Source organism: Lygodium microphyllum, chromosome 17 (genome assembly GCF_053477565.2).
Source record: "Lygodium microphyllum isolate KBCC chromosome 17, Lygodium_microphyllum_v1.1.10, whole genome shotgun sequence".
Lineage (NCBI taxonomy): Eukaryota > Viridiplantae > Streptophyta > Polypodiopsida > Schizaeales > Lygodiaceae > Lygodium > Lygodium microphyllum.
Window position 1 is genome coordinate 104,852,244 of NC_141151.1, and position 288,358 is coordinate 105,140,601.

Here is a 288,358-nt window from a genome sequence, read left to right on the forward strand (position 1 = left end):
GTTTGAGGGTGGGTGCCATAGAACATGCCCTTATGCATGTGTGATGTGGCTTTGATTTTAGCCGAAGTAAATTTATAAGATCCTTAATCTACATGGTCACCTTAAAACCTAGCAACATAGACAAAACACCCAAGCCTATATTCCATACACATTCAACTAATGAACACCGTATCAGTGGGCATATAAAACATGCATATATATACATTTCTATTCATGCACATGTACATATACTCTTGTGCGATAAAATAAACCAAGCATGCATACACCACCCCCACCCATCCACACATATATTTCCATTTCGACAACTTTCACTATGGAATTGAATCCCCTTTATGCACAATACACTGGTTGTAGTTGAATTCAAGCTCCATTTAGATCAATTCATGAATACAAGTATATCATATTTCAACTATGAATGCCCAATACTATGGAGAGCCTCTAGATTTTTGAGCTCAACACAAGATAATATTTTGTTGCAAGTCCAGAGAAGAACCAGCTAGAAACCACAAAAAATGTATCCCTTTTACAAGCTTGGCATATTTAATGTCTAAATGAGTTTTGGCTGTCATTGTAGATGTGCCCTTCTAAGCCACATATCTTGAGCTTTAAAGTCAACAACTCCTTGTTGCCATTGTATGATAACACATCCTCTTAGATGTACAGCTTGCTTAAAGTATTGTAAAGTTGGATAAGCTATGCAAGAAGAACATACCTCCAGCTTTTAAGAAAATGTGTATCTATTACTGTTATTACATTGTATGTCCGCTATTTATATAATTTTGTACAAAAGTCATTGAGGTGCTTTGATGAATTTCTTTATCCTCACACCCATTCTAGCTCTTAGTCATCTGTATATTCATGGTAAAAATACTTGCTAATTGTAATTATGATAAACTTTTCTAACACCTTAAATGTTGGGCAGATACACACTTCTTAAACAACCATTGAGAACTCAGTAATTTGCCAGCCACACGTCATGTGTTCAGATAATCTTAAGTGTTGGATAGTCTACAGAAGCACTTACTTGTACACAGCTGTATCAACTACCTGTAAACAGGTCAGCAAAGGTATCCATGCAAGTAATGCACTACACTTCTCCGTATACAGGAGGGCAGTAGGTACTGTTGATGTGGAAATCATGTTTCTGTAAATTATCAATGGGGGGGCGCTGCAGATGATGACTTGTTGCTTCTTGATATGCCATAGCCAATGCCAACACCTGAAAATATCAAATTACATAAAAAGTCAGTGTGAGATTTATCCAGCAGTGTATCTTTAAGGTTATAGCTGGAACTTCAAAACTGTGACCACCTCAGAATCATGGTACGGGGCACCATAGATGCCTGTGTTGACTGTGGTTCTGCGTGGAGTACCACCAGGAGGTGGATTGGCGATACTCTTCAAGCCAGTAGGTACGACCACTACCGGCATACCCACCAGGTTCCCAACACAAACTTTCTCCCAGTCTGTTGCATTTCCTATGAAGGCATCGATATCCTTCATGCTCTCCAAGACTTCATTAATCAATTTTCCCCTTGCCCGTTGTGCCTGGCCATCAGAAAATAAGAGTATCATTGGTATATGCAAGAGATGACTACTCACAAGACACATGGAAGAATCTTGTCTGCACTGGCTTAATCTAACTTCTCATTTTACTAAAGAGGACTGCTTTCTTCGAACCTGTAGTGGGCAGCCTCAAGCACGTACTTGGTGAATGCAGTAAAGAAAACCATACACTCTAATTTGTGTGATGGACTGATTGCTTACCCTCATGAATGTTCTCTCAACTTCTCTGCCATCTCAAGTTCCGGCTACTCTATCCAGTGTTTCCAATGAAGTAGGCGCACCAAATTTCTTCCCAAGGGAAACTCCAGTTCAACAGAGGCAATGCCTAATTCAATTCAATTTCTCCAGGAACTTCACTCATAGCCAACTTTCACTTCTCTCGGTTTCATTTCTCTGAGCCTAGAACGCCTCACAACTTTCCCTTTGAGAGCTCTTGGAATGCTCAGCGGAATAATCCAAATCATTAGTCCTATTACTGGCTGCTCACATGGCTGTGCACAACAGGGGCATAATCCTGAATCTACCCACATTTAGCATATGCAGCATCCCATGGCACAGCCTCTCTGTTTCATGATAAAGCCAAGCTCTGCTTCTTAAGGTTGCAGATATTAATTTATGCCTATGCTGAACCTCAAGTGCAATGTACACCTTAAATTAACCCGCAATAAGGTATGCTTCTTTGCTTAGTTGAATAAAATGTGCAATGAATATGAGCTCAACAAAGCAGACTGTATGGCTGCTCCAATTTCTAACTTCGAAAGTTGATCTGCTATGAACTAGTAGTTGTGTCTTGGATCACCTCATTTGGTTTGGCATTCTAGGCTACCTGATTGACTATTTATTTGAGCTATTCAGAGTTTCTCCCTTGAGAATTGCCAGCAGGGCAGGACTCTACTTCCTTTTGTTAAGATTCTTTCTGTTGAGGGATTCATGTATTTTAACTTAAATCTTTGCTAAGGTGTTCCAAAAATACATATTCTTTGGGGGGGGGGGAAGGGTTATGATGAATTACTTCCAACAGGGGGGAATTGACATGCCTTGAAAATTTATATTGCCATCCCACAACATAAAACACAAAAGTCCGAAAGATTGTGTATTTTCATGTTCAGGCAACTCATTCAAAACGTGGTCTTTACCATTGCAACAAAACAAATCATACTTTAGGGTTATTATGAAGTCATTTGGTGCTGGCATATTGTACCACTACGAATGATTTCATTTTTTATTCCTGTTCCAGAGTGCACAGTCATATTCGCCCTTTGAGAGGTCACCTTTGGTGGTAATTGAGCACCATCGAGCATGCGGGTCTTCTTACCAGGGATGATCTGGCTGCTAGTGTGCTGCCATCTCTTCAGTCACTCTGTCTGATTCTTAGTAGCCATGTGACTTTTGTGCATTCTATACTTTGTATTTAATATAATATTCATTACCAAAAAAAAGGTCATCTGATGTGATTAGCTTGCTATGAACTAAAACTTTGTAAGATGTGATTTTGCCTCCAACCTGTATGAAATCTACAGCAGGAATGAGTCGAGCACGTCGAATCTCTACAGGCCATTGGTCTTGTGCTTCATAAATGTCATCTAGGCCTGCTCTTTGCCAGTGATCAAAATGGGAGAGCATCCCAACATCCATTGTATAGTTGATGATGGCTTGAGCAGATTGCACTGTATAGCTAAAATTGTAAGGAACCATTTTTACACCCTTGGAAGACAAAATTTTAACTACCTGCAGGATTCCCCAGAAAAATTATTAATGTAAAACGAAAATGGAAAGAAACATGTATGATTATGAGAATTGCTTCTCTGATAACATACCTTCAAAGTTAAATTATAATCTGCAACCGACAGACAATTTTTTTTTTTCACATTTATTTTTATATTACTGCCTATAGTTCTTGAATAATAGTTGTTTTGATTCATCTGTGCCTATGCTCTGGTAGGTACGAGAATACTGATACAGGTCTTTCTCACTGGTAGCTTTGTTTCTTCTGAATAAAAATTCTGGTTGTAACTGCTGTTGTAGAAATTGATGCTGATCCAACTGAGATGTTTAATAATGTGGAGTAGGCATAGATATCTACGTAGGGGTCAAGTAACAGATATTAATGCACTATATGCTGCCTGAAAATGCTAACAAACTATCTGTAAAGATTTAAATTGTTGGCTGCTTTGTCATAAGTTTGGTTAGAATGACTAATAACCATTGGCACCTGCCTCATGAAATGTGTTTCAGAGGGCTGCAGTAATAGCGTTGTGCATCCCAGTCAAATCATTTCAATTGTGCAAAGGTCTGATATTTGAAGCTTTTGCATGGGCCATAAGATCTGTGCAAACAGTTTAAAATACCATTCAGGCTTGAAATGCCGTTGAGTGTCCAAGGCACTTACATTTGCTTATTTTCATTGGCAAGTCTAATAGCTGAAATAATAAATCTGAAAGAACACATTACTTGCCCATATGAGTCTACAGACACTAACTTGTTTGAGTGTTCATCTCCATTTTTCCCATTTTGATTTGACAGACCTTTTTCGGGGAAGAAAAAACCCTCGAAGTATGTAAGCTCGAAAATGTACAAATGGAAGGATAGAGAACGTTGTAGTTTACTCAATGTGCAGGGATAGTCATGCTTCTAATTGCTTCAACTATGGAAGTCAAACATTCCCTCCAAGGTAAAGTATTTATGTGGAGGGCCTTGATAGGATCATAGGTGATATTCCTAAGGATAATATGTTGCTTTCACAGGCCCAGATTGACCCATAGAATAGTGGGGTTGAAGCAGTTTCTTTGCCAAAAAATCCCCTGCATTGGTACTACCTTGATTGAAATACCTTTGGTGTTGTCTTGAATGAAAATCCTTTCCTTTCCAATGAAAAGTGCAATTGTCGCCTTCTGGCTGTGTTTCATCAGATTTTATCCTTTTGCAGCAGTTATTTTGTGATCATCTTGTCTTACACTGCGTGTGAACTCTTGTTAGTGCAGTCTATACTGTGCTTTGGCTGTCTCCTCTCCCCTCCTCTTCTTTCCTTTATTTTCTCTTTCTATCCTCTTTGGATGGCTCCCCCTTGCTGTTCTACTGATGACAAACTTCACAGCCCTGATTACCTAACATAGAGTGCTGTTATGAAAGCATGGTTTATGTAGAAGTGGTTAGGTACGTTGTTTTTGGCACTTTTGAGCATCTTGAGCATCCCACTCGTCTTCTAGCTGATTTCAACGAGGACAACTATGAAGAAGCTGTGCTGACATGGGATAATGATAATGCCTGTGCTTATTTTGCTCGTCTTCGTTGCACCTCTAAAGAAGTCCTAGTGGTCACCTCCTGCAAAACCTCTTCTACGATATGGGTAAAGCTTCAAATGCTGTATGAGGCACCCTTGACTATGCGTGCACTTACCCATTATGGATAGCTCCAGTAGATGAAGTTTGAGCTGAAGGATACTATTCAGTCATTCTTGCTTTGTGTTACACAAGTATAGGTTTGGCTTTGACACATGCAGTCCACGTAGTCTAGTCAGCTCATGTGTGAGTTTGGGCTATGCTTGGTATTATTGAGATATTTAGGCATTTTTCAATGGTCACTATGATGACTATTTTGGCATTTTATGCTGGTCGACCAACATCAAATGCTGGCCGACCTGATGACATCTATGACATTTTTTTGGCCTATTTATTCAGGCTCCTCCTCCTCATTTTGTCATTCATCACTTGTAGATCCAATGTATGCCTTGTGGAGAGAGGGAGCCGGTGCCAATGCCCACGCAGCCAATGACTCACTCTTGTACATGAATGTGGTATATGGATTCCATTTCCCAAACACATCTCTGAGTTCTCCTTTGTAATGTTTTTGTGTTTTCCCTTTGCTTTCTCCTCTGTCTTTGTATTCAACAATTTATTTTAGCATTTTTTCACACTTCCATTGTTTGCTCCATCCACTTTAGACATATAGATGCAAATGCAAATCAAGCCAATGCTAGAAATGGAATGGCAACAGGCTGGAAACAAAGAACATAGCAGTCTTTGGGGCTGTAGCTAGTAAATGCAGCAATGTAACCACATGAAAAGGATGGCAGTTGATCACTGGTAGCAATGGGAGGCTGGGCGATAATTGTAGATCACGTATTAGCACACATTGGGGGTTGTATAGCTAGTGGAAGAGGGCTGATGGTGGAAATGTGCAAGACAAGGATGGATTGAATGGTCGGCAATGTATGTATTTATAGATGCACAAGGATCCTCCCAAATCAGGGTTTTGCTTATGGGACATAAATTTCAAAAACTCTCTAGAACCGCACACCATTTAATGAAACTTTTGGTAATTTACATATTTTGGGGCTGTTTCAAAGAGCTAATCAGTTTGTAATGCATTTTTAGTTGAACAATAGGAGCCCTGCCCAAATAGTAGATGTAGATCCCCTTTGAAGTAGATCATGTTAGCACTCATGTGTGTCTTGTGTTGTCATCTTCTGCTTGTGAGCTTCAATTTGAGTCAGATGGGGACATTAGGAGCTCTCACATTGCATTTGTCTATCATTTTATTTGTTTTAGACACTTTAGATAGAGGGTACATTAGTGCAGTTTTTTGGTTTATTTTTGGCTATTTTTTAGGGGTCTGACCACATTTAGAGTTTTCCCTCTTTCTTGCATATATATATTTTTTGCAAATAAAATGTGGTTGATTATATTACTCAAAAAAACTGATTACAATGGAGTGCTCATGCTCAACAGACTAGCTGGAGCTGATGAAAGTCACAAATACATCATGTATACAAGCCTCTCAAGGCGGTCTGGGGGGGATGGGGGCAAGAAGCCATGGAGGGGGGGTGTATTGCCACCTGGGGCTGCCTGCCTGCATCACGAAAAACACGTCCTGGTTGCCCCACATGCGTATGAAATGACATCAAAGCTCCTGACGAGCCCTGGACTCGCCCTGCACCTGATCCCATCGGCCGCGGAGGGAGTGGATGATGGAGGTCTAGAGCTTTGCTAAGGTTTCTTGTATTGAAAGTCTCTCTCCGCCGAAAACCTCATGACACCGGACTTCCAAATATGCCAACTGGTAAGACTCCCTATGATCTCCCATACCTAAGAGTGGTCTGCTGTGGGCTCCAACAATTGGCGGATAGGTAGAGCCTCTAAACTGACCACTGGGCATGACCCTACCTCGATAATGAATATCGTGTCCTACATTCCGGCCTCATACAGAAAGTGACAGCCCTGGTTGACTGCCTGCCAGCAGAAAGCTCCCCATGAGATACATCCGAGGCTGGGTGCTATACAACAAGGATGCGGCATGCTCCTCTCCACACGAGCTACGCCGCCTCACACGACCAGAGGCAATGCTTTGTGGTTTCCAGAGATTGCTGTGTGCATCGCTTACAACCTCTCTTCTTCTGCATTTGGGCAAGCCAACTTCCTACCACTAAGCCTCCATGTGCCACTAGCCATAAGAAATAGGATACCCTCCTCGGTCTCCAACTATCCCATAGGTGGTGCCAGAAGCTCCATCGGAAAGGCTCCGTGATGCTGTGCTCCGCCCAGTGCCTGCTACGTGACGGCGCCCAATCCATATCCTCTTGCATCAGTACGTGTCTGCCAATCCTCGCTGTGTACTCCAAGAACTGCAGTGGCTTCTTGGCGACCGTAGTGGCCGGCCATAGCCACTCTCTCGGATCCCACTTCAACTCGTCAAGTGGCTTGCTCTCCCAAATCCAGAGGTGCCACTCCTTGAGCTCCTCCTAAAGACAAAAGGATCCAGATGCCATATCTTCTCCTGAAGGCCAATCACCCTGATCCTCTTCCATGAAAGGACAGCTATCCCCTCATCCTGTTGTCTTCTGTCAAGAGCTAGATGCCCCCCCTCCTGTACGGTGAAGAAGGTCCCAAGTGGAGTGCCGCCCACTCTACCTACCACCTGTAGGGGGATGCGTGCTGATGAAAACCTAGCGGCCCATACCTCCCCGGGCTCTATTGGCTCTCGTATCGAGGGAGCAAGCCACTCTTGAGGTATTGCTGTATCTATTTCCCTTCTCCTCAACTCCACCCCTCTCTGGCAGCTTGATACTCGTTGTAGTACCTCCTCGTCTACCCTCCTGTACACCTCTCGCCATGTCTTGTTGGTACGAGCCGGGCTAGCCTCCCAACCAGCCCATTGGACGCCAATCTGTGCCCCTTTCCGATCCTTGACTTGGGGGTTCCAGATCACTCGCTAACGGTCTATCTTCTCCTGGCAGCTTGGGGGGCTCTGGATTAGGGCCTTACGAAGGCCTTACCACACGCGGAGCAAGCTACGTAGGAAAGGTGATCTGGGAGGGTCATCTGTGCTATCGTGAAGATCCACTCACGGACGGCCTCTACTCCCCGCCAAGAGTCCGTCTACAACCCTGAAGACCCTCTTGCAATAGGACCTTCCAGGTCTGTCCTCTCGGTGTGAGGCTGTGGACAACTAGCTTGCCCAAGAGGACCATATTTTGATACTACGGATCTATGATTCCAAGCTCTCCCTTTGACCGATGCCGTATGATAGTCGCCCACGCCACCTTGGCCCTGGAATCCCTGGAGCTGTTTGACCCGGACCAAAGGAAGTTCCGAACTAGGCGGAGAAGCTACACTACACATGCTGAGGAGAAGCACCAACATGAGGCCATGTACCAAGTTGTCGCTAGGAGAACCTGATTAACCACCAGGGCTCGGCCGACTAGTGAGAGACAAGGCGTGCTCCAATAGGTGAGCTTCCTCCGAATAGAATCGAGGATTGGAAGAAACTACTAGGCGGAAGTGATGTCAACTTCCACCTGGAACCCTAGGTACCGGACGGTCTGCCCTCTACTCACCCATCTAAATCCCGGGTGGACGCTCCACTCCGTGCTAGAGTCTGGGTCTATGAGGATACCAACTGACTTTCGCCAGTTGATTTTCACTCCCGCTGCAAAACAGAACATCTCTAGAGCCAGCCTCACTCTCTCTAGCATCAACTCATCGTCCTCAATGTAAAGTGCTGTGTCATTTGCATACTCTGAGTCTAACAACTCCGTCCCCTCTCTTAGTGGAAGTTGGAGGCTGCGTAATCTGCTCACACGTGACCTAAGGAAGTGGAACATCGCCTTTGCAAAGAGTAAGAATAGGTACGAGGCAAGGGGGCAACCCTGCCGAACCAATCTCTCCAGCCGGAAATCCTTCCCACGCCTATCACCTATGAGAACCCTGCTAGTGGCCGATCTGTAAAGTGCTGAGACCTCGCGAATCCAAGCCTAGGGGAGAAACCCAACCTCACCATGGTGCCCTCAAGGAAGTCCCAGTCCACCCTGTCATAGGATTTCTCGAAATCCAAGAGTAGTACGGCCAGCCTCTGTCCACCGTGCTGAGCCCACTTTGTCGCCTCAAAGAAGGTGAATACATTGTCTAGAATGCTCCTATCCTGGACAAAACCTATCTGTGTGTCATAGATGATGTTTGGAAGCACGGGGCATAGACGCCTACCTATCATCTTTGCCAGTGCCTTATAGGCCACTGACAATAAGGTGATTGGCTTCCATTGGGAAAGCTCCAATCGGTCTCTCCCTTTGGAAAGAAGATTGATAAGGCCTGTCGAAAGACTCCTTGGCATCTGTCGTGAAGTGAAAATCTCCTAAAAGGCCATCAGTAGGGGGTCCTTCACCCCTTCCCAGTAGGTAGTGAAAAAGGCCTTCGATAGGCCATCCTCTCCAGGGCATTTGTACCCGTCCAGTGTATGGAAAGCCTCCTCGAGTTCCTTCTCTGTGAAGGGGGCTAGGAGGGAGTGTCCCATCTCCTTTGAGACAAGGGACGAGATGTGATCCTACACCTGTTGTCTACATCGAAGTCCTCTAGTTGAGATTGTCTCCTGCTGGAAGAGGCGACTGTAGTAGTTGATGGCAATCTCCATCACCTCATCTGGGCTAGAACGAGTCCTCCCATACTCATCTCGAAGGTTGTGTATTTGCTCTCCTGAGGTGCAAGACTGGTGCACCCGGAAAAACTCTCTGCACATCGTGTCTCCCTTCCGTGCCCAGAAAGCCGCTGAGGTGCGGAAAGAGAACTCAGAGCGCCTGTCCTCTAGGCCAGCAATGGCTGCTCGCGCGTGCACCTCCTGTGCTTGGAGAGTGGGATCCCTTGGTGCCTCCTGTAATAATCTCTGTGTGGCTGCAAGGTCTCTCCGAAGTGCTCTCTCCTCCTCCCAGCTCTGCTGCCTAGCTTGTATGGCTGCCTCTTGGCAGATTCTGCTCAACTCGGTGGTTAGGACCTCTGCAACCTCCTCTGCAATCGGTCCCTCTTGCCCCACTCCCTGGTCCAAATCTGCTCTATCTGTCTCGTCACCTCCTCCCTCCTATAGATCGAGTCCGGGATCCGACAGGATCGTGTGCCCAAGGCAGATGTTGGGGGATCTAGTGTCACGAGACCCGGGCAGTGATCAGACAACGTGGTGCCTGCCAACTGCCTAATCTGGCCTCCACGAGAGCCCCCCCACTCTCCCACATAGAACCTGTTCAACCACTCCAACAGGGCTCCACCTAGTCGCTTGTATTCCCGGGAGAAGTCCAGCGACCTCTCCTTCCTGTGGAAGGTAGGGTCTCTCAAGGCATAGCGTGCTCCTACTGCCAATAGAAAGACCTTCCATGCCCCCTGCTCCTCCCTGGCCATACCCTGGTAGTTTCTGCCTGTGTCCTGTTGGTATTTCAGAGCCTCTAGGTTGTTGAAGTCTCCTCCAACGATCCAGGAATCCACCTCTAGGAGTCCCTCCGCGATCTCCACCCAGAACATGCTGCGTGCTCTAATCTCCATAGGGGCATAGACATTGAGGACTCCAAGGCACGAGTCGCCAATATCCAATCTGATCCATAGAACCCTCCCTACCCACTATCGTCTCGTGGTCTCGTACATAGGCGGTGAGACTCGAGCCAATAGAGGTGCACACGCCTCCACTCCTACCGTGGGCACCTATGGCGTGCTCCTAGTAGGTGTGCGAGCTGCCCGGGAGCACCTTCCCTACCTGTTGGGCCTGGGTGGGAGTGAGCTTGTACTCTTGTAGAAGTAAGATGTTGATCCGTCTAGCAAGGGCAGATTGTAGCTCCCGCCGAATAATCAACTTTCTGGAACCACGTGCCCCACTGTAGTGGAGACTGTTCACATTCCAGGATGCAAGATGTAGGCTCATGGGGAAACCTGCGACTGACCGAATAGGCATCTGTTTGGTGTGGAAGCTGCTGATGAGGAGGAAGAACTATGGGGCATGCAAGTACGCTTTACCGAAGGTCTGGATGACGAACTCCAGTCCCTCATGGTGGCCCTCAGCCGGACCATAGGGGTGATAGATGCTCCAGGTAGTACTATCACTGTATCTATTAGCCATGCTGAGAGGCGTGACTCTGTACACTGGTAGAAGCAGACCACCTGTTTTCTATGCTAGCCAGTCATTATTCAGACCAAACAGACATATTATAGACCTAGGGGGGCCTATTTAGACCTAGATGGCAGCTTCTTGGCTAGACAAGCAGACAATTTTGTTGTGTTTCACATTAGATAGGTTCTTTTGACCTGGATGACATCAAGTTTTGTCAGGGCATGTGTTTACAGGTTGAAGACATGTTTTCCTCTACATTCACTACTCCCTTTCTCTACCTAATATTGTGTGTTCCCTACGGTGTCAGATACTCCCCCGTCTAACTTGCCTCAGTTAGTCTTCTTTTGTACCAAGGCTCGACGGACCCTGATTATCCCGAAGACATCTCTTATTGGTCATTTTCATTCCAATGGTAGCATCTTCTTTGTTTTCTTGCAAGATCTATCTCGCTTGCACCTAATGTCTCATGTGCATTTGTCTTTACGGTAGATCACATAGCATACTCTGAGACGAACAGTTGGCAAAGGGCTCTAAAGCATTGATAGTGACATGAGACCATGAAAAAGAGCTTGAGAGTGTCTGAAAAAGGCTATGTAGTTCCACTCTTTGCTCTTGGACAAAGGTGAAGGTATTTCCTCCAGCACTTCTCCTCAGGGTGCGAGGTCTTCCCATAATGAGAACATGTAGGATATCCTCGATGCTTCCCAACAAAATTTGTACCAAAGTCAGAAGATGACTCAAACTTCTTCCTCTTCCCTTTCTTCTACTTGGTTAGTCCTATACCTAAAGATAAAGCCACATAGGCATGGCCATGTGCATAGGGTTTGCAAGAACCTGGCTCATTGTGACACACATCATGCTCAAGCACCAATGGGACTAGCTCCTCCCAAGTGAGAGTCTCCCTGCTACAAGATGTGAGAAATGTTTGGATCCAGAAGAGAGATGCCAATCTCCTCCAAATCTCTATGGCGATGCAGAGATATCTAACATACACGAGCATAGAATCTATACAACTCAAAAGGAGAGAAGAGCAAGCTCTGGCATTTAACCAATCCCATAAAGCTGCCGAATTTGTGGTCACACCATCATGAGGCTCTGTTCAGTTGAGGCTTAGTTGAGCTCAGCTCTGCTATAATAAAGCTAAATTCCACAACAAGCTTTTAAATTGAGAATACAAGAAATAGACATAAAATGTCAAGTAGCCATAGCCAAGGTGGTTTGGCAAGAAATGATATTACCAATGTTGGCTGAGAATCAAATGATGAGAGGCTGCAGCAAGGTATGCATCCCAAGCTATGGTGGCCAAGAGTATTCACCCTCTTAGATGGTGGGAGGTTGAAACCTCAAACAAGTAATGTTTGTAAAATGGCAAAAGATGCTACACATGTTACATCTCCAACTTTTATACTTAACCTTAGCCTACTCTAGACTAAGGTGACTTATGCTTTATTACAAGCCATCCCAGCCTAAAAGAGCTTTGTTCTCAAAGCTGAAATTACATTGAATACAAGGATGGAAACATGTAAGAAGGTAGAGTAGAAGCTGCATAATCCATGATAAACTCCAAAAGTGGATCTTCAATAATGGTCTTCATAAGATAAGAGTAATTGTCATGAAACAGAGAGCAGGGCTGAATAGGGTAGCTGAAGTAAAAATGCCCATAACTTCTGGCTGAAGTGTCCAAATTCAGTGTTTGAGGTGTAGATACGAAATATGTAATCCAAGGCATCAACCTATACCCTCAAACCCATATTTTGATTGCGTCAGGGCAATTTAATTCGTCACAGAATTTCTATACAGCAAGCTGTCTCCTCACCCAAATAAAATGATAAACCATCATCAAAGCTTTCATAAGTGAGGCATTCTGCATAAAATTTATTATCACCTCTAGGATTAAAAGGACATGATAAATCCTGTCCATAATCCATAGATGCATTCATGTAAATCCCTGGATCATATGGGAATGAAAAATCACTAGCATTATCGTCAACATCTCTATAATCCAAGGTATCATTCCCATAATCATGAAGAAAGCTTGCTAAATCATTATCATAATCAATAGGCTGCTGAAAGTCATCATCTACATGAGGTATGAGCTGCTGAAAATCATCATGTAATGATTTCATATCCTCAATGCTTGTTTGGTCAATTGAATCTTCTTCAGCCCTTTCATCTTCAGTATTAGATTCATTGTCATATGCATCATCTTGGTTGACTACATAGTCCTCCTGATCCGCACTGACATTTACATGCTCTTGTTCTTCATTTACAGCTGCATCTCTTGGTTCTTCATCTTGGTCGGTAAAAACATTCTCTTCTTCTTGTTCTTCTATACATGATTGCTCATCAACTACATGTGTTACATCTATGGCATTTAGAGCAATTTGCCCTTGCTGCCCAGTCACATCTTCAGCCTGATTTTTAGCATAGGCATCATCTTCTTGCTGCCCATGACTGTTATGCCCTTGCCCAACATATACATCTTCCATTGGGTCTTCCAAGACAAGGGCTGTAGCAAAATGTTTATTCCTGCAATAACCCTCATGATGAGGTAACCAATGCTCATTACACTTGTAGCATATCAGCTACCTTTGCATTTCCATCAGTGTTGTTGATGAGGAATAAGATTTCACGTTAATATGCTTTGCCTTGCATACATTGTCATGCCCAAGAGTGTTATTCTCCTTGATTTATAACATAGGCCCTTGGAAGTTATGCTGTCCAAGATACGACTTGACAAGTAGATGCCATGTACACCACTGAAAGAAAATTGACGAACATTTTCCCCATCTATCAAATGATAACCATAACCATGAGCTTGCTGTCTATGGTTTACTGCATAAGGCTGAATTTCTGTAGGAGCATTTGATTGCAGTTGCTCATAACCAAAATCATGATCATATACATGTTGCTGCCCATTCATGTATGACTGTCCATTTGAATGCATATCAAAAGAGTTGAAACCTTTCTCAATTCCTTGTGGCCTTCCCACTTGATTCCCATTCATGTATGACTGTCCAAAATTACTGCAAGGGTGTTCTCGCTTTTGAAGCTGATCATAAACATAATGATCAACATGTTGTTGCTGTCCAAAAATATTATGACTTTCACTTGCATGCTGCAATTCAATGGAGTTCTCATCACTGTCGTATGCATGTTGTTGGTCATACCAATGCTCATTGTACTCATGATACCTTGCATATTCTTCATAATCTTCAGTGCAGTCCAGACAATGGTATCGATCACCTGGCATCTGCTGTTGAATTTGCATTTGTTCAAATTGTTCATATTGCTGTTGATATTGTTCATGCCATTGATAATACTCTTGATACTGCTGTTGATACCACTGATCAGCTGTAGGAACACTTTGTTGTTGTACAGCAAAATGAGGTACCATTTGCTGCTTCTGCTGCTGTACACTAAGCATTGCAACCTATTGCTGTTGTGCTGAACCTTGATGAAAATATTGTAAAGATTGTTGTGAATAAGCAAGAGGCTGTTGTATATATGGCTGTGCCTGCTTACTAAACAACTTGTCTGAAGCTTAAGTAACCTTGCTTAGAGCTTCATTAAGCTTTTCAGACTAATTTGCTGCAGTAAAGAAATATGTACATTCAAAACCAACATCAAATCTGAATATGAGACTTTTGAAGAAGGCATTCAGTTGCACACCAAAAGCATGTCATGTCTGACATAGTGATAGTTCAAGCTGATGCTCTTGATCTAGCACACCATGACAATTCATGGGATTGTTATCAAAAATCCACGTGAAGTTGCCTGACTATACAGTCTCAGAGGCCAAATTATTTTCATACAATCCAGTAGCGCACTTGCATGCTATTGCGGCATGAGCTCACCCATTAGCTACAGCAGTTCTGCATTTCAGGACCACAATACCAAGCAAAGGTCGAAACCACAGAGCATGTTACATCACCCAGAACCTGATGAACAAATTTAACTGTCTTCCAATCATTGGTATGGAACCAGCACAAGCTTGAGTGGATAGGAAAATTCAATTCCTGATTAATATGGAACCAACACAAGTCTGAGTGGGTAGGAAAATTCAATTCCTGATTCTCCCCTTTTGGAGAGAAGGTTGAAGGAGGACATTATGATACAGGTAACAAAATGGAAATGGATCCAAAACCTCCTGCAGCTGATTTGCTGTTGTTCATGCTATACGCATGATCGAAATCAACATGTCCATGATTCTCTTAACACACTCCGTAATCAATCTTCGGCAGCCTGCATTTCACAACCATGGTACAGATAATCCATAAGATGTGATCATGACTTAGTACAAGGCATTTCATTGGCGTTTTCTACAAGCGAGCCTGCTTCAACCTCGCTGAATTTGGACTAGATCTGGCAGCAAGTGATATTAGATTGCTGTGTCTGGACCTGCAGTAACAATTACGTACACAGGCCTTTCAGTGGCAGCTTTTATGGACCTGCAGTAGCAGCTAAGTACAAAGACTTTTTATTGACGGCATCCACACACAAGCCTGCTTCAACCTCACTGAACTTGAACCAGATCAACAGCAAATGCTATCAATGCTGCATTTTAAGCATTGTTGGATCTGCAGTAGTAGTTATGCTTCCTCATCTGAAATTACAGCTGCTCTGCGTATCACCGATGGAGCTTTAGTGGTGGTAGACTGTGGAAGGTGTTTGTGTTCAGACTGAGACTGCTGGTGCTTCCCATGTTATATAGATGTCTTCCTAGCAAACCAAAGAGGGAATTGCTTCCGCTGCTGCATCCCTCAGATACTATGGCTTCAACCAGAGGCACGACTGATGAAAATGCGGCAGATAAGCCAGTACATGAGAAGTGTAGGGGTCTTCTGACCTCAAGTCACGCCATGTTGTGGATGTGCGTCCGGAGGGCATTTTGCAGACCAATCAAGCCTCATTTCAACAGCAGCAAGCTTTTCAGCAGCAGATGCCTTCGCCTCTGCTGATGCTGTCTCATTCTCACTTTTGCTGCTCTCCTTCTTCATCCCATGCAAGTTAGCCTTGATGAAATGAGCCTCCGTTGTCTCCTTCCAGTCAACTTGAACATTCACCACAGTGACAACATCTGGCAGTTCACCGAGGCCAACAAGGCCACTGAGATTTCCTGGAACAGCTTCACTGAATCATAGTCAAGGTGAATCACCCGGCGAGGTACACAATGAACAGCTAGATACTGCTCATAAAGCATCCTGCCCTTGGAAAGGCAATCCTTGTGCTGAAAGTCTTACGGAGTTCTTGCCATCGCCTGCTTCGGCTCTTATTGGGGTTCTGATGATCGTTGTGATGCATTGCTGCAATTTTCATCACTTCCTGTGATATCGGCCTCTGCCATTGACCAAATGAAGCTTACAAGGGTCCTGAAATCGACTGCCTTCTTTCAAAGCCTCCACCCTCAATGGGAAGTAGAAAGATTGAAGATGGTTCTGTGCTAAGGCAAGGATCATTAGACATTGCAAATGATCCTTTCTATCAGGCACAAAGACTTATTAGTTTGTGTGGCTGGGAACCAAGATTTCTTCCTCATGTCCTTGACTGTGAGAAGCACTTAGCACATTCAACCAGAAAAGATAAAACTGCTAGTCCACATGAGGGCATTTCTCACAGACTGCCAGAATCAAGCATGTTTTTACTTGGCATCCGGTGATGTTGAAACTGGAGATTCAGTGTCGCATGAAGAGGAGGAGAATGATGGAGATAAATGGGCAGACAAATGTTGATCTTCAGAAAATTGAAAGAAGATGGGAACCGTTTGAGATTCGATCACCCCTACAGGCTCTCGGAGTGTTTCACCAATACTGGCAAATGAGACGCAGAGAACAAGATCGACTTGCTCAAATGAAGGCGAAGGAGGGTGGATCCTCTCTGTTTTTACTAAGCTCGCTTCCAACTCAACTGAAATTATACAATGATCTATGATAGAATTTGACAAGACCACACGACTTAGAGGCTGTGATGAGGGTCCGATGTACTCAGGGCCTTCAAGTGCTGCAGCATTTCCGGAGGCTTCTGCAAACTGATTCCAACAGATGTGGATCTGCCTGCGGTTGACTCCTCCAAGAGGTAGACGGATGATGCCCTACCCCGAGTTTGCACCCGCCACCACCATTCATGGGAGATCCTCGAATGAGAATCATAAACTTGCGTAGCAATTAGACCATCAGAGAGGCAAGATTCACAGCTTGGAACTAAGTTCAACGAGCAGTGCTCCAACCAATGAGTTCAAAGTTCTGGAACTCTCATCCTCTCCAAAAGGAAACATCAATGCTAGTGTTCCCCCCAAGCAAATATTCCTTCACAGGCTTCTTGATGCAGGTGTCTCAGAGAAAAGCAATTGATGCTCACATAGGAAGAGCGAGGAGCTGTACTGTTTTGAAATGTAACCCGCTGTTGTACGTCCACTCTCGATAGAAGCGTGCTTCGCTTGCTGAAGCGGTTGATTCCACTACAACGCATATGCTACATCCTTACAGATTTATCGGATATCCACCTCTTTTGCCCTCCATGAGATGAACAAAAGAAAGATGAAGAGACTAATGAAGCCATACAAGGTCTGGATCTGCATTTTCAGCACAGACTTGCAAATCTATGAAAGAAGGAAGGCCTGCAGTATGCACATGTTGAACACTGACCATATTGGTAATCATTAGGCTTCTTGATCCTTATAGCATCAAGTTAGAGTGAGCTTTGTAGCACTGGGAGTTTAGAGAGAGAGATCAGAATCAAAATCCACCATTGAAGCTCACAGAAAAGCTTGAGAGAGAAGAGGAAGAAGAAGATGAACCCTACTTTCAAAAAGTAGAGATAACTTTAGTCCCCTTTAATCTCCCTAGCTCTTCTTTTAACAAATGTCCTTCAAAATAAGACAAAATATGATGACGACTTGCTAAAGTAGCTATGAACCTCCATCTTGCCCCCATATCTCTGTCAAGAAGCACTAAAATAACCACAGTTTGAAGTAGTACAACCTGTCTAGTCACTGCCAAGAAGAAACCAAACCATGTAATTGTGTCTTCAACTCCAGTTACACAGAAATGATGCCTGTAACTAGATCTTCCAATAAAATGACATTCCCAACCAGATCATAATCATGAAAATGATGGAATTAAAGCCTGCCTTGGATCAAAGCAAAGCTTTGATACCAATGTAATAAAGCTAAATTCCACAGCAAGCTTTTAAACTCAGAATACAAGAAATAGACATAAAATGTCAAGTAACCATAGCCAAGGTGGCTTGGCAAGAAATGATATTAACAATGTTGGTTGAGAATCAAATGATGAGAGGCTGCAGCAAGGTATGCACCCCAAGCTATGGTGGCCAGGAGTATTTACCCTCTTAGACGGTGGAAGGTTGAAACCTCAAACAAGTAATGTTTGTAAAATGGAAAAAGATGCTACACATGTTACATCTCCACCTTTTATACTCAACCTTAGCCTACTCTATTATGCTTTATTACATTTGCTCAGCCTCTGGGAGCTTCTGGCTCTTTCAACACGACTTGCAGCAGCACCACTGCCCCACTAGTCTTCAGCTGCTTGCGTTTGTGGCAAACACAGCCCCTGAGGCGTCCATTTGCCATCTGCCACGCCAGTTCAATCTGCCCCACTACTCGTCAGATGTACGTCAGTCACAGCGCTTGTCAACAATCGACAGTCACCTCACCTAGACTAGTGCCCTTGTGTTGCGCTCACCTGGACCAGCGCCCACCTGCTTGGACTCTGCCATAGGTGCACCCGGCCTGACGCGTCCTATTCGCCTATCGTCTGCCCCTTTGCCCTGCACCGTTTCGTCCCTGCTCGTCCGCTTGCCCGACGTCCTGCCAACTGCTACACGCTCCGCTCGTCAATCACGCTGCCTAACCGTATAGGGCATGTAAACTATGGTAGCTTGATGCTTTTGCAGCGTACACAAATGCTTGATGGTTTACCTCTCTTGGAGAGATCTCCTGATGAGCACTTATGCGAGGGACGTATTTTGGGGAAAATGCATCGGTTTTTGTTTCCGCGTGATGTTCCTTTTAGAGCCATTGCTAGGTTACAGATTGTGCACTCAAATGTATGTGGCCCTATGCAAACAAAGTCATTGGGTGGCTGTTACTATTTCGTCACTTTTTGATGACTCTACTCGCTTTTGTTGGGTCTACTCTTTAGTGAAAAAGTCAGAAGTGGCACTCCCAGTATATCTCTCCCGTCCGTCGTGCCGCGTGCTACCCCCGCCCTAATTGTCTCGCCACGCCACCATCGCCCGATCAATTGCCGCCATTACCTTGCCCTGGTCGTTGCCCTGTCCTTGCCATCTGCCGCTTACCCATCTGCAGGCCTCTGTTGGCCGTCGCCTTTCTATCTGCCGCTTGCCTATCTACCGCCTGCCTTGCCCATCTACCACCTACCTTGGTCGTCGCCCCCCCTGCCTGCACTTCCACTTGCCTGCCCGTCTACCCCTACCTGTGCCCATGTCTGCAACTGTACCCGACCTGCTTTCCCCCGCCTGTGGATCAGTGGCGCGCCTGCCCTACCACATAGGTGGACCTTGGATGAAGGAAGGAAGTAAGATGCCATGGATTTGCTGATCGCAAAGCTGAGGTATTGAAGGAGGCTTTAAAGAACCCCCTACGCTGCCCCTATCGGCTCCACCCTGCAGCACACGTTCCTTCCTGGCAGACCCACCATCGTATTGCCCCCCCCCTCCCCCCCCTCCAGTTTCCCCTTCCTCTACTGCAACTTTCTCCCACACCGGTAGCAAAGCAATGCCATAGGTAGGTCCTTAGCAGGGATGTGCAATGGAAACCTATGGTCAGACGCCGGTGCATTCTGCGAGTGGCTCCTAGTCAAATAGCTTGCGCATCATCCTCTCTGAGGAACAACTCTTAGCCGTCTGTGCCACAGAGCTAGATTTGAAAGAAACAATGATCTTTGGTCAGGTTGTTGGACACTCCCCATTGAGAGCCTAGTTGCAGGATTGGCTCCACTCCATGTTGCGCATTGGCACAACGCACATCGCAGATGCAGTCCTCATGGGCCTAGGGATCTTCATGGTTTGACTCACCTTTGCGGACACAGCTCGTGAGTTAGTGGAGAGCTCACCCTATGCCTCCACGAAGGGGGTCATTTACATGGTTCCCTAGTATAGTGGCTTTACAGTGGAGACATTTGTGCTCCATAACAAATTTCTCAGATATCCAGTCACTTTACTTTTCCCCGGACTGGCAGTAGAGTACTGCCAGTTAGTGGAGGACTTTGGACAGCGGCTCTTTGGCACAATTCTTCCTACCTCCTTCGCGGATGCAGTGACAATTGCAAGAATCCCAAAGGTACGAGTGGCCATGAAAGGCACAAAGAGTATACCAAAGTTCCTGGAGATTGAGGCAAGAGGTCACTCCTTTAAGCAACATGTCATTGTGATTGGGCAACCAGGGCAGTGGCTGCGCTGCCACAACTTTGGGCATCAGGCAACAGATTGCACGTGTTTCGGAGTCAAGACTGCTCCGCCGATAGGTCCGTAGGTGGACGCTGATGGCTTTACACGGGTCTAGAGACGACAAAGATGGAGAAGATAGAGGGGGCCGCAGTCAACTCCTCAGACATTGCCACGACAACAAAGAGTAGAAGGGCGAGCAACGGCCCCTTAGCAGAGCACTCCGCAATCCCCCCCTCCCCCCCGGGCCCGCCTCCTTCGGCACGACTGCAGTCCCCCACATCCACCACCTGCACCACAGGCTACCTCACCTGAGATCCCATAGTCCCCACATTCACCCCCCCACCTCCCATGGATCCCCCACACTGACCCTGGCCCAGAGCCCCCTCCCCCCCCCCCCCCCTTCTAGGACCACCAATTCCCCCCCATACGCGCCACATACCTCTGACCACCCCACCATCCCTCGATCTTCTTTCCCTCCACTACCTCCCCTGCTGAGAGCTCCCCCCCCTAATCCACACCTGGTATAGGTGATCCCCCCCCGGCCCACCCCCCCTCCTCCCACAAGAGGTGATGAGCCACACATGCCTACATCTTCCTCGCAATAGCAGTCTTGCCCTCCCCACACAGCCACCAGCTCATCTGTCCCTACCGCGCGTCACACTTTCCTGAGACAGGTGCAACTATTACCATAGGAGTTCTTTCGCACTCGCCCGTGGTCCTATCTGAGAGTTGAGGAGCACGGAGAGTTTCCACTACCTCTGGAGGTGGGGATTTTCGTGGTACGTAAGTCAAGGAGGGGCAAGGTCCATCTACTAGCACCACCAGATGGACCAAACTATGCCTTCTTCCTTCAGTCCTCTCACTCAGGGGATTAGACGACAACATAGATAGAGGAGGAGGTGAAGAGTCAGGTGGCAGACCGCATCTCCCGGTGGATGGGAGAAGAACTAGCACTGTTTGCACAGCAGTGGCCACGTTGCATGGTGGACATTAACTGGTGGGCTGGTGCCGAGGTCCTACACTTGAGCATTATCTTTCGAGCCCCTCCACAATGGAGAGCTTCGATGGATGTGATCAAGTGGCCCCTGGCACAAGCGGCCCGGTTTTACTAGTGTACAGAGCCACGACTCTTAGCCTGGCTAATAGATGCATTGGTGCTACCACGTGGAGCATCTATCACCCCTATGGTTTGCCGCCTGAGGACCACCATGGGGGACTGGAATTCACCATCCAGGCCTGCGGCAAAGCGTACCCGCATGCCCCATAGTTCTTCTTCCTCATCAGCAGTTTCCACACCATAGACATCCTACATCTGGAGGAGCACAAGATCACCTCCGCTCAGGCCCATCGGGTAGGGAAGGTTCTCCTAGGCAGGTCACACACCTACTGGGAGTATGCCATCGGTGCGCATGGCAGGAGTGGAGGCGTATACACCTCTATTGGCCCAAGCCTTACCACCTGTGTACGGGATCATGGGGCAATTGTGGCAGGGAGGGTTCTATGGATTAGGTTCGATATTAGGGACTCGTACCTCGGAGTCCTTAATGTCTATGCCCCCATTGAGGTCAGGGCATGTAGCAGGTTTTGGGTGGAGATTGTAGCATTAGGACTCCCAGAGGTGGACTCCTGGATTGTTGGAGAAGACTTCAACAACCTAGAGCCCTAAGAGGACCATCAGGGTAGAAGCAGAAACTACAAGGGCATGGCTCGGGAGGAGTAGGAGGCATGGGAGGTCTTCCTACTAGCAATAGGAGATCGCGATGCTTGGAGAGTCCCAGCTTTCCACAGGAGGGAAAGGTCGTTGGAGTTCTCATGGGAATCTAGGTGGCTAGGCAGAGTCTTGTTGGAACGGTTGGATAGGTTCTATGTGGAAGTGTGGGGATGCTCTCACGGAGGCCAGATAAGGCAGTTGGATGGCACCACTATTTCCGCCAATCACTGCCCGATCCTCTTGACACTTGATCCCCTAGCATCTTCCCTACAGACACGATCTTGGACCTGACTTGATCTACAGGAGGGAGGAGGTGAAGAGACAGATTGAGAAGATTTGGACTAGGGAGGGGGGTAGGAGGGACTAGATCGCAAAGGAGGTTGCAAAGGTCTAGCTGAGCCTAGCAGTATCTGCCATGAGGCAGCCCTACAAGCCAGGCAACAGAGCTGGGAGGAGGAGAGAGCACTCTGGCATAATCTAGAAGCCACACAAAGATTATTACAGGAGACACCACGGGATCCCATCCTCCATGCACAGGAGGTGCATGCACGAGCAGCCATCACCGGCCTAGAGGACATGCGCTCGGAGTTCTCATTCTGCACCTCAGCAACCTTCTGGGCGCGGAAGGGGGACACGATGTGTAGGAAAGTTTTTCAAGCACACCAGCCCCGCACCTGAGGAGAGCAGATACGCATCCTTCGGGATCAGTATGGGAGGATTCACTCTAGCCTAGACGAGGTGATGGAGATTGCCACCGACTACTATAGATGTCTTTTCCAGCAGGAGAGAACCTGAGCCAAAGGACATCCTTACAAACAGCAAGTGTGGGATCACATCCCATCCCTCCTCATAGAGGAGATGGGACGCTCCCTCCGAGAGCCCTTCACAGAGAAGGAATTAGAGGAGGCTTTCCACACACAGGACGGGCATAAATGCCCAGGAGAGGATGGCCTCTCTAAGGCCTTCTTCACCACCTATTGGGAGGTAGTGAAGGACCCCTTACTGCTGGCTTTCCAAGAGATTTTCAGCTCAGGTCGGATACCATGGAGTCTATCAGTAGGTCTTATCAGTCTCCTCCCCAAAGGGGGAGACCGGTTGGAGCTATCCAAGTGGAGACTGATCACCTTGTTGTCAGTTGTCTATAAGGCACTGGCAAAGATGATTGGTAGGCGACTCCGCCCCGTGCTTCCAGACATCATTCATGACACACAGACATGCTTTGTTCACGATAGGAGTATCCTAGACAATGTCTTTACCTTCTTTGAGGCGATAGAGTGGGCCCAGCACAGTGGACAAGGTTTGGCTCTACTACTCCTGGATTTTGAGAAAGCCTAGATAGGGTGGACTGGGACTTCTTGGAGCGCACCATGGAGAGGTTGGGCTTTCCCTAGGCATGGATCGATGGGGTCTCCGCACTTTACAGATCGGCTACCAGCAAGGTTCTCATAGGTGGCAGGAGAGGGGAGGAGTTTCAACTGGAGAGATCGGTATGGCAAGGCTGCCCACTGGCCCCGTATTTGTTCCCACTCTTTGCAGAGGCGATGTCTCACTTCTTGAGATCACGTGTGAGTGGGTTACACGGCCTTTGACTTCCGGTGAGAGAGGAGACGGAGCTGTTAGACTCAGAGTATACAGATGATACAACACTTTACATAGAGGATAATGAGTTGATGCTCGAGAGAGTGAGACTAGCTCTTGAGGTGTTTTGTACTACAGCGGGAGCGAAAATCAATTGGTGGAAGTCAGTTGGTTTCCTTATAGACCCAGACTCTAGTACGGAGTGGGGTGTCCACTTGGGATTTAGATGGGTGTGCAGAGGGCAGACTGTTCGTTACCTAGGGTTCCAGGTGGGACTCGACATCAACCCCACCCAGCAGTTTTTTCAAGTCCTCAACTCTATTCAGAGAAAGCTGATCTATTGGAGTACTGCTCGCCTCTCCCTAGCGGGTCGAGATCCTTGGTGGTCAACTAGGTCCTCCTAGCGATGGCTTGGTAGATCGACTCATGTTGGTGCTTCTTCTCGTCCTATGTTGCTCAGCTTCGCCGCCTAGTGCGGAAGTTTCTTTGGGTTGGGTCGAATGGTTCCAGGGACTCTTGGGCCAAGGTGGCGTGGGCGACCATCATCCGGCATCGATCAGAGGGAGGGCTTACGATCATTGACCCATAGTATTAGAGTATGTCTGTTTTGGGCAAGCTTGTAATCCATGGTCTCACACCAGGAGGGAAAACTTGGAAGGTCCTACTACAGAATGGTCTCTAGGAGTGTAGATCGAGGCTTGGCGAGGATTGAAGACCGTCCTTGAGATGGATCTTCAGGATGCCCCAGATCAAGGCCCCTAGATCCCCCTTCCTACGTAGCTTACTTCGTGGTAGGGCCTCCGTAAGGCCCTAATTCAAAGCCCCCTAGGTTGTTAGGAGGAGATAGACTACCACCCGGTGATCTGGAACCCCCAGGTCAGAGATCAGGAGGAGGTAGCCTATAGAGATTGGCGAGTGCCCCCACATCCAATGGGATGGTTGGGAGGCCGGCCCGGCTCGCACCATGAGGACCTGGCAGGAGGTGTACAGGTTGGTGGACAAGGAGGTGTTGCAATAGGCATCAGGTTGCCAGAGAGGAGTCAAATTGAGGAGAAGGGAGATTGAGGCTGGGTCATGCGTAGTAGTCGGCTTGGAGGCTCTACCCATGCGCCAGGTACTGGATCCCACAGTAGACCGCTTTGAGGTATGGGAGATCATTGCGAGTCTTACTGGATGGCACATCTCGAAGGCGCAGTGTTAGGAGGTTTTTGGTGGGGAGAATCTTTCAGTACAATCGACTTTAGCAGAGCTCTAAACCTCCATCATCCACTCCCTCCGCGGTTGATGGGACCAGGTGTAGGGCAAGTCTTAAGTTGGGCAGGAGCTCTGATCTCATTTCATGTGCACTTGGGGCAGCCAAGACTTGTTTTTCGTGATGCAGACAGGTAATCCTAGATGGCGATACACCCCCCCTCCATGGCTTCTTGCCCCCATCTCCCCTAGATCGCCCTGAGAGGCTTGTGTACTTGATATATTTGTAACTCTGATCAGCTCCAAGCTAGTTTGTTGAGCATGAGCACTTCCTTGTACTCGGTCTTTTCTTGCCCCCATCTCCCCTAGATCGCCCTGAGAGGCTTGTGTACTTGATATATTTGTGACTCTGATCAGCTCCAAGCTAGTTTGTTGAGCATGAGCACTTCCTTGTACTCCGTCTTTTCTTAAGTAATATAATTAGCTATACTTTATTTGCAAGAAAAGAAAAAGTCACAAGTTTATGATGCATTTTTGTCTTTTCTAGCACTTGTTGAAAACCAATCTGGCTATAGGGTGAAGACTCTCTGTTTGGATTGAGGGGGGGAATACATGTCCTCTATGCTAAATTCTTTTTTGAAGCAGAAGGGCATTGTTCATCAGTACACTATTGCTTATACTCCACAACAAAATGGGGTTGTAAAGAGGAAGATTTGGTCACTCATGGAGATGGCTAGATGAATGCTGAAAGCAAAGAGCTTGCCACAATTTTTGGATGGAAGCAGTTATGTGTGCTTGCCATGCCTTAAATAGATGCCCCACCAAAGCATTAAAGAATATCATGCCTTTTGAGGCCTGGAACAGCTCGAAACCTTCTGTTGGGCATTTTCGTACTTTTGGGTGTCTTGCATATGTACACATTTCCAAGGTACTCAAGAAGAAGTTGGATAACAAGGTTGTCAAATGCATTTTTGTGGGATACAATAGTGAGAGCAAAGGATATAGATTGTATGATATTGTCTCTAAAAAGGTATTTGTCAATAGGGATGTGGTTTTCGATGAAAAATCAGAATTATTCCTTGCTGGTTTTGACACATATCAAGCTGCTAGTGATGTATTTGAAGGGCTGTTGCCCATTTCATTTGGTGATATAGCTGGAGTTTCAGCAAGTGAACTTAATGTTCAGCCAGCTGCTCCATTGGGTAATGTAGAAAATCAGCCCATGGCTGATATGAATACTCAACAAGGTGCTGAATCCGAAATTCAGTAAGAGCTTGTAGACAGACAAGAGGCTAGACGAATGCCTAGATGGTATTTACAGACCATGAAACATAGTCATTTGGATGCTCCTATTGCTAGTCATACTAGAAGGCAAGCTCGTATGCATGATGGTGCACATACCATGGAGTTTATGGCAAAACATATAGTTGATGATGAGGAGCCTGAATGTTTTGAGGATACACAACATAGTATGCATTGGATGGCAGCAATGCAAGCTGAGTTTAATTCCATCATAAAGAATCAAACATGGGATTTAGTGTCTTTGCCTATTGGAAAGAAAGACATTGGAACAAAATGGCTCTATAAGCTGAAAAGGAATACAGATGGATCCATTGATAAACATAAAGCCAAGCTTGTGGCCAAGGGCTATGCACAAAAGAAAGGCATTGACTACAAGAAGACATTTGCTCCTACCTCCTATATGACTACCATTAGGTCTATGGTTGCTTTGGCTGCCCATTATGGATGGACTATGCATAAGCTAGATATAAATACTTTTTTTTTTTTGGCAAGTAAAATGTGGCTGATTATATTACTCAAAGAGCTGATTACAACAGAGTGCTCATGCTCAACAGACTAGCTGGAGCTGAAGCAAAGTCACCAGTATATCATGTATACAAGCCTCTCAAGGTGGTCTAGGGGGGATGGGGGCAAGAAGCCATGGGGGGAAGGGGGGTATATCGCCAAATGGGGCTGCTTGCCTGCATCACAAAGAACAGACCCTGGCCGCCCCAAGTACGCATAAAGTGACCACGGAGCTCCTGACGAGCCCTGGACTCGCCTTGCACCTGATCCCATCGGTCGCGGAGGGAATGGATGATGGAGGTCCAGAGCTCTGCTAAGGTCGCATGTGCTGAAAGTCTCTCTCTGCCGAAAGCCACCTGGCATCACAACTTCTAAATATTCCATCCAGTAAGACTCCCTATGATCTCCCATACCTCCGAGCAGTTTGTTGTGGGCTCCAATACCTAGCGGATGGGTAGAGCCTCCAGATCGACCACTGCACATGACCTTGCCTCGATCATGAATATCGTGTCCTGCATCCCGGCCTCATACAAAAAGTGACGGCGGCCCTGGCTGACTGCTTGCCAACAGAAAGCTCCCCATGAGATACACCCAAGGCTGGGCACTATACGTCGAAGGATACGGCATGCTCCTCTCCACACGAGCTGTGCCTCCTCACAAGACCGAAGGCAGTGATTTGGGGATTCCAGAGGCTACTGTGTATAGCGGTTACAACCTCCCTCCTTCTACATCTGCGCAAGCCAGCTTCCCACCGCCAAGCCTCCATGTGCCACCAGCCATAAAAAATATGACACCCTCCTCGGCCTCCAGCTATCCCATAGGCAGTGCCAGAAGGTCCGTTGGTAGGGCTCCATGATGCTGTGCTCCGCCCAGTGCCTGCTGCATGACGGCACCCAGTCCATATCCTCTTGCATCAGTACATGTCTGCCAATCCTGTAGTGTACTCTAGGAACCTGGGTGGCTTTTTAGCGACCGCAGAGGCCGGCCATAGCCACTCTCTTGGATCCCACTCCAGCTCATCAAGTGGTTTGCCCTCCCAGATCCAAAGGCGCCACTCCTTGAGCTCCTTCCAGAAAACATAGGGGTGCAGTCGCCAAGTCTTTCCCTGAAGACCTACCACCCGAATCCTCCTCCACGAAACGGTGGCAATCCCCTCATCTTGATGCCCTCAATCAAGGGCCAGACGTCCCCCCTCCTGAATGGCGAAGAAGGTCCCTTGCGGGACGCCATCCACTATACCTACCACCTGAAGGGGGATGCCTGCTGGTGAGAACCTAGCTACCCATATCTCCGTGGGCTCTATTGGCTCTCGTATCGGGGGGGCAAGCCATTCCGGAGATATTGCTGCGTCTATCTCTCTTCTCCTCAACTTCACTCCTCTTGGGCAACCTGATACTCGCTGCAACAACTCCTCGTTTGCCATCCTGTACACCTCCCGCCCTGTCCTGATGGAACGAGGCGGGCCGGCCTCCCACCCAGCCCATTGGGTGTGGGGGCACTCACCTATCTGTGCCCCTTCTTGATCTTTGACCTGGAGGTTCCAGATCACCCACTGACGGTCTATTTCATCCAGGCAACCTGGGGGGCTCTGTATTAGGGCCTTACCGAGGCCCTACCACAAATGGAGTAGGTTGCGAAGGAAAGGTGATCTAGGGGGGGGTGATCTAGGCTGACGTGAAGATCCATCTCAGGGACGGCCTCCACTCATCGCCAAGCCTCGGTTTACAATCCTGAAGGCCCTCCTGCAGTAAGACCTCCTAGATCTGCCCGCCTGGTGTGAGACCGCGGACAACTAGTTTTCCGAAGAGGGCCATACTCTGATACTTTGAGTCTATGATCCCAAGCCCTCCCTCTGATCGATGTCGTCTGATGGTTGCCCATGCCACCTTGACCCTGGAGTCCCTGGAGCCATCAGACCCAGACCAAAGGAAATTCCGCACTAGGCGCTGCCCTACGCACGATGAGAAGAAGCACCAATACGAGGCGATATACCAGGCCGTCGCTAGGAGGACCTTGTTAACCACTAGGGCTCGACCGGCTAGTGAGAGGCGAACCGTGCTCCACTAGGTCAGTTTCCTCCAAATAGAATCAAGGACAAGAAGAAACTACTGGGCAGGAGTGATGTCGAGTCCCACCTGGAACCCTAGGTATCGGACGGTCTGCCCTCTGCTCACCCATCTAAATCCCAGGTGGACGCCCCACTCGGTGCTGGAGTCCGGGTCTGTGAGGAAACTAACCGACTTTTGCTAGTTGATTTTCCCTCCCGCTACAAAGCAGAATATGTCAAGAGCCAACCTCACTCTTTCCAACATCAACTCATCGTCCTCTATATAGAGGCTTGTATCATCTGCGTACTCTGAGTCTAACAACTCAGTCTCCTCTCTCACTGGAAGTCGGAGGCCGCGTAATCCGCTCACACATGACTTGAGGAAGTAAGGCATCGCCTCTGCGGATAGTAGGAACAGGTATGGGGCCAGGGGCCAACCCTATCGAACCGATCTCTCTAGTTGAAACTCCTCTCCTTGCCTTCCGCCTATGAGAACCCTACGGGTGGCCAATCTGTACAGGCCGGAGACCCCACGAATCCAAGTGTGGGGGAATCCCAATTTCACCATGGTGCCCTCTAGGAAATCCCAGTCCACCCTGTCATAAGCTTTCTCGAAATCCAAGAGTAGCACTGTCAGTTTCTACCCACTATGTTGAGCCCACTCTGTCACCTCAAAGAAGGTAAATACATTGTCTAGGATGTTCCTATCCTGGACAAAGCCTGTATGTGTGTCATGAATGATATCTGGAAGCATGGGGCGTAGTCGCCTACCAATCATCTTTGCCAGTGCCTTATAGGCCACTGACAGTAAGGTGATCGGTCTCCACTGGGATAGCTCCAACCGGTCTCCCCCTTTGGGGAGAAGACTGATAAGGCCTGCTGAGAGACTCCCTGGCATTTATCCTGAGGTGAAGATCTCCTGGAAAGCCCTCAATAGGGGATCCTTCACCACTTCCCAGTAGGTAGTGAAGAAGGCCTTAGAGAGGCCATCCTCCCCCGGGCATTTCTGCCCATCATGTGTATGGAAAGCCTCCTCTAGTTCCTAATCTGTGAAGGGGGCTAGGAGGGAGTGTCCCATCTCCTCTGTGACAAGGAACGGGATGTGATCCCATACCTGCTGTCTGCATCTCTATCCTCTAGTTGAAGCTGTCTCCTATTGGAAAAGGCGCGTGTAGTAGTCGGTGGCAATCTCCATGACCTCATCTCGGCTAGAACGGGTCCTCCCATACTGATCTCGAAGGCTGCGTATCTACTCTCCTGCGGTGCGGGATTGGTGCACCTGAAAGAATTCCCTGCACATCATGTCCCCCTTTGGCGCCCAAAAGGCTGCTAAGGTGCAGAAGGAGAACTCCGAGCGCCTTTTCTCTAGGCCAGCAATGGCTGCTCCCTCTCGCACCTCCTGTGTGTGGAGATGGGATCTCCTGGTGCCTCCTGTAGTAATCTCTCCGTGGCTGCAAGGTCCCGCCGGAGTGCTCTCTCCTCTTCCCAGCTCTGCTGCCTGGCTTGTGTGGCTGCCTCTTGGCAGATTCTGCTCAATTCCGCTAGGACTTTTGCAACCTCCTCTGCGATTCGATCCCTCGTGCCCCATTCCCTAGTCCAAAGCTGCTCTATCTGTCTCGTCACCTCCTCCCTCCTATAGATCGAGCCAGGGATCCGACACGATAGTGTGCCTAGGGCGGATGCTGGGGAGTCAAGTGTCAGGAGAACCGGGCAATGATCAGATAATGTGGTGCCTGCCAACTGCTCAATCTGGCCTCCACAAAAGCCCCCCCACTCTCCCACATAAAACCTATCCAAGAGCTCCAGTAGGACTCCACCTAGCCGCCTGTATCCCCAAGAGAAGTCCAAGACCTCTCCCTCCTGTGGAAGGCAGGGTCTTTCCATGCATCATGTGCTCCGACTGCAATCAAAAAGACCTCCCGTGCCTCCGACTCCTCCCCAGCCATGCCCTAATAGTTTCTGCCTCTGCCCTGCTCATCCTCCACGGCCTCTAGGTTGTTGAAATCTCCTCCAACAATCCAGGAGTCCACCTCTGGGAGTCCAGCGGTGATCTCTACCCAGAACCTACTGTGTGCCCTAACCTCCGTAGGGGCATAGACATTGAGGACTCCAATACACGAGTCCCCAATATCCAATCTGATCCATAGAACCCTTCGTGCCACTATCATCTCGTGGTCTCGTACACAGGTGGTGAGATTTGGGCCAATAGAGGTGCATACGCCTCCACTCCTACCGTGGCCACCTATGGCGTGCTCCCAGTAAGTGTGCGAGCTGCCGAGAAGTACCTTCCCAAGCCCCTCAGCCGAACAATCAACTTCCTGGAACCATGTGCCCCACTGTAGTGGAGACTATTCACATTCCAGGATGCAAGATGTAAGCTCATGGGGAAACCTGTGACTGACCGAACAGGCATCTGTTCGGTGTGGATGCTGCTGATGAGGAGGAGAGACTGTGAGGCATGCAAGTGTGCTTTGCCACCGGTCTAGATGGTGAACTCCAGTCCCCCGTGGTGGCCCTCGGCCGGACCATACGGGTGATAGATGCTCCAAGTGGTACTATCAATGCATCTATCAGCCATGCTGAGAATCTCGAATCTGTACACTTGTAGAAACGGGCCGCCTGTGCCGGGGGCCACTCGATCACGTCCCTCGGAATTCTCCACTGTGGAGGGGCTCGAAAGATAATGCTCAACTGTTGGTGGGGAGGAGGAGGATCGAGGGATGGTGGGATGGATGGAGCTGCATGCCTACGGATCTGTGCCGCGCCTACCTTGCCATAGGTGGACCTTGGATGAAGGAAGATAAAGGCTTAAAGAACCAAGATGCTTTGGCTATGTTGATTGCAAAGCTGAGATATTGAAGGAGGCTTTTAAAAACCCCCCCTGCGCTGCCCCTATCGCCTCCGCCTTGCACCACACGGTCCCACCTGGCAGAACCAACATCCGTACATCCCCCCCCCGTTGCTCCCTTCCTCTGTAGCAAAGCAACGCAATCGGTAGGTCCTCAGTAGGGATGTGCAATGCAAACCTCTGGTCAAATGCTGGTGCATTCTACGAGTGCCCCCCAATTAAACACCTTGTGCATCATCCTCTCTGAGGAATAGCTCTTAGCCGTCCATGCCACAGAGTTCGAGTTGAAAGAAACAATATTTGGTCAGGTCGTTGGACACTCCCTATCGAGGGCCCAGTTGCGCGATTGGCTCCACTCCATGCTGCGCATTGGCATAGCGCAGATCGTGGAGGTAGTCCTCATGGGCCAAGGAATCTTTATGGTTCGACTCACCTCTGCTGACGCAGCTCCTAAGTTAGTGGAGAGCTCACCCTATGCCTCCACGAAGGGGGTCATTTACATGGTTCCCTAGTATAGCGGCTTCAGAGTGGAGATATTTGCATTCCATAACACATTTCTCAGACATCTAGCCACCTTACTTTTCCCCGGACTGGCAGTAAAGTACCCCTAGTTAGTGGAGGACTTTGGATGGCTCTTCGACACAATTCTTCTTGACTTCTTTGCGGATGCAGTGACAACTGCCGGAGTCCCAAAGGTACAAGTGGCCGTGAAAGGCACAAAGAATATACCAAAGTTCCTGAAGATTGAGGCAGGAGGTCACTCCTTTAGGCAACAGGTCATTGTGACTAGGCAACCATGGCAGTGCCTGTGCTGCCACGACTTTGGGCATCAGGCATCAAATTGCACACGTTTCGGAGTCAAGGCGGCTCTGCCAACAGGCCATAGGTGGACATTGACGGCTTGACACACGGGTCCAAAGACAACAAAGAGAGAGACGGCAGGGGGGGCCAGAGTCAACTCCTCAAACACAGCCACGCTAGCAGGGAGAAAGAGGGCAAGCAAGGGCCCCCTAGCAGAGCACTCCGCAGCCCCCTTGCCCGCCCCGCCCGACAGGACTGCAATCACCCACATCCACCACCCACGCCACAGGCTACCTCAACTGAGATCCCACAGCCCCCACACCCACCCCCCCAACCTCCCATGGATTCGCCACTGACCCTGGCCCACAGTCCCCCCTTCTAGGGCCACTAGTGCCGCTCCCCCCCCCCCCCCCCCAACACCCGCCACGTACCTCCAACCATCCCACCATCCCTCGATCTTCTTCCCCCCCACCACCTCCCCGGCGGAGCATCCCCCCCTAATTTTCATCCGATATAGGTGATCCTCCCCAGACCCACACGCCTCCTCCCATAGGAGGTGATGAGCCATGCACATCTACATCCTCCTTGCATCAGTAGTCTTGCCCTCCCTACACAACCACCAGCTCATTTGCCCCTGCCGCGTGTCACAGTTTCCCGAGACAGGCACAGCTCTTACCACAGGAGTTCTTCCGTAGTGGCCCTTGGTCCTACCTGAGAGTTGCGGAGCGCGGAGAGTTCCCACTACTGGATGGACCAAATTGCGCCTTCTTCCTTCAGTCCTCTAACTCAGGGGATTGGACGATGACACAGATAGAGGAGGAGGTGAAGAGTCAGGTGGCGGACCACATCTCCCAGTGGATGGGAGAAGGAGTAGCACTGTTTATACAGCACTAGCTAGGTTGCATGATGGACATTCATTGGTGGGCTAGAGCCGAGGTCCCACACTTGAGCATTATCTTTCGAGCCCCTCCACAGTGCAGAGCTCCGATGGATGTGATCGAGTGGTCCTTGGCACAGGCGGTCCGTTTCTACCAGTGTACAGAGTCAGGACTCTCAGCATGGCTGATAGATGCATTGGCAGTACCACCTGGAGCATCTATCACCCCCTATGCTCCACCCGAGGGCCACCACTGGGGACTAGAGTTTGCCGTCCAAGCCTGCAGCAAAGCATACTTGCATGCCCCATAGTTCTTCCCCCTCATCAGCAGCTTCCACACCGAATAGATACTTGTTCAGTCAGTCACAGGTTTCCCCATGAGCTTACACCTTGCATCCTAGAATGTAAATAGTCTCCACTACAGTGGGACACATGGTTCCAAGAAGTTGATTGTTCGGCATGAGTTGCAACTGCCCCTTGCTACACAGATAGACATCCTACTTCTGCACGAGCACAACCTCACACCTGCATCGGGTAGGGAAGATTCTCCCAGGCAGATCACACACCTACTGGGAGTACGCCATCGGTGCCCACGGCAGGAGTGGAGGCGTATGCACCTCTATTGGCCCGAGCCTTACCGCCTGCATACGGGATCATGGGGCGATTGTGGCAGGGAGGGTTCTATGGGTCAGGTTGAATATTAGGGACTCGTGCCTTAGAGTCCTCAATGTCTATGCCCCCACTGAGGTCAGGGATGCTACAGGTTCTGGGTGGAGATTGCAACAGGACTCCCAGAGGTGGAATCCTAGATTGTTGGAGGAGGCTTCAACAACCTGGAGGCCTTAGAGGACCAACACGGTAGAGGCAGAAACAACCAGGCCATGGCTGGGGAAGAGCAGGAGGCATGGAAGGTCTTTCTACTGGTAGTAGGAGCTCGCGATGCTTGGAGAGACCCAGCTTTCCACATGAGGGAAAGGTTGTTGGACTCCTCGTGGGAATAGAGGCGGCTAGGCGGAGTCTTGCTAGAGCGGTTGGATAGGTTGTATATGGGAGTGTGGGAATGCTCTCACAGAGGCCAGATAGGACATTTAGCTGGCACCACTCTGTCCGATCCTCCTGACTCTTGATCCCCCAGCATCTTTCCTAAGTACAAGATCCTGACCTTGACTCGATCTACAGGAGAGAGGAGGTGAAGAGACAGATTGAGCTGATTTGGACTAGGGAGAGAAGCAGGAGGGACCGGATCGCAGAGGAGGTCGCAGAGATCTTAGCCAAGTCGAGCAATATCTGCCACGAGGTAGTCCTACATGCCAGGCAGCAGAGCTAGGAGGAGTAAAGAGCACTCCGATAGGACCTAGCAGCCACGCAAAGATTATTATATGAGAGACCAGGTGATCCCATCCTCCATGCACAGGAGGTCGTGCACGAGCAGCCATCGCCGGTCTAGAGGACAGGTGCTCGGAGTTCTCATTTTGCACCTCAGTAGCCTTCTCGGCACGGAAGGGCGACACGATGTACAAGGAGTTTTTTCAGGCACACCAGCCGCGCACCTCAGGAGAGAAAATACACAACCTTCGGGATCAGTATGAGAGGATCGCTCTAGCGCAGACGAGGTGATGGAGATTACCACCAACTACTACAAACATCTAGGATCACATCGTGTCCCTCATCACGGAGATGGGATACTCCCTCCTAGACCCCTTCACAGAGAAGGAATTAGAGGAGGCTTTCCACACATAGGATGGTGTCGTGATGCTATGCGGATAGAGTGTGAAAAACTCTGGAATGCATCATCATCCGACTTTCTTATTGATCAAGAGAGTCAACGTGATCTGAGTCATTAGTACTAGTGTGAGTTGCATGGATTATCCAAACTAAAATTTTGGATAATTTTAGTCTATTTTTTATATTGTTTACTTTAAAAAATATCCGAAAAAGTTGAAAAAGCTTCTAGATTAGGATGGCATGCAAAATGTGAGATGGAAGGATAGAGGTGCAGCTGAGATTCGGTAGATAGTGTGAGAGTGAGAGACAGAGTGAAGCACGACACCCAAGAGAATAGACTGAAAGAGTGTAACCAGAAAGTACAAAGTACAACCCTTAAACCTTAGGGTTGTAGGTGGTGTTCACACCCGACACACACTAAGTGCCCATAAGTGTGTAACATAAGCACATAAGTACATACGACAATAAGACTATAAGTCTGGGGGAAAAAACCTCTCCTACCGAGAGTAAAAAGTACCCCAGTGTCCTACTGATCACCGACACTCCCATATGAGCGTAGGCGTAAGTGAGGCGTGAGTCAAAATGTGAGATGGAAGGATCGAGATGCAGCTGAGATTCAGTAGACAGTGTGAGAGTGAGAGACAGAGTGAAGCACGACACCCAAGAGAATAGACTGAAAGAGTGTAACCAGAAAGTACAAAGTACAACCCTTAAACCTTAGGGTTGTAGGGGTATTCACACCCGACACACACTAAGTGCCCATAAGTGTGTAACATAAACACATAAGCACATACGACAATAAGACTATAAGTCTGGGGGAAAAAACCTCTCCTACCGAGAGTAAAAAGTGCCCCAGTGTCCTACTGATCACCGACACTCCCATATGAGCGTAGGCGTAAGTGAGACATGAGTCAAAATGTGAGATGGAAGGATCGAGATGCAGCTGAGATTCAGTAGACAGTGTGAGAGTGAGAGACAGAGTGAAGCACGACACCCAAGAGAATAGATTGAAAAAGTGTAACCAGAAAGTACAAAGTACAACCCTTAAACCTTAGGGTTGTAGGGGTGTTCACACCCGACACACACTAAGTGCCCATAAGTGTGTAACATAAGCACATAAGCACATACGACAATAAGACTATAAGTCTGGGGGAAAAAACCTCTCCTACCGAGAGTAAAAAGTGCCCCAGTGTCCTACTGATCACCGACACTCCCATATGAGCGTAGGCGTAAGTGAGGCGTGAGTCAAATACCCAACAAACCCCCCTGGAGTGAAGAGTGATCAAGAGTACAAGGATCATCTGCCACCAAAGGATATCAAATTTAAAGCATCGCGAAATGCTTCAAGTTTGTCACGAGGAAGAGCTTTGGTGAAGATGTCTGCCACATTACTGGTGGTAGGACAATAGACAAGGGTGATATCACCTGCATGCAGCCTCTCTCTGACAAAGTGATAATGGATCTCAATGTGTTTCGTGCGGGCATGAAACACTGGGTTCCGTGCCACGGCAATGGCACTCTGACTGTCAGTGAACAAAGGAGTAGGCTCCGTAACAGATACATCCAAATCAGCTAGCAAGCATCTAAGCCATACGCATTCAACTGTGGTAGTGAAAGCTGCCTTGTATTCAGCTTCACATGACGATATGGCAACAGTGGATTGTTTCTTGCTAAGCCAAGAAATGCAAGAAGAGCCAAGAAAGAAACAATTGCTACTAGTGGAGTGACGTGTATCATAATCACCAGCCCAATCAGAATCACTGTAAGCATGTAATTGCAGTGGTCCCCCCTTGGCATAAAGCAACCCAAGAGATCGAGTACCCTGCAAGTAGCGAAAAACACGCTTGACAGCTTGCCAATGTGACATACATGGCTGATGCATATACCTGGTCAAAGCTGAAACTGCAAACTGTATGTCCGGCCTAGTGTTGCATAGATAGATAAGACATCCAACTGCAGGAGCATATGTATGTATATCAAACAAATCACTGTTATCATGTAATGACAGTTTCAGTCCAGGTTCCATGGGAGTACAAACTAGCTTGCAATCCTGTAAGCCAAACTTCTCAAGAAGCTGTCCAATATACCTTGACAGTGATAGCCTAATACCTCGAGCATCATGTATGAACTAGATACCCAAGTAGTAATGCAAAACTCCCAAGTCAGACATATCAAAAGTTTGCTGTAAATTTTGTTTGAATGCTGAAATCTGATCAGCATGTGTTCCAGTGAGCGAAAGGTCATCAACATAAAGACATATAATCAGCATAGATCCCCCTTCTTTACATACGTAAAGGATAGACTCAGATGAGCTGTTTAGAAACCCCTGACCAAGCAAGAAAGCATCTATTTTTACATACCAAGCTCTAGGAGCTTGTTTCAAACCATATAGTGCCTTTTTGAGCTTGCATACCAAATGTTCTGAGCCTTCAACTGCAAAACCAATGGGCTGCTGTACATAAACTTCCTCCTGAAGTTCCCCATGTAAAAATGCAGTCTTGATATCTAGCTGATGCACTGTCCAACCATAATGTGCAGCCAAAGCAATCATAGACCTGATGGTCGTCATACGGGAAGTAGGAGCAAATGTCTCCTCATAATCAATGCCCTTTTTCTGTGCGTAGCCTTTAGCTACAAGCCGTGCTTTGTATTTATCAATGGATCCATTTGCTTTCCTTTTTAGTTTGTAGACCCATTTCGTTCCAATGGCTTTCTTCCCAAATGGCAAGGACACCAAATCCCAAGTTTGATTCTTAGTAATAGAATCTAATTCAGCTTGCATAGCTGCCATCCAATGCACACTGTGTTGTGCATCCTCATAACATTCAGGCTCTTCATTATCAAAAGTACTTGCTGCCATAACAAACTCCATGGTATGTGCTGAATCATGCAAACGAGTTTGCCTTCTAGTACGACCAGCCATGGGTGCATCCAAAGGACTATCTTGCATAGTCTGCAAATACCATCTAGGTAACTGTCTAGCATCCTGACTGTGTGCAAGCTCTTGCTGAATTTCAGTTTCAGCATGATGCTGAATATTCCGATCAGCCAATGGCTGAATTTCTGCACTTTCCATAGGAGCAGCTGGCTGAACATTAGGTTCATTTTGTGAAGCTCCAGCTGAATCACCAAAAGTAATAGGCAGCAGCCCTTCAAAAACATCACGGGCAGCCTGGTATGCGTCCAAACCAGCCAAGGATAATTCTGATTTTTCATCAAAAACATCCCTGCTGACAAAAACCTTCTTTGTAACGGGATCATAGAGTCTGTAGCCTTTGCTCTCATTGCTATATCCCATAAAAATGCACTTAACAGCCTTGTTGTCCAACTTTTTTCTAATTACCTGTGGAATATGGGCATAGGCAAGACACCCAAAGGTGCGAAAATGACTAACAGAAGGTTTACGGCTGTTCCAAGCCTCAAAAGGTGTGATGGTCTTCAAGGCTTTGGTAGGGCATCTGTTCAAAATATGGCAAGCACACATGACTGCTTCCATCCAAAAACTATAAGGCAAGCTCTTTGCCTTCAGCATACATCTGGCCATCTCCATGAGTGACCGATTCTTCCTCTCTGCTACCCCATTCTGCTGTGGAGTATAGCCTGTAGTATACTGATGGACTATGCCCTTCTGCTGTGCAAAAAGGAATTCAGCATAGAGGACATGTATTCCCACCTCGGTCCGAATGGAGAGTCTTTATCTTGCATCCAGATTGATTTTCAACAAGTGCACTGAAAGCCAAAAATGCAGCATACACTTCTGACTTCTTTTTCAAGCAGTAGACCCAGCAAAAACGTGTAAAGTCATCAATGAATGTCACAAAATAATAACAACCGCCCAATGACATGGTTTGCATAGGCCCACAAAGATCTGAATGCACCAACTGCAATCTGGTTGTTGCTCTGAAAGCAACATCACGAGGAAATGAGAAACGATGCATTTTCCCTAAAATGCATCCCTCGCATAAGTGCTCAGGAGGTCTCTCCAAGAGAGGTAAGCCATCCAGCATCTGAGTACGCTGCAAAAGCATCAAGCTGCCAAAGTTTACATGCCCCAAACGAGCATGCCATAACTCCGCCTGTATCATAGCAGGAGTAAGAGTGGATGTTAAGTATGCCGACTGATCTATTGAACGAGCATCCAACTCATATAAACCATGACACAAAGATCCTGTCAAGACCAAAGTCATGCGTTCTTTATCTCTAACCATGCAACGGTCATCATCAAATGTGACCTGCAAACCACAATGTGCCAAAGAAGAAATAGAAAGCAAATTCTTCTTGATTCCAGGCACAAACAAAGCATCCTGCAGGCGGAGAATAGAGCCATCAATGGCTGTGAGCTGAATCTCCCCAATACCACGAACAGGGTATGATGCATTATTGGCACACTGTACCGATTTCCCAACGGGAGGTGCACTAACTGAAGCAAACAAATCTCTGCGAGATGTAATATGCCTAGAAGCACCACTGTCAAAGAACCAAGTGTCAGCATCCTCTGTAAAGCTAAGTACTCTATCGGCCCAAGAGATGTCATAACTGCACGTGTAAAAACAATAGTCCCTGTCCACAACAAAGGACGCAGACTCACTAGCAGTGCAAGGAGTAGTAGAAACAGACATGCCTGACTCCTTCTTCTTCTCTTTGGCAATACGCTTCCTGCACTTAGTGATATAGTGGCCGGGCTTCTTACAATAGTGACATTTTCCTTTTTTAGCTTGCGTCCCCCCTTGTGTCTAATTCTGCAATGTGTCAGAAGTGCCAGAACTCTGTGGAGCATTTTTCACCTTGCTGTTTTTGCCTTTTTGTCTTGCCACAAAAGCCTGCTCAGAGACTATAGCATCCACACCACTATTTTTTCTTGTTTGCTCCTCCTCTAGAAGCAAACTAACCAGCTGAATAAAAGTGAGTGGGTGCTCAGCAATCCTCATGGTGAGATGAGGTTCAATGCAGTATGAAAAGACAAGTACGAAGGAGGTAAGGAATTCAAGATGGTGGATATCAACTGTGCATCCAAAAAATACTCATCTACATTCATGAGCTGCTCCCTCAAGTCCTGAATCTTATTTAAGTGATCCTGCATGGAATCACCCTCATTCATCTTCAAAGTTTCCAACTCTTTCTTCAAGAAAGAGATCTGAGTCTCATTCTTTCCTGCAAACATATGCTCCAAAGTCAGCCATGCATCTCGTGAAGAAGATGCCGAACGGATATGAGGTATGATGGACCGTTGAACTGCCAGAGCAATCAGCGACAAGGCCTGTGCATCACGTGTATCCCAAGCTTTTTGAGCTGCAGTTCTTGGAGGAAGTGGCTGAGGTGGAGCGGGCTGAGGTCCCCGTTGTCCACGTGCGCCATGGGGAGGAGGAGTAACGGGAGCTATAACTCCTGGTCGAGTTTCCTCTCCACTGACATAATCCCATAAATTCTTGGCCACTAATACATTTTTCATCATGAATGACCAAAGCAAATAGTTGTTTCCATCCAATCTGTCTTCCTTGGATACATACGTAAAGACATCACCTCCTTGATTTACCATGATGACAAATTTCCAAAGACAAAATGAGCAATGCCAAAGCAGTATGGACTGGAAATTTGCAAATTTCCAGAAATTGCAGCAAACACACTTCTGCAATTAATGTGCAAGGGCGTACTCTGTCAAAAAACTGTCTTTTAATGAACGCTTCCCAAGGTGCAAACAGTGCTCAGCAACACTGTTATATCAAAATCCCCAAAATTTTTGCCAAAATTTCTATCAAAACAGTCTTTTTGTGACTGTATCAGCAGTTCATATGCAACTGTCCTCAAAATACACAAAAGCCCCAAAATTTCTGATGATCCAGTCCAGAAATTTTCATCAAATTTATCGCATGTATCCTGTGCTGTGCCTGCCGCGTATGAACCTCCTCTTCCAGAACTTTGTTCTGGGCTAAAATTAAAATTTTTTGTTTAAAATGTACCTGACGTGGAGCAGGCTGACGTGTTGGTCAGACGGTGTGGGTGGACTGCTGGTCGCTAGTCAAACGTAGGCGTCAGTGCTTACGTGTAGCAAGCAGGTGGCGCAGGAAATGGGTAGCCCTAGCGTTTGACCACGTGGAGCCCTGGCGTCTGACGGCGAGGAGGAGGCAGGCGACTGACGAGCGGGAAGCTGTCGACTGACCGTGCTGGCGATTGACGAGCGGGAGGCTGAAGACGAGCAGGCACGCTAGCGACTGGAGGCGACGTCTGAACCTGTGCGCTGGCAGACGGACAGGCGCAGAGACAGGTGGCGTGCCACAAGCAGGCAGCCACAGACACGCTGCGCTTGGATACCATAGGCGGTGCTAGCGAGCAGACGAGCTACAAGTCTTGCCTAACAAGCAGAAGTAGGCAGACACTGGGCAAAGCTGGCGGGGGCTGCAGACAGCAGACTGAAGACTGCTCTGATACCAAATGTGAGATGGAAGGATCGAGGTGCAGCTGAGATTCAGTAGACAGTGTGAGAGTGAGAGACAGAGTGAAGCACGACACCTAAGAGAATAGACTGAAAGAGTGTAACCAGAAAGTACAAAGTACAACCCTTAAACCTTAGGGTTGTAGGGGGTGTTCACACCCGACACACACTAAGTGCCCATAAGTGTGTAACATAAGCATATAAGCACATACAACAATAAGACTATAAGTCTGGGGGAAAAAACCTCTCCTACCGAGAGTAAAAAGTGCCCCAGTATCCTACTGATCATTGACACTCCCATATGAGCGTAGGCGTAAGTGAGGCGTGAGTCAAAAACCCAACACAAAAAGTAAGTTGATTTTTCAGCCAGTTATGGGATTTTCATTAAAAAAATAGATTAACAAAATCACGCGCATCACAATCGCTGTAAACAAGCTGAAAACTGAAGTTTGAATCGGAAGAGGAAGAAGAAGTGATCTAGGAGATCCGTGAGCAAGTGTTCTGGGGTTTTATCCCCCTTTCAGAGTCAACGGAGCCATCAGATTTGGGTTCCAAGCAGCAGAGAAGGAGCTATAATTTTGATGCACGTTTTGTTCTACGAAAAAGCTCCAGGAGATCTAATGCCCAGAGATTGCTTTTGAGTAGTGCAAGGATTCCAAATTCTTTCAATACATATTGATTCAGTTCGTTGTGCTTTGTCTTTGTCGTGTTTACCACTTGTGTATTCTCTTTCTTCTCTTCCATCTCCTATCTCTACTTCCTTCTACCTCTGATCCCCGGTGGATTCGACCTTTTGAGAAAAACCCCTTCGACATTGGTAAACCCGACGTGAAAGGTCATCAGAAGAAGGAAAGACAAGATGGAAGAACCTTTGAACACAATCTCCAGTGATGTTTTGCAACAGTTGGTGCAAAATATGAATATGCTTATACAGGTACAACAACAACAACAACAGGTGATGCAAGCTTCTGCTCAAACAGAAAGTGTTGTGATGAATGCTTTGCAAGCAGTTGAGCATGAGGTGAAGTTATTCAATGGCAGGAATGTATCTGCATATGTACATACCTATGCTCAAAAGATGGAATTCTTTGGAGTGGCTCAACTCGCATGGAGCCAGTATTTTGTACGTGTTACTGTACATGAGCTGAAAGCACGGATTACTGAATTATACGTGTAGGGTGCTGACTAGGTAGCTTTCAAGAAGACACTTAGGGAAGAATTTTACATTGAAGATACTACTTTGATTACGCACAAGACTTTTCACGAGTGGGTTTTACAATCCAATAAGGTCTTGTGGCTACAAAATTGTTAAGAGAATTTGAAAGTCGATTTGAGCAATTGGATCTTGCAGAACAACAAGCTCTTACAAGTCAGAAAATTGAATTGTTTCTACAAGCAGTTGATCTTGAGCTTCAAGAGAAGCTTGATGATTTGCTAGAGGATCAGACTACAGAGACAGGTTTGAAAACAGAGTGGAGACATGTCAAGGAAGCTATTACTGCACTTGTGAAGAAGCATAGAAGAAGAGAAAGATTGCATATCTCTAGCTTGCCCACTATTACGGGAAAGACAGTTGATGTATCCAGTAAGCTACCTACTTCTGTGGTGTGGCTAATCCTATGACTGTACCTGCTATTATTCCCTCTGTTAGGGAAGATGTCTTAGATGAATTGGTCAAAGACATGTGGGATCTTCGATTGAAGGTTGCAAAATTGGACGAAAAAGGATAAGAGGAAAGGGGACCAGCAGCAGCCCCTAAGCCAGGAAAAAGATGTATGTGGTGTGATAGTTTGCAGCATGAGAGAAAGGATTGTGCTGCCTATCAAGAGGTCTTGGCATGACAGCTCATCTTTTGGAAAGATGGCAAGATCCATGCACAAGAAACAAAATAGCCTCTTGCTTTGAATTTTGGAAAGGGAGGTATACAGAAGTTTTTAGAAGACTTGCTTGTCCGAAATGCTTATGCGGCTGTACATGCTTCTACTTTTGGTCTACAGTCGGAAAGAATGCATGGCCAAGTGATGGTTGGACCAAAGGATGAAATATGGACACATGCTTTACATGTAGCTGAAAAGAGAAAGGTTACTGATAGTGAAATGTCTCATGCAGGGCAAGATATTCGTGACATAACTGGCTGGGAATCACCAATAGATGCATATTCAGTGGATGCATATTTGGAAAAATGGCAAAATATGGGTGCAGTTGTTGAAGAGAAACAGATAAGAGATGAAGATAATGCAGGGATATCTAAGAAAGTGACAAGAAGAACTATGGATTTGTCTAAAGCTATAAATCGGCCATCTCTCGAGCATGTTATGGAAGAAAATTTGTAGGAGCAGAAACATGATAGTAAGCAAGAGGAAAAACAACAAGAATATAAGCTACAATCTAATATTGAGACAGTTATGGATACCTTGGAAGACCCTGTACTGGAAGATTCAGCCATTGTATCTATAGATTTTCTTAATGTATCTGAAGAGATTTACGAAGATCATGTTTTACTTGATGCAGAGAGTCAAAGGGAGATTGATGACTTGTTGGATGCACATGATTTGCAGGATAAAGTTATTACCTATGAGACAATTCATAAACTTGAGGATATGCCTGTATTAGAGGATGTTAGATATGATACTCCACAGTTGGAAACTGTTTCAGACGCTTTATCAAAGGCCTCAATTGACAATTCTAAGATGCTTCAAGATATGGATTGTTTCACTATTTTCGGTGATGATGATCATGTGTTGAATGCAAGTGAGACTCTGTTTATGTTGGATGTGGAGCAAAAAGATCAAAAGCAACTTCCCATGTGATGGACTTCGAAAGAGCAAGTATGTTGTTATGTATTTGTTGATGGGTGTATTGATAGCATGTATATGGAGATTCAACAACCTCTAATGTATGATATGCACCCAAGGCCTTATTACCCTAGAGGGGATACAAAATATGGCTCAAGAATTATACAAATGCTGAGTATTTTGATCTATGATCCAGGGGGATGCTTTCTTATATGCATGATGAGCAAAAAGTTTATGCTATGGGTGTTTGATCCGGGTGGTGCATTGGTGGCATATACCGGAGGATATGCAAGTTCAGAGGGGGTGGATGTTGTGATGCTATACGGACACAGTGTGAAAAACTCTAGAATGCAACATCATCCGACTTTCTTAATGATCAAGAGAGTCAATGTGATCTGAGTCATTAGTACTAGTGTGAGTTGCATGGATTATCCAAAAATAATTTTTGGATAATTTTAGTCTATTTTTGATATTATTTATTGTGAAAAAAATCCGAAAAAGCCAAAAAAGCTTCTAGATTAGGATGGCATGCAAAAAGCAAGTTGCTTTTTCAGTCAATTATGGGATTTTCATAAAAAAGATAGATTTATAAAATCGCACACGTCGTGGTCACTGTAAACAAGCTAAAAACTACAGTTTGAATTGGAAGAGGAAAAAGTGATCTGGGAGATCCGCGAGCAACCATCTTGCAATTTTACCCCCCTTTTGGAGCCAACGGAGCCATCAAATTTGAGTTTCGAGCAGCAGAGAAGGAGCTGTAATTTTAATGCATGTTTTGTTCTACGAAGAAGCCCTAGGAGATCTAATGCCTGGAGATTGCTTCTGAGTAGTATAAGGATTCCAGGTTCTTTCAATACATATTGATTTAGTTCATTGTGCTTTGTCTTTGTCGTGTTTACCACTTGTGTATTCTCTTTCTTCTCTTCCATCTCCTATCTCTACTTCCTTCTACCTCTGATCCCCGGTGGATTCGACCTTTCGACAAAAACCCCTCCGACAACGGGCAGAAATGCCCAGTAGAGAATGCCCTCTCTAAGACCTTCTTCACCACCTACTGGTAGGTCGTGAAGGACCCCTTACTGTTGGCCTTCCAGGAGATCTTTAGTTCATGTCGGATGCCAGGGAGTCTATTAGCAGGTCTTATTAGTCTCCTCCCCCAAGGGGAAAACCGGTTGGAGCTATCCTAGTGGAGACCGATCACCGTGTTGCCAGTTGCCTATAAGACACTAGCAAAGATGATTGGTAGGTGACTCCGCCCCGTGCTTCCAAACATCATTCATGACACAGACATACTTTGTCTAGGATAGGAGCATCCTACACAAGGTCTTTACCTTCTTTGAGGGGGACAGAGTGGGCCTAGCACAGTGGTTAGGGTTTGGTGGTACTACTCCTGGATTTCGAGAAAGCATATGACAGGGTGGACTAGGACTTTTTGGTTGGAGGGCACCATGGAGAGGTTGGGCTACCCCCAAGCATGGATCCATGGGGTCTCCGCACTTTACAAATCAGCTACCAGCAGGGTTCTCATTGGTAGCACTTGAGGGGAGGAGTTTCGGCTAGAGAGATCGGTACAACAAGGGTGCCCACTAGCCTCGTATCTCTTCCTACTCTTTGCAAAGGCGATGTCTCACTTCCTTAGATCACGTGCGAGCGGGTTATGTGGTCTCTGACTTCCGGTGAGAGAGGAGATGGAGCTATTAGACTCCGAGTATGCAAATGATACAACACTTTACATAGAGGACAATGAGTTGATGCTGGAGAGAGTGAGACTAGCTCTCAAGGTGTTCTCTACTGCAGTGAGAGTGAAAATCAACTGGCCGAAGTCGGTTGGTTTCCTTACAAACCCGGACTCTAGTACAGAGTGGGGTATCCACTTGGGATTTAGATGGGTGTGTAGAGGGCAGATTGTCCGTTACCTAGGGTTCCAGGTGGGACTCCACATCACCCTTGCCCAGCAAATTTTTCCAGTCCTCGACTCTATTCAGAGGAAGGTGACCTATTGGAGTACTACTCGCCTCTCCCTAGCAGGCCGAGCCCTGGTGGTCAACCAGGTCCTCCTAGCGATGGCTTGGTACATCACCTCATGTTGGTGATTCTCCTCGTCCTATGCCATTCAACTTCACCGCCTAGTGCAGAACCTCCTCTAGGCTGGGTTAGACGGTTCGAGGGACTCTTGGGCCAAAGTGGCATAGGCGACCATCATCTGGCATTGGTCAAAGGGAGGGCTTGGGATCATTGACCCAGAGTATCAGAGTATGGCCATTTTGGGCAAGCTTGTAGTCCGCCGTCTCACACCAGGAGGGAAAATTTGTAAGGTCCTACTGCAAGAGGGTCTCCAGGAGTGTAGACTGAGGCTTGGCGGGGATTGGAAACCATCCTTGAGATGGATCTTCACGATGGCCTAGATCACGCCCCCCAAATCCCCCTTCCTAAGTAGCTTACTTCGGGTGTGGCAAGGCCTCTGTAAAGTCCTAATTCAGAGCTCCCTAGGTTGCCAGGAGAAGATAGACCGCCAGCCGGTGATTTACAACCCCCAAGTCAGAGATCAAGAGGGGGTACAAATCAGCGAGCGCCCCCACATACAGTGGGCTGGTTGGGAGGCCAGCCGGGCTCGCACCATCAAGACCTTGTGGGAGGTGTACAGGTTGGTGGACGAGGAGGTGTTGCAGCAGGCATCAGGTTGCCAGAGAGGAGTTGAATTGAGGAGAAGAGAGATTGATACAGCAATATCTCAGGAGTGGCTTGCCCCCCCGGTACGAGAGGCGGTAGAGCTCGGGGAGGTATGGACCGCTAAGTTTTCACCGACTGGTATTCCCCTACAGGTGGTAGGTAGAGTGGGCGACACCCCGCATGGGACTTTCTTCACCGTTCAGGAGGGGGGGCGTCTGGCCCTTAAAAAATGGCAGCAGGATGAGGGCATAGGTGTCCTTGCATGGAGGAGGATTTGGGTGGTGGGCCTTCAAGGGAAGACTTGGCGTCTGGACCCTTATGTTTTCTGGGAGGAGCTCCGGGAGTGGCGCCTTTAGATTTGGGAGGGCAGACCATTTGATGAGCTAGAGTGGGATCTGGGAGAGTGGCTATGGACGGCCATTGCACTCACCAAGAAGCCACCGAGGTTCCTGGCGTACACAGCCACGATTGGCACACACGTGCTGATGCAGGAGGACATGGGCTGGTGGGCGCCATCGCGTAGCAGGTACTGGGCGGAGCACAACATCACGGATGCTTTTCGATGGACTCTCTGGCACCGTCTATGGGATAGCTGGAGGCCAAGGAGGGTATCATATTTCGTATGGCTGGTGGCACTGAAGGCCTCGCGGTAGGGAGTTGGATAGCCCAGATGCAAGAGGATGGAGATGTAAACACTGCACAGAGCAGTTTTTGGAAACTCCAAAGCATTGCCTTTGGTCTTGTGAGGCGGCGTAGCTAGTGTGGAGAGGAACATGTTGCATCCTTTGCCGCATAGGACCTAGCCTTGGATGTATCTCATGGGGAGCTTTCTGTTGGCAAGCAGTCAATCAGCGTCGTCACCTTTTGTATGAGGCTGGGACGCAGGACACGATCTTCCTTATTGAGACTGGGTCATGCACAGTAGTCGGCTTGGAGGCTCTACCCATCTGCCAGGTACTAGAGCCCACAGCAGACCGCTTTGAGGTATGGGAGATCATCGGGAGTATGACTGGATGGCATATCTGGAAGGCGCGGTGTCAGGAGGTTTTTTGGCGGGGAGAGACTTTTAGTATAGTCGACTTTAGCAAAGCTCTAGACCTTCATCATCCACTCCCTCCACAATTGATGGGACCAGGTGCAGGCCGATTCTCGAGCTCGGCAAGAGCTCCAATCTCATTTCATGCGCACTTGGGGTGGCCAAGTCCTATTTTTCATGATGCAGGTAGGCAGCCCCAGATGGCAACACCCCCTCCCCCCCCCCCCCATGGCTTCTTGCCCCCATCCCCCCTAGACCGCCCTGAGAGGCTTGTATACTTGATATATTTGTGACTTTGATCAGCTCCAGCTAGTCTGTTGAGCATGAGCACTTCCTTGTACTTAGGTTTTTTCTGAAGGAATATAATTAGCCACACTTTATTTGCAAAAAAGAAAAAGAAAAAGAAAGATGACAGGATGCCTCATCACATGGGGTCCAAAGAACTAAAGTGAGTTTGTCTATGTCATTTGATTCTTGAGGGAAACTTTTGACATCTAGAGATGCTTTCTGTAATCAACTGTGTATCCTTGTAGGGATGGCTCTAGCGGGGCTAGCAAGGTGGATTTGATCCAAACTGCTATGCTGGAAATTGAAAAATTTGAGGCAAGGAAACAAGATCAAGATAAAGGGAAGGCCTTGTAGGCCTTGATGCAAGAAGATGTAACATTATGAAGATTGCAATATGGAATGTGAAGGGTGTTTCTTACCAAATTTTAGTACATGGTGCAACTATGTATATTTGAAGGCTCTTATCTAGCCCCTATCTTTGCTCTAATAATCTCACTGTGTACCAATGGTTTGTTTCATATCATACAGGCAATCATCATCACTAATGGCCTCTCAATACTCTTCCAAGTTTTTTTGCAAAGACCTAGACCCATATCTGGACTCCACATAGCAGGGACAAGGCAACCATCGCATGGGGTACCAATCGTTTGTTTCATATCATACAGGCAATTGTCATCACTAATGGCCTCTCAATACTCTTCCAAGTCTTTTCACAAAGACCTAGACCCATATCCAGACTCCACATAGCAGGGACAAGGTAACCGTGTATCAAAGAACAAAATTTGGTATAAGGTTCCTGGAACTGCACATATGCACTCTTCCTCTTGAGTGCTCTGAGGATTGCATACTCTCTGTACAAGGTGGCAACTGCTGCATCTCACAATCCTCGTTGTCAGTTGACTGAAAGTGACCCCCAATTGTACATGGGATCTAACATACTCACTGGGTCACCCAAGCTTTGTGACATTGATTACCATCACCTTGGTGTTTCTAAGAGTGGTCGCTCTCCATCCTTTGTCCAAGTGAAATGCCTGCAATGCATCTATTTGTCGTCAGGCTTTACTCTCCATCCTTTGTCCAAGTGAAATGCCTGCAATGCATCTATTTGTCTCTGCAAGCCTCACAAGTATCTGCCGTTAGTACCACATCATCTGCATACATCTTTTGTTGCTCCATTTTCATATTGGTTGCATTAGAGGCTTATTGTTGTGGTAATTGGCTTCAATGATATCAGCAGGGGTTGTCACCTACTATATGGCTGCTCTATGGTTAGAGATTATTTGCATGACTTGATCGCTGCTCATATGTGATGGTCTGGGATACTCTGTTTTCTCTTTCTTGCTATCACAATTGTGACATTTTTTTGGGTTTTTCTTTTCGTAGTGGTGAATATGGCTTTTGCATGTTGGCCAAGCAGTCTCTTGTATACCTGGGTACTCTTTAATTTCAGCAACCTTTACAGAGAAGAAAAAAGAGCTACAACCTAGCCTTAAAACGATAAGGGGATGAGCATTCATGCTAGAATGTTAATAGGAATTCCAAATAGCATACCTACAATCGAGAAAAATTACTCAGTCAAAATCTACTAAAAGTTTAATTTAGGGAAGCATTAGGGAAAATCAGGTGTTATTCACAAGGTGAAACAAAAAAGGAGACTTGGAGGCTTGTGTTATATATGAACTTACCTCAGGGTCAGCATCATTTACATATCCCACTGTGAGTTTTGTTATGTCAAGAGTAAAAGGATCCTTTAACTGAATGTCCTTTGAAGAGAGATCATCAGAATCCTTGCCACGAATCAAATCTAGAATTATTGCACAGTCAGCTGCACTTCTACAAAATGGTCCAAGTTTGTCCTAAAACAGAGAGAAGACACACATTTCATTAATGCCACAAAATTTGACAGGTTGTAAAGCATTTATACATGTTCTATAACAAAGACACATGCAATTGGATCTCCATAACACTTATCAGTGTAAAAGAAGAGCAACATCAATAGGACATGATTTCCATTTTCATTTTCGGTGAATTGAAGTGCCACATGCAAGAAAGGCATTGATTTGTAGCAGATCTTTCATATACATTGTTACAATCTCTTGTAGATACATTACTGGAAAAGATGTGCTAGTCTCCAAGAAGTTGTTGTTCCATGATGGGGACAACTTTCAGAAGATCATTTGCCACTCACATTCATAAATAGAAAGCTAGAATCATAACCTTTACTTCAAGTGTTAGTTATGCTCTTGCTTCAGAAGAAAAGCATCTGCATTTGGTAACAAATGAATTGTACAATGAGAAACAAAGTGAAAGGACCAATCCACCCCTCTGGCTTTGTGGACTGACTAGCATTTGTGAAACAAAACCAAGGCTACTCAAGGGTGCTTGGTGAAGACAGGCCCTTGTGTCCATGCCTCTCATATGTCAACATAATTTGCTGTCTGTTTTATTTGTTTACAGCTGTATTGTGGTTGTAGTTCTGTTGTCATCATGTCCATGTAGTTTGCTATCTGTTTCCTGGGAGTTAGATATGCAAGTTTGTGTACAAGCCTTCATCATCATTGATGCCACTATCACATTTTTCATCAGAAATCCTTGATCATCTCAGCACACCAGTGAAACCTTGAGTCAAGTCCCTGTCATCTATCAGCCCTCTAGTCACACTTGATAGCCCAAGCTCCAATCCATGCTGGTGTTTTCTCAGCAAGGGAAACAATTGACTTATGCTGGTTGATGTTCAGAAACACCATTCTGTAAGAGATCTAAAGAACTAGAGAAGCCACTACAACATCACCAAGTCATCTTCTACATGCCATTGGTCAAAAACTCCTAGTGTTGAAGCTCTACTCTCACTTTATTCATGTATCCTTAAGCTTGTCCCTGGCTTAGAGAATGCTAACTACCCCATTGCAAAGACAAGGAGAAAAGGTAGGAAGCTGAGGGGAACCTTCTCTAGAGGATCCTCTCAAGCATAGGTAACTCCTATGTTTGGCCATTAATAACACTCGAAAAACAACCATTGCAGACATGACCTAAAAATTTCCTCCAAAATCTGTCCCTGATTATTAGAGGCCAACTTTACCCTTTCTAAGATTCATTGTCATCTGCAAAATGCATTGAGGGAGCTAGACACACATGCCTCTTTGGATGAGTTTATAGGACAGCTGGCTGAGATAATACCTTTTTTTTTCAAGTAAAATGTGGCTAATGATATTACTCAGAAGGCTGATTACAACGAAGTGCACATGCTCAACAGACTAGTTGGAGCTGATGCAAATCACAAATCCATCGTGTATACAAGCCTCTCAAGGCGGTTTGGGGGGGATGGGGGCAAGAAGCCATGGAGGGGGGTGTATCGCCATCTAGGGCTGCCCACTTGCATCGTGAAGAATAGGTCGTGGCCGCCCCAAGTGAGCAGAAAGTAAAGACAGAGCTCCTGACGAGCTCGAGACTTGCCCTACACTTGGTCCCAACGGCCATAGAGGGAGTGGATGATAGAGGTCCAAAGCTTTGCCAAAGTCGCATATACTGAAAGGCACTCCCTGCCAAAAACCACTTGACAGTGTGCCTTCCAAATGTGCCATCCTGTAAGACTCCTATGATCTCCCATACCTCTAAGTGCTTTGCTGTAGGATCCGATACTTGGCGGCTAGGTAAACTCCAAGCAAACCACTGTACAAGACCCAGCCTCGATGTGAAAAATCGTGTCCTTCATCCAGGCCTCATACAAAAGGTGACAACCCTAGTTGACTGCTTGCCAGCAAAAAGCCCCCCACAAGATACATCCAAGGCTGGGTGCCACACGGCAGAGAATGGCCGAGATAATACACACTTTAGCAGCCTATGCTTTCCCACACACTACACCGTTAGATAAGCCTCCATGAGGTAATGCCCCATAGAATGGCTAGTATGATGATGAGTACAGAGAGATATGAGCACATTTTCAGTGAGAGGTGGCACTTTGCATATGTACACACACAAGCATGCTCAGATGCAAGGTGGTTTCATACGTTTAGTATGATACGATTCGTGCGTGAACTAGCATCGTATAGAAGGTATACACAAAAATAAAATACGTTGTTTCATACATTCATTAAAAGATGCATATAACATTATATATATGTATATATAAAAATACATATAAAATGTGCAACTTAAAGATAGATCAATCATCACAAAGTTTCATGAATTAGAGAGAGAACAATTGCAAAGCAATATAGGTCTAAAGAGTTGAAACTAGAGTCATGTATTGAGACTCCATGATTAATCTCCTCCAGCTCCATGTAGAGATCCTTGAACATAGGGATAGGAGAAACTTGGAAGAGGTGAGGGAAAGGGAGAGGAAGAGGGGGAGGGGGAGGGGGAGAGAGAGAGGGAGAGAGGGAGTAGGGTGCTTGAAGAAGATGGAGGCTTGAAGAAGATGAGCAAGCTGCAAACTAACTTGTGTGGTTGGATAGGGGGGACAGAGCTGCTCTTTTATAAGGGCTGAGCCTTGGGGTGAGGGAGAAAAGGAGAGGAAGTATGATTCATGAAGGATGGAGGAGTGTGAAAGAAAAAGTGAAGTTCAAACTTCAAACTCCAAACGGTCTGAAAAAATGGTCAAAAAGCGGCACCAACGGTCGGATTTTGTATGCAGGCACAACAGTCACCTTTTCCAAACAATTCGAATGCACAGATCTTGTACATAACCATATAGTATGACTGTACGGAACGATACTGTAGGGAATGTTCCATACACGCACAGAATGCAGCCAGGCTCAGACGATTGGTACACAAAAAGAAGTGGGGATCCATGAGCAAACTAGAAACTGAAATGTATTCCATGTTCTTGGGAAACGACAGCGAGAGCATGGAAAAGGATGCATGAGAGCGAGCCACCTATAGAGATTACTAGACCTGGCGATTGGCATGAATATCCTTGTACACTTTATGATGTTCCTGGCCAAGATCCTATGCCACTCCTCTCAACATCAAGACCAGCAAATTGCAGATTTTTCACAAAAAAAAGTGAGGAATGCCATATGGAAACTGAAAAATAGGAAAGCCAAAGATCATGATGGTTTAGTAGCAAAACACCTCACGCATGCTTGTGATATCTTGGCACCAGTGCTAGCTCATATCTTTAATAGGGCAGTTTGTGAGGGATTTCCAACCAGTTGGTCAGACCATACTATTATGCTGCTCTTTAAGAGTGGAAACCCCGCACTAAGTAACTATTGAACTATCATGATTGGACACATGCTGGCCGATATATGACTCTATTGTGGAACAAGCATTAAGTGAATGGACCAAGATGCATGGCCTGAGATCAAAAGGCTAGGTTGGCTTCAGGAGGGGATGTACAACTCTAGATTCACATTGAGGGCAATCATCGAATAAGGCAAGGCATTCAAGAAAAAGATCTATTGCTGTTTTGTGGACTTTCGCAAGGCCTTTGACACAGTGCCATGTGCTAGACTCATGACAAGAATGCAAGACATTGATGTGCCCTTAGAGATACAATGGAGTATCTATGCCTTGTAGGAGACAGTGACAAGTAGAGTACAGACATTTGAGAGCATCTCGGATATAGTCAAAAGCACCATTGGGGCGAAACAAGGCTGCCCACTTTCACTGACACTATTTGGGATGTATATAGATGAAATTTCAGAATATGGGTACAGAACTGGTGAGGCTGGAGGGGCTGGAGCCAGCCTAGTTGGACTGCTGATACCATTACTACTTTATGAAACAATATTGTACTTATATCTAACTCACCCAAGGGACTAAATAGACACTTGGATGCATTATCAGCTTTTTGAAGAGAGAGAGACCTTAAGGTGAATCTTGGGAAAACTAAAGTTATGGTATTTAACACTTCAGCTGCGTGGGTGACAAGAGTTGAGCACCAGTTTACTTTCAATGGAGAGCGAGTGGAGATGGTCAGCAGTATGTTTATTTGGGGGTCACATTGAAGAGACCACAATTCTCTTGGACAGAGACATCAGAGGCTCGTTTGGCAAAAGCATATATAGCCTTAGGTGCATTGGAGAGGCAATTTGCTCACATACAGTTTCATGAACCCCGCACCAAATTGTGGCTTTTTGATAACTTGGTTACACCCACACTTCTATATGGGGCAACTATTTGGGGTCCGAGTCTCTCCACACGAGGAGGCAGCCTTTTGGAGATCAAGATGGACCAGAGAAGGAATACTATGACGGGTGGGAGCATATGGAAAGACCATTGGTCATTATGATCTCACATATGATACGAGTGAAGAGCTTGACCCCACATGAGATTATCAAAGCAGCTGAGTTGGGAGCATCACCTTGTGAGAGTGCGCAACGAAAGAAGGAAAGTGAAAACACACACACACACACAGAGGAAGCAGAACATGAAGGAATAAATACTACATTGACTAAAGAAGAATGCTGAATACACTGTACGCAGGCCCAAGCATCAATGAGGGCACCAGATCAGGCTGAGATGATGATGGCAGCACCCATGTTGGAGAATGTAAAAGGCGGAGAGTGCAAGGCCTGCAAAAGACAAGTGATCAGCCAAGTGTGGGCTGTGGCTATAAATAGCCAAACTCCTCCAAAGCTGGCCGATTGCTATCAGGGTCTCTAAATCTAGCCAATCTGCATGGTGGTACGGCTAGAATAAATGCAATCCAACTACTAGAAAAAAAAAATGATGACAAATTATGCCAGGTAGTCGTGGAGCCACTAAGCACTAGTAGGGGGTGGAATCTTTTTTTTGCAAGTAAAATGTGGCTTATTATATTACTCAAAAAGCTGATTACAACTGAGTGCTCATGCTCAACAGACTAGCTGGAGCTGAAACAAAGTCACCAGTACATCATGTATACAAGCCTCTCAAGGCGGTCTAGGGGGGATGGGGGCAAGAAGCCATGGTGGGGGAGGGGGGGGGGGGGGGGGGGGGGGGTGGTGTGCGGGCGGGGCATGAGATGACAAACTAACATGACTAAAGAAGACATACTAACACCCCCTCTCAGATACTAGGAGAGTCCGAAGACCCAACAATTGCATATGATGAAGCATAGAAGCTTGAGGCAAAGGCTTCGTGAAGAGAACCGCCACAATGTCCTCCATGGGACAGTGACCACCACCAACTCGCGCAAGGCTGCAATCCAATGCTCCTAAGTGGGAGTCTTCATGAAATAAGACAATAGAGCCACAACAAAAGAAATATCAGGCCGAGTATGAACAAGCGAGATGAGGGAGCCAACAAGACACCTATAATGAGTGGCATCTATAAGGGGAAAACCAATTTTCAAAAGCTTGGACTCCATGGGGCATGAAATAGGCCGACAAGTGGCCATACTAAACTCTGAGAGAAGCACGGAAATGTACCTGTGCTACGAATAAAAATGCCATGTGCCATCTGATAAACCTCCAATCCAAGGAAGAAGTGAAGGATCCCTAGATCCATCATGTCAAACTCATGTCCCAAAATCTCCCAAGTACAATCAACCACCTAAGTATAGCTCCCTATAATGATAAGATCATCCACGTGTAAGATGAGCAAAACATACTTTGCACCCGCAACCGAGAAGTATAGGTTGGGGTTATGTGTTGATCAATGGAAGCCACTCTAAATAAAGAAGTGACCAATCCTCTAGTACCATGCTCTGGGAGCTTGATTTACACCATAAAAAGCCTTCCAAAATATATAGATATGATTCTCCTTCCCTTGCACAAGAAAACCAGGAGGCTGGGTGTTTAATGTTGAGATATCGAGCTCCACTCGTGATATGCTAGGGTGACCGTTGTGCATTTATGTCACCGACGTGTCAGTTGCAGATGTGGTTGGTACACCGCCCATGAATAATAGCTAGATGACAGCTATCCTTATCTACTCTAGTTCGTGGCTCAGTTAGTATGCCACCTTAGTTATTTGAGTTTGGTTTGAGACCCATATATAGGGTTCTTCTATTTCTTTGTAAGAGACTTCTTTTTGGCTTACACAACTAAGAAGAGGAAAACTGTTTTCAGCCTCCACCCTTGTGTGTATTCCCCCATTGTGCAAGCAAGAAAGCTACAAGTGAGACTCCTTCCTTCTCTCCCACAATCTTGATATTTAAAGAGAGAGAAAGAGGCAAACAAGAATGGGAACCATGAACAAAGAGTAGTGTACTCTCTCTTCTTGCATTATTCATTCATTCCGTAACACACAAAGGATACTAAGTCACACATACAATGTATGAAAATAAGTCAACCGACCAAACACCTCTAACTTGACTAACCGACTCATTATTACAGCACACAAGATGGTAATAGGTAGCTACAATTGTACAACTAAGTTGGTGTAGATACTGAGCTTGAAAACACTCCCCCTCAAGCTCCAGTCAATTGTACTCCAAGTAGCTCCCTGAAGTAAACAAACTTATCTCTACCAAGTGATTCGGTAAAGATGTCATCTACCTGATCTTTAGTCTTCACATGAAGTAGATCTATCTTTCCTGTAAGTACCATTTCCCTAATAAAATGATAATAAATTTCGATGTGCTTTGATCTAGCATGATAGATTGGGTTGCTAGCCAATAGCACACTACTCATGTTGTCACAATGTAATGTGACCTTCCTATCCAATTGTACATCCAAGTCACATAATAGATTCACAATCCAAACTGCTTCACATGAAGCTAGGGCTCCACTGCTATACTATACCTCTATGCTAGAGAGAGCAACTAGAGACTTCTTTTTATTGCTCCAGCTAACCATACTATTGCCTAGACTAAAAGCATAACCACTAGTTGATTGTCTATCATATACACGAACAGCCCAATCAGCATGTGTATAACTTGTTAGCTCAAGTGGCTTTGCGAACTCATAAAATAGCCCATAATCAACAGTACCCTTCACATACCGTATAATCCTCTTGGTTGCATCCAAGTGAGGTTTGCATGGCATCTGTATAAACAGACTAATCAAAACTATTGATAGTTAACATAAGGACAGGTAATAGTAAGATAAATTCGGCTACCCACCACCATTTGCCTATACATAGTTGCATTCTTTATCTTACTTCCAACATCAAATGCAAGTTTGACATTCTGATCCAATGGTGTGTTAAAGATGGAGATGGTAGCTCCAAGCTTAGTATATAGAGTGAATAATGGAGGGAGAGTGAGAGTGTAGACACAGCTCCACACATGATTCAATTCAAGTGTGTAAGTGAAAGTACAAAGTATAACCCTTAGACCTAAGGGTTGTGCAAGTGCCTTAAGGTGTGTTCACACTCAAGAGTGTGTAAAGCACGGTTAGTGACCGAATTGTGTAACATAAACACACAAATTGAGAATAATGTGACTGGTGAAGAAAACCTCTCTTGCAAAGATAAAAAGTTCCCTAGTGTCCTACTATGGATCACCAACACTCCTCTGTGAGCGTAGGCATAAGTCAAACCCAACAAATCCCCCTAGAGTGAAAACTGATCAGCATACAAGGATTATCCACCAAAGGAGATCAAATTGAAAGCATTGCGAAATGCTTCAAATTTGTCACGAGAAAGAGCTTTGGTGAAGATGTCTGCCATATTGTTGTTGGTAGGACAATAGACAAGGCTAGTATCCCCTGCATGTAGCCTCTCTCTGACAAAGTGATAATGTATCTCAATGTGTTTCGTACGTGCATGAAACATTGGGTTCTGTGCCACTAAAATGGCACTCTTAACTATCAGTAAACAGAGTAGGCTCCATGATAGATACATCAAGATCAGCCAACAAATGTCTAAGTCATACACATTCCTCAAAAGATGTGACATTTTTTAATGCCTTGGTATGGCACTTGTTCAAAACGTGAGAAGCACACATACCTGCTTCCATCCAAAAGCCATGTGGCAGATTCTTAGCTTTCAGTATACATCTGACCCTCTCTATGAGTGACCGATTCTTCCTTTTTGCAATCCCATTCTGATAAGGAGTATATGCAGTAGTATACTAATGGGCAATGCCTTTTTTCTTCAAAACATTACTCAACAAAGAGAACATGTATTCACCCCCTCGGTCTGAACGGAGAATCTTAACCCTACAACCAAATTCATTTTCCACAAATGCAATAAAAGCCAAAAAATGCATCATACACCTCTGAATTTTTCACCAATGAATAGACCCAACAAAAGCGAGTAAAGCCATCAATAAAGGTGACAAAATAATAACATCTATCCAATGACTTTGTCTACATAGGTTCACATACATCTAAATGCATAATTTGCAACCTGGCTATTGCCTTAAAAGTAGCATCATGAGGAAAAGAGAACGATGCATTTTCCCAAAATGCATCCCTCATAAATATGCTGAAGAGGTCTCTCCAACACAGGTAAACCATCTACCATCTGAGTACGCTACATAAGTATCAAACTGCCATAGCTAACATGTCTCATGCGAGCATGCCATAACTCTACTTGTGACATAGCAGAAGTAATAGTAGATGCCAATTGGATTGACTGATCAATCAAATAAGCATCTAACTCATAGAGTCCATGACATGATGTGCCAAACAATACCAAAGTCAAGAATTTCTTATCCCTGGCCATGTATTTGTCATCGTCAAATGTGACCTGCATACTGCACTTTGCTAAAGAAAAAATAGACAACAAATTCTTCTTTATCCCTAACACATATAATACATCTGCAAGCATGCCATAACTCTGCTTGTGACATAGCAAAAGTAATAGTAGATGCCAAATGGACTGATTGATCAATCGAATAAGCATCTAACTCATAGAGTCCATGACATGATGTGCCAATCAATTTTAAAGTCAAGAATTCCTTATCCCTGGCCATGTATTTGTCATCGTCAAATGTGACCTGCATACCACACTTTGCTAAAGAAAAAATAGACAACAAATTCTTATTTATCCCTAACACATATAATGCATCTTGTAAATGGAGAGTAGAGCCATCAATGGCTTTCAAGACAATCTCCCCAACACCTTTAATAGGGTAAGATGCATTGTTGGCACATTGCACAGATTTGCCAATAGAAGCTGCAATAACAGAGGAAAATAAATGCTTGCGGGATGTAATGTGCTTAGTAGGACCACTGTCAAACGACCATGTGCTAGCATCCTTAGTAGAGCTGAATGCTCTATCAGCCCAAGCAAAATCATAACTGCAAGTGTAAAAACTACAGTCACAGTCAACAACAAAAGATGCGGACTCTGTAGCAGTATAAGGTGCATCAGAAACAAATATCCTTGACTTCTTCTCCTTGGCAATGTGCTTCTTACATTCTATGATGTAGTAACCTAGCTTCTTACAATAATGACAATTATCCTTCTTGGCTTGCGTACCCCCTGCTTCTTGTTTCTCTATGAAGTACTTGAACTTCCAAAACTCTGCAAAGCATTTCTAGACTAGCCTAGGATTCAAGCGTATCCTCCATTTGTCCTAGGATTCAAGCATAGTCTCAATACATTGCCACTACATCGATAGTGAACTAGTTTTCTCTAGCAAGTGTGGATTGCATTTCCAACATTTTCTGACCCGAATTCCAAGAAATTTCTGCAATGTATGCCCAAAAGCACTTTCTAGAGCAGAAATGCACCTTTCTTGCAAAGCCCCTTGCTATAGATCTTACTTCCCGAATAAAAATAATAAAGGATACCTATCACCTTGGAAGACAAAGTGGATTTGAGCTGTGGGAGTATGAACAAAATTGCCAACGCCTGGTCGAGTTGAGGACCTGGTGGCAGCTGGTGAACAAGCAGCAGAAGCTAGTGGTGCTGGTGAAGCACAGGCAACACGAGAGCTAGTGGTGCATAGACAGAGTTGGCTGCCCTGGCGACAGGCAGCACTGGACAAAATAGGGGGCAGTGTAGGACTAGACACGTGCAGGGTGTGGTGCAGCAGTGATTGGATCAAGGGGCAGCATAGATGCACAGCAATGCTACAAGCAGCAGCTTCTGAGCTGAGGTGGCAGCGGCTGTTGGGCAACAATGCTGCAGGATGCCCATGTTGCAGTCAGAAATTGCTCAGCTGTCTGGTCGAGGGCAGTAGTAGGGTGGCGAGCCTGCGGGCTTGCTAGGAGCTCGGAGCTGATCTGGACCTGGCGAGGTTGAGCTGGATTGGGCGAGCCTAGGAGATCTGATATCAAATGATGAAGATGGAGATGGCGGCTCCAAGCTTAGTACAGAGTGAATAATAATGAGAGAGTGACAGTGTAGACAGCTCCACACACAATTCAATTCAAGTGTGTATGTGAAAGCACAAAGTACAACCCTTAGACATTAGGGTTGTGTAAGTGCCTTAAGCCATGTTCACACTTGAGAGTGCAAAGTACGGCTAGTGACCGAACTATCTAACATAAATACACAAATAGAGAATAATGTGACTAGGGGAGAAAACCTCTCTTACGCAGAGTAAAAAGTGCCCTAGTGTCCTACTGCGGATCACCGACACTCCTTTGTGAGTGTAGGCATGAGTCAAATCCAACATGGTGTTTCCATGGGCTTATAGTCCATCATCCCATATTTCAGAAACATATCCTAAGCATACTATTTTTGTAGGAGCCAAATTCGTTGAGGTGTAGACACAACTTTAATTTCAACAATACCATGGTCATCATCTCTAGTGATGATCAAGTCATCCACATAAATCACTAAGAATACATAACCCTTCTCCATCTTCTTTGTAAATAGACTATGGTCTGCATGTTCCATTTGAGACCCAAGCTGCTGTAAATACGTACTAATGCGAACATTCGATGTTCTCGGTGCTTGCTTTAATCTGTACAAGGCCTTTTTTAGCTACACATATGATTCGGATAATCATGGTGTACATAACCCTCAAGTTGTTCCATATACACTTTCTCGATCAAATCTCCGTTCAAAAATGCATTCTTGATATCCATCTGCCAAAGCTTCCATCCCTTAGACACTACTAAAGCAATGACAGTTCTCACGCTTGCCATCTATGCAACTGGGCTGAAAGTCTCCTCATAATCCAAACCATATTGCTACACATAACCCTTAGTAACCAACCAGGCTTTGTATCTCTTCAAAGATCCATTTGCTTTGCATTTCAGTTTGTAAACCTATTTACAATCAATGGGTACTTTGCCTTCAGGCAACTTGAGCAAATCCCATGTGTCATTTTCAGCCAATGCTACATATTCCTCATCCATGGCAACACATCACTTTTTATCTCCAACTGGGTCATTGAACTTCGTGGGCTCTTTATAACCCATCATTTTAGTCATGTAAGCAAAATGTCTGGCTGAATACCCACAATAAGTCAGCCTATCAATAAGCTTTCTGACTCTCTCTAACCTTCTTAACTGTGGTTCACTATGCAATTGCCTCTCATGAGGAGGTACATACCTGCTTTGTCTTACTCTAGGTGTCATAACAAATGATATACCCAATTCACTATCAAGACTGTCACTGCCAGGTGAGTCATATCTAGATGTAAGTAGACTAGTAACATCATCCATCTTCTTGTCTTTGCCTTTATCTAATCTCCCCCTCACTAACATATTCATATCACTGGATGCAGAACTATAACTGCCCAGCTGTCCTATCCAAGGACTAACAGTGGAAGACAAATCACTTGTAGGTCCACTCACTGTAGTATTAGTGGAAGGATCATTTTCAGCAACATCCATTAAGTAGTGAAGCTCAGCACCGTCGCGACGCAAACCAAGAAGGGCAACTGTCACTATTGTAAGAAGTCATGTCATTACATCACGGAATATAAGAAGCGCATTGCCAAGGACAAGGAGTCAGGGATGTCTGTTTCTAGTGCACCTTCCACTGCTGCTGCAGAGTCCGCGTCTTCTATTGTAGATTGTGACTATTGTTTTTACACTTGCAGTTATGACTCTTTTTAGGTTGATAGAGCATTTAACTCTACGAAGGATGCTAGCACCTGGTTCTTTGACAGTGGTGCTTCTAAGCACATTATATCTCGCAAAATTTTGTTTTCCTCTATTATTGCAGCTCTTGTTAGGAAGTCTGTGCAATGTGCCAACAATGCATCTTACCCTATTAGAGGTATTGGGGAGATTGTCTTGAAAGCCATTGACGGCTCTACTTTTCATTTATAGAATGCATTATATGTCCCAAGGATAAAGAAGGATTTGTTGTCCATCTCTTCTTTAGCAAAGTGCGGTATACAAGTCACATTCAATGATGACAAATACATGGTCAAGGATAGAGAATTCTTGACTTTGGTTTTGACTCGTACATTATGTCATAGACTCTATGAGTTAGATGCTTATTCGCTTGATCAATTAGTTTATTTAGTATCTACTCTCACTCATGCTATGTTACACGCAGAGTTATAGCATGCTGGCATGGGGCATATCAACTATGGCAGTTTGATGCTTATGAAGTGTACTTAGATGCTAGATGGCTTACCTCTCTTGGAGAGACCTCTTGAACATATTTATGAGAAATGCATTTTGGAAAAAATGCATCAATTCTCATTTTCTCGTAATGTTGCTTTTAAGACAATAGCCAAATTACAGATTGTGCATTTAGATGTTTGTGGACCTATGCAGACGAAATCATTGGGTGGATATTATTATTTCATCGGCTTCATTGATGACTTTACTCGTTTTTGTTGAGTCTACTCATCGATGAAAAAGTCAGAGGTGTATGATACATTTTTGGCTTTTGTTACACTTGCTGAAAATCAATCTGGCTGCAGGATTAAAACTCTGCATTCAAACTGAGGGGGAAAATACATGTCTTCCTTGTGGAATAATTTGTTGAAGCAGAAAGGCATTGTCTATCAATTTACTACTATATATACTCCATAGCAAAATGAAGTTGTAGAACGAAAGAATCAGTCACTCATGGAGATGGCCAGATGTATGCTAAAAGCTAAGAGTTTGCTGCATGGCTTTTGGATGGAAGCAATTATGTGTGCTTGTCATGTTTTCAACAAGTGCCCTATCAACTAATTTAAAAATTGACACACCTTTTGAGAACAACCGAAAACCTTTAGTTGACCACTTTCGTACTTTTGTGTGTCTTACATATGCTCATATTTCCAAAGTACTAAGAAAGAAGTTGGACAAAGCTGTCAAATGTATTTTTGTAGGGTACAGTAGCGAGAACTAAGGATAAAGACTATATGATCCTGTTTCCAAGAAAGTCTTTGTCAGTAGAGATGTGATTTTTTATGAAAAATCAGAATTATCCCTTACTGGTTTTGATACATATCACGCTGCAAATTATGTATTTGAAGGGCTGTTGCCCATTTCTTTTGGTGATGTAGCTGGAGTATCAGAAAATGAGTAAAATGTTCAGCCAGCAGCTCCATTGAGCAATGCAAAAATTCAGCCTATGCCTGATCTGAATATTCAGCAAGACCTTGAATTTGAGGTTCCGCAGGAGCTTGTACGTAGTCAGGAAGCTAGGCAGATGCCTACATGGTACTTGCAAACTATGAAAGATAGTCATTTGGATGCTCCTATTGCTGGTCATACTAGAAGACAAGCCCATCTACATGATCATGCTAATACTATGGAGTTTGTTATGGCAATACACACACTTGATGATGATGAAGAGCTTTATTGTTTTGAGGATGCACAACGAAGTTTGCATTGATTGGCAGCAATGCAAGCTGAATTTGATTCTATCATAAAGAATCAAACATGGGATTTAGTGGCATTGCTTGTTGGAAAGAAAGCCATTGGTACAAAGTGGGTCTATAAGCTAAAAAGATTGATAAGCATAAATCCAGGCTTGTGGCAAAAGGCTACGCACAAAAAAAGGGCATTGACTATGAGGAGACATTTGCTCCTACATCCCGTATGACTATCATTTGGTCTATGGTTGCTTTGGCTGCCCATCATGGTTGGACTGTGCACTAGCTTGATATTAAAACTGCATTATTACATGGGGAACTTCAAGAAATATATATACAGTAGCCCATTGGTTTTGCAGTTGAGGGATCCGAACACTTGGTATACAAGCTGAAAAAGGCTTTTTATGGTTTGAAGCAAGCTCCACAAGATTGGTATGCAAAAATTGATGCCTTTTTCCTCAGCCAAGGGCTCATTAATAGTCCATCAGAGTCTACGCTTTACGTATGCAAAGAGGAGGGATCCTTGCTGGTCATATGTCTTTATGTAGATGATATTTTGCTCACAGGGATACATGCTCATTAGATTTCAGCATTCAAGAAAAATTTACAACAATATATATAAGTAGACTCCTTGAGAGGTTTGGCTTACAGGATTGCAAGCCAATTAGCACACTGATGGAGACTGGACTCAAGCTATCCTTGCATGACGATAGTGATTTGTTTGACATCCATACATATACTCCAGTAGTTGGATGTCTCATTTATTTATGCAACACAAGGCCAATTATTCAGCTTGCAGTTTCAACTCTGAGTAAATATTGTTACTTGCAGGGTACTAGGACTCTTGGACTGCTTTATGCCAAGAGGAAACCTGTCACGAGGACGTGAAAATTTGATGCTTTGCTTATGTTTAATTGACATTTGATTAAAGGATTAATCAAATGTGCAATTAAAAGATGCACATGTGTTGCACATATGAGGTGCAAGCTACTTTTTTACAGTTGAAGGCCGAAGGACCCTGTGAAAAAGATGGGTGTTCAAAGGCAAAAGTTATAACAAGTTACACTTGTTAGATTCTAGGTGAATTTTGGTGTCAGTTTGCCCCTAGGACCATTAATTGGCCATTAAGTGTCAATGGTGACACTAGGGACTAGGCATTAATTAATGGATTAATGCTTGTCCAAGGGTCAATTAATGCATGGGACCACTTTGGGTTACAAATTGCCTAGCCAATTAATTTTTGGATGGGCAAGGTCAATTTTCTGGGCATGGATTAAGGGCTGAATTTATTTTCAGAATTAATTAATTCTAAAAATTAATTAAATGGCTGGAAATTACTGAAAATGGATTAAGAAAGCTGCCACTTGGCAAAACTTTCCCATGCAAATGGGGAAAAGGCTAAATAGGGCTGAAGGGAGAGGAAAATCTCGTTTTTTTATTTTGGAGCTGTTGGAAAGAGGTGTTGGACTGTTGCTGCTAGCTTTTGGGGCCAATTCGTAGCCATTGGAGACCATTTTGGTGATGGAGATTGCATATTCTTGACCTAGGGAAGCTGGCAATTGCTGCTGATGCACTTTCTCTTGAAGATCACAGTCTCTGATGCTCCTATTGTTGTTGGTGCATCTGTTTGGGGCTGGTACAGCAGGGCAGCAACTGATTTTGATCACTTCTTCGCAACAAATCTCAAAATTTTCTCTCTACAGTATTCTCTCATCTCCTTCAGCATATGCTCAGTCATTCTCAGCAATTCTCAGCCATTCGGAGATCTCAGCAATTTTTGGTGGACTGATCTGTAATTTCTGCAGTAAACCCTAATTCACAGCAGAAATTAGGATTGAGCAACCACCTTGGGATCCGTGCCAGAGATTGAAGGCTCAAGGGACTGAAATCAGCAACTGATAATTGAAGATTATCAAGGGATTTCAGGAGCCAGCCCATCCCGAATTGATTTGGGGCAGCATTTGGCCAGCCAAGGGTCAAATTGGAGAAAAAGTCCTGGGTGAAACAAGGGGCAAATGACCTAAAAGGCTTGCTGGACATTTATGACAGCAAGAGCGATTGGTTAGCAGGAGGAGATTGAAGGATCTCAAGTTGTACTCCTTCCAATTGAATGAAAGCTAAAGAAATACTACAAGGGGCACCAATTTTAGGGCCAACAGGGTATCTACTGTCCAAGAATGTTATGGTAAAGTGTGTATTTCATTTTATGTGCATTTATTTATTGCTGTAATTAACTCTTAAATCAGGTTATCACCACCCATTCCAAGAAGGAAGGCTGGTTTCAGAACCTTTGCAACTACATGCTTACAATGATTCAGATTGGACTAGTGATTTTGCTTCACGTCATTCTACAAGTGGAAATTGTTTTTTTCTTGGCTCATCTTGCGTCTCTTGGCTTAGTGAAGAAACAATCCACTATTGCCACATTGTCTTGTGAAGCTGAATACAAGGCAGGTTTCACTATCACACTTGAATGTGTATGGCTGATCTTGATGTATCTATCACGAAGCTACTTCTTTGTTTACTGAGAGTCAAAGTGCCATTGCAATGGCACGAAACCTAGTGTTTCATGCACACATGAAACACATAGAGATTCACAATCACTTTGTCAGGCAGAGGCTACATGCAAGAGATATCAACCTTATCTATTGTCCTACCACCAACAATGTGGCAAACATCTTCACCAAAGCTCTCTCTCGCAGAAAATTTGAAGCATTTCACAATGCTTCAAATTTGATCTCCTTTGATGAATGATCCTTATATGTTGGTCACTTTTCACTCCATGGGGGGTTTGTTGGGTATGACTCATGCCTACGCTCATAGAGGAGTGTCAATGATCTGCAGTAGGACACCACGACACTTTCTACGCTCCTTATGAGAGGTTTTTTTCCCAGTTACATTATCTTCTATTTTATGTGCTTATGTTACACAATTCAGTCACTTATCATGTTTTAGATCTTTCGGGTGTGAATGCACATTCACGACCCTGAGGTTTAAGGGTTGTACTTTGTACTTTCATTACACTCTTGGTAATTGCATTGGGAGTCATGCCATGTATTCACTCTTTCTCACTCTCCACCGTCAACTGTGTACTCTCAACTGAGAGCTTCAATCTTCGTACCTTATAGGATTGTGAGCTGCACCTGTGCTATAGATCTTCAAGATGTCTCCAATGCAAAGGCTGTTTCAAGGATTTTGGCAGAGATCATCCATTCTCTCCATGCAGGATGGGAGAGGCTGCAAGGTGGCTTTAAGAGGAGAGGAGAGGGTCTGACACTCTAACACCTTTTACACAACCCCTCTGAGGGTTTGGTGTTATCACCCACTAGTTTGGCTGTTCACGCAACTATTGTATTTATGATGTACTTCGCTACTCTTTACAAAGTTCTTTATATTTTTGTACTTTACCTCACAGGGGTTTCCTCAAAGGCATAATTAATAGAATTTTATTTTCTTTGGAAAAAATAAACCTTTTTTTTTTCTTGCCTCTCCTTGAGTAATACAATTAGCACTCTTCTTTTTTCAAATGATACATGCTTTCTTGCTAGTCGTTGTGTGGCTTAAAATAAAGATAGGTTCCTTTACATGCATTTTATGAAAAAAATTTGGACCGCAAGACAAATAAACTCTGTTTCAAGAGATATACAAGGATTAAATAGCCAAAAATCCTAGGCAGGTCAAAGATTCTTCATATACAATATCATGCTCTTGCAAGAAAGGCCACAATGTTGGATAATTCCTCACACAAGAGAGCCTTGGTTCTTATAGTTAGAGCATGAGTGCTGAGTTTTCTTTTTTGGATGGCAGCAGGTCTGAATGGCAACTCAATCTGCAGCGACATGCGACAGGTCATCAGTCTGCCATGTCAAAATGCCAAAAACCCATGTAGCCTCTAACTAGATGCAACAATTCATGCCTGTGATTGACACCTCGACAGTGTAATACTTGTTCTCGTTTTTAATACTTTTCTCGTTTCCATTTGAGTCTGCAGGTTGCTAGCAGTCTTTTACTTTTCGTAATTGCTGATGTGGTGTGTTGAAAAAAAGACTTTTACTCTCACATAGGTTCCTGTTGCTATGTAATGTAGTCATAACAAATGTCATGAGGGTTCAGATTGGAGCTTGCTTGCTTATAACAGACTCATGCATAAGCATGATGAGTGAATAATAACAGTCAAGAAGGTCTGGAGAAAATAGCACACATTCTGTTTCCAAAGTAGGAGCAAGAGTCACGTTTGCAGATAATAATTCTTCCAGTTCTATTACATACCAGGCTTTCCGCCAAGCTCATTACCCAAGTTCGACCAACCATGCCAAATGTGGGCCTAATAGCTGTTACACCACACCTGGCACTGGGATATGTGATGGATCCAGCAGTTTCAGAACCAATGGAGAATGGCAGCAGGCCTGCAAGTTCGAGTAAAATGAGCAGTTTTTTTACACCCTTGAAAATTATTTATGTTGAGCCAGATGTAGTCAGACATTCATGCCAATCACTTGAGCTCACAAAGAGCACACATTTTTCATAGGAAGTTAGGACTTGTTAACAGAGCACCATGTGCACAAGAGATGCTTGCTAATAAGATTGTGAATGCTGGAAAAAGTGGCCAGCTCAAAAAACATATAAGCCTTCATCATTTCACATTACCCTTGAGTAACCCCCCTCCCCCCCCCAAAAAGAAAAAAAGACCAAAGGGAGTAATAATAACATTGACAGTAAGTTGGAAGGAGAACATTGAAAGGGGATTTCCCTAAATGGGCATGACAAGATTATAGAAAAGCATGTCGTCCAGATTACTCTGGACACTGAAACACCACATCAGCAATGGCTAACACACCCATTCATATGAGTTGCAAAGCCTGAAAACCCCCTCATAGAACACCTCCAAAGCCTTCTCAATCCTCTGACTAACCTAATAGGAGAACTTGCTTAGGATCTAGGATTTCCTTCAAGGGGGAAGATCTATTTATTAGAGGGCCTCACCTTTTTAGACTGTTACAACATAAGAACCACCGAAAGAAAAACATTCACGAAATATGCAAAATCCTGTATGGGCTGTACACTGAGCATCCAACACTACAAAAGGCATTCTGCCCATGATGCTCAAATTTGGATGAAGAGGGGTTTATCCTCGTTTATAGAAGCTGAGTGTGGGTATCAACAATCCCAAGGACTAATCACCTTACCCTGATTATCAAATGCAAGACATACAGGTGGATCCCGCAATCGCTCAACATGCAGTCGCAAATGTGTAGGGAGTTTAGAACCAGAACTTAGAAGTAGCCATAGTAGATGCATTTGGCACATGTGAAGACTTATCCTTTCGATGCACATGCATATGGAAGGAGAAATATGACCAAAAAAGGTGCCCCATTTAAGTCTATACCACAACGGATGCATACCAATGCAATTCAAATGCAACCAATTGGGCCTTTTCCGTGCACTATCCCATAGCATACACAAGTGATTTCTATCTGCTTCCTTCATACTTGGAGGCACCCAAACAGGGCCAATAGGTGCCACTGCATCCTTTAAGAGAGGCCAATAAATTACCAGTCAGTTTTCAACATTAACCCTTACTGGACATTCCTGTTTAAGTAAACATTGAAAATCAGCCATGGGTCTCCATGGCACCACATGCACCAGTTTCTATCAAAGAGAAGAGGCAACATATCCAAAAGATCATCCTGGTTCTTCATTGATTTCAGCTTGACTTCACAGAAGCCTCAGGGACTCACAAAGATCTCTTCCACAAAATGTCCCACCGAAATGGAGGTCGACCACTAGCAAATCCAAGAAAGCAGTAGAATCCTAGCAATGAAAGGGAGAACGACTCCATGCTCATAAAAGACAAGGATGGAGCAAAGCACTTTCTTCGTGTCCATAGGAGTATCCAAAATATCCTCCTTATCACACTCTGGGAGACTATAATGATTATGTTCGACATATTCACCAAGCCTAGATCCTTGGAATCATCAAATTAGGTAGCAACCTTTACATAGGAGCACACGTGAAGAAATACTCTTAAGGAAAACCATAAATAAAAGTATACCACAAAGCATAAACTCAAAAGAGCATAGTCAGGGTTAGGGTAACTCAAAGACAATGAACACAATGAAAATCTAAATGAATGACTGAATACTGAATATACAATACTCATGTACCAAAAAAACTGTGCAGGAATGGAAACTGTACCCCAAAAGTCTCATGTCTCATGGACATGTCAAACAATATCAAATGCAATAGTGTGTGGTGCCGAATCAATGTTGAATAGGCAAAGAAGAGAGAAAACTCTAAACATAGCAAGTTGATGATGACATGGCAAGCTAACGCCAGGAAAAACACAAGTATGATGATGTGGCAAGATGATCGCAGTAAAAGCGCAGGTATGATGATGTGACAGTCTGAACAACAGCAGATCACAAAAACAGCAGTTGAGCAAGCCTGTAGAGATAGAGGATGTGACTGATCAACAAGCATACCAGAAATTGATATAGATTGCACAATGGAGGCTGGAAAAAAGCACTTGATGGATGTAGAAAGCAACAAGCAACTTCTGCTAAGATGTCCTCTGCGAACGAGATGTGGGCAGCAAAGCTAGAGGGCCCGAAACCTATAAAAACGAGATTGGACTGAATGGAGACCAGCATGCCTATTTATAGAAAGTTTAGGTTGTACAGTGCACTATTTCAAAACTCTTTGAAGCTACACACCATTGTAGGGTTTTCATTAATTAAGCATTTTTTGGACTATTTAAGTAGCTAATTCAGCATATAATGCTTATATTAGCTCAGTGCCCCCTCTCAAGCCCAAAAATTGAGCTAGAAAGGAAGGCCAACCCAAAGTTTTAAGTGTTTTTGTTTTTATGTGTTTTTACCTCTAGACATCTCACCCCAAAGCAATTAGGGCATCGAACAAAGAGTGCACGGTGGCTGCCCACTAGCCTAACAAGACTATAGAGGCGATAGTTATCTTACCAAGGGAGTCTAAGTGGTCATCCCAGAGAAGCCAAGGCATTGGACAAAGGGTGCATGTCAACTGCACAATGGCCTACTAAGTCCTACAAAAGTGGATGGAACCATAGTGAACCTTTTTTCTTTTGGGTTTGTTGATTTGAGAATGATTGCTTCAAAAAGTGGAGGTGGCAATCAATTAAGTAACAATTGGGAGACTAGTGTACAATATTACACGGCGCAGCGAACAGAATCTGAGAAAGAGATAGAGAGTACACAACAGATAAGAGAAGAATCAGTAAATTCTTTAACTCCAAACAACTGATACAAAGATGGCTCTGTCCACCTGTGCGCTTCCACTGTGTGAAGCTTAGATGGCGATCTAGACAGAAGATAGGTGAAGAGCTTAAGGCTAGCTAGAACAACAACTCTGACTGGGTGAAAGATGAGTGAGAGATGGCTATGAAGGGGTTTAGCTTTTATAGCCCGCGAAGATCGTTAGGTCGGCCTCCTGACCGACCTACCATATGAGCCTCAACTAGTCGGCCAGGGAATATTCCCTTTACCATCGGGCCGGGGGTGCTGCCCCGGGACCCCCGCCAGGGGGGCCGCTGGCCCCCCTGGGACCCCTCAACCAGGGGCCGCTTCCGCGGCCCCCGGACCCCACAATAGGGGCCCCTTTTAACTCCCTTACCACACAACTCAATGCAATGTGCCTCGAGTTGCTACCAGCTTAACCACTCCGTCTAACCCAAAGATTAGATCCACAACAGTCACCTTTTTGCCATCCGGTCACATAGACCTCATCTGATATACAAGTCAGGACTCAACCAATGTCTGGGCTCACATTTGGCTTCTCCTCATAATGGGGGCCTTACAACTTTGAGCACCATGGATCATTGGTAGCACCTAATGAGGGTGGGGCATTGATCATATCTAACACCCCCCCTCAATGTCCACCCATAGGTGAACTATCTCCTCGGCCCAATGCCGAGTCTCTGAAGATGAACTTGAAGCAGATCCTTCGTAAGTGCTTTGGTGAAGATATCTGCTCCATTCTCCTCTATTGGACAGTAGACCAATTCCACTATCCCATCCTCCATCAAATCACGCACATAGTGATACTGGATCTCTATATGTTTGGTGCGTGCATGAAACACTGGATTTTTGGCAATGGCGATGCAACTCTGATTGTCACATCTCAGCACAGTTGGTTCTTCATCCTGCACTCCCATATGCCATAGAATCCTTCTCAACCATACGGCCTCACATGCAGCAAAACAAGCTGCCTTGTACTCTGCTTCGGTAGAAGACAATGCCACTGTTGGTTGCTTCTTACTAATCCAAGAGAAAATTCCTGAACCCAAAGAGAAACAATAACCAGAAACTGACTTCCTGGAATCAATGTCTCCTGCCCAATCTGAGTCACAGTTCCCCACAAGAGAAGTTCCGAAACTGTATGTGATACCATAGTCAAGAGTTTTCTTCAAGTATCTGAGCACCCGCATCCCAGCATTCCAATGACTCTCATGAGGTTTGTTTGAGAACCTGCTCAAAACACCAACAGCAAAACTAATATCTGGTCTGATGTTACACAAGTAGATCAGACTGCCGACCAACCTCCTATACCTCCCAATGTCTGCTAGTGCTGATGTATCCTCGACGGATAACTTTGCATTCACCTCCATAGGTGTAGCTATCTCCTTGCACTCGGTCATGCCAAATGCCTTCAAGATCTCCCATGCATACTTCTTCTGAGAGATGAAGATCTTTCCTGGCTCTTGCCAGACTTCAATCCCCCAAACAATAGTGTAGCAAGCCCAAGTCTGTCATTTCAAACTCAGAACTCAAAGCCTTTCGAGTTTGGTTGATCATATCTTCATAGTCACCTATAATAAGAAGGTCGTCCACATATAGGACAATCACTACAGACTTTTTACCATCCCTGTAAACATACAAGTTAGCATCTGAGGCACATCTTTTGAAGTTTAGGTTTAAAAAGAACCTATCTATCCGCTGGTACCATGCTCTGGGGGCTTGTTTCAGCCCATACAATGCCTTCTTCAGTTTACACACTTTGTTCTCAGAATGGGGGGCCTCAAACCCTAGTGGTTGAGCCACGTACACCTCCTCCTTGAGGTCACCATTTAAGAACGCTGACTTAACATCCATTTGGTATACTGGCCACTTCTTATGGGCAGCCATTGCAAGTACCGTGCGAATAGTGGTCATTCTGGCAGTTGGGGCAAATGACTCTTGAAAATCAAACCCTTCAACTTGTGAAAATCCTTGGGCAACCAGTCTAGCTTTGTACTTTTCTAAGGTACCATCAGCCTTGTACTTTACCTTCCAGATCCACTTGGTGCCAATAACCTTCCGCTTTGCTGGTCGATCCACTAGCTCCCAAGTGTCATTCTTCATTATGCTGTCATACTCCGCCTGCATAGCAGCCTTCCATGATGGATCTGCAAGTGCTTCTTCTAAGTCAGTTGGCTCCTTTACTTCTCTCATAATCTCAACCATCAAGGCCATATTGACTATGTGAGCAGAAGCCCTCCTTTGCTCCTCTATTCTCTGAGACCTCCTTGGTCCGTCTGCCTTCTCCTCAACAGATGCAAGCATAGGATTATTGTGGTCATAGAGCTGCTTCACCCAGCGCGGAAATGGCTTTTCCGGTGGGGTGATGTCAGGTTGGTGAACTTTTTCCTCATCATCTGAAGATGATACTTCCTCCTCCTTAAGGATAGGGATAGCTCTCGGGACAGGTTCATAGTGGACTACTTCTTCGCTTGATAATAAAGTGGAAGAACTTGCCTTCTCCTCCTCCACTGTATGTGGCTCCTCCTTGAACACCACATCACGGCTCGCGATGATCTTCTTTGCCTCTCGGTCATATAATTTGTAAGCCTTCTGCTCATCACTATAACCCAAGAAGATACATTTTCTGCTTTTTGGTTGTAACTTGTTTCTCTTCTCATCTGGAACATTTGCATAACATTCACATCCAAAAATTCTGAAGTGTGAGACAGATGGTTTCTTACCAGTGTAAGCCTCATGAGGTGTTTTTCCCTTGAGAGCCTTTGTATAGCTCCGATTTAGAATGTAGACTGCAGTATTAACAGCTTTAGCCCAAAAATGGTTAGGCAATCCCTTGCCCTTTAGCATGCATCTTGCCATCTCCACAATGGTGCGATTCCTGCGTTCCACAACACCGTTCTGCTGAGGTGTGTGAGGCGTCGTCAATTGACGCTTGATCCCTTTGCTCTTGCAAAAGCCTTCAAACTCCTTTGAGTTGAACTCACCACCACCATCTGTTCTAAATTTCTTCACACTTTTCCCTGTTTCATTCTCAACAAGTATTAGCCATTCTTTAAACTTACCAAAAGCTTGAGCCTTATCACGAAGGAAGTACACCCACATCTTCCTACTGTAGTCGTCGACAATCAACATAAAATAAGAAGATCCCCCCAAGGCCTGTGTAGGCATCTTACCACACAAGTCAGCATGCACCAACTCTAGAGGAGCCTGTGCTCTATTCTTGCTTTCTTGTGGAAATGCCTTTCTTTGTTGCTTGCCCATCATACAAGCTTCACATGGTTCCTTCAATTCAATTATTATAGGTAGGTGAGCAACCATACCTTGCTTTTGCATCTCCTTCAATACTGCAAATCTGATGTGTCCAAACCTTTCATGCCAAAGCTTACTTGTGCCCACTCCACCGGTGGCTGTAAGAGCACTTAGCTCATATAGGTTGTTCCTTCTTTCTCCTTTGCCAACAATTGTGCCAGCACTATCAATAATTTCTGCATCTGTCTTCTTGAACCTCACTTCATGACCAAGATCAGTTATGGCAGCAACTGATAAGAGATTTCTCCTGATTTCGGGAACATACAACACATTTGAAAGCTTTTTGACTTCACCATTTGCAGCAACAAAAGAAATAGTACCTGTGCCCGCAGCAGGGCATTTAGCATCATTTCCAACCGTCACAGTGATGGATTCTTGTAGAGGCTGCATAGAACTATATAGACCTTTCTTGTTGGTCATGTGACGGGAGGCCCCACTATCCAACACCCAAGAGTCAGTGGTAGATTCTTCTTGCACCGAGGAGCACACTTCCTCAATGGTCGCCATGAATAATTCCAACTCTGCTTCAGCCGTATTGGCTGTCTCTTTCCCTTTACTTTTAAGGGTACCATTCTTTTCATCTGCCTTCTTGACACGACAATCTGCAATTGCGTGTCCTTTCTTCTTACAGTAGAAGCACTCTCCTTGAAACTTCTTCTTGCCGCCCTTCTTCTTTTTGTCACCATCATTTTTGGTGGAGGAAACACCTTTGCCTTTTGCATTGGCAGAGAATGCAGCATCTCCATTGTTGCTTCCTTCTCGGGCTTTCAGCCTCAACTCCTCCTCCATTAATAATGCACAAAACTCCTCAAAAGTCAAAGCTTGAGGTCTCACCTGAGTATTAAGGGCAGTTACTAGTCCATCAAACTTTTGTGGACAAATCCGAAGACACCTCCGAGCTAGCTCTTCGCTAGTCTTTTGTATCCCAGCGCCAACCATCTGGTCGCGCAGATTCTTAATCCGAGTGATGAATGCTTCAACCGTCTCTCCTTCAGCAAACTTCTCCGCTGCTAGTTGATTCTCCAAGTTTTGAATCCTTGTTTGGTTTCGCGTTTCGTACTGACTCCTTAGTACATTCCAAGCCTCTGATGCTTTGGTTGTATGCTGAATCAAAGTCAAAACACTGTCAGAACAGCTTGTAACTAAGGCACACAATGCATCTGCATTCCTTCGTTTCCAAGCTCGTAGAAGATCTGCATTCGGAGGAATCATCACACTAGGATTTGATGGGTCGGGGGTAGGCTGTGGTTCTGCGTCAGTCCCCAGCACAGTCTCCAGAAGCTCATAAGAATCAAGGATAGTTGTAATTTTGAACTTCCACAAGGTGTAGTTTGTACCATCTAACTTGCCTTCGCTGAAGGTTGGTGGACGAATCCTCAGTGTTTGAATAGCCAGTACAGCAGCACCACCTCCTGCACCGCTTCCTGATGCGCCAGAACCGCTTCCCGGAGTCGACATTGTTTCTCTTTGCTGTTGAAGCCTTTACCTCTTGCACGCTCTCTGATCTCTAGAGCCCCCTGGGCTCTGATACCATGTAAAATATTACACGGCGCAGCGAACAGAATCTGAGAAAGAGATAGAGAGTACACAATAGATAAGAGAAGAATCAGTAAATTCTTTAACTCCAAACAACTGATACAAAGATGGCTCTGTCCACCCGTGCGCTTCCACTGTGTGAAGCTTAGATGGCGATCTAGACAGAAGATAGGTGAAGAGCTTAAGGCTAGCTGGAACAACAACTCTGACTGGGTGAAAGATGAGTGAGAGATGGCTACGAAGGGGTTTAGCTTTTATAGCCTGCGAAGATCGTTAGGTTGGCCTGCTGACCGACCTACTATATGAGCCTCCACTAGTCGGCCAGGGAATATTCCCTTTACCATCGGGCCAGGGGTGCTGCCCCCGAACCCCCGCCAGGGGGGCCGCTGGCCCCCCTGGGACCCCTCAGCCAGGGGCCGCTTCCGCGGCCCCCGGACCCCACAATAGGGGCCCCTTTTAACTCCCTTACCACACAACTCAATGCAATGTGCCTCGAGTTACTACCAGCTTAACCACTCCGTCTAACCCAAAGATTAGACCCACAACAGTCACCTTTTTGCCATCCGGTCACATAGACCTCATCTGATATACAAGTCAGGACTCAACCAATGTCTGGGCTCACATTTGGCTTCTCCTCATAATGGGGGTCTTACAACTTTGCGCACCATGGATCATTGGTAGCACCTAATGAGGGTGGGGCATTGATCATATCTAACAACTAGTAGCCAAACCCAAAGGCTTTCACAAAATAAGCAAGCTACCCCTACCACTACTAGATGTCAATGATGAAGGAAGAGACTAGTAGTGTGCGAAGTAGATATGGTGGGTATATGGAGGAAAAAAAGATGTCCAGACATTTGTTAGGTTCCTTTTGTCCATTAAATGCAAATGATAAAAAAGATGAATCACCAAAATCAAATTGACCATGAGATGTAAAAGCTAAAGGAAAAGATGGAGCACTCACCAAAAATTCTTACAATTTTTGTTTACCTTTTCTTGAGTGCAGTTGGAAAAATATCTCTTTGGGCTAATGAACTAGTACTTAATTTGAAGAGTTCCTTCATCATGAGCATCTCCAATATCTTGCAGAAAAGAGGAAGAAAAATCAAAAGATTGAGAAGTAGTAACATGCATACCTAACATAGGAGTGAATGAAGGTGGAGAAGTGTGGAAAAGATGAAAGAGGTAAGAATATAGTTGATGGTGGTAGAGAGGAAAATGGTTTGTACTCCATGCTAGTTTCCACGTCAAGATAGCCAATCCATTGTGGAGCTCCCGTCCTTCCTACAAAATCATTAGACTGGCGCACCGAATCTAAATGGAAAAACTCAAATTTACCTTCAATTTGTTATTGAGCTCAATATATGAGGATGAGATCGTATTCGGCTAGAGAGATCTCATATCGTCTATGGGATCCATGGTAGTCCAAAGACTCTCCAGCCATATCGAATGGAAGAGCAAGCTACGAAGCCTACTCCCTCACATGCCTCGATGTGCTAGAATCGGAAGCATCATGATGATGTGGTGAAGACATGTTCGAAGTCATCTTGCCCTCCTTTTGTTCTTGCTTCTTGCAAAGAGCTTTCAAATCAAAGGCTGAGGTTTCGTGGAAGAGAACCTTCCTCTAATACCATGTGAAGAAATACCCTAATACGGAAACATAAATGAAAGCGTATAACAAAGCAAAAACTCAAAAGAACACAATTAGTGTTAGGGTAACTCAAAGACAATGAACACAATGAAAATCTGAATGAATGACTGAATACTGAATATACAATGCTTGTGCACCAAACAAATTTTGCAGGAGTGAAAATCGTACCTTGAACTCTCGTGTCTCAAAGACCAAGATAGAGGTGTTGAGCAGGAGAGTTTGTCATAATCCCTACAGATCCTAAAAAACGAAGCAAGGCAGCCTCCAAATATCAGATAGCAACAAGCGCAACAGTGTGTGGTGATGTATCAACGAACACATAGAGAGGAGACAAAAAAATTGCAAACATAGCAAGCTAACGATGTCATGATAGGTTGATAGCAACAAAAACACAAGTATGATGATGTGGCAAACTGATAGTAGTAAAAACGCAGGTATGATGATGTAGCAGCTATAGACAATGTGGTTGGCTAGCAAACGCAGTAGAAATCAATGTAGACTGCATGATGGAGGCTAGAAACATGCGCCTCATGGATGTAGACAGCAATGGGTAGCTCCAGCTAAGATGTCCTCTACAAACAAGATGTGGGCAGTGAAGCTAGAGGGCCTAAAACCTGGAAAAATGAGATTGGACTGAATGGAGGGCAGCATGCTTATTTATAGAAATTTTCGCGACCTCATACTACACACCATTTTAAAACTCTCTCAAACCGTGCACCATTTAAGGATTTTCATTAATTAAGCATTTTTGGGGCTGTTTAAGTGGTTAATTCAGCATGTAATGCTTATGTTTGCTCAACAACACACATGATGTTTTGAAGGGGTAGGATCCTCAAAACTCACCATGGGTTCATCTCGAGTATGCTTGCTGCATTTAGCAATTGGCTATACTTTGGCACACGGTAACATTTCGTCTTCTTCTTCAAAATTTGGTCCTAGGACTGCCATTGCTTGATTTATGAAGGACACATCAAGCTCAAGCATGATGTCTGAAAATTGGAAAGCTAAAGCTTGGCCATTCCATGTGCATCTCAAAGTAGCTCGCCCTCTCTCTCTCTCTTCCTTTTTTGTGAAGAAGTTTGAATTAATGTATAGAAATATTTACATCAGGCCTTCTGGCCAACCAAGCAAAATCATAGCTTTTTCAGAATACATGAGTCCTTCAAGCCAACCAAACAAAATGGCAATAACTGTCACAAAGCCATAAGGCTAACAAAAGAACACAATACACGAACAAAAACTCTCTAAACGGCTATCAAGCAACAATCCACAAGAGCAAAGGAAGGGGATCATGAGGATGGTACAATAGGAGTGGAGCGAACAATGTCCATGCATGGAGCAACCACCTCTCGAATAATAAGGGCAACTGAAATCATAGAAGAAATCTGCCATAATAGCAAGCCTTGCACTCATTCCACATGGCCAGAGATACCCAAGGCCGAATCAAATATAAAGGCATTTCTAGTCTGCTAGATGTGGCAAAGAATAGTCCATCGCATGAATGGAAAGAGGCAAGGATGATGAGACTGCAACCTAGCTAAAGAAGGCATCTTGCCAAGGACCCAAGAATGCATTGTGATTCTTTGACCTATCAACGAGGTACTCTAGAAATGAAGTCCCAAACTTGTCTGGCAACTAGGCAAGAAATAAAAAGATGAACCAGTGTCTCATCAGAAGTAGTACAAAAGATGCATCTGCCTTGAGATATCTTTTGGCCCCACAGCACATTGCTTGTCAGGAGATCTCTATTAGAAAGATGAGAGAGAGATAGGGGCAACAGAGAGTAGCCAGCTCTCAATGTTCTTCTTCTTCATTATTCATCACACTTTCTCTAACTGAGTAATACAAAGTGCAATGTACTACAACCTAAGTCAAGTAGTGTAAAGAGACTAGTCTAACTAAACTAGCTAAGTCTGACCAACTTTATTACACACACATGCTATCCAGCTAATCTACTGCTGGATAGAGTCGATAGATGGTAGGTAGATTGAGCTTGTATATCTCAACACTCCCCCTCAAGCTCAAGTCACTTCCTGTATCCCAAGCAGTGATCTAAAATGAGTGAACTTATCTCTACCAAGGGATTTGGTAAAGATATCTACCACTTGGTATTCAATCTTCACATGTATGAGGTCTATCCTACCTCCAAGCGCCATTTCTATGATGAAATGGTAATGTACCTCTATGTGCTTTGACCTAGCATGATAAACCAGATTGCTTGCCAAAAGCACACTGCTCATGTTATCACAATATAGCTTGACTGGTTTATCCACACAAATCCCCAAGTCATCCATCAACTTAACCAACCAAGCATCCTCACACGCAACCAATGTTGCACCCTCATATTCCGCTTCTATACTTGAGAGAGCCAAAGTAGGTTGTTTTTTACTATTCCAACTGACCATGCTGCTTCCATTACCAAATGTATATCCATTAGTCAATCTCCTGTCATACATATAGCCAGCCCAATCTACATCACAATAACCTGTATGCTCAACAAGCTTACCATGCTCATAGAATAGTCCTTAGACAATGTACCCTTCACATATCTCAAAATCCTCCTCACAGCATCTAGGTGAGGTTTCCTTGGCTATTGCATAAACTGGATTATCAAATCAACTCAATAACTCAAGTCCACTCTAATGATAGTGAGATAGAATGTACTACCAACCATCTGTCTATACATAGTCATGTTCTCTATCACATTTCCTACTTCAACAACTAGCCTTACATTTTGCTCTAGTGGTGTGTCCATGGGTTTGCATTCCAGCATGCCATACTTCTCCAACATATTCTATGTATATTGTTTTTGTATCATCCATATCCCATGAGGTGTATGCATAACTTCAATACCTAAGAAAAATTTCAGCTCTCCCAAGTCTATAATCTGAAATTCTTTCTACAACATAGCTTTTATGTCATCAAAGCCATGCATGTCATCACATATGATCACCAAATCATCAACATAGAGCACCAAAATCACATATCCTGTGTTTGTTTTCCTGGTAAATAGACTGTGATCAACTTTGCCTAGCTAAAATCCAAGTGTTTGCAAGTAGGAAGTAATCCTAGCATTCCAGCGTCACGGAGCTTGCTTTAAGCCGGACAATGCTTTCTTCAATCCGCATATATACGACGGATAGTCGAGATGCACATATCCCTTTGGCTAATCCATATAAACCTCTTCTTCCAAATCACCATTTAAGAAATGATTTTTTACGTCCATTTGATAAAGATTCCAGCATTTGGATATAGCCAATGCTATTATAGTCCATACAGTTGCCATCTTAGCAACCCTACTAAAGGTTTCCTCATAATCTAGCCCATACTACTGGGCATATCCTTTCACTACCAATCTGTCTTTGTACCTCTCTAGTGAGCCATCAAACTTACATTTTACTTTATAGACCCACTTGCATCCAATAGACACTTTTCCCTCAGGCAACTTAACCAAATCCCATGTTCTATTTCTCAGCAAAGCCTCATATTCATCATCCATAGCCTTGCGCAAGTTCTCATCCTTTTTTTTGCAAATAAAGTGTGGCTAATTACATTACTTCAGAAAAAACCTTGAAATACAAAGAAGTGCTCCTCAACAAACTAGTTGGAGCTGATATAGAGTCACAGAAATATCAAATATACAAGCCTCTCAAGGTGGTCTAGGGGGGATGGGGGCAAGAAGCCATGGAGGGGGGGTGTATCGCCATTTGGGGCTGCCTACCTACATCACAAAAAACAAGTCATGACAGCCCCAAGTGCGCATGAAGTGAAAATGGAGCTCTTGACGAGCTCGAGACTCGCCCTGCACCTGGTCCCATCGGCTGCGAAGGGAGTGGATGATGGAGGTCCAGAGCTTTGCCAAAGTCGCCTGTACAAAAAGTCTCTCTCCTCTAAAAACCTCCTGACACCGCGCCTTCCAAATATGCCATCCAATGAGACTCCCTACAATCTCCCACACCTCAGAGCCGTCTGCTGTGGGCTCCAGTACCTGGCACATGGGTAGGGCCTCCAAGCCAGCTACTACACACGACCCAGCCTCAATAAGGAAGATCATGTCCTGCATCCCAGTCTCATACAGAAGGTGACGACCCTAGTTGACTATCTACGAGCAGAAAGCTCCCCATGAGATACATCCAAGGCTGGGTGCTATGCAGCAGAGGATACAGCATGCTCCTCTCCACACTAACTACGCCGCCTCACACGACCAGAGGCAGTGCTTTGGAGTTTCCAGAAGCTGCTGTGTGCAACGTTTACATCCTCCATCCTTCTGCATCTGGGCTAGCCAACTCCCTACCACCAGGCCTCCATGTGCCACCAGCCATACGAGATATGATACCCTCCTCGGCCTCCAACTATCCCATAGGCGGCACCAAAAAGTCTGTCAGAAAGCATCTGTGATGCTATGCTCTGCCCAGTACTTGCTACGCGACGGCACCCAGTCCATGTCCTCCTACATCAACACATATCTGCCAATCCTAGCTGTGTACTCCAGGAACCTCGATGGCTTCTTGGCGACCGCAGTGGCCGAACATAGCCACTCTCCTGGATCCCACTCCAGCTCATCAAGTGGTCTACCCTCCCAAATCTAGAGGTGCCACTCTTGGAGCTCCTCCTAGAAAACATAGGGATCCAATCGCCATGTCTTCCCCTAAAGGCCCACCACCCGAATCCTCCTCCACGAAAGGACAACTATCCCCTCATCCTGCTGCCCTCTGTCAAGGGCTAGACACCCCCCCTCCTAAACGGTGTGAAGAAAGTCTCATGTGGGGCGCCGCCCACTCTACCTACCACCTATAGGGGGATACCTGTCATGGTGAAAACTTAGCGGCCCATACCTCCCCGAGCACCAAGCCACTCCTGAGGTATTGCTGCGTCAATCTCCCTTTTCCTCAGCTCGACTCCTCTTTGGCAACTTGATGCCCGCTACAACACCTCCTCATCCACCAACTTGTACACCTACCAGGTCCTGATGGTGCGAGTTGGGCCAGCCTCCCAACCAGGCCACCAGATGTGGGGGTGCTCGCCGATCTATACCCCCTCCCAATCTCTGACCTAGGGATTCCACATCACCAACTGGCAGTCTATCTCCTCCTGGCAACCTAGAGGGCTCTGAATTGGGGCCTTACGGAGGCCCTACCAGTAACACACGAAGCAAGCTATGTAGGAAGAGGAATCTGGGGGACGTAATCTGGGCCATCGTGAAGATCCATCTCAAGGACGGTCTCCAATCCCCGCCAAGCCTCGATCTGCACTCCTGAAGACCCTCCTGCAGTAGGGTCTTCTAGGTCTTCCCTCCAAGTGTGAGACCGCAGACTACAAGCTTGCCCAAAAGGGCCATACTCTGATACTCTGGGTCAATGATCCCAAGCCCTTCCTCTGACCGATGCCAGATGATGGTCGCCCACGCCACCTTGGCCCGAGAGTTCCTGGAACTGTCTTACCCGGCCCAGAGGAAATTTCGCACTAGGCGGCAAAACTGAGCAACATAAGACTAGGAGAAGCACAAACATGAGGCGATGTATCAAGCCGTCCCTAGGAGAACCTGGTTGACCGCCAAGGCTCGGCCCGCTAGGGAGAGGCGAGCAATACTTCAATAGGTCAGCTTCCTCCGAATAGAGTCGAGGATTGGGAGAAATTGCTGGGTGGGGATAATGTGGAGTCCCACCTGGAACCCTAGGTAGCGGACGGTCTACCCTTTGCACACCCATCTAAATCCTAAGTGGACGCCCCACTCCGTACTAGAGTCCAAGTTTGTAAGGAAACCAACTGACTTCCACCAGTTGATTTTTGCTCTTGCTGCAGTACAGAACACCTCGAGAGCTAGTCTTACTATCTTCAACATCAACTCATCCTTCTCTATGTAAAGTGTTGTATCATCTGCATACTTTGAGTCTAACAGCTCCGTCTTCTCTCTCACTGGTAGTCAAAGGCTGCATAACCCACTCACTCGTGATCTAAGGAAGTGAGACATGGCCTCTGCAAAGAGTAGGAACAGATACGGGGCAAGTGGGCAGCCTTGCTGTACCGATCTCTCCAGCCGGAACTCCTCCCCTCTCCTACCACCTATGAGAATCCTGCTGGTAGCCGATCTATAGAGTACAAAGACCCCATGGATCCATGCCTAGGGGAAGCCCAACCTCTCCATGGTGCCCTCCAAGAAGTCCCAGTCCACCCTGTCATAGGCTTTCTCAAAATCTAGTAGTACAACCAATCTCTGACCACTGTGCTGGGCCCAGTCAGTCGCCTCAAAGAAGGTAAAGACATTGTCTAGGATGCTCCTATCCTGGACAAAGCCTATTTGTGTGCCATGAATTATGTCTGGAAGCACGCGGTGGAGTCACCTACCAATCATCTTTGTCAGCGCCTTAAAGGCAACTGCCAACAGGGTGATTGGTCTCCACTGGGATAGCTCCAACCGGTCTCCCCCTTTGGGGAGGAGACTGATAAGGCCTGCTAATAAACTCCCCAGCATCTGACCTGAACTGAAAATTTGCTGGAAAGCCATCAATAAGGGGTCCTTCACTACCTCCCAGAAGGTGGTGAAAAAGGCCTTAGAGAGGCCATCCTTTCCCAGGCATTTCTACCCGTCCTCTATGTGGAAAGCCGCCTCTAATTTCTTCTCTCTGAAGGGGGCTAGGAGGGAGCGTCCCATCTCCTCTATGACGAGGGACAAGATGTGATCCCAGACCTACTGTTTGTAATGTTGTCCTTTTGCTCAAGCTATCTCCTACTGGAAAAGGCATTTGTAGTAATCAGTGGCAATCTCCATCACCTCGTCTCGGCTAGAGCAAATCCTCCCATACTGATCCTAAAGGCTGCATATCTGCTCTCCTGAGGTTTGGGGCTTGTGTGCTTGAAAAAACTCCCTACACATCGTGTCTCCCTAGGCTACTAAGGTGTGGAATGAGAACTCTGAGCGCCTGTCCTCTAGGCTGGCGATGGCTGCTCGTGCACACACCTCCTATGCATGGAGGATGGGATCCACTGTTGTCTCCTGTAATAGTCCCTACATGGTTGCTAGGTCCTGCCCAAGAGTGCCCTCCCCTTCTCCCAGCACTGTTGCCTAGCCTGTAGGCTACCTCCTGGTAAATATTGCTCAACTCGGCTAGGACCTCTGCAACCTCCTCTGCGTTTCGGTCCCTCCTGCTCCACTCCCTAGTCCAAATGTGCTCAATCTGTCACTTCACCTCCTCTCTCCTGTAGATTGAGTCAGCGGGATCGTATACCTAGGGAAAATGCTGGGGATCAAGTATCAGGAGAACCTGGCAGTGATCGAGGGCAGTGATCGAACAGAGTGGTGCCAGCCAACTGCCCTATCTGGCCTCCACGAGAGCATCCCCATTCTCCCACTTAGAACCTGTCCAACCACTCCAACAAGACTATGCCTAGCCGCCTGTATCCCCACGAGAAGTCCAACGACCTTTCCGTCCTATGGAAAGCTGTCTTTCCAAGCATCGCGAGCTCCTACTGCCAATAGGAAGACCTCCCATGCCTCCTACTCCTCCCCAACCATGCCCTGGTAGTTTTTGTCTCTACCCTGCTTGTCCTCTAAGGCCTCCAGGTTGTTGAAGTCTCCTCCAACAATCCAGGAGTCCACCTCTGGGAGTCCTACTACAATCTCCACCCAGAACCTGTTGTGTGCCATGACCTCAGTGGGGACATAGACATTGAGGACTGCGAGGCACAAGTCCCCAATATCCAACCTGACCCATAGAACCCTTCGTGCCACAATCGCCCCATGATCCCATACATAGGCGGTAAGGCTCGGGCCAATAGAGATGCATACACCTCCACTCCTGCCGTGGGCGCCGATGGCGTTGTCCCAGTAGGTGTGTGACCTGCCTAGGAGAACCTTCCCTACCCGATGGACCTCGCCAGGGGTGAGCTTGTGCTCCTGTAGAAGTAGAATGTCTATCCTTCTGGCAAGGGCCGGATGCAACTCCTGCCGAACAATCAACTTCTTGGAACCACGTGCCCCACTGTAGTGGAGACTATTCACATTCCAGGATGCAAGGTGTAAGCTCATGGGGAAACCTGTGACTAACCAAACAGGCATTTGTTCAGTGTGAAAGCTACTGATGAGGAGGAAGAACTAGAAGTAGGATGTCTATCCTTCCAGCAAGGGCCGGATGCAACTCCTGCCAAACAATCAGCTTCTTGGAACCACGTGCCCTACTGTAGTGGAGACTATTCACATTCCAGGATGCAAGGTGTAAGCTCATGGGGAAACCTGTGACTAACCAAACAGGCATTTGTTCGGTCTGAAAGCTGCTGATGAGGAGGAAGAACTATGGGGCATGCAAGTACGCTTTGCCGCAGGCCTGGAAGGCGAACTCCAGTCCCCCATGGTGTATGAGGGATGTGATGCTTTGAAGCCCTTCCCTCACCCATGGTGTCTTGTTGAGTTGGATACGCACGTTGATAGTGCCAACCGCTTGCCCGTGAACCTTACGCCCTGTTCCCGAGGTGAAGGATGAGACTCCCGAGTCGACTCCCGCACCTTAATCCGAGTCCGTGATTAGGAGAAAGTGGGTGACATTTTCTTCACAAGTGACCATCCACTCCTATGAGCGTGATGAGGAGTTAACTCTCTATACTCAAATGGCTGAATCCGAGGCGACCGAGCCCTCAAACAGCAAAGCAAAGACAATTGTTGGGGTGCCTCTGGTGTGGACCAATCACGGTGATTGGGTCTTTGTGAGTGGATCCCAAGTGGCTGAGTTACACGTCGACATAGAGTCTGTGCTCACCATAAAGGTGAATTTCAAGGAGATCCCTTTGCCTGAAAGGCCTACTCGTGCGTTCAAGATCTCTCGACCAAAAGAGTGTAATCTTCTTGGTAAGATCAAGGTAGTTGGTTGGCTACGTGATCAAACCAACTCGGTTCCAAGGAGGCTTCACCCTCCAAGTCATTCACGCTTGATGCAGCTCGTCATGGAGCGAGAAAGGTTGGAACGACCTAGGAGTGAAGACTTAGCTCGCGCATGCCTCCCAAAGACTGATCTGGACATGCCAAGGTCCCAAAGTGATGTGGGTGAACTTGTGCTGTGGCACAACGCGAATCCACTCCCAACCTCATGTGCCTTCACGTATAATATGGCCGTTGAGGGCCAATTCAGAGTTGTCACGGCGCAGGCTATGGCCCGTGCTATGTAGGCTAGGCGGTTCGATGCTATGCATTTGACTATCCTACTTGCGCAAAGTGCCTCAACGCGAGAGCTGGCCATCAAGGGCCTTACAATACATGTAGGCACAACATGGAAAGATCTGCCTAAGAGCTGCCTACCTAACTCGGTTCTGATAACGGTGTATCTGGGTGACAAAGGCCCAATGGTATTGACCGCAAGGGGGATGACCCTTGCTTTGCAGGTGCGGCGATTTGATACAACCCCTTAAGTCGCCATGCTTTGTTCAGACACTCCGTCTACCCGGTCCACGCAGGACGAGCTCCCACCTTCTCTTTCGGCGTCCAAGTGTGCTACAACGAGAGGCAGGGTGCTCGATGCGGGAGAAATGGATCTCTCACGACACACAAGACGGCATGCAGCACCACCGTGTGTCCCTTGGCGCATACTTGCTCCAAGTGCTCCCGACCCAGGAAGGTCCAGCGAATGAAGACGGCTGGTGCGACGTGCTGGGATCGCGCCTTCTACGCAAAGAGACATGCTACCATCGCAAGAGGGCAGTGTGGGCTCTTCTTCAAGAAGTCAGCTCAAAATGCCAAAGTGCCAATCTAGACAATCAAGGCCCAAATCAAGAAAGCTCGTGCAAAGCAGAAGACCCAAGCAACTATGGCCCAACACCTCTCAAGGGGGGGTGAGACTCCACAACGCACCCCTTGGAAGATCGTGAGGCATGCGCCTAGCTTGCGGTGGTCAAATACTGCCTCATGCAGGTGGAGAGACGCGGCCACTCCAGTGTGGTCAAATGCTCTCTCTTACCTTGTACGCGGAGTGATAGATGAGGCCAATCGGGGCCATACTCTGTAGGGCGCCACCTCTTGGGCCCTTGCATTCATGGCATGTCATGCTCCCCGTTGAGCTTCCCGCCTTGCCTCCAAGTCCACTGGCATGGCCTGTGCACTCATACTGCCAGGACCTTGTGTTAGGAAAAGTGCGCACGGCTTGCCTTAACCGGGTTGCCTCCACTCTATGCTTGTAAATTGGTCAACAGGTGGATGGATTGAACTGCCCAATAAAAGAGTCTTCCTAGTCAGTGTCCCTAGGCTACTCCACACTTGTAAATTGAGTCAGCAGGTGGTTTACCTTTACTTGTAGTCTGAAAAGACCATGTTCCGGCATGGTAACTAGTGGGTAAACCCTGGCTAGCTTGATAGCGAGTCAGTAAAGACCCCGCAATTTTGGCAGTCTAAGAGTCTAGCGGGTAGACACTGGCCGCCTTGATAGTGAGGCACGTTAAGACCCCTGAAGTTTTGCACCCATACATTGCCAGCCCCTTGATCAACCTATTGGTTTTTGGGGACTCGATGAGGACATCGAGTTCATCGAGGGGGGGTGTGTATGAGGGATGTAATGCTTCCAAGCCCTTCCCTCACCCATGGTGTTTTGTTGAGTTGGATACGCACGTTGATAGCGCCAACTGCTTGCTTGTGAACCTTGTGCCTTGTGCGTTTCGCGCCGTGTTTTGCGAGCCTTCATGCCGCTGTGCAATATACTCTCAGGCCCTTAAGAGGAGCCCTTCGTTTTTAGCCCCCACTCACTTGTTGTATCCTCGTGTCGTGTTGTGATATGCTTCCACATGCTTGTGAACACAGTGATTGGAGAGTGATACCCCATGATGCAGGCTTCACGAGGTGGGTCTCCCCTACCCCTAGAGACGGATCCATGGCGGGTTCATTACACTTGGACCATAGGGGTGATAGATGCTCTAGGTGGTACTACCAATGCATCTATCAGCCATGCTGAGAGTCGTGACTCTATACACTGGTAGAAATGGGCCGTCTATGCCAGGGGCCACTTGATCACATCCATCAGAGCTCTCCACTGTGGAGTGCCTCGAAAGATAATGCTCAAGTGTGGGACCTCGGCACCAACCCACCAGTTAATGTCCATCATGCAACCTAGCCACTGCTATGCAAACAATGCTAGTCCTTCTTCTCCCATCCACTAGGAGATGTGGTCCGCCACCTAACTCTTCACCTCCTCTATCTGTGTTGTCGTCCAATCCCCTGAGTGAGAGGATTGAAGGAAGGACTGAAGGAAAAACGCATAGTTTGGTCCATCCGATGGTGCTAGTAGATGGACCTTGCCCCTCCTTGAGTTACGAACCACGAAGATCCCCACCTCCAGAGGTAGTGGAAACACTCCTACTCCACAACTCTCAGCTAGGACCACGGGCCACTACCAAAGAATTCCTATGGTAACAGCTGCGCCTGTCTCAAGAAAGTGGGCGGCAGGGGCAAATGAGCAAGTGGCTGTGTGGGGAGGGCAAGACTGCGGGTGTGCGAGGAGGATGTAGACGTGTGTGGCTCTTCACCTCCTGTGGGAGGGGGAGGGGGGGAGAAGTGGGTCTGGGGGGAATCACCTGTACCGGGTGCGGATCAGGGGGGGTGCTCGGCAAGCATAGTTGCACTAGTACCACATATGAAAGGTTTAATGATATACCATACTTTAGGCACCGTACCTTATGTATTAGTATCATAAGGTACCAACTTAATGGATACATCTTTCCCATTCGAATTGCACTTTGGGACGAGCTAAATGCTCCTTATATTAATATGATTCTCCCATGAGATTAGGTTATTTGAGATTCAAACAATTTCTCTCAACCTTCTCTCTCTCAAGCCTATGGTGACGTAGTCTGTGGCGCTGGTGGTGGATGTGGGAGGCTGTAGTCCTACCAAGTGGGGCAGGTAACAAGGGGCAATGGAGTGCTTTGCTGGGGGGGGCGTCGCTCGCCCTCCTGCTCCCTAGTGTCGAGGCTGTGTCTGAGGAGCTAGCTGCGGTCCCCCCTGTCATTTCCCTCTCGGTCCTCTCTGGACCCGTGTAAAGCCGTCAGCATCCCCACTTGTGGGCCTATCAGCGGAGCCTCCTTGGCTCCGAAATGCATGCAATCTGCTGCCTGATGCCCAAAGTCATGGCAGCGCAGGCACTATCCTAGTTGCCCAGTCACAATGACATGGTGCCTAAAGGAGTGACCTCCTGCCTCAATCTCCAGGAACTTTGGTATACTCTTTTTCTTTCACGACCACTCGTACCTTTGGGACTCCTACAGCTATCACTGCATCCGCAAAGGAGGCAGAAAGAACTATGCAAAAGAGTCGTCCAAAGTCCACTAACTAGCGATACTCTACCGCTAGTCCGAGGAAAAGTAAGGTGATTGGATGTCTAAGAAATCTGTTATGGAGCGCAAATGTCTCCACTGTGAAGGCGCTCTACCTGGAAACCATGTAAATGACCCCCTTCATGGAGGCATAGGGTGAGCTCTCCACTAACTCACAAGTTGCATCTGCAAAGGTGAGTTGAACCATGAAGATCCCTTGGCCCATGAGGACTGCCTCTGCGATTTGTGCTGTGCCAATGCACAGCGTGGAGTGGAGCCAATCTCGCAGCTGGCCCTCGATGGGGAGTGTCCAATGACCTGACCAAAGATCATTGTTTCTTTCAACTCCAGCTCTGTGGCACGGACAGCTAAGAGTTGTTCCTCAGAGAGGATGATGCGCAAGGTGTTTGACTGGGGGGCACTCACAAAATGTGCGGACGTCTGACCAGAGGTTTCCATTGTGCATCCCTACTAAGAACCTACCTATCACATTGCTGTGCTACCAGAGGGGGGAGTTGTTGCAGGGGGAGGGAGCAACTGGACGGGGGGGGAAAGTCGATGGCGAGGAGGGGAGGGGGGGGAATCGATGATGGCGAGGGGGGGGGGGGGGACGCGGCGGGCGGCCAAGGGATAAAGAGGCGGAGCGGGGGCAAGCGGGATAGGCACAGGGGGGCAGCAGGGCAGGCAGGCACAGGTCCGAAGGGAGGGCTGGTCGGGCATAGGCGGGCAGCCACAAGGCGGGGGGAGGTTGGGCGTAGGCAAGGGACGAGGTCGAGCACAAGCAAGTGGGGCAATGGGAAGGGTGACAAATGGCGAAGAGAGGGGCGACGGACAGGGCAGGGGTACCGGGCCACAAGCAAGGGGGGCGAGGGGCTCTGGCGTTGGCGACAGAGAGGGAACAGGCAGGTGGGCGTGATTGCTCAGGCGATGGTGGCACGGCGAATCAATCGGGGCGGGGGTAGCTCACGCGACGCGACGGACAAGAGTTGTTGGTGTGTTCCCAATTCTCATCCAAAATTGCTTCTGCAAGGCCAAGGCGGCTGCGGCGACGGGCCCACAGGTACACGCGGACGGCTTCACATAGGTCCAAAGATGACAGAGAGGGAGATAGTAGGCGGGGCCGCAGCCAACGCCTCAGTAGTCGCAGCCTCGACAGCAGGGTGTTTAGGAGGGCGAGCGACGCCTCCTTGGCAGAGCACTCCGCAGCCCCCCCTTGCCCGTCCCACTCGGCAAGACCGCAGTCCCCCACAGCCACCACTCGCACCACAGTCTACCCCACCTGAGATCCCACAGCCCCCACACCCACCCTTCCCCACCTCCCAGGCTCCCCCCCACTAACCTTGGCCCATAGCACCCCCGTTCCAGGGCCACCAACCCCCCCCACACCCACCACATACCTCCGGCCATCCCACCATTCCTGGACCCTCTTCCACCCCACCATCTCCCCTGCCAAGCACCCCCCCTGATCCACACATGTTTCAGGTGATCCCCCCCAGACCCACTCCCGCTCCTCCCACAGGAGATGATAAGCCACACACGCCTATATCCTCCTCGCACGAACAATCTTTCCCCTCCCACACAGCCACCAACTCAGTAGCCCCTGCCTCCCGTCACACCTTCCCAAGATAGACACAGCTATTGCCACAGGAGTTCTTCCGTAGTGGCCCATGGTCCTACCTGAGAGTTGCGGAGCACGGAGAGTTCCCACTACCTCTAGAGGTGGGGATCTTCGTGGTTCGCAAGTCAAGGAGTGGCAAAGTCCATCTACTAGCACCACCAGCGGACCAAACTACTCTTTTTTCTTTCAATCCTCTCAGTCAGGGGATTGGACGACGACACAAATAGAGGAGTTGAAGAGTTAGCTGGCGGACCACATCTCCCAGTGGATGGGAGAAGAAGGACTAGCATTGTTTGCACAGCAGTGGCATGGTTGCTGATGGACATTAACTGGTGGGCTGGTGTCGAGGTCCCACACTTGAGTATTATCTTTCGAGCCCCTCCATAGTGGAGCGCTCCAAGGGATGTGATTGAGTGGCCCTTGGCACAGGTGGCCCGTTTCTACCAATGTACGGAGTCACGACACTCAGCAGGGCTGATAGATGCATTGATAGTACTACCTGGAGGATCTATCACCCCTATGGTTCAGCCGAGGACCACCATGGGGGACTAGAGTTCGTCGTCTAGACCTGAGGCAAAGCATACTTGCATGCCCCATAATTTCTCATCCTCATCAGCAGCCTCCACACCGAATAGATGTCTGTTCAGTCAGTCGCAGGTTTTCCCATGAGCTTACACCTTGCATCCTGGAATGTAAATAGTCTCCACTACACTGGGGCACGTGATTCCAGGAAGTTGATTGTTTGGCAAGAGCTGCAGCCTGCCCTTGCCAGACGGATCGACATTTTACTTCTACAGGAGCACAAGCTCACTCCCTCCCAGGCCTAGCAGGTAGAGAAGGTACTCCCGGGCAGCTTGCACACTTACTGGGAGCACGCCATAGGTGCCCACGGCAGGAGTGGAGGCGTATGCACCTCTATTGGCCCGAGTCTCACCATCTGTGTACAAGACCACGGGATAATAGTGGCAAGGAGGGTTCTATGGATCAGATTGGATATTGGGGACTCGTGTCTTGGAGTCCTCAATGCCTATGCCCCTACGGAGGTTAGGGCACGCAGCAAGTTCGGGGTGGAGATTGCGGATGGACTCCCAAAGGTGGACTCCTGGATCGTTGGAGGAGACTTCAACAACCTTGAGGCTTTTGGCGACCAGCAGGGCAAAGGCAGAAACTATCAGGGCATGGCCGGGGAGGAGCAGGAGGCATGGGAGGTATTTCTATTAGCAGTAGGTGCACGTGATGCCTGGAGAGACCCTGCCTTCCACACAAGGGAGAGATCAGTGAACTTCTCTTGAGGATACAGGCGGCTAGGTGGAGTCCTGCTAGAGTGGTTGGACAGGTTTTTGTCAGAGATCATAGCCTGTCTTGGAGGGCAGTTCCAGCAGCAGTCGGACTGTGCAGTCGGACTGCCACGTGGCAGTCCGACTGTCTGCAGCCGACTTATTCAGGCTGCGCCCTATTTTCTGGCGCCCCAGTTCATGGCAGGTTTCGGCTATAAATACCCGATGTTTCCAGCAGTCTGGCCACTTTTCTCTGTCGCAGATTACAGACCGGTGCCGTGCAGATTTCTGTCTCTGTTCACAGATTTCAGACAGCAGACAGTGCAGACTGCAGCAGACTTCGAGGTGGACAGCAGGTCGCATCGTCGAGGTGGAGACACGCAGTCCAGCGCACTGCGCCCGTGTATATCTTTGTATTCAGCATTCTTTATACAGCAGATCTTCATTGTCCACTGTCTCTTTCTCTCCCTTCTCTCTCTGCGTTCTCTCACTCTCAGTCCTACGCTTCCGCACCGCTGCACTCTGACATGGTATCAGAGCAGTGTTTGAGGGCTGACTGAGCGCAGAATCAACCTGAAGAGGAGTTTCCATCGCGACACAAATTTGCGTTTTTTGCGTTTAAGGGCAGACAGGAGGGCTGCACCTTGGAACAAGGCTGAAACGATTGTGGGCGCACAGGAAAGGAGTACAGGTGGTGGATTTGCTGCTGTTTACTGCTGTTTGACGCGGAGAAAGTTTGAGTTTTCAACCTAAAAGTGCAGGTTTTGCTTTTTCATCGCCTCCGGCGGGTGAAGAAGCTTCGGGACGCGGAAGAGCCTTAGCAGGCTGAGTTTACCCAGTCAGAGGGGGCTGCTTTTGCGTTTGAGAAGGCATTGCAAGTGAAGATGTCTACAGAGATGGACTTGGAGTTCCAGGCGATTATGGACCGGAAGGTGCCTGTCCTACCGGCTCTTCCTACAGATCAGAAGCTCGACGGCGACAACTACCGCATTTGGCGCGTTATGATGTTGGCCATCCTTGAGTCCTATGATTTGGCGGAGTTGGTACAGGAGGATATTGACCGGCCTTCGGTAAGAGATGAGTCAAAACTCTCTTCCGATGCTCGTGCGGAGTTGGCCAGGGCCCAGTCTCATTGGGACAAACTGAATGCCAGGATTCAATCCTTTCTCTTTCTATCATGCACTACAGCCGTGATCGCTCACATCGAGCACTTGACGGTGGCTCGTGAGATATGGCTGGAGCTTGATCAAATGTACAATCGGATGACCCTGATGAAGAGGGTTTCTTTGGAGGTACAGATGCGGACCTTGTCCGTCAATAAGTCTTCTTCGCTAAGGGAACACATTAACAAGCTAAGGCAGCTACAGATGCAGGTTCAGAATGCGGGGAAGCCGATTTCCTCCGAAGACATGGCGATCACACTATTGTCCCAGTTGCCGCCACGATTCGGTACATTTTACTCTGCCCTTATTGCTTCGGGGCGAGAGTCTACTCTTCGGTGGGAAGAGTTGGTTCCTATGGTCTTGGACCAAGAGGAACAGTTGAAGGGACAGAATGCTTCCAAGTCGGAGGCGTTGACAGGTCAAGCCTCTCAGAAGAAGGGGAAGGACCAAAAGAAGAAGAAGGGGGATAACAAGTCCAAGAAGGACAAGGAGAAGGACAAGGACAAAGACTCCACATGTCATATTTGTGGAAAGACTGGCCATTGGAAGAAGGATTGCCCTGACAAAGACTCGAAGGACACCAAGAAGAAGGAAACCAAGGATTCTGGAGCAGTAGCTGCATCCTCATCAGCTGCATTTCTACATCTAGTTGTCATTGAGGACGCTTCACCGAATGCTTCTGATGCTGCAATGGCGGCTCCCCAAGCTCGAGAGTGGATTGTTGATAGTGGTGCCTCACGGCACATGACTCCTTCATCAGATGGTGTTGCCCAGCTGCGACCTTCGCGTGGGCAGGTTCTCATTGGAGACAGCTCTTCAGTTTCTATTGCAGGTCGGGGTAAGATGCAGCTTATTCCGGATGAACGAGGTGGCACCCATACCTCAGAGGTTTTGCATGTACCAGGATTAGGGTACCATCTCCTTTCAGTTCATAAGATTTGCTCCCTTGGTCTTTTGGTGGAGTTTGACAGTTCTACTGTGCGAGTCCTTGATCCTGAATCGAGGAAGGTTCTATCATTTGGATATGAGGAGAACGGCATTTACAAACTGAAGTCTTCCACTGCCCTCTCTACTCTTCTTCTTACCTCACAGTCACAGTCTGAATTATGGCATGCTCGGTTTGGTCACCTGAACTATGACTATCTTCGGAGGGCGTCACGTGGACAGCTTGTTCGCAGGTTGCCGGATATAGTGGTGAGCCAGCAGCCATGTGTCTCCTGCATACGGGGGAAGCAGCATAGAGATGCCATTCCCCACACCGCTTCGCGGCGGTCTACTTCACCGATGGAGTTAGTATCTACGGATCTATGTGGCCCTATGAGGAATGAGTCCCTGCGTGGGAGCTCGTACTTCATGCTGATCGTGGATGACTATAGCAGGATGATATGGGCCTATTTTTTGGCACTAAAGTCAGAAGCCTTCTCGCACTTCAAGGATTAGCTTCTCTTTGAGGAGAACTGATCAGGCCGGAAGTTGAAGACCTTGCGATCCGACAAGGGAGGTGAATTTGTGTCTAATGAATTTGCTCGATTTTGTGCAGATAGAGGAATTCACCAGGAGTTTGCCAATACCAATACTCCTCAAGAAAATGGTATTCTAGAAAGGAAGAACCGCAGTGTGATCGAGATGGCGCCCACCATGATGGAGCACCGACAGACCCCCCAGGTTCTGTGGGCCGAGGCTGTGGCTACTGCAGTTCACATTCTTAATCGATCCCCTACTTCGGCCGTGGAAGGGATGACTCCATTTGAGGCTTATTTTGGGATGAAGCCAGATGTTTCTTACTTTCGGGTCTTTGGGTGTGATGCTTATGTTCACATTCCCAAGGCTCACCGTGATAAATTTGAAGCGGCTTCCCGCAAACAGGTATTTGTTGGCTACAGCTCCCAGTCCCAAGGCTACCGACTGTATGATCCCGTCAAGCGGGATGTGTACACTAGCCGTGATGTGCGGTTTGTGGAGGTTCCGGCTTCTTCAACGGGTGATGAGCATCCCGTTCTTGGAGATCCAGGGGAGAGTTGGGCTCCTTCTGCAGTTCCACTGGAGCCAGTGCCTTTTGATTATGATTCTGTTTCTGACACAGAGTCTACGGTTCCACTGGACTCTTCTGCGGAGTTACCACCGGTGGACATTCCAGAGTCTTCTGCTGATGGAGAACGACGAGGGGAGGTTCGGCCTCCTCCTCGCTGGGCCCGTGACACACTCCGTGATTCAGGGATCGAGGGGGTTCCTGAGGAGTGGGGACCGCAGGATGGTCCGCGGCGGTCACGGAGGCACCAGGCGCATTCTTCGGAGCTTGTTTGCTCCAATTATTGTTTGATGTCCCGTGTTATGCAGGATCGCGAGCCCACCTCCGTAAAGGAGGCTTTACAGTCCGCCCCATGGAAGAAAGCTATGGAAGCTGAGTTGGAGGCTATCGAGAGGAATGGCACTTGGTCACTTGTGCCACGCCCCCCGAAGAAGAAGGTGATTGGAGTCAAGTGGGTCTTCAAGACCAAATATCTCAGTGATGGTACTTTGGATAAGCACAAGGCTCGCCTTGTTGCTAAGGGTTTTGCCCAGCGCCCAGGGATTGACTGTCATGACACCTTTGCTCCCACAGCTCGTATGGCAACCATTAGAGCTGTTCTTGCTTTGGCTGGCCATAGGAGATGGCCTGTTTATCAGCAGGATGTGAAGTCGGCCTTCCTGAATGGTGATTTGAAGGAGGAGATCTACGTTGAGCAGCCTCCTGGCTTTGGTTCTTCAGATGGGAAAGTCTACAGGTTGAAGAAGGCCCTGTATGGCCTCAAGCAGGCCCCGCGAGCTTGGAACGAGAAGATTGATTCGTTCCTCCAATCTCAGTTGGGATATCGGCGGTCCAAGGCCGATCCGCAGCTGTATGTTCACACTTCCGAGGATGGTTGTGTGCTGTTTGTATTATATGTTGATGATTTGATTGTCACAGGTGATGATGCACAGCAGGTCCAGGAGACAAAGTCAGCTTTACATCGGACGTTCAAGATGACGGATTTGGGGCTACTTCATTTCTTTCTAGGCCATGAGATTTATCAGTCTCAGAGGGGGATCTTTCTCTCCCAACAGAGATATGTACAGGAGCTCTTGGTGTCTTTTGAGATGGAAGATTGTCGGGCCCTCTCTACTCCTATGGATCCGAACTGGAAGGCCACTTCCCATTCAGCTGCGTCCCGCTATCGACAGTTGATAGGGTCCTTGATTTGGCTTCTCAACACCAGGGTTGATCTATGTTTTGCTGTTGGGCTCTTGGCAGGGTTCATGAGTGAACCTAAGACGGTGCATTGGCAAGCTGCGCAGAGGATACTTCGATATCTGAGGGGGACGTCTGATTTGGGGATTCATTACCCCGCAGGGACAGATGGGTCAAATCTTGTACTTGCAGGTTGGAGCGACTCGGATTGGGCCGGTGACGTGGACCACAGGCGGTCTACAACAGATTACTGCTTTACTTTGGGTGCAGGTGTTATTTCATGGAGTAGCAAGAAGCAGCCCACGATAGCCCTTTCGTCTACTGAGGCGGAGTTTCGGGCCGCGTCGTCCACCACCTGCAAGGTTGTGTGGCTTCGGAGGTTGTTGGAGGAGCTTGGGTGTACCCAGACTCGTCCTACATTGCTGCGATGTGACAATGAAAGTTGCATTGCCTTGGCGAGGAATCCTGTTTTTCATGCCCGGACGAAGCACATTGAGATCCAGTACCACTTCATCCGAGAAAAGCTTTTGGATGAGACCATCACTGTGGAGTATTGCAAGACGGAGGATAATCTTGCGGATTTGTTTACGAAGGCGCTTCCTCAGGCTCTACTTCGCCAACATTCCAGATCCCTCAGGCTTCTGCCCTGTCCAGGCTCTGAGAGGGGGTGTGAGAGATCATAGCCTGTCTTGGAGGGCAGTTCCAGCAGCAGTCGGACCAGCAGCAGTCGGACTGTGCAGTCGGACTGCCACGTGGCAGTCCGACTATCTGCAGCCGACTTACTCAGGCTGCGCCCTATTTTCTGGCGCCCCAGTTCGTGGCAGGTTTCGGCTATAAATACCCGATGTTTCCAGCAGTCTGGCCACTTTTCTCTGTCGCAGATTACAGACCGGTGCCGTTCAGATTTCTGTCTCTGTTCACAGATTTCAGACAGCAGACAGTGCAGACTGCAGCAGACTACGAGGTGGACAGCAGGTCGCATCGTCGAGGTGGAGACACGCAGTCCAGCGCACTGCGCCCGTGTATATCTTTGTATTCAGCATTCTTTATACAGCAGATCTTCATTGTCCACTGTCTCTTTCTCTCCCTTCTCTCTCTGCGTTCTCTCACTCTCAGTCCTACGCTTCCGCACCGCTGCACTCTGACAGTTTTATGTGGGAGAGTGGGGAGGCTCTCGTGTAGGCTAGATTGGGCAGTTGGCAAGCACCACGTTGTCCGATCATTGCCCAATTCTCCTGACACTAGATCCCCCAGCATCTACCGTAGACACTCAATCTTGTAGGATCCCTGACTCAATCTATAGGAGGGAGGAGATGACGAGACAGATAGAGCAGCTCTGGACAAGGGACTGGGGCAAGAGGGACCGAATCACAGAGGAGGTTGCAGAGGTCCTAGCCAAGTCGAGCACAATCTGCCAAGAGGCAGCCATACAGCCCAAGCAGCAGAGCTGGGAGGAGGAGAGAGCGCTTTGGCGGGACCTTGCAGCCATGCAGAGATTACTACAGGAGGCACCAAGGGATCCCACCCTCCACGCACAGGAGGTGCAAGCATGAGCAGCCATTGCTAGGCTAGAGGATAGGCGCTCTAAGTTCTCTTTCCACACCTCAATAGCTTTTTGGGCGCGGAAGGGAGACACGATATGCAGGGAGTTTTTCCAGGTGATCCAACCTCGCACCTCAAGAGAGCAGATACAGAGCCTTCGAGATCAGTATGGGAGGACTCGTTCAGACCATGTGATGGAGATTACCACTCGTTACTGCAGACGCCTTTTCTAGCAGAAAATAGCCTCAGCTAGAGGACAGCGATGTAGGCAGCAGGTCTGGGATCACATCCCGTCCCTTGTCATAGAGGAGATGGGATGCTCCCTCCTAGCCCTGTTCACAGGAAAGGAACTAGAGGAGGCTTTCCATACATAGGACGAGCAGAAATGCCTGGGAGAGAATGGCCTCTCTAAGGCCTTCTTTACTACCTACTGGGAAGTGGTGAAGGACCCTCTACTGATGGCCTTCCAGGAGATTTTCACTTCAGGACACATGCCAGGGAACCTTTTGGCAGGTCTTATTAGTCTTCTCCCCAAAGGGGGAGACCGATTGGAGCTTTCCCAATGGAGACCCATCACCTTATTGTCAATGGAAGGCACTAGCAAAGATGATTGGTAGGCGACTATGCCCCGTGCCGCCGAACATCATCCATGACACACAGACAGTCTAGGATAGGAGTATCCTAGACAATGTATTCACCTTCTTTGAGGCGACAGATTGGGCTCAGCACAGTGCGCAGAGATTGGCCGTACTACTCTTGGATTTCGTGAAAGCTTATGGCAGGGTGGACTGGGATTTCCTAGAGGGCACCATGGTGAGGTTGGGTTTTCCCCCAGGCTTGGATTCGCACGATCACCGCACTTTAAAGTTTGGCTACCAGTAGGATTCTCATAGGTGGTAGGCGAGGGGAGAAGTTTTAGCTAGAGAGATCTGTCCGGCAGGGCTGCCCCCTCGCCCCGTACCTATTCCTACTCTTTGGAGAGGCAATGTCTCACTTCCTCAGGTCCCATGTGAGCGGATAACGCGGCCTCCGACTTTCTGTCAAAGAGGAGACTGAGTTGCTAGACTCAAAGTATGCAAATGATATAGCACTCTACATACAGGACGATGAGTTGATGCTGGAGAGAGTGAGGTTGGCTCTTGAGGTGTTCTGTTCTGCAGCGGGAGCGAAAATCAAGTGGCAAAAGTCGGTTGTTTCCTCACAGACCCGGACTCTAGCACAGAGTGAGGCGTCCACCTAGGATTTAGATGGGTGAGGAGAGGGCAAACCGTCCGGTACCTAGGATTCTAGGTGGGACTCGACATCACTCCTACCCAGCAATTTCTTTCAGTACTCGATTCTATTCGGAGGAAGCTGACCTATTGGAGCACGCCTCTCATTAGCTGGCGGAGCCCTGGTGGTTAACCAGTTCCTCCTAGCGACAGCCTGGTACATCGCCTCATGTTGTTGCTTCTCCTCATCCTGCATAGTGCAGATTCGTTGCCTACAACATCGGTCAGAGGGAGGGCTTGGGATCATACACCCAGAGTTTCAGAGTAGGGCCCTCTTGGGCAAGCTAGTTGTCTGCGGCCTCACACTAAAAGGGCAGACCTGGAAGGACCTATTGCAGGAGGGTCTTCAGGATCAACCCCCCCCCCCCCTCCCCCAGATCACCTTTCCTAAGTAGCTGGACCCCTATGTTTTGTGGAAGGAGCTCGGAGAGTGGTGCCTTTGGATTTGGGAGGGCAAACCACTTGATGAGTTGGAGTGGGATCCAAGAGAGTGGCTATGGCCGACCACTGCAGTCGCCAAGAAGCCACCGAGGTTCTTGGAGTACACTGCCAGGATTGGCAAACATGTACTAATGCAAGAGGATATGGATTGGGCACCGTCACGTAGCAGGCACTGGGCGGAGGCTGGAGCACAGCATCATGGAGCCATTCCAACGGACCTTCTAGCCCCACCTATGGGATAGCTAGAGGCCTAGGAGGGTATCGTATTTCTTATGGCTGATGGCACATGGAGGCTTGGCGGTGGGAAGTTGGCTTGCCTAGATGCAGAAGGAGGGAGGTTGTAAGCGTTGCACACAATAGCCTCTGGAAACCCCAAAGCAATGCCTTTGGTCGTGTAAGGAGACGCAACTCGTGTGGAGAGGAGCATGCTGCATCCTTCGCCGTACAGCACCCAGCCTTGGATATATCTCATGGGGAGCTTTCTACTGGCAGGCAGTCAGCCAGGGCCGTCACTTTCCATATGAGGCCGGGATGCAGGACACGATATTCATCATTGAGACAAGGTCGTGCGCAGTGGTCGGTTTGGAGACTCTACCCATCCGCCAGGTACTGGAGCCCACATCAAACTGCTCTAAGGTATGGGAGATCATAGGGAGTCTTACTGGATGGCATATCTGGAAAGTGCGGTGTCATGAAACTTTCAGCGAAGAGAGACTTTCAACACATGCGACCTTAGCAGAGCTCTGGACCTCCATCATCCACTCCCTCCGCGGCCGTTGGGATCAGGTGCAGGGCGAGTCCAATACTCGTTAGGAGCTCTCTTGTCATTTCATGCATACTTGGGGTGGCCAGGACCTGTTTTTCGTGATGCAGGCAGGCAGCCCCAGATGGCGATACACCCCCCCTCCATGGCTTCTTCCCTCCATCCCCCCCAGAACACCTTTAGAGGCTTGTATACATGATGTATTTGTGTTTTTGCATCAGCTCCAGCTAGTCTGTTGAGCATGAGCACTCTGTTGTAATCAATTTTTTTATTAATATAATCCGCCACATTTTATTTGTAAAAAAATAGTCATCCATAAATGTCATGTAGTATTGAGACCCACCAAGTGATGCATTATGTGCAGGTCCCCAGACATCTGAGTGCACAAGCTGTAAAGGCCAGCTGCTATTCCGAGTATTCCTCGCAAATGGAAACCTGGCTTGTTTCCCAAACTGACATGCTGAGCATACATGTCCCAAATCAACATACTTAAACCTTGGTAGCCCTATAACAAGCTCCTTATGCTGTGTTTTTTTCAGTTTTTAAACATTTATATCTCCAATCCTTTTATGTCATATATCAATGTCTCGGATACTTGCCTCATCATGAGCAAACATAGCAACATTCAACTTAGGTATGTTTGCATCCATTGTAAACATCCTACCATGTCTCTGGCCTTTCGCGACCAATCTACATCCTCTACCATACTTCTCTATGAAGCATCCATCTCTATTAAATCGTACCTTGAGGTTCCACTCAACCATCTGACCTATAGATAATATATTCTTGGTAATCGACAATACATGCAATACATCATGCAAATGCTTTTTCCTGCCATCAGGCAGAACCAAAGCAACAATCCCTATGTGTGCTATGTCATGCTACTAAGTACATACATAGCCATTAGCACCTAATTTCAGCTCAGCAAGCCACATGCCATGTGGTATCATGTTGTTTGAGGCACGAGAATCTATATACCAGACATCATTAGACTTTCCTTGTTGCTTACCTTTGTTGCGTACATAAGTCATAGCAAACAGTCTCTCACCACTCTCAGGCTTTGCATGACTAGAAGATGCAGTGTCCCTACTGTCTACCCTTCTGATTAGCTTTCTTTTTCTAGCACTCTTTTGCAATGTGGCCATGCTTACCACAGTAATGGCAATATTTATCCTTATTAGCATTTTCATGAGTAGACTAAGTATGCCAAGACCCTTTGCCCCTAGACTGAGATCTCCCCCTCCCACAAGAGTATCCACCACCTCTACGAGTAAATCCTTGGCCTTGTCCATGCTAAGATACATGCTACTGAGTTCCCCTACCACGGCTAGAACCTCTACCACAATAACCACAGCCTATTTTTTAGAGTAAAAAGCTACATCTTTGCTTTTAGAGCTACTCGAGCTCGCAGCAAAACCCAATTTCACCTCTATGACTGACCCTGTCCATGCTAAGATACATGCTGCTGAGTTCCCCTACCACGGCTAGAACCTCTACCACAATAACCACGGCCTATTTGTTAGAGTAAAAAGTTGCATCTTTTCTTTTAGAGCTACTCGAGCTCATAGCAAAACCCAATTTCACTTCTTCATGGATAAGCAAGGATACAAGTTCATTAAAGTCAAGCATTTCAGCCTTGACTAAAATTGACGTATCGAAGGACTTGTATTCAAGCCCTAGACTATTCAGGATCATAGCCACCAAATCCTCATCATCCACCTCAATCCCAATGGACGCTAGCTGATCTCTACAATAGTCTTTATCTCAGTCACATAGTCCTAAATGGACCGTCCTTTCCTATCCATTGTGTTAAACTTCTGCTTCAACTATATTTTTCTGGCACTAGTGGTAGTACCATAGTATCTCATCAGAATATCCCATGCATCCTTCGATAAGTTGCAATTCATTATTTGCATAACCATAGCATCAGAAATACATAGGGGTAGTCAATGCAATAACCTACGAGCTCTCTCAGTCCATGCTCGATGTGCCCTAAGCTGATCACGAGTTTCATTCCCGTCAGGGAGTTTGGGCTCAACCTCCGCACCTATAACTAAGTCCCAGTAGCCCTTGCCAATGAGAAAATTCTCCATCTTGAACTTCCAGATAGCATAGTTATTGTTGTCTAATTTGTCACCCACTATTTGAATTATGTTATCAGTCATTTCAACAATTACCATCTTTGCAACTCTATGTATTCAATGCAGCCTGAATTAGACAATATCTGACTCCCTGCAGACCAAGTAAACTGTCTATGACAGTTTCAGACCAAATTTTTTTTACTGTAAATCTCTGCAATAATTAGTATATTTCAGCTCATAGACATGTCAAAAACATCCCCAAACATGTGGCAAACATCTAGACATGATGGCATGTTCATATAGACTTCATCTCCTGCATATCTTGTATGCAACCAAACTATGTAACAGTAGACAGATAAGTAGTTTGTAATGACCAGTAGTCAATTCCCTGTGCAAACTGAGGTATTCTCAGCCCAAAACATCCTCAAGACATCATAGACATGTCCCATTACATCAGAGATTCAATACATGATCAGACAAGCATCAATGCTTGCTCAGTTTTCCATAACTGTAATAGACAGTATTCAGCCAGTTCAATGCTGTAACCAGCAGTAAATTCTCTGTGTAATCTAAAGTATCTTCAGCTCAAAATAGCCTCAAAACATCTATAACGTGTTCCATAACCCTGGGGGTTCAATACAGTTACATACAAGCATCAACAATGGTGTATATACCAAGTAGCAATGCTAGACAAGCTTCTTACAGGTTGGAAACAGCCAACCCACTGTATAACCAGTACTGAATTCAGTCCAGATTTAAAGTATTTCCAGCCCACAACATCCAAAGAACATCCACATCACATCCCCAATACATGTGGAAAAGATCCAAGCTTTTGCAAGTAGCAAACAAGCATCATAGCTCTTCAACTATCAAGTATGATCTGTCATACATTCAATGACAGATTTCAGCCTGCAATTTCAGATCTGTAAAGCATTCCAGAACTGAATTGTCAACCCCTTTTAATCATGCCAAATGCATAAAGTCCAAGGCATATACATTGCCAAACATATCATGTAGTTGTCTGTGCCCAACACAAGCATTTCAGGGCTGAATACTTCCCACAATTCTAGGCAGGTATAGGGACAGTTTCAACCTGTTTACAATGGTTTCCAGGTTCAAATGGGGGCTGCACCTACTGTGATTAGTACATCCAATAATGCTTCCTTTGATTAGCTCTTTACTGAGCTAGATAACCTTCATCATATCAACCCTTCAAGCTGTCCACTTACCCATTCTGGAGTAGGCGCAGATCTGCCCACGTTTTTGGGTTTGCTGTTGTTCTTCCACTAAATGCTCATGCAAGAAAGCTCATTCACGTGGCAAAGAATCCTCTTGAAAAGCCTCAACAAGCTGTAGGCACCTCAAGCACAAGATACATATCAATGAACAAAGCTATGGCTGCCATTGCTGCAGGACAACTCTCTTTTCTCCTATAGACCACTTCATCATTCCAGCTCCTAACTTCAAACTCCAGCTCCCGCAATGCCCATGCCGAGCTCCCAGGCTTCTCAGGCTTCACGAAGTCATGGCAGTTCATGGCTCTAATACCATGTTAGAAAGATGAGAGAGAGATAGGGGCAACAGAGAGCAAACAACTTTCAATATCCTTCTTCTTCATTATTCATCACATTTTCTCTAACTGAGTAACAAAGTACAATGTACTACAACCTAAGTCAAGAAGTGTAAAGAGACTTAGTCTAATCGTACCAGCTAAGTCTAACCAACTTTATTACACACACATGTCATCCAGCTAATCTACTGTTGGATAGAGTCGACAGGTGGTAGGTAGACTAAGCTTGCATATCTCAACAACCCCAATGAGAAGCCTTCAAAGAAAAACTTTCCCTTGATAGGAAAGCTTTGACTTCCATAAGTGAAGCTAGCGATCCTTCCACTTAGCTACAGTGTCATGCACCAACCAAACTTTATTAGCTTGTTTAGCAATCCGTCTCTTATCCTCCACCATTTTTTGGTAATTTTGATTAGCTAATCACTTCAAAAGACCTTTCAATTGCACAAAAGCCCAATCCAACCATGGCAACAAGGGTAGAGGAGTAGGCAAGGAAAAGTGTCTCCGAAGGCAATCCTCCAAGGTCAATGAGAGTAACTTGTAACCTCTCAGAATTTGTAAGTACTAGCAAATGCGACAAAAAAAAAAAACCCTTGCTCAACCTCCGATAACAGCATCCCCGGGATCGTCTTCAGGCCCAATCTTGCCATCTTGTTAAATTTAGCCCTTTGCAATTGCTTTTGAGGCCAGTCAAGCAACCTACAAGTAGCCAACACCTCTGTTTGCAAAGAATTTGCTTCCTTTCTCAAGTTTGAAGGGTGCCATACAATAAGGTGAAGAGAGTCCTACCAAGATGCAATCAAGTGGGTGAGAAGAATAAACTTTGAAATTTTAACACTTGGGTGGAATTCACGATATTCCACCACGAGGCCTGGAAAGTAGTGCACCCATGGGAAATGCCCACATCCTCCTTAAAAAAACATGGTAATATTGGTCCAAGGGTGAAGCTGACAGACAAAGCCTATAAAAGAGAAAACCTCAAAGCTTTCATGTGAATTTTCACATCCAACAAGGCAGCACCATCCAATTGTTTTGGTGTAGTCATGTGTTGCTAGGAAACCCATACTTGGCCCAAAAAGTTTCCTTGTTTTTTATAGAGCATGAAGCGGATATTCTGCATCAACTCATGCAATAACTTTTGCCTCCATGGAAGCTGTGGTAGAAAATATGAAATCATACTAATCATGATTGTTTGGGCCACTTTGAATCGCACATGCAAAGGCCAACTTTGAATCGCACCCTCTCTACTGTCAGCTCTAGGAGCTGCCTTGCTCCCGCTCAGTCAACTTGAGCCCATTAGAAGCAGACGTTCTTTCCCAATGAGTAAGAGTGGATGCCCCTGACCAGCGACTAAAGCACCGCATGTCTGTTCTGCGCCCTCCCACCAGAGTTCTAACACCTGTCAGTAGCACTGCCTGCGCCTGCTGAGCGCTGCCCATCTGCCAGTGTACTGCCAGCATACTGCCATGTCTCACGCTTGCCTCCAACACTCCCATCTGGTCCCTGCGCCGCCAACGGGTCCCTGTACTTGCATTGCTTGTCCCCACTTGCGCCTGTACCTGTGCCTGCGCCTGTACCTGTTCCCGCCTGTACTTAGCTACTCACCAGCTAGCCAGGAGGTGCCGCCTACACCTGTGCCTGAGCTTGTGGCCACCAGCTTGAGTAATTGACTGATTTCATAGGTTTTTTTTTTAATTTTACCTTTTCACTCTAGATTCATCTTTGGAAAAGGGGCTTTTGCCCAATCAGTACAGGGGTCTGGATACGTGTCTGGGGCACGGTTGATGCAAATTTCTGGGTGAATTTATCATAAATTTTGGATCTTTTTGAGTTTTTTGAAGACATTGGCACCTGTACTGCAGTTTCAATCAGTGATAGACTGTTTTGGACAATTTTGGAGCAAGAAATTTTGGGGTTTTTGCTCATACAGTGTTGCTGAATACTGAATACACCTTGGACTGCGTGCATTACAGACAATTTTGACTAAGTGTACCTCAGTGTATTATTTGCTGTAATTTCTGGAAATTTTGAGATTTCCAGTTTAGTCCAGCTTGGACATTGCTCATTTGCTTCTTTTGGAATTGATTAGCATGGCAAATTAGGGAGGTGATGTCTTTACCTATGTATCCAAAGAGGACAGATTGGATGGTAACAATTACTCACTTTGGTACCTCATGATAAAGAGTGTGCTTGTTTTGCAAAGAATCTTTGGGATTATGTCAGTGGAGAAGAAGTTTGGCCCGGAGTTGTGACTCCTGCTACTCCTCCAGGAGGACGTGGGCAACGGACACCTCAGCCTGTTCAGCCTGCCCCACTTCATCCACTTCCCAAAAGATCAATAGCTCAAAAACCATGGGATACATCAGATGCAGAGGCTTTGTCACTGATTGCATTGGCAGTTCAACGGTCCATCATCCCCCACATTCATTTAGCAACTTCTTTACGAGAAGCTTGGCTAACTTTGGAGCAGATGATTGCTAGTAAAAATGAAACCCACATCTCTTTCATAAAGAAAGAGCTTGAGACATTGAAGATGGATGAGGATGATTCTATGTAGGATCACTTGAACAAAACTCAAGACTTGCATGAGCAACTTTTTTTTTTTCAAATAAGGTGTGGCTAATTATATTACTTCAGGAAAAAACCGGAATACAAAGAAGTGCTCATGCTCAATAGACCAAGTTGGAGCTGGTGAAAGTCACAGATACATCATATATACAAGCCTCTCAAGGCGGTCTGGTGGGGATAGGGGCAAGAAGCCATGGAGGGGGGGTGTATCGCCATCTGGGGCTACCTGCCTGCATCAAGAAGAACAAGTCCCGGCCGCCCCAAGTGCGCATGAAATGACCTCGAAGCTCCTGACGAGCCGTGGACTCGCCCTGCACCTGATCCCATTGGCCTTGAAGAGAGTGGATGATGGAGGTTCAGAGCTCCACTAGGGTCGCCTGTATTGAAAGTCTCTCTCCGCCGAAAGCCACCTAACACCGCACCTACCAGATATGCCAACCAGTAAAACTCCCTATGATTTCCCATACCTCAGAGCGACCTTCTGTGGGCTCCAATACCTGGCGGATAGGTAGAGCCTCTAAACCACCACTTCTCTCAACCCTGCCTCGATCATGAAAATCGTGTCCTACATCCCGGCCTCATATAGAAGGTGACGGCCCGGGCTGAGCGCCTACCAACAGAAAGCACCCCAAGAGATACATCCAAGGCTGGGTGCTATGCGGCGCAAGATGTGGCATACTCCTCTCCACACAAGCTGTGCCACCTCACAAGACCAAAGGTAGTGCTTTGGGGTTTCCATCGACTGCTGTGTGCAGCACTTACAAACTCCCTCCTTCTGCATCTGGGCAAGCAAGCTTCCCACTGCCAAGCCTCCATCTACCACCAGCCATAAAAAATACGATACCCTCCTTGGCCTCCAGCTGTCCCATAGGCGGCGCCAGAAGGTCCGTCGGAACGGCTCCGTGATACTGTGCTCCGCCCAGTGCATGCTATGTGACGGCGCCCAATCCATGTCCTCCTGCATCAGTACATGTCTGCCAATCCTGGCGGTATACTCCAAAAACCTCAGTGGCTTCTTGGCGACCGCAGTGGCCGGCCATAGCCACTCTCCCGGATTCCACTCCAGCTCCTCAAGTGGCCTTCCTTCCCAGATCTAGAGGCACCACTCCCTAAGCTCCTGCCAAAAGACCAACAGGTCCAGCCGCCATGTCTTCCCCTAAAGGCCAACCACCCGGATCCTTTTCCATGAAAGGACAACTAACCCCTCATCCTGGTGCTCTCTGTCAAAAGCCAGACGCCCCCCCTCCTGCACTGTGAAAAAGGTCCCAGATGGAGCGCCACCCACTCTTCCTGCCACCTGTAGGGGGATGCCTGCTGGTGAAAACCTAGCGGCCCATACCTCCCCAGGCTTTATCGGCTCTCGGATCGGGGGAGCAAGCCACTCCTGAGATATCGATGCGTCTATCTCCCTTCTCCTCAGCTCCACTCCTCACTGGCATCCTGATGCTTGCTTTAGCACCTCCTCATCCACCATCCTGTACACCTCCCGCCATGTCCTGATGGTACGAGCCAGGTCGGCCTCCCAAACAGCCCACTGGATGTGGGGGCGCTTGCCAATCTGTGCCCCTTTCCGATCCCTGACTTGGGGATTCCAAATCACCGGCTGACAGTCAATCTCCTCCTGGCAGCCTGGGGGCCTCTGGATAAGGGCCTTACAGAGGCCCTGCCACACACGGAGCAAGCTGCGTAGAAAGGATGATCTGGAAGGGGTGATCTGGGCTGACATGAAGATCCATCTCAGGGACGGCCTCCACTCATCGCCAAGCCTCGGTCTACAGTCCTGAAGACTCTCCTACAATAGGACCTTCTAGGTCTGCCCTCTCGGTGTGAGGCCTCGGACAACTAGCTTGCCCGGGAGGGCCATACTCTGATACTCTGGGTCTATGATCCCGAGCCCTCCCTCTGACCAATGTCGTATAATGGTCACCCACACCACCTTGGCTCTAGAATCCCTGGACTCGTCTCACCTGGACCAAAAGAAATTCCGCACTAGGCGGCGAAGTTGCATTACGCAGGAGGAGGAGAAGCACCAACACAAGGCGATGTACCAAGATGTGGCTAGAAGGACAGACGCTCTAATCCATAGCACCCTCCCTGCCACTATCGTCCCATGGTCTCAAACACAAGCAGTAAGACTCGGACCAATAGAGGTGCACATGCCTCCACTCCTACCATGGGCACCCATGGCGTGCTTCCAATAAGTGTGCGAGCAGCCTGGGAGTACCTTCCCTACCTGTTGGGCCTGGGCGAGGGTGAGCTTGTGCTCCTGTAGAAGTAAGATGTCGATCCATCTGGCCAGGGCAAACTGCAGCTCCTGTCAAACAATCCATTTCCTGGAACCACGTGCCCCACTAAGGTGGAGGCTATTCACATTCCAAGATACAAGATGTAAACTCATAGGGAAACCTGTGACTACCCAAACAGGCATCTGTTCGGTGTAGAGGCTGCTGATGATGAGGAGGAGCTATGAGGCATACAGGTGCGCTTTTCCGCCGGTGTAGACGGCGAGCTCCATTCCCCCATGGTGACCCTCCGTCGGACCATAGGAGTGATAGAAGTTCCTCGTGGTACTATCAATGCATCTATCAGCCATGCGGAGAGTCAAGACTCTGTGCACTGGTAGAAACGGGCCGCCTATACGAGGGGACACTCGATTACATCCCTCGAAGCCCTCCACTGTGGAAGGGCTCGAAAGATAATGCTCAGGTGAGGGACCCGGCACCAGCCCACCAATTAATGTCCATCATGCAACTAGGCCACTGCTGTGCAAACAATGCTAGTCCTTCTCCCATCCACTAGGAGGTGTGGTCCACCACCTAACTCTTCAACTCTTCCTCTATCTGTGTTGTCGTCCACTCCCCTGAGTGAGAGGGCTGAAGAAAAAAAGAGTAGTTTGGTCCATCCGATGGTGCTAGAAGATGGACCTTGCCCCTCCTTGACTTACGAACCACAAAGATCTCCACCTCTAGAGGTAGTGGGGACTCTTTGCACTCCGCCACTCTCAAGTAGGACCATGGGTCATTGCGGAAGAACTCCTGTGGCAATAGGTGTGCCTGTCTCAGGAAAGTGTGACAGGAGGCAGGGGTGGATGAGCTGGTGGCTATATGGGAGGGGAAGGACTGCTGGTGCGAAGAGGATATAGGCGTGTGGCTCATTACCTTGTGTGGGCGGAGGGGGGGTGGGTTTGGGGGGGCTCGCCTGAACCAGGTACGGACCTGGGGGGTGCTCAGTACGGAAGGTGGTGGTGGGGGGGGGGGGGGGGGGGGGGGGGGCGCGGCGGGGGGGCGCAATGGAATGTGGAGGGCGGTGGGTGTGGAGGCTGTGGAGACTCAAGAGAGGTGATCTCTAGTAGGTGGTGGATGTGGGGGGCTATGGTCCTGCTGGGTGGGGCGGGTAGCGGGGGGCTGTGGAGTGCTCTGCCAAGGGGGTGTCACACGCCTTCCTACCCCCTGTCGAGGCTGGGTCTGAGACGCTGGCTGTACCCCCCTGCCATCTCCCTCTTTGTCGTCTCTGGACCTGTGTAAAGCCATCAACCTCCACCTGCGGGCCTGTCGTCGGAGCCACCTCGGCTCCAAAACGCGTACAACCTGCTCCCTGATGCCCAATGTCGTGGCAACGCAGGCATTGCCATGGCTGCCCCGTGACAATGACCTGTTGCCTAAAGGAGTGCCCACCTGCCTCAATCTCTAGAAACTGTGGGATATTCTTGACCTCTTTCACTACCATCCATACTTTTGGGACTCCTGCCGCTATCACTACATCCGCGAAGGAAGCGGGAAGGATAGTGCTGAAGAGCCAACCAAAGTCTTCCACCAATTGGCGATACTCTATTGCCAGGCCGGGGAAAAGAAGGGTGACTAGGTGCCGGAGAAACCTGTTGTGGAGTGCAAACGCCTCCACAGTAAAGCCATTGTACCAGGGAACCATGTATATGACCCCCTTCGTGGACGCATACGGTGAACCGACAAGTAACTCACGAGCTACGTCTGTCGAACTAAGCCGGACCATGAAAATCCCTTGGCCTAGTAGGACTGCCTCCACGATCTACATTGTGCCGATGCGCAACGTGGAGTGAAGCTAGTCCCGAAGCTGGGCCCTGGCTAGAGAATATTCTACTACCTGACCATAAATTGTTGTTTTCTTTAGCTCCAGCTACTCCTCAAAGAGGAAAATGCGCAAGGTGTTTGACTGGGGGGCACTCGCTGAGTGCGTCGACGTTTGACTAGAGGTTACCATTGCGAGTCCCTTCTACGAGACAACCAATCACGTCGCGGTGCTACCTGGTGGGGGGGGTAGTTGCTGCAAATAGAGGGAACAACTGGAGGGTGGGGGGATCAATCGCAATGGGGGGGGAGGGTGGGGGGAACTATGCTGGTTTCCGTGGAAAGGAGGCCTGGCGAGGGAGACCTGTTGACAGATCGATGGCGAGGGAGGCCTGGCAGGGGGGGGGGGGGGGGCAGCAATCTATCAGGGCGTGGGGAAACGGCCAATCAAGGGAAACAGCCAGGCAGGGGGAGGGGGGGGGGGGGGGGGGGGGGGGGGGATCAGTCGGGGCGGGGCGATCAATCGAACGGCGGGTGATCAGTCGGACAGGCGCGAGCAGTCAAACGAGCATGCATAGTCGGGGTGGGGGACAGCAACGCGACGTGACGAGCGTGAGCGCTCATGTGAGCAACTTATGAATGTTGATGGATACTATTCAAATGCACATCTGATATCTACTACATTGAACTCATTACCTCCTTTGTACTTGCCCTAAACCTCACAATGAGGATAGCCCCACAACCTACTTCCTTTTTTCAATTCGTAAGTTTGCTTCTAGAATGCAAGCAAACAAGAAGAAATAGTGGTGTGGATATCATAGCCTCTTAGTAGGTTTTTATGGCTAGACACAAGGGCAAAGGCAGCCAAGTAAACAATGCTCCGTAGAGCTCTAGGACTTCAGGCACCTCACAAGGACGTAAAAACAAGGGGGCATGCAAGCCAAAACGGGCAAATGCCATTATTGCAAGAAGCCAGGCCACTACATCACTGAGTGTAGAAAGCACATCACCAAGGATAAGAAAAAGGAGTCAGGAATGTCTCTTTCTGATGCTCCTTCCACTGCTACTGAGTTTGTGTCCTTTGTTGCAGACAGGGACTATTGCTTTTACACATGCAGTTATGACACTTCTTGGGCTGATCGAGCATTTAGCTCTACTGAGGATGCACACTTAGTTTATTGATTTGGTGCTTCTAGACACATCACATCTCGCAGAGATTTATTTGCTTCCATTGGTGTTGCTCCAATTGGCAAGTCTGTACAGTGTGCCAACAATACATCATACCCTGTTAGAGGTATTGGGGAGATTGTGCTCATAGCCATTGATGGCTCTATTCTCCGCCTACAGCATGCTTTATTGGTGCCAGGTATAAAAAAGAATCTGCTCTCTATTTTTTCTTTGGTACATTGTGGATTGCAGGTCACATTCAATGATGACAGATGCATGGTGAGAGACAAAGAACACGACTTTGGTCTTGACTGGCACTGTATGTCATGGGTTATATGAGTTGGATGCTCTTTCAATTGATTAGTGTACATACTTGGCATCCACTCTTATTCTTGCTATGATACAGGCAGAGTTATGGCATGCTCGCATGGGGCATGTGAACTTTGGTAGCTCAATGCTCTTACAGCATCACAAACGTTAGATGGATTACCTCTTTTGGAGAGACCTCCTGAGAACTTGTGCAAGGGATGTATTTTTGGGAAAATGCATCAGTTTTGGTTTTCCCATAATGTTGCTTTTAGAGCCACAGTCAGGTTACAGTTAGCACATTCAGATGTATGTGGGTCTATGCAAACAAAGTCATTGGGAGGATGTTACTATTTTGTGACTTTTATTGATGACTTTACTCAATTCTACTGGGTCTATTCTTTGGTAAAAAAGTTAGAAGTGTATGATGCATTCTTGGCTTTTGTTGCACTTGTTGAAAACCAATATGACTGTAACATAAAGACTCTCTGTTCTGACCAAGGGGGGGAATATATGTCCGCTATGCTGACTTCTTTTTTGAAGCAAAAGGGCATTGTTCATCAGTTCACTACTGCTTATACTCCACAACAAAATGGAGTTGCAGAGAGGAAGAATCGGTCACTCATGGAGATGGCCAGGTATATGCTGAAAGCAAAGAGCTTGCTACACAGTTTTTGGATGAAAGCCATTATGTGTGGTTGCCATGTTTTGAACACATGCCCCACCAAAGCATTAAAGAAAATTACACCTTTTGAGGCTTGGAACAGCCGCAAACCTTTTGTTGGACACTTTCGTACCTTTGGGTGTCTTGCATATGCACACATTCCCCAAGTACTCAGAAAAAAGTTGGATAACAAGGCTGTCAAAGGCATTTTTATAGGATATAGTAGTGAGAGCAAAGGCTACAAACTCTATGATTCTATCTCTAAAAAGGTGTTTGTCAGTAGGGATGTACTATTTGATGAAAAATCAGAACTGTCCCTTGCTAGTTTAGACACATATCAGGCTGCCCATGATGTATTTGAAGGGCTGCTGCCCATTACATTTGGTGATTTAGCTGGAGTTTCAGCAAGTGAACTCAATGTTGAGCTAGGTGCTCCATTGGAAAATGCAAAAAATCAGCCATTGGCTAATCTGAATATTCAGCAAAGTGCTGAAACTGAAATTCAGCAAGAGCTTATTCACAGTCAAGAGGCAACACAAATGCCTAGATGGTATTTACAGCCTATGAAAGATAGTCATCTGGATGCACCCATGGCTGGTCATACTAGAAGGCAAGCTCGTATGCATGATACTGTACATACCATGGAGTTTGTTATGGCAGAAAGCACACTTGATGATGAGGAGCCTGAATGTTTTGAGGATGCACAACAAAGTATGCATTGGATGGCAGCAATGCAAGCTGAATTGGATTCTATAACTAAGAATCAAACATCGGATTTAGTGTCTTTGCCCTTTGGGAAGAAAGCCATTGGCACAAAATGGGTCTACAAGCTGAAACGGAATTCAAATGGATCCATTGACAAACATAAGGCAAGGCTTGTAGTTAAAGGCTATGCACAGAAGAAAGGCATTGACTATGAGGAGACATTTGCTCCTACATTCCGAATGATAACCATTAGGTCTATGGTTTCTTTGGTTGCCCATTATGGATGGACTGTGCATAAGTTAGATATTAAAATTGCATTTTTACATGAGGAAGTATATGTATATCAGCCCATTGGTTTTGCAGTTGAGGGATCTGAACACTTGGTTTGCAAGCTGAAAAAGGCTTTATATGGTTTGAAACAAGCTCCTAGAGCTTGGTATGCAAAGATAGATGCTTTTTTGCTCAACCAAGGGTTTATAAACAACTCATCTGAGCCTACACCTTACGTATGTAAAGAGGGATCCATGCTGATCATTTGTCTATATGTTGATGATCTTTTGCTTACAAGGACACAAGCTAATCAAATTTCAATATTCAAACAAAATTTGCAACAAACTTTTGAGATGCCAGACTTGGGCTCTTTGCATTATTACTTGGGCATTCACTTCATACATGATGCTAAAGGTATTGGTTTATCACAGTCAAGATACATTGGTAAACTTCTTGAGAAGTTTGGCTTAGAGGATTGCAAGCCAATCGGTGATTTATTTGATACACACACATATGCTCCAGCAGTTGGATGTCTTATTTACCTATGCAACACTAGGCCGAACATAAAGTTTGCAATTTCAGCCCTGAGCAGATATATGCATCAGCCACACATGTCACATTGGCAAGCTGTTAAGCGTGCCTTTTGTTACTTGTAGGGTACTAGATCTCTTCGATTGTTTTATGCCAAGGGGGGGCCACTGCAGTTACATGCTTATAGGGATTTTGATTGGGCTGGTGATGATGATTCACATCACTCCACTAGTGGTAATTGTTTCTTTCTTGGCTCATCTTGTATATCTTGGCTTAGCAAGAAACAATCCATTGTTGCCAGTGTTGGGAATAAAGGCCTCATGCCTTTAAATGTGCTCGAGTGTGAACCCACCCTTAGCACTTGTACTTACACATACATATCTATCTAAAAACCTAAAGGAACATACTCGTTATTGTACCTAAAAACGTGCTCACTCTCTACTCTGCTCGCTCTCGCACTCTCTCTGTCTCTCACTGTGTGTAGGACAAGTTGGGTATTTGACTCACGCCTCACTTACGCCTACGCTTATATGGGAGTGTCGGTGATCAGTAGGACACTGGGGCACTTTTTACTCTCGGTAGGAGAGGTTTTTTCCGCCAAACTTATGGTCTTATTGTCGTATGTACTTATATGCTTATGCTACACACATTTGGGCACTTAGAGTGTGTCGGGTGTGAACACCCCCTACAACCCTAAGGTTTAAGGGTTGTACTTTGGTCTTTCTGGTTACACTCATTCAGTCTATACTCTTGGGTGTCGTGCTTCAACTCTGTCTCTCACTCTCACACTGTCTACTGAATCCCAGCTGTACCTCGATCCTCCCATCTCACATTTGGTATCAAAGCACAGCTCTGAACTCAGCTTCTGCCTGCAGTGTGCAAATCTGCAGTCTGCAGCCCACGCCAGTTCTGCTACAGGCCGCCGGCGCACAGCTCCATGCAACCTGTCTCCAGCGCAACGTCAGTCTCGTCTGACAGAGTCGACGTCAGCTCCACCCGCTAGTGAGCTCGCATCAGCCTGCTCGTCCGCCAGCGCACAAGGTCTGACGCTGCAGTCCGCCAGCGCACAATCAGCTCGCATCTGTCACGTCAGCAGCAGCAGCAGCCGATGTCTGCCTGCGCGCTATTCGTTGCTGCAATCCACGTCAGCACTGCCGCCCGCCCGATGACCTACCACACAACACGCGCAGCCCGCCCGCCCGACGACCTGCCACACCACTGTCCTGCCCGCCATTTGACACCTCCACGTCAGCTCGCGACAGTCCTACGAGTCAACCTCTGCTCGCGACTGTTCGCCCGCATGTCTGACCAGCGACCTGCCACTCCCACGTCAAGTACTTTTTAAACAAAAAAAAAAATTAATTTCAGCCCAGAACAAAGCTCTGGAAGAGGAGGTTCATACGCGGCAAGCACAGCACAGGTGTGGGATAAATTTCATGCAAATTTCTGGACTGGATCATCAGAAATTTTGGGGCTTTTGTGTATTTTGTGGACAGTTGCATTTGAACTACTGGTATAGTCACATAAAGACTGTTTTTGACAGAAATTTGGCAAAAATTTTGGGGATTTTGAGATAACAGTGTTGCAGTGCACTGTTTGCACCTTGGGAAGAGTGCATTAAAACACAGTTTTCTGACAGAGTACACCCTTGCACATTAATTGCAGAAACGTGTTTGCTGCAATTTCTGGAAATTTGCAGGTTTCCAATTCATACTGCTTTGACATTGCTCATTTTGTCTTTGGAAATTTGTCATCATGGCAAATCAAGGAGGTGATGTCTTTACGTATGTATCCAAGGAAGACAGATTGGACGGAAACAACTATTCGCTTTGGTCATTCATGATGAAAAATGTATTAGTGGCCAAGAATTTATGGGATTATGTCAATGGAGAGGAAACTCGACCGGGAGTTATAGCTTCCGTTACTCCTCCTCCCCATGGCGCACGTGGACAACGGGGACCTCAGCCCGCTCCACCTCAGCCACTTCCTCCAAGAACTGCAGCTCAAAAAGCTTGGGATACACGTGATGCACAGGCCTTGTCGTTGATTGCTCTGGCAGTTCAGCGGTCCATCATACCTCATATCCGTTCGGCATCTTCTTCACGAGATGCATGGCTTACTTTGGAGCATATGTTTGCAGGAAAGAATGAGACTCAGATCTCTTTCTTGAAGAAAGAGTTGGAAACTCTAAAGATGCATGAAGGTGATTCTATGCAGGATCACTTAAATAAGATTCAGGACTTGAGGGAGCAGCTCATGAATGTAGATGAGTATTTTTCGGATGCACAATTGATATCCACCACCTTGAATTCCTTACCTCCTTCGTACTTGTCTTTTCATACTGCATTGAACCTCACAATGAGGATTGTTGAGCACCCACTCACTTTTATTCAGCTGGTTAGTTTGCTTCTAGAGGAGGAGCAAACACGGAAAAATAGTGGTGTGGATGCTATAGTCTCTGAGCAGGCTTTTGTGGCAAGACAGAAAGGCAAAAACAGCAAGGTGAAAAATGCTCCAAAGAGTTCTGGAACTTCGGGCACATCGCAGAATCAGACACAAGGGGGGACGCAAGCAAAAAAAGGAAAATGTCATTATTGTAAGAAGCCCGGCCACTATATCACTGAGTGCAGGAAGCGCATTGCCAAAGAGAAGGAGTCAGGAATGTCTATTTCTACTACTCCTTCCACTGCTAGTGAGTCCGCGTCCTTTGTTGTGGACAGGGACTATTGTTTTTACACTTGCAGTTATGATATCTCTTGGGCTGATAGAGCACTTAGCTCTACAGAGGATGCTGACACTTGGTTCTTTTACAATGGTGCTTCTAGACATATTACATCTCGCAGAGATTTGTTTGCTTCAATTAATGCACCTCCCGTTGGGAAATCAGTACAGTGTGCCAATAATGCATCATACCCTGTTCGTGGTATTGGGGAGATTCAGCTCACAGCCATTGATGGCTCTATTCTCCGCCTGCAAGATGCTTTGTTTGTGCCTGGAATCAAGAAGAATTTGCTTTCTATTTCTTCTTTGGCACGTTGTGGTTTGCAGGTCACCTTTGATGATGACCGTTGCATGGTTAGAGAAAAAGAATGCATGACTTTGGTCTTGACAGGATCTTTGTGTCATGGTTTATATGAGTTGGATGCTCTTTCAGTAGATCAGTCAGCATACTTGACATTCACTCTTACTCCTACTATGATACAGGCAGAGTTATGGCATGCTCGTTTGGGGCATGTAAACTTTGGCAGCTTGATGCTTTTGCAGCATACTCAAATGCTGGATGGCTTACCTCCCTTGGAGAGACCTCCTGAGCACTTATGCGAGGAATGCATTTTGGGGAAAATGCATCGGTTCTCATTTCCTCGTGATGTTGCTTTCAGAGCAACAACCAGATTGCAGTTGGTGTACTCAGATGTTTGTGGGCCTATGCAGACCATGTCATTGGGCGGTTGTTATTGTTTTGTGACATTCATTGATGACTTTACACGTTTTTGCTGGGTCTACTGTTTGAAAAAGAAGTCAGAAGTGTATGATGCATTTTTGGCTTTCAGTGCACTTGTTGAAAACCAATCTGGATGCAAGATTAAGACTCTCCGTTTGGACCGAGGGGGGGAATACATGTCCTCTATGCTGAATTCTTTTTTGCAGCAGAAGGGCATAGTCCATCAGTATACTACAGCTTATACTCCACAGCAAAATGGGGTAGCAGAGAGGAAAAATCGGTCACTCATGGAGATGGCCAGATGTATGCTGAAGGCAAAGAGCTTGCCTCATAGTTTTTGGATGGAAGCAGTCATGTGTGCTTGCCATATTTTGAACAGATGCCCTACCAAAGCCTTGAAGACCATCACACCTTTTGAGACTTGGAACAGCCGTAAACCTTCTGTTGGTCACTTTCGTACCTTTGGATGTCTTGCCTATGCCTTGTCTATTGTCCTACCACCAGTAATGTGGCAGACATCTTCACCAAAGCTCTTCCTCGTGACAAATTTGAAGCATTTCGCGATGCTTTAAATTTGATATCCTTTGGTGGCGGATGATCCTTGTACTCTTGATCACTCTTCACTCCAGGGGGATTTGTTGGATATTTGACTCACGCCTCACTTACGCCTACGCTTATATGGGAGTGTCGGTGATCAGTAGGACACTGGGGCACTTTTTACTCTCGGTAGGAGAGGTTTTTTCCCCCAGACTTATGGTCTTATTGTCGTATGTACTTATGTGCTTATGTTACACACATTTGGGCACTTAGTGTGTGTCGGGTGTGAACACCCCCTACAACCCTAAGGTTTAAGGGTTGTACTTTGTACTTTTTTGTTACACTCATTCACTCTATTCTCTTGGGTGTCGTGCTTCAACTCTGTCTCTCACTCTCACACTGTCTACTGAATCCCAGTTGTACCTCGATCCTCCCATCTCACAGGACAGTCTGTCTCGATCGTCGTGCTCAATCGGTCCCTACAAACTGGTATCAAAGCCAATGGCTCACTCAAGCTGTTGAGAGGTGCAAGCGACACGCAGAGTCTCGTGTAATAGTCTTAGGGACTGTTGAGGAGCAAGCGAACGGGCAATAGCAAGCATAGTCAACAAACGACAAGCTGGAGGCCAGGCGACAGTAGAAGCAGCAGTCGTTTGAATTAGGCATGGAACAGCGGGCGGGCGCTGACAAGCACAACCAACGGGACTGCGTCGTGGAGCAACGGGCGGATGTTGACGAGCACAACCAACGGGACTACGTCGTGGACCAACGGGCAGGCGCTAACGAGCGCAACCAATGGGACGGCGCCTGGGTAGCGATGTGACGCTTGGCGTCGACGTGGGTCAACGGACCCTGTCATGTTCCAATTTTTTCCTTTTTTTTCAAAGAAAATTTTAGATTCCACCCCTTTCTTGACGGGGTTTCACACACGCAAGCACATAGTCTCAGATCTGTGTAGCATTGGCCCAGAAATTTGGGGCTTTTCCCAAATTTGGGGATCTCAACACAGAATTGGACAATTTGACTCAGAAACTGCAAAGTCGGTGCACATTTGCCTAGGAATTTTGGGGCTTTTAACATCTTAGTGAAATTCTTTCAATTTCATTGAAATTAATGTACACATGACTTGGAAAATTTGGAGATTTGTCCAGATTTGGTGTAAGTGAGATGCAACAGTGATATCTCTCTCAGAAATTGTAGGAATTTATGACATTTTGTCCCTGACCTTTGGGGCTTTGAATGTATATGCACAAATTGGGCTGAAATTAACCCAATTTCTCGACATTGAGGCACATTGGCCCCGTGCAATTTGGGGCTTTTGCAGTTTGGGAAAAAATTGTGTAGTATGTACATGCAAGTTGAATTCCACGCAATTTGGACATCAACACTTGGTAAAATGTGGGGGTTTTGCTGAAATTGCTTTATTTTGGCAAAACTGGACTGTCCTATGCATGACAAAGGAAATGCAGATGTGTGTTTGATGTCTTGAGCACAAAATTTTGGGACTCTTGACCATTCGTGTCAAATTTTATGCCCGTGAGTACATGTACAAAAAAAATTGCAGCTGAAATTTTGAGATTTCTCATGTAATGTGATGCACATGCCCTTGGAACAGCTATAATCAGTTGGATAATGCTGTAGCACATGGTTTGGTGCTTTTGAAAATTTAATTACAGATCTGAAATCTGTACTTCTGCATGGTCATTTATTGTTGATTGGTACTTCTTTGTACCTTGGTCACTTGGGTGATAGTTTGGGCCTGCATTTGCTGGTTTTTTGGTCACATTTGGGATGAAAATCATGGCTGGCAGCAATGACAGCACTAATTTGATGCACATAAAGAAGCTTGAAGGCGCACATAATTTTGCAGTGTGGCAAAAACAGTGCTACAATATCCTGTTACAAAAGAAGCAGGAAAAGGAGATCAAAACCAAAGGGGCAAAGCCTGCGGACATGGATCAGGACGATTGGGATGAGTTGAATGAGCTTGCATGCTCAACCATAGAGCTATCGATTTCTGATGCCTTGCTCTTCAACATTGAACGTTTGGATTCTACATATGCTACATGGACTAGACTGAAAGAACTGTATGCACAAAAGAGTGCTGCAAGCAAAGTGTATTGGCTGAAAAAGCTTATGGATTTGCGTATGAAAGAAGGTACAGCAATGTCTGCTCACTTGAGTGAATTTAACTCCATTTTTAGCCAGTTGGTTGCCTTGAAGTTCATGATTGATGAGGAATTTAAGGCTACTTTCTTGCTTTGCACTCTACCAGAGAGTTAGGATACATTCAAAACTGCTATGAGCAATTCTAATGTGATCCTTTTGTATGCTGATGTAGAGAGTGCTCTACTTATGGAAGAGATGAATTGGCAGAACAATGCATCCAGTAAGTCTTCCAAAGCTTTGCATACTAGGGGCAAATCGCAGCAAAAGGGCAAATATGATGGCAAGGGACGCAGCAAATCACGTGGCAAAGATGTTGAATGCCATCATTGTGGCAAGAAGGGTCACTTTAAACGTGGCTGCTACAAATGGAAGAAAGAGAAAGGAAAAGGCAAGAAGACAGATGATAGCAAGGAAGAGAATAAAGGCAGTCAACCTAAGAAGAGCAGTGTAAGAATTGAAGAGGTGAATGTAGTCACTCATGATAGTGACAGTGGGAGTGACGTACTCTTTGTCTCTTCACACTTTTGTGTACATGCTTTACTTACAGATGCAGATAATGATATGCATACCTGGATTCTTGATTCAGGTGCTTCTTTTCATGTCGCCCCTCATCGTGAGTGGTTTTCCGCCTATACAGGGGATTGACATGGTATTGTCCATCTTGGGGACAACTATGCATGTGAGATTGCAGGTATTGGCAATGTGCAGTTACAATTTCAGCATGGCTCTGTCTTTACACTTCAGCATGTACGGCATGTACCTCAACTCAAGAAGAGCTTGATTAGCACAAGGCAGCTAGATGATGATGGTCTTCATACCACCTTTGGTGATGGAAAATGGAAGATCTGTAAGGGATCTAGGGTTATTGCCAGAGGTTGCAAGAGTGATACTTTGTATCCACTTCATGTATCTAGTATGCGTGACCATGTTGTTACCATGACCGAGTAGCCAAGCGTTTCTTTGTGGCATGGCCGGTTGGGACACATGAGTCAAACGGGAATCAAAGTGCTTTCTCATTTGGATTACTTGCCTTGTCTTCATTATGCTGATTTTGAGCATTGTGATCATTGCATTTATGACAAACATGCACAGACATCATATAAAAAGTCTCTTTCTTTGAAATCTTCTCCTCTAGAGTTAGTACATTCGGATGTATGTCAAATGCCAGGATTATCTTTAGGGGAAAAGAAATATTTTGTCACCTTGTCGATGATGCTACACGAAAAGTATGGGTTTACCCCATTCGTAGTAAGGATGAAGTGCTTCATAAGTTTAAAAATTCTTGGCATTGGCTAAAAATCAGACAGATAAGACACTTAAAGTGTCTTCGCTTTAACAATGGTAGGGAATATGTGTCCAAGGCCTTTCGAGCATTTTGTGACACCAAAGGGATAAAGAGGGAGCTCACTGCCCCTCATAATCTATCCCAAAATGGAGTTGCAGAGCATATGAATCAGACCATACAAGATAAGGTCCGTACGATGCTATCTCATGCTACATTACCCCATGGTTTTTGGGCAGAGACTGTTATGACAGCCATTCACTTGATTAATCCGTCACCAAACAGGTCTTTGGGAGGGGGGAGTTCCCCAAGAAGCGTGGTCGGGCAACCCACCTTCATATGGTCATCTAAAAGTGTTTGGCTGCGAGGCTTTTGTGCACATCCGTAAAGCAAAATGCAGCAAACTTGAGCCAAAGTCCTGTAAATGCATTTTCCTAGGATATGGTGACGAGGGTGAAATGGGGTATAAATTGTGGGATCCCGAGAAAAGGAAAGTAGTACGCACCAATGACATCATCTTCTGGGAAGATCGCATGCACAAACAACCTAAAAAGACAAAGGAGGTCCATAGGGTTGTATTCCGGGAAGAAATACCTTTTGGACAGTAAAATGTGCCCGTTGTACAGCACCAAATACCTGCTGTAAATAAACGTGAAAATGCAGGAAATGATGCTGGAAATGATCAGCCAGCTATTGCCCATGAAAATGAGCCATTACATGTGCAGGAACAGCCAGGACAGCAAGCTGTTAATGCTGATTTGCAAGCTGAAATGCCAAGACAACATGCTGAAAATGGAAATTTGCAGGAACAGCCAGCAAACAATAACCATTATGTTAGGAGATTGTCTAAGGCTACTAGACAACCTGACAGGTTTGTTCCTGGTGCAATTAATGTGGCTAATTATGTCATGTTGACAGACTATGTTGAACCGTCTTGCTTCAAGGAAGCAATGGACAGACAGGACAGCAAGAAATTGTATAAAGCCATGTTGTCAGAGATGGAATCTCTTGAAAAAAATGGCACTTTGGACTTGGTGCAATTGCCTAAAGGGAAAAAAACCCTTCCATGCAAATGGGTTTACAAGATGGTCACTTCTGGTTCCTCACCAAAATACAAAGCAAGATTCGTTGCAAAAGGGTACAAGCAGGAGCATGGAATTGACTTTGATGAGATTTTCTCTCTGTAGTCAAGATAACTACATTGAGAACCATTTTGAGCTTGGTTGCAATTGAGGATATGGAGCTCATACAGATGGATGTAAAGACTGCGTTTTTACATGGTGATCTCCATGAAGACATATATATGCAGTAGCCTGAAGGGTTTGTTGAACAAGGGAAGGAAAAAATGGTATGTAAACTCAAAAGGAGTTTGTATGGGCTGAAACAAGCACCAAGAGAATGGTATCATAAGTTTGATGCAATCATGCAGTCCCAAGGCTTTCATAGAAGTCAAGTGGATCGCTACTTGTACACCAAGAAGGCAACAGATGGCAACCTGATTATCTTGGTTTTGTATGTTGATGACATGCTGATTGCTGGCAGGGATACTCATGCCTTGGACTCACTGAAGCAAAGTCTTTATAGCAGCTTTAACATGAACGATCTTGGTGATGCAAATCACATTCTTGGCATGCGAATACTCAGAGAAAGATCGAAAGGCTTACTCTATCTATCTCAGCAGGAGTATATCTCCAAAGTTTTGCAGCGTTTCAATATGGAGGGGGGGAAAACAATTGGGGTTCCATTGCCTCCATATGTGAAACTTAGTGCAAAGGACAGCCCTACATCTCATGATGAGAAGGCTGAAATGGCCAAGATACCATATGCTTCAGCTGTTGGCAGTTTGATGTATACTATGGTTGCTACACGTCCTGACATTGCCTTTGTAGTGGGAGTGGTTAGCAGATACATGGCAACCCCTGGCAAGAAGCATTGGGATGCAGTGAAAGGTATTATGAGATACCTCAAAGGCACAAAGGAGTTGTGCATCTGCTTTGGAAAGCAGAAGGCATCTGTTGTTGGCTTTACAGATGCAAACTATGCTAGTCATGCGAACTGCAAGAATTCCACTTTTGGATATGTGTTTACTTTCACAGGAGGAGCAGTCTCTTGGATCTCCAAGCTACAAAAGTGTGTTGCTTTGTCTACTACAGAGGCAGAGTATGTGGCTGCCACAGAGGCATGCAAGGAGGTTTTATGGCTTTCACGTCTGGTGGGAGAGCTTGGTATCACAGAGTTACTTGTTCTCCATTGTGATAGTCCGAGTGCTATCATGCTAGCACGGAATCCTGTCTTTCATGGAAAGACAAAGCACATACAGGTGAAGTACCTCTTCATTAGAGATGTACTTCACAGCAAAAGCCTTGAGCTTGTCAAAGTGCATATAGATGATAACCCTGCAGGCCTTCTCACGAAGGGTCTTCCAGCAGTGCAGTTTACTCATTGCCGACAGATGATGGAAGTTGGATAGATATATGTATTTCAACTTTGTACATACCTAGACTTATCTGTTTTTTTTTTTTTCTCCTCTTAAGGCACATTGCCTTTAGCTGGGAGGTTGTTGGGAATAAAGGCCTCGTGCCTTTAAATGTACTCGAGTGTGAACGCACCCTTAGCACTTGTACTTACACATATATATCTATCTAAAAACCTAAAGGTACATACTCGTTATTGTACCTAAAAATGTGCTCACTCTCTACTCTGCTCGCTCTCACACTCTCTCTGTCTCACTATGCGTAGGACAATCTGTCTCGATTGTCACGCTCAATTGGTCCCTACAGCCAGATCGTCAAGTGAAGTTCAATACAAGGCAGCCTTCACTACTACAGTTGAATGCATATGGATTAGGCGCTTGCTAGCTGATCTAGATGTATCTATTAGAGAGCCTACTCCTTTGTTCACTGACATTTAGAGTGCCATTACAGTGGCACGAAACCCAGTGTTTCATGCACGCACGAAACACATTGAGATACATTATCACTTTGTCAAAGAGAGGCTACATGCAAGTGATATCAGCCTTGTCTATTATCCTACCACTAGTAATGTGGCAGACATCTTCACCAAAGCTCTTCCTCGTGACAAATTTGAAGCATTTCGCAATACTTTAAATTTGATCTCCTTTGGTGGCGAATGATCCTTGTACTTTTGATCACTCTTCACTCCAAGGGGGTTTGTTGGCTTTCTCACTCACGCCTTTAGTGGCGAATGATCAGTAGGATACTGGGGCACCCTTTGCTCTTGGTACGAGAGGTTTTTTGCCCCAAACTTAGTCTTATTTCGTATATGGTTATGTCACACACTTACGGGCACTTATCGTATTCGGGTGTGAACACCACCTACAACCCTAAGGTTTAAGGGTTGTACTTTGTACTTTCAGATTACACTCTTTCAATCTATTGCATTGGGTGTCGTGCTTCACTCTCCACACTATCTACTGCACTCTGAGCTGAGCTTTGATCCTCTCTCCATCTCACATGCTCACCATGGAGAGCTTGCACTCTCCATTTCAACCATTCAAAGTAAGTGGACAGCTCTTCAGAGGAGTCCCTCGCTTGTTGTAGGATTTGTTCCAATAGGGATTGCAAATGCTGTAATTCAGCATTAAATGCTGCTGCTTGTTGAATACCATAAACTCTAGACAGATCTTGTGCATTTTTCAAAAAGATTGCCCATGCATGCAACCCTCTTATATAGAGCTTGTCTATCAAAGGACTATCAATTGCAGCATCTATTCCAAGAATTGATCATGCAACAGGAAGGACTGATTGAATCTCAAGGGCATACGCCCTAGCTGGGCCTTGAAGACATCCATTGGGTGATGAATCATTTCCACAATCAAAGGAAAATGGTCAAAGAGGACATGTTGTCTCTCCACATATTAAGTACCACCTGAAGGAAAGAATCACTTCGACAAATGAACATCCTATCCAATCTAGCCTGGGTTCTAGTATGTTGAAGAGAATGAAAGGTAGAACCTAGCTCGGAAGGATGGAGCCAGCAGGACCACATGTTTTGTTTTAATGAAGAGGCTATGAAAGCATCCCATGTCTGCTGTTCGGGACCATCCATCACAAAATGAGGCAAAGTTGCTTGTTCCATAAACTCACAGGTATTAAAATCACCCATTATAAACTCTTGGCAGGCCAAATTGAGACACTACAAGTCCACCCAAAGCTACCACCAATCCCGAGCCATATTGGGAGCATACACCCCTACCAGCCAAAGAGCCTCCCCCTCATACATAATTTCCCAAAACGAGATTGGATGGAGTGGGTATCTATTTATGGAAAGTTTGGGGCCTCCCAAATTAGGGCTTACATGTGGGACATTGAAACTCTCTAGAACAGTGTCTGTTTAAGAAAATATTTTAACTCATTAATTAACTTAAGTTTTGGGGCTGTTTAATTAAGGCTAATGATATTTTAAGCTCAACAACATGTCTAGCTTCAATTTTACTAACTCACAACATGGCACTTTTTCTTGTGCTCGATTTTAATTTTACATCTTGCATGGGACTAAGCCCAGTGCTCGAAAATGATATTACAATGAATGTTCGGGGTCCGAGACATTATATTTGGTTCTCTGAATTATCTTGGAGCGCTTGACAACTTCAAGTTTATTTTATCTTTTTGCAGTTTGAAGCACTTCTTCACTTTCAATTTCAGTTCTCATCACCTACATGCAGTCAGTGCACTTCTAATGGCCTCCATGTCATGTCTTAGCCTTGCTCTTCGCTGCAAATTTTAGTGAAGACCTCTTTTTAAATTCTCAGAGTTGCCTTTTAGCTACTTTTTAGTTCTGGAGTGTCCATCAGCACTTTCAAACTTCATATGCCCTTTCATTTTTTTCCCAGCTATTTTTGGCATGACTTCCTTTTCTGCTTTGAAAATCAAAAGGCATGGCTGCATAGCTCTTAATGTCATGATCCTCGCTATACCTTTGCTTTTTGATTCTAGGCTTTACCCACCCACTGGTTTTTTCTTTTTGCTGTTGTATCCATCCTTGAAACGCTTAGCGGCCTCACTGTTTTTTGCTTTTTGCTGTTGTAGCCATTCTTGAAACGGGTTAGCACTTAGCGGCCTCACTACACCACATGTGGGGGTTTTCATTGTGTCAACCACCTTCGTAATCATGTTTTGTCTTAGCACCTCCATGTTTGCACTTGAGTATTTTTCTTCATCGATTGCTACATTCACTCTCATTTCCATTGAGCTTCATTCAATGTTTGCCACATTGGCCAAGATATGAGTGCTCCATTATGCATTGGATGGAAATTCGGAGCACATCCCAAGGAGACTGTCAACAATGTTAAAAGCTTCGATAGATGTTTTTTCACACCTATATCACCATAGCTTTTTCTTCCCGCTATGAGATTGTTAACCCAGTTGTGCGACAGCCAACCCCACCCACTGGCATTCACTGCTCTCTCTCATTCCTTCCAAATTTCCCTGAGAGTCTTTGGATATATGTAATGCAAAGTCTTTCCTGCAAGCAGGCCATTTACCTATGTACTTCCACATCTAGCTTTGAAGTAATCAGACATTTAATTGTGCGACACTTATCTAATACAAATGCAGGCACAATTGTAATGTATAGAGCACTGTCTTGGGAGGCCAAGATTTTCAAAAGACTATGGGCAGAAAGCTAGAATTGCACGTCATAATGCATTGCAAGGTCACAAAACAAAGCATCTATACCTCATCAGATCTTTTTCTTGATGAGTAGGAAACTGATCAGCATATACCTCAGCCAAAAAGGGGTACCCAGGCAAAATATAATACAAGCTCTTTATAATATAAATCCAAGAACAAAGATCAAAATAGTCTCTAAGCTAGCTGTTCTCAGGAAAAAGTCTACTACAATGGGTACAAAGAAGAAACTTATCTTTGAGCCACAAGAGCACATAAATGGCATTAACAAGGCAGTAGCTGCTCACAGAAGAAAGCTTAATACAAAGGAAGGGTGAAAAGCCAAACTAGTAATCTCTCATCCCGGAAAGAAGGTGTTGACTAAACTGTATCAATGAAAGCATATCTCCATCTCCGCATGCACTCTGAGTCATCCTGCGATCGGCCCCACCTCCCATAAAGTAAGAAAGTTCTCATCTATGATGATGTTTCAAAGTCTACTTTATTTGAGAGAGGTCTTGTGTGGCAATAATGCTCAAGTACTGCCCAAAGAATTTCTGTGAGTTCTCACAGCAAGGCCAAAATCTACAGCACTTGCCATTGTCAATACAAAGTAGACTCACCGTAGATCAAACAAAAAGCCAACCGTATAGAAAGAACAGATCATGCAACACTTGATATTAGCTGAACATGGACTAACTTTTATATGTGATGCAATAAGAACATAATTGTTGGACTGGTACTGACCCTCATCGTTGATGTCTTTGGCACCTAGTTTAGAGAACCAGTAGAGAACCAGCTTACAGATTAGGATCCCCAAGAGACGAGGATAAGAGGTGTAGCAAAACCTAGTGGGAAGCCCTAAAAAGCACAAGCCCTCTGCATGTGACCAAGAAAACATCAACAAACTAGGTAGATCCTATTCAACCTCCATCCCAGTTATACCCTACAGGCATCAGCCTTAGCCAATTAAACAATTTACACATGCCAAAAGGATAATGACCACTTTGCTCTTTCAAATACAGAATTAAATGACAAGACCACTTTGTGTATTTCTGAAACTGACAATATGAACTATAGGACTCAATTACCGTGCCAATTGCTTTTGCCATACATCAGAAACATACCAGCTGATGTGCTTGATGCAGGCCCAGCTGAGGATCCAGTAGAAAACTCTTCAATATTCCAAGGATTCCTTGTACGACCCCCAAACCAAATGTCATCATATGCCAACGATCCAGATACTAGTTTGGCTACAAGAACTGCTCCTGTTTTCTTGAGCCTAAGGTCCAAATCATGAGTAAATACAAACCAGTACTTGTTAAAAACCACTTTGCTTCAAGTTTTCCAGATAAGAAAGAAACCTTCTTTGCAACAATCCCTAATAATTGCTAAATATGTAGTCAATGGCCTACAAAGACTAGAATAAAACATCAACTCTCACAACAATGTGAGGTGGCGAATTTTCATGTACTGAGCATTGCAGCGTCAAAGTCTCAAATGAAATCTATAGCCAAGCTAGGAATAATTGCATTCACAAAAACTGCGACCAAGCATGCTAAGTTTTATAGGTTCCAGTTCAGATGAGGAAGACTAAAATGCAATCTATAGCTGAGCTAGGAATACTGGCATTCACCTACAAAGACTGTAACCAAGTATGCTAGATTTTATAGATTCCAGTTCGTATTAAAGACTTGAAATATGTGCAAGTACTTTTAAGAAGCTTTTTAACATTCTCCATAATCCAACAGTTACAAGTTGCCTTCCCCCTTGCTCACTTACATGTCACCACTTTGCTTCAGGTTTTCCACATAAGAAAGAAACCTTCTTTGCAACAATCCCTGTTAATTGCTAAATATGTAGTTGCTGACCTACAAAGTCTAGAACAAAACATCAACTCTCACAACAGTGTGAGGTGGAAAATTTTCATTTATTCAGCATTGCAGCAGTCAAAGTCTCAAATGAAATCAATAGCTGAACTAGGAATACTGACATTCACTTACAAAGACTGCAACCAAGGATGCTGTTTTATAGTTTCCAGTTCAGATGAGGAAGATTCAAATGCAATCTATAGCTGAGCTAGGAATACTGGCATTCACCTACAAAGACTGCAACCACATATGCTAGATATTATAGATTCCAGTTCGGATTAAAGCCTTGAAATATGTGCAAGTACTTTTAAGAAGCTTTTTAACATTCTCCACATTCCAAGAGTTACAAGCTGCCTTCCCCCTTGCTCACTTACATGTCACAAGTGCCCCCCACCCCCCTCCCCAGGACTGCTCTCCCTCTTTGCACCAACTCTCTCCTCCCTCTGCCTGCCTGCTATGGCCAGAAGAGACAAGATCTAGCACAAGAGAGGAGGGGAAGTGGCTGAGAGCAGGGTGGTGGGTGACATGGTAGGCAGGGATGGTGGCAGCTATTGGAATGACGGCTCTATATGTAGGGGCAGTAGGTGTGAGCAAGGGCACCAGTTGTGGGCAGGGGAGAGGGGCAATGGCAGCTGTAGCAGTTGCAGGAAGAGGGAGGCCTTTCCACTTCCTCCCCTGCTGTATCCTTAGCTACTCCCTCTCTTTGCAGCAACCTTTCCTCCTGCCGTTGACAGGCAAATCCAGAATAGGTTGTTCTTCATATGTGCAATAGAAACCACTGATCTGTTAATAGTTGTATCTTCATTTACACTGGTAGCAGAGCTTGGGGGACCTTCTGTTGTTGTACATGCAGAGTTGTTGCCAGATTACAGCTAGATAGACTGTGACGGATCAGATGCTACTTTGTCATGTCCTCAGAAGTTAAACAATTATTTTTAAGCAAGGATTAAGATTTCAACTTGGTAGTGCCATTCCAGGCTTGAATTGTGACCAGCAGATTTGAAATAGATCTAGGACAGCTGGATCAACAGATTGCAAAAATTGCAAGCAGCATATATGCATGCTTTGGAGCAGAGAAAAGAGGAGATTTTGTGACCAGCAATTTTTCTTGTAATATGATGAATTTCAACATGCTTTCATAGCAAGTTTTTATCACTTTGACAGTGGTTCTCCCTTTTCTATTGTCCGGTCTTCTTCAGAGGCCTGCCATGGAGGTTTTGGGCATATATGGGCAGCATATACTTGGTTGGATATTTTCTGATTTGTCTAAGTTCTGATGAGATATAGTGCAGAAATTCACAGGATCAGGACAGATTTGCTGCAGGTCCACAAAAGCAGTAAGTATATTCAGCAAGAAGATTCTTACATTTACTGTGACTTATCTCTGGTACAGAGGGACATGCAGCACATTTACAGCAGGAAAAGTTTAAAGAAAATAATATTTTATTCTTTGCAGAGTGGCCAGCAAGCTGGAGCAAATATTTACACCAGTAAATCAGAGTTTAGAGAGATTTTTTCAAGCTTCTTCCGAGAGCTGGATATAGCAGGATTTTAGTCTTTGCAGAGTGGCCAGCAAGCTGGAGCAAATATTTACACCAGTAAATCAGAGTTTAGAGAGATTTTTTCATGCTTCTTCTGAGAGCTGGATATAGCAGGATTGACCTGGTGCTACCAGGGATATAACAGCTACATTTTCCAGAGTGCTTAATTGGCTTCTTCCAGTAATGCTTGTGCTGCAATCTTTGCATGCTCAAAAAAGTAGAAAGTCTGAAGAATATTGAACTTATTTGAACCACAAATTGAGTCCTTCATCTGAGCTGGTTTTTCTGGAGTGTTATGTTCTGATGTCCTTCAAAACTGATATGTACTGGAGTTAGAGAAATTTTATTGGCTGCCATCTTGTGAATATGTAGTAATGGATACCCTTGCCATTAAGGTACATGGCTTCTTCATAGGGGCCTCCAGGTTGACTTTTCTATGCAACCCATCTGTTAGATGTTTTTCTGTGACCTTACGTTTCATGAGTTGTCCTCTGTTATGCTTACTTACATTTTTGGATATATAGGGTTTGTAGTGTGTATTTTTTAAGTCCCTCAAGGTATCTAGTTTTCAGTATCAGCTAGGCATGGCAAAAATTAAAATTGCTAGAAGATGATGCCACCACAGCAAGCAAGGAAAGATGATACAGTCTGCATGCTCATAAATTTCTTTCTCAAATTCAACAATCTGCCTGAATCCAGAGCTGTAGCAGTATAGTCCAAGCTTAGACACTATTTTTTTAACAAGTGAAACTTACTGTTTGTACACCCAGGCTTCTCTATCAATTACTTGATCTCTAAATGCACTTGAGCCCCATGTTGTTCTGTACCCCGGAACGGATATGATGTCTTTCAAGCCATATGGTATTCCATGCAATGGACCTGCAAAGAAAATCATGAGAACATGAGAAAATCAACTGCAACTTGAGCTTTCTGACTTAAGAGAAAAGAAACACCGTTGCTACTGAGAAAGCAATGGACCACCCTTGTTCATAATGTATATCTGATGTACGCAAAAAAATGTTGTCCTGTACCTCATGGTGTATGGAAGTTCTATATGAAGGAACCCTAGGAAAAGATACAGGACATTCTCTTTCCTTGGTGGGTTTCGTATTAGCCACTATATCAGCTTTCTTACTCATTAAATTCGGATGGGCAACTAGCCTATTCAACTCATATCCATGTTCATCAGCACTTTCCTTACAAAGACGGATCCAGATTTACCATGCACAATGAAAGATGCATCTAATATTTTCTGCTATCTATTTGCATGCTCTTACAAGGCATACGAGGACTTTCCAACATGCTAAATCCCAAGCTGATAAAAATAAGTGGCTCCTTAGTAGATTCAACAAAAAGGGATAAATCTGTCAACAGTTTGTAGAGGCTTCCTGAGAGAAATCCATCACCTTGGACAAGGAAGAGGATCACAAACCCCTTTGCAGAGACCAAAATGCTAACTCCAAATGAAACAATACTGTGAACACACATAAAGAGACTGGCATGAAGTTGAGCATCTACATGTAGTGATACCAATACAAGCAAATATACAAATGGTCTACATGATAAAGTGCAAGAAGAATGTGAATGATAAACAGAAAGCAAAGATCATATATACTTCTTACTGCATCCCAATAGGTACAAAGGGATCTGTACTTTAGCTTAGCATACCAAGATACACTCCTTTCTTTATTAGGTCATCAGCAGCTGCTGCCTGTTTGTATGCCAACTTCTTTGTATATGATATGACAACTTGGAGAACGCAATTATACCTGAATGCATATATTTGCAACAAAAATATATTCAATTTAAACCTACTCAACCCAATCATAATGTTCAAACTTTGCATATGGAATATCGCGACATGATTGAGAAGTACACACACATGACATGACAAACCTCTTAAGTCGTGATAAGAAAATGTCAACAAGCTCACGTGATGTCACCTGCTGTGTACGAATCAAAGCTCCAAGTTCCAGCACCTACAATAGCACATATGCAGTACCAGGCAGACATAAGACAGTTCTAGAGCATGATGTAAATGAAGCAACTCTCATCAGTGTTTTTTTCTGGGAAAAGATCCATTAATTATTTTTATAGGCCCATCTGGCTATAAATGTCTCCAAAAATGGGTGTTAAAAGGCCCAGGGAACTATGCAGCATATATTGTGGCACCCACATTATGCCCACCTTAAGCTACCAAAAGATGGCCAATAGAGACCCCACTAGAAGATGGCCAATGGAGACACATCACCACCCCCTCCATTGCGCAAATGGAGGAACTTTTCAAACTAAAGTCTCATAATGTGAGTTTCACTTGAGCATCTATCAGGTCAAATCTCTGCATTCATGCTACCAATGGTTCATGAAATCCCTATGGCTCCAAGTCAAGACCTACAATGTACAGTGCACACAAAGTCATACAATGATGGCACAAGTGTCTTCCCTACTGGCTAGGCACAAGTCTTACTCCAGCAGCACCATGGTGAGGCAACCAGAGTCTCTACTGCCATGGACAAAGGTATGACTTCCACTTCAAAGAGCATGCCAGCTCTCTCACTCTCTTGCTCCCATCATCCATCTCCGCCCCACCGGACCTGCACTTCCCTATACCCTAACCCTCACTAGTTTAGGAGTTAACCAATCTACCTAAGAGTAAATGTCTCCAACTCTGATTCCAATGCTGCCAGTCCCCACTTTGGCTGCCTTAACTCCCAACCATCTCCCTGTCATCAACAGCTTCATCACTATAACAATAGCCTCAATCTTTGCCTCTACCAGCACAACAAGTGTCAAAGTGACACGTATCACCAAAAACGAGGTTGGCTTACAAATGGTAGCATGTATCCCTCATCACCAGCAAGACAACTATTGGTCCCTCCACATCAGTAACAACATCAACCAATGCTCTTGTCCTCCCAACTACCGCCATGCCTCGGCCGCTATTGTAGGCCTCTAGTAACTATGATGTCCAACCTAAGTACATAATGGGCTATTGAAACCAACCTTCCTTCTTGGAAAGGTTGGTGAACACCTAATTAAGAACTTAATTACAGCAATTAACAAGTTCACAAAACATTGATGCACACTTCACGATACAATGTCGAACATTGGACACCCTGTTGGCCCAAAAACTGGCACCCTTTTCAATATTTATTTAACTTATATTGCAATTGGACGGAGTACAAATGAGATTCCTTAATCTCCTCTGCTGATCCAGATGCTCGTTGTTGCCACAAATGGTCAGCAAGCATTCTGATCAATTTGCCTCTTGATCTTCACCTAGGACTTGTCCAAAATGGACCCTTGACTAGCCAAATGCTGCCCCAAATCAATTGGGATGGGCTAGCATCTGAAATCTCTAGCAATTCCTTGAACTCCAGCTGCTGATATCAGTCTTCAATGCCTCTAATTGCTGCCACAAGTCCTAATGTGGCTGCTCAACCCTAATTTCTACTGTGAATTAGGGTTTAAAGCAGAAAATTCTTTGCTGTCCACCAAATTAGGCTGGCCAAACTGACAGCAACTGTCAACCAAAAGCTAGCTGGTATAACTTGTTACAACTTTTGCCTTCGAGACCCACTGCTTCCTCAAGTTCCTTGGCTTGTTACCATGGAATATCTGCTATGTGCGTCACATGTGCATCTCAACATTGCACATTTGATTATTAAATTGATCAAATATCTTAGCATAACCAAAGCATCCAAAAGTTTCACATCCTTGTGACAGCTATGCCATGCACTCTCGTACAGAAAGTCCCCCAAATACATATCAAAGAAAAATTTTCTTGCTTTGAAATGCACATCTCTTTTGTCTATCCCCACTTTGAATCTTCTTCCTCAGCCTAAAACTACAGTGCTAGAATACATGGAAACTCCTTTATGGTCTAATTCATCATTGTGAGGCTATCAGGATGCTCAAATAGAACGAAAGGGTGGCAAACCTCCATTCAAGAAACACATGATGCCAATACGGCTAGAAGGTGTAGTATGGTCAAGGTGTAGCTCCAACAACACTACAAATTAGCTCTACCAAGGATGAAAAAGTAAAACAAGGAAATAGCCTTTCTCTTTCACTTAAGATGATGTTACACTTATCACATTTCTCTCGTCCGTTCTAGTGTGAATGCTCCATATGCACATGGGTACTTAATATCTTCTTGCTAGGGAAGGATTTTGTCTCTGTGTGAACACCCATTAGGGTGTGGTACTATAGTAGCTTAGGATTGTATTTTCATTCCATCATTCTCACATTAGTGGATGCAACATTTCAGTAATCCCTCTATTTCTTGTTGTTTTCTATTCACCATCAGTGTGTGTCTATGCAATTGAGCATCAATCCAATAGTGGTATCACAACCATTGCAGCCAACTAGCTCGAGTTGTTTCTACCACTACTATTGAGCTCTTAAGTCCACTCCACTTAGTCTTCTAGCTACCATTGCCAACTCGACCACTTGAGCCATCAAGCTGCAATGGCCTAGCGGCTCGGTCTATCACCTTAGCTAGTTGCACCGAATTCGCCACTCCAACTGGCAATCACTGCCAACTCCCACCAACACCATGAAAACCAACTATGTCATACCCAAAATTGCCTATTGCCTGCAACGCCATCAGATCTGCTAACTACATGTTGCGACTTATGTGCCCAACAATAGTGCCACTATCTCCCATGGTATTGTTGCCTATCGACACCCATCCACCTACCGTGCACCTACTTCGCCATTGACATCTACCATCGCTAGCATCACCACCTTCAACAACATCTGGCCATTCTCTGCTCCAGCATGCTATTGCCCATCTGTGCTATGCAGCCCATCCTCTCTATAGTATTGCTAGTGTGCTTGCCACTAGCTCCAACATTGCCCTATAGTGCCACCTTCCTAGCTGCTTCTTTTTTTCAAAGAGGAGAGAAATCTATTAATAGCACCTCAAAGAAAATCCCACCAAGGTAAAATGCCAAGTACCTTATATGGAGTACCAAAGTGCATCACAAATACAATAGTTGCATGAATGACCAATCTAGTAGGCTATAATGCTAGACCGTGTGAGAGGGCAATGTGAAAAAAGGTACCAAAGTCCCATGTCAACAAGAGGGCATCTCTCCTCCTCATCTCCTCAAAGCTACCCACCTAGCCCTCCCACCTCTTGCCATAGTCAGTGCTTCCTAAGGCTTTAAACACTTGCAATAGCTATCACCCTCTACACATCTATCGCTAGTTGTTTCATGCCTTGTGCCGCCTTCAACACTGCTCTCACGTGCATAGTTTGCCTTATATTGCTGCCTAATTAGCTCAAAATTTTGAACTTCTATGCTTTGAGGAAATTTTCTCAGCATTTCTTTATTAAAATTTGGGCCTTTTCATCGTGTGTATTGAGTTTCTCATCATTTTAAAAATCAACAAACTTAGGGCTTCCATCAATCTTTCCCATATTCATTGAAATTGAGGCTTAATTTCTATAAATTGTTGAGTTTTGAATTCCAATTTCTTGTGTTGTATCTACACAAATTCTTGGACAGCATGCAATTGCATTTGTCTATACATGCAATGAGAAAATGGCAAAAAAAGTTTGAGGGATTGACAAATTGGATGGTACCAACTATCTAGTGTGGGCAGACATGATGGGTCATATGTTGGTTACAAAATTGTTATAGGGATATGAATCTCACACTAAAGTTAGGGTGCAGGTCTTGTTGTACTACCAATTCCATGGTCATCTAGTTTATCCACTATGTCTAGTGGTTCATCTGCTTTAGCTCCAACTACTCTTGCCACTACCCTTTATAGATAGCTCCAATAGATGAAGCCTAAGCCGAAGGATACTATCCAGTCATTCTTGCTTCATGTTACACAAGTACAATATTAGCTTCGTCACATGCACTCCACCCTTCCACAGGCTCATCTTGTAGGGACTATACTCTATAAGCTCCCTCCAAAGCTTGGAGTCGCCAATGCTTTGCATGCCCAAACTGTCAGAGTGGAGCGGTGCGGAAGCGTAGGACTAAGAGAGAGAGAACACAGAGAGAGAGAAGAGAGAGAAAGAGATAGTAGAAGATGAAGATCTGCTGTATAAAGTGTGCTGTATACAAAGATATGCAGATATATACACGGGCGCAGTGCGCTGGACTGCGTATCTCCACCTCGACGATGCAACCCGCTGTTCATCTCGAAGTCCGTTGCAGTCTGCACTGTCTCCTGTCTCAAATCTGCGAACAGAGACGGAATCTGCGCGAGCCACCAGCCTGTAATCTGCAAGCAGAAGAATGTGGGCAGAAGACTGAAAACTCGGCTATAAATAGCCAAAAATCTGGGCGCCAGAAAATGCGGGTCAGCAGTTGGCTGTACTGCAGCAAGTTGGACTGCCACGTGGCAGTCCAACTGTACAGTCCAACTGGACTGTGCAGTCCGACCAGGCAATGATCGCTAACACCCCCTCTCAAAGCCTGGGCAGGGCAGAAGCTTGAGGGATCTGGAATGTCTCCGAAGTAGAGCTTGGGGAAGTGCCTTCGTAAACAAATCTGCAAGATTGTCCTCTGTCTTGCAATACTCCACGGTGATGGTCTCATCCAGAAGCTTCTCTCTAATGAAGTGGTACTGGATCTCTATGTGCTTCGTCCGGGCATGAAAAACAGGATTCCGTGCCAAAGCAATGCAACTCGCATGGTCGCATTGCAGCAAAGTAGGACGAGTCTGGGGGCAGCCAAGCTCCTCCAACAATCTCCGAAGCCACACAGCCTCACATGTGGTGGAAGACGCGGCCCGATACTCCGTCTCAGTAGAGGAAAGGGCTACCATGGGCTGCTTCTTGCTACTCCATGAGATAACGCCTGCACCCAAGGTAAAACAGTAATCTGTAGTAGACCGCCTGTGGTCCACATCACCGGCCCAATCGGAGTCGCTCCAACCTACAAGAACAAGATCTGAACCACCTGTGCCTGCGGGATAATGAATCCCTAAATCAGACGCCCCCTCAAAGACCGAAGTATCCTCTGAGTAGCCTACCAATGCACCGTCTGAGGTTCACTCATAAACCCTGCCAAGAGCCCAACAGCAAAACAAAGATCAACACGAGTGTTAAGGAGCCAAATCAATGATCCAATCAACTGATGATAGCGGGAAGCATCCGCCATGGGAGAAGCTGAATGGGAAGTGGCCTTCCAGTTCGGATCCATAGGAGTAGAAAGGGTCCAACAATCCTCCATCGCAAAAGAAACCAAGAGCTCCTGTACATATCTATGCTGAGAGATGAAGATCCCCCTCTGAGACTGATAAATCTCATGGCCCAAAAAGAAATGGAGTAGACCCAAGTCCATCATCTCGAACGTCCGATGTAAAGCTGCCTTCGTCTCTTGGACCTTCTGTGCATGATCACCTGTGACAATCAAATCATCAACATACAACACAAAAAGCACACAACCAGCCTCGGAAGTGTGTACATAAAGCTGCGGATCGGCCTTAGAACGCCAATATCCCAACTGTGACTGAAGGAACAAATCAATCTTCTCGTTCCATGCACGCGGAGCCTGTTGGAAGTCATACAAGGCCTTCTTCAACCTGTAGACTTTCCCATCTGAAGATCCAAAGCCAGGAGGCTGCTCGACATAGATCTCCTCCTTCAAATCACCATTGAGGAAGGCCGACTTCACATCCAACTGGTAGACAGGCCAGCCAAGGCAAGAACAGCTCGAATAGTCACCATATGCAGTGGGGGCAAAAGTATCATGACAATCAATCCCTGGGCACTGTGCAAAACCTTTAGCAACAAGGCGAGCCTTGTGCTTGTCCAAAGAACCATCGCTAAGGTACTTGGTCTTGAAGACCCATTTGACTCCAATCACCTTCTTATTCGGGGGGCGTGGCACGAGTGACCAAGTGCCATTCCTCTCAATAGCCTCCAACTCGGCTTCCATAGCTTTCTTCCATGGTGCGGACTGTAAAGCCTCCTTCACGGAGATGGGCTCTCGATCCTGCATAACACGGGTCATCAAACAATAGTTAGAGCAAACAAGCTCCGTAGAATGTGCCTGGTGTCTCCGTGACCGCCGCGGACCATCCTGCGGTCCCTACTCCTCAAGGACCCCCTCAATCCCTGAATCACGGAGTGTGTCACGGGTCCAACAAGGAGGAGGCCCTCGTCTCTCTCCATCAGCTGAAGACTCTGGGATATCCACCGGTGGTAACTCCTCGGGGGTCACCGGTGGAACAGTAGACTCTGTGTCAGAAAAAGAATCAGAATCAAAAGGCGCGGGCTCCATAGGAACTGTAGCGGGAGCCCAACTCTCCCCGGGATCTCCAAGAACGGGATGCTACTCACCTGCTGGTATGGCCGGAACCTCCACAAACCGAACATCTCAACTGGTGTACACATCCCGCTTGACGGGATCATACAAACGATAGCCTTGGGACTGGGAGCTGTACCCAACAAATACCTGTCTTCGGGAAGCTGCTTCAAATTTATCACGATGAGCCTTGGGAATGTGAACATAGATATCACACCCAAAGACCCTAAAATAAGAAACATCGGGCTTAGTCCCAAAGTAAGCCTCAAAAGGTGTCATCCCATCAACGGCCGAAGTGGGGGATCGGTTAAGAATGTGGACTGCAGTAGCCACAGCCTCAGCCCACAGAAACTGAGGTGTCTATCGGTGCTCCATCATGGTGCGCGCCATCTCGAGCACACTTCGGTTCTTCCGTTCAAGAATGCCATTTTCTTGAGGAGTGTTGGTATTAGCAAACTCCTGGTGAATACCTTTATCTGCACAAAAGCGAGCAAACTCATTAGAAACAAATTCACCACCCTTGTCGGATCGCAAGGTCTTCAATCTCCGGCCTGATCGGTTCTCCTCAAAGAGAAGTCAATCCTTGAAGTGGGAGAAAGCTTCTGACTTCAATGCCAAGAAATAGGCCCATGTCATCCTGTTGTAGTCATCTACGATCAACATGAAGTATGAGCTCCCTCGCAAGGACTCGTTCCTCATAGGGCCACAAAGATCCGTAGATACAAGCTCCATCGGTGAAGTAGACCGCCATGAAGCTTTGTGGGGAATGGCATCTCTATGATGCTTCCCACGAATGCAGGAGACGCATGGCTACTGGCTCACCACTATATCTGGCAACCCTCGAACAAGCTGTCCACGTGACGCCCTCCGAAGATAATCATAGTTGAGGTGACCAAACCGAGCATGCCATAACTCTAACTGTGTCTGAGAGGTAAGAAGAAGAGTAGAGAGGGCGGTGGAAGACTTCAATTTGTAGATGCCGTTCTCCTCATATCCAGAGGAGAGAACCTTCCTAGACCCACAATCAAGGACTCGCACCGAATCACTATCAAACTCCACCAAAAGTCCAAGGGAACAAATCTTATGAACTGACAGTAGATGATACCCTAAACCTAGTACATGCAAGACCTCTGAGGTATGGGTACCACCACGTCCATCTGGAATAAGCTGTATCTCACCCCGACCTGCAATAGACACTGAAGAGGTATCTCCAATGAGAATCTGCCCACGCGAAGGTCGCAACTGGGCAACACCATCTGATGAAGGAGTCATGTGCCAGGAGGCACCACTGTCAACGATCCACTCTCAAGCCTGGGGAGCTGTCATCGCAGCATCAGAAGCATTCGGTGTAGAGTCCTCAATGACAGTGAGATGAAGAAATGCAGCTGATGAGGGTGCAGCCACCACTCCAGAATCCTTCGTGTCCTTCTTGTTGGTGTCCTTCTTGTCTTTGTCCGGGCAATCCTTTTTCCAATGGCCAGTCTTTCCACAAATATGGCATGTGGATTCTTTGTCCTTGTCCTTCCTTGACTTGTTATCCCCCTTCTTCTTCTTTTGGTCCTTCCCCTTCTTCTGAGAGGCTTGACCTGTCAGTGCTTCCGACTTGGAAGCATTATGTCCCTTTAGTTGTTCCTCTTGGTCCAAGACCATAGGAACCAACTCTTCCCACCGAAGAGTGGACTCTCGCCCCGAAGCAATAAGGGCGGAGTAGAAAGCACCGAATCGTGGCGGCAACTTGGACAAGAGTGTAATCGCCATGTCTTCAGAGGAAATCGGCTTCCCCGCATTCTGAACCTGCATCTGAAGTTATCTAAGCTTGTTGATGTGCTCCCGCAAACGAAGAAGACTTGTTCACAAACAAGGTCCACATCTGTACCTCCAAAGAAACCCGCTTCATAAGGATCATCCGGTTATACATCTGATCAAGCTCCAGCCATATCTCCCGAGCCACCGTCAAGTGCTCGATGTGAGCTATCATGGCTGTAGTACAAGACAGAAAAAGAAAGGAACGAATCATGGCATTCAGTTTGTCCCAGTGAGACTGCCTTGGCCAACTCCGCATGAGCATCAGAAGAGAGTTTGGACTCATCTCTCACCGAGGGCCAGTCGATCTCCTCCTGTACAAGCTCTGCTAAATCGTAGGACTCAAGGATGGCCAACATCATCACACGCCAGATGCGGTAGTTGTCGCCATCGAGCTTCTGATCTGCGGGAAGAGCCGGTAAGACAGACACCTTCCGGTCCATAATCGTCTGGAACTCCAAGTCAATCTCGGTAGACATCTTCACCTGTAATGCCATCACAAACGCAAAAGCAGCCCCCTCTGACTGTGAAAACTCAGCCTGCTAGGGCTCTTCCGTGTCCCAAAACTTCTGGCATTACTAGACTTCAACAAATTTTTCTTTAGGAATCAAAATTCAATATAATGAGTACACTAATCATGAAAATGCCAGCCAAGTTTAGCACTCGCTGCACCTCATGCAGCTCCATGCTTTGCCTTTGGCTCCTAGCCTGCTGATATGCAGATATATACACGGGCGCAGTGCACTGGACTGCGTGTCTCCACCTCGACGATGCAACCTGCTGTTCACCTCGAAGTCCGCTGCAGTCTGCACTGTCTCCTGTCTAAAATCTGCAAACAGAGACAGAATCTGCGCGAGCCACCAGCCTGTAATCTGCAAGCAGAAGAATGTGGGCAGAAGACTGAAAACTCGGCTATAAAAATCAGAAAATGCAGGTCGGCGACTGTACTGCAGCAAGTTGGACTGCCACGTGGCAGTCCGACTGTACAGTCCGATTGGACTGTGCAGTCCGACCAGGCAATGATCGCTAACACAAACGTCATCGACAAAAGGGAGCTTTACACATATGTCCTCGATGTTGCTAGAGCATGAAGTATCTTTGCAATTATAGGGAAGGCTTCCATCCTAGTATGGTGGCTCCAATGAGGCATTTGCAACTTCAGAGCAGAGTGAAAGAAAGAACAAGTCAAAGGCCTAATGTTATCACTATGGTAAGAAGAGATATTTGCACAAGGATTGCAAAGAGTCAGCAGCTTCAACGAAGAAGAAGGAGAAGAAGAAGAATCAAGATACCAAATTCTCCACAGAGTCATCTACCTCCTTCAACTACGACTCAGGTCGTCCAACCAAGGCCATGGCCAAGCCACGGAAGGGATCATCTTCTTCAGACTGAGGGAAGGGCTTGGAAACTCCTCCTTTTGTTTCTTTCTAGTGCACGTAATGTCATCATCCCTCATGACCCTCTACTATCAGAGAGGGAGTATGAAAGGGTGGTGAGGTAGGCCATGTGCACCTCATCTATACAAGTATGCAGGTGCACGGTTTCTAGAGAGGGACTTTCCTGACACCTCAACAAAAGTCTCGCAGGTTTTGAAATCGTGGAGTTGGAATTGACTTTCAGGTTCATGATGGGCTGTCACTTGACAGAGAGCAGGATCCAAGCTCACATGAGGGACACTTTGGTAGTCTTGGCCAAAGGTGGGGAATTTCACATATGCTTAGAGGCATTTTTGATAGGATGATCATGTATGCTACTATGAGGTATTATTGATAGACACAAAGAGCTGTTATGGTTCTCTATTTTCAAGAGCTAATACGATTGACATCAACATTGGGTTTTCATCAAGGCACCTTGGTGATCACTTGATCATCAACTGCTTGGATATCCATGGTTCTATTCTAGTGGTCTTTGTTATATGGACTAGGTTGAGTCATTATCATTGTATCAATGTATTGTATCAGATCACCCATGATCTAAGAGAGGGTGATAGCAATATAGTTAGCTCATGAGTGAGTCTAGGGTATGTTTTAATGGGACAAACATTATTGAGTATTTTAGGCATTTTTTATTTGTCATTATGGTGATGATTTTGGCATTTATCGTTGGTCGACCTAATCACATTATTGGCTTTATATTTAGGCTCCCTCCTCCACAGTTGGTCATTCACCACTTGTAGATTTGAATGAGAGGTCCTGTTGGAGAGAGGAGTTGATACCAGTGACTCATTGTTGAACACGATTGTCTTGTGTTTAGTATATGGATTCCATTTCCTGAGCATATCTCTAAGTTCTTCATTGGAATGTGCTTATGTTTTCTCTTTTCTCTTTTCCCTAGTCACACCTACATTACTATATGGAGCAGAGATATGGGGTTGCAAGCTTGTACCACAGGCATCTTAGCCCACTCACTGATCAGATTGGAGTAGAGAGGGATTATTATGATGGTTGGGATAGCATGGAAAGGCCATTGATCATGATGATAGCACGCGTGATTAGGAGTAAGTCCTCCACCCCAAATCCCATTGTCAGAGCAAAGCTAGGGGCAACACCTATAGTTACAGAGACACTCTTCAAGGCAGTGACCTTTTGGCACAGACTATGGGAACTTCCACGCCATAGATACTCCAGATTGGCACTAACCTCATCTAGACAACTAGCAGCAGGAGGCGAGAAGAACTGTTGGTTTTCACAGATGGCTATTTGGATGAGCCTACATGGTTTGGATATTGACCGCGTCTTCCACCTTAGGATTATAGCCTTGATTGCCCTACACTTTCTCTCAGCCGATCAGAGTTGAACTAGGTGATCAGAGCTAATATCTTGAGGATTGAAACAGCAAGGAGATGGATCCATCCACCACTCCCTCTAGGATCGAGGATGGAGTTCTATAGGAGTCATTTCTTGTGTCTCTCTAATGATGGTTTCACTATTCGGCCAGCATATATGGACACCCATCTCTCCCATAGTGTACGGGTTGCTATCTTACAGATTCACACCTCCTCACATAGGCTTTAGATGGAGACAGGCAAATGGACAAATACCCTAGCAGAGGATAGGACTTGCCAGCTCTGTGGTCAAGAGCCTAAGACAGAAGAGCACTACATATGCAAATGCATAGTATACTATGACATACAAGGACGGTACCACTATCTCTTCCGTGATGGATTTGGATCCCTTCGTTGCGTCATGGAGTACGAGGACCACAGATGCCTAGGTCTTTTTCTCCTGGAGCTCGAGAGGCACCGAACTGCACTACTGCGAGATAGGAGGCCAGCTCACCCAAAGGGACACATAGAGAGCAATGACAGACTTCTTCTGCTGACCCAACCCTACTGACACTACCAACCTAGTAGAGACAGAGCCACCCTGCTAGACACATTACAAACCACACCATGGAGTCACATTAGATAGAGCCATTTTCCTTCGTCAAGCACAACGACCCCATCTACTAGAACCACGTCTAAGGAGACCACACCACAGTCGGATTAGAGATATTATCACGAGATACTGAAGACTCACCACCACGCATATCAGTGGAGCAACTAGGGACCGCATCATAGCTGAGATCTTGTGCAAATCTTGAGATCAGCTATAGCCCATAGTCTCCACCACACTTTTGTACATGGTTCTATCAGATCTGGTTCTCCTTTCCTTTTTTTTTTATTTTCTATCAATGGAACAACACTGCACATGGTTCAACCCTAGTATAGTCCCATCATATAGTTATTTTCAGTATTGTTTCATAGGCCACCCACTTATTTGTAATGTTATCTTTACCTTACTAATGAGATGACATTAGACATGGATGTACTCTGGATTTTGTCTCATAGGCCACATTGGCCTTATGTAGACTTTAATATATCTTTTTGTCTTTCTTTCTTTCTTCTACCAAGCGCCATCGAGGAACATCATCAGGTGGCATCAGAGTAGACAGAGCTACAGTGTTATGCAGAGCACAACGCCCTAGGGTACCTGCACTTCAACATAGGCATGCTCATACGCAACACATTTGCACCACGATTGCTCACTACAGATGAAGATTACCATGCTGATTCGATTGGAGATAGTTGGCAAAGTTTTGGTGGATTCCATAGACTGAGAGGTCTCTATACTCTTTCCTTATTTTCATTTCCCATTTCAAATTATCGTGTAGATCTAGACATAATTTTGTTTTTCTTCTCTAATGAGAGATGATGATACCAGTTGTATTGGTTATGGTCTCATAGGCCATCCTGGCCTTCTAGAGACGTTAATAGATCTTTCTTTCTTTTTATCTTGTGTATAACAATTTATTTCAGCATTCTTCTATTCTTCCATTGCTGCATCCCCTTCTTGTTGAGAAACCACTTCTTCAATTTACACACTTCATTTAGGGTTTCGCACTCAGAGCCCCAAAAAGGACTAGTGTCCACATTTTGGCCATTTTTTCAGTGGACACCCGCACAGTGGTATGCCACCGTGGACAACTTATGCCTATAAATAGGCAATCACTTCATTCATTCTTCACCACTCTCTTCAGTCATTCTTCACCACGTTCTTCAATCACCACCACCACTTCCCTTCTCTCACCAGCCCCTTCCACTGCCCTCACACCCCTTCAGGAGGACATTGCGGTTCGTGGCTCGTGGCTGCCTTCACCCTTCCTCTTCTACTTCAGGCGCCCTGTTCCATCATCAAGCCTTGCATTTAGAGCATCTTCCACCTGGCATTACCATCATTTTCTTGGCATCAACACCCTTCTCCTTCAGGCTCCACCTTCACCTACGGTTTTCAGTCTAGAGGTCTTCTCCTTGGCTGTCTCTAGCTTAGTGTTAGCATTCTGGCCTCTAGTGAGAGTCTACACCACCTAGCATCACTGATTTCATCATTTGTCTATCACAATGGGCTGTTGGGACGTGCGTTTTTGCAGCCTGGATTCTCGTCCATCACCTAGCATCACTCGTCTATCAAAGAGGCTATCGGGACCTATGTTTTTGTAGCCCAGCTCATCCTCCATCATTTGGCATCATCATTATCCACGAGGCATCAGCATCCACGCTGCTCTCCCTACTTCTAACAGCTCCAACACTCTGGGATTTGGATTTTGCTGCCCAGGTCACTCCCCAACATTAGAGGACTACGGTTCGCTTCCTCAACAGCTAGTGATAATCTTCCACATCTCTAATGGCATCAGAGGACTATAGTTTGCTCCCTTGACAGCTGTCCTTCAACTTCTAGTGATTACTTCAATAACCCACTACTCGGAATCCTACATTTCGCTCCCTCCACTATGCAGATTTCCCACACGTGCTACTGCCTAATTCAAACAAGACAGTGCACTTATCTTCTAAGCTTCGGCTCTGTTGTATCAGCTTTTCTTCTCATAGCATGATTCAGTGCATGATCACCATGTTCTTCTTGTGTTTTTGAGTTTCTCTTCTCTCTCAGTATTTGTCATACACACTCTTTGTTACTCCCCACAAACCCTACTATCTCTCTACACTATTGCTTATTTTGGCATGGTATAAAAGCATACCTATTATTTTTGACATGGTATCAAAGTGCAGGAGGTTAGAGAGCTAAAGACCCTGTTCATCAAAGAAGGCAAAGATAGATTGTGGATTCGGCACCATCTACTGATTTCCCCCTTCATTTCCGCTACATCACCAAGAGATAGAAATACATTTCTCTTCCTCTCCCACCCACCCTCCCTTTTATAGGTTGGCACTCCAGTGCTATAACTTCTCCACAGGGAGATGGACAAACCACTGGGTGCTCCCCTTCTGGCATCACCACAACCCCCACCAATGCTTGCCACCATGGACCTTTACTTCCTACCCCGCTAGAGTATACGTGTCTACCCCTAGGCACTCGTTGTGCCACCTCTCCCTTTTGGGCCACAAAGTTTATTATGCATGAGCTTTCAGATTTTTATGCTCAAGGCAATAGGACGCATCTAATGCGCACCAAGCCCTTCAAGCCATAGGTTGTTTTAGGAACGCCACCTTGATAACCCACGGTTCTGTACTCCACTCCCCCAAGAGACAATGATTGTTGGATACCGTCCCCTCCACAATCCGCTCCTTAAAGAGATAGTGATTGTTCGATCCCTTCTATTACTTCAACTCTGCAATCCGCTCCACTGAGAGACAGTGATTGTTGCCCACCCTTGGCTCAACTTGAGCCTCCCTTTTTCCCACCCTCCACTACTCAGGTTCGAGAGGCCACCTCTAGGAGTTCTTTGATATCTTCAAAACCCTAGATACCGTCTTCAGCACAACCAGCAACACTTCCTTCATCATTAGATGATTCAAAGTCCATAATCCATGAGTTTTTAGATTCTCTCTCTCTCACAAAGGGGGATTCAGAGGGGATATACTCTCTTTACCCTCAAAGGGGGCTTCTACTTGTTCGCCTTTAGAGGGGGAATGAGGTTCATTACCTACCCTTTACTCTTTTGGGATGGTTGTCCTCGAGCTGTCATTTTTTCTGATACCCAGGATCTTCAAAGACTGCCTAGATTGGGGCCTTGGAGGTTTAGCCACAACTTGGTGATAAGGCCTTCGAATTCCTTCTAGCATGGAGGTACGGAGCTAGTGGCTTCTCTCCCGAGGTGGAGTCAAGTTATACATTTCATCCTATCTATTGTTCCTTACTACAATAGACCTTTCAGGTGGAAATTTTGGACCTCTAGGATCCTCCTCTTCTTCATCGTATATCTCTTCACTCCTCTTTCTTCATCCCTGTTTGGGCTTGAGAGAGGGTGTTGAGAAACCACTTCTTCAGTTTACACACATCATTTAGGGTTTTGTATTGATAGCCCCAAAAAGGACTGGTGTTCACATTTTGGCCATTTTTTCAATGGACACCCACATAGTGGTATGCGATCCTAGATAGCTTATGCCTATAAATAGGCAGTCACTTCACTTATTTTTCACCGCTCTCTTCAATTATTCTTCACTACCTTCTTCAATCATCACGACCACTTCCCTTCTCTCACCAGCCCCTTTCACTACCCTCACACCCCTTCAAGAGGACATTGTGATTCATGGCTCGTGGCTACCTTCATTCTTCCTCTTCTGCTTAAAGTGCCCTATTTCATTATCAAGCCTTGCATTTGGAGCATCTTCCACCTAGCGTTACCATCATCTGCTTGGCATTAGTACCCTTCTCCTTCACGCTCCACCTTCACCTACATTTTTCAATCTGGGGGCCTTCTCCTTGTTGGCTTTCTCACTCACGCCTACGCTCACAAAAGAGTGTCAATGATCAATAGGACACTAGGGCACTTTTTACTCTTAGTACAAGAAGTTTTTTCCCCCAGATTTATTGTCTTATTTTGTATGTGCTTATGTCACACACTTACGAGCACTTATCGTGTTCGGTGTAAACACCCCCTACAACCCTAAGGTTTCAGGATTGTACTTTGTACTTTTAGATTGCACTCTTTCAATCTATTGCATTGGGTGTCGTGCTTCACTCTCCACACTGTCTATTGCACTCTGAGCTAAGCTTCGATTCTCTCTCCCTCGCACATTTGGTATCAGAGCGGCGCTCTGCTCAGTTCAGCTCCGCTCAGCCTCCCGGAGTTCCTACTCAGTTCAACTCTGCCGCTTAGGAGTCCTGGTTTAGTATAGATCAGTCCCCCCTCTCTACTGTCAACACTAGGAGCTGCCTTGCTCCCGCTCAGTCAGCCTGATCCTGTGAAAAGCAGATGTTCTACCCCAAGAAGTAAGAGTGGATGCCCCTAACCAGTGACCTTAATGCTGTCTATCTATTCTGTGCCCTCCCGCCAGGGTTCTAACATCCGTCAATAGCACCGCCTGCGCCTGTTAAGCGCCGCCTGTCCGCCAGCGTACTGCCCTCTCTCACACCTACCTCCAACACCATCGTTTTGTCCATGCGTTGCCACCTGGTCCCTGTACTTGCGCCGCCTATCCCCGCTTGCGCCTGTATCTGCGTCTGCGCCTGTAACTATGCCCGCCTGTACTCAACTACCCGCCAGCTCGCCGGGAGGTGCCGCCTGCACCTGTATCTATAGCTTGAGTAATCACTTGATTTCATATATATTTTTTAAAATTTTTATCTTTTCACTCCAAATTCATATCTGGAAAAGGGGCTTTTGCCCAACAAGTACAGCGGTTTGGATACGTGTCTACGACACGGTTGATACAAATTTCTTGTGAAATTTATCAGAAATTGGGAGGGGGGGGGGGGGGTTAGGCTATTGAGTTTTTTCAAGACATTGGCACATGTACTACAGTCTCAGTTAGAGATAGACTATTTTGGACAATTTGGGGGTAAGAAATTTTGGGGTTTTGGCTCATACAAAGTTGCTAAACACTGAATGCACCTTGGACTACATGCATTACAGACAGTTTTGACAGTGTGTACCTCAGTGTACTAATTGCAGCAAGCTATTTGCTGTAATTTCCGGAAATTTTGAGATTTCCAGGTTGGTCCAGCCTGGACATTGCTCATTTGCTTCTTTCGGCATTGATTATCATGGCAAATCAGAGAGGTGATGTCTTTACCTATGTATCCAAAGACGACAGATTGGATGGTAACAATTACTCACTTGGTCCTTCATGATGAAGAATGTGCTTGTTGCAAAAAATCTTTGGAATTATGTCAATGGAGAAGAAGTTAGGCCCGGAGTTGTGGCTCCTACTACTCCTCCAAGAGGACGTGGACAACGGGCACCTCAACCTGTTCAGCCTGCCCCACTTCAGCCACTTTCCCAAAGATCAGCAGCTCAAAAAGCATGGGATACACGACATGCACAGGCTTTGTCGTTGATTGCATTGGCAATTCAGCGGTCCATCATCCCCCACATTCGTTCGACAACTTCTTCACGAGAAGCTTGGCTAACTTTGGAGCAGATGTTTGCTGGTAAGAATGAGGCCCGCATCTCTTTCTTAAAGAAAGAGCTTGAGACATTGAAGATGGATGAGGGTGATTCTATGTAGGATCACTTGAACAAAATTCACGACTTGCATGACCAACTTATGAATGTCAATGAGTACTATTCAGATGCACAGCTGATATCTACTACATTGAACTCATTACCTCCTTCGTACTTGGCTTTCCACACTACCCTAAACCTCACAATGAGGATAGCCCCATAGCCTATTTCCTTTCTTCACTTAGTTAGTTTGCTTCTAAAGGACGAGCAAAAAAGAAGAAATATCAGTGTGCATGTCATAGCCTCTGAACAACCTTTTACAGCTAGACACAAGGGCAAAGGCAGCCAAGTAAACAATGCTCCGCAAAGCTCTAGGACTTCAGGCACCTCACAAGGAAGTAAAAAACAAGGGGGCACGCAAGCCAAAAAGGGAAAATGCCATTATTGCAAGAAGCCAGGTCACTACATCACTAAGTGTAGAAAGTGCATCACCAAGGAGAAGAAAAAGGAGTCAAGAATGTCTGTTTTTTATGCTCCTTCCACTGCTATTGATTCTGCGTTCTTTGTTGCAGACAGGGACTATTGCTTTTACACATGCAGTTATGACACTTCTAAGACTGATCGAGCATTTAGCTCTACTAAGGATGCAATCACTTGGTTTTTTGACAGTGGTGCTTCTAGACACATCACATCTCGCAGAGATTTATTTGCTTTTATTGATGTTGCTCCAGTTGGCAAGTCTGTACAATGTGCCAACAATGCATCATACCCTGCTAGAGGTATTGGGGAGACTGTGCACACATCCATTGATGGCTCTATTCTCCACCTACAGCATGCTTTGTTTGTGCCACGTATAAAGAAGAATCTACTCTCTATTTCTTAATTGGCACATTGTGGATTGCAGGTCACATTTGATGATGACAGATGCATGGTGAGAGACAAAGAACACATGACTTTAGTCTTGACTAGCACTTTATGTCATGGGTTATATGAGTTGGATGCTCTTTCAATTGATCATTCAATGTACTTGGCATCCACTCTTACTCTTGCTATGATACAGGCAAAGTTACGGCATGCTCGCATGGGGCATGTGAACTTTGGTAGCTTAATGCTCTTACAGCGTACACAGATGCTAGATGAATTACCTCTTCTAGAGAGACCTCCTCAGTACTTATGCAAGGGATGTATTTTGGGAAAACTGCATCGGTTTTCGTTTCCCCGTGATGTTGCTTTTAGAGCCACAGCCAAGTTACAATTAGTGCATTCACATGTATGTCGGCCTATGCAAACAATGTCATTGGGAGAATGTTACTATTTTGTGACTTTTATTGATGACTTTACTCGATTCTGTTTGGTCTATTCTTTCGTAAAAAAGTCAGAAGTGTATGATGCATTCTTGGCTATTGTTGCACTTGTTGAAAACCAATTTGACTGTAACATAAAGACTCTCCATTCTGACCAAGGGGGGGAATATATGTACTCTATGCTGAATTTTTTTTTGAAACAAAAGGGCATTGTTCATCAGTTCACTACTGCTTATACTCCACAGCAAAATGGGGTTGCAGAGAGGAAGAATTGGTCACTCGTGGAGATGGCAAGATGTATGCTGAAAGCAAAGAGCTTGCCACACAGTTTTTAGATGAAAGACATTATGTATGGTTGCCATGTTTTGAACAGATGCCCCACCAAAGCATTAAAGAACATTACACCTTTTGAGAGCTTGGAACAACAGCAAACCTTTTGTTGGACACTTTCGTACCTTTGGGTATCTTGCATATGCACACATTCCCCAAGTACTCAGAAAAAAGTTGGATAACATTTCTATCAAATGCATTTTTATGGATATAGTAGTGAGAGAAAAGGCTACGACTATGATTCTGTCTCTAAAAAGGTGTTTGTCAGTAGGGATGTACTATTTGATGAAAAATCAAAATTGTCCCTTCCTAGTTTAAACACATATCAGGCTGCCCATGATGTATTTGAAGGGCTGCTCCCCATTACATTTGATGATTTAGCTGCAGTTTCAGCAAGTGAACTCAATGTTGAGCCAGTTGCTCCATTGGAAAATACAGAAAATCAGCCATTGGCTAATCTGAATATCCAGCAAAGTGCTGAAATTGAAATTCAGCAAGAGCTTATGCACAGTCAAGAGGCAAGACAAATGCTTAGATGGTATTTATAAACTATGAAAGATAGTCATCTGGATGCACCCATGGCTGGTCGTACTAGAAGGCAAGCTCGTATGCATGATACTACACATACCATGGAGTTTGTTATGGCAGCAAGCACACTTGATGATGAGGAGCCTAAATGTTTTGAAGATGCACACAAAGTATGCATTGGATGGCAGCAATGCAAGCTGAATTGGATTCTATAACTAAGAATCAAACATGGGACTTGGTGTCTTTGCCCTTTGGGAAGAAAGCCATTGGAACAAAATGGGTCTACGAGCTGAAATGGAATTCAAATGGATCCATTGACAAATATAAGGCAAGGCTTGTAGCTAAAGGCTATGCATAGAAGAAAGGCATTGGCTATGAGGAGACATTTCCTCCTACATCCCAAATGACGACCTTCAGGTCTATGGTTGCTTTGGCTGCCCATTATGGATGGATTGTGCATTAGTTGGATATTAAAACTGCATTTTTACATAGGAAACTCTATGAGGAAGTATATGTACAGCAGCCCATTGGTTTTGCAGTTGAGGGATCTGAACACTTGGTTTGCAAGCTGAAAAAGACTTTATATGGTTTGAAACAAGTTCCTAGAGCTTGGTATACAAAGATAGATGCTTTTTTGCTCAGCCAAGGATTTATAAACAACTCATATGTTTCTACCCTTTACGTATGTAAAGAGGAGGGATCCATGCTGAACATTTGTCTATATGTTGATGATCTTTTGCTTACAGGAACACATGCTGATCAGATTTCAGCATTCAAACAAAATTTACAGCAAACTTTTGAGATGTCTGACTTACTTCTTGCATTATTACTTGGGCATTCAGTTCATACATGATGCTAGAGGTATTGGTTTATCTTAATCAAGATACATTGGTAAACTTCTTGAGAAGTTTGGCTTACAAGATTGCAAGTCAGTCTATATACCAATGGAACCTCGACTAAAGCTGTCATTACATGATGACAATGATTTATTTGATATGCACACATATGCTCCAGCAGCTGCATCTCGTATTTACCTATGCAACACTAGGCCGGATATACAGTTTGCAGTTTCAGCCCTGAGCAGATATATGCATCAGCCATGCATGTCACATTGGCAAGCTGTTAAGCATGCCTTTCGTTACTTGCAGGGTACTAGATCTCTTGGATTGCCTTATGCCAAGGAAGGACCACTACAGTTACATGCTTATAGTGATTCTTATTGGGCTGGTGATTATGATTCGTGTCACTCCACTGGTGGCAATTGTTTCTTTCGTGGCTAATCTTGCATATCTTAGCTTAGCAAGAAACAATCCACTATTGCCACATTGTCATGTGAAGCTGCATACAAGGCAACCTTCACTACTACAGTTAAATGCATATGGATTAGACACTTGCTAGCTGATTTTACAGAGCCTACTCCTTTGTTCAGTGTGACAGTCAGAGTGCCATTGTAGTGGCAAGAAACCCAGTGTTTCATGCACACACGGAACACATTGAGATACATTATCACTTTGTCAGAGAGAGGCTACATGAAGGTGATATCAGCCTTGTCTATTGCCCTACCACTAGTAATGTGGCAAACATCTTCACCAAAGCTCTTCCTCGTGAAAAATTTGAAGCATTTCACAATACTTTAAATTTGATCTCCTTTGGTGGCGGATGATCCTTGTACTTTTTATCACTCTTCACTCCAGGGGGTTTCTTGGCTTTCTCACTCACGCCTACGCTCAGAGAGGAGTGTCAGTGATCATTAGGACACTGGGACACTTTTTACTCTCTGTACGAGAGGTTTTTTTCCCCAAACTTATTATCTTATTTCGCATGTGCTTAGGTCACACACTTATGGACACTTATCGTGTTCGGGTGTGAACACCCCCTGCAACCCTAAAGTTTAAGGGTTGTACTTTGTACTTTCAAATTACACTCTTTCAGTCTATTGCATTGGGTGTCATGCCTCACTCTCCACACTGTCTAGTGCACTTTGAGGTGAGATTCAATCCTCTCTCCATCTCACACTCCTTACCTGGTGTCATCATCTCCAGCTTGACATCAACATCCTAGCCTTTGGTGATAGTCTACACCATCTAGCATCAGTGATTTCATCATTTGTCTATCACAAGGGCTGCTAGGAGACCTGCGGTTTTGTAGCCTGGCTTCTCTTGCATCACCTAGTGTCACTTATCATAACAAAGGCTACTAGGACCTGCGTATTTGTAGCCCACTTCATCCTTCATCATTTGGCATCGTCATTATCTACCAGGCTTCAGTATTTGGATTGCTCTCCCTACGTTTTGACAGCTTTGACACTCTAGGATTTGTATTTTGCTACCCAAGTCACTCCCCAACACTAGAGGACTGTGGTTTGCTCCCTCGACAACTAGTGATCATCTTCCATATCTCCAATGGTATTAGAGGGCTAGGTTTTGCTCCCTCCACAGTTGTCCTTCGCCTTCCACTAATTACTTCAATAGCCCATTGCCCGGAGGACTACCTTCGCTCCCTCCATTTTGCAGATTTCCCACAGGTGCTACCGCCTAATTCAGACACGACAATGCAGCTATCTTCTAAGCTTCAGCTCCGGTGTATCAACTTTTCTTCTCATAGCATGATTCAATGTATCATCACGGTATTCTTCTTGTCTTTCTGAGTTTCTCCTCTCTCAATATTTTCTGTACACAGTCTATGTTACTCCTGCAAATCCTACTCTCTCTCTGCAATGTCGCTTATTTTGACATGGTATCAAAGCATACCTGTTATTTTTGACACTTCTAATAGTAACACCAATCAATCTTCTCCTCTTAATATGGGCAATCCATTGGTCAACCGAGTAACTCCATTTACAACAATGTATGCTACTGTCAGATTATTGTAGTGCAATAGGCTGAGATCCTCTCTTATCCTTCAAGATCTCAAGCCTTGTACACTTCCTAGACAACTTTGTCTGTGAAGAAAGTGATTTTCTCACTATTTCTTCATGAGAAATCCCTCTAATTGTGAGAATAATAGTGTGGGATTGAATGGGACCATGCAAGAAAATTGTCAAGGCAAATGCTCCACAAAATTGGGTTCAAATGTTGCTTGCCAATTTTAGATTTGGTAGGAATAAGTATTCATTTGCAATTTTTGACACAGTACAATTAGTTGGAGGCCAAAATTGAATGTGGCAGGGTAATTGTGCACCATGGAACAATTATCTTGTGAAAAATCACTGAAAATATAGCCAAGCACATAAAAGTGGGATTGTAGCTCTTTTATTGTGGGAAATGCATGAAGAAATTAGGGAAATGCAAGACACAACCTATTGGAATGCATATGGGAAGGATCAATGCAACAACCCTTTGTTTTCAGGCATGAATATAATACTGGTTTGCAATGACAGCAATGCAGCAAAATAATTACTCTATTCACAATAATGCCATGCTTTGTCTCTTTATGCATAAGTGGCACATCCATGACCACAAAACTAGGCTTCTTCCATGCCACTAGACATGTAGTCTCTACGACTTCTAACACAACGGTCATAAGCATATGAATCTCCTCTATCATAAGATTGTGAATCTTTACTTCTAGAAACATTACTACATCCATCTTGGTGATAGAAGGTGTCGCTAAATTGCATGCTACTAGAAGAGAGATGAAGAGGCCATATTTATGTGGGTTAGGCTAGCCCTCCTAGAGCATAGCAATATTTACCTTTAGCATTTTGTTTCTCCCAAGTACATCCTATTAGCAGATATGTTCTCCCTTTTTCCATATCAGGATATTGCACAAACTATGCAGGATGAGAGAGTATGTAGATTTCAATCTGCACGTGCACACATTTTCAATTCCATATCCATGCCTTTGGCCACATCCATTGATCAACTGACATCCATCCTACATGAGTTTACCTTTGCAACCTTTCCACATGCAACTTACCATTCCAAAAAGACTTCAATCAGCTCCCTCCCTCAGGATAGCCAGTATGGATGCCATCTCTCTTTTCGTTTTCACTAATCACACCTTGATATAAGAAACTCTTATCCCTTTTTCTTACCAAAATTATGAACCAGTCTTTTGGCTTGTTCTTATGCTCTTATGTGCTTCTGAATCAAACATTTTCCTTCACAAAATTCTGGGTCTGGTGCATGTCTCCACTTTTAGCTTCTTGTTGGTGCAATTTCTGGCTTGCAAAGAAATTGCCTTGTGCTTAAGCACCAGAAATGACAAAGCATTTGTACACAGCACAAAAACGGTACCTTTTCATATGCCCATGGAATGTAGATTAGCATGTAACACTACAGTTTGGGCTCCAGTAGTATTATTTCCATTGAATCGACTGACAGACCACTCGGCATATGTATCAAAAGCAAAACATGCATATCTAAAATGCAGCAGTTTCTTTCAGCCCAATAGTATTTTCCTCAAAATTTTCCATTTTTACTCAATATTGTTATCTTAAATAGCAATACTCACTGTCATAAAGGCAATATCTTCATCTCGAGCAGGACGTTTCACTGCTTCCAACGTCGGGTAATTGAATCTATTATCTGGAGAACAGAAATCCTTTCTGTTCATGCTGGGATCGAAAGTGAGAACAGGAGGATCATTAAGACCTCCATCAGGAAAAGCAACCAGGGCTCTGTTTTCTTGAAATCCAGGTATATTCATTAGTCGAGCACCTTTTGCCATTTCATCCCTCTGTCAATAAAGCAGGCATACAAACAACATTGCTGATTGATGTTTGTACCAAAATTATTGATACCCACAAGGTCATGAGAAGAATAAGCACCTTGGAAGCATTAAAAAAATTTGCATCAGCTAGCTTCAGGGCTGATTCAACAGCTGAGGCATTTATGGAGATATCAGAGGACAGCTGTGTAGCAGGATCAATGGTTCCCAGCACAGCATCTAGCAAATGAACAATTCCATTTTCTGGTTTGATATCTGCTGTTTTGATCATTGATCTTCCAATATATGTGTGCCCTTTTCTCACTGACACCTGACATGCAAAAAACACAAAACAGGTAAGCAAACACCCTTTTTGAAAAGAAAATCTCGTAGAATCTTCTTCATTGTGTGCATGGGGAACATTGAAATTTTCAAGCTAAACAGAATGAATCAGAGGTGAAGGACTTTCTGTGCAGAATTTGTGACTGGAGACTGAACAATTTGAGTCAAACTAGTGCATTCAGAGTTTATGTTTTTCATGCACATCTCAGTGCAGAATCATTGTTTATGCACATTTCCCTTCTATATTAAGCAATCCTTGGCCAAAGACTGAAAATTGAAAAGGAAATAAAGAAAAAGCTGCAGTTGAAAAGGAAAACTCACTTCCACCGAGCATGCACCACATGATTGTTTGACCCCCCAAAGCTGACGCCACTGTCATGCAGCTTTATGTCTATGTTATGAAACTGTAAGAGAAGCCATACCTCTATGCTTTTAGTGGTATACATGCGGGTCAAAGGAAGACGAGTTTTACAAGATGAAGAGCTATTGCAGTGACTTATTTGCATGTCTACTGACAAGTGTGAAGCTCAAGAACAAGAAGACTAAGAGAGAAGTCAAGTAAGTCAGTCACTCACTAGGAGTTTGTTGGCATGTGAACTTGTGTAGGAACTAAGTTGAAACTTAGGAAAGTATTGGGGAAAGGGGAAAGTGGAGAAAAGAGACGAGAGGAGGGCAGCAAAGGAGAGGCAAAAAATGGCACAAACTGGACAGATCAGGCCTGAAGCATTCGTGGAGGGGAAAGAGTCATAACTCATACATAACTGAAGGTATTGGGCAGCAAGGAAGAGAGGGAAGCTTCTCTGATATGCAAGGGTGACTCTTGGCCATCAAAAGAGGAGTTTTGAATCTTTCTTGGGCTGCCCTAAACAGGGTGTACAGCAGGGCAGCTTGCTGTCCCCAAAGATTGTCTTCTGGTTCCAAGATCATAGGGGGATGGTTTGTACATGTGAAAAACATAATCTTGAGAGGTTTTAGAGCATCATATGAGCCTTTTAGTGCTGCTGTAATACACCATAAAAACAAAGCTGAAGTACAAAATTAAGGCCCATAAAGGGTCTTCTTTATCATCAACCAATTCTACCAATTGAAATTGCTTCCAGGTGCATAGGGGAATGCTTTGTACTTGTTAGAGACATAGTTCTGAGAGATTTTGGTGCAGCTTAACAGCATTTTAATGTTACTGTAATACACAGTAAAAACAAGGCTGAAGTACAAAGTAAGACCCATACAGGGTTTTCTTCATCATCAACCAATTCTATTGATTGAAATTACTTCTGGGTGGATAGGGGAATGCTTTATACTTTTCAAAGACATAGTTCTGAGAGATTTTGGTGGAGCTTAAGAGCATTTTAGTGCTGCTGTAATACACAGTAAAAACAGCACTGAAGTACAAAAATAAGGCCATATAAGGTTTTCTTCACCTTTATCCAGTGCTATCAATTGGTATTGCTTCTGGGTAGTGGGATTGATCTTCCCCCATCAAATTTCATGCATTTGTATAGAGATTTGATGCTTTTGCCTATCACATAGGCCTATATACAATAGAGTTCTGATCTTCTTTTATTCAGGATCAGGGCATATGTTGGGCTATTGATGTTGAGTTGATCCATTGTCTCAACAAGGGTTGAATTGATCATGCACTCTTGTACTTGATGTAATACAAAGGCTTGGTTTCAAATCAATTAGTATTGCTTCTGGATAGCAGGATTGATCTTCCCCCATCAAATTTCATGCATGTTTATAGAGATTTTATGCTTTTTCCTATCATATAGGCCTATCTACAATAGAGTTCTTATCTTTTCTCATTCAGGATCAGGATATATATTGGGCTATTGATTTTGAGTTGATTGATTGTATCAACAAGGGTTTAATTGATCATGCACTGTTGTACTTGATGTAATACAAAGGCTTGGTTTCACATTTCTTTGGTGTGTGAATTGTATCTTCCTTCTCTCTTCTTCTCTTTAACCTCTACTCTCTACACCCTTATTTCTAAAACCCCCCTGTTAGTAGTCCAAATAGCTGATGTGTGAGTACATCCGGCATGGCTAGGTTATTTAAGCATTTTATTATAGTCATTGTATGCTTATTTGGGGCATTTTATGCTAGCTGCCAACCTGCACCTGTTTTGGCATTGTTTTCTTTTTCATATATCTTGCTCCCTCCTCATTCAGATTATCATCACCTATAGGTTGTGGAGAGAGGGAACCAGTGTGAGTGCCTAGGAGGCATTGACTCATTGTTGTACGCGTCATTCTTGTGTTTGGTATATGGATTTCATTTCCCGAGCACATCTCTAAGTTCTCTTCCTTTGCAGTGTTCTTTTGTTTTCTCTCTCTTCTGTGTTGTGTTCAGCAATTTATTTCAGCACTTGTCTATGCTTCCATTGCTACACCACTTCTGACATGGTATCAGATTGCAATATCTAGGTCCCTGCTGCGATTTCTATGCTGATTACAAGTCTTTCTTTCCTTTTGCTGAGGCTTTAGCAGCATTGTGCATGTCATGTATGTCTTTCACCCTATCTCCACCAATAAGGATAGATGCTTCTGGCAGGTTTGGGGTGACAATGTCTGCCATAGGTAGCAGGACTTTCCTGCAAAGCTTCTTAATACCCTAAATCAGATAGTCACTATTAGTTGTATTCTTTACATCCTAGTTGCTACTCAGATATTCTTGGGAGTGAGGCAACCTGTTGTTAATCATTTTTCCACCCTACTTTTCAGCCTGCACTAGTATTACAGCCTACAATAGTCAGCTTGCTGCATTAAACGCTCAACCTGGCTGCATTTTTCATTTTCTAGACCTAACCATGGCTAGGTGACAATTATTTTCGCAGGCCATTTTTGCTATTTTTGGCAGTTTTTGATTGGGTTTCCTTCATTTTGTAGCGATTGCCCTTCACTTTTGATCGGATTTTTTGTTACACTGCATGTGAACTCTTATTTTGTGACATCTTTGTTGTTGCTTTGGCTGTATTCTCTCTCTATATACCTTCTATTCTCTATCTTCTCTTGAGTGATTAGCATCAGAAACATAAAAGCCAATATTGACAAGATACTCTCTGATCTTGTCAGACCATGCTCTAGGTGCTTGCTTGAGCCCATAGAGCACCTTCTTCAGCATGCACACATACGTGGGATGCTCTAAAACTTCATAACCTGCTGGCTGATCTATATACACTTCTTCCTATAAATAACCATGCAAGAAGGCATTCTTCAGATCCATTTGCTGCAACCTCCAACCTTTGGCTGCTACCAAAGCAATCACACATTTGAGAGTTGCCATCCTAGCAGCTGGACTGAAGGTTTCTTCATAATCTATGCCATATGTCTGGGCATAGCCTTTTGCAACCAGCCTAGCTTTGTACCTACTAATAGAACCATCTGCATTGTGCTTAATCTTATAAACCCACTTACATCCAATAGCTTTCTTGCCCCTCAACAATGATACTAGATCCCAAGTCTTATTGGCCTCATCCATGCACTACTACAAATGATAAGCTACATGGACCTAACTATCTTACATGGAGTGCTATGATGAAAGCCTGGTTTGTGTAGAAGTGGACTTGGTACATTATTAGTGGAGCTATTCCTTGGCCTCAACGTTATTTTCCTCTTCCCAACGATTTTGATGGAGACAACCATGAGGAAGTTGTGCTTACATGGGATTCGAATGATGCACATGCGTATTCAGCACTGCTTCAGTGTATTTCTAAAGTTCTACCAGCCGTTACCTCCTGCAAGACATTCCTAGAAATATGATCAAAGCTTCAAATGTTGTACAAGGCACCTTCCACCATGCATGCAGTGACCTTTTATGGACAACCTCAGCTCATGAAGTTTGAGTCTAAGGATACCATTCAGATTTTTTATTTGTGTTACACACATACAAGACTAGCTTTGACACATGCAATCTACCCTTCCAAAGGCACATCTAGTGGGTATGGCACTCTACAAGCTCCCCCTAGAGTTTGATGGAGTGGCGAGATTGCTTTGTGGATGTAGACATCATCTTTACCTACAAGCTTTAGGTGAGATGGGGAAGATCAAAGCTCGGCTGAGAATACACAATTGATAGTGAAGAGAGTGAGATACGCTAAGAAAGAAATAGTTTCCACTCGTAGAGTGACGTGAATCCTTGAGATGCCGCTGAGCCTCCCTCACCATTTCCTTCACCTTTTCTATGGCCTCTAATTGCCGCTTGGGATGCGGATATTCCCCTATTCGAGCGCTTCCCTTTTGGGCTGTTTTAGGGGTTGAAGTCTCTGCCTCTGCGTCTGACACTTTCTTCCCATTAGGTAAGGTCGTAGCACTGTCGGTCTTTAATGCGACCTTAGCTTCCGATCTCTTCTTCCTCCACCTACGGCTTTTCTTTCCTACTAAGGTCGCGTCAAGATTGCTAGGTCCTGGCAGAGAGATGCCGGCCTGCTTCGTTTGGGCTCGGGTCATAACTCGCAAGGGAATAGATGTGGCCTCCCCATCGGGGGTTTCAACACCAAACAGCCCCAATGGGACGGATGGCAAATTACCTGAACCGAAGGACGACTTCCGCTTTGGGCAGTCTATGAAAAGATGGGTGATTCCGCATTCTGCGCACCTTTGGTCAGCTTTGTCACTGTTTTGCTGCTCTCTTTTAGGGCAGCGTGATGAGACATGACCGGGATGTCCGCAAGTCCAACAAGTGACTGGATCTTGTGGCTACCCTCCTAGGCCTCTACCCCGTCCTCGTCCTAACGCCATCACCGGCACGGGTCGATAATCCATGAGGACCGCGTTGCCCTCGTCGTCATGCGAGACGTAAGGATATATGTAGGTCTCTTCATCGCTGGGCTCCTCCACGTAGTGTACGGGAGCGTCGCTCGGTGGGTGGGTCACATAAAAACCAGGCGGTCTAGGGATGCCGGTAGGATTTATGTCCATTCTAGGGACAGCTGGTTTCAGATCGTTAGGCGCAGGTAGGGCTAACGGGGCTCCCCTTCCGAAGAATGGCTGCGGCCTATTAGCTGGATAAGGCTGGCCGTAGGGTTGCGAGTATGGAAGTCTTTGTGGTAATCTGCAGTGTGCGGCATCGTGGCCGAACCTACCGCAGTTAGCGCAAGGTCTTGACCTAGGGTCTTGACACTCTGCTGGCAAGTGGTTTCCACCACAGTACACGCACTGGATGTGCGGGCGCATTAGTCGTCTCAACATGTCTTGTATTTTGGCTAATTCCATCTTGACCTCAGTCAAGCCTTGGTCCGTCTCGGTGGTCTTCCCCTTATCTTGGGATGATGGGTTTGACCGCTCACTAGAGGTTGATGTTCATTCTACTCTCTTCCAGAGTTGAGCTCCTAGAGCTTCGCTCCTTCAGCTAGTCATTAACTCTGATGGCTCCCTAAAAAACTCTCGCCACCACGTCCCGCTGCAAGCTTGAATTGCCTGCCAATGCCTTATATAACTCCTCATCTCTAATTCCGCTGATGAATACAATTGAAACTGCTCTGTCAGTCGGTCGCTCGCCTAAGGGGATTCTCTTAAAGAGACTTCTCACGTGGGTCACGTAGTCGTAGATGTCCTCCTTCTCCTTCTGTTTGATATTCATCAAGCGTACTAGCAGGTTGTCGGAGTATCCGGGCTCGGCGAACCTCTTGACGAAGAGATCCTTGAGATTATTGAAGTTGGCTTGTTCCACGACATCCAGGCTTATATACCACGTCCTACCCTTATCGCTTAAGCAAAGTCCGAATGCTTGCGAACGTTGAGTCTGGTCGTTGAGGTCGTTGGCTTCGCAAACTTGCTCAAACTGCTCAACGAAGCTGTACGGATCGTCATGCGGTTGGTACTTGTCGAGTTGCTTGGCAACAATCTGGTACTTGTCGAGTTGCTTGGCAACAATCGGTATTTTGGCCTGGCTCTTTGAGCCCTGGTTTGCCCCTAATCCTACAAGCAGAGACGTTGCTAGTACAGTGGCACTCTGCTCTACTGCAGTGTTATCGAGCAGCCGTTTCATGAGGAGCTCGCTCAGCGTCAGGTCTCCCTCTAGTGCTCTCTCATGGTCTATTCGGTTCCGGTCAGCCAAGTTCAGCACTCACTGCACCTCATGCAGCTCCATGCTTTGCCTTTGGCTCCTAGCTTGTTGATCCCTATTATACTCAGTTATGCCTTGCAATGCCTTACGGGCTAGCCTTCTCTCCTCCTCTAGGTCTGCAATGATTGCATTTGCCGTCCTGCCACGGTACTCGTACCGGGCGTGTGCATCGTAACTGCTCACCATCTGCTGTATAGCGTCTGGGAATACACTCACACCGAGCTCCTCGGTAGACCGATGGTCTGAGCTTTCTTCCGTCATGGTCGAATTCTTGCGCCTCGCTGCACTCTCGATCAGGTTGACTAGTCGTGACAGATCCTTGTCGTTGGCGCTCCTTGCTTGGTTCTACCCTGCGCTTCGCGCATTTGTCTATGTCTTGGGTCCTCTCCTATTGGTGGGTTTTTTGAGCGATTTATCTGAGTGAGTTCCTTTAATTACTGAATACAATTCTCAACTTATGGTCACTCGTGAGTGTGTTATTCCTCGTGCACTTGTACTCAATCAGACTTTCAGCTTTCCTAAGTGTACTTTAAGTGCGGAAATTCAACATGAGTGCTACAAGCAATTTCTCGGTGTCTTACTCACTCTCGCTTGTTTCGGGCCTGATAGGCTTTGTTACTCAAGTCCTGGCCGTTCTAATGGGTTCCAGGGTCTGCGCTGCTTCTCATTGTTCACTAGGGGGTAGGTCACTGGGGAATGCTCCAATGTGTCCCTTGGTCTTGACTCCTACGTCGGAGACTGCCTACAAGGCGTTCGCCACGTTGTCCTGGAGTGGATTGTGCTTCTAGTCGCTCGTGGGGATCAAGTTCTGATGTTTTCCCCCTTTTTCTTTTTCTTTTTCTTTTTGTTCGACTCTGGGAATCGGACGTCCGATTTACCAGTGGTTCGATTCACCAGTGGTCCGATTCTGGGAATTGGACTAGGTGTGTCAGGGTTGAGTGGTAGTCTCAAAGTCCGAGTGTCCGATTTTCAAAAATCGGACGAGCAATTGTTCAATGAATCGGACAAGGGTGGTCCGATTCTGGGCTGGTCTGATTCGTCCAAATGGTCCGATCGGACAGGGTGGTCCGATTTCTAAAATCGGACGGGCTGGTCCGAGTGTCCGATTCTGATAGTCCAATTATGGGCGGGTCCGATTCTGGGACTCGGACCGGGCAGGTGGTCCGATTGCTGATGTGTCCTAATTCATCCGATCGGACAAGGTGGGTCCGAGTCCGAGTGTCCGAGTGTCCGAGTCCGAGTCCGAGTGTCCGAATCGGATAGGGTGGTCCAATCGGACGGTTGTCCGAGTGTCCGATTCTGGGAATCGGACACTGAGTCGAATGTCCGATTCCGTCGGCCCGACGAACTTGCGAGCACGGATTCGCCCAAAGATCTCCAGATATCTATTACTATTGACCACGAAATTCACCAGCAGTGGGGTTGGAGTGGTGAGGGAGAGATCTGTGTACCTGGGGATCACCGAATGCAATGTCACTCCGTGCCCTGGTCGATTGAACGGTCGCCAAGCTCGCTCTCTCTCTCTTTTTTTTTCGTAAAGGGTAATTGTATTAATTACGAAAAAAAGTGCAAGTTTACTTGATTACAAGATACATGATGGCACTAAGCCATCATGTGAAACAGTTCTAGTTCTAAGAGTTACAAGGTCATGGCAAAGATATAGAGGAAATTGCCATATGCCAGGGATGCAAGTCCTCCCGGGAAAGTAAGTCAGAATGCTGAAGAAGATCTATCTACCAATACAAGAGACCCTTAAGCCTAGCAATATGCCGCTGAACATTACAGGTGGAATCAAAAAGAAAAGCATTCCGAATGGTCCAGTTATGCCAACAGCCCCAATATCGAAGAAAGTGAAACACGAGCTTCATATGTGGCTGTGGCGGTGTTGGGTATTTGGGCTGCACAAAGACCCAATCAAAGGGCCTTAGAGAGAAACCAACCACTGCTCTTCAAACAGCTGACAAGAACGACCATATTTTTTTAGCGATAGGGCAAGAAATAAATCGGTGACGGGCAGATTCGACACTGGTGGTGCAAAAGAAACAATTGCCATTGGATATTCGTCGCTTGGAAAGAGCCGAAGCAAGTGGAAGACCCCCAATCATCACTCTCCAAAGAAAGACCTTATATTTGAAGGGTATCTTGTTCAACCACCCTTCCATCACAGTTGCCCTCCACCATGACCGGGATTTACGCAATCCCCATAGCGCATTAGCTTTAGTGACCAGCCAGTGATGATCTTTAATCAGAAGATGATAGACCTGGTTAGCGGAAGCTTTGTCTAAACTCAGCCGGCCTTCAAAGTCCCAATCCTGCCAAGGACGATCCGAAGCAAGGGCAGGAAAGGGTTGTCTGCTCTGGAGCACCATCAAAAGCTGTTCCCATAAATGCCTGTATCCACGAGGGATCCTAAAGATCCTCCTGGCTATACGAAATGATATTAACATATTGCGACTGGCAAGGGTGGCATCCGCAACTGAAGTTAAGCCCAAACGTGCCATACGGTTGAATTGTGGTCGAAGCTCTTGTTTACCTTCCCATGAAAGTAACCGTGAGACTGCCAGCAATTCCAGTTGAAAAGAATTAGCAACTAAGCGATCCTCCGCTGGATGCCACTGAGCCTTCCGGAGGACCAGTTTCCAGGAACATACCAAATGGGTAAGCAGTGATGAAGAGGAATAAGAGAATCGGGAATCGGCATTAAGGACATGCCACCACGAACTCTGGATTTGGGTATTGCCATGCCGAAGCCCCTGCTCCTCAAGGAAATAATGGGCTATAACGACCCACGGATGATGATCTGAGCAAATAGCACGGAAAAGAGACCAACGGAGGGCCAGCATGTGAGTTTGGGCATCCAAAATAGCTCCTCCACCCATGCGTTTGGGGGTGCACGCATGCGACCAAGAAATCCAGGAAATGTCTGCATGCAAGGAATCTTTCTTCCATAACATGAAACGAATAAACTGAGTCAGAGCATTCAGAGTAGTAGTAGTCCTGGGCAGCAAGGGCAAGAAATATGTGAGCATCGGCAACATAATTGTCTGGGCTACTTTGAGGCGAACATGGAATGGCCAAGCCTGAGACTTCCAATCTTGCTCTCTCTCTCTCTCTCTCTCTCTCTCTCTCTCTCTCTCTCTCTCTCTCTCTCTCTCTCTCTCTCTCATCTAGTTGTAAATGAGGATTCTCTTGCCCTTCCAGAACTCATACCCTGCTGGTCATTCCCTGAACACTACAAATCACTCTCCTAGCATTTCCTACACATTTACATGCGCATTTCCTCCATTTTCCCCCTGTTTTCCCCGATTTTCTCCCTGTTTCACAGCAGCAACCCTCTGCCTCTCGGGTGTGATTTCCTACTGTTAACCTACCCTAAACACAACATAAATCGAAAGCAAAATACTGAACTAATTTCTCCATGTTTTCCAATCATCAAACAACTAGAATATCCCAAAATACTTACCTCCTACTATTAACCTACCCTAAACACAACATAAATCGAAAGCAAAACATTGAACTAATTTCTCCATGTTTTCCAATCATCAAACAACTAGAATATCCCAAAATACTTACCTGTTCTGAAGATCGAAAACACCCAGCTTCCTACCTATCTCAAGCTCCGTTTCAGGGATGAATGCCCTACTTCGATGCTCGATATGAGGCGCGCAAGTGCTCAAGCTTGAATCCGTTGGTCCCGGCAACCGAACCAAAATGTGAGAGCTTTCGCTCAACCGCCAAGACCCACGGACCACTTATTGTTTCAAGCGTTCCAAGCAAGCTCTAATGGCTATCTCTCACCTAGCCGACGCGCCGTCGATCCTACGAGTGTTGTGAGTTTACCTTGATGCCCAATCGAGTACCCTCCTCTCTCTTGCACTCCGGTAGCTCCACGATTCTTGATGCTAGCTCAAGCATCCTCAAGCCTCCTCCATCTCCAAGCTCCATCCTCCATAGCCGCGCGCGCAAGAAAAAAAGAGAGAAGAGAAGAGAAGAAGAGGAGAGGAGATGGTGAAGAGCTTCACCCTCTTGATCCCTCACTCTCACACACACTCACTCCCTCACACTCTCACACTCTCTCTCTCAAGAGCACACACAAGCAAGGAGGAGAGAAGAAGAGAGGAAGAAGAAGACTCTTTTTGCCACACACCAAAGAATGCGTCCCATTCTCTTTTTTCAACTTTATATACAAAGCCCTAAATCCTTTTTGGGCGGTCATTCCTCTTTTACATGGCCGGCCGTAGCCTAGGCCCTTTTTTCCATTTCCCACCATTCTAATTTATTCTATTCCCAACTAATGCCTACACTTTGCACACGAGCGAGCCTGGCACTCCTTTACACAGATTTGAGGGTGGTTCCGCATTTTAATGGTGCGCCTTTTTCCTCTTTCGTTGCCTTGGCCCGACACCGAAGCTTCTTGCGGGTCGTATCCGATCATTTGAGTTTTTCAGGAATTGATTGCCAGTCAAGGTGCCTTTTTCTATTTTTATCTTTTTCTGCTTTTATCCTGCGCCTTTTTGCTATTTTCTCTTCTTTCCATTTTCCGCTCCTTTGTGCTGCGGAACCACAGTCGAAAACACGATAACAGGAATGGTCTCACCAATGAATTCTTTGAGATTTCTGCTACCCAACTAGTGAAACCATTAACGACTATGTTTCAACAGGTTTCGGAAACGTGGTTTATGCCTTCCTCATGGAAAAAAGGTCTTATCAAACTGCTTCCAAAAGTTCCTTCACCGTCAATATTGAAACATTGGAGACCGATTTCTTTGATGGGTTCGATGTATAAAATATTTTCCAAAGTGATGGCGAATCGGCTCCACAAGCATCTTCCGGCCATTGTGCATCCTCTTCAATATGGTTTCATTAAGGGCCGAAACATTCTGCATAATATCTTAAATGTGCAAATGGCTATTGACTATGCAAGGCACTCTAATCAGGAGGTGGTATTGATTCAATTGGACCTGGAAAAGGCTTTTGATTATTTAGACTGGTCTTTCATTGCAGAACTTATGTCTACTATGGGATTTGGTACTCGGATGTCTCGTTTGATCTACACCATTAGTGTTGTGGCTTCTTCGCGAGTTATGCTGAATGGTGGTGTTACTCAACCATCTGTCCTTGCACGCTCTATGAGACAAGGTTTCCCTTTGAGTCCTCTCTTTTTTGCCCTTGCGACTCATCTGGTTCTTTCGATGTTATCTCATATGGCAACTTCTACTCAATTGGCTGGATTGTCTCTTCCTTTTGGACAACACTTCATTAGTCGATCCTTGGCTGATGACAGCTTTATGATTTTGCGTGCAGACAAGGACAATCTTCGCAAAGCATTAGATGTTTGGACGCTCTTTGGTCATGCTTCTGGTCCTCATATCAATGCTTTCAAATCAGCCATTCTCAGTTGCACGGAGTCCGATTTACAGTCATTGGGCTGGTAGGGACAGGTTGTTTCCCGTGGTTCCATTGTCAGGCATCTTGGATACCCTTTGGGTGTTGATGTTCGGCCATAGCAACTACTAGAGTGGATTTCACAGAAACTGGCAGCTAAATTTCTGTATTGGAAGTCGCAGGCTTGGCCCTTCCATGTTTGCCTCAAAGTGGCTCAGACAATTATTTTGCCAATGCTCACATATTTCTTGCCATTGCTGCCTTGGACTACTACTACTTTGAATGCTCTTACTCAGCACATTCGTTTCATGTTATGGAAGAAGGATTCCTTGCATGCGGGCATTTCATGGATTTCTTGGTCGCATACATGTACCCCCAAACGCATGGGTGGTGGGGCTATTTTGGATGCCGAAACTCATATGCTAGCACTTCGTAGATCTCTTTTTCGTGCCATGTGCGTGGATCATCACCCGTGGATCGTTATAGCCCGTTATTTTCTTGAGGATCACGGGCTTGTGCATGGTAATACACAAATTTAGAGCTCCTGGTGGCATGTTCTTTATGCAAACTCTCGATTTTCTAGTCATTTCTCATCCCTGCTTGTTCATTTGGACTGCTCCTGGAAATTGGTTCTCTAGAAGGCGCGTTGGCATCCAGCGGAGGACCGCTTACATACTAACTCTTTTCAACTAGAATTGTTGGCAGCCTCGCGATTACTTTCTTGGAAAGGCAAACATGAGCTCAGACCAAAATTTAACCGCATGGCACGTTTGGGCTTGACTTCAGTTTGCAAATGCCACCCTTGCCAGTCGTAATGTCTTGATATTGTTTCGTACAGCCAGGAGGTTTTTCAGAATCCCTCGTGGATACCGTGATTTATGGGAACAGCTTTTGTTAGTGCTCCAGAGCAGGCAACCCTTTCCTGCCCTTGCTTTGGATCGTTCTTGGCAGGACTGGGACCTTGCAGGTCGGTTGAATTTGGAAAAGGCCTCAGCTAACCAGGTGTATCATCTTCTGATTAAAAATCATCAATGGCTAGTTACTAAAGCTAATACTGTATAGGGATTGCAGAAATCTGAGTCATGGTGAAAAGCAACTGTGATGGAGGGCTGGTTGAACAAGACACCTTTCAAATGCAAGGTCTTTCTTTGGAGGGTGATGATTGGTGGTCTTCCTCTTGCTTCAGCCCTTTCCAAGCATCGAATCTCTAACGGCAATTGTTTCTTTTGCACCACTACTGTGGAATCGCCCGTCATCGATTTATTTCTTGCCCTCTCGCTAAGAATATCTAGTCGCTCTTGTCAGCAGTTTGGCGAGCAGTGGTTGGTTTCTCGCTAAGCCCTTTTGATTGGGTTTTTGTACGGCCAAAATACCCCACACCGGCACAATCGCATATGAAGATCTTGTTTTACTTTCTTAGATACTGGGGATGCTGGCACAATTGGACCACTCGGAATGCTTTTCTTTTTTATTTGGCCTCTAATGTTCCACGACATATTGCGAGGCTTAAAGGTCTCTTGCATTGGCAAATAGATCTCATTCGGCACTCTGACTTACTCCCTCGGGAGAACTTACTTCCCTGGCATATGGCAATTTCCTCTGCGTCTTTGCCATGACTTTTGTAACTCTTTTGTTGTTTAGTACTGAGATTTTACACACGATGGTTTAGAGCTGTTGGGTATCTCACACGCCTTACTTACGCCTACGCTCATATGGGAGTGTGCGGGTGATCACTAGGACACTGGGGCACTTTTTACTCTCGGTAGGAGAGGTTTTTTCCCCCAGATTATGTGTACTATTTTGTATGTGCTTGTGGTGCACACTTACGGGCACTTACTGTGTTCGGGTGTGAACAGCCCCTTATAACTCTAAGGTATAAGGGTTATCATTTGTACTTTCATTAGAAACTCTATTCAGTACTATAGCATTGGGTGTCGTGCTCAACTCTGTCTCTCACTCTCACACTGTCTACTGCACTTCAGCTGCACCTCGATCCTCTCCCATCTGACATTTGGTATCAGAGCTCAGCTCAGAGCAGTCTTCAGTCTGCAGTCTGCAGCCCACTCCAGTTCAGCCAGCCCCCGCCAGTTCTGCCCCAGCCGCCTGTACCTGTGCGTGTCCTGCACAGCGCGCCCTGCCCAGCGCGCCACCTGTACCTGCGTGCTGCCACCTCTGCCCAGCGTGTCCTCTGCCCTGTGTCTGCCCAGCGTGCCCCTTCGCCTGTCAGTCTGCCTGCGCAGCCTCCCTGCGCTGAGCTAGACTGTGCCGTCAGCTCCAGCTGCCAGCGCGCCACCTGTTTCCACCACCCAGTCCTGGGTACCGCCTCCTCTGCCCAGCGTGCGCCCAGTCCTGCCTGCGCGTGTCACTGGACCTGCACGCCTGTACCTGTGCGTCAGTCCGACTGTACCCAGCAGTCATTATCTCGGGAATCGTGCCCATCGTCAACACGCAGAGGTAACATTCTGCACTTTTCTTTTACACAGGAGTTCGTGCAACAGGTTCAGGTTCAGCATTGGGAAACGTGCTGAACAGCAGGTTCAGTTTTCAGCATTGGGAAACGTGCTGTGTCTGTCTGTGACACATTGTATGCACATTTTGGGGCTTTTGTAACAGACATTTGTGACAGAAATTTTGGGCAGAAAATTTTGGGGCTTTTGATGTTTTAGTGCTGCTGAGCACTAATTGCACCTTGGAAAGCGTGCATCAGTGACAGTTTTTTTTGACAGAGTACCCTTTGCACATTAATTGCAGACTTGTGTTTGCTGCAATTTCTGGAAATTTGCAGATTTCCAGCCCGTACTGCATTGACATTGCTCTATTGCCTTTTGGGAAATAATGGCGAATCAGGGAGGAGATGTATTCACCTATGTGTCCAAGGAAGACCGATTGGATGGGAACAATTATTCCCTTTGGTCTTTCATGATGAAGAATGTATTAGTGGCAAAAAATTTGTGGGATTATGTCAGTGGAGAGGAAGCACGACCGGGAGTTGTGGCTCCCGCTACTCCTCCTCCAGGAGGACGTGCAAGAGGGCAACCTCAGCCCCCTCCACCTCAGCCCGCTCAGCCACTTCCCCCAAGAACTGCAGCTCAGAAAACTTGGGATACACGGGATGCACAGGCTATGTCGCTGATTGCATTGGCAGTTCAGCGTTCTATCATTCCTCATATTCGTTCAGCAGCTTCTTCACAAGAAGCTTGGTTGATATTGGAGCAGATGTTTGCAGGAAAGAATGAGACTCGCATCTCTTTCTTGAAGAAAGAGCTAGAGACTCTAAAGATGAATGAGGGTGATTCTATGCAGGATCATCTCAACAAAATTCAGGACTTGCGGGAGCAACTCATGAATGTGGATGAGTACTACTCAGATGCGCAGCTGATTTCTACGACATTGAATTCACTGCCTCCCTCTTACTTGGCTTTTCATACTGCCTTGAACCTCACTATGAGAATTTCGAAAGAGCCCATCACTTTCATTCAGCTTGTCAGTTTGCTTCTAGAGGAGGAGCAAACTAGACGGAACAGTGGTGTGGATGGTATAGCCTCTGAGCAGGCTTTTATGTCAAGGCAGAAGGGTAAAAACAGCCAAGGGAAAAATGCTTCGCAAAGTTCTGGTAGTAGTAACACTTCACAGACAAGTCAGAAACAGGGGGGCACGCAGGCCAAGAAAGGAAAATGCCATTACTGCAAGAAGCCTGGCCACTACATCACTGAGTGCAGGAAGCGCATCGCCAAAGAGAAGAAGAAGGAGTCAGGGATGTCTGTTTCTGCAGCTCCTTCCACTGCTAGTGAGTCCGCGTCCTTTGTTGCAGACAGGGACTATTGTTTTTACACTTGCAGTTATGATGTTTCTTGGGCTGATAGAGCATTTAGCTCTACAGAAGATGCTGACACTTGGTTCTTTGACAGTGGTGCTTCACGGCATATCACATCTCGTAGAGATTTGTTTGCTTCTCTTGGTGCACCTCCCGTTGGGAAGTCTGTTCAGTGTGCTAATAATGCATCATACCCTGTTCGTGGTATTAGGGAGATTCAGCTTACAGCCATTGATGGCTCTATTCTCCGCCTACAGGATGCTTTGTATATGCCTGGCATTAAGAAGAATCTGCTTTCCATTTCTTCTATGGCACGTTGTGGTTTGCAGGTCACCTTTGATGATGACCGTTGCATGGTCCGTGACAAGGAACACATGACATTGGTCTTGACAGGTTCTCTGTGTCATGGGTTATATGAGTTGGATGCTCTTTCGGTAGATCAGTCTGCATATTTGACATCCACTCTTACTCCTGCTATGTTAGAGGCAGAGTTATGGCATGCTCGTTTGGGGCATGTAAACTATGGCAGCTTGATGCTATTACAGCGTACTCAGATGTTGGATGGATTACCTCTCTTGGAGAGACCTCCTGAGCATTTATGCGAGGGTTGCATTTTGGGGAAAATGCATCGTTTCTCTTTTCCCCGTGATGTTGCTTTTAGAGCAACAGCCAGATTGCAGCTTGTGCATTCGGATGTTTGTGGGCCCATGCAGACACAGTCATTGGGTGGTTGTTACTATTTTGTAACATTTATTGATGACTTTACACGTTTGTGCTAGGTCTACTGCTTGAAAAAGAAGTCAGAAGTGTATGATGCATTTTTGGCTTTCAGTGCACTTGTGGAAACTCAGTCTGGTTGCAAGATTAAGACTCTCCGTTCGGACCGAGGGGGGGAATACATGTCCTCTATGCTGAATTCTTATTTGCAGCAGAAGGGCATTATCCATCAGTACACTACTGCATATACTCCACAGCAGAATGGGGTAGCAGAGAGGAAAAATCGGTCACTCATGGAGATGGCCAGATGTATGCTGAAGGCAAAGAGTTTGCCTCATAGTTTTTGGATGGAAGCCGTCATGTGCGCTTGCCACATTTTGAACAGATGCCCTACCAAGGCCTTGAAAACCGTCACACCTTTTGAGGCTTGGCACAGCCGCAAACCTTCTGTTGGCCACTTCCGTACTTTTGGGTGTCTTGCATATGCCCATATTCCAAAGGTACTTCGAAAGAAGTTGGACAACAAGGCTGTAAAATGCATCTTTATGGGATATAGCAGCGAAAGCAAAGGCTACAGACTCTATGATCCCGTGACCAAGAAGGTTTTTGTCAGCAGGGATGTTGTATTTGATGAAAAATCAGAATTATCCTTGGCTGGTTTTGATACATATCAGGCTGCCCGTGATGTCTTTGAAGGGCTGCTGCCCATCACATTTGGTGATTCAGCTGGTACTTCAGCAAATGAACCTAATGTTCAGCCAGCTGCTCCTATGGAACATGCAGTAAATTAGCACATTGCTGAAACTGAAATTCAGCAGGAACTTGTACACAGTCAGGAAGCAAGACAGGTGCCTAGATGGTACACGCAGACTATGAGAGATAGTCATTTGGAAACACCCTTGGCTGGTCGTACTCGAAGGCAAACTCGACTGCATGATTCAGCACATTCCATGGAGTTTGTTATGGCAGCATGTAATCATGATAATGAGGAGCCTGAATGTTTTGAGGATGCACGACATAGTGTGCATTGGATGGCAGCCATGCAAGCTGAATTGGATTCTATTCATAAGAATCATACTTGGGATTTGGTGTCTTTGCCAGTTGGCAAGCGTGCCATTGGTACGAAATGGGTCTACAAATTGAAAAGGAATGCAGATGGATCCATAGATAAGTACAAGGCACGGCTGGTAGCTAAAGGCTACGCACAGAAAAAGGGCATTGACTATGAGGAGACCTTTGCTCCTACCTCCCGTATGACGACCATTCGGTCTATGATTGCCTTGGCTGCACATTTTGGTTGGAAAGTGCATCAGCTGGATATAAAGACTGCATTCTTACATGGGGAACTTCAGGAAGAAGTGTATGTACAGCAGCCCATTGGTTTTGCAGTTGAAGGCTCAGAAAATTTAGTATGCAAGCTGAAAAAAGCTCTATATGGTTTGAAACAAGCTCCACGAGCTTGGTACGCAAAGATAGATGCCTTCTTGCTTAGTCAGGGGTTTGTAAACAGCCCATCTGAGTCTACCCTTTATGTACATAAAGAGGGGGGATCCATGCTGATTTTGTGTCTATATGTAGACGACCTTTTGCTCACTGGAACACGTGCTGATCAGATTTCAGCATTCAAAAATAATTTACAGCAAACTTTTGACATGTCTGACTTGGGTATTTTGCACTATTACTTGGGCATCCAGTTTGTACATGATGCTAGAGGCATTGGATTATGTCAGTCAAGGTACATTGGGCAACTTCTTGAGAAGTTTGGCTTACAGGATTGCAAGCCAGTTTGTACACCCATGGAACCTGGGCTCAAACTGTCATTACATGATGACAGTGATTTGTTTGATATCCATACTTATGCTCCAGCAGTGGGATGTCTCATCTATCTATGCCACACTCGGCCAGACATACAGTTTGCCGTTTCAGTTTTGAGCAGGTACATGCATCAGCCTCGTATGTCGCATTGGCAAGCTGTGAAGCGTGTGTTTCGTTACTTGCAGGGTACTAGAGCTCTTGGATTGCTTTATGCCAAGGGGGGACAACTGCAGTTACATGCTTACAGTGACTCTGATTGGGCTGGTGATTTTGATACTCGTCACTCCACTAGTGGCAATTGTTTCTTTCTTGGCTCGTCATGCATTTCTTGGCTTAGCAAGAAACAATCCACTGTTGCCACGTCGTCATGTGAAGCTGAGTACAAGGCAGCCTTCACTACTGCAGTTGAGTGCGTATGGCTTAGACGCTTACTTGCTGATTTGGATGTATCTGTTACGGAGCCTACTCCTTTATATGTCAGATGGGAGAGGATCGAGGTGCAGCTGAAGTGCAGTAGACAGTGTGAGAGTGAGAGACAGAGTTGAGCACGATACCCAATGCAATAGTACTGAATAGAGAGTTAGCTGAAAGTACAAATGATAACCCTTATACCTTAGGGTTATAAGGGGTTGTTCACACCCGAACACAGTAAGTGCCCGTAAGTGTGCACCACAAGCACATACAAAATAGTACACATAATCTGGGGGAAAAAACCTCTCCTACCGAGAGTAAAAAGTGCCCCAGTGTCCTAGTGATCACCCGCACACTCCCATATGAGCGTAGGCGTAAGTAAGGCGTGTGAGATACCCAACAAACCCCCCTGGAGTGAAGAGTGATCAAGTGTACAAGGATCATCCGCCACCAAAGGGCGTCAAATTCAAAGCATCGCGAAATGCTTCAAATTTGTCTCGTGGAAGAGCTTTGGTGAAGATGTCTGCCACATTGCTGGTGGTAGGACAGTAGACAAGGCTGATATCACCTGCATGTAGCCTCTCTCTGACAAAGTGGTAGTGAATCTCTATGTGTTTCGTGCGAGCATGAAACACAGGGTTCCGTGCCACTGCAATGGCACTCTGACTGTCAGTATATAAAGGAGTAGGCTCCGTAACAGATACATCCAAATCAGCAAGTAAGCGTCTAAGCCATACGCACTCAACTGCAGTAGTGAAGGCTGCCTTGTACTCAGCTTCACATGACGACGTGGCAACAGTGGATTGTTTCTTGCTAAGCCAAGAAATGCATGACGAGCCAAGAAAGAAACAATTGCCACTAGTGGAGTGACGAGTATCAAAATCACCAGCCCAATCAGAGTCACTGTAAGCATGTAACTGCAGTGGTCCCCCCTTGGCATAAAGCAATCCAAGAGCTCTAGTACCCTGCAAGTAACGAAACACACGCTTCACAGCTTGCCAATGCGACATACGAGGCTGATGCATGTACCTGCTCAAAACTGAAACGGCAAACTGTATGTCTGGCCGAGTGTGGCATAGATAGATGAGACATCCCACTGCTGGAGCATAAGTATGGATATCAAACAAATCACTGTCATCATGTAATGACAGTTTGAGCCCAGGTTCCATGGGTGTACAAACTGGCTTGCAATCCTGTAAGCCAAACTTCTCAAGAAGTTGCCCAATGTACCTTGATTGACATAATCCAATGCCTCTAGCATCATGTACAAACTGGATGCCCAAGTAATAGTGCAAAATACCCAAGTCAGACATGTCAAAAGTTTGCTGTAAATTATTTTTGAATGCTGAAATCTGATCAGCACGTGTTCCAGTGAGCAAAAGGTCGTCTACATATAGACACAAAATCAGCATGGATCCCCCCTCTTTATGTACATAAAGGGTAGACTCAGATGGGCTGTTTACAAACCCCTGACTAAGCAAGAAGGCATCTATCTTTGCGTACCAAGCTCGTGGAGCTTGTTTCAAACCATATAGAGCTTTTTTCAGCTTGCATACTAAATTTTCTGAGCCTTCAACTGCAAAACCAATGGGCTGCTGTACATACACTTCTTCCTGAAGTTCCCCATGTAAGAATGCAGTCTTTATATCCAGCTGATGCACTTTCCAACCAAAATGTGCAGCCAAGGCAATCATAGACCGAATGGTCGTCATACGGGAGGTAGGAGCAAAGGTCTCCTCATAGTCAATGCCCTTTTTCTGTGCGTAGCCTTTAGCTACCAGCCGTGCCTTGTACTTATCTATGGATCCATCTGCATTCCTTTTCAATTTGTAGACCCATTTCGTACCAATGGCATGTTTGCCAACTGGCAAAGACACCAAATCCCAAGTATGATTCTTATGAATAGAATCCAATTCAGCTTGCATGGCTGCCATCCAATGCACACTATGTCGTGCATCCTCAAAACATTCAGGCTCCTCATTATCATGAGTACATGCTGCCATAACAAACTCCATGGAATGTGCTGAATCATGCAGTCGAGTTTGCCTTCGAGTACGACCAGCCAAGGGTGTTTCCAAATGACTATCTCTCATAGTCTGCGTGTACCATCTAGGCACCTGTCTTGCTTCCTGACTGTGTACAAGTTCTTGCTGAATTTCAGTTTCAGCAATGTGCTGATTTACTGCATGTTCCATAGGAGCAGCTGGCTGAACATTAGGTTCATTTGCTGAAGTACCAGCTGAATCACCAAATGTGATGGGCAGCAGCCCTTCAAAGACATCACGGGCAGCCTGATATGTATCAAAACCAGCCAAGGATAATTCTGATTTTTCATCAAATACAACATCCCTGCTGACAAAAACCTTCTTGGTCACGGGATCATAGAGTCTGTAGCCTTTGCTTTCGCTGCTATATCCCATAAAGATGCATTTTACAGCCTTGTTGTCCAACTTCTTTCGAAGTACCTGTGGAATATGGGCATATGCAAGACACCCAAAAGTACGGAAGTGGCCAACAGAAGGTTTGCGGCTGTGCCAAGCCTCAAAAGGTGTGACGGTTTTCAAGGCCTTGGTAGGGCATCTGTTCAAAATGTGGCAAGCGCACATGACGGCTTCCATCCAAAAACTATGAGGCAAACTCTTTGCCTTCAGCATACATCTGGCCATCTCCATGAGTGACCGATTTTTCCTCTCTGCTACCCCATTCTGCTGTGGAGTATATGCAGTAGTGTACTGATGGATAATGCCCTTCTGCTGCAAATAAGAATTCAGCATAGAGGACATGTATTCCCCCCCTCGGTCCGAACGGAGAGTCTTAATCTTGCAACCAGACTGAGTTTCCACAAGTGCACTGAAAGCCAAAAATGCATCATACACTTCTGACTTCTTTTTCAAGCAGTAGACCCAGCACAAACGTGTAAAGTCATCAATAAATGTTACAAAATAGTAACAACCACCCAATGACTGTGTCTGCATGGGCCCACAAACATCCGAATGCACAAGCTGCAATCTGGCTGTTGCTCTAAAAGCAACATCACGGGGAAAAGAGAAACGATGCATTTTCCCCAAAATGCAACCCTCGCATAAATGCTCAGGAGGTCTCTCCAAGAGAGGTAATCCATCCAACATCTGAGTACGCTGTAATAACATCAAGCTGCCATAGTTTACATGCCCCAAACGAGCATGCCATAACTCTGCCTCTAACATAGCAGGAGTAAGAGTGGATGTCAAATATGCAGACTGATCTACCGAAAGAGCATCCAACTCATATAACCCATGACACAGAGAACCTGTCAAGACCAATGTCATGTGTTCCTTGTCACGGACCATGCAACGGTCATCATCAAAGGTGACCTGCAAACCACAACGTGCCATAGAAGAAATGGAAAGCAGATTCTTCTTAATGCCAGGCACATACAAAGCATCCTGTAGGCGGAGAATAGAGCCATCAATGGCTGTAAGCTGAATCTCCCCAATACCACGAACAGGGTATGATGCATTATTAGCACACTGAACAGACTTCCCAACGGGAGGTGCACCAAGAGAAGCAAACAAATCTCTACGAGATGTGATATGCCGTGAAGCACCACTGTCAAAGAACCAAGTGTCAGCATCTTCTGTAGAGCTAAATGCTCTATCAGCCCAAGAGACATCATAACTGCAAGTGTAAAAACAATAGTCCCTGTCTGCAACAAAGGACGCGGACTCACTGGCAGTGGAAGGAGCTGCAGAAACAGACATCCCTGACTCCTTCTTCTTCTCTTTGGCGATGCGCTTCCTGCACTCAGTGATGTAGTGGCCAGGCTTCTTGCAGTAATGGCATTTTCCTTTCTTGGCTTGCGTGCCCCCCTGTTTCTGACTTGTCTGTGAAGTGTTACTACTACCAGAACTCTGCGAAGCATTTTTCCCTTGGCTGTTTTTACCCTTCTGCCTTGACATAAAAGCCTGCTCAGAGGCTATACCATCCACACCACTGTTCCGTCTAGTTTGTTCCTCCTCTAGAAGCAAACTGACAAGCTGAATGAAAGTGATGGGCTCTTTCGAAATCCTCATAGTGAGGTTCAAGGCAGTATGAAAAGCCAAGTAAGAGGGAGGCAGTGAATTCAATGTCGTAGAAATCAGCTGCGCATCTGAGTAGTATTCATCCACATTCATGAGTTGCTCCCGCAAGTCCTGAATTTTGTTGAGATGATCCTGCATAGAATCACCCTCATTCATCTTTAGAGTCTCTAGCTCTTTCTTCAAGAAAGAGATGCGAGTCTCATTCTTTCCTGCAAACATCTGCTCCAATATCAACCAAGCTTCTTGTGAAGAAGCTGCTGAACGAATATGAGGAATGATAGAACGCTGAACTGCCAATGCAATCAGCGACATAGCCTGTGCATCCCGTGTATCCCAAGTTTTCTGAGCTGCAGTTCTTGGGGGAAGTGGCTGAGCGGGCTGAGGTGGAGGGGGCTGAGGTTGCCCTCTTGCACGTCCTCCTGGAGGAGGAGTAGCGGGAGCCACAACTCCCGGTCGTGCTTCCTCTCCACTGACATAATCCCACAAATTTTTTGCCACTAATACATTCTTCATCATGAAAGACCAAAGGGAATAATTGTTCCCATCCAATCGGTCTTCCTTGGACACATAGGTGAATACATCTCCTCCCTGATTTGCCATTATTTCCCAAAAGGCAATTGAGCAATGTCAATGCAGTACCGGCTGGAAATCTGCAAATTTCCAGAAATTGCAGCAAACACAAGTCTGCAATTAATGTGCAAAGGGTACTTTTTCAAAAAAACTGTCACTGATGCACGCTTCCCAAGGTGCAATTAGTGCTCAGCAGCACTAAAACATCAAAAGCCCCAAAATTTTCTGCCCAAAATTTCTGTCACAAATGTCTGTTACAAAAGCCCCAAAATGTGCATTCAATGTGTCACAGACTGACACAGCACGTTTCCCAATGCTGAAAACTGAACCTGCTGTTCAGCACGTTTCCCAATGCTGAACCTGAACCTGTTGCACGAACTCCTGTGTAAAAGAAAAGTGCAGAATGTTACCTCTGCGTGTTGACGACGGGCACGATTCCCGAGGTAATGACTGCTGGGTACAGTCGGACTGACGCACAGGTACAGGTGTGCAGGTCCAGTGACACGCGCAGGCAGGACTGGGCGCGCGCTGGGCAGAGGAGGCGGCACCCAGGACTGAGTGGTGGATACAGGTGGCGCGCTGGCAGCTGGAGCTGACGGCACAGTCTAGCTCAGCGCAGGGAGGCTGCGCAGGCAGACTGACAGGCGAAGGGGCACGCTGGGCAGACACAGGACAGAGGACACGCTGGGCAGAGGTGGCAGCACGCAGGTACAGGTGGCGCGCTGGGCAGGGCGCGCTGTGCAGGACAGATAGCACGCTGTGCAGGACACGCACAGGTACAGGCGGCTGGGGCAGAACTGGCGGGGGCTGGCTGAACTGGAGTGGGCTGCAGACTGCAGACTGAAGACTGCTCTGAGCTGAGCTCTGATACCAAATGTCAGATGGGAGAGGATCGAGGTGCAGCTGAAGTGCAGTAGACAGTGTGAGAGTGAGAAACAGAGTTGAGCACGATACCCAATGCAATAGTACTGAATAGAGAGTTAGCTGAAAGTACAAATGATAACCCTTATACCTTAGGGTTATAAGGGGTTGTTCACACCCGAACACAGTAAGTGCCCGTAAGTGTGCACCACAAGCACATACAAAATAGTACACATAATCTGGGGGAAAAAACCTCTCCTACCGAGAGTAAAAAGTGCCCCAGTGTCCTAGTGATCACCCGCACACTCCCATATGAGCGTAGGCGTAAGTAAGGCGTGTGAGATACCCAACATTATATACTGACAGTCAGAGTGCCATTGCAGTGGCACGGAACCCTGTGTTTCATGCTCGCACGAAACACATAGAGATTCACTACCACTTTGTCAGAGAGAGGCTACATGCAGGTGATATCAGCCTTGTCTACTGTCCTACCACCAGCAATGTGGCAGACATCTTCACCAAAGCTCTTCCACGAGACAAATTTGAAGCATTTTGCGATGCTTTGAATTTGACGCCCTTTGGTGGCGGATGATCCTTGTACACTTGATCACTCTTCACTCCAGGGGGGTTTGTTGGGTATCTCACACGCCTTACTTACGCCTACGCTCATATGGGAGTGTGCGGGTGATCACTAGGACACTGGGGCACTTTTTACTCTCGGTAGGAGAGGTTTTTTCCCCCAGATTATGTGTACTATTTTGTATGTGCTTGTGGTGCACACTTACGGGCACTTACTGTGTTCGGGTGTGAACAGCCCCTTATAACTCTAAGGTATAAGGGTTATCATTTGTACTTTCATTAGAAACTCTATTCAGTACTATAGCATTGGGTGTCGTGCTCAACTCTGTCTCTCACTCTCACACTGTCTACTGCACTTCAGCTGCACCTCGATCCTCTCCCATCTGACAAGAGCCATCGTGTATCTTGTAATCATGTAAACTTGTACCTTTTTCGTAATTAATACAATTACCTTTTACGAAAAAAAAAGAGAGAGAGGGGTGAAAGTTAGAGATTATCTCCACCCAAGGCGATTTTCAAAGTCACGAACACTATCGGACTTTCATCTCCCTCATCGGTTTGGTAACTACTTGCGATCCGCCCTTGAACAAAGCCACCACATCAAGGACCTAGGGTGAAGGATCATGTATGCAAGATGGCTCCAAAGGGAAAGCTTACTAAGAGTACTAGCGCGAAAGCCGCGGTCGAAGATAGAAATGCCAGTGGAGTCGCAACCAACCGTAACATCTCGTCACCCTCTCTCCACATCCAGGTGACCCGTAAAACTCGAAAGGAACTTCTGTCTTCCAATGTATGCATAATTTAATCTATAAGCATGATTTATCACATGAAATTGAAGGAAATTCTAATCTATTCCCGCATAGGATGCAAACTTATTAAGGCTTAGTACGAGTCATATAATGTTCAATTCAGGTTATGACATAGATTGCATCCTAAATAAGATTATAATCAAAACATCTAAATTGTCCTACACTATGATGTATCCATTTAGGAATCTAATACATACTTAAAAAATTTCCTATGACACAATAGTTGTTGTGATATATGTTTACCTTTGCAAACCCCCGCACAAAGGTGGATACACTAGGGTCTAGAGGTTATCAATGCATGAACTTCTCATTGCATATCACTTTAATGGGACTAATAGAGTGGAAAGGTGATAAGAGTGGCTATTGCATTGGTATGCTCCAAGCGCATGATAAGTGAATTTGACTTACTGCGTAGTATCACACTTAAAGATAGAAGGTTAGAAGATGTTGCATTTACTTAAAGTTGATGTCCAACTGATGACCAACAAGGAGGGTTTATTGCCATACCTTGAAAACTTAAGAACCCAACTCCAAGGACTTGGTCGTTTCTTTTCCAACAAAGGGATGTACATCAAAGGCTCTATGGTTGTGAAACTCAATGAACTAGACAGATTGTCAAGTAAGTCGCAACCATAGAGGGCCGCACAAGACAAAAGGACCTAGAAAGAACTTGTTAAATCGACCCTGCGAATCCCTAAGTATTCACTTTTGTCGGTTTAATTGTATTATTTTACTAACGATTGTGAATGCTTCAGTTGATGTGTAGAGTTTCAACCATCTTTGGATTGCATTTTGTTGACTGATGAGGGTGAGCCTCTCACATTTAAAGAGGCACAGTCATGTGAAAACAAGAGAAAGTGGGAGCTTGCTATGCAGGAAGAGATGAAGTCTCTATATGCAAATAACACATGGAAGCTTGTACCTTTGCCCAAGGATGGGAAAACTATTCCTAATAAATGGGTTTACAAAGTGAAATGTATTGATGGGAAGCCCAAGTACAAAGTGAAATGTATTGATGGGAAGCCTAAGTACAAGGCACAGCTGGTTGCTAAGGGCTATATACAGAAGGAAGGCATAGACTTCCAAGAGGTCTTTTCACTAGTGGTGAAGATGACTATGCTCCGTGTTTTGTTTGGTCTCACTGCATCCTTGGGTTTAGAGTTGGATCAGATGGATGTGAAGACTGATTTTCTTCATGGTGACTTGGATGAAGAGCTGTACATGAAGCAGCGAGAAGGATTTGTTATTCTAGGAAAGGAGCATTTGGTTTGTAAGCTGAAACGCAACTTATATGGGCTGAAACAAGCCCCTAGACAATGGTACAAAAAATTTGATACCTTTATGCTCAACCATGGATTTAAACACAATCATGGAGATCATTGCTTATACACTAAAAAGGTAAATGATGGAAGCCTTATTGTGTTGGTTTTATATGTGGATGACAAGCTGATTGTAGAATAGCATAAGAGTACTTTGAATGCTCTTAAAAGGCAGCTGAGTTTATTCAGTCTTCTCCATGAAAGATTTGGGGGCAGCTGAATACATTTTGGACATGCACATTAAAAGAGACAGAGGGTAGCATTTGTTGTTTCTTTCACAGGACAAGTACATTAGAAAAGTATTTGACAGGTTTAATACGGCTAATGCTAAGCCTCTTGGTGTGTCTTTACCGCCACATACAAAGCTTAGCAATTTTGATTGCCCTAAGGATAATGCAACTGCTAGTACCATGAAGGGTATACCTTATGCATCAGCTTGTGGATCTTTGATGTATGCCATGGTTGCAACTCGCCCTGACATTGCTCATGTAGTGGGAGCTGTTAGCAAATTTATGTCTAACCATGGCAAGCCACATTGGAAAGCAGTAATGTATCTTTAGATACTTGAAAGGTACACAAGAAAAGTGTATATGCTATGGAAAGGATACACTAGAGTTGCAAGGATTTTGTGATTCAGACATGGCAAGAGATCTTGACACTAGGAAATCTATCAGTGGGTATGTTTTTAGTTTGGTTGGTGGGGCTATCTCTTGGTGTTCAAGATTGCAGAAAATTGTGGCGCTGAGTACTACAGAGGATGAATATATTTCAGCCACCGAAGCTTCTAAGGAAGCTATTTGGCTTGGCTGTTTGGTCAAGGATTTTGGTCTTTCTTCATGTACTCCAGTGCTTGGTTGTGATAGCCAGCGTGTAGTATGTCTGGCTAAGAATGCCATGTTCCATGCACGTACCAAACACATAGATATTCGGTATCACTTTATACGATAGGTCTTGGATGATGTTCTTGTCACACTAACTAAGGTCAAAACCCAAGATAACCCTGCAGATGTTCTCACTAAGTGTCTTGCAAAGGCTCAGCATGAGCATTGCATTCGTTTAGTGGGAGTTGGTTAGCTTAAAGGTACCACTTCGGGCCTTTAAGTGGGAGGTTGTTGGGTATAAAGTCCCTTCGTCTCCGTGTAAATAGTCTTGCAGATGTGAACAAACCCTTATTGTACCCTAACATATAAATACATTGTTTTATTTCTTTGTGTACCATCACGAACTGGTACACCTATCTCTGTGTTCACTCTCTCTAACTCTCAACTCTACAGCTCACACTTCAATCTCTCACTCCATTGTGCACGCTCTCCCTTCAATTGGGAGATTAAATGGATTTGAAATTGCTGTAGTAGTGAAAAATGAGTTAGGTTCCTTTTGTCCATTAAATGCGAATGATGATTCACCAAAAGAAAATTAACCATGAGATGTAAAAGCGGAAGGAAAAGATGGAGAAGGAGCACTTACCAATGAATCTTGCAACTTTTGCTTACCTTTTATTGAGTTCAAATGGAGAAATCTATCTTCTTTAGGTCTTATAAACCAATAGTTGGTTTGAAGAGTTCCTTCATCCTGAGTATCACTGATATCTTGTGGAAAGAGAAAGAAAATTCAAAAGGTTGAGAAGCGTTGTTTTGTGTACCTGACAGAGGAGTAAATGAAAGTGGAGATGTGTATGGAAGAGATGAAAGAGGTAGAGATGGAGATGAGGTGATAGCGAGATGAAAAATTTGTACTCCATGCTAGCTTCCACGTGAGGATGGCCAGTCCTTTGTGGAGCTTCGGTCTTTCTTGCAAAATCACTAGACCAGTGCACTGAATTTAAAGCGGAAAACTCAGAATTTACCTTCAATTTGTTATTGAGCCCGATGCATCAAGATAAGATCATCCTTGGCTTATGTAATCTCGTAAGGTCGAGGGACTCCATGGTAGTCCAATGTCTCTCCGGCTATGTTGGATCTTTACGGAGTAGGTTGTGTGACCCACTTTAGCTCGAATCTCAATGTGCTAGGCTCAAGAGCATCATGATGTGGTGAAGATGTGTTTGAAGTCATCTTCCCTTCTGTGGTTTTGGCTTCTGCAAGAAGCTTTTAGATCAAGGCTAAGGTTTCTTTGAGAGTACTTGGATCTAATACTATGTAAAGAAATATTCTAACGCAAAAACACAGATAAAATCACGCGACAAAACATAAACTCAACATAGAACATAGTTAGGGTTAGGGTAACTCAGAGACAATGAACACATTGAATGAAAAAGTGAACAACTACTAAATATATGGTGCTCATGCAACAAACAATAATGCAGGGAAGGAATATTGAACTTCAAACTCTTGTGTCTTGAGGATAGAGGTTGAGATAATGAGCTAGAGAGTGTGTCGTACTCTTGATGGATCCTGAATCACAGTAAGACAGCCCGAGATGTCAGATAGTAGAAAATACAGCAGAAGATGTGCAAGATCAATGTCGATGTAACGTGCTTACTCCTCAAATCGCGGGACACGTCTTAGCAGCCCATTGAGAGATATATCTAGAAGACGCCGCCCGGCACTCGCAAGGAATGACACGGGGTTTGCCAACTAGGGTCTCTCGAGTCTGCCCCGCAACAGAACTTATCCGCCCGTTCCCATTAGGATCGACCTGAAGTCCCCGACTTTTCCTAACATTTCTCGTTAACATTTCCTTTGAGGAAAGCTCTCGGCTAACCGAGACCACCCTTCCGTAGGATAGACCCATCGGTCCATCCACCACGCTTCCCTCGGGGGTTGTTTTAGTTATCTAATTACCTACCACATTATGTTTGACATATAAAGGAAGCTTCCTTAATTAACCCGTTAATCATAGGTTCCTTTATGTAATTTAGGCCACAGACACAAAGACAAGATAAAACAAGATCAAATACTTCCTTAACGTATTTTCGGATTAATGTGTGTCTCCTACCCATACAGGAGAATCAAGTACTCCTTTCTGCCTCCGCAGAAAAATCCTTCCGTCTCCCAACAACAACCCCGAAGGTTTTATCCTACCAAGATTCTGCCTTGTAACTAGTATCAAGGCCTCGAGATCCCATCTCGAGTCACGTAGAACACTTGTGTAGGGCCCGGAGGCATTGGGATTTATGGCCAGAGCCCCCACTGGCACCCAAGCATCCTCCTACGCCAAGTAATTTCCACGGAGAGACCTCTCGCAGCGGGTTCGGTCCACATTCCTAGCACGGATTCACAACCCCATTGGTTAGCGTTTGGCGGTTCGCGGGGGGTAGCAAGCGCCATCCTTCCTTAATTATCCCTTTAGGAAATCAACCACAGCTGAAGCACCCAACTTAATAAGAATTACTAGGAAAAACATCCCTTTTATTTCCATGGCAATCTATCATCTCAAACCCGGCCATGCAATTATCAATCACAAACAACTTGGGTTAGCATCCAAAACCACATCAACAAACAGTTGAATGCACAACTTCTTACTTCAAGGCATCGCAATCCCATTGCATGCACAACCAAAATTTAACTTGGATGTATCAAAACACTTTTATAACCTTTCCAAACAACCAAGCATAACTTGGGTCAACAACCCATCTTTAACAAGACCAACCTTCGTTAAAGCCATTTCAATAGTTCCGAGCAACATGCTTAGCGTGAATCAACTATCCTAAAGTTCGCTCTCGTGGCTGCCTTCTGACAAGTGTAGACCGTCTTACCCAATGATTTGTATTATCAAGAAGTGGACCTACATCCTGAGGAATGTGCACACCATCACCAAGTGGCTGATTTTCAACATTTTCTTGTTGCTGTAATCTATTTTCAGCATGTTCTTCTTGCTGTCCTATTTCATCCTGTGTATCTATTTGCTGTCCATGATCTTCTCACTGTAGCACAATAGGTTGTTGCTCATTTTCAGCATCGAAAGGGACAGAACTTTCAGCTAATGGCTGCTGAATGGCTGGATGTTCATGCTGAAATTTGACCTTCTTTTTGTTAAGATCACCATGTGTAGCATTTTTCATTTTTCAGCAACTTTGCTTCATTATATACTAGGTCTCAGTTGCGTACTATCTTCCTGCCCTGAGAAAGCCAAACTCTATAACCCATCTCTTTCTCATCTCCATATCATGGATTTCATGTCTAGTTTGGTCCTCTGTTCTACAAATACATGCACAAAGGCATAACAACCAAAGATACGCAAATGGTCATATGAAGCAGGTTTGCCAGACCAAACCTCTTTAGGAATGCCATTTTCCATTGCACGATTGGGAGAGTGATTGCATACATGAACTGCAATTTTAAGAGCCTCTCCCCAAAACTGCTGCAGGAGATTAGTTGTGGACAGCATGCATCTAACTCTCTCACAAAGTGTGCGGTTAAATCTTTCAACCATGCCATTTGATGCAGGATTATAAGGGGTTGTCAACTCCCTCTTAATGCCATGCATCTCACAAAACTTGTTAAATTCATTTGAGACATACTCACCCCCATTATCTGTTCTTATGGCTTTCAACTTAAGCCCTTTTTGTGTGGTAACAAAAGCATGAAACTTTTTAAAAGCATCCAACACTTTTTTTTTGCTTTTAAGTACATACACCCATGACTTTCTACTGAAATCATCAACGAAAGTAACAAAGTAGCATGCATCCCCATACGAATTAACAGGCATAGTGCACACATCAGAGTATACTAAGTCAAGAGCATTAGACTTCTTAATGACACCAAAGTAATAAGGAGACTTCACAGCAATCATTACAAAATTCAATCTCAAAAACCTTTTACATCAAATCTCCCTTAAAAGGAGAGAACTTGAAGGCCTTTCTGGCTCATATGACCAAGTCTTTTGTGCCAAAGCTCCATCTATGAATGAACTTCAGCCACAACCAAGAACTTTCCAAGTAATGCTTTACAATGCAAGTAATATAAGGGGCCCTTTTGCTACCTTAACAATCAGCATAGAGCCCTTATGGACCTTCCAAGATCTACCCCTAAAGGTAGTAAAATACCCTTTAGCATCAAGCTGCCCAACTGATAGTAGACTTTTCTTTATGCCAAGTACAAATCTAATATCTTGCAAAATCAGCTCTTGGCCATTTTCAAGAGCCAAGTGAATGGTGCCAACACCCTCTATCTCACATGCATAGTTATTACCCAAGTAAACCTTGCCTAAGCACCATTGTCCACTATCCACGGTTGTGACAACCCATCATGAGCTGAAAGTAAGGCATCAATTACCTCCTTTTTGGTGATGTGCATATCACCTGCTGTTGTGCATATCACTTGCTACTGCCATAATATCTGCATCATTGCATGAGTCTACAATATCTCTTTAGTGTCAGAAAGCTCTTCAATCACCACACGAGATACAACATTTGCCTTTGCAACTTCTTTTGAGGAAGAGCTGTCATCATCTTTCTTATCATCCTTCTTTTTCTTACCCTACTGTTTCTTTTTTTCTTGCTCTTTCTTGAAGTACTAGCAATCGGTTTTTTTATACCCTTTACGCCCACATTGATAGCATGTGGCATCCTGTTGTTTGCCCTTGCTTTTGCTTCTGCTTTTCCCTTTACTAGCTGCACTACCCCTCTTTTCAAACCTGCCTCTCACATGGTAAGTTGAGCCACTACTTTCACCACTAGGCTTTCTTTTGATTTCTTCATTAAGGATTGAACCTCTTACACCATCAAAAGTCAAAGCAGGATTGTTGCTAAGTGACATAACCAAAGATTCCCAGTTGTCAGGCAAAGTCATCAATAAGAAAATAGCTTTCAATTTATCATTGAAAGCCGCCAAACTAGAGTCCTGCAACAACTGACTCTTGCCTTGTGAAAGCACTCAAATGCTCAGATGCTGGCTTAGACTCATCCAGCTCCATGTTCACAAGTTTACGCATAAGATGCACTTGATTCACAAGAGTTGTATTTTCATAAGTGTCGTTAAGCTTTTTTCATATAGCATAACCTGTATCAAGACACTTGATGTTTGTAAGTACATCATCAAACACTGCCATCTTAATGTATGCAATGGCCTTCTTATTAAGTCTAGCCCAATCCACATCTGTCATAGCTGCAGGCTTAGTCACCAAGAGAGCATCTTCATAGTCCTCGAGAAACTTGCCTTGCATCCTATCTTTCCACAAGTCAAAGACAATGCCATCAAACCTCTTGATTTCAAAGAGGGATTTAGTGTCACTGCTGCTAGAAGCATTTGCAGCCATTTTTCAACATAAACCAGAAATTCAATGCCGCAATTTATGATAGCAAAAATTAGCTGAATATTTAGCTGATTTCAGCCCAATTTTTCAGCAAATAATAGCAAGATTCAGTCCAAGTACATGTACAGCAGTAGAACGAATGACTTTCAGCAATATGACTGCAATTTCAGCATACATTAAATGCATACATCACTGCAAAGTAACTCCCACTTCAGCAATATCACCAAAAATACATCTGCAATAATCCCAGATCTGCAAATGATCACTAAGACTGCTGCAACATGAATAATCAGCGATACATCAACTCAATGGGAGCTGTCCAACATGTGTATGGCATACGTATGTGCTCGTATCAACTTCTGATACCCAAAACACCAAGAAAACTCTGCAATTTCTCCAAAATCGCACAAGCAGGAGAGAAAAATGCTCAAATCACTCTGCTTATAACCACAAGATTGATTCAGCAATATTCCCAAAGTGCATTTCATGCATTAACTTTTCCAAAGTCCACAGATTTCAGCAAAAGCCCCAAAATTTCAGTATCAAATCTGCCCCAATTGCATTAATACATGTTCTCGAAAGCATAAAACTGGCAAATTTAGCAAAACTTCACAAAATTCCGCAAAAGCCCCAAAATTTCCGGGTCCATTGTCAAGCCAAGGGAAAATTCCAAGGGAATTTCGAAGAAAAAACGAATTTGTGGCCTTTATGAAAAAGTGACATGACGAGGTCCATTGACCTGCCAGTCACGTCGCATGACCTGGAACCCCGCCGACTACCCTGACTTGCGTCGATTGCTGCCTGGTCCCCCCACGTGTGCCTGTTGCCTCGTCGTGATTGCTACCTCGTCACGCATAGACCGTTAAAGCCCATCGGCGCCTCTCAAACGTCATGACCAGTTCGCTTGGTGACGTCGTTAGTTTGACCCATGATGGACACGCAACCAAGTCCAAAACGCGGAAGTGAACAGAAGTTCGTTGTGCAGTCGCACTCTGGTCAGCCATGTTGCCTGCTAGCTTCGCCTGTCTCAAGTTGCAGTTGACTATCTTCAACACGACCTGCTCGCGAGCTACCTGCACTGTCAGTTGCCCTTGGTCTCGGGAAATGTCCAGGACCTTGAGCTCTTATACCAGTTTGAAGGGGAAAGCGTGCACAATGGAATGCGAGATTGCGGCATGATCTACATAGCTGAGAGTTAGAGAGAGTGAACGCAAAGATAGGTGTACCAGTTCGTGATGGTACACAAAGAAATAAAAGAATATATTTATATATTAGGGTACAATAAGGGTGTGTTCACACCCGTAAGACTATTTACACGGAGGCAAAGGGACTTTACACCCAACACCAACCATCCCTTCCTCATCTTCCATTGCACACTCCTTTTAGCTTGCATTAAGTGCACCTCATTACACTCCACACACCACATTGCCATGTTCCTGACACTTATGCATAACCTTTAGAATCTCTCATTGCTCTTATTTGGGTGGTGTATCCATAATGGAGGCTTATCCTCCTACACACATACTTTTAAGCTATCCCTTCACAAGGACAACATCGAGTGTGGAGCATTTGGTATCATAGTTAGTCTCTATGGCTTTACCTACTGGACCACCTACTCATTCTGTAGTGCCTCGGCCAACATTTAGACAAGGCTTACATGTCCCAGTGCCTCCATCTTGACCCGAATCTTATGAAAACATTCATGTTCCAATGCCTTCACATCAATCAATACTCATTGGACACCGACAATATATTTCTGTCTACCCTCCTATTTCTTTACCTCCACCACCTTACACATACTGTCCATACCCATCCTCTCAAACACCTCATGATTCTTCATTCTCATTAGCCAAGCATACATTTAATGATAAGACTCATTTTAATGGGCCTAACTATACTACTTGGTCCAATCTGATAAGACATGTCCTTGACTCACAAAACCTATGGGATATTGTACAGGGATTGGAACCCCAACCTGATCCCTCCCTTGTTCTATATGAGGTTGTCCATTCATAGAAGGCTAAGAACACCTTCACTATTGTTAAGCTAATACAAGGCTTATTGCCTAAGTTTCATTCTCAACTTCAGCACTTTGACTTTGCATCTGAGAGTTGGGAACACTTGACTAACCGCTATGCGGCTTGGGATAGGACTTGTTATCAGAGGGGTTTTAGTCGAAAGGTTGTATCCACCAAGGATCAAAGAGAGTAGGAAGTAGAGAATAGAAGATAGAAGAGAAAAGAAAGAATAGGCATGAGGTACACAAGATAAAGACAAAGCTTAATGTTTCAAAGCACTATGTATTGATAGAACCTAAAAAAATAAACAAAATCCTTGTCTAAGACTACTCAGAAGCAATCTCCAAGTATTAGATCTTCTGGAGCTCACAAAAAACACACACCAAACACTAGCTTTTTCTTTGCTACTCAGACGGCAAATTTGATGGTTCCATTGGCTCTGAAAGGGGAGTAAAGCCCTAGGATGTTTGGTCAGAATTCTCTCGGATCACTCTTTCTTCTTCTTCCCATTTGGAGTGTTGTTTGCTACCTGAAAACTACAATTGCGCACTGCGCAAATTCGGAAGCCCCTCTTTTTACATGAGATCTCCCAAACTAGTTGAAAAGCAACTTGCTTTTTGCATGTCACCCTATTCTAAAAGTTTTCTACACCTTGTTAGGATATTTATAAAAAATAATATCAAAAATAGATTAAAATTGTTTGAAAATCCCATATTTTTAAATCATCCATACTATGGACACTAATACTAATGACTAATATAGCATTGACTCTCTAGATTAATAAGAAACCCGAATGATGATGCACTCCAGGGTTTTTCACACTGTGTCCTAGTAACAACACGACATCTACCCCCTCTGAACCTGCACATCCTTCAGTATGTGCCAAAGTCCTAGTTATCACCAGATTCAGAGTCCTCATCCTCTACAACTATATCCTTTGTTTCTTCCTCTTCCATATCATCTTGGCTAGCCCTTGTATCATGGCCACTATTTCCATCCAATTTTGGCAACTCATAGACATCAAATTCCTACCTCTTGAATAATTTGATTCTTTTCCGTACTACTACTGGAATCCTTATGGCTATCCCATCCAACTCATTTAATATATAAGTAGCATTATCAAACACATGTCTTACCACATAGGGTCCGAACCATTGTTTGGCGACTTTACACATGGCACTATGCTAGTTTTCCAAACTGTTGTCATAAACCAGTACCTAATTCCCATCTTGTATGGTTCTTGGCCTCAATCTATGTCTTTTGTCAAACCGTTTCTTGTTTTGTATCCTTGCTATCCTTAACTTCGCAACTGCTACCTCTATATCTTCTAACTTCATTTCCAACTATCTAATATGTAAGGCCAACAACTCCTCTCGATTCAACTCCTCTTCCCAAGAGAGCACACTCCATGTGACTGTCATCTCTTCTATCAACATGATAGGTTTTTGATTGTACATCAATTCAACAGGCATATATTCTATAACAGCACTGTGAGTTGTTCTGTCAGTCCACAAAGCATAAGGGAGCAATCACAGTCACTCTTTTACCTTCTCTCCACATGCTTTTGCCAATGCCTTCACAATAGATGGGTAACCTCTTTCATTTTTACCATTTCCTTCGAGGTTATAAGCTAAAGTTAAAGCAAGCTTTATCCCCAATCATGCAAAGAAATCATGGGCTTCATCCGCATCAAGTTCACCCCTATTTGCTGTAACTTTTTCCACACATCCATATCGACAAAAGATCTCTTCTAAGAGAAAGTTACACACTGCATTTGTTGTCTTGGTACGTAGAGCTCTCCCTTCCACTTGATTAGTTAATTCTTCACAGACAAGTATAAGATACCTCATTTGCCAAAGACCTGTAGACATCCTGACTAAATCCACCACCCACTTAAAATGAAGAGACAAGGGATATGTGGTTTGCAATCCATCCCAATGTCTCACAAATGAATACATTTGACATGTGTATGTTTTCACAAAGTGAGCAATATCCTTATACATGCCCTGCCACCAATATTTTTCTTTAATCTTTGCAAAAGTACCCCAAACATCTCTATGGCCAGCCCATAATCTTTCATAAAACTCTTGCATAACGTTTACTTGTGAAGCTCTGTGATGCAAAACTCGCAATGGCATTCCCTGTTTCTTCTTAGCATGTTTCCACAAGTAACCATCTTTTAGGAAAAACCCATAGGCTTTCCTCTTTATCTTCTTAAACTCCTCATCCGACCACTCTCCTCTCTTTGTTAATGTGCTGAGGTATTGGCCAACTCTCAGACACTCTCCTGCATATTTGTCTTCCAGAAACACTTCTACACAAGATACATAGAATCTCAAGTGTTTTCTCTTTCTTATCCAAGCTTCTATTAGTGCTATAGCAACTCCTTGCATTGCTGAATTCACTCTTACAGCACTTGTACTTGGCAAACCAGCTGTTGTATTTACTGCATTTATTGTCCTTGCATTCATGAGAGTTGTACCTGTGGTTACAACAGCTGCCAATTCATTTTCATCAATCAAAACATCATTTTCAGCAGCAAGAAAATCATCTTCTTCCTCCTCATTCATCATTCCATCTGCATTCTCATAGCGTGCCCGAGATAACATATTTGCCACTAGGTTATCTCTTCTTGCAATATTTGTCTTCCAGAAACACTTCTACACAAGATACATAGAATCTAAAGTGTTTTCTCTTTGTTATCCAAGCTTCTATTAGTGCTATAGCAGACACTCTCCTGCATATTTGTCTTCCAGAAACACTTCTACACAAGATACATAGAATCTAAAGTGTTTTCTCTTTGTTATCCAAGCTTCTATTAGTGCTATAGCAACTCCTTGCATTGCTGAATTCACTCTTACAGCACTTTTACTTGACAAACCAACTGTTGTATTTACTGCATTTATTGTCCTTGCATTCATGAGAGTTGTACCTGTGGTTACAACAGCTGCCAATTTAGTTTCATCAATCAAAACATCATTTTCAGCAACAAGAAAATCATCTTCTTCCTCCTCATTCATCATTCCATCTATCCCGTATACCCACAGGGGAAGCCGCTAGACAAGGCATCATGGACGAGTTACCTAACGCCCACTTATTCCACCTGTCCAGTGAAGGAGACCTATTTAGGGCCGATCTGACACCATATTGGGCAGATGACATAGTCCAAGTGCTCGAGCATGGACTACCCAAGCGACTAATAGAACGGGCACAACTTAGGCGCTTGATCCTAAAAATCCAGCCCTACCAACTGATTGTAGGCCAACTCTATAGGTTGGGGCAAGACGAATTGCTGCGTAGGTGTGTGTGTGAGCATGAGATGCATGATGTGCTCTCAGAGGCGCACAACGGCATTGCAGGAGGATACTTTAGCGGAGACACGACAGCACGGAAGGTGCTACAGTCCCAGCTATGGTGGCCCACACTTTTCCGCGACGCTAAGCAATTCGTCAAGCATTGTGACGAGTGCCAACGGACAAAAGTCTCGATTCGTAAGGATCAAATGGAGTTAACCCCTGTTATTGCTCGCCAACCCTTTGAAAAATGGGGGATTGACTTCATAGGACCCATCAGCCCCGCAGCGTAATACCCACAAGCCAAGTACATCATGGTGGCCACGGATTACCTCACAAAATGGGCAGAGGCGAGAGCCACACGAAAAAACAATGCTAGGACGACTGCCAAGTTCTTATGGGAGCAAGTGATCTCGCGCTTCGGTTACCCCATCGAACTAGTTAGCGACCAAGGAACACACTTCGTCAACGATGTGATAGCCCATCTCCTATCCGCCTTTCTTATCATCCATCGCAAATCCTCACCATACTACCCTCAGGCTAATGGCCAGGCGGAATCAACCAACAAAATTCTCATCAACGTCCTGACTAAAGTAGTCTCAGACTCACGAAGCAAGTGGGATAACAAGTTGATAGCAGCCTTGTGGGCCTACTGCACAGCTTATAAAACAAACCCCTTTTAGGCTGACCTATAGGACTGAAGCCATTCTCCCATTAGAATTCTTTGTCCCTAGCCTGAGAATAGCGCTCCAAGAACGATGGGAAGGGAAGGAAGCATGGATGCAACGCTTGGTCGAGCTGGAATGCCTATCAGAGACTCGTCTTCTAGCCACCCACACACTTATTTATGAGAAAGCCCGATGCAAGAGCTAGTTTGACAAACATGTCAAGCAACGGGAATTTGAGCAGGGTGACTTAGTGCTCCTCTACTCAGTTAAAGGACATAAGCAAAAGATGAAATTCAGAGGTCTCGGACCCTTCAAGGTTCGGGCAATCAGCCGAACTGGTAATGTCGAGCTTGAGACACTGGACGGTGAAGGAATAGGCTTCTTCAATGGCAGCCGTGTCAAGAAGTACTACCCTCCCACTCATCCTTTGCATGAGCCACCAATGTTAGAACCGCCTATCAAAATACGAGTAGCCACAATTACTGAAATCTACGAGAATGAGGAGGAGGCTGTAGAACCTGCCTACCTTCGTGTCACGGTCACTGCCAAGCAAACGTGCTCCTTCAACGCCTTAATTGATGAGGGGGCAGATTTCAATGTCTTAACGCACAAGCATTGGATCCAACTTGGCAAACCACTACTTCATCCCACAACTGCCAAATTAAGCCCATACGGGACTCAATCTTACGCGCTTCTCGGCAAATGCAGAGTCGTCGTTTCTATCGAGTCTGAAACTGTCCCAATGCTGTTTTATGTATTGCCGAGTACCACAGACGCAGGCATGGAGTCACTGCTCGGGCGAACCTTTAAAAAGAAGACTCAATGCAATGTTGATTATGAGTCGCAGCGCATCCACCTAGCAATCGGCAACATGCGCATTGTCACAGCTTTCAGCAAGGGCCTCGTAACACCGTCACCGTCCGCAGGGCCATCGATAGAAACAACCGTAGGCAAGACTAAGGAGGAGGGTCACGCATGTCTGCCGCCCCCAGATTCCCATAAACCGCAGGCCGCATCAACCAAAGCAAAACCCCGACAGCCTCGCTTCCAATGGGTACCTAAACAGCCTCGAGAACCGCCTAGGGCTAGACGCGCATGTCTGCATAAGACCTGCAACTCTAAATCTAGGAAACCAAGACGCAATCACCGGAAGCGCCGTGTGATTAAGCAAATATGGGTCCCTAAAATCCTCCTGCATGCACAAGGCTACTATGAGGGGAATGCCTCGCTGTGGATCCCTAAGGCCCCTACTGCCAAAGGCACTAGTCCTACGCCGACCTCAAGTCTGATCAGCCCATGTCCCCCGACACTTCAAGACCATAGGCCGCAGTGCTCTCCATAGCCCCAGCCATCTGACTCCTCTATGCGTCGGCCCAAGAGAGTCGCATAAACCTATCGGCCCAAACAACGGCCACCACCACAAGTGGCATCATCCGACCAAGTCAACCCGCCTCTCCACAGCCTAGCTAACTGCAGCAGCCCAACTGCTGTGACCGAACCTAACCCACCCATCTTGCCAACAGCCAGGTTGCCGACTCAAAGGGACTCCCAGCCGCAACTCTGTACAGTCAGAACCTCTAGTTCTAGCAAACCTCAACCACCCGTCGGCCTTACGCCCTCCTATGAATAAAAGTCATTTCTAACGCTGGCCCGCTAACCTTCCAGAGGACACCGGAGATGATGTGGTGGACTGCATCAAATAGCTCGATGCCACCTTTGTAGCACTAGCCCTCAGCTATGACCACTTGGACTTGGGTCTATTAGCAGAACCCTTTGCAACAGAAGTGTGTAATATGCCTTGCTCTTGGGAGACTTTTGAATTCGCCTTTGCGCAGGCCTCTCGCTCTGCCACCTGAGTTGCTCACTAGTGAGGTCTCCAAAGAGCAAGCTATTAAGCAATGCCTCATCACATCATATGACCCACGGACAACGTCTGCTATCACCGACCAAGAGATCGCAAGGTTATCCCACCTTGCTGATATGAGATCACCCTTCTTGAGGCAGTGGTACGCTCTCAGGTTGCAATGGGAAGTCGACAGATGTCGCATAATGACCAACGCCGAACAACGTCGAGCCATCAAAACGGCCGAGTATGATCCCACCTATGTCGCGCCTACCTCATATAGAGTGTTAACCACTTTTCGGGGTCGACCCATGGACGAGCATATCACAGGGCATCCCTATCTTGACCGCCTCTTAATAGAGGAAGAGCTCCACATCGCAAGTCCGGTCGACTCCGGTGATTTCCTTACAGATGTCCTCACGTACATCACACATGTAGCAATTTGACCCTTTGATTTGGACCGCGCTGCTCAACTGGAATATAACCCCAACTTCTACGCTTAGCTCCTACACAAATAAAAATGAACGTCTTGGCCTCGCAACCTCCAATCCTAGGACGGATTCTTCTTTTCCAAAGGGGGGAAGGGGTAGTAAGGTGGATAAACGAAATATGGATAAACGAAATAGAATCTAAAAAGTAAACCAAGTATGAAACGCTTAAATTTGAAATGCAAAGGTAAAAGGTGGTGGTAGAAGTCTGAAAGGCAAAGTTAAGGCTATGATCAATAAAATCTACTAGGCTTTTGTTCTTCCAGCAAATTAGTTGCCAAAAGTACTAAAAAGGGAAATGGCTAAACGTGCAGGTGGCGACCATGGCAAGCCAGGACAAAGTGGGCAAGCTTCCCTTCTCAGAGGAGGAACAAGTAAAGTACAGCCTCACGATGGAAACAAGAGCTTTTAACCAATTAAAGTTCCGCCACGTCTTCAACCTTGAAGACGTAGCCATCGAAGAGCCAGCGGTACGCCAAATCATAGAGCAGTGCCACCTACAGAAGTACCTGGACGCAGTGGGCCGGAGGGTAGATTACACCCTGTGCATTGATTTCTTGCGTACCTTCAATAGAAACAGGGGCACCGTCACGGTGCGTGACAATGAAGCTACCAAACAGGTGCAGATCGAGCTAACCCCCGAGTTGGTGGAAAGGGCACTAGGGCTGCCAAATAAGGTGGAAAGAAAGACAAAAAGAGACATCTATGCCATGTTGGAGATGGATAAAGTGAAGGTTCACACCAATGACGGAATTAGCCCGGCGGACATCCCCAACCAAGAAATTCAGCTGCAAGCAAAGATGGTGCACGCCCTGTTCTCAAGCTAGAGGTACAACAGCATTATGACCTGAATCAATGTACCTCTGCTCGACAGCATTGCGGCGCAATCGCTAGATGAGGTGAACCTTAATGGGTTCGTGAGAAAGACAATTGAGGCCTCGGCAAAGGCCCTGGCAACAGGAGGAAGAGCCGTGGCAGGAGAGTCCCCGTCGTCCCGATCGACCCGCAAGGCATCATCCTCCAAGGCCTCCACCATAGGGTTTGGAGTGTTGAGATATCGAGCTCCACTCGTGATACGCCAGGGTGACCGTTGTGTATTTATGTCACCGACTTGTCAGTTGCAGACGCGGTTGGTACACCGCCCATGAATAATAGCTACATGATAGCTATCATTATCTACTCTAGTTCGTGGCTCAGTTAGTATGCCACCTTAGTTAGTTGAGTTTGGTTTGAGACCCATATATAGGGTTCTTCTATTTCTTTGTACCAGAGTTCTTTTGGCTTACACAACTAAGAAGAGGAAAACTGTTTTCAGCCTCCACCCTTGTGTGTATTCCCCCATTGTGCAAGCAAGAAAGCTACAAGTGAGACTCATTCCTTCTCTCCCACAATCTTGACATGGTATCAGAGCCTTGTTCGTGGTAAGGAACTCAAGAAAGCAAGCCAAGCTCGCGGTGTTCTGGTAAGAGGAGCAGTGTTGCTTTCATTTTCTGTTTTGGGAGCAGATCTTTGCAGGTAGCACAGACGGAAATTGCAGGAGTGCATTGTCTCAGGTTGAGACGCCCTTCGCGGTGAAGCAAGAGGGCAGTATATGCTGCGGGTAAGGGCTTTAGCCCTTAGCGACCTTGTTTTTTTTATTTGAGGCCATTTCGGGGCCTGTTTTGGAGGCGGAAGTTTTCTGCACGCACTCAGGAAAAGGCCCAGTTTTATGCTGTGCAGCCACTGTTCTACAGGTCAGTGAAAAGTTTCTGTAGAAATTGTATCGTATGCTTGTGCACAGAGACATTGGGAGTTACAGAATCATCCCTGTTGCCTGTTGATACAAAATCGTCACTAGGAAGTGACTGTGTGGTCAAATACCACTTTCGTCAGTTTTGCAGATTTGCCTTTGTGAGGCTGAAGCTGTGTTCTTTGCAGTGACAGAATTTTTTACAGTGTTCTGTAATGGCGTATGATTCTCTTTCACAGATTGTCACTGAAAAGCTTGACAAGAACAACTTCCAAGCATGGAAGTTTAGAATGACGAATTTCCTTATGGGAAAAGGATATTGGGAATTTGTTGCAGGAAATGAAGAAGAACCAGTTCTTCCTGATGTTCCCAATCAACAGCAAATGTAGGCATTTAAAGCATGGCATGAGAGAGCCAGGAAAGTTATGTACTAGCTGTCTATCAGCATTTCAGACTCTATGATTGTGCATATTCAGGATGCAAGTACGCCAAAGGAGGCATGGGATACTTTGTCAAAAATGTATAGCACAAATACGCAAGCCAGGAAAATGCAGCTCAAGCAAGAGTTGCATAATGTGCAAAGAGAAAATATGAGCATCAATGACTACCACATGAAGGTGAAGAAGATTGCAGATGCACTTGCTTCCATCGGGTCGCCAGTGGAAGATGATGATTTAGTTTCTGTGACCTTGAATGGTCTAGGAAAGGATTATGCACAGTTTCGGACATCCATTTCAGTTCGTGAAAGATTTCCTAATTTTGAGGAGCTGATTGCTCTTCTAATTTCTGAGGAGCAAAGAAATGGTGGTGCATCTTCTTCAGGAGGAACTTCAAAAGAAGCTGTCTTCTACTCAAATGCTGGAAGAGGTAGAGGAGGCCGATTTGGAGGCCGTGGTAGAAATCAGAATATGTAGCAAACTCAAGAAAACCAGTCCTATCGAGGAGGACGTGGTAACTCTAGAGGCAGGGGGAGCCAAAGAGGTCGTGGTGGATGGCAAAGAGGCCAAAATGCAAACAGTAATGTTGAATGCTACTACTGTGGTAAAATGGGTCATATGGCTAAAGACTGCTATAAAAAGCAGAATGACATCATGAATGGAAAATTGCAACAAGGGAACTATGCATCTTCTAGTAGACAGGGTGATGACAGAAATGAGCATTTGTTTATGGTGCAGTACATGAACAATTCTGTGACAAGTGCAGAAGAAAGCAATGATGTATGGTATGTTGACTCAGGTGCATCAAACCACATGACAGGTCATGCAGAATGGATGGAGGATGCAAGAGAAATGGAAAAACCAGAATTTGTGGAGACTGGTGATGATACTGCACATCCTATTGTGCAGATTGGAAAAATTCATTTGTCTATGCAGGATAGGAAAAAGAAATACCTGTCCGATGTATTTCATGTCCCGAATATCACCAAGAATCTGGTTTCTGTTGGTCAAATGGTTGAGCAGGGCTTGCAGGTCAGATTTAATCCTCATGGATGCTTTATTGAGGATATGAAAAATAAAGGTCGCTTGATAGCAAAAGGAAAGAAGAAGGGCAGAATGTTTACATTGGATGCAGACATGTCTGAATTGAGTGCAGCAATGTTTGTACATGGGACCGGTGTAGTTGCAGATATTGATATCTGGCATAAACGCATTGGTCATGTTAATGTACAGTGACTTAAATCAATGCAGGCCCAAAATATTGTTGCAGGTTTGCCTAAATTCAAGGTTGCAGAAATGCATAAGGTATGTGAAGCCTGTCAGTTTGGAAAACAGGCAAGGACACCATTTCCTAGACATGTTCAAGAGAGTAAGAAGCCATTGGAATTAATCCACTCTGATGTGTGGACTACTAAAGCTGCATCTCTTGGAGGCTGTCATTATTTTGTCACTTTTATTAATGACTATAGCAGAAAAGTTTGGGTGTATTTTATGAAAAAGAAAAGTGAAATTTTTGGGCATTTCAAAATCCTTAAAGCTATGGTTGAAAAAGAAACAGGCCTGCAAATAAAATACCTAAGGTCAGATGGAGGGGGAGAGTACCTCTCAAATGAGTTTGCAAGGTTCCTGCAGGAGCATGGCATAAAGCAGCAATATTCATGCAGTCATACCCCACAACAAATGGAATTGCAGAAAGGAAAAACAGGCATATTGGAGAGGTATCTCGTGCCATGCTCAATGAAAAAAACTTGCCAGATTTTTATTGGGCTGAAGCAGTTGCTACAGCAGTCTACATAATGAACAGGACTCCCACTGCAACAATACATGGAATGACTCCAGAGGAGAGGTATACTGGTAGGAAACCAGATATTTCTCATTTGAAATTTTTTGGTTGCATTGCCTGTGTACATGTGCCAGATGAGTTGAGATCCAAGTTGGATCTAAAAGCTGAGAAGTGCATCTTTATTGGATACTCTCTGCAGCAAAAAGGGTATAGATGCTATAACCCTTCTACTCGTAAGTTTACAATGAGCAGAGATGTTTTTTATGAGATGAGTAGCTGGTATAAACCAGTAAATGTGATTGATGATGTAGATGCACAAAATGGTAATACTGCACAGAATTCACAGCAGCAGTCACAAAATATTAGTGAACCTGGAGCGTCCTCTAGCAGTGGTTCACATTCTTCGCCATGGACAGGCAGATTGAGATCAGGAGAATCTTCTCAAAGCAATGCAGATAGTGGTATGCAGGTATCACGAAAAGGAAAAGAGAAGGTTGATCAGCCCATGTTTGATGTGAATGCAGGTTACTCTTATGTAGATGGTGAATCCAGTGGCTCAGAACAGAGCATTGATGATGAGTTGGGTATTCCTTCTATTGTTACACCTGGAGTAAGGAAGACCAAGGATGTTTTGAGAGCACCTGGGAGTGAACCTACTTTGCGTAGGTCTACCAGAGCTAGGTATCCTGTGGATAGGCTGAAATATGATGGTTAAAGTGATACAGGAACCAGAACCCACTTCTTTTGAGGAAGCCATGGGAAAAGAAAAATGGGAGAAAGCCATGGATGAAGAAATGGATGCCTTGGAAGCAAATGCTACATGGGAATTGGTACCTTTGCCTAAAGGTAAGAATGCAATTGGCTGTAAGTGGGTTTATAAGGTGAAGCACAATGCAGATGGTTCTGTGAACAAATACAAGGCAAGATTAGTAGTCAAGGGGTATGCACAAACATATGGCATTGACTATGAAGAAACATTCAGTCCGGTTGCAAGGATAGCAACCGTAAGAGCAGTCATTGCTATGGCTGCATCAAAGGGATGGTCTTTACATTAGATGGATGTAAAGAATGCTTTCTTGCATGGTGATTTGCAAAAAGAGGTATATATGGAGCAGCCACCAGGTTATGTGCATGTTGTTCATCCTGAGTTTGTTTGCAGGTTGAAGAAAGCATTGTATGGCTTGAAGCAAGCACCTAGAGCATGGTCTGACAAGATAGGACAGTATCTTGTCACTATTGGCTTTCAGATTTCCAAGGCAGATTTCTCACTTTATGTGAGAAAAACAGAGAAAGGTATTATGCTACTGGTCATTTATGTTGATGATTTGATTATGACAGGTGACAATGATGAAGATATCCTTCATGTGAAAATGCTATTGAAGCAGAAGTTTGAGATGAAGGATTTGGGAGAGCTGCATTATTTCTTGGGCATTGAGGTGATTAGATTACCAAGTGGGATACAGCTCTTGCAGAGGCAGTATGGATTGGACATGTTGTCCAAATATGGGATGACAGGCTGTAAGCCTATTTCAGTTCCTTTGGAGCAGAATGTGAAGCTGAGCGCAAATGCAGGTGAGCTTCTGGAAGACCCTACTATGTACAGACGCATAGTAGGAAGCTTGATTTATATGACTATTACCAGGCCAGATTTGAGCTATACTGTTGGATTGGTAAGTCAGTTCATGCAGGCTCCAAGGAAACCACATTTGGATGCGGCTAGACGCATACTCAGGTATGTGAAGTCCACATTGCAGTATGGACTATTTTATGAGACTGGGGTTCAGATACAGTTGCATGGATACACTGATGCTGATTGGGCTGGTAGTACTTCTGATAGACGATCTACCAGTGGATATGTGTTCTCTTTTGGGAGTGCTGCAGTCACTTGGAGCAGCAAGAAACAGCCTACAGTTGCCTTGTCGAGCACAGAGGCTGAGTACAGGGCTGCAGCAATGGCTGCATGTGAGGTAGCTTGGTTGCATAAGCTACTTCATGATATACATCAGTCTACAGATGGGCCAGTTATCATTTATTGTGACAACATGAGTAGTATACACTTGGCAAATAACCCAGTCTATCATGCTAGAACAAAGCACACTGAGGTGCATTATCACTATGTGCGAGAGAGGGTTTTACTAGGTCTTATTGATCTAGTTTATGTTAGCACAGAGGATCAGGTAGCTGACATATTCACGAAGGCATTGGGCGCAGAGAAGCTGCGCAAGTTCAGAGACCTGCTTGGTGTGCAGGAATTGGGATTGAGCTCGAGGGGGAGTGTTGAGATATTGAGCTCCACTCGTGATACGCCAGGGTGACCGTTGTGTATTTATGTCACCGACTTGTCAGTTGCAGACGCGGTTGGTACACCGCCCATGAATAATAGCTACATGATAGCTATCCTTATCTACTCTAGTTCGTGGCTCAGTTAGTATGCCACCTTAGTTAGTTGAGTTTGGTTTGAGACCCATATATAGGGTTCTTCTATTTCTTTGTACCAGAGTTCTTTTGGCTTACACAACTAAGAAGAGGAAAACTGTTTTCAGCCTCCACCCTTGTGTGTATTCCCCCATTGTGCAAGCAAGAAAGCTTCAAGTGAGACTCCTTCTTTCTCTCCCACAATCTTAACATGGAGGTATCATTACGGCAATCATCCAAGAAGCGATAGGGCAAGGGCAAGCAGGAGAAGACAAAGAGAGAGGTGACGAGGAAAGTGGCGAGTCACCGTCACAGTCCCTGCCTCACATAGAAGAGTAGCAGGGGTCGTCTGATGAAACGGAGACGGACGCCGACGAAGAGGGAGAATCCCAGGCTACACCACAAAGGCATGCGGAACAACGAACCAAAGCCCTGCATGGAAAAAGAAAGGAGGAGCGAAAGAAGAAAAAGAAGGAAGATCTGGAAAGGGCTCGAAGGGAGTCGGTGAAGGATGAGGAGGAAAGAAAAAAGAAGGCCGAGGAGGAGCTGAGAAGGAAGGAAGAGGAAGAATTGGAGCTGGCAACCCGTCGCTCCATCGAGGAGTAGCACAAAAGAGACGAGGAAGGAGCAAAGGGTCTGCACCAACCTGAGGCACCTGGTCCCAGTACCAGTGTGCCGGAAATCGCACCCCTGCCCCCTGCAGAAGGAAGAGGAAATAACCCGATCATGCCAACTTCCCCCCTCCTCATACCGTCCATGCCAGCCACTCCTATCATGACAACACCCCTTGGCACCACCACCCAAGGGCCCATCCCAAAAGTCGACGAAAGCAATGTGGTCACTTGGCTACAATTTTTGGTGGAACGGGAGCTGGCAAGGGAAGCGACCGTGACCACCCCAGCTTCAGGAGCCAAAAGGGCAGCTGCGGCTGAACTGGAGCCAAGGCCGGAACTGAAAAGGCAAAAAATAGAAGATGTCACCACCATTACGACCATGCCCCACCCCCCACCTCCAACAGGCCAATACGATGAGTATGTTAAGGAACTGCTCTCATAGTTGCAAAGGGCCAGGGAAGAAAGGAGGACAGTCGTGGAGGAGCTGGCAGCGGAAGAGAATCACAAGCCGCCCTCCAGCTGGAGAGAACAAAGCAGATAACAGAATATCAAAGGAAAATCGTTGTGCTCAGGAAGGAAGCCAGCACTAAGGAGGCGGAAGAATTAAAAGCCCTGAAGGAACGCGACGCTTCCTGGGAGGAAAGGAGAAAAATCTTGATGGAGCGTCTCAACGGGGAGAGGGAAACGAATGCCCACCTGCGCAAAAATGATCAACTATCTGCAGTCAACCTAGAAGCACAAAGCCAGCTTGACAAGATCAGATAGGAGGTTGCAGAGCTGGACTAGTTAAGGGAAGAATAGGTGCGAAGGATGCAGGTGAAGCTGGACCAGCTCAATGCGCAGATCGCAGATGAACGCCAGGAGCAGTCCCGCCTGCACCGTGAGCTCGAGGCCCAGCAGCAACATCTCATGGGGGAGAGCCTGGAAGATATGAAAAAAAGAGCAAAAGAATGGGCCGATCACAATGAGCAGAGAGTATGGGACTTAGCATGCCGGCTAGCCAAGGCCGAAGGAGACAGGGTGCTGGCTGAGAATCAGGCAGAGGCGGCCCAACTCTCCATGATAGCCCAGCAGCACACCTTCCTCAATACACTGCTCCACTCCACCAGACCGGAAGGAGATGAAGCCAATGATCAGCTACAAAGGAAACTAACCATTGCACGCAGAGCTCTCACAGCAGGCCTGCACATGCCGTTGTAGCTAGGAGGCCCGCCGCAGAGCCTAGAGGAGCAGAGGAGATATCTTGCACAGGTAGGCCTAACGGCGCAGGAAATAGATGACCTCGGTTTCACAGAGGCAAAAGCACAAGAAGACGAGCAAGCAGAAGGGGGTGAACCGGAGTTCGATCTGGGACCTCGGGAGAAGGAATACGTCCCACCACCTCCTCAGCCACAACAAGCGGAAGTGCAGCCCCCTGATACATCTGCCGAGAGAAGAGCGGCTCAAACCAACCGCAGGAAAGGGATGGTGGAGAAGGCAAAAATAAAGCTGAATACCAATCCCATTCCAAGACAGCCTGCCCCTCTCCTACCGCACACCCCAGATCCCCCTGCTGAATTCCGTGCCGAATTGATTATCTGGGAATAGCAGGAGTATAACCGCGACCCCTTCAACTTACGCTTTGAGTTTCCCACTGCCTTGAATAGGGTTCTGTCCATTCAACTGGTAGAGGATGTCATTGCTATGGGAGCAAGGCTCAAAGCCAAGTGGTTAGCGGAACGTGAGACTCATCCAACTGCTTGGGGAGCCGAGGACTGCGAATTTTGGCAATATAAAGTCCTCCAGGTGCCTAGATCAGTGGAAGGATATAATTGCCAACCCACTTGGAGGAGACGCATTTTTTACGTCAACCTTGACGCGTGGATGGCATTTTGCAACACCCTCCCTTCGAAGAGAAAAGACCCTGCTTTTATGCGGTATCCTCGAAGGGTAGGGGCAGACTTCAATCCGTCCATCCATGGCAGGTTCGATTTCCCCATTATCTATAATACCAATAGCACCTCCCATAGGGACGCCCTTCTCTTCACCCTCCCCGATTTGTATAGCTCTATAGATAGATTTCTTAGCGAGTTCACCTCTTGTCCCGACCCCACATTCATCACCACTTGTAATTATCTTAGGCTAATTAGGATCCTAGTCCACCAAGAGCCCACACCCCAAGAACGCCACCTCCCACCCCTCTATTTTGACCCCAACGCCATAGACAGCAACACCATGACTCGCCTCATGATGTGTGCTTCTCTTTTGCCATCTTTCTGTGTTGCACTACTCGAAGACATGAACGACAGCAAATTCACCCAATGCAACCACCCCTTTCTTTCTACCACCACCCTCAAAACCCGCCTCCACATCAAAGGCTACTTGTTGAGTCGAAAGTTCCTTAACAAGGCCCCCCCGCCCTCCGCCATCCCCTACCTGCCATTCAGATAACGAGGAGTAAACTCCTGTCATGCCCTTGTACCGCTTGCCTCCATGTATACGCCTCCTCATGCTATTATATATATATATATATTTTTTTTTTTTTTAAAGAAAAGAAAAGAAAGACGCACCACAATCACTGCACCTAGGATCCTCCCTAGCCCCCCCTCCCCCCCCCACTTCACAGTTAGGGCACATCAAGGGCAGGACTTTCAGACCTGTCACCCTAAGACTTGCAGTGCACCTCCAACAAAGCATGAACTGGGTCCTCAAGTGTGGGACGTTACCAAGGGCTTGCCCAAGGTCAGACCCATCTCCCAGTTCCACTGCCACGTGCACCACACACTACACAGCAAGACAGACACACCCCTTAGGGAGTGCACAACTTTTCTTGCAGGTTATGTTCGCACTTCAAGACATGGCTACCCGCGGAGGATCGCCCACGGCTTCCCTTAATGATCAAAACTTCTTTTCCTATACCGGCATTCGGCCATCTGCCTGCTGATGGCCACCCTGATTGAATCAAGTCAAGGCAAAGCTGCCATTGGCATAGATCTTGGAACCTCATCGTCCAATGATCCATTCCCAACGCCCCAAGATCTACGGATCGCTTATTGATTCAACCAGCCTGAAGACCTTCAACTCAAAACTGAAAACCTTCAAATCAAAGACAAGGATCTTCAATCGAAGCCACGGGTTTTCAAACCAAACAGCATTCAAGGGGTTTCTCCAGAATAAATCCCTCCAATACCATCATCCTAAGGGATTGCTTATTTCTTCAAGCGTTTCTACCAGCGCCACAACCATGTGACAGACGTCGAGTATCTCCATCGAGCCTAAAGCACGTCAGCATCTCTCCTGGTCATCATCCCTAACCACCCACCTACCTGTTCCGCCTAACAGCCGACCTAACTTGCCACTATGTCCCTCCGCAGTGCCATGGGACTGGCACTTGGCTAGGAAGGGGGTAATGTTATCGTGTTTTCGACCGTGGTTCCGCAGCACAAAGGAGCGAAAAATGGAAAGAAGAGAAAATAGCAAAAAGGCGCAGGATAAAAGCAGAAAAAGTTAAAAATAGAAAAAGGCGCCTTGACCGGCAACCAATCCCTGAAAAATTCAAATGATTGGACACGACCCGCAAGAAGCTTCGGTGTCGGGCCAAGGCAACGAAAGAGGAAAAAGGCACACCATTAAAATGCGGAAGCACCCTCGAATCTGTGTAAAAGAGTGCTAGGCTCGCTCCTGTGCAAAGTGTAGGCATTAGTTGGGAATAGGATAAATTAGAATGGTGGGAAATGGGAAAAAGGGCCTAGGCTACGGCTGGCCATGTAAAAGAGGAATGACCGCCCAAAAAGGATTTAGGGCTTTGTATATAAAGTTGAAAAAAGAGAATGAGAAGCTCCTTTGGTGTGTGGCAAAAAGAGCCTTCTTCTTCCTCTCTTCTTCTCTCCTTCTTGTTTGTGTGTGCTCTTGAGAGAGGGAGTGTGAGAGTGTGAGGGAGTGAGTGTGTGTGAGAGTGAGGGATCAAGAGGGTGAAGCTCTTCACCATCTCCTCTCCTCTTCTTCTCTTCTCTTCTCTTTTCTTCTCTTGCGCGCGCGGCTATGGAGGATGGAGCTTGGAGATGGAGGAGGCTTGAGAATGCTTGAGCTAGCATCAAGAATCGTGGAGCTACCGGGGTGCAAGAGAGAGGAGGGTACTCGATCGAGCATCAAGGTAAACTCACAACACTCGTAGGATCTCGGCTAGGTGAGAGATAGCCATTAGAGCTCGCTTGGAATGCTTGAAACAATAAGCAGTCCGTAGGTCTTGGCAGTTGAGCGAAAGCTCCCACATAAAGGAGGTAGGCAAGGTCAAGGTAGGGAAAATGATTAATGAACATGTTGTCATGTTAAACAAGATATGCACTCATGTTGATGATCATGTGAGTACATAGATGGCTCATGGTGGACATAAAACACATAATTGTGGTGGTGGAGTCCTTGGATATTATTATGGGAAAACATCAAATTGATTCTTCTACTGATTTTGGTGATGTGGACCTAATCTATGAAAATGTGATGAACATGAAAAATAGAAAAATAGAAAAATAATCCTTCGATCCTCAAACTTGGCATGCATATTTTCATTCATGGTACATATTATATATCCCCATCCATCAACATTAGCATGTGAAATAGTGGAAAAGAAAGGAAGAGATATGTACATGTGGATAGAGGAATCAACTATGGTATCCTTCAATACTATGGATGTGGGATGGATAGCTCGTTGATGTGAAAACCCCTAATTTGATGGTGTCTCCCTTCAAGGCTACAAGTCCTGAGCAATGCACATGCTCTAGGAGAAAAGTAGATGCATTCTCTTTGTGGATTTTCAGATGCAAAGTAGTCATTTTAAGAGAAAAGAAAAGTATGCTTCCCTAAGGTATGCCTTATGATTAAAAAGGAAGCCATCTTGTGTGTCTCTTCTAGTCATGGTGGTGCTTTTGATACAATCATGGTGAAGCATTGCAAGGTGATGATGCCCTAAACCATTTGTGATATTTCTTTTTCACCATGTCATAGACATGGTGGTCATTGGAGCACTCAAGGTAAAGATATAGACTTGCACTTAGGATGATATGCATAAGAAAGACTCAATGTAATTTTTGGCAATCAGAGTATATACTTGAGATAAAGGTGATGCACACTCAAGGTGCAGGTAAAGTACATGAGTGATGTTCAAGGTGGTGGACACTTAATATAAAGCACCATTGGCACTTAGGATGGAGTTTTTATACACAATCAAGGGAAAGTACCACTAACATTCAGGATAGAGGTAGTTTTACAAACATTGAAGGTGGAGCTTTTTCCCAGTCGGGGTGATATAGAAGGTTTCGTAGGACAAGAACAACAAAAAAATCACAACATCATAACAAATGATGGTGTTCAACAAATTCTTCATGATGGTGTTCAATAAGTTCTTCAAGTTAGTTCCTACTCACTCATGGTGGTGGAAAGAGCACAAGCAACCTCCTTGCGTATAGTCGTGGTGGTATAGTATGCACTTACGGTTAGAGAAAAACTCACTCAAGGTGAATGTTAGACACTCAAGGTAAAGCCTAATGATAGTCAAGGTGATTTATGAATAGTCAAGGTGATCAAATACCACAATTAAGGTAATAGGATCAAGCTCCATGGTCTCCTTCCCACATAATCATGAAGATTATCCTTCCAAACACATGGTTGTGGTAATGTGAGGATACAATCATGATGCTCATCGAGGTCATGCTATTTGTGGTACACTTTTTACACTATGCTCTAGAATGGCAAAATCAAGTTTCCAAGTATTGCCTCAAGTATGAGGTTACAATACTAACATTATCCTTTAATCATTAAAACAACAATAAATATTGTTATAAAATAATGAACCTATTCTTTCACTTATGATCTTCAAGATAATATGTCAATTATAGGCTCTATCAATCTCTGCAAATAACTCAAAGTTGGGATGCATTCTGTTGCTCTACAATAGATCATGTTGTGGTTCTTTTTATGACTTTTATTTGGTTTTTTCAAGAACTTAAAGAAATCTAATCTAATCTCTACTCATGTTCTTCCATTAGATTGATTTCCTTTCAATTTGGCTTTCATAATAGCCATATGTGTATTTTGAATTAGTTATGCATTTTCATGAGGAGAGCAATGGATCACTCTATGGATACTCTTCAATCAATCATGTGATCCTATTTGTACACAATGGTGAAAACAAGAGAAATCAAAAGAGAAGAGATTTGCTTGCATGCCCGAGATAACATGTTTGCCACTAGGTTATCTCTTCTTGCAATATGCTGAAATTCAGGGTTCAAAGATTTTATGTATGTAATCCACCGAAGCATAGCAATATCCGAGATAGCACAACTAGTAATCATACCCAATACTGGCAAACAATCAGTCTGAATGACTACACGAGCACCCATAAAATACTCCTTATCACATTTAAGAGCTATCACAATTTTCCATAATTCTATTTTTACCTGTGGATACCTTCTCTGCCGTTCGGTCAATACTTTAGTACCAAACCAAATTGCATATCTTTGCCCTTTCTCATTATCTTGCCCAATCGCCCATCCAATTCCGATTAGGCTTATATCAATAATAATAATGATAGGCTTCCCATGTAAATAATCAGTTTTTCTCAATGTAGGAGCAAATTTCAAGAGCCATTTCAATTTCTTCATTTCTTTTTTATGCTTTCTTTCCCAGTGAAACCTCTGACCTTTCCTCAAGAGCTGATATAGAGCATTAGCTACATGTTCAAACTAAGGAATCCATATCAAATAGAACACACCCAAAAATCTACGCACCTCTAATACATTCGTGTATACATCTTACATTTTATCAATCCCATCTATTTTCACTGGTGATGGTTTTCGCCCATAGGGCCCACACATATGTCCAACAATCAAAACCTCTTCAACTCCAAAGACTGACTTTTATCCAGAAAGAGTTAAATGCACCTCTTCTAGACACGTTAAAATTCTTTCACAATCAACAATATGGTCTGCAACAAACTATCTACATCCATGAGTATTCATCTCTTCATTCTTTTCATCCACTACACACCCTTTGATCAGAACATCATATAAGAAGGGCATTGTCAATTGTGGTATAAAGTCCCTGAGTACCCTATTCATAGCATTTATCATGTATGCCACTGAGTTCGTTGCCCCCTGCAGAAGAGTACACATGCGTACTAACCCCAAGGGAGTCTTCATGGTTGTGATATCCCTACTCTCAACTGCAAATTGAAACTGATCATACCCCGAGTAAAGATCACCCAAAGAATAGATCGCTCTGCCTACAAAAGCCTCTTCAAATTCATCAACCACCACAGGACTTGCACCCACATTTCTTATGGTCACTTTATTAACCGACTGCATGTCTTGAATAAATCTCAAAGCCCCATTTTTTTTTGGCACAGTAAACCAACAATTTAAGTACGGGGCTAAAGAGACCTCCAAGATCTTTATGCATACCTTTTCATTTAGCAAATCCATTAGCTTTGGCAAGTAGGCTTTAGGCACTAGAATAGGCCTCAAGTCCCATGGTACATGTGGCACAATAAATATTACCATAGACGTGATAACATTCGGATCCACACAACTTATTTCAACTGGCTGAAATACAAATGTTTTTCCATGCCTAGTCAACATCTGCATAAAACAATCTCTTTCAACAAGCAAAAGAATCCCTTCTGCACCAACTTCCAGTCCTTGTAATGTCTCAACTGTAAACTGATGACCTATATCTTTAGGATCACGTAAACTTGGCTGCCTTGATACTTTCTCATGCAGACCCTCACTGTCTGGTGGAAGCGGCAAAGCAACTGGTTTCATCTTTTTGTCAACCATCTGATATTTTGTCTCCACAACTGCTTCAGCTCATTGTAGTCCTTTCCCTTGAGCAAACAATAATATAGCATCATACATGTCCAAAGTATATACTGATAACACTTTATTTTCAACCTTATTTTCTGCATGTATGGTTGCTGAAATTTCAGCCATAGTGTCTGCAATATTCAGCCCATAAAAGAGGCCTAAAATGCCTTCATTTTCATCTAACAACCCCAATGCTCTCAGTTCCTTAGCAGCCCGTTTCATAGATATGTGTTCAGCCTTGTACATAGCTTCCTTAGGCTTAAACCAACATGAACTATTTGTTGTAAACTGAGAATAACCAGCAGTAAATGCATGCTTCATTCCATTAGGTGGCGAGTACATCCTCTGAACAGCACTATTGTAGCCCTGCATTACAACAGTGCTCAGTGAAAATCTGATTCTTTGAATACCCTTGCATTTGGAGGCAAAGGAGACTCTCGGAGCATATCCCGATGCCTAGGATAATTAACACAAACGGTAAAAACTTGGACCGCTTTTCTCCCATCCTTGCTTCTGACTCTTGCATAAGTAGAACCATCATCAAGCACCTTTGTTTCCATACACACTCCTGTAATATAGGACTCTCCCAAAATCACTGCATATGAGGAACTATCTTGCACAAAGAAGTGCTGCTCTTCTTAACCAAATGTCACTTTTACATTAGGACATGCAGCATAGAACTCCCCTGAAGAATTATTTGCAACCCTCATATAGGACCCATGGTCAAGCAAAGCAATGCAAGGAGTTTCACACTCCTCTATTTTCACAACCATTTCAGTGGTAGCCCTTGCTGAGTGATTTTTTGTGTAATGACTCTAAGAAATAAATCCTAAAGTCTCTTCCCCATATTGTTGCATCTGCCTCCACCATGTATATTGCTACAAGACAATGTATTTTTAGCCACTTTCTTCTCCTTTCCACATGTTGTCCACTGATCAATAACATCCTCCATTGATAAACTAATACTTACATCATGCTCATATTTAGCCCAAATGCCCAACAAACCAATTTCCTCTTCAAATTGCAGTAATACACTAGTGGTATCTCCAAGAAACTAATGCTTCCTCTTAATTATGTCTATCATTTCGTCATAAAATTCCCGCTTGGCAATCCCAAGCACCTCTCCCAAGGTGAATTCTACCCAACTGTTTGAAATCCGTTCTTCAAGAATCTTCTTGAGATCCGTGGTTATCTCAATATCAGAATGTAGCTTATATCTTGGTTGCTTGCCATAGTTACCTGGAACAGGGAACGGGACCCCCTGGAATGGGAGGAACGTCCAAGGTCGGGAAACGGGAACGGGGCGAATGGCACATGTCTTAAGTCCCCCAAATATGCACTGCATGACCCAAATTTTCCCAAAGAATGTCCATCTAATTGTCCCAATACCCGTCAATGCTTGAAATTGACCCAAATGTCCCAAAATTGACTCGATTACCCCCATAGCTCCAAATTGCCTTGAATTGCCCCAATTATCCCAATTTCCCTTGAAATTAGACAATATAAATGGATGAATATCTTGGAATTGAGGATCGGCTGAAATTTGATTCTGATTTGCAAGAGTTGATAATGCATCAAATTTGAACTTTGCATGGACTCCTAATTAGCTTGTGGGTTGTCTTGACACTTTGAATCTTCAACCCAAGAGAGAGAGAGAGAGAGAGAGAGAGAGAAGAGGTTCGTTAGCGATGGCGGAACTGGCTCCCCCCTGACCTGCTGACATGCGTCCTGCCCTGTGCACTGCGCGAGATCTCCCCTCAGTCCAGCGTGGGGTTCGTTCTGCCCTGACGACAACATCTCGCCCTGCCAACCTTCCCGCCCTGACACCCTGCTGTGTTATCTTGCCCCGACATTTTGCTCTGCACTGGCCATCGCTGCGTCAATCTTCCTGTGCCCATTTGCCCTGGGAGCTCGCCTATGTACTTGCAACTGCTGACAGGCGTGAAGGTCGTCTTACTTGCGAATCGTAGCTCTGTATCTGACCTGCACAAGGTCTGTTCGTGGCATCCTGCTTTGCTTTCGGGCAGATTGTGGCAGCAGAGAGAGAGAGAGAGCGCGCCCTGTAAATAGCTTCAGATCTCTTGTTAAAGTGGTGATACAACATGGTTGGTCGACATGGACTTTATTGACCAAACGGTGGCAGCCCTTGGTCCGGATTCTAAAACAAAGGAACCAAAGGATATGGTTCCTTGCACAGAAGAGATGCCACCTAGTCCTGACTTCTAGCCTACAGGCAAACGCACCAAGCATACCTCGGAAGATACAATGGATCATCAAGAACATTCTTATGCTCAAGTTGCTTCTCATTCTGTGGATTCTCAGGATATTGACTGGGAGCATTTGTTGGAGTTTGCCAACACTCTGCTTGGTGATTATGTTCAACATAATCATGAAGCGTTTTCTGACTCTGCCAACTGAAGATGTTTTGGAAGCCACTGTGGATCCTAAAAATGTTTTGCGCTCATTCTCAATGTTTTATGAACGTGCTGTTATACTCTTCTTCACTGGTAGGATCCCAATGCTTTCTTATATTCGCCAGTGGCTACAAAGTCTACTACAAGGGGAGTGTGTTGAAGAGATTTTTGTTGGGCCCCGAGGCTTTTATGAGGTTCTGTTGAAATCCGAGAAGCATCATGCCGATCTGCTGACTAAACTGCCATTGTTCTTTGATCGCCGTTTGGTTCATGTTGTGCCATGGCGCCCAATGGCAGATTTTCAGCGCTTGCTTCAACGCGAATGCCCGCTGTGAATTAAAGTGGAAAACTGTTCGGCTGTTTATTGGCCACTATTAAAGGATACCATGGCCGTTGTGGACACTATTTTGGTTCCCCCGAGCCTAAGGGCCACGAATCGTAACCGTTTGTGCATGTTATGGGACACTACTCGAAAAAGGCTTGCTTGGTTACGTCTTAATTGCTCTGGCATGCATCCTTTGCACTTTCGTTTGAAATGGCGCAACTTTGCAAGGCATTGTTTTTCGTGTAGAAAATTGGGGCATTTTATGGCCGAATGTCCAGCGAAGCAACCGACTTCAGATGCTGAGCACGTTTTGCCTCCCAAGGAAGATATGGTGCTTGATGCTCCGTTGCAGGATGCGACCCAGCCACCTAAAGTTTTGGATAAAAGCAAACAACATGTTTCGGGTTTGGATTCCCATGACAATGACTGGGTAGATGTACATGCAAAAAAAGGTAAAAGGTTTGATGCTGGCATGGTGGATACTCTGCCTAATGCTTCACAAGATTCCTTGCGTACTTATATGCGCAAGAAAGACATGTTGTCTTCAGAGCACACTACTCATGCTATGGTTTCTTCTGCTCCTCGCAATCAGCACACTAGGAAACTATATATGGATGGTCCGAAGGGCCCACCTGCTAAGTTGGCTTTTGATGCTAGAGGTAACATGATTACCCCATGGAATCATCGTTATCCCCGTTCCATCCCCAAGACAATGGATACACCGTCTACCTCTAAATCTGGTCATCAGAACTCTTTTGCCGTATTAGTTGATTTTTTGGATGAGGGAGTCCTTGATATTCTAGCAGAAAATGTTAAATCGAGGCAAGCTTTGGCTCATTCCTGATTTTCTTTTTTGAATGTACATGAAGATAGCCACGTGGAATGTGCGAGGCATTTGTTTTCGCAATAAGCAACATGCCATGTGGAGTTTATTGCATGAGAATCAGTGGGATGTCTTGTGTGCTGTTGAGCACAAGAGTCACGGTGAAGCAAGAAAAGTTATGGATTGCCATGGGTTTCGCTTTTTTTATGCAGGGACACATGCCATGCATTATTCTAGTGTGCTTATGATTGTACATGAGAAATATCAGCCTCTTCTTATTAAAAATGATGTACATGGTCGTTTTGTGGTGATTGAAGTTTTATTTGAAGGAGAGATCTTATGGTTAATTGGGCTCTATGCTCCAAATGACCCTTTATCCCGCTGGGATCTTTGAAATACTTTGCAAACCTCCTTGTCACTTGGCAGATGGGGTTTTTTTATGGGGGATTTTAATATGTGTGTTGATTCTTCACAGTCCACATCAGAGCATTCGGTGATGGACGCTCTGGAAAGCTGGGTGTGGAATGCGTTTGCTCTTGCCGTACTTAAGCAAGATCTCTGGTCATGGCTACACCCTTCTTCTACAGGGTTTACTTTTCATTCTGCGCAGTGTACAACTACATGGTCGCGGTTGGACCGCATGTACATCATGCAGGATGATGCTTTTCTTCCTGAGATGCTGGAAATGAAAGTGTTGCAGCAGTATGCCTTGTCGGACCATTTTCCTCTACAGCTTGAGATGCTTATACAACCCATTGCACCTTTTAAGCAATTTCTGGATAGACTCCCTTTGCGTTTCAACTTGTCTTATTTGAAGCATTCAATCTTTCAGGATTATATGCAGCAATTGATTGATAGATTTTTATTGGACTTCTCCTCTGAGGACAATGCTTCTCTTGAACGATTGCTCTCTAATGTGCAACGGGTTGTTCAGCAGTATGGGATCCATCATGCCTCTCTTTGTCAGCGGCATCGACAAGCAGCAGAGGAATTGTTGGCTTTGGTTCATTCTCTACTGGTGGAGACTCCCAATGATGTATTTCTGCTGCCATTGGCTATGCATTTGACTGATCTTATTAAAGAGTTTTAGTTGAAATCTTATCAACAGGCCAAATTGCAAAATTTGACTGAGAATTTGCAAGATAGTGCTTCTCAGACTCATAAGTTCTTTCGAGCTCTCCATGCATCTCTTGCTCAAGAGAATATGACTAGACTCCAGGATGCAGAAGGTCAGATGGTCACTGATCCTCAGACTATTGTGAATATGTGTAGGAATTATTTTCTAGACCTTCTTGGTTCTACTCCTTCACCTTCTAACCAAATTACTCATGCCCGCTCAGTTTTCTATGATTTGGTCCGCAATCAAGTTCCACATGACATGCAAACTACTTTGGAGACAGATATTCGTAAGGCGGAGGTTACAGATGTTTTGTTACACTTGCCCAAGGATAAAAGTCAAGGTTGGGATGGTCTCACCAATGAATTCTTTCAGGTTTTTGCTACCCGACTGGTGAAACCATTGACGGCTATGTTTCAGCAGGTTTGGGAAACAGGGTTCATGCCTTCCTCATGGAAAGGACTTATCAAACTACTTCCAAAAGTTTCTTCGCCGTCTATGTTGAAACATTGGCGATGAATTTCTTTGATGGGTTCTATGTATAAAATATTTTCCAAAGTGATGGCGAATCGGCTCCATAAGCATCTTCCTGCCATTGTGCATCCTCTTCAATATGGTTTCATTAAGGGCCGAAACATTCTGCATAATGTCTTAAATGTGCAAATGGCTATTGACTATGCAAGGCACTCTAATCAAGAGGTGGTATTGATTCAATTGGACCTGGAAAAGGCTTTTGATTATTTAGACTGGTCTTTCATTGCAGAACTTATGTCTACTATGGGCTTTGGTACTCGGATGTCTCGTTTGATCTACACCATTAGTGTTGCGGCTTCTTCGCGAGTTATGCTGAATGGTGGTGTTACCCAACCATCTGTCCTTACACGCTCTATGAGACAAGGTTTCCCTTTGAGTCCTCTCTTTTTTGCCCTTGCGACTCATCTGGTTCTTTCGATGTTATCTCATATGGCAGCTTCTACTCAATTGGCTGGATTGTCTCTTCCTTTTGGACAGCACTTCATTAGTCAATCCTTGGCTGATGACAGCTTTATGATTTTGCGTGCGGACAAGGACAATCTTCGCAAAGCATTAGATGTTTGGACGCTCTTTGGTCATGCTTCTGGTCTTCATATCAATGCTTTCAAATCAGCCATTCTCAATTGCACGAAGTCCGATTTACAGTCATTGGGCTGGCAGGGACAGGTTGTTTCCCGTGGTTCCATTGTCAGGCATCTTGGGTACCCTTTGGGTGTTGATGTTCAGCCATAGCAACTACTAGAGTGGATTTCACAGAAACTGGCAGCTAAGTTTTGTTAGCAGTCATGTTTGTCATGCCTTGTCATCTCCTGCCTGTGAGCCTCAGTCTGAGTCAGACGAGGACATTAGGAGCTCTGACATGTCTGTCATGTGTTATGATGGGGGAGGTTAGTCACTCTTGACTGGCTGTCTTAGGTTGTGTATTTCTTTTTGGCCTCTTTTTGTGGGCAGCCACTGGCTGCCCGGCCACTTTTTTGGTCACTGATATGGGGCGCCCATTTTAGGGCATTTTTAGGGTTTGCGTCCATTTTAGGGTTTGCGCCCATTTTAGGGTTAGGGTTAGGGTTTGTCCGTTGCCTATTTATAGGCAGCCCCCCTCCCCACTTGATCACTTGTCTTCTTGCAGATTCCGACACTCCTTCTCCCCTGTGGTGGTGTTGCCATCATCATCAGCCTGATCTGGTGCCCTCACTGACGCTGTGGGCTGCGTGCAGGGACTGATCAGTCCATTTCAGTGTATTCAGCATTCATTTCAGTCAGTGCAGATTTCTCTTCCTTATTTTCTGCTTTCTCTCTCTCTCCCCCTCCGTGTTCGTATTTCCTCTTCCGCAGCGCACTCTCACATGGTATCAGAGCCGAAGGAGAGTACACGGAGCTGAGATTTACGCGGGAGAACACCCACAACTTTGCGTTTGCTGGTCAAGACGTCTCCAACAGCTGAGGCGTCACCTCTGCACCATCTTCTTGATCAAGGCGGCCTGTTTTGGTGTCAGATCTTTGCGTTTGCTGTTCTGGCGGTTGTTCCATCTTCAGGCGGCTCTTTTCCTACTGGCGACCTATTCCCAGGCTGCATTTTCAGGCAGGCGGCTGTTTTTCCGTGGTGATTGCATCGTCAACATTTGCGTTTGACATTATCCTTGCATTCTGTGCAAGGCAGCCAGCTCAGGAGCTTCTGGTGTTTGTGTTTCGGCACCGGCAACCTTCCCTTGTTGTGTTTTGGTGTTTGCAGATATCGAAGATGTCTTCTCATCAGTTTACGGGCTTTGATGACTCAGATGACGAGCTTTTGTCTCGACACTCATCTGAACGGAGGCGTGATTTCTATCACGAGGACTGTCGTCCGGAGTCTATTCCTCTTTCCCGTCCCCCTTCTATTCATGTATCTCGGCGAGCCCCTTCCAGTGGGCCGAAGATGCAGCCTTTGGTACCCCCTGTACAGGTACCCGTACTTCCTCCGCTGCCCAAAGAGGACCGGTTGGATGGCTCCAACTTTTCTCTATGGTCCTGTAAGGTGGAGTGTATCTTGGACTCCTTCGATCTTTGGGAGCTTATTTCTGTTCCTATTCCCCGGCCTCAGGTGGATCCCGCAGATGGGACATCTATGGATCGTGCAGCCTTATGGGATCGGCTCAATTCTAGAGCCCGATCTTTCCTCTTTTTGAGTTTGCAGGATTCTGTCCTTATTCATGTTCACAGGTTGAAGACTGCAGCGGACGTGTGGAGAAAGCTCGCGTCTCTCTATCAACAGAAGACGTTTGCCCACCGGATATCTCTTGAAAAGAAGTTGTGGATGCTCGCTATTGATGATAGTCCTTCCATGAAGGACCACATCAACAGATTACAGGATATGAGGGATGAGCTTGCATCCCTCGGTCGGACGATATCTTCTGAAGACATGGCTATGATTCTTTTGACTCAGCTGCCATCGCCTCGGTTTGATGTCTTCTACACCAGCCTTCTTACATCGAGGATCCGTGAGAAGCTTCTATGGGAGGAGCTATCCCCGCTTGTCTTGGAGCATGACGAGCGACTTAGAGAGGTCAGTGCTATTGGATCCGACTCCACTAGAGCCTTTATTACAGGTTCGGGAGGACAGAAGAAGAAGACGAAGTCAAAGGCTAAGAAGAAGGACAATTCTTCAGGCTCTGACTCAGATTCAGAGAGCCTGAAGTGCCCACACTGTGGGAAAGGGACACATCCCGAGGAGAAATGCTGGAAGAAGTACCCTCACCTTCGTCCAGGAGAGAAGGATGGATCTACATCGGAGCCTTCTTCTAACTCTACACCAGTTGTTACCTATGAGTCAGTGTTCCTTCATATCCATGCTTTGGAGGAGGATTCTTCTTCCGTGGCTGCAGTGTCTTCTGCGCAGCCTTGGTTAGTGGACAGTGGTGCTTCGAGTCATATGACTCCCCGAGGTGATTTGTTACAGGATCTCCGTCCATCAGAGGGTTCAGTCACTGTTGGTGACATTTTATCGGTGCCTATTAGTGGTGTTGGCACATTGCCTTTGTTTACCAACCGACCTTCGAGCTCCTTTTCACAGGCCCTATATGTTCCGGATTTGGGCCTTCCCCTCCTCTCAGTTTATGGCCTTACGAGGCTTGGCACACGAGTGATCTTCACCGAGCATGCCGTTGTTATTGAGGATTCTTCTACAGGAGCTATCTTATCTACAGGTTGGCAGGAGAGCAGGCTTTACAGGCTCCATTCCCCTTCTTTGATGCAGGGTCCTCCGCGGCGTCTATTGCTACACCCGTTCCCGCTTGTGCACCTTCTATTCCACAGGTTCCTTCCCATCCCCCACATTCTCCTCCGGTGGTTCCCTCGTACCCCCCATCCCTTTCAGAGGGGAACGATCTCGGTGATGCGGCTGTGGATTCCCTGGCCCCTAGTGTTTTAGAGGGGGATTCCCAGGATCGTGAGGAGCTCCTTCAGCAGCGGCAGTCTACATCGACGGACTTCATCGACATTGGCATTCCTCTTGCCACTCCAGGATCTATTTCTTCTTTGGCCTTCAGCCACATCCAGGATCTAAGAGGGGGTGTTAGCAATCATGTTTGTCATGCCTTGTCATCTCCTGCCTGTGAGCCTCAGTCTGAGTCAGACGAGGACATTAGGAGCTCTGACATGTCTGTCATGTGTTATGATGGGGGAGGTTAGTCACTCTTGACTAGCTGTCTTAGGTTGTGTATTTCTTTTTGGCCTCTTTTTGTGGGCAGCCACTGGCTGCCCGGCCACTTTTTTGGTCACTGATATGGGGCGCCCATTTTAGGGCATTTTTAGGGTTTGCGCCCATTTTAGGGTTAGGGTTAGGGTTTGTCCATTGCCTATTTATAGGCAGCCCCCCTCCCCACTTGATCACTTGTCTTCTTGCAGATTCCGACACTCCTTCTCCCCCGTAGTGGTGCTGCCATCATCATCAGCCTGATCTGGCGCCCTCACTGACGCTGTGGGCTGCGTGCAGGGACTGATCAGTCCATTTCAGTGTATTCAGCATTCATTTCAGTCAGTGCAGATTTCTCTTCCTTATTTTCTGCTTTCTCTCTCTCTCCCCCTCCGTGTTCGTATTTCCTCTTCCGCAGCGCACTCTCACAAGTTTCTGTATTGGAAGTCGCAATCTTGGCCCTTCCATGTTCGCCTCAAAGTGGCTCAGACAATTATTTTGCCAATGCTCACATATTTCTTGCCATTGCTGCCTTGGACTACTACTACTTTGAATGCTCTTACTCAGCACATTCATTTCATGTTATGGAAGAAGGATTCCTTGCATGCAGGCATTTCATGGATTCCTTGGTCGCATACATGTAACCCCAAACGCATGGGTGGTGGGGCTATTTTGGATGTCGAAACTCGTATGCTGGCACTTCGTAGGTCTCTTTTTCGTGCCATTGCGTGGATCATCACCGGTGGGTCGTTATAGCCCGTTATTTTCTTGAGGATCACGGGCTTGTGCATGGTAATACACAAATTCGGAGCTCCTGGTGGCATGTTCTTAATGTAGACTCTCGGTTTTCTAGTCCTTCATCATCCCTGCTTGCTCATTTGGTATGTTCCTGGAAATTGGTTCTCCAGAAGGCTCAGTGGCATCCAGCAGAGGACCGCTTAGCTACTAACTCTTTTCAACTGGAATTGTTGGCAGCCTCGTGATTACTTCTTGGGAAGGCAAACATGAGCTCAGACCAAAATTTAACCGCATGGCACGTTTGGGCTTGACTTCAGTTGTTGCAGATGCCACCCTTGCCAGTTGCAATGTGTTGATATCGTTTCGTACAGCAAGGAGGCTTTTCAGGATCCCTCGTTGATACCGTGATTTATGGAGACAGCTTTTGATGCATCTCTAGCCCCAATCTGAATCCATCCAACCTATAAGGACCAAAGGTGAATTTCAAGTGCCTGCTAGATAATGAATACCAATGGGGGTCCCCCTCAAGAACCACAAAATCCTCATAGCAGCCTGCCGATGTACAATCTAGGGTTCACTCATGAACACGGCCAACAAACCTACAAGAAAGCACAAATCAACCCGAGTGCCAAATCAAGGACCCAATCAAATGCCTATAGCAAGTAGCATCCACCACCAAAGAATCTACATGGGCCATAGCCTTCTAGTTCGAACCCATAGGAGTAGAAATGACCTTACAGCCCTCCATCTCAAATGTGGCCAAAACAACTGCATATACCACTACTAGGAGATGAAAATCCCCCTCAAAGTTTGGTAAATCTCATGGCCTAAAAAGAAATGAAGAAGACCCGTATCCATCATCTCGAACACCTCGTGTAGTGCTACCTTAGTTTCCTTGACCTTTTGGGCATGGTCACCTATCAAAATAAGATCATCCACATAAAGCACAAACAATACATGCTCTCTAGTTGAGGTGTGGACATATAGCTGGGGATCAGAAGAATGTGAAGATATGCTAGGGTTAGCACTGAGGAAACACAACATGTACAACCAAGATTGAAACACAAAGACTCAGACAGAGACAAGTAAAACTCAAACCGTAAAAGCAAAACACAAAATGCAAAAACTCAAAACTCAGACACGAAAACAAGCACAAAGAGAAGAAACTCTGAAGTGAATGAATGCTATAAATGAGTGTAAGAGTGTACATAATGCACAAGTGAAGAGTAATGTAGTGTTAGAGAGTGACATCGACTGAAGACGGATCCCAAGTACAATAACCACCAAACAATCGGAGATGACATAGTGCTAAATAATGAAGGGCAACAAGCTGGTCACCAAACTACAACAATCAGAGGCTGAAATCTAGTAAATGCAGCCATGTACCAGTAGAGAAAGGCTGAAAACTGATCACCCAAGGTAGAGAATTGTCAGGCAATAACAAGAGAGGTGTTTGCTGATGTAGACGGCTTGTTGGACAACAAAAATGCAGATATTGCAACACTCACCCGGTGGGAGAGATGGCAACAGCCTGTTGCTTGGCGCCAAATGCTAAAAAACACAGGTTGATCAGGTACTATGATGACACAACAAATGGAGACCTCCAAACAACAGGACGATGGCTGAAAGCAAGCCCACCTAGGGCTGGATAGTAATGGGCTACAGTCGATGATGGTTGCCAACATTTAATACTAGTCACTAAAGAAAAATGCCAAAAAGTTTAGGGTTGACCCTGGAAAAATCCCAAATGACTATGACAATGTCCGGCAAGTATAGACTGACTGTGGAAAGCAAAGACTGGTCTTGGAATGCACACAAGAAGCCGACAAATAAATAAAATGCACCTAAATTGCCATAGCTCCTATGTCTTTGTCACACCCTAACAAGAGCTCACAACTAGGAGATGGCAGACTGGCATAACTAGCATAGGCAAGCAAACAATTCTTGCATTACGTGAGGTTGCATGATCAATTCCACAAGAAGTCCTCCATGCACATCCATTCAAAGGAGCAAGGGTTGGTTGCCTCTTCTTCAGGAGGGAAAACCAATAGTAGCAAGAACTCACAAGATGCGAAGGCAAGCCAAAACAAGGGTGACACCCCTTCCTCCAATGGAACCCAAAAACCATAACCCCTTTGGCAACAAACTCCTAAGAAAAATAGGTTTTGCATACACTAGGCCATATTGACGAGACCTCCATAGACTTGGTAGGCCACTGGATAGCCAACATGCATCCTTTCTGCGATGCCCTGGCTGCTTTGGGGTGGGTGCCTTGGGGTAAACATTGTTGGTCTCTCCTTTTAGCTCAGTTTTGGACTTGATAGGGGACGTTGAGCTAAAACATGCTTTAGGGCTAATCAGCATTTTTTAACATTCCTAAAGCACGCTTAATTAATGCAAAATGCAAATTTAGTGCATAATTCAAGAGAGTTTCAGTGGTCCCCCAAAACCCTAATTTTTTGCCAATGTACATCTATAAATAGACAAGCTAACCACCATTCAGCCTCATTCTTTTGTGCACGTTTCTCACTCTACCGTGTAGATTTCAGCCATCAACTACCTTTCAGCTATTGTCTAGTCATCACTGACTGTAGCCCATCACTATCCAACCCTAGGCAAGCTATTTTCAGCTATTGCCCTGCTATTTGTAGATCTCCATCTGCTATGTCACCATCGCACCAAATCAACCGTGACATGTTGTTGCCATCTCTCCCACTGGATGACTGCTGCAATACCTATGTTTTACTGTCCAACAGGCTGCCTACATCAGCACATGCCTCTCCTATTGTCACATGACAGTTCTTTGCCTCAGGTGACCAATTCTCAGCCTTCTCTGGTGGTACAGTGTTGCATTTATCAGATTTCAGCCTCTCAGTGCTGTGTTTTGGTGACAAGCCTGCTGCCCTTCATTATTCAGCACTCTCTCATCTTCGACTAGTGGTTAGAACACTCAGGATCCGTCTCTAGTGGACGTCACTCTCCAACACTCCATTGCTCTACCCTTGGGCATTCTATACACTCTTACATTCATTTACAGAATTCATTCCCTTGAAAGTTTTTTCTCTCTGTGTTTGAGTTTTGAGTTTTGTGTTTTGTATTTTGTGTTTAGGGTTTGAGTTTTGCTTGTCACTACTTGAGTCTTTGTGTTTCAATCTTGGTCATACAAGCTATGTTTCCTCAGCACAAGCCCTATCACATCTTCACATAGGGGAGAGGGCCGATTGGGTGCCAAGTAGTGCCAACTATTTAGACTATGGTCCTTTGTGAGAAAAGGACCACGTGACTAGGCTACTTCCATCCTTCACTGCCAGCGCCATTTGCACCTTGACTAAAGAGAGAGATCTACAAGCTCGAGGATCCCCATTGGTCAAAGCAACAACCATGATCAAGTAAACAATTGTACAATTTTGAATCATAATACCAAAATACAAAACCTGTGTGAATTATAGAGGAAACACACTCAGCTGGAACTCCTAGAACCATAGGGTAATGGAAAGGTCAATCTATTTTACCAAAGGATCACCAAACATGGAGTTCATGATACCAAATGGCCCAGCATACCATATCACATCAATGGAGCCAGGCAATCTTCTAGAATGCCAAAAAGAACCTTGGACCTGTTAGTTTAACAGGGTAACAGAGGTAGGTCAGGTTAACCATTGGGGCAAGAGCCCAATGTTAGCAAAATAAGTTTCTAGTTTAAGAGTGCTACAAACAAGCAAGATGCAGATCTCTTATCAGCAAATCAGCCCTGAAAAGTGAGTATGAAATAGTAGTCATACACCTTTGAGCTCACAAACTTTGGAACTTGAGGTAAAAGCACATGAATATTAAGGGTGTGTGAAAAAACTTCATGAAAATGACTTGGACAGTGTGTTTGCAGTCCAATTTCAAACAATCAATGAGGCTAGATGCACTGATTGTGCAGAATCGAGAGCACATTCAAGAAGAGGAAGCAACTCATTCAATTTTCCTTGTCACACAACTCAATACTTCTCACACCTTCTCCACAGAACCACCAGCAAATTGGAGCAGTTTGCCATCAGCCAAGGAACTTACAGAAAACTCACCAATGACCACTGCAAAAGAGATCATACTATTTACAATTCTGAAAGATAACAGAAGAAAAATGTACAAATATTTGATGTAATAGAGGATACCATGGTTAAGTAATAGTTGCTTGAGATTTGTAGAATGTAACAGCTGCTGGATTGTTGAGCAAGGGCTGACCAGGTAAAAATTTTCCTCACACATAAGGGTATAATTTGCCAGTGTGGCCTGAAAAGCTGTATTAGTTGGTGCAAACAGAGTGATATGTTCAGCATTAGATAGGCCGTCTTGCATGTGTGCAGATAGTATTGCAGAATGTAGGGTACTCTGCAGGCAGAAAAACAAATTGCACTGTTAGAATGTAACAAGGACACAGATCATAGCAATGTTTTGGTGCATGATGCAGGTTATATAGCTTCTCTAATTTGCAGACATGCAAAGAAACCATGCCAGTAGGCAGTAAGCAACAAGGCATAATTTGCAGACCTCATCATTGGATGCCTCCCAAATAGAAGAATTCTGCACTGATTTGGGATTAACTACTTTGTGCAAGGCATCAGGATGCATACTTTTAGATCTAATACATAAGAAGTTTTGACATTTTCCCATATGGGGAAAGGGCCTCTTTTCCCTTGTTTTTCCCTGTAGTGTTCATGTACTGCTCAAGAGGCGCTGCATGCCCCAGGGTCAGCAACCCCTGTCCCCAACCACACCTGCTAGGTTTGGGGTCACTCCCTCAGAAGCTCATGATATTGCTGTAATTCACAATGTGGGTGGTGATTTTTCTAAAACTCCGTCTGTTAGAGTCAAAGCTTGTTCCATATTACATAAGAATGTCAACCTGAATTGCCGTCTGCGATAGTCTCCAATGGATATGTCAAACATTGTTATGGGGATGTAGGTTTTGCTTATGAAACATGGTAATGGGGATGTAAGTTTTGCTTATCTGTGGTGAGCATCAGGTGTCAAGTCTGTGTGAGGCATTGTAAAATCAAAGACTTAACAAGATGCGTCTGGCATTTCTTATACGAGGTCCATCAACGTAATACGTGATTGTGAATTCGACTACTCGCTTATCTGTGTTGTGATGAGGACAAGGTCCATCAATGTGATAACTGACTGCAGAGTTCAAAACAAGCTAGGCTTGAAACGGTCGAGGCTTGGATAATCCAAATTAAGAAGAGTCAATGGATTGGTCTTACCAGGTCAGGCAAAGAAGCAACGACAGCAAAAGGGGAAGGGTATTGTGGCGACGGCAGCTCTGATTTGAGCGAAGCGAAGCGGGTATCGATGTCTTCGCAGGGAGTGGTGGAGGAAGAAGGGAGGAGGAGGAGGAGGAGGAGGAGGAGGAGGAGGAGGAGGGGCAGACACCGGCCATGCCTGCGGGATCTTCTCTGCGGACGTGGGATGGCAGAAGGTCCCATGATTCTAGTCTCGCCGAGGGCAAACTCACTCTTACATTTATTTTTAACATGTGGGCAGCTAGAGAGAGAGAGAGACATTCTTTTCTTCATCCTGACTCAATTCTCACACTTTTCTTCCATTCTTCGGAGGAAACCAGGGTGGTTACACAGCCTCGGGCGGCCGGGTTATGTGCAAGTTGTCCATTGCTTTGATTAGACACTAAAGTGTGAACAAATTTACCAAAAGGCAGTTCACCTTATGGTAATGAATTTGAGGTATGAGAGAATTGGTGGTGGTTCAATTCTTCTTAGTCCTACATTGCTCTTTTCGAAAAAAGGTGTTGTCATCTTGTGCATTGAGGGCGCCCGAATTTCAAGACGGGGGAGATCCCCCGCCCAGAAATGTCTAGTAAGTGCTAAAATTAGGCCCAATGACCTTTTAACACATAGAGCAGCGGACGACTCTTTTTCCACCTCTTGTCCGTCCATAGCATGGTGTGTAACTGGCCTTAGCAGCTTGCCAAGGGGTTGTACCCAAGCGGTTTGAGTGTGTGGGTGTGCACATGGGTGCATGAGTTTGAATCTTGGGTACACCTCCAAGGTAGTTAGGAGCTCCCTCATAGCTTTGGCACATGTTCAACCATGGTTGAGAATTTACCACATGTCCCTACAATAATCAAGGAGAGTCCCATTAACCCTAATATTATAGAATATTCTATAACACATAAGCAAAGGAGCTATTGTGGTGACTCATCGTATGACTACAATTGCCCATGGTCGCTCCCATTTTACATGGCATTCCAAAATGGGTGTTACCATAGTGAAACACCTCTCCCCCCAATTATTGCAGGGCAAGTGTGCATTTCTTATCTCGAGTGGTTGGACAAGATGAATCTTCTACGTTCACACACAACATGCAACCTCCTTTTAAAGCATGCAATTTCATATACAAGGATCGTTTGTGAGCACCAAATTTGCCACTATGCCAACTTCGCCTACTCATTGCAAGGTCCCATGGAGTTCTCGTCTTTCTCACAATTACCATCCACTCACTACAAATGGTGCATTGATATGGTGAGTGTGAGTAGCACCCCTCTCTTGCACTTCCCCTTGAAGCAAGTCATCACATATTTTATTATGACTAGTATTGCTCATTGTTGTAGCTTCTTCATTGCAAGTGGTCCCTTAGGAAGAAGGGTGTTGGGAGGAGAAGGTGAGCAACTGCTTTGTTCATTGCCACTAGAACAATTGCATCATTAAGGTACACAAAGATAATTGCTTCCCATGAGTTAGCCAATAATTGGTAGTTGCACTTCTTGCAATGCAAATTTTTTATTGTTGCAAGTTCTACATTTGCAGATTGTCTATTTGCAGCTAGTTTTCTAAGGTGCATTGTTTGCAACAAGTGGTCCGCCTCCTAGCCTTAGGATGTCAAATCTCTCTCTCTCTCTCTCTCTCTCTCTCTCTCTCTCTCTCTCTCTCTCTCTCTCTCTCTCTCTCTCTCTCTCTCTCTCTCTCTCTCTCTCTCTCTCTCTCTCTCTCTCTCTCTCTCTCTCTCTCTCTCTCTCTCTCTCTCTCTCTCTCTCTCTCTCTCTCTCTCGTGCATCAAAGCAGCCATGCAAATCAAGCTATGAATTGTAGTATCATGTTTCATTATGCAAACTTATAAACCTTTACATGCTAATGCAAATTTATAAGCTTTTACATGAATCAAAGTATCATGTATGATTTCTAAGTACAATGAATTGTATTGTAGTGTTTAATCATGAGAACTTATAAGCCTTTACACAAATTGCAGTTTCATGTATGGCTTCCAAATTATGTTGCTCATGCAATCTTAAAAGCTTTTTCATGAGTCATAGTGTGATGTGTCACTTCTAAGTATAGTGAATTATATTGTCGTGTATAATCGTAGTGTTTTGTGAGTTTTTACATTAATCAAGTATCATGTATGACTTCTAAGTTTTGTTGCTCGTGTAGACTTAGAATTGTAGTTTCATGTATGACCATATCACTACATGAATTGTAGTTTTCTGGCTTTTAAATTTTGTTGCTCATGTAAACTCAATAACTTTCACATAAAAAATAATGTGATGTATGACTTCTAAGTATCATGAATAATTCTAGTAATTTGCAAGCTTTACATGAATTGTTATATCATCGATGAATTCTATGTTTTGTTGCTCATGCAACCTTTTGAGCATACTATAGCCTCATCTTTGTGTGTGAGTCATTACACTTTGTAAGAACTTATATAGAGCACATATGTATAGATTGCCAATGAATGGTTTCCCAAGTGTTGGTAGAGGTGGATATGTGAGTTTCAACCAGTCATAAAATCAATTCCTTCCTGCTACTCCACATGGTCTCAAAAGCACTTGCCATCTTTCAAGATGGTGTTCGTGTGAAATTGCTTTAAAACATATAGTCATTAAGCAAAAAATGCATCACAAAAAACATGTATTGGTTTTTTTTAAAGTTCATCTAATGCATCCTTATAATAATAGTCTATTGTCATTGTTGTTAGTAATTAAACACGTTAGCAAATGCAACCTTGTAGTACACGTATGATTGCTAACTCATCTTACTCGTGCAAATTTTTTAGCACACTATAGCCTTATTTGTATGTGTGCATCATGCAACCTAGCAAGCATACTCTACTCTACATTGAGCTAACTATCCTCTATGAATTGAAAGAATCGCATATCACAAGACCTCTTTACCATAGTGTAGGCTCAATAAATGTTCTATTTTATGTACTATCATGAGCAAAGATATGAGTACTTGAAAATGCCTTGTAAGATATCCTAGAAAGAGAAAATATTTTAGAAAATAAAACCTATCTTTTGATTTTTTTTAAAGTTTCTATATTGAGAAATAAATATATCTAAAATCATTAAAAAGTCATTATCATAATATTCTCGTGGATTACATCAAACCTATAAATGTAAGCTCGTATAAAGATGACAATGATTAACTTAATAAAGATAATACCTTCTCTTGATAAAAGTGAAAGTGAATATTCAATTTAAAAATTTTCAACATTTAGCTACCTCCCCCCATCCTCGTTCTCTTCTTTCTTTCTTCTTATCCTTGCTAGTTACTTTCTCATTCTTTTTCTTTTTCAAATTCACATAGTGTCCTACTCAAAATTGTAAATTACACCCTTAGCTATGGATCACTCATCGAATTATCTTTGTAATGTTGGTAAAAAAGCTCTCTATCATCTTCATATTGAGCTAAAATGTGAGTATGAATCAATCAAGAAAAGGATAAAACAAAACATTGTTTCATAGTCCATGAAACATGTATTTCAATTGAAAGAAAGAAAAATCTTGATCTTTGGTTGGATAGAATGTTATATCCCAAACAAAGATCTTATAAAAAATAGTACACCTCCTTTTTATAATAGCTCTTCAATGATCATTTTTGTTGGTGATTATTACAATGGATTTTTAGGCTATACACCTAATCTTGTTGCAAATAAGAATGTTCTTAGATTGGAGAATGTCATTGCTCTCACGAGCTAGACTACTAGACTTAGGGAGTGCTTATTGTTTCAAGTGTTTTGAACAATAAGGCTATTGCTATCTCTCACTCAACCATTGCAACTCCCCAAAAAAGTGTAGCAAACTCATTGATTTACATTCTCATTGTAGTATATCCATGGAAGGCTCATTGATGGCTCCACAATCCTTGCATTGCGCCGCAAGCGAGCTCCACCTCCTTTGCCTTGATCGCCACACCAACTCCACGAGGAAGAAGAAGTAGGAGAAGAAAAGAAGAAGCAGAGGAAGCAACATCTTCTGGAGCCAATCCCTCACTCTACCTCATACCTCATACTCTCTCTCTCTCTCCTTTGAAAAACTGCAAGTTATTTTTTCATTACTCTTTTTTTGTGCTTTCCCTACACCTCTTGTAATTTTCCAATCTTTTTTTATTGCCTTCTCCTACACATTCCTTAGTTGCATCTTTGTAGATGGGGTTAACATTACCCCCCTCCTAGAGTTGTGATAACCCCATGGTACTTCAAGGTTTGATGGGATCCATGGATAGTTAATGCCAATTGGAGGTATAGTGAGTAACCAATAGTATCCTTGTGCTTTAGGCCAATGCTTGCTGGCAGGAATGGAATTAGCTTTATATTAATCTTCAAGGATAGGCTCGCTATCCAGATAGAAGATGGAAGGATAAAGATTATGTGGGCCACCAATGTGTTGTTGGTTTTGCCAAACTTCTCTTCAAATTGTGTTCTCACCATAGAAGGGGGTGTGCACTACTAAAGGGTATATCTATCTCACTGTGCTATGACTTTTGTGCTCGTGTGGGTGTAACGGGTAGATGTCAAACCCAAGTAGGCTTGGAGTGTTGTCTCAAATTTGAGGACCTACTTAGTGTTAGGGGAGAAGTGCAGTGCAAAACTTGAGGTAGGTCTACTGATGTTCTTAGGATGTCCTACCCTTGAGGTGCCTTCAGTTAAGTGAAGTGGGGCAGGTTACTATCCCCTAGGTGGTATTACTATGTGTGGTTCTCACTCTTTTTCTTTTCTTTCTCTCTCTCTCTCTCTCTCTTTTCTTTTTTTTGGTGGAAAGCAAGGTATACAAGTAAATGAGGAGGGCTTCATTGGGGCTCTCTATGATCCCTGGGTGGTGGCCAAGGTAGTGGCTATAACAATATTTTTAGGCATGATTTGCTCATTATATAGGTCTTCAATGTTGACTGTGTTGCCAAGGGTCTCATTAGGAGAAAAGGGTGGCTACAACTAGTGAATAAGCTAATGTTTATGTCTTCTAGTAGCTCAAAATAGTATGTCGGTAGTAGTGTAACATGACAAAGTAATCTCACCATGGCATGCCTATCTATTCCTACATTCACATCAATGAACAAATGCTCAAAATAATATGCTAGTAGTAATGTAGCACGAAGGAGTAATCTCATCATGGTGTACCTATCTATTCATGCATTCACGTTAAAGAACAATTGGTAGAGACTTTTCTCTTGCACTAACTTCTTTTGGTTGAGCAGTTGGAGAAGCAAACTTAAATAATTGCACATAGTAATGAAAGCAGGGTCTAGGCAAGAAGAGAAATCCGTTACGAATCGATTGGAGGAAAGGATCAAGTTCTTCTTTTAAAACTTAAGGCTATCTTCTAAGCTTTCTACATTGACATTGTATATCAAAGGAAAATAGTGTGTGCCATGTCTTGCATTGTTGTAGTCAACTCCATGTCACCTAGGATAAGGCATATAAGTGGGGTTCCCTCTTTCAAAAGGTAGTGAGCTACAAAAGGCAACCCATGCCTCCATGTTGTCATCCAAGGTGTTCCTTATCTAGGCATACCCTTTCATAGACCATGGCACCTCAAACACCTTATCATGCCAATAATTTGTTGATTTACATTGGCACAATATAGGGTCCTAGATTTTATGCTCTAGCCATCTTTTTCCTAGCCTTAATGATATTTGAATTACCTTCTGTATAATTGTAAAAGGCAACACCTTTTTGAGCCCACGTGAAAAGTTAAAACTAAATTGCATAGGTGATTCGTGAGCCTCCCATTGTTCCCAAGTGATGAGCTTTCTATCCCAATTGATCGATAAGTATTTCTCTATGTGTGGAAAGGGTATGTTTGGCACTAGTTGAGTAGTGGTGGCCATGAGTTTCCTTCTACCTTTTTCCAACCATTCTCTTCTTCGCTACATGTATTCTATAATGTTTCCTAGAGAGGTGAGTGATCCTTTTGTTTTTATGGCAATTTTTTATTGTGGGGATTGTGACTATTCATGTTCTTCTTGTTCACAATCTCCCTCAAGTGCAAGGGGTGATAATGGTAGTCTTTCCATGGTTTGGGTGCTTCAATGATAGTTACTCCAATCATCTTCAATTCTTATGTGGAGATCCCCATTTCCCTAAGGCTTTGTACTTATTCTCTCCTTCATCATGTTGTACTCTTGCTGGGAAATTGTCACCTCCAGACTATGCTTGAATGCCTACCTAGTGAGTTGCAGCTTCTTTTTGAGATTGTCATCCTCACATGGCTTCCACACTTCAAGTAGTGTGTTGATGAAACCCTACTACTGAGCATGCACATTGCCTCGATTTCCTTAGCTCTTTCTACTGCCAGGTTTCTTTCACATTCTGCTTGTGCTAAATGGGTGGCCATGTTCTACAAGGCATCCACATTCTATTTTCTTTCCCACTAGCTCACCTTTTCCTTTGCTATGTCTAGTCCTTAGTTTTTCCATTTAGAAAAGATTTCTAGTGTGGTTTGTTGTTCTCACCAAGCTTGGGCAAGGATATTTCTTTGTTGCACTTCATAGTCTAGTTGCTTTTGGAATTATGCATAGTTATGTGTAGATTTTTCTATCTCATTTTTCAACTCTACTAGCTACCTTTTCTAGGCCTCCTCTTTGTCTCACTTTTCCTCCTCCATCTCCTTTATTCATTGTCCATGGACCTGTTTCATCTCCTCTAGTTTTGCTTCTAAGTTAGCTTCATCTTTCACGGCTTGGGCATACTAGCCTTTGAGTTGCACAAGGTTTTCTCTTGCTACTTCACATTGCTCCTGAAACTCTTCATATATTTTTTCCTTGTCATTACCTTCCCTCACTATAGCCAATTCTCTCTTTATACAAAAAATTTCTCTTGTTTTTTGTTGTCAGTAAGTGGCATAGGCTCTCTTTTCCTTTTCTGAAGCTTCAAAAGCTAACTTCCTCTCCTCATCCAGCTTATCCCTTTGCTCTTCTAGCTAGCTTTTCAAAACCAAGTGCTGGTTAGGCTTAGGGTGGTGGTCATGGATAAAGAAGCCGAGGACCCTTCCACTCTAGGTATTTTAGATGCATTTTGACCTGACTCCACATCTGCTGTCAACCCTTTGATACCAATGGTCATGGCTTCTTCTGATCTTGTCTATATGAGAGAGTGGCGACTTGTGTATCAAGTTTATAGGGCATGCACTTCAGTCTACTTCTAGCCAAATCGTTTGTTGTGGGGGACTAGGATGGGCGATGTTGTGCCTACAAGTGAAGAGGAAGGTGTTTCTAGTGGATCCTTACCTTTGCCCAAGATGATTGGTGGCCTAGCTATAGATCTTATTGCAATGGTGCCTACCTCTAAAGACCCTCCCAGCTTCAGGTCCATTAGAGTAAGCTCTTCTACTCTTGAGGGTTGCTCTAGTGATCTTCTAATTGCTAAGGCTATGTCTTCTTGCTCTTGCTTTCTAAGGTGCTCCTCCTCCTACTATTGTTTTTGCCTTCGTTCCTCTTTCTCTCTTTTGGAGGCTTCTTTTGCTTTTTTGAGTTCTTTCTCCTCTTCCATCATGTCCTTCCCTTATTTGGGTGACACATTGATGACAAAATTTTCCCCTTCTTTTCTTTTGATCGATATGGACTATGGCTTTTGCTGGGTTTCCAGCCTCGTATATTGCAGATCTTGCAACCTCTTACTCCTCAACTCAAGTGATTGGTCTAGTGCCATGTCTTGAGCCTAAATATCAGCCATTGTGGGCCCATACTAAGTTGCCTTCTATTCTCCAATTGTGCTTGTCATGAGGGTTTTAGTTGCATCTCTTTTACAAGGTGCGTTCTTGGTTTGGAGCTTTTGCCATGTGGCAACAAGTCTTCTTGCAATCTCCTCTACCTCTTATTGCAATCTCCTAATTTCCTCTTGATTTTACTCCTTTGAGGGTCCATGCTCTAGAGTCTTAGTGTAAGTGGATGACACCTCTTGTATTGTTGTGCTTTGTGGTTCTTGATGGTTTTGCTCCTGGATGTGATTATTTTGTGACTTCTATAATGGCTATTGGTAGCCCACCGAATCCTACTAGAGTGGCCTTGGTTGCTACCTTTCTCCTTCCTGCTCCTCTACTTGTTGTTGACACGGATCCTTATTTCTTGAACTCTTGTGTGCCAAAGCTTAATACCTTTGCCACATCATGGATGGTTTTTATGATATATGCATTGAGGTTTTTGATATCCATTGTACCTCTTTCTAGAGAATAGAGTGTATATCAATTTAGCTTGAATTTTAATTGAGGGATCTAGGATGTCCTCTAGTCTATTGCAATCATTGATGAAGACCTTCTACTTGTCCACCCCTAGCACTGCATAGACATCTTGCTTTGGTCGCTTCTCTTGCTTATCTGGTAGGCCCAATTTGTTTATCACCATTGGATTAAGAGCCATCTCCATCTAATTCCCTTTGTGGTTGTTGCTCTGAAGGGAGCGAGACTTGAAGTGGAAGCACGAAGCGAAAGCAAGAGCTATGGTGGAAGGAGCAAGAGCAAGAGAGAGAGAGACACACACAATATGGGAACTCCAATAGTCATAATGTGTGATCAACCTTCCCTTTATTCAAATGTCACTAAAAGAATAAAGAATAAAGTGATAGTGATGGGTGCCTACCACACCTGTAGTGTACAGGTGTGAGAGTATGTGAGTATTGTCAGTGTAACTAATACACGGGCATAGGTGCTTTTACCACCAAAAAAAACCTCCCACTTAAAGGTTAATGTGCCCTTGTGAGGAGAGGAAAAAAAAAGTGAAAATACAAATGTACATAAGTACAACAAGATGAGGAAAGATGTCATCTCATCGAATGCCCATCAACTTCCTAAGGAAGGAAAAGGGCTCCACTAAGAGACATTTAGTGAGTAGATCTGTAAGATTTTGATCAGTTGAGATCTTGACAAGCTCAATGGATCTTGAATGACCTCTTGAATACAATGGTAACACACCTCAATGTGCTTCATCTTCACATGGAATACCGAATTTTCAACCAACTAAATAGCACTCATAGAATCTGAATGCATGTATGGACCACATTAGTAATGCCAAGCTTTGCCACTATATGGCCTAACTAAAGAGCTTCCTTACAAGCCTTTATGGTGGCTACAACATACTTTACCTCTGTAGTGGATAGGGTGGTGCATTTCTACACCTTGGACATCCAAGAAACAACACCTCCAACAAAAGTGAAAACATAGCTTGAGGTGGAATTCCTACTATCTGCATGTCCTGCATTATCAGAGTCCTAACTAACCTTCACATAAGAAGGTAAAGGATGGCCAATAGGCTTAACATCCTGTAGATGAAACCACTCAAGGATATTCTAGATGTACTCCTTTTGTAAGAATTAGAGGGTCCCCTTAGAGAGATCGTGCATAATATGCATTCTAAGAATATGCAGTGCTTGTACCATGTCCTTCATCTCAAAGCTCTTCTTGAGCTGACTTTTCAAGGCATCCAACTCATCATCATCACTCCTAGCAATCAACATATCATCCACATAGAGGATCAAAATCATAAGGCTACTATCAAGAGCCTTCTTCATGTATAAACACGGATCCATATCACTATGGGAATATCCCTATGAATGTGCAAATGCATCAAACTTATGATACCATTCCCTCGGTGCTTGCTTAAGGCCATAAAGACTCTTTTGCAAATTTCACACTAGGTGTTTCTTGCCAGGGTTTGCAAAGCCCTTAGGCTGATCCATGTAAATCTCATAATGCAAGTTCCCGTGAAGAAAAAGTTGTCTTATATCCATTTGATAAAGATCCAAGTCAAGTTGAGCAACCAAAGCTAGTATCAACCATAGGGTAGTCATATTCACAACAAGAGAAAAGACTTCATCAAAGTCCATACCATGTTCCTGCTTGAAGCCCTTAGCAATGAATTTGGCCTTGTATCCCAGCTTGGACGTCTAGAGATACTTTTCAACTTGTACACCCACTTGCATGGCAAAGCACGCTTGCCACTAAGAAAAGGAACCAAATCTCACATATGATTTTTTTGCAATGAGTCATACTCTAACTACATGGCCCTCTTCCAAGAGTGGCTATCATCTCTATGCATGGCCTCATCATAAGTAAGAGGCCAACATCTATCACCATAACATAATCCATAGAGGGTTCAAATCGCATAGGCTATCATCTATCTCTAGTAGGCCATAGCTAGTTGTGGGGCTTGCATATCCTGCTAAGTATTAGGGAGCTAGGTCACTGAGGCATCAGCTACAACAATAGGCTATCTAGCTTGTTGTATAGTTGCAAGAGACTCCTTTTGAAATATCACCTTGCATATCTCAATGACACGCTCAGGCTGCAGATCCCATAGGTGATAGCCTATCTCACTTGCATCTCCGTAACTAAGAAAGATGCATTTTCTAGACTTAGGATCCAGCTTATTGTGCTTGTCCTTGGGTATATGTTAGAAAGCCTCACAACCAAAGACACATAAATGAGCATATGAGGGAGGTTTTCCAAACCATACCTCCTCTGTAACCTGATAGTCAAGAGTTGTACATAGGGATCAATTTATCAAGTGCACAATAGTAGTAACTACCTCAGCCCAAAAATGTTGTGGTAAGCTTGTTTGGCTAAGCATAATGCGTACTCGCTCCTACATTGTCCTGCTCATGTGCTTAGTCATACCATTCTAGGGTGGGGTGTACAGGGCAATCAACTGACACTCAATACCCCTCTCATCACAAAATTACTCAAACACTTTAGAGACATACTCACCCCCATTATTTGACCTTAGGCATCTCAACCTATACCTAGACTTGGTTTTCAACCAAAGTAAGCCAACATTGAAAAGTAGTCAAGACTTTTGATTTTTTCTTAATAGGATATGCCCAAACCTTATGCATATAGTCATCAATGAAGATAATAAAATACTTTCCGCTAATGACGACTGGTAGGACATGAGACCACATACATCCAAATGAACAAGAGCCAATGGCTCACCCATGTGTGTCATACTAGACTTTTTTATGTGTATTACATGTTTATCTACCATGTAAACAATGATCACAAGACTCAAAGCACTTATAGTCAAGGGGCAAAAGATATTGCAAATGGATATGCATTTTCATTCCTTTTAAGAACTTGTTACCAAGGAAACAATGCCACAGAGATACATGTGGAATTTCATCCACTACCAAAATATGGTCAATTGACCAAGATATAAGCAAGGAGGTAGAGAGTATTGGACTTAGCACCACATACAATGACAAGATCCCCACTTCCATGAGGAATTACCAAAAGAAATTACATAACATGCATTATCCAAAGTTCCATTTTAGATAAGGCTCTTTGTGAGAGCCGGTACGTGATGTATGAAGAGTAAACATGCAACCTAAACTAAACTGCACCTAGACATTACCAATACCAACTATCTCCAATGCTAGGTCATTACCCAAATGGACAGATCCAGTCATGCTATAGTAGAAGTGAAACTACTCTCTATGAGGAGTCACATGAAAGGAAGCACGTGAATCTATCAGCCAACGCTAAGTATACCTTGACAAAGTATCACTCAACTGTGAAGTATCAAGAGAAGAAGCTGCAAGTATGAAATCATCATTAGAATTAGTCTACTTAACATTAATCTCATTAATCCTGTTGCTTGACTTGCTAGGGACAATGTTGCGATTATCATTTTTGCCCTACAATTTATCCTTGTCCTTTTCCTTGTGCTTGTCTTTGCGCATTTTATGGCACTGTGACTGAATATGTATTGCTTTTCCACAGTAATGACAAGTCAATGAGGATTGATAGTCACAAGACTTACTACAAGTTTGTCCATGTGAGTGAGAGCAAGACTATTGAGAGTCTCTACCATGGCAAGTATTATGGCTCCTACATTATTTCCTCTAACTATCAAAGTATGAGAGGTGCAAGAAGCATTGATATTTCTTTTTGCTGACCTCTTCAATTAAGAGTGCACCCTCTACACTTGTAACTACACCCCATCAATAGGCATGTTTGCACACATAGTAGTACAAAATGTATCCCATGATTTAGGCAGTGTAACTAAGAGGAATAAGGGAAGTAGAGTATCCTTGAATTCAATCCCTTGCGAAAACAAATGATTGATAATGGAATGTAACTCATTTAAGTGAGGTGACATAGAAGTGTCCCCCTTTATGTGAAGGTCCATGTGTTGTTTTAGTCAATATATCTAAGAAGCGGAGCTCTACTAGTCATAAACATTATGAATCTTTTCTCATAAGTCCCATGCAAACTACCCATTAGAGACAATATTATAGAACACTTACTTAAATAGGGACGATATGATGGTGGACTTATAGAGCTCATCTAATTCAACCCAATCCTCTACATCAATAGGTTTGGGCTTGACACCCTTATGTTTCAAAGGCCCAACCTACATTTTTTGCACTAAAACCTAGCAGATTTGGACCTTTCAGTAGCTATAGTTGGTGCCATCTATATTGTCAATATTAAAGATAGCACTATTACTCGAGCCACCAATCATAATGAAGGCAAATAAGTGCACAAATTGTCAAAGCAAGTTGCTATAATTACTGCAAACAACCTAAAACTATTGTTAAAGCAAGTTGAAAACTAGGGGTACTGACTAAGGAATGAACTATCCACAAAATCAATGCAAAGAACTATCGAGTGGAGGTGTTTGCTTGCATAAATACTATAGTAAACTACAATTACAACATATTGAAAATTAATTATAATAGTAAGAAATCAATGTCAAAGATGGGGTAATTATTGATATAAAACAAACTGTGATTGCCAAGGAATAACTCCAAATTAGTAGTGAGTGACTATGCAACTAGCACCAAGAACTGTCAAAGAATCACTATGTCAATCTAAGATAAATCCCATAGGCATAACCATTATACATAGAGTGGATCTCATGGGTAATAGAAGATACCAATTAAAGGCACAATGGACTGAGCAATGTAACGGAAGCTCAATACATAACCAACCAAGATGCATATTGTCATCGCTATCACTAGCAACTGCCAAGACTCTACAGAGACCGCTTATCAAGTCAAGCATTTCAAGTGAGTGGCAATGCCTACCTCTTACATATCCATGCACGTTCTCACACAAAGATGTGGTGAGCTTACCATTGAATCCGATCGTTGTAGTCCTCTTCTTTGAATCCTTTGATGGCTCCACAATTTAAGGCGCAAGCTCCATCTCCATGCTCCATGCTCTAAGCTCCAAGCTCCATAGCCACGTGCACAAGAAAAGAGAAGAGAAGAAGGAAAATAAGAGCTTCTCCATGGTCCCTCAGTTAACACACTCACACTCTCCCTCTCTCACACTCCCTCTCTCATGCACAAGAAGGAAGCAAGAGCAAGAACAAGAAGAGAGCTAGTTTACATACATACCAAGAATGAGCTTATCCATTCACTTTTTGGCTTGTATACATGCCTTCTTCCCTTGGGCACCCAAACCATTTCCATGATCGTGGTCCTATTTTCCACTCTTTTCTATTCTTTCCCATTCTCATGGCTCCTTTATATTTACCTTTTCATTTTTAACTTGCATAGAAGGAAGCTTGGCACTATTTTACAAGGACTAATGCACTTTATCTCTTGTGCACCTTGTATTTGATTTTAAAAATTTTCACATGCTTCTTGGTTTATTTTTCTATCGCCTTGTCTTCTTATGCTTCTTCTTAAGCCTTCTTTGGGCCTTGTGTTATTCTGCTTGCATTTTGTGTCATTTCGAGGGTTAACATTACCACCCTCCTAGCTAAGTGCCAGTCCCATGGCACTAGATATTATGGATTGGAGAGGTTGAGGTTGGTTTGTGAAATGTTACTTGGGGCTTTTGGTAAATTGGCCAGCTAGGATAAGCTTGTGACCTACAATTAGAGATTGTTAGTGATAAAGGTATGTTAACTGATTGAAGGGGGTCTCCAGAGTTGTTGGCTAGCTGTACATCTACAAAATGTACATGTAAAGAAAGAATCAGTGCACCACTCAGAGGGTGTTGATATTCAAGCTCATGTACCTTTGGTTTGGTTTAGTTATCTTAGTTGAATAAGGTTTGGGTCACACTGACTCAACCATGGTTACATCTAGGTTGCTTTACTTTTGTATGTTTGGTTGTATGTACACAAGTCAAATTGTGGAAGATAATGAAAGTTTGATAGGGAGCATGGCTGCTCTCCTTCTTGCCTAGCCTTTGTCCCTCTCTTTCTCTCTATTTTTTTAATGGTATCAGATAGTGTTCATCAGGTTGTCATTTGAGAGGACTGAAGTCCTGTGTAAAAAGTGCATGAGAAAAAAAAGGCGTGTTGCCATAGCCAGAAAAACAACATCACATTGGAGTGGACATTGCACGAGCTATATGCATCGGATTAAGGTGAAGTAAATTGGAAAAGTGTGTCTCATATCAAAAAGAACAAGATGAGTATACTTGATGGAGCTAAATCATTATTTCGAACACACACAAAATCAATCATTACATTAAAAAAAACTATTCATGTTTTCAGCCATCTAGAAAATTCTGCAGCAGTTACTGTGTCACTCAAAATTGAAGGATATCTACCTCATTTTCTTAATAACATTGAAGACCAAGTGGAGCATCTAATCCCTCATTGAAATAGCTTCCAAATGAGCTATTACGTGTTGATTTACAATAAGTTCAGAGGCAACCATTGAAGCTGCAAAACAGAGCAAAATAATCCTCAACTAGAGTGGACTACACTGGAGCAACTGGAGTGACCAAAATGAGCACAATTGAATTGGGCATTCCACATCATCAAGTGAGATTCAATTTGAAAACATAGACCAGGTAATATCCATCACTAAACTCCATTTAAATCAGCTCAAAATAGGTGGACAGCAAGGCACACAAGCTGTCCAAAGCAATTTGACTATTTAGCAAGGTTTGACCGGCTAAAAATTAGCCTGAAATTGGTCTAACAAGTGAAGCAACCATTGGTTGATTTGACAAGTATTGAGTTGGTCTAAGCTAATCAAATGTATGCTAAATTTGCTACAAAATAGAGTAGAAATTTACTAGGTATTTTTGGATCTATCTAAGCTCTAAATTGGACAAGTACAAGTGGCCATATATATGTATGTCTCATACACATACTTGGGAACAAAGCACATGCATTGACTAAGAATGAAATAGTATTTATTACAATAAATTTTTAGTAAAAATTGCTTGCATTACAAGTCATTGAATTGCATTGCCTATTGGAATTTTGGGGTAATTGACTCTACACATCAAATCTTGTTTTGCAAAGCTAAAGACTTTGGAATGGAAAACACATGAGCAAAGGATACTATCACCCAGATAATAGGTGAGAAGCTAGACTACAACAACTTTGTTTTATGGAAGTTCAAGATATCAAACTTCTTAATTGAAAGAGGCTATTGGGATCTAGTCATATGTCTTGAAGATGAGCCCAAGCTATTGGAGGATAGACCTCCAATACATGATCAATTGAAGACACATAAGATATGGTTGGAAAAGGCTAGCAAGGTCTTGCATTGGCTATCCTTATGTGTGTCAGACACAAAATCTATGCAAATTGCAAATTGTACATCACCAAAAGCCACTTGGGACTTATTGATGAAGAATTATGGCCATGTTACTCATGCAAGAAAGACACAATTGAAGCAAAAATTTAGCCACATATCCAAGAATGGAAGGTCTATTGAAGACTATGTGAGTGAGATTAGAACCATTGTAGAGCAACTAGGGACAATTGGAGCTAAAGTTGAGAATGATGATTTGGTGGCCACTACCCTCCATGGTCTTGGAGAGGAGTACAAGTAGTTTGACACTTCCATATCAGTGCGTCAAGAGCAACCTGACTTTGATGAACTTGTGGCACTTCTTTTGCATGAAGAAGTGAATTTTGGACTTGATACAGGTTCCAGTGGGTCTAAGAATAGTAGGGACAATGTCTTCTACTCAAATCAAAGGGGTAGAGGTGGAAGAGGAAGGTCAAACTTTAGAGGAAGAGGGCCTGGAAATGCATATGCACAGCTCGTGGATAGCAAGGTAGTGGATGGTAAAACATGCAGCCTCAAGCAAATAAATGTGCCTCTAATTCTTATGGAAGAGGGGGTTAATCATCTAGAGGAAGAGGTACTTGGCACAACAACCCCAAATGAGCCGTGGGCAACAATCAAATGCAGATAAGGATTGCCATTATTGTGGCAAATATGGGCATGTAGCTAAAGATTGCTACAAGAAGTAGAATGATCAAAGAGCAAGAGGAAGGAAACATGGTAGTTATGCCTCTTCTAATGGTATGCAGGAGGATGACATGTTGTTTGCTATGCAACATGCAAAGAAGGGGGGTTGCCTACATAAGGCAAAGTAGATGATGCATGGTATATAGACTTAGGGGCATCTAACCACATGACTCCTCATGGAGAGTGGTTTGACACATTGGTAGAAGGTGCTCATGGATATGTTTGCACAGGGGATGATACACATCATGACATTAAGCATACAGGTACCGTTCCCTTGATGATGCACAATGACAAGAAAAAGAGTCTATATGATATGTTACATGTACCCTCCATGATCAAAAACTTACTTTCTGTGGGACAAATGGCCAACAATATCTACAAGCTAGATTCAATAGAGATGGATGCTACATTGAAGATTATAGTCAAGGAGGCAAACTCATTGGTAAAGGAAAAAGAAATGGTAGGATGTTTACATTGGATACAAAAATTCCAGCCTTGAATGCTGCTATGTATTCACATGATGACAATGTTGCAATAAGGGACATTGAGATATGGCATAAAAGGATTGGTCATGTAAATATTCAAAAGATGAAAAATATATTGCATAAGCAAGTTGTACTTGAACTCCCTAAGTTCAAGCATGGGGAATTGGGATATGCATGTCAATAATGTCAATTTGGGAAGAAATCAAGGCTTCCATTTATGAGGTATGTAAACACCACTACTAGACCATTATAGATTGTACATTCTGATGTATGGGAACCCTCATAGAATGCATCTCTTGGTGGATCATGCTACTACGTGTCATTCATAGATTACTATAGTAGGTACACATGGTTGTATATGGTGAAGTACAAGAGTGTGTCATGGATGCTTTTCAAGTCTTCAAGAGACATATGGAGAAAGAATTGGCTTGTTACATCTCATGCTTGAGATCTGATAATGGTGGAGAATATGTCTCTAAAGACTTCAAGAGACATGTGGAGAAAGAATTGGCTTGTTACATCTTATGCTTGAGATCTGATAATGGTGGAGAATATGTCTCTAAAGACTTTGATCACTTCTTGGTAGCCCATGGGATAAAGAGGCAATTGACATGCAGGTACACACTACAACAAAATGATGTGGCAGAAAGGAAAAACAAGGTGATCATGGAATTGGCTAGAGCCATGTTGAATGAGAAGAGCCTACCAAATGCATATTGGGTAGAGGCTATAATGATGTGTATGTCATGAATCGTACACCAACAACAGGGATACATGAGGTGACTCTTCATGAGATGCTTTATGGGATAAAACTTGACATTAGCCATCTTAAGGTCTTTGGATGTTTGGCATATATACATGTTCCAGATGAGAAAAGGAAGAAGCTTGGCCAAAAGGTAGAAAAGGCCATCTTTATTGGGTATGCACAAGATAGGAAGGCTTACAAATGCTACAATCCTTCTACTCATGAGACATTGGTCTCAAGAGATGTAGTATTTGATGAGTTGAATTCATGGCATGAGAAGAAGACCATCTTGATAGATGATGACGATGTTTGTCAGGAGACTTACGTAGATGCAGGTACAAATGAGAGTGTAGAAATTTCTGCACCTTCTAAAGATGCTACTATATCAATTAGTCCTTAGATAGGCAGATTAAGGAGTTTGGCATGTTTATCCACTGACACGAATATGTAAGTGAGGGGGAGAAATGTGGATAAAGGCAGAGGAAAACTTGATGATGTTATATGGCCACTCACTTCTAGTTATGATTCACCTGGCAGCATTGACAGCTTGGATAGTGAGTTTGGCATTCCATTAGTTGTGACTCCTGGTGTGAGATATAGATATGCACCACCTCATGAGAGAGGAGAGTCTCATACTACACCTCAATTGAGGAGATTAGAAAGAGACAGAAAGTTAGAAAGAGACAGAAAGCCTATGGATAGGCTTACATATAGTGGCTACACAGTGAGGCACTATGCATGTATGGAAAAAGTCACTAGCTTCAAGGAACCCACAAAGTTTTCTGAAGCTATTTTGGATTATCATTGGTGTAAGGCAATGGATGAGGAATATTCAACATTGGATGAAAATGACACTTGGGATTTGGTTGATTTTCCTGAAGGCATAATGCCTATTGGTTGAAAATGGGCATACAAGGTGAAGTACAAATCAGATGGCACATTGGAAAGATACAAGGCAGGACTTGTGGCAAAAGGGTATGCATAACAATATGGTCTTGATTATAAGGAGACGTTCAACCCCGTTGCTAAAATGGCAATCGTGAGAATAGCGATTGCATTGGTAGCATCTAGAGGATGGAGAGTATGTATTAGATAGATGTGAAGAATGCTTTCCTCAATGGTGATTTGTTTGAGGAAGTATACACGGATTAGCCTGAGGGCTATGTACATCTTGATTTTCCTACCCGTGTGTGTAGATTGAAGAAAGCATTGTATGGGTTGAAGCAAGAACCTAGAGCTTGGAATGCTAAGATAAGTGCATGCTTACAGAAGCTTAGTTTCACTATGGGCAAGGTTGATCATAGCCTATTCATCACAAAGAAGACAAGGGATGGTTATGTGATATTAGTAATCCATGTGGATGACTTGATCATTACAGGTGATGATGCCATGGGAATTGGAGAGATCAAGGAAATGTTATATGCTAAATTTCTAGTCAAAGATTTGGGTGAACTGAAGTATTTCCTCGGGATTGAGGTTGTCTCTACACTTCATGGCACTTGGTTGTTGAAAAAGAAATATGCACAAGATTTGTTAACCAAGTATGGTATGTTGGATTGCAAGCCTTTGAGCACTCCATTGGAGCAAAATGCTAAGCTACTTGCACATGTTGGGCATGAGATTGAGAATGTCACTATGTATAGACAGATGGTGGGTAGCATAATTTACCTTACCATTACTAGATCGGACCCTAGCTATTCAGTTGGACTGATTAGCCAATTCATGCAAAAGCCTAGAAAGCCTCACTTGGATGCAGTGAGGAGGATCTTGAGATATGTGAAGGCTATATGAGATTATGGTCTATTCTATGAGCATGGTAAGCCTTTGGAGCTAATAGGATATACCAATGCTGTGATTGGGCAAGAAGTGCCTATGATAGGAGATCTACTAGTGGGTATGCATTTTCCCTTGGTAGTAGTATGGTCAGTTGGAGTAGTAAGAAGCAACCTACAATTGCACTCTCTACTACTGAGGCAAAATATAGAGGTGTTGCATTTGCTGCATGTGAGGTAGCATGGCTCATGAAGCTTCTTGATGATTTGAGGATGCAGAAAGTCAGGCCTGTCACACTCTATTGTGACAATATGAGTAGTGTACTCCTAGCGAGTAATCCTGTCTATCATAGTAGGACTAAGCATATTGAGGTACATTATCACTTTATCAGAGAAAAAGTGATTCCAGGTGACATTGATTTGGTCTGTGAGAACAGAAGACCAAGTTGCAGATGTCTTTACCAAGTCATTGGGTAAAGATAAGTTTGTGCATTTTAGAGAGCTACTTGGAGTGAAGTACCACACTTGAGCTTGAGGGGACTATTGAGATTCAAGCTCATGTACCTTTGGTTTGGTTTAGTTATCTTGGTTGAATAAGGTTTAGGTCACACTAACTCAACCACGGTTACATCTAGGTCACTTTACTTTTGTATGTTTGGTTATATGCACACAAGTCAGAGTGTGGAAGATAATGAAATTTTGATAGAGAGCATGGTTGCTCTCCTTCTTGCCTAACCTTTGTCCCTCTCTCTCTCTATTTTGTTTCAAAGGGAGTGTCTACCGACACTAGTTTTCAAAAAGTGGTTAAACCTCTCCACAGGGTGGTGGAATTGGGAGATGGGTCTAGCATGAGGTGTTGTCCTATACTTGAGGACCTAGTTTGTGAAAGGGAGAGTTGATGTGCATGACTCAAGGAGTCAAGGCTATCACAATGTCTTGGCCCTTGATTTGTCCTAAGTGCATGAAGTGGTGATGGGCTAGGGATTTAATGGTCCCTAGATGCATTGTTCATGGTACTCATCCATATGAACGAGAACATTTTGTTTTTCTTTCTTTTCCTTTCTTTTTCTTTTTTAAAAAGGCATGATACTAAGTTGCATCTCGTTCTCTTGTAGGAGTAAAGCTAGGTGGAAGTTTAAGTGACTTATTTAGAAAGGACCCGACTTAGCATATAGCCTTTTAAGTTAACTCCCGTGTTCACAGGTGTAGTGGAAAAAGATGGGTGGTTACACCTCGTGAAGTGACTATCACTCATGTCCTCTAGTAGGTTCACACAAAAACCTGGCAATAGGGTGGCTCTCATCATGAGTCTAGTCATAGCACAACTATCTATGCTCGCATTTATATAAAAAAAGAGGGGTGGTAGTTGCTCTTTCTTTGCATTGGGCTTTTTCTTAAGAAGGATTTTGAGGAGACATAGATACTTACAAAGTGTGATAAATGTTGGAATTGGATATGAAGAAAAATCCTTGCAAAAGTGTGCAATAGATGGGAGAATATCTTTCTTAGTGAAGGTCATGCACTCCTCAGGGGTCACGACATTAACACTGTTTATTTGTGGAAAATCATATCTTCCATGAACCTCTGGATCAAAATCCACTTTGTACATCCTTGGGTAGGGCATATAGGTTGGGTTATCCCTTTCATATGGCAATGTGCTGCAAAAATCCATCCATGAATCCATATCTTCATTCCATATGCTCCTTCACCACTTTGGCTATGATTCATATTATTTAAGTACTCTAGGCTTTTCTATCACTTTATCTTACCAGTACTTGGTAGGTTACCTCTACCACAGTGTTGGGTGTCTTGCCCTTTCCTCTAGCTACCTTTTGCCTAGCCACATTGAAATCTGGATCACCTCCTCCACCACCCTCGATGATAGTACTCAATCAAGTGATCGGGGATAAGAGGAGGTGAATTTGAATGGGTTGCAGCGACTTTCATACTGCTCCCATAGGGCTAGTTCTCATGCCTAGATGAGTGGAAAACACTCCACATTGAGGGATAGGGACTTCAAGTACTGGGTAAGGCTTGGTACTAAGCTTTATTTACATGAGCTCCACCAATTCCCTCCTTCTACATCCCACTTTCACAGTTCTCTCTGGGGCAATGGGGTCTTCATCATGCACTTCTACTTGTGACTTTAGTTTTGGGGGTGGACTGGGCACATTAGGTTGCTCTTTCTTATCATCCTCCTACTCAAAATTAGGCCCTTCTTTAAGATTTGGCTCTATAGGCTTCGTAGTAGGGGGATGTGCTTGTTGCTCTTATTTCGCAAATAGACAACCTTGCTTGATCAAATGTTGCCTTTGCTCTTCCACACTTAGGTTGGTGCTAGCTCTAGGTTTCTTTTCATGGAGGCTGTATCTTAATGCTCTCCTTGCAAGTTCTTCTTTCCTTTTGAGCCAATCAATTGTCTCTTCTCCTTCAGTCTGAGTGATACATAGTGTTTAAGGAGGCCTCCTATTGTGCTAGCATCCCCATCTCTATCACTTTCACTTTTTCTTTAGCCATTATGTTCTCACTTTTTTCCACCACTAAGTGCTCTACTAAATCCTTGATTCTAGCATCACTCTTTTCCATCCATCCTTTAGCTCTCTCTCTCATTTTTTCAAGGCTTTGGTTTTGCTCTCGTGACAGGATGGTTATGAGTTGCTCTTGATGTTTCCATATTGCAAGTATCTATTCTTTGTCTTAGCCTTGGTGTTTCACTTGCTTGCTTAGGATGCCATGCTCATGGTGTGCTGCCTCGAGTTGATTATGCAACTCCACCATCTTATTCATGGCCATTTCATCCTTTTGAATCTTTGTGGTATGTAGCTCTTGTCTCAATTTATCCATTTGCTACTTTAACTCCTTGTTTCTAACTCTAGATGTTTGTTTTTTTTGGAGTTTAAGGCCAATAGTTTCTCTCAAGCCATGCGACTTTCTCTTTCTTCCTTGTATAAGTCTTGTAAATTCTCTTCACCCTATCTTGCCTTCAAGGCCTATTTCAATAGCATCGCTTCCCTGATGTATACCATCATTTGCCTTGTTTTTTCTAATTGGAAGGCCACAAAAGCGTCTTTTTATGCTTCTAGCTCAATAAAAGCATAGCTTTTCTCTCCTCATTCATTCTCTCACACTAGCTCTGGAGTCCTTTCACTAGCTCATCATACTCTTTTGTGTTGTGCACTATTGATGATACCAACGTGGTTTATACCTTAAAGCATGGCACCTTAGGACCTTGGCGGGATTTTGCATTGGCTGCTGCTAGTCTCTTGGCTCATACCATTGGGGTCCCGTTTGATGCTATTGGTGCCAGCTCATGCACTTTTCCTAGTTTGGTACTGCACCCATACCGTTAGGTTACTTTCATTGACCACTACTTCTATGGCTCCTTGTCTTGGAGTGGTTGTGGTAGCCACGACTAATGGTATTGCATGCATGGGAGCCTTTACCTTTCCCTCTATCACTGGTCTCTGTTTAGCCTCTTCTACAGGTAGCACTCTTGTGCTAGGCACATCTTCATGTGTTGGCCTCATCATGGCTAGTTCTTAGGATCAAGAAGTTTATTCTACTGATTTTTGATGGCAATGGCCACTTGCTCCTCCTCCTCTTGACTTAACCTTTCTTCCTCATATTCTTCTCTCTTTTTACGTCCTTCTTCAAGTTTTCTTGACTCTTCTTTAGCCCTCTGCAAGTCTCTACTTTCTTCATTGGTGGTTTTGGTCTTCTTGATAGGAATCCTTAGCATAATTCTTCACTATGATTGAATAGTGCTGATCCTTGCTCCCCCTTCTCACTAACCATTCTCTTGCTTGAGGTTCCTCATTGTTGATTTTGGTAGTCAACTTCCCTCTTCTTAGTTGCCTGCTTTGCTTTCTCCTACTGCTGAACCTTGTTATCTTCTTCTTCTCCAAGGTTCCTTGTATCGAAAGAGGCAGGAGGGCTCACAGGAATGGGTGGATGATGCTAATGGATTGGTGATTGTTCTAGTGTTTCCTCCCCTTTCTCTTTTTTGTCCATCTTCCCCATAGTCTCTTATATTAGGACTATTAACACTCCTCTAGAACCTATGTTTGATGCCTTAGATGTGGATTTTTTCCTTTCTAAACTTAGCCTTTGTTTGCTAGGGATTCTCTACCTGTGGCTCTTAGAGTTGATGCCAGTACCTTAGCTAACATGCTTGGATTGTCGTTTAGACATAGGAGTTCAGATTTACTTCGTCTAGTGCCTTGGTGGATACAATGCTCTCAAGAAGGGGTATCTCTATTCTATTTGTGAGTGCATTGTACTGTTGACTCAAAAAAAGAGCATGCACCATCTTAGCTTGCAAATTTGATAGTGGGCTTAGGGATGTCTGCTAGGTTGATTCCATCATTTATTTATACTTGTTGCTTATTCATCCCCAGCCTACTATACATGTCTCTCTTTGACTTCTTTTTTGGCTTGTCCACTAGCCTTAGAGCTTTCTCAACCAACTTTAGGCTAAAAGCACAACTTTCACCCTCTTGGTTACATCCCCTTGTTTGACCGTCACTTGATGGGACCTGAAATGGGCCGGCACTGGCTATGGCACTAGTTGGACCTCATGCACACAACATATAACCCCACCACACGGCCTCGTGGGCCAGGAGCGTCTAAGAGTCACTCTACCCTAAATGCTAATGTCGATTCTGCGTTTATATTAGGTCATAGGTTTTCTCACTAAATAATCCTCCAAGAAATGAACGTTTATCCTACGGCTTAGGATGCCTTTCCACACTCAAACGTGGGTCATTGTCATTGAAAACAGGTGCTATGCATCCAAGTTTTCTTATTCTGATACCATAATCGTCATACACATGCAAAAGTGAATGATTCTAAAGTGCTCAAATATCATTTTAAAATCAGAAACACGTGGTGCACAACCAGGCTTTTCCATGTATTTCACTAACCTGTTGCGGCAATGAAAGGATAGCACCGAGATAACACTCGTGCTACTACCCTCTTAATTAACCTACCACGAACTCTATGTCATGATGTGCATTCAAAAAATCAGCAAAAATCAGCACGCAAATCACACCATTCAAACATCCCAACCCCCTACCTTTAGGTATTGCTTTCGTTGCATAGGTGTAGAGGTTCATTTTGTTATATTTTGATGTATAGAAATCAATAAATCGCAAACTTTGACAAAGATATAGGGCAAACTCAAGCCAAACCTCATGCTTTGCCACTACCATATATCCACAAACAATCCTTATATTTTTTCTTATTTTTTCAAGATGTATTTCTATTTTTCCTTTTATTTTTTCCATTTTCTTGATTTATTTGGCAATAAAATATACTATTTTTTAATTTTTCTTGTTCCAATCACTTCAGCATACTAAAATCTAATTTATCTTTCATATTTTCTCCATGGGAACACCTTTCCCCCACCCGAAACGGAAAAACTATCATTTTGCCACTTAAAAACCGCATTTCGGGTTTACGAGAATTAAATAAAGCATGAAAATCATTGAAAAAACCAAATTTTTTTATAAACAATAATTACTCATAATGCAAACATCACTCACACAAATTTTCATCCTATAAGAACATAATTATCATCATAAACTATAAAAAATCCTTCATTTTCTTCATAAAATTTGACATACCATGTTTTTACGTAACCCAAGACACCTTGAATGATTGCATAATTAGCAGACAGAGCCTCCATTTCTCTCAATCCAATGCTGCACTTCAATCTTCAGCATCTCCATCAATCTTCATCACCATTTCCTTCATTCTCCCTCCCCGGTTCCTTCTTCAAGATGGTACACATGAACATCCCATAGGGAAGAGAGAGAGGGAGGAGAGAGAAAGACTAGAATCTGTTCTCTTCATCCGGACAGCCATTCCATGCTCGAAGGGCGGCGATAGAACCAGCCAAGAGAGAGAAATGGAGGGGTAATGTCGGTTGCAGGGGTTGTATTTAGCCTCCATGCTTCATCATGATGAAAGAGGGCGCAAAAATCGGCGCCATGCTGCTCACACTTCTTCCATCTCTCTTCACATTTTTTCATCCCATATTGCATAAAATTGGGGGGGGCGGGGGGGGGGGGGGGGGGGGGGGGGGTCAAGGCTCCAAAGGGCACCCCCCCTTTGGTCCTCTTAATGTCCACCTTTTCATATCTTGGCCATTTTGTGGCCCCTTTCTTGTCCGAACTTCGATTCGAGCTATGAAAAATCCAGGGCGTCCGGCTTTACATCCCGCACTAACTGGCAACTCTTGACATCTCGCACGGTAGTCGAAAAAATTATAAAAAATTCACAAGTGTCGCTCGAGCACCTTTTAAAATCCTTCTTTCACTTGGTTCTTAAAATCGTCCTAGCTGTAGCCGCCGCCTTCGATGTTAAATATTTTTCCCCTAAATTCTGAATTTTTTAGCAAATTTTAGGCACATCCCGAGCTCAAAACTCCGCTCTCATTGGCGACCACGGGATAGGGTGACTCAGCCTGTCGAATCCTACAACAGATCTGCACAAAACAACCAAAGGAAGCATCAAGCTGATACAAAATAGATACATACTAAAACACATCACAATGCTCACCCTACCCCCTGACAAAACCAAGGCATGAAATCCACAAGGAGTAGGCCTAGCATAATCTGAGAAGGTTCGAAGCTAGTCACTTAACCGACTGCTCCAACACGGCCAACCTAAAGGAACTATCAAAGAGGTCGCCCTAAGTGGTGGTTTGAACTACCTACCTAATTAAGGACAACACAACCAGGAGCTCCTACTAGGCGAGGACTCCTATAGCCTGATCAAGAAGTATTTTCTTTTAGCACATTTTTTCTTTTAGGTTTCTATTTTCATATTCGGGAATGTAAAAAGGAGGGAGCTGAGCGTAGTGACCCAAGGAGAACAGGGCATCGGCCTCAGGTCCTGTCTCGGCACCCAAGAACCTACCAAGCCCTCGCAAGGCGACACTTAATCCTTTTCTGACACTCACTTTTATTTTCGCTCCAACCTTCCTTACTTTCTTCTTTTCCAGCAAGACGCCACCCCTAGGAAGACAAGGCATTGGCCCTGGGTCTGACTCGTCCCTAGGAACCTACCAAGCCTTCGCTAGGCGATGATCAACCACTTCCAAAATTTTCCTTGCTTTTCTTTTCTACTTTTATAGGGGATTAGAACCCCTTTTTATACACCTTTGTATATATTTATTGTCCTTTGAGATATTCAGGGTTTCTTCCTCTCTAACATCATCATTTTTCCTTCGGCAGGCCTCTCTAACTGCCTCACAACTAATAAGAACTCCTAGAATGGCTGCCTAGCAGGCTAGCAGAACAGAGTCACTAGGATTAGTTTTGAAAACAGGTCTTTCGATGCCTGGCAATGTCTTTACAGGAGGCAACGACTACTCAGATCTCCCCCAGACATACCTAACCGAAACTTGGGACTTTATGCCTTGGACGCCGATCCCCAACAAGAAAAGAAAATCCCCTACAAGTACACAGATACAAAAAGCATAAAAACACGGTACTCATAAAGGAGAGATATCACCTGGATAGGGCCACGAGAAGTCTCCGCGCAACAAAGGCTCCTTCCAAGCTCTTCTTTGAACCTGTCTAGCACAGAACTAGAACAAGAAACCATTAACTGCACCTGTACTAAACAGTCAATTGGCCCTCTTGGCCTAATGAAATAAAGCATTCCACTACAAAAACGGATTGGCTCTCTTGGCCTAACAAGATCAAATAGAATAACGCCTACACATCCCTCCCTGAAATAGTACAGATATACAATAATATTCTCCTTTCCAAGGAGGAAAAATAGGGCTCACAGCCCTAAACTAAATGCATAAGATTATGACCCATACCTCCTGCATATATAGCAAGAGGTGTATGCATAACATGTTGTCTAATCAGCCTATGGGTCCAGGATAATAACGGTTGATTGGTCTCGGCTACTCTTTGCATCACCCATATCAACCATCGCCTGCCATATATTGCATGCTCTGATAACATTCCCCACAAGAGATCGGGTCCTGTCTCATTACTGATAGCAATATCCAAGCTAGGACCACAGTTGAAGAAAATGTCTTCTTCATAAGCAAGATTTGCCAGTGAATCTGCAAACTGATTCCAGTAACGTAGAATCGGCTGAAGAGACACTCTCTCAAACTCCTCAAGTAGGGTCCTCGCAGTTCGATGATACATACAAAGAATGGGGTTCCGCACTGTATATGTCCCATCTAGCTGATTCAAAATCAACTGGGAATCCCCTTTTACTAACAACCGCCGAATATATCACCTTGCTTGGCAATATACAGTCCCATAATCAAGGCTTTATACTCCGCCATATTGTTAGTGAATCCTACCCTGAGATAAGCAGCTAACTTCATCATATTTATGTCGGTGATCTCAGATTACTACTCCAACACTCCCTTTTTTATTAGGGCCCCTCGACACCCCGTCAAAATATAATGTGTATGTTCACAATGGGTTTACACAGCCTGCCATCAGGAACTCCTCTATTCGTAATTATGATAGTCAAAATTTAGCATGTTTAGAGGATGAACTGATGGCTCCATCCCACCTTCTTCATTGAACTCAACAGGGATACTTGTCAACATTCGTAAGCAGTGATGGCAAAAGACTTTGATCTCCCACACAAAGGTTTCGTCTTCTTGCTTAATCACTTTGTATCCTTTGCTCCACCAGATAAGTTTCCCCTGATGGTATCTCTGCTCTAGATATGGGTGCTCCAAATAAGGAATTATCCGCCCCATCAACCATCTTTAAGCTCTTTTGCAGGTCTCAAATCAGCCCCAGCATGGACCTACAACATATTTTTCCATATTAGCATACTTAGAAATAATAAGGTTTAATCTTATTAAGATTAACCTTATTTTTAAACTCTACTCCTTGCAGATCAGCTAGTAGAGCCATAGACTGATTTTTCCCTATCCTAACAATCTTGTAGGGGCCATCCCATCTAGGTTCCAACTTCCCTGGAAACAGCTCTCTACGCGCATCGTAGTACAGAACTAATTGCCCTTTTTTAAAGGTATATTTCTTTGCTTTAAGGTTGTGCAACTGCTTCATCTGACTTTTAGCTACTTCCTGGTGTAATAAGCTTTGCAATTTCAGTTCATCCAGGTGGGCTATGGTCGTAAAACGTTCAAAGAGTGAATCCTCATCGCCCAAAGAGTGGTTAATTGCAAACCGTATGGTTGGTAGCTTGATTTCGAGGGGTAACACACACTCTTCCCCATAAACTAATTTAAATGGAGTATGGCAAGTAGCTCGCTTGTACGTTGTATTGTACACCCATACTGTCACATACAACTTCCTGTCCCAGTCTCGTTTCTTCTCAGAGACTATTTTAGACAAGATACCCACAAGCTGCTTATTAGTACTTTCGACTTGACCGTTTGCTTGCGGATTATAAGGGGTCATTTTGTTATGCTTGATTTGCCAGGCTTTTGATTACTTTATTCAAAAAATGGATTCCACGGTCCGACACCAGTTCCTTCGGTGGACCGAAACGGCAAATAATCTGCTCTAAAAGAAAACTTACAGTCTTTGTTGCATTGTCCTGCCTCGTCGCCCACGCTTTTGACCATTTTGTAAAATAATCAGTTGCTACTATAATGTACCTCTTTTGGGTAGTGTAGACGATGGGGTGATAGGACCCACAAAGTCAATGCCCTACTTCTCAAATGGAAGGATAGCCATGATAGGCGTAAGTGGGCGTTTCCTATTCTCTCTGCTGTCATGTCTTTGACAAGTATTACATCTCTTAACATACTCAAAGGAATCTTGGAAGATGGACGGCCACCAATATCCAGCTCTTAAAGCTTTCTATGCCGTCAACCGTCCAATGAAGTGCTCTCCACATGCAGAGTCATGGCACTCTTCCAAGATGAAAGGAACCTCGTCAAGCATCACACATCGGTAGTAGATATAATCAACACCCTGCCGATATAATGTTCCTGCAATCAAGGAAAACTTCAAAGCCTGTTGTCTGATTTTTCTCTTTTTTAATTTTGATAAACGAGCTCCAGTCTCTCCTGTTGATAGATAATGCGTGATAGCAGTATATCAAGATGGAATAGAAGCTGTATCAATTTTAAACATTTCTTCGATATCACTTCCTTCAGCCAAAGTCTCTTTCAGCTCCCCGAAATCCACAAGGCATTCCACAATACCCTGCAACCTCGATGGCTTACTCTTAATCTCATAATCGAACTCCTGCAAAGTGATTAAACACTTTGCCAAACGATTAGGCAGTTGCAGCTTGTTCATAAGCAATCTAAGCCCTTCCGCCTTCGTATAGAAAACTACCTTCTCATAGAGGATGTAGTGCTTGAATTTTTTAGTCGCAAAGACCATCGCAAGGCATAACTTCTCCATGTAGATGTAGTTAATTTCTGATATGCCCAATTTTCAACTAGTAAAAGCTATCGGATGATACCACTTTTCCTCCCAGTTTGGGCTAAACAGCAGCTGATACTATGCATGGTGGCTGCTGAAAATATGTAAAATACCTCACCTCTTTTAGGTGCTTTTAAAACTGGTGCTTTTACTAGCTCCTGTTTCACATTCTCGAAAGCTACCTTACAAGGGTTGCTCCATACAAATAGATAGCCAAAGGATAATAAGTTCGTTAGTGGCAACTCCTTTCTGCCAAGGCATTTATAAACCTCCAATAGTACCCTATCGATGACAGAAAGCTATGTACCTCTTTCGGAGTGCGTGGTGGACTCATGGTGACTATAACCTTGATCTTTTCAGGGTCGGTTACGATCCCTACTGAACTAACCACATGGTCTAGCAATAGCCCATAAGGCACTCCAAAAATACACTTCCATGGGTTAAGAGCAATACAAAATTGTCTGCAGCGCTTAAAGCACTTTCTTAAAATAATTAACATCATTTCCCTTACAGTGGCTGCCCGTAGGTCATTGATAAATACTTTCAACTCATCTGGGAAGATGTCACCAAAGGTCTTGTCTGCTGTTTGTTGCCATGATCCAGGTGCATTGCACAAACCAAAGGCCATCACATGATACGCAAAAGTACCAAAGATAGTAATAAAAGTTGTTTTCAACTTGTCCTCTTTTGCAATTGCCATCTGATTGTATCCTGCAAAGCAATCCATAAACGAATATATTTCCCTACTCGCTAATTGATCCAAAATCCGGTCAATAAATGGCAACAGGTAGTAATCCTTAACTATCTGCTTATTCAGCTCTCTAAAATCTACACATAGGCGAATCTGGTTGTTTTTCTTTTTTCTGATGGCAACTGGTGAACACCATGCTGTGTGTTGTACAGGAAAGATTAAACTAGCTTTCTATAACTTCTGTAACTCCTCAAACAGCCCGTCCCTCAATTCAAAAGGCATACGCCTTACTTTCTGACGCACAGGATGATTGCCTTCTTTTACAGGAATAGTATGAATAGCCAGGCTGGAAGGAATGGCTCTCAGCTCGTCATAACTCCAAGCAAAGATGTCGTGGAATTCTTGAATCAAGAACACATAGCCCTCCCTTTTTGCTGAATTGAGCATGGAACCTAATTTAATTGGCCGCGAATCATTCGGCATGCCAAGGTCCAACTTAATCACATCCGTGTCTCTTATCCTATCTTGCTGCTCTATCAGCTCATTTAAAGTTATCTGATAAATATCCTCTGTAGTGGACCCCTCTCTAGATTCATCGTTGGATGATGTCTCACTACCAGATGGATCATATGTTGTTTCTAATTCAGTAGAGGATAAAGGAGCTCTCTCACTCTAAGGAGACTCAGGGTAAGCATCGACTATTACGCGATTAGCATCTCTACCTAGAATCACGCGACCGGCGGGTATATCGACTTGACAGTCTATTTGTAAGATCCAAGGCCTGCCTAGCAAGACTCGATAGCTAGGATGTCCTGCAAATCTTATCACCCTAAAGTCCAAGAAGCATTCTATACTTGCAATTGTAACATGGATTTTAGTAACGCAACCTTCTGGTTGCCTTAGACTATCATCAGCCATTCTAAGAAGGGTGGAGCTATCTTTTTGGATGCCTAGACCCAACCTCTCCATCAACTCTGAACTCATGATATTGACGGAGGACCCAGTGTCTACAATAGCATGCTCTACTAATATTCCATCCACGTATGCTGGAACCCTAGGACAATTCTTTTCAGCATGATCAAACCAATCTTCCCCTACTCATGCTATGCCCAAAGGTTCTACAATATACTCAATATGCAGGATCTTCTTGAATTCCTTGCGTACTCTTGGAGATAATTCAATCAACTGTAAGAGGTTTACATCCAGTTTGACTTCGCAAAGGGAAATTACTAAATCAAAATCATGATAGGTAGCCAAAGCTCTCTTTTCTCGCTACACCATTCTCTCTTTTGGTCTCAGGACCGACTTTGGTACTTCTTTTTTAGCTCTTGCCTTCTTTCTTGGCACTTCCTCATCCTTCTTAGGATCGACTTTTCTGTCCAACAGCAGGCCTTAGAGGTCCCCCTTTCATGCCAAGATTCAGGACTTGCATCCCCTTATCCCCTTTCTTAGAGTTTTCCTCGACCGATTTTGCATTATCTCTATCACCCTCTTTAGCCTTTTGGCCTCTTGTCACAACTCGTAGGTTAGAGATTTTAGCGTCATTGACACATACATCCTCGATAAGGCTAACTCCATTTCCATGTGGCAACTCTTCTATAATGGTCTTTCCCCTTTGCAATATTTGTCTTGGTCCATCATTTTGCTGCAGGTTATTACCTTGCGCTCTATGATTAACTCGACATGGCTGTTTACTCCCTTGTTGGAGGGAACTAATTTTACTCCAACAAGTAGCGGCTAAGTGGCTCGACTTCTCACAAATATCACATTTAACATTTGGACAGTTTCTAGGGAAATGTTGACCGCCACACCACTTACAGCTGAATCTTGAGGGACCACCCTCTTCAGGGCGTCGACTCCCTATCAAATTCTGTTGCTTCTTCAGGAAATTGATGTCAACAGCTATTTGCCGATATTGTTCAGAAATCATATCAGTGTAGTGCTTCATCATATCCTTAACTTCGCCAAGAATATTAGAGGCACTCGACTCATAGCCTTGATCGTCTATCCGTCATTCCATTGGCCTAACAATTTGATTGGGCATTGGTTGTTGACTCACAGGAACAACATTAGGGTTCAAAACTTGGCCTCCAACATTTGGTGGAGCCAACTGGCTAGCCATAGGTATAGTCACATTGGGAGGGGCTGGCAGCAAAGGTACGTTTTGAACCATGCTTCCTCTCCCATTAGGGTTATTCATAGGTATCCCTTAGCTTCCATTTGTCAATGGTAAATTGCCACCAGGTACTAAACCCGCATTAAGATTTATTCGAGAGGAGTAGGCCATTTGTAATCATGGCTCTACTCCTTCTGCCCACGTGATGGCGGTGTCTATATCAGCCAAAGCCACACTGCTTAATTGTACCTAAATATTGAAATCCAATCCATGCAAGAAGTATTGCAATTGGGTAGCTGGCGGAATGGGAATGTAAATTTGTAACTTACGAAACACTTTCTTAAGCTTCTTGGCATAGGCTTGTACATTCTCATGGGGGTCTTAGCGTGTTACATTCAAAACACGCAATCAGTATTGGCCACCTCGTTCAGGGGCATATTCTCCTTGGAAAGCTGCGTAAAATTGATTGATTGTAGTTATGGTTCTAGTCTCTATGCTATGATACCATACTGCAGCCCTTTCTTTTAATGTCATGTTAAAGAACATCATGAGATGTCCCTCATCTTGGATACGGCAATTAAACATTAATCTTTGGAATTCACAAATGTGAAACTCTGTATCTTCTTCGGCTAACCCATAAAAAATGGTCAAAGGAACTCCTAAAGCTGGCAAATCTGGTGTCCCTGCAGGAATTACAATGGGCTGTGCCATGACGACAATCGGATTAACAATAGGAGTTTGGACTACTAGGATCACACCCCCACTTGAAGTGGGTTGACTTGGTGGAAGAGAGGAAGAACTTATGCTTCCTCCTGCACCTAAAGGACTCTATGCAGTAGATGGGTTACTAAGACCACTGCCTCTTATGTGTATCGGGCTACTCCTTTGAGGAGAATAGCGAATTACAATCTCCAACCGCCATCTAGCCCTCTCAGCATGTTTTGCTTTTTGTATTTTGGCTTGATGGTCCTTGTCAGAGGACATAAACCAACTTTTTGGTCCCTAAAAATCCTAGATTCGGGAACCACCAGTTGTTGGTAGCTCCCGGTAGACGCACCACTGATGGGAACTCAAAATGGGCCGGCACTGGCTATGGCACTAGCCGGACCTCATGCTCATGATAGACAAACACACCCTTACGGCCTCGCGGGCCAGGAGCGTCTATCTACTGCTAAAGGACGGAACTGTCCTAAAGCCTAATCTATGCGTTTATAGTTTTATAGTTTTGTAGTCCAACGTTTCCCTTTCTATAAACTCCTCAGAGGGAGAACCCATACATATTGGCCATGCCATGATAATCACATACATGGGAGGCAACCTCTGGGTAGAAACACTGCGGCCCCACTGCAGCTCTCCTACATCGCAAGGATTGGCCCCTTGATGCGCTGCTTAACATATAAAACAAACGAACAAACTCCACTCTTTCATTTTGCAAGTAGTCCAGGAGATACCATATTTTCTCACTAAATAATCCCCCAAGAAATGAACGTCTATCCTACGGCTTAGGATGCCTTTCCACACTCAAACGTGGGTCATGTCATTGAGAACATGTGCTATGCATCCAAGTTTTCTTATTCCGATACCATAATCGTCATGCACATGCAAAAGTGAATGATTCTAAAGTGCTCAAACATCATTTTAAAATAAAAAAACAAGTGGTGCACAACCAGGCTTTTCCATGTATTTCACTAATTCGTTGCGGCAATGAAAGGATAGCACCGAGATAACACTCCTGCTACTATCCTCTTAATTAGCCTACCACGAACTCTGTGTCATGATGTGCATTCAGAAAATCAGCAACAATCGGCACGCAAATCACACCATTCAAACATCCCAACCCCCTACCTTTAGGTATTGCTTTCGTTGCATAGGTGTAGAGGTTCATTTTGTTATATTTTGATGTATAGATTTCAATAAATCGCAAACTTTGACAAAGATATAGGGCAGACTCAAGCCAAACCTCATGCTTTGCCACTACCATATATCCACAAACAATCCTTATATTTTTCCTTATTTTTTCAAGACGTATTTCTATTTTTCCTTTTATTTTTTCCATTTTCTTGATTTATTTTACAATAAAATATACTATTTTTTAATTTTTCTTGTTCCAATCACTTCAGCATACTAACATTTAATTTATCTTTCATATTTTCTCCATGGGAACACCTTTCCCCCACCCGAAACGAAAAAACTATCATTTTGCCACTTAAAAACCGCATTTCGGGTTTACGAGAATTAAATAAAGCATGAAAATCATTGCAAAAACCAAATTTTTTTGATAAACAATAATTACTCATAATGCAAACAACACTCACACAAATTTTCATCCAATAAGAACATAATTATCATCATAATCTATAAAAAATCCTTCATTTTCTTCATAAAATTTGACATACCATGTTTTTACGTAACCCAAGACACCTTGAATGATTGCATAATTAGCAGACAGAGCCTCCATTTCTCTCAATCCAATGCTGCACTTCAATCTTCAGCATCTCCATCAATCTTCATCACCATTTCCTTCATTCTCCCTCCCCGGTTCCTTCTTCAAGATGGTACACATGAACATCCCATAGGGAAGAGAGAGAGTGAGGAGAGAGAAAGACTAGAATCTATTCTCTTCATCCGGGCAGCCATTCCATGCATGAAGGGCGGTGATAGAACCAGCCAAGAGAGAGAAATGGAGGGGTAATGTCAGTTGCGAGGGTTGTATTTAGCCTACATGCTTCATCATGATGAAAGAGGGCGCAAAAATCGGCGCCATACTGCTCATGCTTCGTCCATCTCTCTCCACGTTTTTTTATCCCATGTTGTATAAATTTTAGGGGGGGAGGGGGTCAAGGCTCCAAAGGGCATCCCCCCTTTGGTCCTCTTAATGTCCACCTTTTCGTATCTTGGCCATTTTGTGGCCCCTTTCTCGTCCGGACTCCAATTCGAGCTCTGAAAAATCTTGGGCATCTGGCTTTACATCCCGCACTGACTGGAAACTTCTGATATCCCACACGGCAGTCGAAAAAATGATAAAAAATCCACGAGTGTCGCTCGAGCGCCTTTTAAAAGGCGTCTTTCACTTGGTGCTTAAAATTGTCCTAGCTCTGCAGCTGCCGCCTTCGATGTTAACTTTTTTTCCCCTAAATTCTGAAATTTTTGGCACATCCCGAGCTCAAAACTCCGCTCTCATGCACAACCAGGGAGACTTGTCCCATGCACTATTCTGCATATTTTCAAAGATGCCATACATAATCTAGGATTATGTTAATCAAGAAGATTAGCTTAATCTAATCCCTCATGGAGGCTATATAAGGTGCCTATGGAGATGTAAAGAAACACAATGATAAGCACATGAGAGCACTCTAGAACACCCTCATGCTAGTCCATCTCTTTGAGGTAAGCTATGAGTGAGCCTCTTTTATTATGTAGCATTCCATGAATACATAATGGCAAGCTTCCTCTACCTCTTCTCCTATTGTCTCCCTCTCTCTCTCATCTCTCTCTTTCTCTCTCTCATCTCTCTCTCTCATATTCTAATATGGTGTCTAGATCATATGTACTCTCTTCTAATTCTCCCTCTATATTCATACTTAAACTTATTAAGTAAGACTTGCCATATGCTCTATTGGTGGAAAATCCTTATTTCCTCATATTATATAAATGTTCATGGGAGATATTAGGAGCCATCACCTCTCTTAACCTTACATCATCTTCATTTCCATTAAGATGGGCTACAAATTCTCTCTCATGAAGTTCTGTTTTGGTTCTTTCCATTCTCTTTGAGGAAAGGGATGTCCTAGCCCATCCTCCATTGGCTAGGTGGTGCCCTTCTTTAGCTCTCTTAGTGAGGATTCGAGGTTGGGTGGGCAAGAGGCAATGGGTAAGAGGCAACCTACTCATCTTTTCAGCTCTCAATTTTTGTGCCTCTATTGAGGACTTCTCAAGCTATGCTCTACAATTTCTATTAAGGACGAAACATCTAAGAAGTTGTCTTCTTCTTCAACGAGTGTTTGTCAAGGGATCACTTAGGAAGAATCTTCATCAAACCCTATTCAAGGATTCATTGCTCAAGAGTACCACTATGGTCTCCAAAAGAAGCTCAAGAGAAGAAGAATCTTTATCAGCAAATGACACGTTAATTACACACACCCTTCTTTGCTTCAAGAGAAATCTTGCTCTCATAAAGTCTCTAGGTCAAGGCATTGTGTTGAGTGCTTGGTATCTAGTGTAAAGACACTCCTTAAGAAGTCTCGTCTTCAAGTGGTGAAGGCGCTTTCAAATTCGGGGATTAACAAGTTTTTAGAGGGGGAGTTACACATCAATCGTGTGTGGTATTAGCAAGAGGCTACATATGGTGATGTGCTTCAACTAATACTAGCAAGAAAGCTCAAAGTAATTGAGAAGGTAGGTATTGAAGTCGATGAACTTTACAAGGCCGATGATGGTCACACCAAAGCTAGGCTAATCACTGGTGAGCAAATCCTTCGCATCTCTCGAATGGTGGGATCTAAGAGGCCAGAGCTTCAACAACATGCTTCATGAAAGTTTGTAGTGGAAATTTGTAGTTAATGCATATATGAATACTCCTATTTTCTACAACTTTCAATCGGTTCAAAACATTAGGGTAGATGTATGCATTAGTAGAAAGATACATTTTTAGCAAAGGTTGGTCTTTTATTTTGGAGTTGAGAGAGATATTGTTGTCCCCTGATCCCATAATATTTCCTATTTTGGATTATAACATCTCCTTTAATGTGCATATATTCATTCCACTCTAAGTGCATCCCATGAACCATAGGGATTTGTACGGACCTATCTGTCTTCTTGCTAAGCAAATCGTGCACATAATAGTTACCACAAAGCTCAGGTTCCAAAATATCATAAGGGGCTTATTGGGCCCTCGTCGTCTTGCTAAAATTAATACATCTCTGAATCTATTTATTCTACTCTTAATAAGATATGACTTGGGCCTAGACGTGTTCATCTTTGTTTTGTATTGAGCTAGACCAAGATCTTTCTATCATGGCTTTTCTAAGCTTTTTTGGGCACAAAGGGTAGAAAGCTCTAGACTTTCTAGATGACTTAGAAATGGCCTTCCTAGCCACAAGCCAGAATGATGAAGTAACCAAAGTACAAGCCTTCTCTTTAGTTCTAAAGGGTGATGCTCGAGTGTGGTATCAAGCTCTCTCGAAGGCTACAAGGGGTAGCTGGAAAGATCTCAAGACCGTATTCTTGCACGAGTACCAAGATAGAGAGCCTCTTGAAGATCTTTGGAGACAACTCATAGATCTTTGCCAAACCTTACTAGGGGAGTACCAAGCATATGAAGGCATGTTTATAAGACTGTGGTATAAATGGACAGCCTCCTTAGCCAAGGGAGAGAGAGTACCTGATTGCCTTAAGAAAGATTCGGACTTCCCCCTCTACTAAGGGAGAAGGTCAAAGGCAAGTTTTCCACATCCTATGAAGAATCAGTCACTTATGCTAGGGAGAAAGATAGGAAAACTGAAGTATCAAGCCTAGTTGAAGAGGGGAGTTGAGTCCATGTAGGTTTTACCAACCATGCCAAGGCCTAGAGAAATAGCAAAGGCCCCACCAGAACCATAGATGCCACAGCAAGAGCTCCTACAACGCATTACTAATCAACTTGAAAGCCTTTCGTTGAATTTAATGCAAGGAGTATGGCCCCCCTCCCCTCACAAATGAAGGCAATTGGGGCCCAAGGAGACAAGAAAGAGAGTATGTTTGCTATAGTTGTGGGGAGACTGGCCATGGTATGTAATTTTGCCCTCATCCTAGGTGTCCGTGAGTAAATGGATTCCAACCAAGGAGGGGACAAGAAGTGATACCACCTGGGGAGAGACTTGTTCCACCAAATCCAAGGCCTCCATCGACCGGTTCAAGTTCTCCAGCATCCTCAACCACTTGCAGAGGTGCCGCCCTTGCTTGTCTAGCCACTAGAGAATGGTGACATGCATAGGCTTCTTCAATGGTAGTTGCCTCAAGAAGTATCCACGAATCTATCTTTTGCATGAGCCACCAATGCTACAACCCCCTGTAAATGTAAGAGTAGCCACTATTACACAAATCAAGGACACAAATCAAATCTATCTTTTGCATGAACCACCAATCCTACAACCCCCTGTAAATGTAAGAGTAGCCACTATCACATAGATCAAGGACATGGATGAGGAAGTAGCAACACCTGCCTACTTGCAAATAATAGTCATTGCTAAAAAAATACACGCTTTTGATGTGCTTATCGATGAGGGAGCTGACTTCAACATCTTGAACCATGAGCATTGGACTCTCATTGGTTAGCCCCAATTTAGCCCATGAATACTAAGCTCAACCCATTTAGGGGGCAATCCTACCCACTATTGGAAAAGTGCAAAGTGGTGAACTCCATTAAGACTGAAAGCCTCCCTACGATCTTCTATGTGTTACCTAACACTAAGGCTGTTGTTGCTGGGCCATGTATTTAAGAAGCAAGCCCATTGCAATGTTAACTATGACTCACAGCACATTCACCTTGCCATTGAAAATGTGCAAACAATGATGGCTTTTAGTAAGGGTGGCATGGTCCCATCTAAGTCCGTAGAGCCATCGGTGTAGGGGAACCTAGTGCAAAGTCTAAGAAGGGGGGTTGTGACTCATCCCACCCCACTAGGACAAACCAATCACAACCCAAAGAAGACATGGCACAAATCACTGAGCCACAGCTCAAATGGGTACCTAAATGACAATCACGACCACCTAAAATCCAAGCTATATACACCCATAATCCCCGAACATCACGTCCTAAGCCTAGGCGACAAAATCAGTAGTATAGAACCAAATGAACAGTCAAGCTATGATGGGTGCCTAAAGCCTTGTTGCATTCTCAAAGCTATTATGAAGGCAACAATGAGATTTGGTTGCCTAAGGTTATGAGTGGCATGTGCGCCCCTCAATCGCCACCTCGTAGCCCATCTCCAAAAAATTTGAAGCCACCTGGAATTGAGATATTACTACTTGAACTAAAAGCCACCAAATCCATAGAGTGTCAAAGGCTCGATTGAACAAAACTATAAGAGCCTACTACCCCTCAACCAATGCAACCCAACACTCTCAACATCCCCTCTGTTCCACTAGCAAGAAGCAGTGCAACCTCAAAGCCTCCAAATAAACCACTCACACAAGTCATTGATGAGCGCTCTACTAACCAATCCATACACCAGGCACCAACTGTAGACTTATCTAGCCCAAGTCAAATCCCAACCTCCTGCAAGCCTTAGACCCTCTTATGAGTGTCAATATATTCTCACTTTAGCCTCAAGTTTAGTCGAAAATATGGGGGATGACTTGGTCACTTGCATTAGATAATTGGATGCCACATTCACTATGCTTACCAAAAGCTACGAGCGGTTGGACTTAGGTCTCCTAGAAGAGCCCTTAGCAACCAATGTATGCATGCTCTTATGCACATGGGAAGCATCTAAATTCATGTTCATCAAAGTCCCCATAGTAGTCAAGGAACTAATCGCCAATGAGATTTCTCACAAGCAAGCTCGTAAATGGAGGCTAATCACCTCTTATAGCAAGAGCAAAGTCTCTACCACAAGCTAAGAGCTAGAAAAACTTAAAAAGCTAGCTCTCACCGACTCTTCCTTTCTATGTAAATGGTATGCTCTCCATATCCAATGGGAGAGGAGGGATGCCCAATTATAACCAATGTTGAACAGAGATGCACCTTCAAAACCTCAGAGTATGACCCCAATTATGTAACTCCTCCCTCCTTTAGAATATTGGCCATCACTCACAATCAACCCTTAGAAGATCATGACATGGCCCACCCCTATTTAGATTGAATCCTTACCGAGGAAGAGCTACACATCACTAATAGGATCAACTCGAGTGACTTCCTAGCTGATGTCTTCACCTACATTATCCATGTAGGCATTCAACCTCACAACGTGGACCGACATGCTCACTTGGAATATAACCCACACTTCTATGCTTGGCTCATGCAAAAGTGAAGCACTACAACATGCGTTTATTGCCCTTAATCCTTCATTATCCAATCCTAAGAAGGATTTACATCATTCCTGTGGGGAGGAAGTAAGGTGGAAAAGAAGACATGTCTTAAAATCTCAATTGAATTTTAAAAGCTAAAAAGATGGATGAAGGTTAACTTATGATCAATGCAAAATTCAAGAATGCTGGTTGGAATGTGTGGACTCCTTGAAGCAAAAGTTTCCATTCTAGACTTAAGCATTTCACCTTTTCATAGCTTGCATTTATTATCTACTTATCTTGCTGCAAATAGTTGTCTCAAGAAAACTAATGATGAGTTGTAATGTCATGATAGGAATCCAACGCGGCAAGTCAAGACAAAGGAAGAAAGCTTTTGTTAGGAAGAAGAGCAGGCAAAGTATGGCCTAAAGGCTGAAATAAGGGCCTTCAACTAGTTTAAGTTCACAAACATCATGAACTAAGAAGATGTGGTCATGGAAGGTTAGGCTATGAAGAAAATTATCGACTAATGCAACTTGAGCAAGTACATAGAGAAGGTCAGACAAGTTGTGGATTACAGCAAGTGTGTGGAATTTCTACAAACTTTTGATGCTGCATAACGATGAGATAAGGAGAAGAAACCCATAGGTTCAAAGTGGAAGTAAGCCCTGAACTAGTGGAAGGAGTGCTGGGCTTGGTCAAAAAAATTGAGAGGCAGCCTAAAAGGGACGTCAACAACATGCTAGGAATGGACAAGGCCCTAGTATACATAAACAACAAAGTCAACCTAGCTGGCATCCCAGACCTTGAGGTCAAGCTATAGGTGTAGACGATCCATACTCTATTTGCCAGTCAAAGGTACTTTGCTTTTATGAGTTGGATTGGAGTACCATTGTTGGAGAGCCTCGTAGCTAGGTCCTTAGACAAAGTGAATTGGAATGGCTATGTCTAAAAAACCATTGAAGCATTAGCAAAGGCACTAGCCACATATTGAAGACCAGTAACAAGCGGGGAGTCCTCAACTTCCACAACGGGGAAAGCATGAAAGAAACTATCAAGCAAGGCCTCCAGCATAGGATTTGGAGGTGTGCTCACTGTGATCATTCAAGAGACCATTGGAGACCTAGAAAAATCTTGAAGTAGTGGAAGAGACTCCAGTGCATTCCCCTAACCATGAATCAATAGCTCATTCACCACTACAATAGTTGACTTCGGTCTCCTTCTCCATAGGATGCCTACGAGATGAGGAAGAAGCAAGGGTGCAAAGGGAAGAAGCTACAAGAGCTGTAAGGAAGAGGAAGTAGCTTGACGAGTCGAAGAAGATGGAGTATGAGCAAAGGAAGAAGTAGGAGGAAGAGAACACGCGGACAAAGAAGATTAAAGAAGAATCATGAAAATTAGAGGAGGAAAGAAAGAAGAAGTAGCTAGAGGAGGAGGAGAGGTTGGAAAAAGAAGAAGATGAGCAGCTAGCCATGGCCATGAGGTTGTCGATTGAGGAGGCCTCCCACCCCTCGAGAGCCAACAGAGAGAAGCCTCAAAGAAGAACTAGGATCAAACACCACCATAGAAGAGAGGGCTTAAGAACCCATCATGTTGGGTAAGGAAAGACACTGCTGCACCCACTATCTCCAGCCTTGATGGCCACACTTAGTGCCACTCAAGAGACCTTAGGAGTCCAAGTGGACCAAAGCAACATGGTGGCATGGGTTCAGGTCAAAGTAGCTAGGCCCATGCCAAGTGGGGTGGAGCTTCTGTGTTAGGGAAAAAGAGGCGTGTCATAGGGGACGCTGAATCTTGAAAAGATCCAAAGAAGCCCAAAGTAGAAACATCAACAACATCCATGCCACTAGCCTTGTCACCAACAACTAATTATGATGAATATGTACAGGAGCTCCATGGACACCTGGAGAAGATGAAAGAGAAAAGAAAGACCGTCATAGCAAAGATGGAGATTAAAAAAGAGGCATTCTTTTGCAGCTACTCAAGAAGAAGAAACAAGTGACCGTATATTACAGATAACTGAATGACTTGAAGAAGGAGCTAGAAGCAAAGAAGGAGGTGGGCCTAAGAAAAGAAGAACAAGACACACATGAAATTTGGTTAGGGCAGGCCGAGAAGCTCCCATTGGAGAAGGTAGAGGAAGAAATGAGCTTGGGAACAAAGTTTTCAAGTCTCATGTAGGGACAAAGGGATATGGAAGAGGTCCTTGAGAAACTAAAGGTGATCGTGGACAAGCTCATAGAGGAGCTGAAAAGAGTGAAGACTCAAGGTCATGTGCAATACCGTAAGGAGAAAAGGCAAAAAGAGCTACTGCTCAAGGAGTTGCAGTGGGTATGGTATGGAAAACCTCCATCATGTCCTCATTTGCATGTCTTTGGTTGTGAGACTTTCTATCATATTCCCAAGGACAAGCTTAATAAACTAGATCCTAAGTCTTATTGGGGGTAAAGGCTCATCTGCCTAGCCGCTTGTGCATTACTACATTGACAGTACCAGCACCTACACATTGCAGGCAATGGGCACCCATCACCTCACTCTATTCTTTATTCTTTTAGTGACATATGAATAAAGGGAAGGCCGGTCACACATTGTGATTGTTGCAGTTTCCACATTGTGAGTCTCTCTCTCTCTTGCTCTTGATCTCCCGCCATAGCTCTCCCATGCAAGATTTGATCCTTCTCACCTTCAATTGGTATTAGAGCATGGTTTCTTGAGCATTCAAGCTTGGTCCATGACTCCTTCAGCATTCATTCGAATCCCTACACCATTGGTTCTCACTCTTGGCAGCCATATCTGACTCCTTCAAGCTCTGATCACTCCCCGGCTTCTTGAGCACCTACCCAGTCCATTTGGGCACCCTCAGGGCATTCCTTCAGAGGTATTGAAGCATTCTTTTGAGTGTTTATTTTAGTTTGTAGGGAACAGTAAGAAGGGGCAGCCATAGCTCCACCATTGGAGCTCCTCCATTTCATATATTGTCTCTTGCCTAATTAGGCTTGACAAGGCTTTGTGTAGGCCTCCTTTAGGTCCTATTTGAGTCCCCCCTTCCACCCCATTAATGTCACGTGGACTAGCAACATACCTAGCAACATCAACCCTATTTGGGCCAACTTGAAGACTTGTAAAAATTCCTTTTTTAAACTTCAGCCCTCCCTTGGTACTCATTGGCAGCTTGAAAACACTTCATTTGGGACTTGAAAACACCCCCTTAATGCTCAGCATTGGTGGTTTAGCATTGCTATTGATTTGTGTTTGATTTAGCACTATTTTGGGACTGTCATGATAGTCCACATGTTATAAATAGTATTACATTGAAATTTGATGTTATAGCTTGGTTGGCATTGACATTTGATGCCCAATTGTTCCCAAATGGTCCTTGAATGTTAGGGGAATGCATGCCTATTGATTGGCCATCATTTGGAGTTGATTTATGGGCTGAAATACTCAATTTTACATAGTAAATCAATGTTGTACACTCCAAGTTTGAAGCTTATTTAGTCACTTTATGCTTTGCTTATTGGCCATCTATGGTCTATGTATGACCTGTTGGTACATGCTTAATGCTTATGTTATCTACACATGCTAGTTACATTGTTTGGACTTGAATACTATTGGAGCTTCGTTTGGGCTTGACTTTGGATATTATGGAGCTTATTTTGGTCATGCTTTGGCTCGCCAGAGATTGATTGGAATTGTCTTCATGACATTGGATGATATCATTGGATACTTGACCGCTCATCTGCTTTGGATATCTTACTGATGTATGATCTTGGATACTCCATCATTGGTGCTCTTACATGCTTTGTGTGAGCTTATTTGCTTGACACTTATGGCTTTTGTGCTAGTGGGAGCGTCTTTGTACACTTATCAGACACATTGAGCAATTCGGGTTATGCATATTGAGCTTTTGGATATTTGAGACCAGGATCTCCTCATGGATTATGTATGGTTGATATACCTTGGTCCATGTAGACGTAATTGAGCTGATTCGGGTTTGTATTCACTAAGTAGACACGATCTTGTGTTAGGTCTTGGTAGTGGTATGTACATTTTGACCTGTTGATTAGGGGGTGTACCGACTTTATTGACGGACTTTGTTTGATATGCTTGGGTGTTGGCTCATGTTAGTTTGACTGTTACATGCCTGTTTATGCCCACTTGATGCTAGTTTTGCATTGACAATCAATGATTGACTTTGAACATTGGGTTTTTGCCTAATGTCAGCTCTCATTGTATACTGCTATCATAAATTATAGCAAGCATATATCTCTGGATTGTCATGTATTTTTCATACTGAATCATCTTGGTTTGATGTACTTTTGATGGTACTTGGTGGGCATCATCATTAAATACTTTTATCTCGCCATTTTGCCTGGTTTTTGTGGTTTTTTGGTCATTTTCTACAGTTTACAATAGGCAGTTTTGAACTATCTGCACTATTTCAGCTTGCAGTATGGCATTTTCTTCCACTAATAGTGCTATCTTCAACATCATTAAGCTTGATGGTATGAATTATGCCTATTGGAAGAGCCAAGTTTGGTAGGTATTGGTGTAGAAATCACACATAAAGCCACTAAGGTTGAGTGGAGAGCAACCTAAAACTATGACTAATGACGAATGGATCGAGCTTGATGAGTTATACAAGTCCACCCTCATCTTGTCTCTCACTGAACAAGTGCATTACAATGTGGTTGAGGAAGCATAGAGTACTTGGTAGCTTTGGGATAAGATCAAGAACCTATATGACAAGCAAAGTCCTGTGAGTCAAATATATTGGTTGAAACAGCTTGTGGATCTCCGCATGAAAGAGAATGTGACCATGTCAACTCATCTAAGCCAGTTTCATGCTATTCTTAAGAACTTGGTTTCATAAGGTATTGATTTCAAAGAGGATGTCACTCCGTTGTTCTTGCTTGGAACTCTTAATGAGTCTTGGGATGTATTTTGCATTGCCTTATGTGCTTCTACCACTACCCTAAAGCTATCTGATGTTGAGAGCTCTCTTTTGCAAAAAGAGACAAACTGCAAGAATTTGGATGCCTCTCGTGTGTCTCATGCTTTGACAGTTAGAGGCAGACATGATGGAAATTCAAAGAATAACCGTGGTAATGGACGTGGACGGGATTCGCAGAAATATCAGTCCAAGCCGTGTGGCAAGTTGCATAGTAAGTCTCGTGGGAGAAATGCAAATCTAATTTGTCATCATTGTGGGAAGAAAGGCCACAATGTCATGAATTGCACAATGAAAGGAACAAAGACAAGGGGAAAGAGAAAGTGCAGGAAAAGTCTTCTGATCGGAGCATAGTACATGCTAAGTCAAGTGTTAAAATTGAAGAGATCAATGTTATGCAGCCCAAGGATAGTGATGGGGATTATATCCTTGCAACAGCTTCATCTAGTGCTTCACAGATGACATAAATACACTCTATGTATGCACAATGTTGGCTCTTGGACTTAGGTGCATCCTTTCATGTAACACCTTGCAGAGAGTGGTTCCATTCATACCGTTATGTTTATTAAATGATGAAAATGCTTTCTGGTTTTTTGCAGTACTTACCACCCCTTGACTATTCTCATTTTGATTCTTGTGATCATTGTCTTTATGGCAAGCAGACTAGGTCCACGCATAAGAAGACTGATATGTCACGCATGAGTGAGCCCTTGGCTTTGGTACATTCTGATGTTTGTGGGCCCATGCCCTATCAATCTTTGGGTGGTGTGAAGTATTTTATTACCTTCATAGATGATTTTTCACGTAAGGTATGGGCTTATCCCATTAAGCAGAAGTTTGATATCTTGGTAGTTTTTCGAGATGGCTTGCTTTGGCAGAAAGCCAATATGGGCATAAGTTGAAATGCCTTAGGATAGATAATGGGGATGAATATATATCATGTGCTTTTGAGCAATTATGTGATGAGAGGGGTATCAAGTGTTAGTTGTCCGCCCCTTATACCACTCCCTAGAATAGTATGGCTAAGCAGATGAATAGGACCATCCAAGAAAGGGTTCACAATATGCTTAGCCATGCAGGCCTACCCCATCACTTTTGGGTTGGTAGTTACGACTGACATACATATCATTAATAGATCACCTTGTAGTGCCATTGATTTTTAGGTTGCAGAGGTGGTATGGATAGGAAAGCCTCCCTCTTATGTGCATTTATGTGTCTTGGATGTGAGGCATTTTGCCATGTGCCCAAGGATAAGTGTAAAACAAGTTGGATCCTAAGAGTGTTGAATGCGTATTCCTTGGTTATGGAGATGCAGGAGAGATGGGTTACCATCTATGGGATCCGCATGCGTGGAAAGTCATCCAGAACCATGATGTAGTCTTCCATGAAGACAAGATGCATAGGAAACCTAAGAGAGTGATGGAGATACACAGGGTTATATTTCAGGAGGAGCCATGTGCTCCCATAAAGCCAAGTGGATAGCCTGCAGCAGCAATAGCAGATACTCATGGCCAGGGTGTTGGACAGAATGTTGAGCAGACAACAGAGCCTTGCAATGCGGCGTTCTACTAGAGATAGACACTCACATGACAAACTTGAGCCCTCCATGCACTATGTCTTGGTTACATATGCAGGAGAGCCTCTGATCTATGATGAGACTATGTGCGGGGGTGATAGTCACTCTTGGGAGAGGGCTATGTAGTCTGAGATAGACTCCTTGCATAAGAATGAGACTTAGGATTTGGTTTTCTTACCTGCTGGCAAGAAGGCTTTGCCATGCAAGTGGGTGTACAAGCTGAAAAGTACCCTTGGACATCCCAAGCCAGCATACAAGGCTAGGTTGGTAGCAAAGGGTTTTAAGTAGGAGCGTGGTATTAACTTTGATGAGGTCTTCTGTCCTGTGGTTAAGATGACCACCCTACACTTAGTCTTGTCTTTGTTTGCACAACTTGACTTGGACATGTTATACCAGATGGATGTCAAGACGACTTTCTTACATGGGGACTTGCATGATGAGATTTACATGGAGTAGCCTAAGGGCTTTGTAGAGCTTGGCAGGGCACCTAGTATGTAGGTTGAAGAAAAGTCTTTATGGCTTAAAGCATGCACTTAGGGAATGGTATCATAAGTTCGATTCCTTTATGCAGTCACAGGGCTACAACCATAGTGTTATGGATGTGTGCTTGTACATATCCATAGTGTTATGGATGTGTGCTTGTACACAAAGAAATCCCGTGATGGTTCTTTGCTTATTTTGGCACTCTATGTGGATGGCATACTATTAGCAGGGGAAGCTCATGATGAGCTAGATACTCTTAAGGCTCAGCTCAAGAAAATCTTTGAGATGAAGGATCTAGGACAAGCCTCGCACATACTTGGCATGTGCATTAGACGTGATAGGCATCAAGGATTGCTCTACATGACATAGAGGGAGTACATTCATAAAGTCCTTGAGCGCTTCTGCATGCAGGATGTGAGGCCTATTGGATGTCCATTGCCTTTTTATGTAAAGTTATCACAGGTCGATTGTCCATAGATAGATGAGCATAGGGCCGAGATAGCCAAGATTCCCTATGCATCCGTAGTGGACAGTCTTATATATGCCATGATAGCCACTCGTCTAGATATTGCCTTTGCAGTTGGTGTTGTGGCACGCTATATGGCTACACCTGGCAAGAAGCATTGGGATTCGATGAAGGGTATCATGAGGTACCTACCTAAAGGGCACTGCACATATGTGAATATGCTATGGCAGCCAAGATACAGGAGTCGTGGGGTACAATGATTATGATTACACAGGACATGTAGATAGTAGGAAGTCCAATTCTGGCTATGTGTTCACCTATGATGGAAGTGCTATCTCTTGGATGTCCAAGGTGCAAAAGTGTACAGCTCTTTCCACCATTGAGGCCGAGTATGTTTTAGCCACTGAGGCTTGCAAGGAGGCCATATGGTTAGGTTGTTTGGTTCATGACCTTGGTATTGATGCCCTATCCTGCATTCAGATTCTATAAGTTGAGTGATATTCAGTTAGCCAAGAATCTGCTGATCTTTCAATGTAAAGACAAAACACATTGAGGTGAGGTCTCACTCCATATGTGGGGTCATTGAGGACAAGTCTATTGACCTTGTCAAGAGACCAAAATCCTACAGATCTGCTCACCAAAAGCCTCTCTATAGATTGCTTTGCCTTCCTCAAGATATTGATGGGCATGGGATGAGATGACGTCTTTCCTCATCCTATTGTACATGTGTACATGTTATACTATCTTTTTTCTTTTCTTTTGACTCCTCATTGGGGCAGATTCGCCTTTAAGTGGAAGGTTGTTGGGGGTAAAGGCACCTTTGCCTAACTGCCTATGTATTACTAGACTGACAGTATCCATGCTTGCACACTGCAGACGGCAGGCGCCTGTCACCATCACTTTATTCTTTATTCTTGTAGTGATAGATGAATAAAGGGAAGGCTGGTCACACATTATAACTGTTGGAGTTCCCACATTGTGATTTCTCTCTCTCTCTCTCTCTCTCTCTCTCTCTCTCTCGCTCTCTCTCTCTCCTACTATAGCTTTCCTATGCAAGCTTCGATCCTTCTCACCTTTCAAGTTTGTGAAATGCATCTTTCTTAGTTATGGAGTTGTAGGTGAGATGGACTATCTCCTATGGGATCCATAAGCTCAGAAGGTCATTTGCATGTTGTTTCTCATGAAGTAAAAATACATAAGTAGCCTAAGAAAATCATTAAGGCATGCATGGTGATATTTTAGGAGAAACCTCCTATTACCGTATAGCCAACTAGATAGCCTATAACAACCAATGCTCTAATGGCTAAGGACCATGATATTAGATATGAGGTATAGGCTCCACAACCTATTTTGCGATGGGGTCTACTAGAGATAGATGTTAGCATGATCACTTTGCACCCTCTATGGACTATGTTATGGTGACAGATGTTGGTGAGCCCCTCGGTCATAGTATGACTCACTACTGAAAAATCATATGTGAGATTTGGTTCCTTTGCCTAATGGAAAACATGCTTTGCTATACAAATAGGTATACAAGTTGAAGAGTCCCCCTAGATGACCCAAGAAAACCTATAAGGCTTGATTGGTTGCTAAGGGTTTTGAGCAGGAGCATGGTATTGACTTCAATTAAGTCTTCTCTCCTATTGTCAATATAACTACACTATGTTTGGTTTTGACTTTGGTTGCATAACTCGATTTGGACCTCTATCAAATGGATGTTAAGATGGCTTTTTTACATGAAGAGTTGCATGATGAGATTTATATGTAGCACCTAAGGGCTTTGAGAAAAAAGGTAGGAAACAGTTAGTGTGCAAGTTGGGGAAGAGCCTTTATGGCTTTAAGCAGGCACCTAGGGAATGGTACCACAAGTTTGATACTTTCATACATTCGTAGGGATATATCCATGGTAATATGGATCTATGTTTATACACAAAGAAGGACATTGATGGTAGCCTTATGATTTTGGTACTCTATGTGCATGATATATTGATTGTTGGGAGCCCTCATGATGAGCTAGCTACCTTGAAAGGTCACCTCAAGAAGAGTTTTGAGATAAGGGACATGGAATATGCCTCACATATTCTTGGGATGTGTATCACACATGATCACTCTAAGGGTCATAGAAGAAGTACATCCAAAAGGCTCTTGAGCAGTTTCATATGTAAGATGTTTAGCCTATTGGCTAGCCTTTACCTTCTCATGTGAAGGCTAGTCATGCCGATTGTCTGTAGTCTTCTCTATAGTTTGAAGAGTAGAAGGCCAAGATGGCCAAGATGCCAATTGTCTGTAGTCTTCTCTATAGTTTGAAGAGCAGAAGGCCAAGATGGCCAAGATCCCTTATATATCTATAGTGGATAGTTTGATGTATACCATGATAGCCACTCATCTTGACATAGCATTTGTGGTGGGAGTTGTGGCATGCTATATAGCTTCACTTGGCATGTGGATATCATGAGGTATCCCAAGGACATTGCACATATGTGCATATGTTATGGTGGCCATGATACAGGAGTTGACAGGAGTTGCAAGGTACACTGACTCTAATTATGTAGAACATGAAAACAATAGAAAGTCCATCTTTGGTTATGTCTTCACCTTTGCTAAAGGTGTTGCTTAGATGTCCAAGGTACATAAATGCATGGCCCTATACACTACAGAGGTAGAGTATGGTGTAGCCACTGAGGCTTACAAGGAGAGACCTTGGTATTGTTGATGTAGTCCCTACACTACATTCAAATTCTATGAGTACTATTCAATTGGCCAAGAATTTGATCTTTCATGCAAAGACAAAACATATTGAGATGCATTACCATGTTATCTGAGAGGTCATTGAGGGAAATTCCATTGAGTTTGTCAAGATCTCAATTGATAAAAATCCTATAGATCTACTCACTAAAAGTCTCTCAATGGAATGTTTTTCTTTCCTTAGGAAGTTGATGGGGATTGGATGAGATGACGTATTTTCTCATCCTGTTGTACTTTATGTATAGTTGTCATTTGTCACTTTTTTTCTTGTTCTCTCCTCACTAGGGGCACATTTTCCTCTAAGTGGGAGGTTGTTGGGGATAAAGGTGCCTATGCCTAACTACTTGTCTATTTATTACACTAACAATTTTAGCACACCTGTACACTGTGAAAATAGATGAGAGATTCAATGGAGATGCACAACGGAAGGTTGTTGAGACACGGATATGGAGGCTCAAGATTTGTTCATTCTCTTCTTTTTCATTCTTCTCTACTGTCTACTTTTCCAAGTCTCTCGTAAAGAGATAGACCCTTTGACCTTTAGGGCACTTTACACAACCTCACACAAGCATAGGGTAAGGGCTTAGGCTTGTTGCCTTATTTCTCAACACTTCCTCTCAAGCTCAGAATGAGCTTGCAAAGGTAGTACTCCAAGTGTACTCTTGAAATACTCAAACTTATCTTTGCCTAATGCTTTGGTAAAGATATTAACAACTTGTTCACTTGTTTTGATATGGACCAAGTCATCCTCTCCATCAATGACCTTCTCTCTAATGAAGTGATAGTGCACTTCTATGTGTTTTGTGTTGGCATGGTAGACTGGGTTCTTTGCTAACATAATGCTACTAATGTTGTCACAATATATGATGATTCCACCATCAATTTCAATCCCCATGTCACATAAAACCAATCTCAGCGGTGTCTGCTCACATGCTACCAATGCAATACCTCGGTACTTAGCTTCTATACTTGATAAAGCAATTGTAGGTTGCCTTTTGCTACTCCAACTTACCAATGAAATTGCATAACCACTGGTGGATCTCCTATCCATAAGCCTAGTTTGCATCAAGATACCCAAACAAGGTAGGATTTATTCCCTTCTCATAGAATAAGCCAAATCCAATTGTCTTCTTCACATACCTTAGAACTCTCCTTACTGCATCCAAATATAATTTACATGCTCTTTACATAAATTGGCTAATCAATCCGACACCATAACTCAAATCTAGCCTTGTAATGGTTAAGTAGATAAGACTACCAACCATCTTTCTAAACATAGTCACATCTTCCACATATTTTCCATCATCAATCATTTTGACGTTTTGATCCAAGGGAGTATCACTAGCTTACATCCTGTCATGCCATACTTCTCCAATATCTCCAAAGAATAATGTCTTTGTGCCAACCAAATACCATGGCTGTATCAATGACCTCAATGCCCAAAAAATATCTCAACAACCTAAGTTCCTTTATGTTAAATTCTTTATGAAGACCATACTTAGCTTCAACAATCTCCCTCTCAAGTCTACCTATAATAATCAGGTCATCAACATTGATGCCAATCACAACCATGCCATCCTCTATATGTCTCACATAGAGTGAGTAATCAGCCATACCCTGCCAAGATCCCATGTTGCACAAGAATCTGCTAATCCTCTCACACCAAGCTCTTGGTGCTTACTTCAGTCTATACAATGCCTTCTTCAACTTGCATACATGATACTCCATGGACTATAGTTGCCACTACTTTTTGCATTCTCCTAAGGTTCAAACATATCTTCTAGTGCTAATTTCCAAGCTTACCATTTGTTGAAATTTTCTTCTTATGAGAATCATCATCACCACTCTCATAAGAATCCAAGTCCACTGCAATCTTGGGTTTGTACCATGATTCATACTCATTGAATTTGACATCCTTGCTAATGTAAACTTCCTTAATCACTAGATCATAGCATTTATAACTCTTCTTCTCATCAGGATATCCAAGAAAGATGAATTTTATAGCCTTTGGATCCATCTTCTTCCTAAAATCATCAAGAATATGAACATAACAAACCTATCCAAAAACCCTGAAGTAAGCAACAGTGGGTGTCCTACCATACATTCTTTCATATGGTGATACATGATGAGTCAATCATGTAGGTGTCATATTCATGATATATACTACAATATACACTGCCTCTGCACAATATGTTAATGGCATATTAATTTGGTTCATCATTGCCCTAGTAATCTCTACAACAATACGGTTCTTTCTTTCTGCCTCACCATTCTGCTAAGTTGTGTACCTACATGTCACTTTGTCTTTTGATTCCATGATCTCTTTCCAATGCTCATTCACTAACTCGTTGCGGCGATGTAAGGATAGCACCGAGACAATGCTCATGCTACTATCCTCTTAATTAAAATACAACAAACCCTATATCATGCTATGCAATAGCAAAATTAGTAATACACAGCACCCAAATCACATCATTCAAACACCCCACCCCCTACTTTTAGGTATTGCTTCCATTGCATAGATGTAGGGGTTCATTTTGTCATGTTTTGATGTATGAAAAGCGTTAAATCACAAACTTTGACAAAGAAATAGGGAAAACTGAGGCTAAACGTCATACTCCGCCACTACCATACATTCACAAACACTCATTATACTTTTCCTTATTCCTATGAAGCGTATTTCTATTTTTTTCCTATTTTTCCTTTTTTATGCATTTATTTGTTAATAATAACTATTATTTTTTATTTTTCTTATACCAACCATTTCAATATACTATTATATAATTTTATTTTTTATTTTTTCCCATAGGAACACATTTCACCCACTCGAAACGACAAAACCATCATTTTACCCTTAAAAACCGCATTTTGGGTTTTACGGGATTTAAATAGCGCATGCAAATCATTATGAAATTAGAATTATCTGATAGACAACAATTAAACATGATGCAACTAGCACTCAAATAATTTTGAACATCATTTCCATCGTAAAATATCCAAAAAACTTCATTTTCCTCATAAAAAATAGTCATACCGTGTTTCTACGAAACCCGAGACGCATTAAATGACTGCATGACCAGCGGATGGAGCCTCCGTTGCTCTCAATTCCATGCTGCATATCAAGCTTCAGCATATCCATTAATCTCCATCATCATTTGCTTTAATCTCCTTCTCGATTCCTCGTTCAAGATAATGCGTATGAACAACCCATAGAGGGGAGAGAGAGGGAGGAGAGAGAAAGACTAAAAAAAGAGATTTTTAAAATCCTCCATCAAAACGGGTAAGCTTACAGCCATCTTGTTCCTCTCTTTGCCCTGATCGAGAATCTCCCTCTCTCTCTCCAAACGGGTTTGAATTGGAGAGGCATCGAGCAAAAATGAGGAGGCACATTGATGCTTCCCTCTGTTTGATAGTTTTTGCATTAGTTTCAAGGCTTTTATTAAGCCTAAGGTTTAAAACATTAAAATAATTGGTTTATCTTTTTGTGTTCACACTATATTGCAAGTGGATATTTCAGTTTTGAGGGGGCAAATAAACTCCGATTCGCAATGCAACTAGACAAGTGGCTTTATGGCGTTGAACTCCATTAACCTGGCCTCTCCCATGCACTTTACGGCTTCCCGATCTGGTAGCTACTTTATAATGCCAAACCTTTCGGGGATTAAATGGGGGGTCAACAAACGACCTTCGATTGACGAACCGAGACTTGTGTTGGATTCCTAATGTTGAAATGCATCTAGGAAAACTCTAGCTCGGCCATCTGCCACTGTTTGATTTTTCATGAAAATTGACTTTTTAACGCCTCTCGGACACTTTTCGGCTCCAAAACAAGCTTCAACGCTTCAAGAATGGGTCCAAATCAGGTCCTAAAATCCAGCTCTCATTGGCCACCATGGGATAGGGCGACTCAGCTCATCGAATCCCACGAACAAATCTGCACATCAACATAACCACATAGAGCATAAAACTGATACAAAAAATACTCAACAAAAGACATCATAGCTCCCCTTGCCAAAACCAAGGCATGAAATCCACGAGGAGTAGGCCTAGTATAATCTGATAGAAAGCCCAAAGCTAGTCACTAACTGACTGCTCTAACATGGCCAAGCTAAAAATAACTATCAAATAGACCATCCTAAGTGGTGATCTGAACTACCTAACTATCTCAGGACAACTCAACGAGGAGTTTCGACTAGGCGAGGAATCTTATAGCCTGATCAAGAAATATTATCTTTTAGTGCTCTTGCCTTTTATCCCTTTATTTTCCATACTCGAGAATGTAAAAAGGAGGGAGTTGAGCGTAGTGACCCAAAGAGAACAAGGCATTGGTCTCGGGTCTTGTCTCGGTACCCTAGAGCCTACCAAGCCCTCGCAAGGCGACACGTAATCCTTTTCTAACGCTCACTTTTATTTTCGCCCCAACTGTCTCTTATTCTTATTTTTAGCTAAATGCCACCCCCTGGAAGACAAGGCATTGGCCCTGAGTCTTGTCTTGTTCCCAGGAACCTACCAGGACTTCGCAAGGCGATGAACAACTGCTCAAGGATTTTTATTTCTTTCCTTTTCTATTTTTATAGGGTTTAGAACCCCTTTTTATACACCTCTGTATATTTTTATTCTTCAGCTATTCAAGATTTTGCTTCTTTGCATCATCATTTTTTCTAGCAGGATTTTCTAACTGCCTCACAACTAACAGAAACTCCTAAAACGGCTGTCTAGCAGGTCAGTAGAATAGGGTTACTAGGATTGCTATCTAAAACAGGTCTTTCAATGCCTGACAATGCCTTTGTAAGAGGCAACAACTGCTCAGACCTCCCACAGACATACCTAACCTAAACCTGGGACTTCATGCCTTGATTATTAGCCCCCAATAAGAAAAGAAATCCCTCACAAGTAACCAAACATATATAGTATAAAAACAAGGTACTCATAAAGGAAATATATCACTTGGATTGGGCCATGAGAAGCACCGATGCAGCAAAGGCTCCCCCTCAGGTTCCGTGTAATATGTCTAGCACAACACTAAAACAAAAGCCGTTAACTACACCCGCACTAAACAAAAAAATGGCTTTCTTGGCCTAAAATGGATAGGTCATTCTAATCCATGTAATACATGGTTTTCTTGGCATATACACCACATCCTATCAAACTAACCAAGATACCAAGGATAACATAAAATATGAGGACTCGCCTCATGCTACTCATGCAAGTCAGCTACAAGCTTGATCTGGGCCCTTTGTAGATCCACTAGCCCAAAGCCTTTCTACTGATATCTTAGTAATAAGGGCCATCTCTTCTTGGGTACTATGAGCTAAATGAATGACATCATTAGGTTGATAGAACTCATCTTCTTGGTCATCATTCAAACAGATTGCTTGTCCCAACTTTTCAGTAACTTCTCCTACAGGGAGAATCATGGATTTATGATCATTCAACTCTTCTCTAATTGGACCCTTACATATGTCAATGATACGATCCAAACTAGACAGAGCTTCAAGCCTAGGCACATCACATGGATACAACTTAGGATGGTGCATATTGTCAGATGTAGCATTATGGCCTTTAGTCGCATCCTCTTAGGAATCCATCAAAGCATGCCCACATGCAATTCCTGGCCCTTCATCTAACACACCAATAGTATTTTTAGGGGTTTTGGGCCTCCAAATCCATCTTACATTTCTCGTTATATGCTTATACATTCTCGATTTGCCACATTAGTCTAATGGACTCAATGTAGACTTATTGCTATAGCTAGATGGCCTCACATCCTTAGCGCTTCTACTCAGCATAGGTGGACCTTGGGCGCATGGTACACCTTTTTCATATGAGATGTCTTTACTTGCCTTTGTCCACTCTCCAACTGCTTATTCATAGGAACCATGCTTTTACTAAAAGGAATAGTATCTACTTGAAAGTATGATTCATACATAAATTGAAACGGCTTCTCTAGAGCCTTACTAGCAGCACAACTAGGACCACTCATAGCATGCTTATCCATACTCATAGGCTCGATGGTCCTATCAATGCCGCCATCACAACTACCACTCGTGGAACTATTGCAAGCCTTGATAGGACTTGCTGGGTCTTGATGAGATATTTAAATCCTCCACTAAAACATGCAAGCTTACAGCCATCTTGTTCATCTCTCTGCCCTGATCGAGAATCTCCCCCTCTCTCTCCAAAATGGGTTTGAATTGGAGAGGCATCAATAAAAAATGAGGAGGCACATTGACCCTTCCCTCTGTTGGACAGTTTTTGCATTAGTTTCAAGGCTCTTATTAAGCCTAAGGTTTAAAACATTAAAATAACCGATTCATCTTTTTGTGTTCACACTGTCTCGCAAGTGGATATTTCAATTTTGAGGGGGCAAATGACTCCATTTGCAATCTAAATGGATAGGCGACTTCATGGCATCAAACTCCATCACCGTGGCCTCTCCCACACACTTTACAGCTTTCTTGTGTTGGATTCCTGATGTCGAAATGCATCTATGAAAACTCTAGCTTGGCCATCTGCCTAGTTGCCACAATTTCTTCTAGGTTGTATATGCTCCAGTATCGTAGCTGGTTGAAAACCTGTATCTATGTGGTTAAATGATATTTGTTTTGTTCTTCCTTGGTAAATAGGAGCCCTGCCATTTGGATTCCTATCATAACACAATAGCTCACAATGAGTTCTCTTTGAATGATAATTTTTGCTTAAAAAGTGAAGTGGTTAGAAGGAAACATTATCAAATAGTAAAAAGTATAAGCTAGGGAATGGAAAATTTTCATGTCAATCAATCAATACATTCCCTGCAATAATTCATGAAAAATCTTTCACTAAATGAAAATTCAATTCATCCTTCCCTTTAGAGTCTAATCATATTTTGGTTCATATTCACCTTTAACCTTAGTCCCTTTGCTCTTGGAATAATGAGAATCCTTCCTAAGATTGGAGAATGAAGAAGTAAGAGTGTTTGGTACACTCTTGGTGTGCTCTAGTGTTTCAAGAGCCAATTGTAGAAGTTTGGGTTATACTCCAATGTAGCTTTGTGGTCTAAGTCTTGTGGATGAATGCCCACATATATGATATAGGTCAAAACATCGACCAAAAGATCACTTGAGTTCATTTTGCTAGCAACATGAAGTTCTTCTTCTATTAGGGTCCTATCTAAGTATGGATTCAACATGACATTGTCTTCTAATGGTCTATTTTGTGTCATGGCTATACTCTAAACGAAGTTGGGGCCACATATTTCAGAAGTTTGATGGTATGTCTTTGCTATGCATTGGTCATGATTTGACAATATCATTTCTGTAGGAATTTGGATTTGGATTCAACTAGCTTATTTAGCTCATGAAGTGACATTGGAACTTTGCTTTTCTTAAAGGACATGATTAATTGTTGGTTTAAGGCTTTGTTGGGAGATTTCAATAGCAATCAACTCTTCTACGATCAAGGGTGTTTTTGTGAATATGAATTCAAATTCTTCCCAAGAGCAAGGCAAAGAGCATACATCATTTGCTATTTGTTCCTCAAGCTTATCTAGGTCCAAGCATTCATGGCTTCTAGCAAACATAATGAAAGTTGAGTCTAATCATCTGATACATGTCATAAGTTATCTCCCGTGTTCATGGCCATATCAGATGCCAATTCGAGAATTGATATGTGTTGATAAGATGGTTTAAGGTTTATGGGTGGTTGGGCTTTGACTCTTTGACTAGACTGCTTAGCTATGATCGCCTTCACTATGAGGTGATCATTGGAGTATTTGTTATGTGTCACCTGTGATGGTTGAACTTGTGTGGTTGACCTTGTGGTTTAGGGGATGTGTGGTTCTCTACTCGTGTAGTGGGTGGTGCACTGGAGGTATTAGGGCAAGGCCTATCAACAGTTTGTTTGAATTTTGGATGGTAGACCTATTGAGTGTTCAAGGGTTGATCATCTTTTTGCTCGCTTTGGTTTTTACCTCCTATTGTGCCTGATGGGTACACGTATGTTGGTTGGGAGGTTGAGATGGATGGGCAGATGTGCCACTCATGGATTTAAGCAACCACACTAGGGTGTTGCCATCTTAGGCATGTAATAGGGCTTTTACCACCCATCATGGTTTGATCCTTTGCCTGTTTGTGTAATGCTAGCTTTTTCCTTTAGGTTTGGTGTATGGGATATGAGAGCTATGCGATCTTGTAGATGTGCCCTTGGTAGCTTGTAATTTACGTGTGGGAGCCCACTTGGTTATTTGGATTGCAGCTTTGGTTGGGGCTTCTAAGTGTTGCGAGTATTTCACACTAGATGTCTGTGTGGGTTCACTACCCCCTCCTTAGGATTGACATAAGGTTTAACTACCAGTGACACTATGAGCTCTGGCAAAGCCACAGTACCCTTGCAAAAAGCTGTGACTATCCTACATTGCCTATGGCAAGGTGGATGCACTGAGAGTCATAGTCACCTTTGCAATGAGTCTGTCTCTTGAAAGCATGACCCAAAAGTGATTCATTGCCAATACCTTTTTCATTAGGCAATACATAAAAGATTATTGGGAGGTTCTTAGTCTCAATATAAACCATTGCTTTGCACTTCCCTAGTAGTGGATAGGACTGCCTCCCAAAGGGACCAAGCTTGGCATTAGTCGATTGTATGTGGGGCTAATCAATGAGGGTCCAATGATCATATGTGAGGATGTTGTTGTCAGCTCCATCATCGCTTAATGCATCAAAGATGTGTGCCTTTTGGGCAATTACCATTAGGCACAAGTAGGCTGCTATTACTATTTATTCATCCTCATCTTCTATGCATATGATAGTTGCCATTCCAACGTTCATGGGTGGTGTTATCATTGGAGGTTCGTGTAGTGGGTGGGATGGGGGTTAGTACTTATCAAAATGATTGCCATTGAAAAATCCTATACCCTCTCCTTCTAGGGTTTCAAGCTCCATGTTGCCAGTTCTACTAATCTTATAGACTTTGAAAGGTCCCAATCCCCTTAACTTTATCTTTTGTTTTTGACTCCTTATGGAGCATAACAACAATAAGTCTCCTTACTCAAAGTCATTTTTTTTGACATGCTTGTCAAACCAAATCTTGCATCATGCCTTCTTATAGATTAGGGCATGGGTTGCAATGAGCCAGGTTTCAGATAGGCTTTCTAGTTCTACTAGGAGACTTGTCCATGCTTCCTTGCCATCCCATCTCTCTTAGATTGCCATTCTCAAACTTGGAATGAAAAACTCTACTAGTAAGATTGGTTTAGTTCCATAGGACAACTTGAATGGTATTTATCCTATGGCCTTTTTGTAAGCTATCCTATAAGCCCATAATGCTGCCATTAGCTTATTGTCCTAGTCACTACGGGTGGTAGAGACCACCTTCGTTAGGATAGTCACTAAGATTTTATTTGTGGCTTCAACTTTTGACCATTGGCTTGAGGGTAACATGATGAGGATTTTCAATGAATTATCAAGAAGGTGGATAGCAAGTGGGCAATCACTTCATTGATGAAGCGTGTGCCTTGATTACTAACTAATTTAGTGGGACATCAAAACCATGAGATTACTTGCTCTCAAAGAAATTTGGGAGTGGTCCTAGCATCATTTTTTCAAGTTGCTAGAGCTTCAGCCCACTTGGTGAGATAGTCTATGGCTATGATCAT

At 44.5% G+C, this 288,358-nt stretch overlaps 1 protein-coding gene across 3 annotated transcripts; it reads right to left on the reverse strand.

Moving 5' to 3' along the window:
* Positions 1–855: 855 nt before the first annotated feature.
* LOC148022224 (Amidase family protein) lies at positions 856–228,404 on the reverse strand. Of its 3 annotated transcripts, XM_087697866.1 has the most exons (15): positions 228,117–228,403; positions 227,025–227,241; positions 226,867–226,943; positions 157,298–157,507; positions 156,982–157,206; positions 133,299–133,381; positions 133,071–133,171; positions 132,158–132,281; positions 129,118–129,272; positions 128,738–128,869; positions 67,966–68,102; positions 49,841–50,011; positions 3,070–3,294; positions 1,312–1,548; positions 856–1,219 (listed from the first exon to the last, which is right to left on the reverse strand). In XM_087697866.1, exons 1-15 carry the CDS (start codon positions 228,336–228,338, stop codon positions 1,088–1,090), a joined length of 2,448 nt encoding a protein of 815 aa, XP_087553992.1. In that variant the 5' UTR covers positions 228,339–228,403; the 3' UTR covers positions 856–1,087. The 3 variants fall into 3 exon arrangements, with proteins under 3 accessions (XP_087553992.1, XP_087553994.1, XP_087553993.1); XM_087697868.1 differs by lacking the exon at positions 3,070–3,294 and having other exon boundaries at positions 228,117–228,404; XM_087697867.1 differs by lacking the exon at positions 128,738–128,869 and having other exon boundaries at positions 228,117–228,402.
* Positions 228,405–288,358: the final 59,954 nt, after the last annotated feature.

Excerpts from the sequence above, each read along its gene's own strand:
- LOC148022224 (XM_087697866.1), bottom strand. The coding sequence starts at position 228,338 with ATGGGACCTTCTGCCATCCCACGTCCGCAGAGAAGATCCCGCAGGCAT. Across the intron at positions 132,282-133,070 it reads AAAGAAAGGAGTGTATCTTG|GTCCATTGCATGGAATACCA; the intron begins GTATGCTAAGCT and ends TTTTCTTTGCAG. Across the intron at positions 68,103-128,737 it reads CAAAGACATCAACGATGAGG|GCCTGCTGCCATTCTCCATT; the intron begins GTCAGTACCAGT and ends TCGAACTTGCAG.